Source organism: Argiope bruennichi, chromosome X1, assembly GCF_947563725.1.
Source record: "Argiope bruennichi chromosome X1, qqArgBrue1.1, whole genome shotgun sequence".
NCBI lineage: Eukaryota > Metazoa > Arthropoda > Arachnida > Araneae > Araneidae > Argiope > Argiope bruennichi.
Window position 1 is genome coordinate 130,431,935 of NC_079162.1, and position 275,963 is coordinate 130,707,897.

General features: G+C 30.1%; 3 protein-coding genes and 1 pseudogene across 5 annotated transcripts; 2 read left to right on the forward strand and 2 right to left on the reverse strand.

Moving 5' to 3' along the window:
- The first annotated feature begins 33,622 nt into the window (after positions 1-33,622).
- Positions 33,623-133,454, forward strand: LOC129959094 (solute carrier family 23 member 1-like). The gene is made up of 20 exons (XM_056071904.1): positions 33,623-33,814; positions 34,621-34,691; positions 38,266-38,367; positions 39,629-39,762; positions 41,935-41,981; positions 44,324-44,389; positions 53,628-53,710; positions 54,574-54,732; positions 55,750-55,866; positions 57,256-57,459; positions 112,325-112,441; positions 116,808-116,965; positions 117,379-117,529; positions 122,307-122,488; positions 122,563-122,683; positions 123,296-123,437; positions 127,040-127,293; positions 128,112-128,385; positions 132,074-132,169; positions 133,025-133,454. Exons 2-20 carry the CDS (start codon positions 34,632-34,634, stop codon positions 133,252-133,254), a joined length of 2,697 nt encoding a protein of 898 aa, XP_055927879.1. The 5' UTR covers positions 33,623-33,814; positions 34,621-34,631; the 3' UTR covers positions 133,255-133,454.
- A 6,081-nt stretch (positions 133,455-139,535) lies between these two features.
- Positions 139,536-173,926, forward strand: LOC129959454 (solute carrier family 23 member 2-like). Of its 2 annotated transcripts, none has more exons than XM_056072288.1 (11): positions 139,536-139,594; positions 151,460-151,588; positions 152,749-152,906; positions 157,124-157,274; positions 159,260-159,441; positions 160,401-160,521; positions 160,692-160,833; positions 162,711-162,964; positions 164,286-164,559; positions 167,003-167,098; positions 173,555-173,926. In XM_056072288.1, exons 1-11 carry the CDS (start codon positions 139,565-139,567, stop codon positions 173,791-173,793), a joined length of 1,776 nt encoding a protein of 591 aa, XP_055928263.1. In that variant the 5' UTR covers positions 139,536-139,564; the 3' UTR covers positions 173,794-173,926. The 2 variants fall into 2 exon arrangements, with proteins under 2 accessions (XP_055928263.1, XP_055928262.1); XM_056072287.1 differs by lacking the exon at positions 139,536-139,594 and adding an exon at positions 145,269-145,420 and having other exon boundaries at positions 173,555-173,925.
- Positions 173,927-227,737: 53,811 nt separating this feature from the next.
- LOC129958462 (uncharacterized) lies at positions 227,738-232,877 on the reverse strand (annotated as a pseudogene).
- LOC129958463 (zinc finger CW-type PWWP domain protein 1-like) lies at positions 229,725-258,774 on the reverse strand. Of its 2 annotated transcripts, XM_056070957.1 has the most exons (9): positions 258,557-258,774; positions 254,792-254,810; positions 251,748-251,835; positions 249,445-249,511; positions 240,566-240,652; positions 237,825-237,911; positions 235,343-235,402; positions 234,300-234,335; positions 229,725-229,816 (listed from the first exon to the last, which is right to left on the reverse strand). In XM_056070957.1, exons 1-8 carry the CDS (start codon positions 258,683-258,685, stop codon positions 234,324-234,326), a joined length of 549 nt encoding a protein of 182 aa, XP_055926932.1. In that variant the 5' UTR covers positions 258,686-258,774; the 3' UTR covers positions 229,725-229,816; positions 234,300-234,323. The 2 variants fall into 2 exon arrangements, with proteins under 2 accessions (XP_055926932.1, XP_055926931.1); XM_056070956.1 differs by lacking the exon at positions 229,725-229,816 and having other exon boundaries at positions 233,671-234,335.
- Between the last annotated feature and the right edge of the window lie 17,189 nt (positions 258,775-275,963).

Consider the following 275,963-nt stretch of genomic DNA (forward strand, 5'->3'; position numbering starts at 1 on the left):
CAGAAATGGAATGTCTAGATAAACAGTCGTGAAGAACTGGAAAATCAAGGTTTTTTCTTCTCCATTTAAAAAAGGCTTTATTGATTAAAATAAAAATTTAAATTTTTATTGGATTCAGAAAACAGAATTTTACGTCATATTGATAGAGAGGGCAGAGACCTAGACATTAGACGATCCTTTCCAATTACAATTTTCGGGGTGTGTGAATCAATTTGTACAACTTTTATTTTGAGAATTTTTAAAGTTGATCAAATTCTATTTATATGTATTTCTTTCATTTTAAATTCTATTCTTTCATTTTTTTTATTTCCAAATATTTTATCATACAATTTCTTTTTTTATGTAATAATAATTCTAATGATAGTGAAATAATCTAGAGAATGAGGATTATTTAAACATATATATTATTAAAATCGTATAAAACTCCTACGCGCAAATTATTTTTGTAGATTATTTGCGTTATAATTTCGGTTGCTTTGAATTTGGCTAGCTACCGTTTTCAAGCAGTTTAGTTTTAGTTCAGTTATACTAACGTCCGGCTTTAAAGCAACTCTAGGGCTATTTTGGGACGGACCTCGTAATGTTGAATCTCGTTCAGATGACGATGACGATATCTGAGTTGCCAACCTCCCCTCTTCAAACTTCCACACCACACCAGTGGTAGGACGTTTGGCCCCGACGGATTTAAAGTGCACCAAACCCGCTTACATGACGGTTCTTTGGTGGAATCGGGTCTCGAACCTGGAACCCTCTGGGGTCTGAAGCCGAGACCTTACCACGAGGCCGCCGCTGCCCTTTTCAAGCAGCAAAAAGCCTTTCAGGTGGACTACGCAATTCTTATCAAGGGTCAAATGACAAAAATTTGAACCTCAAACTTCTGCACCACGCCAACGGGAGGACATTTGAATCTCGACAGATTTAGCATTCATAAAGGCTCTTATACATGGCGAATCTTCCGTGGAATATCTTCGAAACCCCCGCCCCTCTGACCTGACCTGAAGGTCACCAGGGTCCATAATAGATTTGAATGTGTAGAATAATTTTATCTGGGAAATTTTTGAAATGAATTTTACTGTTTCAAATCTATCAGTAAATTATCATCTTTATATGGGAGCAAAAGCTGTTGATAACAAAATTTTACGTTCCCGCCCCTGTAAGAAACATTATTTTTGTTTCAGCAAACTGCATCACCGTTTTAAATACCAATCAGCTTAAAAAAATGTAAGCAATGATAGATAAACTATAAAATGAATACTGTAACATAGCAGATTGTTTCGAAAAACATGTTAAGTCAAGTGCATGCATGATTTTTTTTTTTATTTAAATGATCAATTCATACGTACGTAAGATTGAAAAATAATCATACAGTCTGTCAAAAATGTATTGGAACACACTACTAGTTCACATGTTTTTATCATAATATTTTACTTAACTATACAAATGAAATCAAAACAAACAAGTAAATATTATTTTGTCATATACAAATCATAATAATTCAAACAAAACTCTCATATTAATGCAATTATGGTTATAATTGAAAATAAAAGAAATCAAGTAAAAAAAAGTGCTCAAAAAAGTATTGGGACACTTCCAAGTAAATTAAGAAGAACAATGTAAACTTAAAAGCCAATATATTGTTGGACCACGCTTTTATGACCTCTCGTAAACTATTTGGCATAGATTTGAGCAATTTTTCGCAAACTGATCCATCGATTTTGGCCCACTCTTCGATCAAAGGTTTTCTTAAATCCTGCTTGTTAGAAATTTGATGTACATATTGTGTTTGCTGCAAATAATTCCACACATGCTCAATGGGATTAAGGCCAGGACTTTGTACAGGACTCTTAATAACACTAGGACAGTGGTAGAGGGCCCATAACTTGCAAATACCAGCAGTATGTTTGGGGACATTATCTTGGTACAATTTAAAATGCCTTGAGATTCCCAGTTTGCTCGCACTTTGCTTTAAGTTTCGCTTGAGAATGTCAAGATAGACGTATTTATTCATTGTACCATAAAAAAAGTTTATTTAAATTGTTTAAGCTTTAAGTTTCCGACACCAGCGCTTGCCATACAACCCCCGACTATTTGATTGCTACCTCCATATTTGACAATAGGCTGTAAATTTTTGACATGCATAGCAGTATTTAGTTTCCGCCAAACTTTTTGCTTGCCATCCGATCCGAAAATGTTATATTTGCTTTCAACAACAAAGATTAAATTTTCTTAAAATTCTCTTGGCTGCTTTACATGCATTTTAGCAAATGCCAGCCTAGCTTGTCGATTTGCTTTGTTGATGTAGTGCTTTCTTTGAGGTACTCTGTCATAATATATAAGTTTTCTTAAAATGCTTCTCTCAGTTTCAGGATTAACAGATTCTCCAAACTTAATTTTACATTGCAGAGTCAATTTTACTGTACTAGTTTTTGGTTTAATGTGAACTTGCTTCAGAATCCACCTCTCTTCACGTTCATTAAATGTCCTTGGACGCCCTGATCTTTGCTTGTTTTTAATATTATTTGTTTTCTTAAACCAATGAATAGTGTTAAAAACAGTAGATTTACTCCATTTAAAGATATTTCCTATACAGCGAACTGATTTTCCATTTTTCCAATAACTAATGATTTCACACATCAACCGATTATCTTTTTTGCTTTTCTATAAATAATGTTATCTGTTGAAACTTTTATGTTTAAAATTATAGTCTAAAAAAGTGGTAGTAAGTTCATTTCCACTGATGTGCTATAGATTTGTTGAATTTCTCATTTCAAAAGTGTCCCAATACTTTTTTCGACTCCTATTTGCCTTTGAATTATATTTGAAAAGTTAGATAAAATTATATTTATAACATATTAATAAAATTTTCCTTACAAACTATACATCAAAGATTCAAAGATTTCTTGATTCATTTTTGTTTATTATAATGTGTTAAATAGTTTTATAAACAGCTTTGTATTTATTCATGCCAAGTGTCCCAATACTTTTTTGAGTGATTGTATGTAATGAGCATGTGATTTGTTTCTAAATATTTTCTCCGAAAAAACTAGATTTTACAAAAAGAAAATAAACCTGCCTTGGGAACCTCGGTCATCCAGATATTACTATTTATAGCGCAATGCAGGATGTCTACTTCAACCATTATTGTTTGTTAAATATGTTGACTGTGAAACACACAAAAATTCGAACTATTTAGGATGCTTATTAAAAGCATGTCTTTCAACTTCTTTTTTAACAGCATTCATAAAGAAGTCATCATCCAAACCCTGGCCGCGAAGATCATCAATATCTCAAGTTAGATTTGTAAACTTTCTGTTATTATATTTCATTCTTTTCGGAGTTTCTGCAAAGCCCAAGAAGCTTTCAGTCATTTTAATTTACTAAAGGTAACATGCCGAACAAATGTCGATAAATGCTCATGATGGCTTGCATCTGGTGTATATTCAAAGATTACGAAATAATATTTGGATAATTTTACGTTATTGTCTATAGAATTCAAAATATGATAACAAAATTTGAAATTCATCTTTAATAAGGCACTCGATAATTTTAATTTATTTGTACGAGAATGGTGTAATTTTTTTGGAATTTTTCAGAGGTTAAGCTATCATTTTTTCTTTCCACGTAAAAGGTTTCAGCTTTAAAAATCAAGACTTCTAACAAAAAAATAGTTTTTCCTTTTTTTTATATGAAATAGTATTTCAATTACCTACTTAGTTGACGGCTATTTTATTTTGCATTCTCAAAATTAAATCGTTATTAAAGTTTCAGCTTTGAGTAAGAAACATTATTTTTATCTCACAGTGTTCTTAGCATAATGGTTTTCGAATCCATGATCTTCAATCAAAACTTCTTGAAATGTGGGTTTTATCTCCAAATAAGAACGTAACCGCACACATGTATTTTAGGCCGGAAATATAATGACAGCGTTATGACAGCTTTTATTATATTCTTCAATATCAACATGCGAAAGTTTAAGAAAGTTAACTTGATTTGAAACATTTCATGAAATATACAGAATCAACTACATTTCTTTATATTTTTAATGGGGTATAAGTACAATCACAAATATCAATCCTTCACAATCTATTATACGCATTCTCAGTAATGCTTCCAAATCAGGATCCTCAAAATAGCTGCCTGCAAGGCACAACAAAATTCTTTGCGTCTTTTATGCGCAAGGATACAAGTATCGGTTGAGAGAGACGCAAAAACGTTTTGATTCTATGCAGAATCAGGTCTGTATCTGTATCACTCCTATGGATGTGATCTCTCCTCAGAAAAAGACAAGTTGGTCGTTAATGGGACATTTGAACTTCATTTGAGGACAATCGCAGTGATAAGCACACAAGAAGGTAAAGCATTTGTTTTACCTATGGGATTATGAACTAAATGCTTTCTATTGTTAAGATATTTGTTTTGAAGACTTGATAGTAATTGTATACTGGGGCAAAACACCTTAATTAAGCAAAACGGACAAATATAAAACGATACTTTATCGGAGTTGTTTGTTTAAAGATAAATTAGTGAGGCTGATTGGCCTGGATTTCAGCTTCTTAAATCTGGAGGCGACTCAGCCCTGAGATTTTTAAATTGATTCATCGAAATTCACTGCTCCCCAAAAAGTACCATTTTTACTCATTGCTACTAAGTTGGTTGTTCGATTGACCCAGGAGAATTCGCTGGTGTTCAGTCGTGTTATTTAAATTTGGTCTCTATATAAAGTGAATTCTGAAATGGGAACTGTATAATATTTCTGTATACAAAGTCTAAATAAGCGATTTATTCTATATTTTCTAACTGAACGTACTTGCATAGATAAAACTTTGCTTTCAGTACAGTCTATAATAATAATAATAATAATTTCTTAGCTTATTTTTTAAATTCTTCGTTATATTTTATAATTCATGAAAAGCAGAATTAATGAGCAACAAAAATCTTTGAAGTCATAGAATTAAACACTTTATTTCCTTGTGGACAAAAATTATCTTTCTTTTTCTCCGATTATCGCCATAGATATAGAAGCATTACCTAACCATATACAAATGGAGGCAATCGGGATCTACTGTTATTCATATTTGAAGGCAAAGTTCAGTTAGGTTGGAGGGCCTAAACTGTACAAATATTTGTCAACAGGTTGGGGAAAAACTCGAAAATCAACATAAGAAATTATTTCCTTGTATAGAAATACTTGCCAATAAGAGCATTTATTTTCACTTGTGAAAAGATATCAGGCTCCTGTTATACTTCGAATAACTTATTCATCTTGGTTTTATTTCGAAAATAATCGCTGCGGACAAGATACTCTTTGAAAAAATAAAGGTAGTAATAGGGAAGAGGGACAAAGTATCAGAAAAAACATTACCTTTGTCCTTGTTAGTTTCTACACTTAGTTTTCAAAATAAAATTGCGTTACCACCAAGGTTTATTTTTTTCAGTCTACATAAACTTGGACTTGTATTATTAGCTCCTCTTTAGCATTTGAATTTGATTACTTTGTTCAAAAGTTTATTTCTAATTATAAAAAGGCGAGACTTGTTTGTGCTTGTGAGCCAACTAAAAAACATATAACCAAATCGTCTTCTCTGATTAGGGGAAAAGCTCCTGAAAAAGCAGAAGTAACCCTGAAAATTTTCGGGAAAAATCTGTGTAATTTGTGTGATGAAAAAATAAGAGTTAATTAGCAAACTCTTGCCAATTTTAACTAATTTCTTTTCTTTTTTTTATGGATAACATCAAATTAGAAAGGAAAGTATTCAGAAAGGAAATTCACTGAAAAAATGCTTGGAACTAAATTCGAATTATGTTTTCTTTAACATGACTATGTATCAATACTAATTCTACGATGAAAAAAAAGAATCATTATTTAGGGTCGTGGAAAATCTGTTACGTACCTTGACCAGCTTTCATTCAGAAACAATTTTACGGGCTTCTAACTGATAATGGTTTTTTTTAATGCTAAACTGATAGTTTTTAACTTCTAATGTTTTATTAATATCATTCTATTATAATCATATCTTTAAAATGAGATTTAACGATGGTTAAAGAAAGTTACAAAATAAAATATATTTAGCTCATCTTTATGCGGTAATTTGGAAAGCGACTAAGTCCTATCGATTTCATTACACATTCATGAGATCAAATTTTAAATCTAAAAAATGTCTTAATTTATCCAAGTTATTTTTTTCCTTCTAGCACTTTACTTTTATGATGAACTTTTCATCCTGAAAATTCAATTATCCTTATTTGATCTTTTCAAAATTTATCAATGTATTTACGAACTCTGTAATGTAAGCCCTGGAAAACCATGTAATAGAAATGGATTTTCCAATGGTGCGGCGAAGGACGCACGGGGTACAATCCATTCTGCCCTCGACTTGAGTGCCAAAATTTACAGATAGACCACTGAAACTTAAGATGTTATAAAATCAAATTCTATTCTAAGTAGCAATCGTTATTAAAAATGCTTCATAGGATGCGTTGCGTATAAAATGATATTAGTAGATTAACAATTTTTGTTAAAAGAAATGTAGTTATTTGGTAAAAAAAAAAAAAAAAAAAAAAGTGGTTATAATATGGAATCGGAAAAAAACGGGGATTTTAGAGAATTTTGAATTTCCTAGAAAATCTGATCGAAAATCCTTTTCTTTTGGCAAAAAATTTCGCAAATCCTTATATAAAATGCATTCTTTTATAAAATTCAAAAACTGTCTTGAAATTTATGATAAAAATTCATCGAATTCTAAATGTAGAATAATAAAAACGTTTTTTTAGTACGTACAGGGAATCCATAATTAAAGTTCATATTTGCAAGGCGTCTGCATCAAATACTATGCAGTAGAATTTCATGAAAATTGGGTACTGGCATAACAAAGTGATGGGAAGTTTATCTATCAAAAAATACGTTCCATAAACAACCACTAGATGGCATATTATAGCTTTATAGAGGACATACCAAGAATTTACAAAATGTAGCAATTCTCTGTTTTCAAAACATGCTCGATATGATATCCATCATTGTCTAATAACATCTGGGAGCGTATATTTGCAAGCTCAACTGTTGAAAGTGGTGTATGCCGGGGAATTTTACGTATATGGCGTGCTATGCTATCTTTTTAGTTTAGAGACAGATGTAATAGGATTGCGATTTACCATCTCTTTGAGGTATTCTCACAATTAAAAGTCGCAAGGATTCAAGTCTGGTGATCCAGAAGGCCAAAATGCTGGGAAAGGGCGACTAATGATTGCGACGTCACAAAAATGGTGGCGGAGAACTTGTTACGCATAACGGGTGATATGTGGAGTAACACCATTTTGCAAAAATACTGTTGTTGAAACACGTCGTCTAGCTTGAAGTGTCGGAAGCACGGATTACTCCAGTAGCTATGTGTATCGTTGACCTAATGAATGAAGCAATAAAATCACACTAAACAGCTACATGCGAAAATTATAAACACATTTTCATGTATTCATGTGGCTTTGTTAAAGCCTAAATACGAAAATTGTGAGTGTTAATCGCACCATTCAGACGGACGTGGGCTTCATCCGTCCACAAAATGCTCCATGGTCATTCATTTTGGAGCTAAAATTTCGCAAGAAACTGCAGCACAAAAGTTTTTCAACTATTAAAATCAGCTGGTAAGAGCTGCTGTACAACCAACAGTTTATAGGAATAGTAACGTAACACAATTCGAATAATTTTATGAAGCATGGAACGATGTTGCTCAACATTTTCTGCAATACGCTGAAAACTAGTGCTGCCCATGAAATGGGATAGTCTGTCTTTCTTCACTTGCGTGACTACATCCTCCAATACCTGAGCTGCAACATAAATTCGTCCCTCTTGGCTGAACAATCAATGATCCTGTTACTTCAAATGTCTTGATCATTTTTTTAGTCCTTGGATAATGACTGGACCTTTTCGTAACTTCTTCAAAGAAAGAAATTTTAGCAATGCTTCAACAGCAAAGTCACCGTTTGGATAAAAGAATTTCGCAAGTAAAGCACGTTCCTGAATAGTCAACGCCATCTTCCTTAAATTCGACTACCACATTTTTATATCGCATGTTCTACCACGCGAGCACAGGATTACTATGATTACGACATTTACATATACTGGAAGAACTGTTGCATAGCGTCATCTAGCTTTGGTTATGGAACATTTTTGCTAAATAAAATTCCCCTCATCTCATTATGCCATTACCATGAATTACCAATTTTCATGAAATTCCGTTGCATAGTATTTGATATAGACGTCTCGCAAATGTGAGCTTTAATTATGGACACCCTGTATACAAGAAATAAAGACAAAAATTAATTTTCAAAGTTGAACATTTAAGCTTCTTTTTACAAATTTTTTTCAATGTAAACTATATGTAAAATATCGGGGTTTATTATCATTTCAAAATATTTAAAGAGAAAGAAAACACTTATTTTAAAAAGTATGTTTTTATGAAGTAAATGGGGAGATGGGAATGAATTTATAGAAAAAGCATGGAGCCAGCAATAATGGCTACCTGAAACTTCTTCGCTAACTCTTTAATAACTGAATTATCTTTTTTCTCACGCCAGCATAAAAAATGAACCTAGGATGCCAGGAACATAGCATTGGTGGACAATAATTACGGAATATTGTTATGAAAATTTTAATCCAAAAATTACATCCGTTGCAATGGGTGTGCGGTGAAACAGTCCAATAGGCTCTATAACAAACAGCTATGTTTATTCTTCAGGGAAGCAGGAATATATAACATAAACAACAAAACATAGACGAAATATACGCAAAACAGCACTTGCAGTAAACAACAAATCCGTAATAAATAATTGCAACAATTTAAAACTCTTTGAAAGAACTCGCAGGAAAGGGACTTCTCAGAACTCTTCATGTCTCTTCAACGGTCTATTACTTTCAACTGATTACTCGCTTGAACTGAGCTCATCTGCCTACTCACTATTGCTTCTTTACTCGACTGGCTACAACTCTGTCTCTTGGCTTTTTATAGCTTCCATAACAGGGTAAAGAAGGTTGTAGTAAGATCGCCGAAACTCGTGTCCTGGTGGCCTATCTATAAGATTCTTGTAATTTCTGAAATCTTGGATTTTGTCATTAAAGTCGCTAAATTCGTCGGCAAGTTGGGGGATACTGATCTGGCATCCATGCAGTAGCCATTACGATTTATGTAAAACTGTCATCCTTGTCAGGAAACATACTACGCAGGGAAACAACATTGCAAATTTATTACAAATTAATCTTTGGCGTTAATCTGTTGTTCGGATATACTAAATTTTAGACAACCTTTTTCAGATCGATTGTAATTTAACATAGAACTACAGATGTAGCAGCTACAAGATTGCATACCAAATTTCATTGATTGATGTCATTGCGTTTATGAATTATTAGATTTGCATCCAAGCGGAAATACAGATCAACAGACAATCAACCCATTCACAGAGTTGGTTCAAAATATAGGAATCAACATTTAGAATGGTTAACTTGGGTGCCAAAATTTGTTTGCCTAGTTCTTCACGTTTTGTAATTATCGAATTCATTTGTACTCGAACAACCAGAAAGACGTCCTCTGAATAGGTTTCGCTCGAAATTTGACAGAAATCTACAAATTTGGTCTTCATATATCAAATTTTACCCGTCTAGCTTAAAGCATTTCTGAGTTATCGTGTTCACAGACAAACATAAACCCAAAAATGTGTTTTATGGATTCAGAGCCTGAAACGTGGAGATTCGTTAAAATTTCAAGTTCGAATTTTTTAATGATTACATTACTTTTTCTAAACTTCGTATACAGAAGATAAAAAAATGTGTAAATATAATTTTCGTTTTTTTTTAAATTAAAAATCGCACTTTTTCTTAAATACAGCATTTTTAATATATTTTTGACCACATTTTATTTTTTTTACTAATAGCCAATAAAATAAAAGTTAAAGTCTGACAATTAGAGGTCGCACATGTGCTAATGTTCCAAAAATATATGCGTGCTCTAAAGGGTTAAAGGTTTGATGGATGAGATTCAAGAGAACGCTGATATATATGTGGTTCTAACAAAAAAAATGTGTTAAGAAATTTACAGAAATATTCTTGTCCAAATTTCAAGCATTGAAACATCATGGTCCTATAGGTAAAATTTGGATCCAATATTTTAAAGTGATTACCGTTATAAAATAATTCATTGAATCGAAGAGAATGAGATAATGGAAGCTCCAACTTCAAATAACAGCCAAAATATTGCCTTTTTCCGTGACAGCTGCCACTTTTTGTATGCTGTAGACGTTTACAGGGTTTTCCAAAAAATGGAACAAGAGTTTATTTCCCTGAATGTTGCACCTAGACATATACTTCTAGTTACAAAGTTTCGTTAAGTAAGGTGAGCAATTGTATGAATACAATTTTAATTCTGTGGAAACTGACAATAAAAAGTTTTTTAAACATTAAAATTTATACGGCCCTAATAGTCTAAAAATTTCAATTAGTAAAAAGTTTCATACAAAGGTTTACGCTTCCGTCTGGAAAATGTAGAGAGATCGTTTTATTTCTAAATTTAGAGAGCCTTGTTACAAGCTTAAAGGGAAACATTTATTTTAGAAATACTAAATTAATCAATATTTAAAAAACTGACTGTTACAGTAATTACAGTACTGTAAGCAAATATTTGCGTAGTAAAAGATATTCAATCATCATTACTTGGAAGAAATTTTCTACTCACGCATACTGCTGCTGACTTTGACAGGCCAACATTTGAAACTTTCGTCTCATAAAGAAGAGAAGAGAAACGAGGAATTGGGCCTTTAAGGTACCTGAGAGAACTAGGGTAATTCGGAATGAGGAAAAGAGCTCTTTGTTCGCAGTCGCGTGCCTAATATTAAGCTTTCTTCCTTTTCAAAAAGATAGAAAGAAACGTGTTCCAGCAACGACGAACATTTGAAATTTTGGTGATTTATGTTGTATGTCATCGTAATGCAGCTGCATGTGTCTGTGCGTGTTTTTAGAAGGATGAAAGTTTGTATAGGTATAGAAAATGCACATTTTGATCAAATTCTGTATCAGTTGACCATTTCTTGAAATTTAATAAGAGTTAATAAGTACATTATTACTTTCTAATTCCGTCCTTCTAATAAGAAATTTTAATATGCATATTATCCCTGAAATTTACAGAGAATGGCTCATCTCATTCAAACACCAGTTAGATGCATGAAAAAGTGGTCTAAGTCAATAAATTTTGCTTATAATATCTTTACAAATTTTTTAGATACTATTCATTTCATTATCCTGTGACGACCACTTTTCGACGATTCTATCTCACTGAGGGGTGAGACGCGGAAGGACTTTTTTGTTCAATTTTTTTCACGTGTTTGATTTTTCCTTCGATTCTGACCATATTATTTTATTTTAATTCAGTCCACGAATAATCCGAGTTTACTTTATTGTTAAATGTAAATATCTCTCTCTTTCGTCTTTCCTGTCACCCCTATTTTGACGAATTAAACCCACCTTAACGCATGCGCAAAAACGTTGAAAGTTTTAGAATCCGTTGGCAAACAATAGAAATGTGAAACTTTGTTTACGCACAATTGAATGCAAAAAAATTGTTACTTGACATTTTTGCATTATGGAACCCTATAAAATTAATTAAAAATTTTTTTTTTTAATTTTCACAACATTTAAGGAATATTTATACAATTACCTACCTTATTTAAGAAAATTTCATTGAAATTCGAAATACCTGGCTACGCTCAACACTTAAAGAAAGGCTTGTTCCACTTTTTGGGATAATCATATTTGTAAGACATGCTTGACTTGAATAACAGAAGGGAAGCAAAAAAATGTGAATAGTTAACAACACATAGTAACTTTACTATTCGGGAAACAGGGAAATTTTAGTATGTTACGCGGAGTGATATAACTATTGAACATTCATAAATGAGAAACATAAAACATTTAAAGTGATGAGACTGATGATGACGAATCAGAAATACTTAACGGGTGTGAATCGAGCATGACACCAATAAACTTCCGAAATTTATTGGACCATAAACATCAAAATCATCAAGATTAAATGAATTGGTTGATTCATTTATATATCATTATATATATATTCTTGTTTATATATCGCATTGAAAATTTCAGGTTGCATTATTATTATTATTGGATTAGTATATTTTGTACAGTTTTAATTTCTTTCATGTCGTTTTTGTTCGTGTTGCTTGTTACTATTGATACTACTTAAGCATTATAGAATAGAAAATTGAGAGAATAGATTAGGAAATGCTTGATTTAAATACTTTCAGTCGTTTGTCAAGGGATTACTCATGTCTGCCATATAACAATACGAAATGATGGACAACACCTTGATATACCAAGCATTTGATCCTCATGTTCCATTCGTTTAAAATGCCAGAATATATTAAAGTGGGCCACAAATTGGCCATTAGGTCTTATATTCCCAATCATTTGCGATGTTTCAAGTGCTAGTATTTTTGTTACTCCAAAGCTTCCTGTCGTGGAACTCGATTCTTCAAAACCGGACTCTTCTCCGGTTTCAAAACTTGTACCTATTGTGAAGAAATGAGCCATAAAAACTCTGACTGTATCCCCCAGAAAAAGGCTTCAATTTTAAAAAGTTCACATGCTTCTTTTTCTAACTCATTTTCTTCGTGGATACTTGAAAAGGACATGATTGCTGAAAAGGTGATAAAAGGCATTTCATATCTGGATGCAAATCAAATTGTGAACGTTCATAGGCTGGTTGATAGAACTAGCTATTCTACAGTTGTGAAAGAAAAGAAACTCTCGAAGCAAAAAGCACTCAGATCATACCTATAATCCTGCATATTGATTCTGCTCCATTCCAGCCATCTTACACGCCACTTCACTTATAATGCTGCCACTTCACAAGACTTAAGGATTTCTAAACCTAAAATTAATAACTACATTGGAAATCCCCACAAAATATCTGAATTTTGTAAGAAATCACCCTGTGAAATTTCTCCTAAGCCTCATACAGGTAATGGACATCTTTCAAAATTTTGGAAAACACCACCATAGCAAATAACTGCTTCTACTACAAAACTGAATAGTAAAGATTCCAATTTCAAACAAACAATGAACATTGTCAATCATGACAAAACAATATCTTCAATTCCTAAGCGTACCACTCCAGTACAGTCCGAGAGTGTCATGGATATGAGTACCTCGGGTGCTTCTGAAGATATTCTGGGATACAATATCAGTGGAGAGTTGGAGACATCTGATGAAATCTATACTTAATCTCCTCCAAAAACACAAAAACGGAAGAGAAAATATATAATCCCAACAAAATACAAAAATAGATAATGTTATTATCTCACCTTTTATTTTAATAAATCGTTGTTTTCATATCTTCATTTTGAGTTTTAAACTTTTTGTCATCCGTTTCCTTTTATGGGGCTTTTATCAGGCATTTTTTAGCACAAAGTGAGTTTGTTTAAATTTTACTAAAACACTTTCTTACAAGCCTGTTTTTTTTTTACTTCAGATTAAAGATTAGTAACATAATTTTAAATTTTACTGTGATTGTTAAATTACCATACGTTTGACGCAGCATAGCCGAATCTAGCTTTTGTACCATTAACCACAAAACAACTAACCAATCTCGCATACCATAACAGAGTCCTACTCTTAAGAGTTTCGTGTTTTGTATTGTGATTAAGAAAATCAAGTACGCATTATTAACATCTTCTTTTCGTCCGATTAAAAACAAAATTTGGTGTAGATCTACAATTTTGGTAACATAGAACATAACCAAATTTCATTAATCGAAGTAACTGCAAATTTTAATTATAGCTTTTACGGTAATGAAACATTTATATTAGTTAAAAGAAAACAATACTGACTTCAAATTCCCTCTCATTCTTTTGGCTGACTACCTGGTTCGGAAATCAACAGTCCGGTAAAACCTTTCCTATAATTTAACACCAAGCTGCTTAAGAACCTTCGAACGATACTAACATTTTTTAACAAAATTCATTTGGTATAATAACTTTCACAATAGTATGTATTTCAAAGAATTTTTTTTTTCTAAAAAGTTCCTTTGTTTGATATAAAACCCTTAATGATGCTATTTTATTCAACAGAGGAACAAATTTAACTCAGTGTGAAATGATGTTTTTTAAGTTTTTGGAAATAAATGTAAGTTTTATTTATACGGTTTCTAATATTAAGTACAGACAGTTGAAAACATTTAAAATTCTCCACATTTTAACTTTTCTTTGTAGTAGGGAAAACCAAGACTAGTTTTTACACGTGGCAAGTTATGATTTTCGAATTTTAAACTAACCACCAGTTGAAATTCGCTTTTCTTTAGCGGAATAGTAGCTCTCATTCGTCTGGATTCTTCAATGATTTTTTGGACTGATTGCAGTTAATAGCAAATATATATACAGGGTGTCACAAAAACCTTGACCGCGGCTTTTTTCCCTTAATATTGATCGTAGACATACATTGTAAATTACAAAGTTGAATAAAAAAAGGAGCAAAATGTTATGAAATCGATTAAAATGTTCAAGGAATTTAACTTTAAAAAAAACAAAATTTACATTTTTATACGGACCCCATATAAAAGAATTCCCAAGGAGTAAAATGTGCCCCATCCTCTAATAAGGTCATGTACAAAATTTCAGAATGTTATCATGAAAATTCTCAAAGATATGTTAAAATAAAGTTGGAGAAGGGTCAATAACAGATTAAAATGCAAATGTTTCAGCTTCAGTGCAGATGACGCGACGCAGAAATGCATCATAAGAAAATAAAATGTGCTTCATATCTTTAGTTTTAAACACAAATTTTAAAATCTATGCTTCCTGAAAAAATACTTTAAAATTTTATATCATGAATTACAGAATATAATTTAAAAATAGCACAGTCAGTGAACTTGTAAAAAATCTTATACAATCTTTCATTAAAGTAATCTTTCCTTATGTAATCTTTCCTTTAAGTTATTATTTCTACACATTTTTAATAGTTTTCAGACAATAAATAGTAAAATTATTATTTATTTATTCAATCATTACTTTCTTTGTTCATTTGTGTACGACCCCTAAAACATGAACATCCAACATGATTTTTTCTCTTTGCGAACTCATATCCAGGCATCGAAAAGTGGTTTAAGTCAGCATTTATGTAGTTTCATATCTTTAAGCTTTTAGTGATAAAATGCTGAAATTTTGTACATGACCATATTAGAGGATGGTGCACATTTTACTTACTGGGGAATTTTTTTGTACGGGGTCCGTATAAAAATTTAAATTTTATATTTTTTAAAGTTTAATCCCCTTAAAACTTTAATTGATTTCATAGAAATTTGCACCTTTTTTTACGCAACTTTGTAATTTACAGTATATGGCTGCGATCAATATTTCAGGAATAAAAGCCGCGGTCAAGGATTTTGAGACACCCTGTATGTGTGTGTGTATGTGTCTGTGTGTGTGTGTGTGTGTGTGTGTAATGATATTTGAAACTCTAATTTCAATTTATTTAATTTCCAAGGTTTTAACTTAATTTACCCTATAGTAACTTCATTCTAAAATATTCTCTTATTTTACGATCCGATTCCACTGTTTCTACTTAATTAATTCAAGAGAAGCTTTATAAAATTGCTGAATCGGCTAAACGTCGACACATTTTCAAGCTCCGCGTGAAGGGCTAGAAAAATGTCCAATAAGCACATTCTTTTTGAAAAGATCCTTGTGTTTCCCTTACTTGTGATTGACATGCGTCAAAAATCCCTATCGAAATCTCATAATATATTAGCACTATGAAAAAATATTTTCCCTATCAATATCTCAGGTTATATAAGACCAGAGATAAAAGGTTCAAGAGCTTTTCCCTCATTTCTTATTGTATCGTTCTCTGTTGTGTGTTGCTCGACGCTCCTGCTTGAACATAATGCCTGTTTCTCCAAGATGAAATAAAACGACGTCACGAAATCGAAAGTTTCTTCACTGTCTTCGAAACTGTATTCTGCTTTACATGAAATAATGCTTAAATATATAAAGAGTCGACAAGGATAGTTTCCTGTGAAAAATTGTCAAATGAACTAAAAGAATTAAAATTAAATCCACGGGTGAGACTCCAACGTTGCATTGCGTCTCCGCAGCTCGCCGTGCATCAAAGATGGCTCTGTACTGGTGCGGCCATTCGATCCAACGCTGTCTCCGATAGCGAAGCTCCTTCGGCTACGTCGTTCCATAACGAAGTTCCATACCAACTGAGGCAATACCATCCCGTCATGTTACCGCATCGTCGATGGTACCGTGCCTTCCGTAATCTGTGACCTCATCCGACATTCCGGCTTTGTTGTTCAATAGATACCTTGTGTTTGTGCTCCACATTGTCAGGTGCGTGCTCCTTATATCTTCAAGGAGTTGGGGCTCCTTGTCATCATAAAAGTTTCTGGCTCCTTACCTGTGCTGAATAATCCCGATCTCGACGTCAGTTCCTTGTTATATTATCATCACCAAAATAACAGTCACCTGCCGTAGTCTCCAGTTCCAGTTCCAGTGCTCAAAATTGGATTTTTGTGATCAATTAAAAAAATGATTCATCCAAAAAGTGTTTAAGGTTTCATCTCTCAATGGGTGAAAATCGATTTATATTGTGTGTTTTTCTTTTCTTTTGATTTTCATTTTTGAATTTTAGAATTATTTAAAATTATATATTTGTAGTATTATTTAAAATATTGAATTTTTAGTCTTTTATCAAATCTATTTTTTAAAATTTTATGCATAAATTTATAATGTTTTTTTTTATTTGAAATATACTTTAATGTTGTTAAGATCTGGAAAAATGACTGACACAGATAAAATAAATGTGTCTAGCCCTCAAAGTTCAGAAAATAAAATTGATAAAGAAGAAAATGATCAAATAGCCCAAGAACCCTCCATAATCCCTTTTGATTCCGAAAAAGGGATGAAAATGGATTTATGGTTGGGATATTTCAACAAAATTTGTCAAGAAAATAAAAAAACTGATTTGTGGAAAATTAAAAATATTGCTAAATTTCTAAAAGGGTCAGCTTTAACACATTATATAAATAGTTGTTTAAATATTGATAATTTTGATTATTTATGTTGTATATTAACTGAACAGTTTATTCAACCCAATACTGTTAATTTTTCTGACTTTTCACAATTGAAATTTGATTCAAAAAATGCTAAATTAGTTGATTAGTTTCATCTAAAATTAAATTGTGGCAGACAGTTAGGCCTTAATCCACAACTGATTTTAGAAGGTCTTACTGATAGACTGCCAACTCAACTAAAACAATTGGTAAGCATAAAAGCTCCTTGCACCCCTACAGAATGGCTTACAATAACAACTAAACTATTAAAAATGGAAGAATATTCAGAACCAAACCCAAGCAGGTGTAATGAAACCAGAATCAGAGTAAGGCAACCAGCACCTTTTACACCTAGGCATAATTTTAATTATAGATTTAATTCTTTTATTCCTCGAGCTCACAATAATTTTAGACAAAATTATCATAATTCAATAAGGCCACGTCCCAATAATTTCAATAACTATGGTTCTAATTTGCATTACCAACAAAGATTACCATTTTCTCCATGTAGAATTTGTACTCAAATAGGTATTCCAAATGCTGATCATTGGACCCTAGTATGTCCTTTTCATCAACCCCAATTTATGACAAATGTTCCAATAACAGTCAGTTTGACTTCCCCGTGCACAGAAGTCCCTCTTGGCTGTTCTCAAAATCCTGGACTGAGATAAAATTCTCCTAATGAGGCTCCTAGCCCCAGCACAATGACAATTATTAGTGTCCGGACACATCTCACTTTTACCAAGTCTAACTAACTTGGACAATGTTTGTTATTGACACAGGATCCACGCTTTCAATTATATCTTCAGATATTGTGAAAAAACTTAACTCGATAAGAAAAAATGTAAACCCAATTAGAGTCAAACAAGCACATGGAACGTTCCAATTAATCCAAATTTGTAACATACATTTACAAATTGGCCAAATAAATAAGAAAATCATATTATATATTATGAACAGTCCTTTACTATATATCATTTTAGGACTTCCAGTTTGTAGTTTATATAAATTATTTATAGATTGTGACAAAAATAAAATATTTCAAAATGGAAAAATTATTACCAACTTGCATACGAATAATAATTATAAGTCTTTACATATTCTTGAAAATAATAACACTGGTGATAATAAGGTCAAGGCAGTTAACACCTCAGAGGAAATGTTTCCACCTCTGACTGTAAACAAACTACCTGAACCTGTGTTATCTCTGGTGTCAGAATATTCTCATGTGTTTACAAAAAATAAATATGATGTTGGTAGAATAAGAATGGAACCTCCTAGAATAAATTTAACATCTGATTTACCAGTTTCACAAAGGGCTTATAGAATCTCTGCTCCTGATGAAATTGAAATAAATAAGCAAATTAAAAATTTGTTAGATGCAGGTTTAATAAAATAATCTATTAGTAACTATTCCTCCACTGTAACATTAGCATATAAAAGAGATGAAAATAGAAAAAGTCGTCTTTGTATTGATTATCGTAAAATTAATACCCTTTGCAAATCTGGGGCAGAGCCTCTCCCTAGAATAGATACTTTATTAAATAAATTAAGTACAGCTAAAGTTTTTTCAACTTTAGATCTTGCATCTGGATATTGGCACATACCCTTGCATGAACAAGATAAACATAAATTGGCATTTGTAACTACTGAAGGGTTATATGAATTTCAATTCCTACCTTTTGGCTTTAAAAATGCACCTGTAATATTTATTAGAACTATTCGTAGAATTTTAAATAAACATAAATTTTCAAATTTTGCATGTCACTATTTTGATGACATAGCAGTTTTCTCTAACTCATTAGAGGAACACTATGTTCATTTAAAACAAATTTTTCAAATGTGTGAAAAAGAAAACATTAAATTAAAATTTTTAAAATATGCGTTTGCTCAAGATAAAATTAATTTCTTGGGGTAAATCAAGGAAGGGTGCATTTCTCCTGATAATCATAATATTGAAAGTATTAAAAAATTACAACCTCCAAAAAATGTTAAACAACTTCAAGGTTTTCTTGGCTCTGTAAATGTTTATAATAAGTTTATTGATTCTTATACTAAAATTACAAAACCTTTAAATAATCTTCTTAAAAAAGTAACACCATGGCAATGGACAGAAGACAGTCAAAAAGCTTTTGAAATATTAAAAAATAAATTGATAACTAATCCAGAGTTGCAACTATATAGCCCTAATTTACCTCTTCATGTATTTTGTGATGCATCTCAGGTAGCCATTGGAGCTGTTTTAAAACAGCCTGACTGTTTTGGTAAATTACATCCTGTATCTTATAATTCAAGAACTTCACGTTCTTATGAAAAAAATATTGTATAACTGAGTTGGAATGTTTATCAATAGCAGATGATAAATTTTATTACTATTTACATGTGAAAAAATTCATAATTCATACTGATCATGCTCCTTTTGTTTGGCTTAAAAATATTTAAAAAAAATTTAAAGGGAAGATTATTTTACTGGTCTTTAAAATTAAGCATGTTTGATTATGAAGTTAAATATTTAAAGGGAACAGCTAATGCTGAAGCTGATATGTTATCAAGGCATTCTACTGCTCAATATCTCCAACATTCTGTGCATTTAGTGGAATTAGATGAGATAAAACACTGTCAAAATTTAGACAATTTAGATAATACTAAATATAAAAATATTAATGATGTATTTTTAGTTAAAAAGAAAAAAAATGTTTAAAATAGTTGTACCTTTTTCTCTTAGGAGAAAAATTTTGCAAAAGGCTCATGAACAATTCGGGCATCCAGACACTCAAAAAATGATAAATTTAATTACTCCTTAGTATTATTGGCCCCATATTACTCAAGATATTGCACTTTTTGTTAAACATTGTGACATTTGTCAATTAAATAAAAAGAAAAAGTAAAAAAGATTTGGCCTTTAACAGTCTGTGCCCCCCCACCCCCACTGATCGTCCTTTTGAATGTCTTTCTGTCGAAACTGTTCATGGATTTAACTATTACAATTCAACTAAAAATTTCTTCATATATTAATTGATCATGCAACTAGATATGTTTGGGCTTTTCCTTGCAAAAATGAAAATTCTGAAATTTATATTAATATATTAAAGCAAGTGTTCCAAATTCAGGTTCCTTCCAAATTATTAACTGATAGAAATGGTGCTCTTACCCCATCTAAATTCAAGCATTTCCTCAGAAATTACAGTGTCAAGCATCTGTTAACATCTTCACATCATCCACAAACTAATGGGAAATGTGAAAGAGTTAACCAGTCAATAGTAACTAAATTAAAATACAAAGTCAATTCTTCTCCTACTAAAATTCCTTGGACTAGACCTTTAGAACAAGTAATCAATGAATATAATTTAACACCCCATTCAGTTACAAAATTTCCTCCTGCATATTTGTTAGTTGGCACTTTACCTTATTCTCCTCCCTTAACACAAAATCAATTCTATCTCTTCCAGTAGAAGAAGCCAGAGAATTAGCTAAAGATACTTATAATAAAATATCATGATAAAAATAAAATAAGATATGAGGCTAGATTTATAGATTCTTCATTCAAATCTGGTGACATTGTAATGTATGAGGAATTTAATTACCCAAATCGTAGAAAATTATTTCCAGTATTTCCAGGTCCATATGAAATAGTAACTAAAATTTCAGATGTCAATTAGGAAATAACTAAACCATACGCATTAACAAACAAGGCAACTGATATTGTCCATGTATCAAAATTAAGAACATATTATCCACCAGAAAAATTAAAATTTAGTCATGAATAATAATTTAAATTAAAAAATATCCTTTTATTTCCCATGTATTTTCCACATAAACCCCAACTCTGGTTGGCCCGTTGTCTTCACTCGTAAGAGTTAGTTTTTCTTTTCTTCATGATGAGATATGATAGGCGCCATCACAACATAAATTCAAATACCTCAGTCTTATTGAGATGTGAGTATAGGGTCAACCTCACAATTAATTTTTATCTATTTCTATTTTTATCCTGGATATATTGTTCTCCACTTTGGAAGTAAATATTCCTGGATGAGGGTAGAAAGAGAATACGAATTACGTCCCCCTTCTTGATGTCCTAATTTTGGGTCATTAAGTTTCACCCACTACTAGAAATTGGTGGACATGGTTTTACTATTCACCACTAATTGACTAACTAGTGGGTTAAAGTTTTTCTTTGAAAATTACACATTTTTATGTCATTTGTTTTGAATATTAATGTTTATGATAAAAGTATTTTGAATCTCATATTATTATTTTCAGATTGAAGTGCTACATACAAAAATCAAAACTATGTTGATATATTACTATTATATAAGTTCAATTTGTTATTCCATTATTTTACATAAAATTTCATAATTTTGTTGAGCTTTCTGCTATTTAAAGGACATTGTGTGCAAGCATTCCTCACCAAATAGAGACAATCTTACAGACTGAGAGACAATAGACTGAGTTTCTGCAGAAAATCATTTTTATATTGCACCTTTTATTATTATTATTTTTGGTGTTGTTGAATATTTAAGTTTATCTAATATTTTCACTGATATCACTTTGTCTTTTTTATGTTTTGCATAATCTTGTTCAAAATGATTTTTATATTAATGTAAAGGTAATGGAAACTTGGGTATTACTTTTAATATGCCTTTAAATATTAATTTTTCTTACTTGAACACCACTGTAAGGTATGGCTGTGTGTAGAGGGCTCCGACGCACTTCCATGTCTTACGGTGGGGGGAAAATTGTAATGATATTTTAAACTCTAATTTCAATTTAATTAATTTCCAAGGTTTTATCTTAATTTAGCCCACAGTAACTTCATTCTAAAAATATTCTCTTATTTCCTGATCCGATTCCACTGTTTCTACTTAATTAATTCAAGAGAAGCTTTATAAATTGCTGAATCGGCTAAACGCCGACACATTCTCACGCTCCGCGTGAAGGGCTAGAAAAATGTCCAATAAGCACATTCTTTTTGAAAAGATCCCTGTGTTTCCCTTACTTGTGATTGACATGCGTCAAAAATCCCTATCGAAATCTCATAATATATTAGCACTATGAAAAAATATTTTCCCTATCAATATCTCAGGTTATATAAGACCAGGGATAAAAGGTTCAAGAGCTTTTCCCTCATTTCTTATTGTATCGTTCTCTGTTGTGTGTTGCTCGACGCTCCTGCTTGAACATAATGCCTGCTTCTCCAAGATGAAATAAAACGACGTCACGAAATCGAAAGTTTCTTCACTGTCTTCGAAATTGCATTCTGCATTACATAAAATAATTCCTACATGTATATATATATATATATGTATACAAGTTTCGAGAAAACATTAAGGGGTATCATATTTAAAAGTTCTGTACAACTGTACACAAATATCAAGATATAAATTGATGCCACAAGGGACAACTTATTTCAATGCCATTGGAACTGATTATTACAGCGTACAACTTATCCTAAGTTTAAATTTTAATGGGATATGTTTTATTTTTTAAAGATGATATGAGAAACTGTAAAAGAAGGACGGAAAGGGAAACATTACATAAGAAACATTTCTGAAGGCCACTGAATAAGTGATAACTGGTTGTACATTGTAACAGGCCGCAGGTTAGTGTGAAAATTTCATTAGACTCCAGAGATTCCCCTGTAAACTGAAACCCTATTAGCATTGGTAAATTGTAATTCTAATCATTCATTCTCTAATTTAACTACTTTAAGCATAATTTATTTAAATTAGTTAAATAAACAATGCATCTAAATTTTATTAATTTTTTTAAAGATTTCTTGGAAATGATGCTTATACATTACATTAATGAATCATTTTTATTTCAAATTCAGAATCAATTGTACCTGACATGTGTATAAAAAATACGATTGGTATCCAGAGATGATTAAAAGATGGAGATTAAGTGCTTCAGAAATATATTATGACCTTTTTAAAAAGAAATGATAAACTTCGGCATATCAATCCACAATTAAAAAAACAAATAAAAATTTCAATGGTACTGAATGTAAAAATTCTTTAAGTGACCGTCTGACAGCTTTTCTAGTGGATAAAGCGTAATTGTTTAAGCACACTACAGGCGGCTGGCCCGAGAAGATTTACTAGCTGCAGTCGACAATTTATAAACTAGATTTGGTAAATTCTAATTAAAATGATAAGATAATTTCAAAATTGATCAGACTTGATTGACATAGGTTCAGAAACCAAGAAAGATAATTGCCAGAAAAGGTTTTGAACAGGTTGGGACTAATATAAGAAAAGGATATCACTTTGCTAAGTGTGATTCTTGATATTAAGGCAACAGCATGTCCTCCCTTTTTTGTTTTTTAGAAGAAAGATTTTAAACATCACTTGCTTTCAAATACACTGAAAGAAGTGCAAGCTCAAGGAAAAATTTGTGTGGACAGCAGAGCAGAATTTTTAAGTCTTCGCGAGATACTTTGTAAAATATATCAAAGTTACCAAAAAAATATCTGTACTATTTCTTCTGACCAAATTATCAATGTCATCTAGGTTTACCAACATTGGATTTCGTTTACAAATATGGAGGATTTCTCTTACCAAGAAATATCAAAGCCCGCCTCACACATGACCTTAGTTGCACCCTTTAGACAAGTTTGTGTTTGGACCTTTAAAAAAATTCATTAGTACTCTCATTGATCCTTTGGTCAAAAATAGCACTGAAAAGACTCCGACTATGTATGAAATTTCTTCTATATTGAAATAGGCTCTACCAGATGCTATAAGATGCCAGATGAGACTGAAATTTGACCACTTAATTAGAACATTTTTGAGGATTAAGATTTCATACCATCAGTCGCAGGTCATATTAGATTAGTCAAAGGATTTGCTTGAGGAATAAAATTTTGTAAAAGATGCTCGAAGAAGTTCTGCAAAAACAAAAGGCCCTCCTTTCATTTCAGAAAGAAACCCTTTTGCATTATAAGCAAGTCCTTCATTAGAAATGGCCCTCTCTTCTTCAACAGTAGAAAAATAAAGCACCTTCTCATTACTCAAGAAACAAGGTCATTTCCACAATCTAAAGATAGAAAAGGGCCAAAGCAGAAACCTGTAATAAATTTCATTTTAACATATCCATCGGTAGCAAATACTTTGCAAACCGAAGCTACAAAATGACAAATTATAAAGAGAAAACTACCAAGCACTAAAAACAAATAACATTACCACAGACAAAAAACGAAACGAAAAGAGTTCCTTAACAGGTTTCCTTGTACAAAGAGAATGATAATTGATACTGCATAGAGTTTTATGAACCAATCTTAAAATTTAGGCTAGCTTCAGTGTTGTAATTAAATAAAGTCGACTCCCAATCATAAAGCTAATTTTACAAATTTGTAAAAGCTGCAATTCAGACATTAATTACTACGATCGTTCATCATAGAAACTTATGATATCAAATGCATTGTGAATAAAGTTCAGAGATCTATTGTTGTTCCTTACAACCTAGAAAATAATAAAAACATAAAGATATTTTATTAATTTTTAATGCTCACATATTATGATAAATCACCCCACGTTTTGTAACAACACACCCCACTGCGAGGCAAGATTTTACGATATACATAGGTGTTAATATTGTTGAATTAAAGTTGTCTAACTGTTTTTTAAAAATATAGGGTGATTATAGTTAAAGTTACGATTTCAAAAATCGATAATTTTAAAACTACTTGTCAGAATGACTTGATATTTTAGCAGAAAAATCGTCAGGCAATGGAATTTTGTTTGGCGAAGGAAAAAAATAAATGCAAAAGGTGCCGATAGATGACGCTGTCAGAGTTCACATTGTCTGGAGATATGCGAATTACTTATACGTGACAGGCACACCGCAGACATAGCTGCCATAAAAATGCAGAGCACCAGCTCTTTGCCTGAATGCTTCATCATGACTCTGACTATAAAGGATCGCGCTCTGCTCTTGAAGCCTTTTTATAAGAACGACGACTGTGCACTTACAGCTATCAGGAAGTTTCGGACATTAAAATCCGTAAAATCTGATACAATAACTACAAATGGGCTGCGAAAAATGATTGCTAAATTCGAAGAGACCGGTTCATTTGACGTGAAACGGGGTAGAGGAAGGAAACCAATTTCAGCTGCGGCAGTAAAATGTGGCTACAGCATTACAAGAACAGACTAACGGTGATTCTGGAATCAGCAGTGCACTGAGAGTTGGTCGAAAGCTGGATATGCTGATCCGCACGGTGCGTAAAGTGCTACGGAACATCTTGCGCTGTTATTCGAACAAGAAAACTCCTGTGAAGCAGCTGCTGAGCTTCATTTCGGAGATGATAGGATCATAAGTCTCCATTTTCCAACAACGTGGCCGCCACGTTCCTCCGACTTAAACCCGTGTGATTTCTGAATTTGGGGGTGCCTGAAGAATGTTGTTTACAGAGGGTGGATTGAGAATCTAGCAGACTTGAAGGCAAGCATCACACACCATATCCATTGTATCAGTACAGATACCCTCCGATCTGTTGTGGAACATACAGTTTTGTGCTTCCAATTAGTAGCGGAACAAGGCGGAGGGCATATCGAACAACTTAACCATCGTCTTAACCACAAATCAGTGAGGTGTTTGTTGTATAAAGCTTTTTTTTTGTCATCATCATTGTTGTCGCTATAAACATGTATTCTTGTCTTATCGCTAATAAATTTTTAGTAAACTCCTGAACTCTGTTGTTTCCTTTTGTCTAACACTATTACCGTATTTAACGAATCCATTTTTGATCTTTCCTCTAACAGCGCCAGCTATCGGCACATTTTGGAACTATTGTTTTCTTTGCCAAACAAAATTCCATTGACTCACGATTATTCTGCAAAAATATCAAGTCATTCTGACCATTAGTTTTAAAATTATCGATTTTTGAAATCGTAACTTTAATTATAATCACCCTGTATATAATGTTCTTCAATAAATAAAGCAAATTTTAAAAAGTGTTTCGTAAATGTACTTGCAATAGATTCGATTAAAAAAAATTCTTGAAATAAAAGTGTAATAACTAGACCAATCTCCTCTACTATTTTCAATAAGTTAACTGCTTTCTTCTCAAAATTTACTTTGAAAATTTTTATACTGTAAGCAATATTTTTTAATTCCGAAGATAATTTGACTGATAATTAAGCTCAGCATATTTAATCATTAAAATATCTTCTTTTAGATATTTTGAAGAATTAGCTTCTAAAATATAATTATTACATCTAATAATTACATTATTTTAATCACAAGTTGTTTGAGAAATTTTAAGAACTGTCTAAATATAATATCGTTAATATGACCAACAATCTATTCCTTGAAAAAAGTTGGAAACTTTCTGTCCATTTTTCTCTATTAAAAATTTCAATTCCCTAGATTTCATATGCATTAAATATTCAGAAAATATATTCATAAAAAGAATTTTTAATCTAAAAAGATTAAACATTTTGGATGTATTACATACAGCTTGCAATTTTTCTGCATTAGCTTTTTAGCTTCTTTTTATGTTCAGGGTTAGCGAAAACATAAATTTTCCCAAGAGGATTCGAGTGCTTTATAGTGGTTCAAATAGGATAAGATTTGCAATTCAAATTATGGACTTGAAATTTATGAAATAAAAAATTTTATTTCCAAAATTCACCAACAGATGGCATTATAACACAAATGGTATTTATTTTCATATCTTGAAAGTGTAAAATATCATTTGCGTTGCAACGCATGCTTATTAGAATTATTCTTTGAATAAAAAGAAGGCGGATTCTGCATGAATATTACTTGCTCCTCTGCACTTTGTACTTACGTTGCAAGAAAAGCGTTGCTGATAAAATTTTTATGCCAGAACCAGCAGAACTCCGTTGTAGCTGTAAAAGAATTTCGTCGTATGAAGCGAATACGAAGAGGTTCAATGTCTCCAAGTTTCCTATGCAAGACGATACAGAAATTCCAAAGTTATCCTTTTCCATGTAGAAAACGAAAACAAATACGGTCTTCTAGCGTCGACAAAGAAGACACCTCGGTCTTTGAAGTCAACAGTCAGTTGTCGCAAGGTAGTGTCGGCCTCACAGTTATTTCTTTTGCATTGGATATGCCGAATTCTATCGTTCGAAAAATTCTATGGCGGTTTTTCCATTTTTATCCTTGCAAAATCAAGACTGTGCATCCATTGCAGGGCGGAGACTCAGAAGCTCGTAAAACTTTTGAACTTCAGTTCTCTGCTAGAATGGTGGTTGACGCCACTTGGCCATGGAATAATCTGTAGAGTGACGAAGTCTACTTTTATCTCAATAGGCAAAATAACATCCACAGATGACTGAGGCAGCGGAAAACCTTCACGCTATCCATGAACAGCATTTGCATTTTGAAAAAGTGGCAATATGGTGTGGTTTTACGGCTACCTTTATCATTGAACCGTATTTTTTAAAGAGATGACTACCAATAGAATCCGTCACAAGACAAAGATACCGTGAGATGTTGTGGGATTCTGTAATCCCACAACTTCCAACAGTGTGGATGCCTTCAAGACATCATTTTCATGCAGAATGGCGCACCTCCTCACTTTGGCCGTCATGTAAAGCAGTTTCTAAGGCAGCATTTCGTCATCTGACCACGGTTCAAAATTACGAGGTCCGTCACAAAATAGCCCTAGTGTTGTTTAAAACGGGACGTTAATATAGCTAACTAACTAACTAAAGCAGCATTTCACATTTGCACATTAATTGTCGTTTCCCAATAACATAACCTCCTAATTTACTGGATTGCCTTTTGTGATTTTTGGTTGTATAATTTCTTGAAAGACAATACCTACCTTCAAAGGCTAGTATCTGAGCCAGAGCTGAAGGACAGCATTCGACACCACGTTCTTGATATTTCGGTAGACTTATTTCGGTCCACTGTGGAAAATATGGTTCTGCGCTTAGAGCACATAGTTGAATATGAAGAAGGACGCACTTAGCAATGATACTTTTAATGATACGTTTTTTTAAAATCTTATTTAACATTCACTAAACATATTAAATGTCTTATGTGCGTTACAAATTCACATATCGGCGGATTTCTGTACTATATTTTTTTTAATTTAATAAATGATCTTCTAAATTTGAATTGTCAGTAGTTCAATTGTATCTCAACAAATAAAACACATTCTAGAACCTTAAAATTGCCAGTCTTCACATTGCTTGACAAATGATTACCTATAAATATCCTTTTTTTAGAATCATCTATCTTAAATTTTGTAAAGAATTAATAACAATTTTAAAAAAAATTGTCAAAAAACAAAATTAGTATTGTTAAAAAAAAGTAAAATTTTTAACTTCATGATGGTGAATTTTTTTCGGATAATTTTCACCAAAGTTCTTTTTAGAGGGAAAGTAAAATGAAGAAATAAATATAATAAGAAAATAATAATTAATTTCTCATAGCCAGAAGCGGCTGCTGTCGACGTGTCTCGGTTTAATTCACTTGTAAGCACTCTGAGAGACTGACTTACGCCTGCTTTTAGACATTATCAGATCACTGCTCTGAAGCGAATGAAAACTTGTTTAAAAGATACATATTAAAATAAAAATGAAATAAAAAAACAGTAGTAGGATGGTTCAAATAAATTTTAAAGCTTTAAAATATTTTTTAAATTAATTACAATTAAAAATATTGTAGAAAAATGGATTAATATCTTTGAAATGATAAAATTTTAAATTTTAAAGGGGTACTGAAATATTTTTGTAAGATTATTTTGTCCAAAGTTACTGCACAAGAACGTCAAAATTTCGGTTAATTTCTAGCAAATTAAATATTTAATTAATTTTTTCATTTTGTAAAGTTGATAGTATTCTTCCTCTTGTCTTGAAAAATAAATGTGCAAAATTTTGTTCAAATCAGGTGTCGTTTAGGACAAGATGTGGCACATACATACATACAAAGCCACAATGATTTTACTTTATATTAAGATTAATGTGAAATATGTTGCTCAGATGATATAGTAAGAGATAAAGAAGATACATAGAAAGTGGTTTATTTAATACATCATGCTTACCGAGCTACAACTCATATGCATACATTGCTATAAGAAAACCAAAGAAATATTTCTATAGGGATAAAGATTCTAACAAATAGTTAAAATTCGATGACAGCAGAGGAATAAATTATTGCACTGAAATTTTCTGCAGAAATATATCACTAAAATAATTGAACAAAAAAAAAAATTTGCAAATGATATTTCAGTCGCCAACAAAATGGTGAGCTTATGGTTATTACACCCCAGTAACACTACAGTATTGTATAATAGAAAATATTGAACAATATCGTGAATAATAAAGATACCTAATATCATATAAATAACATTATAAAATATTAAAAAGGCACTTAAATTTTTAAACGCATTGATGCAGTACAATTCTGGCCCAAAAATAATGGTTATTGCTTAATAATTCATTTAATTTGAGATTTTATTCCAAACTATTTACTATAATAAATTTTCATTAAAAGACGAATACTGTGTAACATTGTACTGCATTGTAAAAACATTGCAGTATTGGAAATCAGTATTGGAAACAGTATTGGAAATCCTACATTGAGCAACGCTGCACAGTATTGTAAAAAATATTTTTTAAATTCTACATTTATCAACTTTGATCAATATTGTGGTGATACTACAGTAATTTCTGTATTTTATGAATAAAAAGAAAATGAATATAATTTTTAATGAATATATTTTATGAATAAAAAGAAAAGAAATAAAGGAAATTAAATAAAAATAATTAATTGCATGTTAAAAAATTGTTTTTGAAAAATTCTTCATTCAACTTATATTATAAATGGAATATATCAAAATTATTATGTGCAAGCAAACTATCAAGAATTTTGATAAGAGTCCTTGCTTTACAATGAACTTTAGTTTATCTTTTTCTTAGCATCGAAATTTTAATTTTCATACACTAAAAAACGATAAATAGTTTTGGAAAAATAAAAAATATATATATTCCCCATATTTAAAAATTATTACATTTGAATCCAATTTCCATCATCTATTCTAGTATTAAATCTTATCTACAAGCAAAATCTTTTCCACTTAGACCTCAAATCACATTCTTAACTCGAAATTTAAAATCATAAATTCTAAGAACAGCCCAAAATTAGATATAGAAGAGCAAATTCCGAGCACCAAAATGCTATAATTCATACTTACCTTCTAAGGCGAGGGGCGAGTGATTGTCCATGCCATGCTTTTTTTACTTTTTTTTTTCTTCTTTTATAATAGAAAAAGTATTGCAATCGACATAAGATTCGAGCTAGAGATTTTGAAAATTTTTCACTTTTTTTGACTCTGAATCCGAAAGACACATTTTTGGATTTATGTTTGTCTGTGAGCACGATAATTCAAAAACGTTTTGAATTAGAAAGAGGAGATTTCTTATAAAGACATTATAACAATTTTATCAATTCTGAACGTAAGCCATTCATAGGAAGTCTGTCTGGCTACCCGAGCTCATGTGAACACAGTAACTGTAAATAACGAATAAGATGAATAAGATTTAATACACAGATTTAACATCTTAAGTGCAGTTCCATATCAAATTTTGAACTAAATCCGTCAAGGGGTTTACCATCTGTAGGTCTGTACTTTCGAATGTTTGTAAACACGATAACTGAAAAATGCAACAACTTATATAAAATTTGACATTTGACCTACCCTAGTAGCACACAAATATTGTACAGTATTATATGATATTAAACAACATTCGCAATATTGTATAATATTGTATTATATTAAATGATATAATATAATATTGAGCAATAATGTGTAATATTGCACAACAGGATGTGCTAACTGGGTATTGCTAAAATGGTTCTGCATAAAATTTTTGTTCGAATCGGACGGAAAAAAGTGTCCAAAATAAATATTCGACTTATTTTACCATACTACGAAACACAAAAACTTTTATGGATGGGGCATTGATTTTAAAAATATGAGCACACTTGCCCTAGGTCTATAACTTTTATGTAAAAGGGAAGGGAACACCTATATTAGGAAGAATACGAGAAATTTTCGTCGAGGCCTTCGTGCTGATATACAGAACTTAAGAGCATTTACTGAATTTAGAAGAATTTCACATGTAAACATTCTAATTTTTGTGAAAAAATTGTGAAATAAGATTTTGCGTCGATTTTGCTGATTCAGTTGAATAATTATTTCTCTTAGATGGATATGTCAAAAAAGAAATTCAAAAGGTTCAAATACTGAAGCTCTAAAATAAATTAGTTGAAACTATTGTAACTATTTTAATTATTCTATCAATAATTTGATGATATGTTGATTTATGAATTTATTTGAATGCCAGCAGTACGTAGAGGAAATATAGTTTTTAGGAGAATATCAGTCAATATAATGTCTCATTAGAGTAAGGAAAAAAAAAAAATTGATTCTTTTTCTAATAAAATACAACTCAAAATGGATTTTACGGATAGCAAAATTTAAAGTGAAAGAGAAGAAAAGCTTTGAAATTTGTCAGAAACTGGATTTCAAATCACTGAAGATTTGTTCTCGCTAATTACTTATAAAATTTCCTGCAACCTTTCAAGTGAATTAAGAAATAAAAAAAAATTATCTATTAAGACCATTGAAGACTCAATGTGCGAATATATTTAAATAATAAAAATAATTCAATAGAGAATACAAGTTTTAGTTTATACTATTATTTTATTATTATATTTTAATTATTTCACATTATTTTAATAGGAAATTCAAGGGGTTGGTGAGAAAAAATTCAAGCTACTAATGAATTTGATTTTGAACCTTTTCAATTAGTAAATATCATTGTAAATGGAATCCTTTGAACAGCTTGCAGACATTGAAAATTACTTCGGAAATTTTTAAAATCTGAGGAAGATAGTACCTAAGATATTCTATATAAACATTTCCCATGAAAGAGACTTCCATGACCAGCTTCCAGAGCACTATACCACCTTTTATCTTAATTCCATGATTAAACTTTTCATTATTTCTGTAATTTCAATAATCTGAGTAGCCTGGTTATTTCTGTTAACACCAAACTGAAGTTTAATAATCAAAATTCCGTCATGTTTTTCTAATTTTGAAGCATTTATTTCTGCATATACAAAGAGGAACATTATTTAAAGACACTAAAAATAACACTAATTTACTAAAAATTACACTTGATATGCTCAAACAAATTTTCAGCTGATTTTTTTCAATTGGCATTTGTTTCCTTGTCAATATAATGAATTTTATGTAACCTCATTTAATTATTTTAGCATTTCTACTTTTTGTATTTTCATCCTTTACTAACAAAAGACATTCTTTTTATGTGATTTGATATATACCTACTCTAGAGATTCGATAATTTTTGAAACAATAATGTGAATTAGTTTCTCATCTATAAAAATGGTGTAATTTTGGATCTATCACTAAAAAGCTGATTTTGGAGAATTCGGGTATTGCACAAAAAAGAGACAGAATCGACGGGTTTTTTTCGAGCAACGAACATAGTTTTGCTGTTTTCGCACAGACAACAATTTTTCCTATGAATAACTAAATTATTTCAAAAAAATTTCAGTATATATTTTAGGAAAAATACTGATCTGAAGCTTAATTTCTTTTTAACTCTGTTATCGTATTTATCCACAAGTCATCGATGTGTAAAATAAATATCACATTCGATTATCCCCTCAAATACTAATGACTAAAAAAAAAAAAAACCTGACTCGTAAAGATTGTAATAACAAACTTTTTACTTTTCAAGAAAACAGCATAATTTATACTCTGCTTTTACATACCACAGAATACACGCTCACTTTATTAACCTTCCAACAGCTGATTTTTTTTTTTTTTTTTTAATGCGTTCGAGCTTACTGTATGGCTCATTTGGAATGCCCGAAATCAAATTTCACTAATGATGAACACGCAGACTTTTTAACTATCACTTTTCATTCGAATAGCTTTACAAATAAAGTCAGTTTTTGGCAAAGATTCCAGGATAAACTATTTCTGAAAGAAATTTAGCGATGCAAACTTAGTTCGAATTACCTTCGAATAAAGTAGCGTTCACACGAGGCAAACTACTGCGCGCAACGGTTGATTCTCTTCTGGTATCCCCTTAAATAGTTCAAATAACGTTGCTGGGACAATTACAAATAGTTATCTCAATAGTTAGGAAACATTATTAAGAGATGATTTTTTTTTTTTCTTTTCTTTTGAAACATGTCAAGAGGTCTCATAAGCCGGGATGAAAATATAGGTGATTCTATTGTAGTACGTACTCTAGTACTAGAGCCACAAACACTTAGAATGTTGAATTTCAATATTAAATTATTTGCGTTATTATCGGAAGGTATATTTTATGTTTGTTTATAATTCGCATGATGCCATTCAATCCTCTTTTTAGGTGTCGACTGATTATATGAAGAAGCTCTAGTTGGTTGAATCAACAAGCAAGAGAGTCAAGTTTTCAGCGTCAATTGCTTCAACCAATCATATGCTGCAAAATTTTTTCAACTCTTGCAATGTTTAGAGCTGTCCCAAACATGTCTTGCTTTGTGGCGGTTTACTGGTGATAGTAATGAATTGAAAGTGTTTTTTTAAATTTTTTTAATGGAAAAAGATATGGGAAATCAACGTAAAATGACTGCACACGCAGTGTTTCTTTTAAGTTAAACATCATTTCCTGTATTCTTCATTCATTCGTTTACCATAGAAATTATTTGTAAGTATTGTGTTTTTGAGAATTTCAATGAATCGACGTGTCCCATAACAAATTTGATATTTCATTTTCGCATTATTTTTTGAAATGCTGAGATAAAAATACTGAATAATTTCTGTTTTTTCAAAACTGAATTAATGTATTTATTCATTAGTAATATGATCAAGCAGATTGTGATTAAATGATACACGAATTAATTCTAGCTTGCATAGAATTTAGCTTCATTTTGTGCTCTTAATTTGATATACATTTTCTGAATTTATTTTGTAGTGTAGTTTAACGAAGTTTCCAAACAATTTGTGTATCTAAAATCGTAACCAGCATTTCAGATAATATTCTTTTGCCAATTCATACCTTTTATGAATGAGTTTATTTGTAACAGTGGAAATTGAACTTGTGAATTTTCAGATTGTCTATGCTCTTTCTTTTAAAACTCAGCTTTTTATGAAGATATACGAACATTTTTTACTCTTTGCACAGTTCTTACTGATGTTTGAAGCGTACTGTTTCTTCCATCAGTATAAAATTTCTATTTGAGTTACTAAATTATTTTTCAAATTTTAAAGTATCCTAGACTGAAACATAATTTGCCTGATTTTGTAGAACATTCAGGAAATTCCTTAAAAAAATCCAGTTAGTAAAGTATTGTTTTGATATGATTTTTTAAAAATATTTTAAGAATTTTTTTTTCATGTTATAAGAACACTTAAAATATGAAATAAATTTTTTAAACTTATCTCATTTGTCTGTTGCTAGACTATATATTTGTTTTTCAGATTGCTAATAATTTTTAATATTTGTGTTTGCAGAAATACTTAATATGGCATCCAATTCTTCATCTTCCTGTTCTGAACCTCTTTCGGATAATTGTCCTACTGTTGTGAGTGATTCCATTTCTAGTTTAATTTTTTTCCTTATTGTTTTCATATTTTAAAGATTTTCTTTAGGATGCAAATGAACTTACTTGTTGTAATTGGAAATATTTTACAGTTTCAACATTATTTTTATTCATATAGTACGCAGAAAAATGTTTTATTTGTTTGTTTTGATACTAGCTAAACTGAAATAAAAGATTCATTTCTCATACATGAAGTATAACTGTGGTATAACAGTGCAAACAATAATATGTTTATCAATGCAGGTAAATGCAAGAGAAGTATAACCATTTGTATACATTTTATCAAAGACATACTACAAAATTTTCTGTTTGATTCAGCATCTAATTGAAAAGTTTAAAGTTTATTATACTAATGTTAAAGAAGATGTCTAAATTCTTGAATTTAGGCGATTGTTAATTTTTAAGAAGTAAAAGAAAGTGGCTTGGATATTCAGTTGACTAAATTCGCACCTTCCTTTATTACTTGCAGTGTTGAATAGATTTTTACTATTTGAAATAATTATTTTTTGCTTTATATTTTCTTTGATAATAATTCTTAAAAATGTTTTTATATTGCATTTAAATCATATGTTAACATTATTAAGAGCTATTCTAATTTAAAATGTTTGATATTTTTAAATTTATGATGAGAGTTATATAATCGATTGATATACATTTTTATAATTAATTAATAATTCATTACAAAATGTATTCATTTAATGTTTGAAAGAACATAATATGTAGCATGTCGTAGGATTGAAAGCTTTTCATCAAATTTTCATAGTTGAAATATTAATAAGTATGTATGGTACTCAAATAGAACAAAGGTTCCCCCCCCCCCTTTTTTTTTTACCCAGTTGTTATTCTTACTATAGCAACAGAAAATCAAACTGTAATGCTTTTTTTTTTTAATTCAATATATAGAAACAGTGTCTGCATAACATTGTGAATTAGATGACTTATTATGTATAGTGTATAATAAAGTAAAATGTGTTATTACATATTGGATGGCATCATTTGAATTATTCATTTAATTATTTCTCTGAGCAAGGAGGTGATATATTTGTATATGAAAAAACAGTAGCCATGAGATTTTAAGAGATTGCATAAATTTGAAAGTTTTTCTAATAATAATATAAAGCATATGTAAATTATATAATAGGATAAATAAAATTAAACTAAACCAATATTTAAAATGCTTATTTGATATGCATGTTCCTAATTCCATATGTAATATTTATCAAAACTCTTATAATTTGTTATTTCTTGACATTATTGAGTATGTGTAATCATGCTATTTGTGTTTATCTCAGTCAGAAATTGTGCATTTGAGGATAAATAATTTATCAAACATAACTCATGATATATGCCAAAAAAAAAAAAAAGGTATAATGCGATTAAGAAAAAATATTCAAACTGCTGATATAATAAGTAAGTGCGAAACCATTCTGAGTCCTATGAAACTTAATAATAAATATGAATAACTTTAGTTAATATTTTGACAAAATTTTGCTGTATGCCTCTTAGATTGTGACTGATATTTTTTCTTCCTTGTACATAAATGTGATAATCAGTTATCATTGCATTTAGAATAATATTGTATTAAGTATAATGTGTAACAAGGAAATTGTAGAATTCCTTTAAGGTTTATGAATAATATTTTTAAAAATATTCTCATAATCTAATTTAGGATCTATAATTTCATAATTATGAATAAATGTATGGAATTAAAAAAAAATATTCTTACTGTCTTATGCTTATCATAGTACCAAATAATACATTTTATTTATTCTGTAAAATGTTTGGTATGCTAAAGATAATTTTGTTAGTTTTGGAATTTTAAGTAATTTTATTTCCAAGCTTTTTATTAGGAAAAATGTAATATAATAAGTTAGAAGGAGCCATTATTTTGTTAAATTAGTTTTAAATCACATATTGAAAAGGGTTCTTTTCCACCGGCCTCTTTTTTTTAACTTGCTGGGTAATCAATCTGGAAAATTCGGTTCTTCATAGTTAGTTTTAAAGTAGCGAATCTGAATTGATTTTGTGCATTCTATTAAAATCTCTGTGGAACAAATTGTTTAGACCTAAAACTAAACATTATTCAGACATGACATATTTCTATATAAATACCGATTTCAGCCTTTTAAAAATAGAATTTTTACCATTTTTCATATCAGTTTTCATTTATAAGTGATAGTTTTGTATCAATTTTAATATCTCTAGCACTTTTTCAATACATTTGTTCATTTTATTTTTCAGTTAATCATACTTATTTTATTTCTCCGGTGTGTATGTTTGAAACTGTAAATTATTTTAAGAAATTTAACTTCATATTTTCCAAGTCTGTGTCATGTCTGATTATTAGATCAAAACAGTTAATTGCTTAGAGCATCATCTATGAATAATTTGGCTGTAGATAACTCAATTAGTATATAAAATTTTGCATTTGAATGGCATTTTATGCAATTGATATGCTACTTATCATTAAAAGAATAAACATTTTGGAATGAAATGAACTAAGATTTGCTTCAATATTATGAATATCTTTTAAATTAAGTTTAAGTTAAAATGTGTTTTTAATTAAAAAAAGTATTTTAAAAAGTTATTAAATTAATAGTCTATATAATTTTAGATAGAGGGGAAATGGCAAACTTAATTACAGTTTATGTCCCCTAGTAGCACTGTCTAGAGAGAATAGGAGAATAAAATGTTTCCATGTATGTTTTAGAGATTCATCTGTTGCTGTGGGAGAGCCATGCACATTAATTTCATCATAAATTATTTTGTCTATAATTATGTTGTATGATATTTTATGCTTATCTGAAACCAAATTGCACTTTCATGATCCTGACAATAGTATTGTTTTGAAGTCATGTTGTATAATCATTGAGAGTACAAAGTATAACAATGATTTTTTCTTTCTTATTAGTTTTATAGTTAAATATTATTTCACTATGTTGTAACTGTACCATTTAAGATTTTATTAACCTAATAAGCATTATAAATTATAAATATTGCAGATATAAAACTTAGCCTTACCTTAACCGAAGGGTATTCATGAATCGATTTTACAGAAGTTGTAAGTGCATGATATTGTCCAAGGATAATTTGATTTGTTTTTATTCAAATTTAAGAAGTAATTTTATTAGTTTCCTAATTGGTAAAAACTCTAAAGCTTAGTTTTTACATCCAATTCTTATAGTCTAACATTTCTGAAACACCCCTTTGCATGCACATATTTGCCTTCTGTATAGTAGGTAAAAATGAAGGATTTTTAAGAACATTTGATGTGTAACAATTGAAGAGATGAGTGGTAAAATGGATTATGTGACACAGATTTTAAAATTGTTGTGCTTTTGCTCTTTGTTTTGACAATATGCATATGGGGAAAAATATCTTGTAGTAAATCTTTTAACAAATGGTATAAATACCTTATGGTTTGAATTCTATGTCTTTGCATTAGAAAAGTGCCCTCTAAAAATTTTAAAGTTGAATTCCACAAAACAATTTGTCTCCATTTCAGTTGTATGATGGATATTTGTTTTTGTAGACATTCTAATAATATTTTTTACAGTTGGTTTCAAATGCTTTGATGCAATTGATCAAAGATCCAGAGGAGACAGAGAAAAAAACAACTCCACTTTCTCTCTTTGCTCACGTAACTACAATGGATGAAGTAAGAATTTCATTATTTTAGAGTATTACGTAGTATCTATTGAAATAAATTTATTTTATTAAAATGTGTTACTTATAAGATCATGTAAAATATATTATGTGATATTTGCTTAAAGCATTCCTTTAGAACTTGTGAAAGAAATTGCAACAGGTGAATATATCATTGGTCATGGCATAATATATGTTCATGTACTTCTTAGATCTTTTAAATAAGATGAATTAAACAGCTTTTATGATGTGATATTTATACATTGAATATTAAATATTTAAAGTTAAATTTTGTTTAAATAATCATTCTTAATTATGTTTAGACTGAATTCAGGACCAATTTGATTTAGTGATATTATATACAATTTTCTTTTAAGCGGTCTTCATGCTGTTGATTGTTATTTTTTGGCTTTTAAAGTATCTATATTTTGAAAATGTAATTTGGAAACTTTTTTTTAATTATTAGGTTTTAATAATTTATGCTTGTCTCTTGGTTTGATTTCTGAAGGATTTTAGATGTTCTTTTCTGTATCTATCATTGCATCATTTTGATTTTGCTTATAAAAAATTAAATTTATATGAAGCAGTCAGTAAAAAGAAACTGAAGAAAGGAATTTTGAAATTTAAATAATGTGCATCATTTGAATTTTTTAACCCTAATTAGCTTAAAGTTGATTTACATTGCTGAATTAAAAATACTACTGTGGAGACCAAAGTGCTAGAGCCATAATCTCTAGATGGTCAGTTTTTGCTTTTATTCCCAATGAAATATTGAATTAGATCCTTTAATTGATTTTAAGAAGTAGTTTATGTGCAATTTAGAAACCAGCATGAATATATATATATATATATATGATTAGCAAATACATATGAATATATTTGCTAATGATTAGCAAATAAATATATATGACAGGTATGATTAGCAAATAGATATGAATATATTTGCTAATCATACCTGTTGATGTTTAAGCTGTTAATTTTTTTCAGATTAATTTGCAGTTAGAATTCTAGTAGAGCATTTTCATTTATTTTCAATTTTGTATTGTTCTTGGTTCTTTTTTTTTTTTTTTTTTTCTTCTTCTTTATGAAATGCAATCTATTTCCGATTTGAGAATTGGTGAGATGAATTAATTTTACTAGTGCCACTGAAAAATTAATTTGACCGCCTTTGATAAATTCTGCTTGTGGTTCACCTTACTATTTTTGTAGTTCTTAAAGAGTTATTGTTTAAGTGTTTTATTTCATTTATATATGTGTATTTATTTATTCTTTAGCTGCTCATGGATGTGAAAAACTACATTGTGAAACACAAGCTTTATGATCCTGCAAATCCTCTTAAAATATTGGTACATGAAGATGAACTAGGTTCACTTCTAGGAAAATCTGAATTTTCACTGCTTGATGTTAGGTAAGCTTTTCAGTTACTAATTGCCTTTGACTTTTTGGTTTTCATTGAATTTCAAAGGAGTTAAGTTATAAGCATACCGATAATTATCAGAATAATGGAAACACCATAACCAAATACAAGAATATTTATTAATAAGGTGTAGGACCGCCTTTGGCATGTAATACAGCTTGGATTCACCTGGAAATCAAATCATGCAAATGCTGTATAGTGTTTAGAGGAATATTGTACTATTCTTTATGTAGATATTGCGAATGTTCCTGGAGAGATGCTGCTGGCGGATATTGATTTCAAATCGAACACTCTAAAATAGACTAACAATTCAATTATGTTGAGGGTGGGGAATTGTACGGGCCAAGATAATGTTCCACTTCATCTTTGTATTCATCAAACTATGACTGGAGAAGTATTACTGCATGAATAGAAGCATTATCCTGGGAAATTCCAGCTCCTGCAGGAAACAAAATTTCCATCATGGGATAGGATGCTGAAACTTCTTTGTACATCTGCCTCCTTTTCAGGATTATGATTAGACCTGCAGAAAACCTCTACATGGCTGCCCATACCTTGACAGGTCCACCTTCATATCTAACATGGGGAAGGAGACAATCATGAACGTGCAAATGTCCTCTAAACTGTTGTGGGAAACACCCATCCTGTTGTGGGAAAACGTCTGAAGGATTATTTGTCCTACATTATAACTATTTTCCACTTATCAGTCAAGCAGGTTTTGTGTTTATGTCACCACTGTATTTGACATTTGTCTTTAACATCTATGATAAGTGGCTTGGGAATTGCTGCTGCTCTGCTGTAACTGTTCTATTTATGTAGGTACCTTCTAATTATAATAATTGACAGTGGAGAAGCCAGATGCATATTGAGTTCTGTGATCACTTTGGTTGTCGTTTTTTTTTTTTAAGACATTACAGTCTGCTTCAATACCTCTTGGTCTCCTTTCACTCAGTTTCTTCTTCTATCCACTGTTTACTTTGTTGCACTGTGTCTATGCTGTCATGACTTTAGACACCATGCCTCTTGGAATGCCTAGAAGTTCGGATATTCCAGTCACAATTGCTCCAGGTAGTTGGGCGGCCCTATAATTTGGTCTCTTTGAAAGTCAGTAAGACCTGACATTTTATGACTTGACCAAAAATCCAAGACATATGCAACTTCATGAAAGTTGTCTCATATGATGTATACTTTTTATATTTAAAAGAAATGTAGCTAGAATTATATTTTAATGCTAATGACAATCATTCTTAAATGTCAGTTTTTTTCACTGGTATTTCCATTATTTTGATAATCGCAATCTAAAATGTAAAATTGATTGCTAGAATGCAGTCACTTGTGGAAACAGTAAAATCCGAGTAAGATTTTTTTTTTCAATCAACTTTTTATGTTTTGCTAATATTATTTTTTAATTGTCAATACCTAAAGAAATGCTTATAAATCAGTTGCTATTAATTTTTGATTATTTTAATAATCTGTCATGAATCTATAACTTTAATAACATCAACATTAAATTTCTTCATTTCTTGCTAATTTATCCATTGCATATTTTTCTGTAATTTAAATAATGTACATAAAAATATATTGTATTTATTTGATTGTAAAAATTAAAGATTAGGGCTTAGCTGGGATATGAGCATGTGGCTGAGAAATTACTGTGCCTTATTTGCAGTATAAAACCCAGATTGAAATCATTACCTTTTTAGAAATGGTTTGTGTCCTGTTAGTAATTTTCAGTGACTGTTTTCTGACTGGTATTTTCATCTGTGGAGTAAATCAGTTTGATAGAATCAACACTGTTGCCTGTGTTAGTAACTTCTTATCTTTAGTTTAAACTGCCAGATATTAATTATTTGCAGAATGCTTGAAGCTGCAGATTAAATATGATATAGAAAAATTAAAAAGGGCCTATATCACAATCTTTACAGCTTTTGTTTTTCATTTGATTGACAGCTTTGCTGAAACAAATGTACTAAATGTTGTAATATGTAAAGCAAGCAATTCCTAAGAGAATAAAATTATCAAACTTTTTATGTGTAAGTTTTCTAAACAGTGCAATTCAATGCTTTGACAGTATGAACACAAATTATGAGTTCATAATAAAGTGAAATTATTTGATATTAATTGCCATTATATTGTTTAATTGTGACATATATTTCATTGCAGGGACATATTATTACAGAAATTCGTTATTCCTGTTACACAAAAGAATTGTAAGTATGATATGTTGAAAATGTCATCGCTCGGTGTGTAAAATAGCTCTAGGTCTACTATATACATTGCATTTGAGCTTGATCAAACTAATTCTTGCTCTAACTTAGAAAAGTTATATCATTCAATAGACTTTATTTTAGTGTGTGGTGTATTTCAGTAAACAGCATACAAGTGCAGGAAAGTTCAAGTGAAATATGCTTTACTTTTGACTGAAGAAAAGATAATTACTATGGAGAAAATGTGATAAGTGAAACAAATGTGTGCATATAAAAAATTAGTGCATTATTTTCTAATCTGAAAACAGGCATATGCTGTGATTGTTCAGAAAAGTTTACCATTCAGTTTTTTAACATTAAAAGGAATGGAGCAATAAATGTTCAGAAAGTAACATATAAATTTGAGAAAACTGGAATATCGAACTTTTTAACAAATCCAAAAAAGTTTTTTTTCCCCCCGCATTTGATTGCTATTATTGGGATTGTTATGATGTTCATTAAAATAACTCTTGAATTGTTGTTTTGGTTAATAATAAGTTTGGCGATTTTGTTGAAGTCGGAGAAAAGTGTTTTATGAAGATAATAGTATATCTTTGAATCATCAAGGAAATTGTTGAATGCATTTTTATAGTTGTATTAACTTTTGTTTGATCACAAAAAAAATTATTTTGAAGATTGATTGCAAAATTTACTCTGATTATTAGATAGTGTACTTAATAAATTAAAGATTATGTGCATCTTTAACAAAATGAGTTTGTTTTATGTTGTCTTATGTTAAATTTTGAAGACACCCTTACAACTTTTATTTTAAATTTCTGAAGAATTTTTAAGTCGAATCCTTTGAAGGGGGAAAAAAAAAAAAAAAGAACGCCGTGAATTAAAAGTAGCTCTAAGAATGGCTTTATGTAGATGCATTGAAGAATTTTCAGCCGTATGTTGATGAAATACCTTATAAAGGATGATGAAGCTCATTTTATCTTTTAAAAATCGAAAGAAAACTGTGGAAAACTTTTGAAAGTGATGTTCATATTTCTTTGTCTTTAAATATGTGAAAGAATGTTTCATACACAAGCATTTCTTGCAAACACGTACCATTATACTTTCCCCCTACTTATTCATGTAAATTGACATATACATATGAATTAATTTTTGATGAATTTTAAAAATAGTTTATATTCTGCATATGAAAGTTTGAAACAATTAGTACTAGTGGCTAGTAGTATTGTGTGATATATATGAGATTCAAGATATGTGTTCAGCAATATAAAATTCTGACTATTGAAAGATAAGACAGTGGCATAATATTCTATATCAATGATAATTCTATAAGGATTTTCAAAATGAATGCTCTTGTGAAATAGATGAAGACTTGTGTATAAAATTATGTAGAGAAGTCGTGTAAAAAGGAAGAATACTACTCCTGTTAAACTAATCTTTACTTTTTTTAATCATTTGAAGTCAGTAATTAAGATAGATTTTTTAATTTTAAAAATATTATCTGTTTTAAATTCTATAGATATAATTTTTAGCAATTTCTATGCCTTAATGGATATTTTAAGTTGAATTTTTTCCCTTCTCTAATACATGTATATATTTTTTATAATTTTGCAATTCATATAACTACTTATGTAAATTTACTGAAATATATTTATGCTATTCTAGAATCAATTTCCCGAATTATTCAATTGAAGCTATTTTGAATATTCTAAAATGGGGAAATTTGATCAAATATAATGAAGTGATATTGAAAACAAAACTTTCCTTATAAGTAGCTAAATCTGCACATTGTATTATAATACCAGTTTCATAGCATTTAAGTATTTGAATTAAAATGTCAGATTAATTAATCATCTCCAAAGTTAAAATGATTGCATTTAAATTTTATTTTGAATTGTGTATTATTTGGCCCTCTGAAATGCTCATGCAGGTTTTCTGTTATGTATTCCCCCCCCCCCCCCCAAGGCTCATGGCCTATCTGTGATTTGGTGGGAGTGGATCCATTTGCTTCATCACTTATTTTAGAATTTTGTCAACCAGTTAATTTCATCTAAAATACCCAACTGATCCATTTCACTTCCAAAAATATATATGGTCTTGATATACTTTAAAAGTTAGCTGTCATTGGCACAAGTTTGCTTTATATTGCTTCGTCTAATTCTCTCCCCGCCCCCCTCGTTTGTAATCTACTTGTTCCTGTCAAGTCATTGTACATATTCTAGTGATTTTTTTTTTTTTTTTAAATTGAGCATTACGGAGGGTTAAAATAAAAAGATGCAGCTAACTTTGTGGTAACCTCTAAAAATGTTTGAAATGAAATTGCTATCTAATTTTTATTTTTCTGTAAGCTTCTGAAGTCATCTCCTCGATTAGTGACAAAATGTCCTTGTCAAAAAAAAGAAAGTTGGACAATAGTAAGTGTTCTACTCTTTATTTTTTTAATTTTCCTCATTTATAGTGTAAACCAATGTTTTGTTCTTAAAATTGTTGGTAATTTATGGTACACCTTCATTGTAATTTTTAAAATGTAATCTGATCTAATCTAATGGTAATTATTGTAAAAAGGGAAAATATAAAATTTAAAAATACTTGGGGAGACAGATTTTCTGTTTATAGAAGCTTTATAAATTGATTTTATAAAATATACAATTATAGTTTTAAACCTCTTTGAATTCATTGGAAGTTTTTTTATTATTGAAGTTCTAAGATGCTATTTATGGCCAAGATGATAAAATAGGCTACATTTATTTTAGAATTTTCTGCAGTTTTGAAATGTGTACTCAAAGATTTTGATATCATGCCAATAACTAAGCTTACAATATAAAAATAAAACATTTGTACATTCTTTAAAAAAAAAAGCAAACAGACATTTTATGTTTCTAATATGTAAATGTAAATCACTCTTTATTATCCATAGAGAAAATATGCTATGAAAATTAATTTTTAAAATGTTTGTTATAAAAAGCCCCTAGTGAAGAATCTAGAAGCTGTGAAGATTAGATGATTTAATTTTAGACATCTGATATTTTGGTAAAGGAAGATTCTATCTCAAATCAACCATGTCACAATGCCCATGATTTCAAATTTTGATGAAATTTGCCTCCCCCCCTTTTATAGTAATTTGTACGATTTTTCTGTTGACAAATGACTATCACTGTAAGTAACTTTCCAACTCAGTTGAATTTTCATAGCATTTAAAAATTATTTATTAATAGATTCTTTGATTAGTAACATTTATTTTATAATCTATGTAAAATTGGTTTCACTTAGTAGTTACCCAAACGGTTAAAGTACAATAAAAACTAGAGTTCTTTAAAACACTAAATCAGGGTTAAAAAATATTGTGAAATTTAACCACCAAGCACCACCATCAATAACCTATGAATGACTGATTAGTGAATGCCAAATTCTGGCTGCTGATCAGACACATTTGTTTATTTAAACAAGACTTTATGTTAAAACATATCATTGCCTGCTCAAAACACAAAACATCACCAAGTCTTGTTATAGCTTTAAGGTTTCATTGTTTACTATACAATCTCTTGGAACAGAGTTTACAAGTGAGCTGCGGAGAGTTTAGTCCTATATTTTAAAATTTAACGAAAATGAAATGCAATTTTTATTAATTAGGCCTAGTTGAGAAAATAAAGAAATCGGTCATCTTATTTCTAAATCACAATTTAGCTGTAATTTTTAATCGCCTGTTTTATAGCGTGCATTTTTTTTATACAGGCTTTAGAATTAATTATACTCAATTATTTTTATCATGTACTATCATTTTTTTTTTTTTTGTTCAAAAATTTTTCATTTGTAAATATCAAGTGATGCCTTTGAAATGAATAAAAATAATGAAATTACTAAAAGAAAATTTTATTTTTCATGAGGCAGCATATTTCTTTCAGAATGGTAAATGAAAATAAGTTTCTTTAATCCCTTAGTGTGTAACTCTGTATTTTATTTCCAAAATAATATTCAAAGCATTTTTTTCCTGACCGTATACAGGCATGTATTAAACTTAAAAATGTTCTGCATTTCTTAAATATTTAAATGTATTCATAAGAATTTTCATCAACATTGCTTGGTAAATAAAGACGATAATTTATTTATTTTTTATAAAAGAAAAATAATCAATAGAGAATCAGAAATTCTAAGAAAAAATGTAACGATCTATAAAACATAAGCAATTTGAGACAATAAAAGTATTTTATATGCTGAGTTCGCTCGTTAAGATTGAAAATAGAAACAAATTATTAAAAACTATTTTTCATCATAAAGGGGTATTTTTGAAAAAAAATATGAATTGCTACAAAAGGTGTGATATTTTTAAAAAATAAAAACTTAGCGCATTTCACGGGAGCTATTTAAAGTCAATCAAATTGATGCAAACAATATTAAAAATTGATTAATTCCCAGAATAATGAAATTCATGATGTGGCATTTATTCTCCATGAGCTGCTACAAAAAAGAAATTTAAATCATCTAAATTATTCCTTCTATGAAATTATATGTTCTCTACTGAAATTAGATGCATTTCGTGAACAAAGAGATAGTTTTGAATTTTAAAAAATTGCAAAGAATGCATGTAAATGTGAAAAGAAATATTCATGTTTTTCTTGAAGTTGGATTTTCAGAAGAAAGAATGACTTGAAATAAATTGTGATAAAAAAAAATAAATCTGGTTGATGTAACAATGACCTGGTGATCAAGTCATAAACCGATTCAAATTAAGACAATTTTGGCTTCATTAATGTGGCCTAGAAGAAGAATAAAGATATCGAGCTTACCTGCATATTCTGTTCATAGTTCTAAAAAATTGTTCAAAGTCAGATTTGTAAGAAGAACCAGTTCTTAAACAAGGGAAACCATTAAGTCCTGAAATCACTGAAATTATTATTATTATTATTTTAAAGTTTTACCAGCCAAACTGTTTAAAATTTTGCAAAGGGTGAAATATGTGGCAAGTAGTATATGGAAAAGAGTATTTGAAGAGAAACATTTTATGTAATCTTGGTTTGCTATGGAATTGGAATACCCTGACTTGTAAATAAGTTTTAAAAATTTTGTTATCTGAAACCTTAGCAGTATGATTTGGCTATTGTCGATGATTCACAGTTTACCTGTACAAAAGGCATCAAAATGTTACTTCATTGATTCACTTAGCAGGTACTGTGGAGAGTTATTAAGAACTTGTATATTTTATATATCATTTGTGAAGGAGCAGGAAGATAATGCTTGTAGAGACATTGTGACAAGTAGGTTTTGGAAAATTATCTTATCCAGTTTTTACAGTCAAAATTTGGAAACTATGAAGACAAAGGACCTGGTGAGTACAGTCAGTGTATTGCAACTGATTGAACTGAAATTGTGCAGTGATCAAACTGAGTTAATTTGTTGATAAATTAGTAGAAAAAGTTAATACCACATTCAAATATTGCCAAATCACCAGCTACATATTTTTAAAGTTTTAAGAATGTCTTCTTTAAATACAGCATTTTTGCCCAGTGGATTTTAATGAAAACTATGCTCTTAGAATACCAAAAAAAGTTAGAGTTTACCACTGGACCTCAGATTTATGCACTATTTATCTTGTCAGGATTCACTATAAGATGTAAACCATGAAAAATTGTCTTTATCTCTTTGTATCATATCTAATGACTTAAGGTATGACATGAATAGAGCATGTGAGATCTAAAAAAGACCGTCTTTCTGAAAGAACCCACATATTACAAACATTCACTACTTTATTGATGGATATGCCGTGCAGTTTAAAAATAAGCATACTTCATGAATATGTCTCCTTGAAGAGGAAATTCAACTCAAAACCTGATGTTCAGTTTTTTGCAACCAGTGGCAGATAAACATAATTTGGTGGAATAAAGGATACAATCAGGTGTTCAGCTAGAAAGGAAAGTCTTCATCGATATCCGTACAGACAAAATACCGCAACTGAACTTTTAAAATTTTATAAAGGAGCAAGTACCTCTACTCAATGGCATTGAAAAGTCAGAACGAAGATGTTGAAACTCTTCCTTGAATTTTCATAGAAGTCGATCCATATCTTTTGCCCAATAGGTGACTTTGGGAGGCTATATATTTAAGGCAAAAAAAAAAAAAAAAAAAATTGACTAAACAGTAAAAGCTACCAAATGTATAATTCTGCCTTATAAAATAGTCCTGCAATGATTCTAATGTATTTTGTAATAGCTCAAACATTTGAACAGAATGTTATTTTTAAGTGCTAACAACAGATTTTCTCTATAAAAACCCCCTATTTTTCAAATAAAATGTTATTTAATTTCAAGGAGTTGTTTTTTGTCTTTTGCCTGAATTTTGCGAATAAAAATTGGGCTTGAATTGAAATTAGATTAATTCCAGAAAAAATTAGTTTTACTATCTTTCGTAACTTTATATTAGTGTTTTATCTTTCTTGATGTTTTTATAAATTTGTCTATTGAGAACATTTGGGGAAATTTATCATTTCTATTTTATGTAGTTTTTTACATATGTTCTATATGGGGCATTGAGCCCTCTTTACAGTAATTGATATGTGGTTTTGTCAAGCTTTTCTGTTAGTAGAGAAGAAAGATTTAACTTACAGTAACAATTAACTCCAGATTTTCATCTTTATTAATTTGGCAGAAAGCTTTTACCTGTTTTTTTTTTTTTTTTTTTTTTTTTTCCCCTCTGAGAGATAAGATTTATTTATTTACAGATTTATTTATTTTTTTTGCTTCAAGTTCAATTGATATAAAATTATCAATTTTTGTCGATTACTGTTCTAAACTTTTTATAATTTAAACATTATAGTGAAGTGCAGTGTCCTGTAATTATAGTTAAATTAATATAAACAAGGCAAAATATTATTTATGCTAAAATAAATATTTATTTATTTGCATTTCAGTTGAAGAATATTTTAACCAAAAAAAAATTATTTAAAAGTGAAAAAAATTTTAAATAGTTATTAGAATAACCATTTAAAATTAATACGTTCAGCTATTAATTTTAAATGGTTATTATTCTAATGCAATATAATGTATTTTATTTAAGTATTATATTTTAATTTTGATCGATTGGTTTTGTTTGATTTATTGCACATTTTAATGTGAAATGCTATAAACTTTAGATTTAACTGACTAATTGGGGTGAAAGTGTATCTGAAAAGTAATAATATTTCTGCTGAAAAATATCTAAATCAGAATATGATGCTTTCAGTTGTTCTATGCAATAAAAATGTAAAATATTTAATGTAATACCATATTAGCTTCAGAAAATGTCTTGCAGTTCTATAGTAGAAAAGTGAAAAAAATGTATCTATAGATTAAAATTTGTTTTTCATTCCAAAATTTATTGGAATTGAATTCAATCATACAATGTTCATTAATTAATATTTGTAATGATTGAAATATATATGTTTTGATTCTAAGTTATATTTTGCTTTCAATTATTGGAGTATTTCATGTACGTTTTGTGTCAAAATGGCAATATGTAAGAATGTTTTAATTAATCAGTTGAAATGTTTTTAGCATAAAAGTTTTAGCTGCATGTAATTTAAATGTGCCATATTTTTATTTAACTGGTTATTTCATTCTAATGGATAATAACAAATTATATACTTACTTATAATATGAAAAAAAAAATAGATAATTATCCACCTGATAGCTTTTTCTCTTTGTTTCCAAAGCCAGGTTTGACCATAATGATTTAGTTCACTCGGGAGGGTTTTAAAAATCTGTTTCTGATAGTTGGTGAAGACATACAGTGACTTGAGACTGGTGGGAACAGGAATATGTCATTTGTCATTGAAGTATCCTGATATAGGCTTTTTTATTAAATTGGCCTGTCTTAGACTATAGAAAAATCAGCAAGGATGAAACAGCTCTCACTTTCAGCTTGTAACAGGCAATTCACATCAGTATTTTGGCTTGGTGAATGCAGGAGATGCCACTATAAAGTTTTTATATCTTTATATACCATCACTGTAAATTTTGGCCCAAATGGGAATATGCAACGTCCAAAAGCAATGGTTGGAAGAATTTTCTAATTGTCTGAAGAATGTGTGGTTACATGTTCTATTAGATTTTAAAAACACTTGAAAAAATTGAAAAACAATGTACCTAGAATTCGAAAGATTATTTAACTGTAAGTTTTGTGGCAATCCATTTCAAATAAAATTGTGAATATGTGCCTAATTTTCTCTTTAAAATTTTTACTTTGTTAATAATTTTTTTTCTCTTGAAATTCTGGTTCTTAAAACCAAATTTGTAATCTTGATTTCAGTGCATAATAGTAATTACTTTTATAGATTTTGATGCAAAGTGGTTGCATTTTAGCTAATTGGGAATTTGCGCTTAACACATAAATTATCTCTTTGATCCATTCTTTTTATATGGTTGAAGGATATTTTTAGAACAAAATTAACAAACAAATAAAAATATTATATTATCCAATATTTTTTGAAAGGTACTCCATATAGCATTAAACTTTTTATCTTATTTTAAAGAAATATACAAATAAACCTTTTTTTTTTTTTTTTTTTTTTCTGAACTTGTAAGCATATCTCTAGTGCAGCTTATTTTTTCTGGTGTCTTTGCTTATTAATGTATGTACATAAAAATTTTATGAATACTTGTTAATAAACAAGTAAGATAATTAATTTTCTAACCAAAAACTAATTTAGCTTTCTTCATCTAATCAATATAGATGCAAAACTTCTTAAGCTTTAACAAACTGTGAAATATATTATAAAAGAGGGGGGTGGAAATCATATATTTACTCATTTTTATAAAAGGAATAGGCTTGGGAAGTTTCACCAAAACCTTGAAATTATGATTGCCATATCACATTTTTTTGCTTGATTATGGAGTGATTAAATATATATATATTTACAGGCTGCCTCAGCACCCAAATAACAAATGTATCCAAGGGATTAGGCATACATATATGATTTGGAATCACATAGCAATATTGGTCCGGGTAGGCTTGCTAGAATGATAAGCGGCATTGCTTGATTCCCAGGCATTTCCTAAGGGAATATTCATTTCAGCATTCCATGGCAGGATTCAGTGATCAGAACCAGTGACAATAGTAGATCTAAAATTTAAGAATCAGTATTTATAGTTTGATGACCTTTTTCCTTTTCTACATATGCATATAGGTCTTTTGATTGATGATGCCTTCAAGATTATTATTTCTTTAATTAAAAGAAAATAATATGCCATTCACTTGCTCATCCTCATACTTTTTTTTTATATGTAAAGTGTGAGTCTCCATGCAAATACAAACAATAGTCACCCTACTGAAAGTGCATTATGAGTTGATTGGGAATATGTCTCATGACTTTGGAATGAAGTATATATTTTGGGTCTGCTGATGCCAGTTGTGATATCATTGGTTATACTCCTTGGAACTTGTAATATAATGCTGAAATGAAGATATTTATGGGGATTCTCAGGAATCTCACGCACATGTAACACCGTCTGCTGTGCTGAAAGCATTTCGTGTCTAGCAGTTCTATGCAGTTGTTAATCCTAGATGTATCCCAGTTTCTTCAAGAAGTTTGTAACCCTGGTGCTGAGGTGCACTGTATATATATTTAATATAATATAAGCATAGCATGCATATTGACTGCTTTTTTTCTTTAAACATATATCTTGTTTTTAGATTTATCTATTTGAAATATTTTATACCGAAATCATTCAGTCAATATCTAATTAATTTATGAATTTAGAACATCAAACAGTACTCTTCATGCCTTAGTACAGATGTACAGCAGAACATGAGTCCATATATCTGGACATCTCTGTGAAAATGTTTTGAATTAAAGGTCACTGGTTATCCACAATTTTCAGTTTACTCTGAATCAAACATTAGAATTTCTGAAGTATTATGTAAATAAGTTTCACGACTCCACCAGATAAGGACAAACTGGCAGAACTGCTTCAAACATGAAAAACCTGCATCATTTAATTGCATTGGACTTAGTCCTTACTTAAACCTTATATTCTTTTTAAATGTGTGCTATTTACAATTAAGCTTTATGTTAATATCATAAATTTGTCTTAGTACACAATGATAGTTCATATTAAGTACTCTGCCAGTTTTCCAAATTGAAATCTAGTCTGGTGTCTAGCCTGTAATGGAGGGGGGGGGTCGATTTTTCAAGTACCGAGTTCTAATAGGGCTCAGAAATTGCATTTTTCCATGATAATTAATGGGGAAACATTGAAAAAAAAATATACTTTTTGAGTCTTCAGTTCATACAAAGAATAAAAGTTAGAAAAAATGACCTTCCTCTCCCCTCCAAAAAAATAATCTTTATGGTAAAAGTATACAAGATATATATATATATTTTTAAACATCTAAGAAATTCATTTTAGTTGCCTGGTAATAGAAAATTTATATTTAAAAACCATGTGCCATATTTTAAGTTTGTGCATTAGGGTTAAAAATTTTCAAACTTTCATGAAAAATTGTGGTGTATCTGCTATACAAATATGCACAATATCTTATGAAATGACAGGCTATAGGACAAGATATGAACCAGTTCATAGTAACAAAGGGATGCTACTTTGTTGGCAGAAAATTTAACTATATTTCAAGACAAAATAGGGATTAAAATGTACAGAATTAAAAGAGAGGAGCAGATTAATTTGATTTATGAGCTTGATGGGTCTTGTAACATGAGTGGAACTTGTAATAACCTAGTGCAAATGAAGTAGTGGAAATGATAATTATGGTGGTTATTAAAGAAAGGAATGCAAAGTCTGCATGAGTTTTAATCCCTTAAAGATTTTAATGCTATTTATTACATTGAGCTGATAGATTGGATAAAATATAACAACAACATTCACCCTCTCCAATAACAGAAACCTTGATAAAAAGAAAAGAAAAAAAAGAGTATCTTGTCAGTTCTACAAGACAGAATCAGCTTGAGTTTGATTTCTTAAATTTCTTGTGCCATATTTTATTTGTCTAATAATGTAATTAAGAGTTGATTCAAACTATTCTCAGAGTCTGCAGATAAAATGTGCATACAAAGATGGATTCATTATTTCAATCTTGCTCTCAAAATCCTTGATGCCAAAAATTGATAAGAAATTCAAAATTAAGACATTTTTGGTTAGATCTACATAATGCAATTGGTTTAATGGCTAAATAGAGTGTAGGTGAAATTTTAGTGGCAGCTGCTGCGTGCTGACAAGTTTTATATCATTTTATAAAAAATTGTGACGTCAGCAAAGAGCTATAAAAAGACGTACTTTTATCAAAATAGAATATATAAAATCTCAATTTAGTAAATTATGCTGAGAGATAGAATTTTATAATTTAAATTGATGCAATTACTATTTTGTAAAACATAAAAAAAGCTCACTTTTTCATCTGAATTTTAAAATTTTAGACCTTTTCTGCAAAATAAAAATGTGAAATGTTAGTGTAAAGATAGTTTTTTGTCATCTTTTTTAGGTCATGGGTGAAAATTTTTTCGGTATTTTCCCCTTCACTAACAATCATACTTTACAGCAATTTTTTAACTTTATTAGGATTAAAATTTAAAATAGTCCCCTTATTGTATATGTTGTACTGACTTGCCATTTGTGTGTGTTTTTTTATTCTATAGCTTTGAATTATAACCCATTTTGAAAATTTCTCTAGCACCCTCCGAATTTGCAGTAAAAAGAATTAAATGTTTTGATGACACAAGCTGTGAAAGTGATGAAAGCATGCATAGTTGCCAGGTAAAATATGTTTGTTCTGCTAAGAAAATTTTTCTTCCCTTTGTTGCAAACGGTGTCATTTTTTGAAAAGTATGTTTATATTTCTTCCTTATGGCGTATTTTGCTAACTCTTACTATTACTTAAAAATATTGAAGTTTCATTCCAAAACTTTCTGTAACCATTTGATTTCTTATCACATTTATCATTATTGTGTGCTTATGATGTCTAATTCTGTAAAGTGATTAATTGAAAATGTATCTGTTTTATTAAGAACAGTCAAGAATGTCTGAGGTTATTTGTTAGGCAATGAATCTTATTACATTGCATATTTACTAAACAGGATTAAACACTTTGCCTGCAGAAGATTTTGTTGCTATATTATAATTTGTCTGTCTTAACACCTAAGCACAGTAAAAAAAGGAAAAACCTAGATTTCTTTATAGATGAAATATGAAGTAAGAACAGGCATTTTTTTTTTAATTTATTATTTTTTTTAATGTGGAATACAGGTTTTTGAACTTCTCATTTAACTGAATTTTGTATTTCTTAACTTAGAATTATCTCAGCACAAAAAATTGAAAAGATTTGAATTATCATTGTTAATGTTATAACATTCATGAATTTACCATAATTTATGTTAAGTTGTAGTAAAATCTTTTTATTTTATTCACATTCCAGTGTTTTCTTATTGATATGTTTGATTTGAGAAGATCTCAATATTTGTGTCCAATAAAAATATTTTAGATTTATGATAATGCAGATAAATACATTACTTTTTACTTGATTTGTTAAGCAGATTTTGTTTGGTTTGAAGTATTAATTATTTTTATTTTGATAACAAATATTTACTTTTAAAAATTTTAAATTGAAACTTATTGTTTAGGATTATGAGACAGAATTTGTGAAAGACTCAACCAGTGATGACAACTTCAGTGTTAATGGTTTAATTATCGCTGAAACATTTGATGTTGATGTGGAATATGAAATTGAAACAATGACTGATAGCAATGAATTTTCATGCGAGAGTGACAGTGATATTGAAGTATGTATTTGAAATATTTTTAGAAATGTGTTGGCTTGTAATTGATTTTTTTTATTGCTTGCTTTTTTTTTTCTGTTGGTTTTTCTATCTTGAACTAGAAAATATCCCTTGATTATTAATATTGTATTTCTTAAGATATGCATCTTGCATCACCATTCTTTCTAGTTATTTTATTAGAATGATATTGCTTCAAAACATTCTTTTAAAAAAAAGAGTTACAAGATGGTGTTTAAGCTTAAAAATTCAACACAGAAAAAAAAAAAAAATTGCATTTCAAGATATACTTTACCAATGGTTGCAAGTAATTCTTATCAAGGCTGAATAATGATCTTAAACTGAAAATGTTAACAAATATTTAATTTGCACGTTGGCAATTATATAGCATAGCTTCAGGTGTTTGCCTCTAGCTAAATGTGGCATCTACTTCATCAGAAAAATATTTTACATAATGTAACTTGCAATATTGTATGCAGGAAATTACCTTTCTTATTAGAAAATGCTATATTAATTTAAATGTACTATGTAAATGATACCAATTATCGACAATATAACGAATATCTCATTTTTAACTTTTCCAGAAATTTATGATTTTCTTGGTCAAAATTTATAGCTTTTATTTTGCAATTTCGAACTTCCGAAGACTGCCATGAGATTATAACTGAATATCTAACTTCAGTTTGGCGATATATTTTTTATTTTCTATATTCGATTTATGTTAATTTTGGTTCATATGTTTCTGATTAAAAGAATTAAAATTTATGTAGTTAATAGCTATAACCAAGGATTAAATTCAAAAGGAAAATAAATATCTGCTTGATTTGCAGGAATACTGAAAATTGCTTCTATTTAGTTACAATCTCCTAATTAACCAGCCTCACGTAAAATCTTTAGCCTTGCATAGTAAAATTCTTGGCCTTGGTGCTATTTAGTCATTTCATCCCTGCCCATTGTGGAAATCAGTGTGGTTGTTAACTGTTTAAATAACAATTCCATTATGCATTTGCATCTTCTTTTCAGGAGATTGTCAAATCTGCAATCATAACATTTATTGCACGCTCATCAGATTCTGACATAGAGTATTTAGCTGATGGATCATCTGATGAAACACAATCGGAACAAGAATTATCTGAAGAAGTGAGTGAATTATTTTTTAGAGTTCATTTCACTTACATTTATTTATGTAGTATTTTCAATAAAATTGCTTTTTAATATCAGATCAAAATTTGAGTATTAATTAGAATAATGCAGTTTTTTAATTCAGTGTTTCATTAAATTTTAAAACACTTGCCACATAATGTAAATCAATTTACAATAGACCTTTAAGTTTGCTGTTTGAATATTAGTTTCATTGAGGAAATTGAACTATTTAATGTAAATTCCAACAACAATGAAGTGTAATACATTGAGCCAACAAGTGTTATCAGAACTTTTATACTCTTGAATTAGGCAAACAGCATTTTTCAAGAATAAGCAATAATGAAAAATAAACGATAATTCAAAAGTCTTTCTAATACTTAATTTTGAACATCTCTTTTATTAATGGGAATTATTTGAACTTGACTTTTATTTTATTATTATTTTAATTATTGTTGCTTTCTTTTGTTATGTTACTAGTAGAAGACCACCTCATGTTTTTTCTTTTTTCCCCCATATGCATGCATGTTCAGTAATATTTCTCGGCTTCAATTGGTATGTTTTTCCACATGCTATTATCGCTAATCCTTGCAAAAATTATTTTAATTTCAATATTTTATTTCATTTTATGAACTTGTAGTTAGGTGAGTGTGCAGTTAGATTTCTTACGTTTCTGCTTCTTGCACTTTTATTTCTTTATTCATAAATAGATATTGTGAGAGGTAAAATCCTGTGATGGTTCAGAAACGGTTCTGTATTTCGAATTGATAGTATGAATTGTTGTTTTTTTAAATCGCTTTGCTTCCCCCCCTCCCCCAATTTGTTTTGTAATACATATGTGAGGATGGTTATGATAAATGAAAAAATAGTTGTGTGTAGAAATTAATTGGTTAAATATAAGTTCTCTGTTATATATTTAATATTGTCATCTAATTTAAATCCTAATTAATTTCCTAATTTTTTATCTTAATTTAGCCCATATTAACTTCATTCTAAAATGGTCTCTTATTTCCCGATCTAATTCGCACTTTTTTATTAAATTAATTTTACATGTGCCATATAACACTGCTGTTCTCAGCATTTTCTCATGCTCTGAGTGAAGGGAGTCATATATTACATTGTTATTCAGCTTCTAAATGTTAATTTTTCTTTTTAGGGTCTGTTAATTTAGAAGTAAAATTTGTTACAGCTGTCTGTAATTATAATCAGAATATTTTACTAAGGTTTCTGCAAAATGTTGTTGCATTGTCTATAAAATTGTCTCACTGCTTGTAGAAAATGACATTTATGTTTAAGATCTAATATTTGCTTACATTTTCTGTATTATTTCTCATTTATATAAAACTCATATTTAAATTCATAGTTAAGCAGTCTTTAACTTTTTAAAAGGACAAATGGCGTTGTTTATCTTGTTTTACACTCAACGATCCTCTAATGCGCTGTTGTGCTGTTTGTTGGCGAACTCGTGTTGGATGGTTGTCTGAAAGATCTGAGAGGCAAAAAAATGAAAGAGATATAAAAAAGAGAGAGGGTAGACGGAGAGCACTTGCAAGAAGTAAAAGAAAACTTTCCAGAAAATTTAATAAAAATAAGGTAAGTAATAATTTTGGTTTTTCTAATGCTGATAGCTATTTTTATTTGCAAATGTGGACTTTTTAATATTTATAATCTTCTTGCAATGTTTGTCATTAATATAATTGTATAGTATTGACTAAGTTAATCTAAATATTATGATTAACAGTTAATAAGGTGCAAGATTTCATATAAACATAAAATTAACAATTTATAAAATACAGAATTTTTACTATTTTTAGATAATTAATTACGCATGCAATGGCTTACTTCTGCACAAAATAATGCTTTGGATGAATATTAAAACAGCACCATCACCCTATTTTTAAAAATTATAGTTGGCATTTGACCCCCCTCCCCCCAAAAAAAGTTTATATCAGAGAGTCAAGATTGAAATTTCAATAAAATCTAAAGAATACATAAAACTTTTTTTATTTTATATGGTTAACATTAAACAGACTAAACAATTTTTGGCATTCGGAAAGATTGTTTTTAAAAATTATGGAATAAGTAGAATAATACAAAAAAAAATCCCTCACAAAAAGTGCATTATATTTTAATTAAATTTTGATACCTGGACACATTGAAAATAATCTGCATGTTTTGCAGATAACGATATTAATTATTTAGATCCTTGCATTTAACTATTAAAGAAATTATCCTGATTGATTTTCTAAAATTATGAGAATTAAGATTATTTATCTGTTTGGTCAAACATTAACCTAATTTAAATTGCAATAATTACACATTACTTAATTATATAGCACATATCTAAGCTGGATGCAAAATTATAATAAATTCATTGTTGCACATGCTTTTACACTGAATCTATGTAAACTTAGTATCTTATGAAATATATAAGTTCATGAATCTAGAATAATAGGTCATAGTGATAAATTCAATGAATTCATTTTTTTAAAAAACTACATTACATGCTAAATTTTTCTTAGTTATAAATAATCGTTTTCTCATGATGCACACAGTAAAAAAGACCAGTGTTAATAAACTGTAAAATTCAGGTCAAAATTTATTGAGCTGTATAAAAAAAAAAAAAAAAAAAAATTAAGTACTCGGTACTTACACTTTCAAAATGTACTTACTCAAAAATTTTATTTACAATTTAAAATTAACTATTGATATATTCGATATATTTGCCGTCAGTGGCTATGACATGGCACAGACGAAGACGTGAATTCGATATTTTCGATGAGCTCTCCTGAATGGCAGTTTTGAACTCAACTGTAGTTTCGTGGTCATATGCGTAAACTTTGTCTATAATATTGACAAACAAAGATGAATCGCAGGGAAAATCAGGAGATTATGGCGGCCAAACAATTCCCATTCTAGTGGCTTCTAGGTACGCAAAGCCAAAGTATGTTCTCCAAAGTGGTCTTTCAAGAACTTCAAACATTCTGTCGGTCCTTTAGAGTCGTGCTCTGTCCTCCATGAACTACATCTTTTCGAAATCCTGGCCACTTTGTATAATAGAAATCAGTTTTTTTTTTTTAATCATGTGTGGTTCATCAGTCAATGAATATCACACCAGTTATTCAGTGATTTATCAATCCTTGCCCAGCTGTTACCAGTTAGGGGTGGAAAGACTTCTCGATTTCGAAATTTAGATTTTCAGTCCTCCAAATACTGCTGTTCTGCGCATTTTCATACCCATTTAAATAAAAGTGGGCTTTGTCACTAAATTATTTTGTTGTTGCATTGTTTGTTGAAAAAATTTATATGAGTTATGTAACTCAGATATATTTTCATTAAAATTCCACTTGCTACAAATTATGATTACAATTTCATATAATCGATGATTAAGTTTTATCTATCTCTTTATATTGCATAGATGTTTAATTTCTTTTGTTAGATACAGATACTTAAAATAGGAAACAAAAAAAAAACGATTTTCTTATGGAATGATTAAAAATATTTCTATTTTTAGTTTCAAAAATCTTCTAAATCTAGTTTAAAATTCTAGTTCAAGTGCACATAATGAATATCACATATCAAATTCTAATCATGAAATAAAAATAAATTTTTCTTTAAAATCATGAGGAGAAAAAGAAAATCTAAATTGAAGAAAAATATGATTTAAAGATTTGAATTAAATTTCGAAGATAAAATTTACCTTCGCAAATTATATTATAATTTTTTTAAATGCACTGAAATGATAAGAACGTTGTATGACAGTTAAATTTAAATCACGTAAATTATTATTATTTGAATTTAATTATTTTTATGCAATAAAATATATTCAGAGGTTATGCCATTAACACTTAAATTTCTCTTTGATTAATATTCAAATTAAAGTTTTGGAAACTTTTTTGAAATGCACTTTTCCACTTTCTTCAAATTTGTTCGAAAAGAATAATTTTAATTTAAATGGTTTGCCTTTAGTGTACGATCAGATTGGTAGGCTATAAATGCAGCATTATCGTTTGATATTAGTCGCATAATTGTACTATAGATATTAAATATGGATGGCTTTTTGATCTAAAATACCATCATAAGGGTATATCTTAAAAACTGTTAAAAATTTAAAATAAAATCATTTCGAAAGTTTTTAATAAATTTCTAGCTTTTTAAATTTTTTTTATACGGAGATAGTATATACGTAATGCACTATAACTTTTATTGTTGAAAAAGGTCTTAAATAAGAAATTCGCGTAGCTGTTTGTGTGAAAATCCTCATGTTAAATGTAAAATATTATGCATTTCTTTGATATTTTTAAAAAATAATGTGTACAATGCATTTTATCTAGTAAAACACATACACACTAATACTTCTAATAATGAAAAAAATATATTAATTTTTTATACACTGAAACTAAATATTTGAAAGTGGCTTTTCTTACAATTTGCCAATCAAATAAGAGTAGTTCATTCTATGTTCTTAGAAAATGAGGATAATACTTTATTCTTAATTTGTCACAAACTTCAGAAGAGGTGGGTATGAATATAGAGTTTGCGACATTTTATTTCCGTATATATCATCCATTCTGAAAAGTAAATTGATATACAGTAAAGCCTCATTAAGTCGTCACTGACGTTTTCGGGAACATGAGTGGAGTGGGAATTTTTTAAATAAAATTTAACAAAAAAAGAAAGAAAAACACTGACAGATTTTCATAAATAGCTGTCGGATTTGTTGACAAAAACAAAATTTTCAGAAATCAAGACATGCGAATGAATTAATAGAAATTTTTTTTTAAAAAAACTTTATAGTTACATAAAATATAATTTTATAAATATAAATAATATATAATTTATTATTTAAATAATATATAATTATTTATATTATTATTATAAAATAATAATATATGATTTATAAAGTAATAATTTTAATTACTTTGGTACATTAAAATTATTACTCTCTTTTCTAATATATTTAAAGACTTTAAATTCTTCATCTGTTGTATTTTGAATGGATGTTAAGTACTGTCGAACTTTCTCCAGGGCTCCGATTGTTTTTGTCTTGTTAGTTGGCATTTGATTCATATTCTCCACATCGCTATTCTCACTTGAACTGTTTTGTTTTACTTTCCAAAATGCAGATGTCAAAATATTTATAGTCGTTTGTGAGCAGATTGCGATATCGTTATCAATGGTGTCAAACACATCAAAGGCATTGACGTTCCAACCTTTTTCAAAGACCGATGGTTCTGGATCGATGATGCCTTCGCAGCAGATTTCTTCTGATTCTGTGTTTGCATGTCGGAGACAGTTTGATAGATAGATAGATAATCGCATCTAAAATCGAAACTTTTCGTTTTTATCAGATCCTTTACAAGCATTTTTTGTACTTTCGTTTAAAATCCTGCATTATCCTTTGATCTAAAGGCTGAAGAACTGCAATTGTATTTGGGAGAAGAAAAACAGTTTCGATTGCTTTTAAATTTTCGAGTTGATTATGATCGGTGCAATTATCAACAGTGACAGAACCATTTCTTTCCTGACGCCAAAACTGAGAATCCAGTTTACAAATATGTCTTTCCCAAATCGTTGTAGTCATTCATGCATTTGAATTTCCTTCATATTCAACTTGAAGGGATTTAAGATTTTTAAAGCAGCATGGCTGTTTGCTTTTACCTATCGTAAGTGATTTTAGTTTCTCATTTTCACTCATATTAGCTCCAAACAGAAGTGTGAAGCATTGTTTGCTTGATTTTCCGGAGGTGCAATTTTCACTCTTAAATTTCAGAGCTTTATCAGGCAAAAGACGGTAAAAAAAAAAAAAAAAAGCCTGTTTCATCAAGATTAAAAACATTTGATGCATCAAACCTAGATAAAAATGTCATTGTTTTTCCACTTTTCTGTAGCATCGCCATCAACAGCTGTTGCTTCTCCGCAAATCGTTTTAAAAGAAAAGTGATGTCTGTCTTTGAAACGTTCCAGCCAACCATTGCTACGTCTGAAGTCTTTAATGCTCAACTCTTCAGCAGTTTCCATGGCATAAATTAGCAAATTTTCAGCTCTGGCATGTTTTAACCATCGAACTAAAACCTTCTGGATCTAGTCATATTTCGATTTAATTTTTGTCTTTTCACTCAGCTTCTTTATTGACTTGTTTCAATGAAAGAATATCGTTTAATGTAGTTTTAGGAGTATTGTATTCTTTGGCAAAAGGTGTTTTCAAATCATTTGATTTTTCAAAAAGTGTAATTAAGTCTTTTTTCTTTTCTTTTCTTTAAAAGATAATAAGGTAAGTTTTCTTTCTCGTGGCATGTTAAAAACATAATCGAAACATGAAAATTGCAGAATTACTTATAGCGGGTCTTGCTCTCTTTAAAATGAAGTTACTCCGGAGGGAAACGTTTGCACTCGACAGAGTCATCGCGAAAAGTATGGTACGCTTGCATAGAGAAATTTCAAGAAACCAAATCCCCCAAATGAGTATTGTATGGTAAGGAGTGCTTAACAATATGGGCTTGTAGGTGCTTTGCTGAAGTGGCAAACGTGAATCGGAAATACCTCTTAAATGCTTGGCTTTCTTAACGTGAAATTGTGGACCTGAAAATGTGACACGATGGCATGTAAAATGGAGAAGAAAGAGGCTTTTAGCCAATTTTGAGGCGGACGGGTTTTTCGAAATAGAATTAAATTTGGTGATGGGTGAAAGAGGATTATTTCATATTATTGTGTATGAGACGTTGTCGGGACTAAAAAGAAAACGACTTAAGCGGTAATGACGACTATTGAGGTTTTACTGTATTATTGCCCCTTTTCTAAAAGACCGAGTGTTCTAATATTTGCACTTATTCCTACTGTCTGAAATGAGTGTAAATTCTCAAGAATGGTATTTTAGTCATCAAATTTCTTTAAGAAATCTTGTTTTAACTGATTCCCAGTTCTAAAATGAAATGCATTCTGTAGATTCTTCTTCACTTTATTGAAACCATTTTATTATTAATAAATTTCCTAAATGCAACCGATTTCTCAATTTTGCGTGTCCTGATAATAGCGATAGGGCACTTGTGTTGCCTGTCCTAGTTTTGCCTCTGTTTATGTGCTAATTATTAAGACTTATGATTCTAAATAAATCTTTTTTTTTTCGCTACAATTTTTGTGTATTTTGGTTCAATTAACTGTTACAATTATACTTAACTCCATGCTCATTTCACAGCAGAACACCACTTGGTATTATCAGAGGGTTGACTAAGTAAGGTACTTCGTCATTCTGTAAATTAATTAATAGTTTCTTCTATAAGAATATTGTGACTAGTTAGTTTACATGAATTTGTAGAAGGGATACATTTTATCATATTTTCGTGAAATATTAGAGAGTGGAGAATACTTTCTAGTGGGATATGATTCTTTCAAATAACTGTTAGGTCATTAAGATATATCTTGATGCAGTTCTGGCGAGCAGGTGTTTAGGATGATGGAGTAGCATTGAACTTATTGGATCTCAAGATATTTGATTTATTTTTTATGAGAATATATGAAGGATATTTATATATGATTCAAAGTATCTACAGTCAACTATTTGAGAGCATCCATTAAAAGAGAAATCATCATTTGCCAATTAATATCATCACTGCTTTTGAAATCCAACAATTGACTTTAATGAGCAATGCCTGGACAATAATGGTCAATAATATAAACACTCCAGTAGCTAACAGAATTCAGAATTTGTAAAAAATTAATTTGAGCAATGAAATTTTTGATGGTTATTATTTACATAATTATTCAAAGTATATGTATTTTTAAAATCAGCATGTGTATTAATAATGGTGCTATAGGATGTTAAGAAGAAAAAAGGCTCCTTGAATGAACATTTATTTCTAATGGAATAATATTTAAGAAGTTTTATTCCAGAAATGTATTGATACTAATATAATGGTATAATTATGGCTGAATAATGAAAAATAATGCTAAGCCATATAGTATTATCCCAAAAACTTTAGGAATAATGGCTTTTCCAAAAATTTTCTTCGACATTAGCAAAAGGTACAGTACAACGATTTATATAATACATATATTTATATCCTACTTCTTATGACATAATTAGTTGAGACAAACTTTTAAATAAAATATTTAAACATATATTTTAAAATTGTAAATATTTTTGTGAAAGTTTTTTCTCCTCCCTTCTGCATGCAGTAGATTAAATAGTATACTGTGTTAACAAATATACTTTCCTGATGGAACATCTTTGTGGTATGCTGTAAAATTGCTAATCACTCATTTAAGTAGCTTCAATGAGAAATATGTTTTCAGTGTATAAAGGGAATTAGCATAAATTTAAAAAAAAAAATCTGGAGTTTCATGCAATATGAATCTTTTTATAGAAAGTATTTTTTTTATTTGGTACAGAATTTTTTAATATTTAATATGCCCCTGATAGTTCGAAATGTCCGACTCCATTCTGGTGTACTTCCGGATTGCTAATAGAATTCTTATGTCGCTTCAGTTTTGAAAGCCTGCATGTTTTAATTTTTAAAATTCTTTTCTCTCATTATTTTCTATGGATATTAGTTTTCTAATACATTTTTTGATGTTATAGGATTCATCAAATCGCAATCTCTCAGATTTATCTAGTGCGACTACAGAAAGTTTAAGCTCACCATCCTCTTCATGTAATGACAGCTCAGATGTAATTCAGTCTTCATCAAATGCACTTGAAGCTGATAAAGGTCGTACCGAAATCGAATTAGATAAGCAGCTATGCTTATTTTGCTGTGCAAAACCTGCTGACAGCTCCATTATTCATGGGAAAGTTGGCTGTAAAGTTTGTTGCTTTAAATGTGGTCGTAAATTATTTGCTGAGAATAAGCGTTGTCCTGTTTGTCGACGGAATATTGAACGTATAGTTTATTTATATAATTCTTAACAAATTGCACTATTGGCTCCTTAATATGCACATTCAATTAGAATTTTACATATTTTTGTTGAATGCTGCATTTTAAGAAGTTCTTTAGAAAGTGATATATCCTTTTTCATGCTCTCTGCTTCTTTCTTTAAAAATCAAAATAAAGAAAAAGTTGCTTTTACTACCATAAAACGAACATATATTAGAAGTTTTTTTAAAACTTAAATTGATGAAAAATTGTCATTAATGATTATTACCTCTCACAGTTGAGAAAAGTGAATGCTTGCATTGAGCAAGCATTTTTTTAATTTTTTTTCCCCTCCAGAGTTTGTAATAATTCTTGTATGTGAAGTTTCTAAGTCAATGAGAAAATATTTCTTTTATTTCTGAAAAGGTTATTATTTTTATAAGCAAATAACCATCTAATGTATATATTTTTATTACATTCTAAAGGTCTTGTGTATAATTTATTGAAATCGAAACTATTTCTTAATTCTTCATTTGTATATACCATTTGTGTGAACTTGATGAAGATTTATGCCTAATTTAGAAATGGCGTTTTGAAAGTTTGCTTTCAACCAGGATATTGGGTAATTTAAAGAATAGAAGAAATTGATTTTGATTGTTTATAAAGTTTAAAAAATTGGTAATTAATTATTGAATTATGTGTATGTTAAGTTATTTATTGTATATTAAAGCATCCAATTTTTCTTTTCATTGAATAAGTAGGGAAAGAAATTAAGATAAAATATTCTCTACTGATCAACTCGGTGTGTGTCGGCGTGAATATAACAAACGTGGCTTGTTTGTTTTGGAAGTAATTTTAACCTTCCCTTCCAACTTAGAAGATGTTGAAAAGTGCTCTTACTTTTCTAAATTGTTCCTTAAATAGTATTAGTCTTTTGGCTCACATATCTAAAGCTGTATTCAGTAGACTATTTATAGTGTATACATCAAAATAAAAAATTTTGCTTACAATAATTTCTGGAATTGCAGTTCTGAATCGTATTTATATCATATGTAGCTGGTTTTTTTAATTATTATTTTTTATTTCTTAACATGCATATTTGATAGAAAAAAATTGTTTACGAAAAAAAAAGGTTTAAAAGTAAAAAATATGTAAATGTATCAATAAAAAATTCCTAGTAATTTAAGTGCACATCTACACACTTGATTTCAGTAATGTTTTTACTGTAGTAAAAAATTGCATTTTCTTGTATGTGTTTATATTGTTTTATAGTCAAAAGAATATCCAAATTCTTACAAAAAACTTACTCCATATAAAGTTTTTCTTAAATATCTTCAGAAAATTTCTTCAACCTTTCCATTTGTAAATTAATTTCACTCTTGAATCTTGATACAGATATCTGTTATAAGTATTTCTTTTAAAGCTGTAATGTACATTGAAATTCTGTAAAATTATAAGAAGTAAATTAATACTTTCTTGTTATAAGATGCATCTTAAATTTGGCAGAAGTCTAATATCTTTTATTTATTTTAACTATACCAAAATGCGATTATGCAACATTTTGTATATTTGCGTCTGTCATTATTTTAAAACTAGGTTCTGTTCAGTATCTTTTATTTTATTGTATTTCAGTAGTAAAAATCATTCAAAACTGTCATAATAACATTTGATTCTTAAATTTCGAATGCATAAACATTTTTTTTAGTGTTATTACTGATGCTGCTGTATCTTAAATGATAACTGAAATTTCATATCTTATTGCACCATTTAAATTTGACACCCATTTTACCTTTGATATTCTTGAAATTAGGTGTTTTGTGTTGCACTTCAGTTTAGAAGTGTATGAATTTTGATGCATGAAAGCTTCAATGTTTTTTTATGTACATTTTTCTTTATCAGTTTAAAATTACATCAAAATGTATAAATTTTCATTTAAAAATTGATTGATTTTCAAACACTCTCTTATGTTTGAAAAAATACAGTCAAACCTCATTAAGATCAATTCCATGGGATCATCGAAATTCGTTCGTATTAACAGTAATATAGATGAGATTGAAAAATGGGGGAGGGGAAAGAACATCCAATGCAGCATAACAGAACAACATTATCATTCTTTAATGAAATCTTACTACAATATCTCCTTTCAACTTTGAAATATTGCATTATAGACGTTTGCTTCGTATTTTTACCACAACATTCATCGTGATCATCGATGCAGTTGTTTCCGATAATGTTCCCTAATGCAACGAATGATGCCTTGATCACAAGGCTGCAGCTTTAGAAGCTGTGTTTGCAGACGGAAGAAATTTAATCTCTGCACATCATTTTATGGGCAGTAATTACAATTATCCAGAATCATTCAAATTTTTCGATTTTCTCGGTTTAGTTTGTTTTTTTAACCATTCCGTGAAAATTAATTCTGTCACCTCGGTGGTTTTGTTGGCATTCTATTGAAGGGGAAGTGTCTTTACATTTTTAAGAAACTGGATTTTTTCCGATTCGTATGTACGAAAAGAAGTAACTTATCTGATCCAACCATATTACAAACAAATAACACTGTTAATCTTTTTTTGCTGCATTTACCGTTCAGTTTTGTCAGCAGTGTAAATTTCTCAAGGCTAAAGTGGTGATAAATTATTCTTTAGAAATTTGTTCACGATTACCGGTTTAAAGTTATTTTTTTTACCACAAGTCTTCTTACATACATTTATGCAGACTTATTACATTACATACTTCTTTACATTTTATGCCCATCTTTAAATCTTTGTACCATCCAGCTTGAAAATATTCCACGCTCAAAAAAAAAAAAAAAAAAATGTTTTTTCTTGCAGTATTTCTCCAGTTAACGGCTTGTTTTTTTACTCTGAGTTTCATTTATCCTCTTCATTAAGATGATTTTCTTCATTCTTTTGCAATCGCATTCTTTTTGCTTGGGCTCAAATTTATTTCAAACACAAGCCGCTTTGATTTTGTAACGGTTTTTTAAATAGTGGACAATATATTTCTTGGAATGGCATGTTTCACAGTGTTTTCGAATTTTGTTTGAATTTCATCATCAACATCATTTAAAATAGACTGTTTTTCTGGCAAACTTGAATTAGAATGTAAGAATTTCTTGCACCATTTTGTTTGTCTCTCACGCGGTACGAGCGATATCAACTATACGTAACAAATGTCATTTTACACTCCCATGCATAACCCTGGCTAATGAAACTGACAATGACATTCTTCCATCTTCAAATACTTACTCTAGCAGGAAAAAAGTAAAAGATTTGATCACTCATATTTGGCGTCTGATTTGCGCTAGTGAAATCCCCCGAACTGAACTTTTTTGCATTTAGAATGTTGCTGTACTAATGCAGAATCTTCTGTTTTTTTTATGGAGTTAGTTGTATTTAAGCCTACGCATGTTTTAATATTTTGTTCATCCTACAGCAAAAATTCGTTCATCGTAAGCGAAAGTTTGTATTAACCAAAATCGTCTTAAGCAAATATTTTAACATTAATTTTCAATCTATTTGGTTGGGGATTATGAATTCATTTCGGACTAATGATAATTAATCTTAATCGAGTTCGCTTAGAGAGGTTTGACTGTATATTGAAATTAAATTTGCAAAAACCTAGTCCGCAATTTATTCTCAAAATATAAAAGAAGAAAAGCAGCAATGTTATTAAATATTTTTATTATAAAATTTATTATTAAATATTTTTGGACATAAGTAAATAGATTGGCTAGTGATGTACGTAGGTAAAGTTTGACCTAATGTGCCAAACGAAAGTAAGTAGAAGAGCCCATGTGGGTCATAAAACACTATAATAACCCTGCCCTATCTCGTACCGTTTGCAAGTTATGTCGAGTAAAGTGCATATTACCAATGCTGCCGATCGGGGAAAAGTTTTACGTAAATATATCTCCGGTAGGCTTAAATTTAAAATAAATGTTTTGAAAGTGCATGGAAAGTCCTATAATATGACATCATTTTATCAGGATACTTAGATTTGAAGCCAAGTTACAAGTGTAAAAACCTTGGCAAAATGCGAAATTGAACTGTCGCGAAAATCTTTAGTTCTGAATAAAGCCAATACCGATCTACCTATAATATGTCAAATTTACCAAAAAACTTGTCCATTTCATCAGCTTTCGAATGAACCTACAATAAACCATATCAGTGTTCTGGTTCAGGAAAAGTTTATTCTTTAATTTGCAATGCCAATACATCATTCACTGAAATTGGCGTTCGTTAAAGAAATTTGCATGGGGCTATTGTCGTCCTAATTTTAATTTCCTGCCCATCTTAAGCTCACTTTTATAGTTAAGTTCAGGAATGAAAATTTTAAAGTATAATATAAATAGTAGTATTTTTATTAAGTTACAGGCACAGTAGAAACTAACCTACAGATATTTTTATATCCTAAGAATTCATTTATTCCACCATTCTTTTAATTCTCGACTTATTAATGAATGTCTGTTTCAAAGAGCGAGTGATGTATGGCAAACGATAAACTAAATTTCTCTTGAACTAGAACACTTATATGATTTATTGTAGACTCATTCGAAAGTTCATGGAGTGGACAAGTTTTAACTTGAATGTAAACATTATAGGATATAGTGACAACGGCTGTTATCCCCTGGGTGCTGAAAGGTTACAGTTAGTGGATATAATGGACAAGTTTTTGATGTATTTGACATTTTGTAGCTAGAACGATATTAGCGGTATTCAAAATTAAAGATTTTGGTGACAGTTTGATTTTGCATTTCGCAAGGTTTCTACTCTAGTAGCTTGACTTTAAATCTGTATCCCGATGAAAATAGTATCATATAGGATTTCCCCTGTTTTTTTCAACGTATATGATTTCTAGGGGATTACCACCCGCCTGTTCGCTATTCGTTCACCGACCACGAAGAATCACTTTGCGATTTTTTGAGATCACTATTTAATCCCAACTTGCTTCGCTTCCTCGTCCATGCACTTATACATTTGCGCTAGTAATAAGAAATTATTAAATCATTCATTACTAAAGGTGATGTAAAATTATTTCAAATTGCATGAACTGTTAGCATTAATTTTTCGGTGAACAGAATTGCCCTCTGCTTGGCACAATTTTCAAAATCGCCAACATGGCGTGCTCTCTCGTCTTGGAATTGTCTCCTCCTGGAAATGCCACATCTCCAGGACTCTTACTTTTGACTCTCGAAAACCGCTCAAAATAAGTGGGCGATTCTGCATATCTACCAATTTTATATCAAATACTAATAACTAAATCATTAATTTCTAATGATGAAATTTTCTTATAGTAGAAAGATAGATATTTGTAAATGTTATAAAACAAAAGTGTATAATTCTAGTATGTTTAAAAATTAAAATTGAATTAACTTTGTTTTGATAAGATAAATTTTACCGAAATTGGTGGACATGACTGAAATAAACGCTCTTAAGATTAATTTAGTCATATCAATCAACATGCATGATCTACTTCTTATCACAAAACATGCTACATTATTTTAACGAACCCAATTTTTATATTGTTTTAAATTGCGCATGAGAAATAATGATAGTTCATTCTGAGTGGTTGGCTGTTCTTCAAAGTAGTGAAATTAATTGACAATGAAAAGTGGCAATGCTTCTGTAATTCGGAAATTTTGCTTCGTATACAGAAGCGCTTTATACATTTATTTCGTTCATTCCAACTGCATCTTCTTATGAATGATTCATCGTCCTAACTTCTCCTTTGCGACTATTTCGATTTTTAAATTAGAACTGCTAGACTTAAAACTTATTTTTTTGCATTATTCTATTAAAAAAAAAGCATACACCTTTTTAAGCATGTAAGCAATTCTAATGTGCGAGCTGTTGTCAAATAACAGTTAACAAAGTTAGCCTTTTGTGCGCCCGCGTAAGCTTTATATAGATAAATACATTTTACTTTTAAGTTTACGAGAAACGTTTTCAAAGAATTTTTTTTTCCGAATGGTAATATATTTACTATCTACATTGTTTTATGATCCACTTGGGCTTTTCTGCTGTTCGCTTTCGGTTGGCAGATTAATTCAAATTCACCCTCAATATTATTCATTTAGTTATTGTACACTATGATTTTAAAAAGATCTTGACAGTGACTTTTTTTTAATGTAGTGCTTGTTTATGTTTATATTCAGTGAAACTGAGAAATTGTATTGTATTTTAAAAATTCCTATAGTGAAGGAAACCAGAAAGGAAATAAGCTAGATTTGCAATGAATATTAATATGTAATATTATTTCTTCATACTACGAAGTGGTACATCTACTGTTTTGCCTAAATATAAATCTTGTATCATTCGAGCAAGTCTGGTATATATTATATTTTTATCTGGTATTTATTATTACTTTAAATTGAAATTTCTCTCTCTGAGTCCTGTTTGTTTCATTTATAAATTATTAATTTTATTATTTAAGTGTGCAATTCACTTCAAAAGTGATTTTATAATGCGATTTTTTTAACAGATTGGAAGATATTGACAAATTTTTGTTCCTTTCGAAACATGGAGATTATTTTGCCAATTTCTTATCATTGGGAGGCATAACAAATGATAGAATAAGTCTGCACTTGATACAATACATGTTTAAACATTTTATCTCAGTATTTCATTAGTTTTTCTTTTTGCGATTCAATAATGTCGGTCATTTTGCAATTTTCATATTTTAAGAGCAAATTAGAAATTTTTCTTTTTTTGACCATGAGCTGAGATTCAGACTAAATTATTTTAGATTTGAATCCAAAACTTTCTTTAGCTTTGGCAAGTTATATCTTAGTGCAATTAACAGTATTTTCCTTTATTTTCTAAGCAGCATATTCTGTATTGTTAACTAACTGCTTTTAAAATTTAGTTTTCTTTTAATCAATGTGAGTTATTGGTGAACTTTAATGGTTTTAATATTTGAATGCTCCTGAGAAGGATCGCTGAATGCTTCATAATTTATCAAAATCGTAATTTGATTTTCATGATGGTACAATTTAGAACTAATTTATGTAGGTTGCAAAACAAATTTTATATTTCAAATTTAATGGTTTTAGAATTATTTTTTGAGCATGTAGTAAAAATTTTGAGTAAAATTTGTATTTGTACTGGCTTAAATATGTAAAAACAACTATACCCCTTTACTCTTTAACAGATTATTAGAAGAATTATTAATTCAGCAAAAAGTATAATGTTATTGTTCGAAATTTTTCATGTTAAATATATACATCTGTTTGGACAAGTTATTATTTCAATTTGAAGCTTTGTGTTTGTATTTCTAATTTTTATAATGAAATACAATAGTCATGCAAAGTTCCATCAGCTTAATATTTCGGACATTAGTATGTCTTGTTTTAATTTTTCTGGTATGTTTTGCTGAAAATAACATTTTATCTTTTTTTTTTCTCCATTATCCTGTTTGTTATGGCTGTTAATGTTTCTTCTAGATGATTGCTCGATTCTGAATGAATTGTGCACAAGTAACTGGGGTCCTAAGACTGTTTGCTTCAAACATATGCATTCTTGAACTGTTAATTTTCTTCTGTTTACATTTGTGTGCATGTTTGAAGTTTTAAGTTCTAACACATTTTAATTTTTGTTTTCTTTTTACATATTCCTAAAAATAATTATGAAATATGTTTTAACCAAATTATATCTTTCTGACGTTATAACGATTTCTGTAGACTAATTGATATATTTCAATACATGTGATAAATTAACTTGTCTTTCTTCCTGGCTGATTAAAATATATTCTAAGTAGTTGTAATAAAAGAAACACTATTTTGTATTAATCATTATTGTTTTAATAAGACAGTTTGTTTATTTAGGTAGGTGATTCTCTGTTTTTAATTGAGGCGACAAATAGCAGATTTAAACAGATTTTTAAGGCTACAACTGGATAAGATTTCTACTGGAAATTAAGACATAATAAATTATATCCCGATGTCTTCTTTAATATATATATTTAATTCAATTGTTTATTTAAATATTTTGATCTTTATATTTTATGTCAATTTTTGAAAAAAAAAAACAGCAAAAAAAAAAAAAACCCCGTACTTTTTTTTTTTTCTTTTTATCTTAAAGAACTATAAGAGCTTAATTTTTTTTTAATTTAAAAATGAATTTTCCCTTCGACATTTATTCTTTTGTGTATAAATTTCTTTTATTGTATAATGTCTGATTTAATTGTTCCTAAATGAATTTGATTAGAAGTCTATTCTGAAAAAATAATTGTTTTGAATATAAAGAATGCAAGATGACATAGCTGGGAATAAATTTAATTACCTTCCAAATTTTGTGTTGTTATTTATGTATTGTATTTATTTTAGTGTTCTACTAAGATAACTCTGTATAAGTGTAATTAGACACCAGTAATTTTTTTCGAAGGTAAGTCAATAGTTGTTGGTAACCCTAGATGCTTGGGATGGTTTTCATTCTCTTCATGAAGTTTTAAAATTTTAATAATTATTTCAACTAGGGGTTGAATTGAAAAAAAGAAAAGAAAGATATATACTTTATAAATTAGCTTCAGTTTCAGTGAAAGGTAATATAAAGAACTTTCTTACCCTGGTGGAAAATAAAAGCTTTAGCAAATGCATTCTTTTTTCCACCTTTTCTTTATAATAAATGCAAAAAATTTTCTGAAAATACTAGCTTGCATTTCATTGAAATTTGTAAAATTAAATTATTTAAATAGATATTTAAAGATCATTATGCATTATATATTTTTTGTTATGTCTTCTAATAATGGCAGGCAAGCACACACTTTATATGTGTATACCTTTTTTCAGACAGTTATTAAATTGAAGATGAAGTACAAACCTGAGATTTAATTTCCATATTTAAAGTTTTTGCGATTATCAGCTTTGAATGGAAAAAAAAAAGGGAGGGGAGTGTTAAATTGTAATACTATTGTTTTCCCTTTTATTTAACTACTGAAGATTAAATAAGTTACATTAAAAATTAATTGAATTACTAATAAAATAGTTTTGACATTAAATATGTTAATTTTTTTGTTTGTTTGAGCAACTTTTTAATAAATTCTAAAATAAAATTTTTACTTTTAAAATAAGTGCATTTATCTAATGTGACTTGAAGGTTATATCTAGTCATGTTAGATGTATAGATCGTTAAAAAAGTACCAGGGTCTTATTACTTGTAATCTGTAAAAGTTAAATTTAAGAGGAAGAAATATCTTCAGTTTGGAAGTATGACCTCTTCAAATATATGTTAACAGCCTTCTCATAGAGGAATATCTACCTATTGATTTTTGCTTAATCTTCCAAGTTTTTCCAGTTGGAACCTGTAATTTTTAGTATTTTAAATTCTGAACGATGAAAAATCCTCAGATACAAAATTTTGGACAAATTGGTTCAAAATAACGAGATTGCGAGAAAAAAAGATATAGAGAATGTTTCAGTATGCAAATGGTCACTCTAATAATACTTTCAAGTTTTTATTTAGTTTTTAACTTTCAGTCAGTAACTTTAAAGGTTTAATTATTTTTAAAGCTAATTGTTAATAGCAATGAAGCAGCTAAACAAGAATTCAAAATGCATGCATCTATTTATGTATTTAATTACAAAAAGAATAATAGTATTTTCAAGGCATAATTAGAATTTTTGTTTTTAAATATTAAGTTTCCTATTAATATTGATAAAGTAAGCTTAAATCAGTTTTGGGAACAGCTAAAAATAAGACAGATGCTTATGTCTTAATTAAAATATAAATGACTGGCTTGCATGTTCAAGTTTTTATTAAATGATATTTTGAATCATTTTTCAGTTTTTTTATACTAAATATATCTTTAACAGAAAGAAAAATAAGAACAGTATTTTATTGAAACCACTTCTAAACTTCTATTTCTTTCATTTAAAAAATCATTTTGTTAAAAGGAAACAGTAATAATTCTACTAACACTGCATTATTCACATAGGAGTTACTTTTGTACTTTATTGAATAAAGTTTTATCTATTCACACTAAATAAATTTGTACAAAAGATTCCTCCAGCACTTTTTTTATTAATTAAAGATCACACAAATCTCTTTTTACAATTCCCATTTGTCCTTAATAATATTTCACTTGAAATGTAAGCGGAATAGAATCTATTATATATTATCCCCCCCCTTATCTTTACATTTATTTTAAAAAGAAAACCTAAAGTAGCGTTGAAAGTTGTGCTTTATTTTCCATTCCATTTAGAGATTTTTTAAAAAAAATATTGCAGCAAATTATTTTGTAAAGTTGAGGTCTCTCCACCCCAAAGAAAACGAAAATCATACTGTTCTAAATGCTTTTAATTATTGTTGGCTGTTTTAAAATCCATATGGTGAAGATGGATAAATTTTGGAATAATAATTATTTAGGTCTTGCTCCTTCAGTTGGCTTCTCATTTTTTTGTGGGTTTCTGTTAATTTTTTAAATTTAAAAATTAAAACATGAAATATTCTTCCATATTTTTAAAAATTCATAATATTTGCCATGTTTCTAAGTATTTAAATGTTATAAGAATTATTGTTATTTACAAATCTTAAAATATATTGAAAAAGCAAGGAGTCTGTTGTAACATGGGAAAATATAATTTTCAGTAGCTTATAACTTATCAGCCATTCACTCAAAATTATGGAATGTTATGAATTTGAGTTGTTTTAATTTGGAACATTTGGACATGTATTCGAAATCTGGTGTTGCTATGTTTGAAAATTGAGTAAATGTGATTCCTTTAGTGAATAAATATTTCACATACTTACAGAGAACAAATTTTTGCTGCAATAGACGTTTACAGTTTCATTGTGCGACAATTAGTTTCGGAATAAAGATCTTTGTACGCATAACTTTTTTAACGGACCATACTCATTTTAGCTTCGTAAATGGATGAATTCTGTACAGTACAAATAAGGAAGTATCTGTTGCATTGTAGGTAATTTTTAAAAACTTCTTATGGGAAATGAAGTTTCAGAGTGTTTTGGAAAGAAATCCAGTTCTGAAAAGCTCGTAATATTTGCATATTTCTGGAAAAAATAATTGTATTTAACCTACATAGAATAAAATATGAGGGTCGCCCAAATGAAAGTCGGTTTGATAAATGAATTAATGGTGTTATATAAATTATTATACAAAGGAAAGAAGTAATACAGATGTAACAGGCTAGACAAAGCCACCTTGTAAATTGAAACAAGTGTCCTGGCGGTCCACGAGATGATTGATATTCTGGGTGAAGAAGCTCCTGGATTGGTTGTGGAATCAATTTTCAATGGCAGCTTGGACCTCATTATCGTCGATAAATCGCCATCCCTTCAGAGCTTTCTTGAGTGCACCGAAGATGTGGTAGTCACACAGCGACAGGTCTGGGCTGTAAGGGGAATGTTTGAGAACCTCCCAGTGGAATAGCCGTAACAATGTTTGGCACCCCTTGTGACAGCATGCCACGTCGACGTTTCTTGATATTCTTTCTCAGTACGTGCAATGTGCTATAGTACGTGGCAGCAGTAATGATAGTCGTGCCCGTAGGTAGTCATTCCCACAGTAGTGGGTCATATTCGTCGAAGAAGACGTTAGCATGACTACCAGCTCTAACTGACGAGCGAGCCTTCAGCCGTGGAGGTGAAGGGCATCACCATTTTATGCTCAGGATTTTGGTGGCTGGATTAAAGTTATGGCACCGTGTTTCATCAGCGGCAATGATCCTTGAAAGGAATTGGTTCCCCATTTCGTGGTACCATATAGGGTGTTGCATGGAAACAGACATGAGATGAATCTTCTGCTCCTCTGTCAAATGTTTCGGCACCCATTGCGCGTAAATCATTTCGGTATTGCAACCTTTCATGCAGTATTATATGAACACTTCCTCTGCTCATAGACATTTCCTTCGCCAATTCTCACTAGATGATCCACATCTGCAACTGCTTCCTTGGTGATAACCACGCTTTACCAAGTCGTGACCTGTTATCAGTACTGCTTCTTCCTCTACAAAAATCCCTACACCATCGGAATACCGATCTGCGACACATACACTCCGTGCCATACTCATTCGACGATAGATTTTACTATCACTCACATTTTTTGCTGTTAAAAATTGCAAGACCGCGCGTTGGCACCGTTTGGAGGCATCCTTGATGCAAACGATACCTTTTAACGTGCCCCCACGCTATACATTTGCATTTGGCGAGATCTCACGATATCTCAGGCATTCCCAGCATTCTGCGCCCACTATAGGGGCATGCGTTGTCATCTTTTTCTGCAAATGGCGGAGTTATTACAGCAGTGCCACTTTCATTTGGGTGACCCTTATATAATATTAATATTAGATCTGCAAATGAGTTATAAATAAATGCAAGAAATAATCTAACTCTACTAAATAATGATTTAAATATCGTTTAAATGACAAAAATATTTTCAAAATTGTCTAGTTAGCGATTTGGTCGTTTAATGTTTTTACAATTTAATTGAAAGCACAGGATTGGTAAACGTGAAAAGAAAGCCCCCCCCCTCCAAAAAAACCCCAGTCCATATATCAAATGTAATGCATTCTTGTAAAACAGATTTAAAATCTTAAAACGGGTTTGAAATTCAAATGGCGTTATTTTTTCGAGGAATTCATTCAAAATAAAAGCAAAATTTAAGATGACGTTTAGAGATTGGACAATTTTAACATATTTAAATGAAATGGTGAAAAAAATCTATGCTCTATGGTGATCTATGCTAAAAAAAAATCACACAACATGCGTTAATAGATGCAGCTCTTTTTAAAGCATTAAGCCAAAGATTTATTTTAGAAGGGAGATGGAAAACTGTATTATATTAGCGTTTTATTTCAGACATAAAAACGAAATGAAACCAGCATGTAATAAGCTTTGCTCAAAATGCTTCAAAAAAAAAAGATATTCATCTACTGAAAAATATGTTATCCGTCTGTTGAGATTCAAGTGGTTTATTTTGAATTGCAAGGAATTAAAATCTTCAGATGAATGTATGCTTTTGTCAACTGCTTAAATTAAATGGTTCCAGAAAGCAGAAGTGCTCAAAATAGTATGTTGCAAGTGTGTGTTTCACCATAATAAAGTTAAAGAGCATGCAAGTTTGGTCATTCATCAAAAATTCCTGTAGCACTAAAGACCTTAGCAGTCATTATTAAGGACGTGTTAAGCATAAGCGTGTCATGGGCTTCAAAATAAAGTTATCACAGTATACATTTGTGGGCATTTGCTAAGAATGGATCACAAACGGCTACATAGCTCATAAAAAAAGTAAGCGCGGTTGAATTCAAATTGAGATAAAATTATTCCAAAATGCTAGGACATTACAAGAACGATAATTTGTTGTTCCCAGAAATCCAGAAGGGTTTTAAAAATGCTCAAGGGAATAAATGGTCATTTTTAGCTGAATGCGTGAAAATGCCACTATCGTCTGCAGGTATTCAGGCAGAAGATGTCAATACGGGATACGGTCCCTATGGAGGGCAATGCAAAGATTCCATCCTCGTGGTTTGTTTTGGACAACATTATCCAGCAGCTGTTGGAGTAATTATCCTATTTCTCTGTTAGTGCACGGATGAAGATGTCCTTTTTATTGGAAGGCATTGTCGACTAGCATGACTCCTTCTCAGAGATCCCAAATATTTTCATTGGGATTCAGATATGGAGAACGTAGTGGCTATTCGAGGCGGTGAATATCCTCGCTCTCTAGATACTCCTAGACAGCGACTGTTTGATGACATATACGTTGTCGTCCATGAAAATATATTTATCACCGACAGTACTGCGGAAGATGCGAGCACGAGAAAGCAGAACATCGTTCGCTAGTCATAGTCTCAGTTAATAGTACTTAGATGAACGTACAGTCATTGAGTGTGCCAGCCCACATCATGACACTTCATGTAAAATATCGATGCCTTTCTTGTATGCTTACCGAGCGCTTATACTACCACTCTCACGCTAGATCAGTTGTCGTCGACAGTCAGATGGGAAGTTGAACTTACTTTCATCTGAGAAGAGTATGCAAGCCCAATCCTCGTCCCTTTAACATGCCACCATTATAAACGGGCGGTATGGTGACGTCTGGACAATAGAATGCACACAACAGAACGGCCGGGGTATAGACCTCCTTGTCGCAAACGTCTGGTGACAGTTTCTCGGGAGATCCGCTTGCCAGTAGCAGCTAGATATTGATTTACTGTCTGACTATCTATGCAGCGCCTGTTCCTTTTTTATCGATAGCTCTATATACCTATCTTCTGCAGGCAATACAATTCTGATTATTTCTATTAAATGAATTGTATTTAGATTACCATTTGTTGAAACATTGTGATCTGCATTGTCTCCAACATACTGACTGAAACAGCCACGTTGAGAAAAGAAACATTGGAGAAGGATGATTATAGTACATTCCAAGATTCATGCAGAACGTTTTCTCTATAAAAAGAACAAAATCCAAAGGGAGATGAAATGTTTATTAGACACCTAGAGCTAAAATGTCTGTGCAAATGTATCGATACTTCCTGGATTAATGGAGATATAAAGAACAGAGGAACACCTGCAGGCATAATGGCATGACAAATGGCAGTTGACTTTTTCTTTAAAAGCTCTAAAGAGTTTTCTATTTTTCAAAAGGATTTATACTATCAGAAATAACCGTGAATTAGGCTAGTTGATCTTGGCATTGGAAAACGATTCAGTGCTGGGAGTATAATTATCTACCTCACATTATATCGAATGTATCTTAAAGAATAATTTCAGCTGCTCTCCGTACCACTCATACCTGTTCTTTTTGAGATTCAGATCTTTTCTTTTTATACCATAATTAGTTGTTTCTCAAAAGCAGAGATGTGATGGTTCTTTTACTTTCTTTGCAATCACAAGCCAATCACCTTCCCGCTCAGCAAGCTTATTCTTAATAATTTTTTTGGGGGAGGGGGGCGGGCTTCGTGTTGAAATCGTTAGCTACTTCTTACTGTTCAGAAAGGATAAACTAGCAGTCATCATTAATTTCAATGTAGGAAAAAATCTTGTCCATCGCCTAAACTATATATTCTTCAGAAGCGGGGGAGGTAGGTCTTCTTTGATAATTTTGTAGAAAATTCAATAAAACATACTCCTTACAATGATACTTGAAATGAACTGCTTTCAAATCGATTCTTCAGCCTCACAACTTTCGCTCAAAAATTAGCGGATTGTTTTTCCCCGATCACCGTGATTACAATAGCTTTGAACTCAATTGTAGAAACATTTTTTTTCCCAATTTCTTGCTTTTTATTTCCAGTCTTCTGTATAGCTTTTGTCCTTTCCTTCCCCACTAAAAAAATGGTTTTTGAAATCAAGTTTGGGTGTCAATTTCAATTGTTTGCATGTTTTTCTAAGGTTTATTGATGCACCAACTTCCTCATCTTCGCGTTTTGTAATAATAAATCCGGCAATACTTGCACTGTGAACATAATTGTGGTTCCCTCCACCGTAGAAATTACAGAATGCAGTATAAAAGTGACTCATCAGGTACTTTTAAGGCCTTTAATTAAGTACAACATTATATATACATATGTACATTTCAATAATACTTAATCCGTTATTTCCAAGTCTGTCATAACATAAATTGAGGCCCATCGTAGTTATCTAGCTACTATCTTGGTCTCTCTCTCTTTTTTTTTTCCTTCTTGCTTACTAATTAGCATGCTCCAAAGAGAATTTATTTACACGTGATCAAGCGAAGGAATGATCTTATGTAAACTGCAACACATCCCCCCCCCCTGCTTTTGAAGGGATATCCTGCAAGTACACTCAAAACATCCTGATACATTGCAATAGTATGATACTTATGAAATTGGACAAATGAATAAGACTGTGACAAAAATATTATATTCACATAAAACAAATATGAGTGAATAAAATATATACAATACAATTACAAAATTGAAATAAAATAGCAAAATTACGAACTTTAACACAAATTTAAATTTCACAGCAAAATGTTTCAAAAATGCATTGGTGACTTTACAATTTTACCTCTGTAGGTAGTCACAGGAATAATATCACCCCCATTTTCCTTTTCTACTGGATTATCTAGATCCAATCTAAATAATCTTTGTACGGATATTAAAAGCACAGAATGTTCGATTTTCACAGGAACAAGTCTTCCTTATTACAAACTCACAGGCGTATTTTTTTTTTTTTTTTTCAGATGAAAAATACTTGTAATACCATTTAAAATTATCACTTTTTTTAAAAAAAATAAAAGTAGTGGCAATTTTACGCTTTTCAGAATTAAACCAAATTCTCATTTGAAAATCTTTATATGATGGCCAATTCTCTTCATTTTCACCATAGCCAGACAAGTCCCTCCTATAATTTTTGTTGCAATAACTGTTCAACGGAACAACCTTGAGATGTCAGATCAACAGCATTAAGTCATTCTGGAATGTAATACCACATGGCAGGAGGCGTTAGAAAATTAATTTCTTGTTTCCGATTTTGAACAGAAGTTCCCCAATTTTGATCTCTTCAAATCCAACACAATGCCGTAATAAAGTCTGTACAACAATATATCAATATTGGAAAGCTCAGCATATTTAATTACAGAGAATAGTTATCTAGTTTCAATTATACAAGCAGGAAATTCTTAACGAGGTATCGTTATAGTTTTCTCCGGTGATACTATACTTTGATCATGTACTAAATTGACTATTATTTTATTCCCCTTATTAACTCTTAATTAAACACAGGTAGCGTAGACCTTTTAACTTGCATCGCAGAACACGCAAACTCAACGATTGAATTGTTATATTATCTAGGTAATTTTGTATCCTATATTAGATGTAACTATTGATACCACACTTTAAATTTTTTCATCAGGTTATCTGGAAAAGCGTAGTTCCTTTTAAGTTCCACGTTTCATGCCGATTCAATTTAGGAATCAACATAATGGATGTCATAAAACTTATCGAGTCAAATATTTGATGAACTATAGATAAAACAAATCTTTTCATAACGTTTTTTTTTTTTTAAAGATATTAGTTTATTCTCGTTTACAAGATAGCATTAATTGCCTCAAAGGCCATCTGGATAAAAAGATGAATCCATTGCAACAGAATCGAAATTGCACGAAGGCTCAAGCCGCACCAGGCAGAAAAGTGGCGGAAATCCGGCATTTCAGTTCTTTCTCCTAACTCCCTGGGAGAACGCGTCGCCCAGGATCGCAACCAGCAAGAAAAAAAAGCACAAACGAATTGAAATACCTTTCCCGATTTATATTTAAAGATTTAAAAAAAAAAGGTATCATAAATTTTACTTCTTAAATCCAAATCTTTAAGAAAATTTTTGATCTTTTATATTTTTTCCTTAAATCTTTAAATCAAACTAGGCTTTTAAATTTTGAAATTTAAAATGTTAGAATAGTTAAAAAATGCCGTTTTAACTCAACAACATATAATATTTCAAAGAATACACAATGATTACTTACAGACTATAATAAATTATAAAACATATACATATTTAAAAACTAAAAAAATATTCGGAGGTAAATTGAACAATAATAGCATCTAGAAAAAAGTTACAGGAAATTTGTAACCACTATACAGTATACAGAAAATCAATTACGGTTATTCATAATTTAAATTTACATGAGAATTTCAAATCATCAATACTCCATTTTGATATTCAAATTCCTATTTAAGACGTTTAAATAACTGTTTATTCATATATCTTCAGAATAATCTCCTTAATCGAGTTTCTCATGTAGAAAGTTTCAACAACTCAGGAAGTGACAGATTCCTCCAGCCGTAGTCCACATCCTTTTGTAGTTTACCCTCAATGTGCAATCGTATATCAAATGCTCTGTAGCTCCTTCTGGAAGACCACATTGACACATTAAAGGTTTATTAAAGAATCGATTTTGTCTGTCCTGAAAGATGCCCTGACTTGTATATATCTGATTGTTGAAAAAATCGCCTTTTATTCTTTTATGATCAACAGTCTTGAAAAATGATTCAGTTTTTCTACCTTTAGTGGAGTTTCAGTTTTTCTCATCGTTCCGGCCAAAGTTAGTAGCTTTTTTTTCTGTCTTATCTCTCTTTTTATTTGGAATTTCGTTTTCATATAGTTGCACTGAATAGTTGCATTGTTTAGAGAAGCTTTCTCCTAAGAATCTACCATTGCATTTCCATGCAGTCTTTGATGTGCTTTTATACAAAATAATTTTAGGTTTTGTTGTCTTTTCTTTTACTGATTTTCTCTTTTATCAGTAACAATTTTTTCCTAGTTTCGTTTCAATGATTCCAGAGCCATCAAAGGAGCCTTGAATCCGTGATAATTTTTGCCTGATGGATCCAATTTTGTTCAATAAAGTCGACTGCTAATCTAATTGCTTTTATCTCTGCCATGAAAATGGAGTTACGGTCACTTAGCCTGCATGTCCGGTTTTGTTGCTTAATTTTATTGCAGAAATATACAAAGGCACGGCCCATTTTAGAGTTAATTGTATACATACATACATACATATATATATATATAGAGAGAGAGAGAGAGAATTTCCCATTTTTTCTTCTACTGAAAAATAGCTCCATGTTATGAGATTGTTTTCCGGGAAGGGCTAATTATTTTTCCATATTCGGAATTTGTCACATTATTTATGCTCCCATGTCTTTAAATTCTATTTCTTTTATTATTTTATTCTCTATCTTTAATTTGATATTCAGCGGACAACAACCGCTCAACGTTTGAAAGAGCCACTGTCGGTGCAGTTTTATAGGTCTTAGTTATTGCTATAGAAGGCAGGCGTTGAATTTTTAAAATTTTTATATACGGTTTAGAAAAGCCAGTAAGCCAAGTTCTTAAGCCGTATGGAATAATTCTCATATAACTGTTGTCTAAATATCTTTCACCAGGATTTGGGACCAACCCGAAGTTTCCTTAGCGATCCTTATTCTCTTTTCAGTTATTTTAGCAGTTTTCTCTTGAATTATATTGAAACGAGGAATAAATGTCAAATTTCGATTGAAATTTATTCCCGGATACTTAAGATTCTTAATATATTTTAGTCTTACATCGTTTAATTTAATTACTGTAACGTGAGCAATATTGTCACGTAGGTTCTTTAGTGTGGAACTCAATGACACACACATGAAGTAGAGCTAAACCAATTTATTAACTCAACTCTGAACTGAGAACACTGTGACTGACAGATCTTCTGCTTTTATACTAGCAGGGAAACTTCCAGAATACTTTTCTGGAGACAGTAAGAAAAGTCCAGAACACTTGTCTGGTAAACTAAAATGTCCAAAATCTTCTGGAACATAAAATCAGTTAATTAAATATTTACACAGACTGTGAATCGCATTTTCTCTAGCGGGATTTGAACTTACGATCTCTTGATTAAGAGACCAGTGCTATGACCATTCGGCCATGGAGAGTCGACTGCCTTTTTTCAATGCGGCAATATTTTTCCTACTTTTAAGCATTATAAATTGACATTTAGCCAGACATTAGTCAGACATAACATTAAATTAACATTTAGCCAGGGCATAGAAAACAATTTAATTTTCTATGCCCGCTTTTCCTGGGCTAAATTGATTCCCGAGATATTTGTGCAAAACGGTAGTGGACGACCTCATAAAAATCATGAGTTTTCACATTTGCATCCTTCTCTAAATCATTCAAACGTTGTTTGCAATTAGTAACCACAGAGTTGGGTAGGAGCTCGAACCGCGAGGTACTTACAAATTTTACATCCAAAGTTTTTTTGTTGGAAAGGAGAATAGACTGTTTGCATAAAAAAATCATCATAAATACGGTATAGAAGTCTTGGCAACCTATATTTCTGCATAATAGTTTTTAAAACATTCCATTTTGTAAAGTGAAAAGTGTTTTCAATATAAAATGATATCATACAAGTACCGTACTTCCAACTTAGCTTGTGTAATAAAAGTCAATTTTTTTAAATCATAATGATTTTTATTTAACATTTGGCTTGATTCCAAATAGTACACCAGTCTATAGATCATGAGCTTATCCAATATATTTCCCCATACTGGAATGAAACAAATAGGGTGATAGGATTTAACTTCTTTCAAGTACTTTCCCTCCAGTTTACAAGATAACTTTTCTGCGTTCAAATGCCATACAAGGCCTAAAACGGAAACATTTTTTTTTCCCCCAGAAGATGCATCCTCATTGAACTCTACGTTATTCAGATTAATTTCCAATTTCATTAATTGAAATTGCATGAAGACATAATTATTTGGGTTTCCAATATAAATTTTCTAATTCATAATTCAAGCTAATTAGAAAGCAGTTATCTATAACAGTTGTCTGTATAAAATGCTATATTAAGTACATAGTGAGTAAGAAATAAGTTTTTCACTCCAGGGAGCTCTAGAATAGATTCTATTGGGCCAAATGAGATAAAGTTTGAACTGCAGGTAATTCAAATAATGTGCTTGACATTTAGTAAATAGAAAATTTTAGTACAAAAATCCGCCAATTGGTGGCGCTGTAATAGACAAAAAATGTAATATGCTTTATAAGTGTTTAATAAAATTGAGAGAGGCATTAAAACTGGGCAGTATGACCCCCTTCATGTTCAACAATGTGATAAAATCAAAGAACCATATTTGTGCTTGATGACATAAAATTCAAATCTGTTTTTTCTGCAAAAATGCTTAATTCACTTTCTGTCGGGAAAAATTCATTTACTTTTTGCAGTATTACTAGGTAGTTTGCTTAATATAAAACGAAGTATTCTAACATGGGAAGCACTAAGATTTCCTTCGTTTTTACTTTCATGTTCGTTATGGATTAGTTAGAATCTATTTATTGTTTCAATTGCTTTGGTAGTCTCTTCTATGAGTTTGGGTCTTATGATTTTACGTTTAGCAAGTGATTTAAACTTTTCGTTTCGAGTATTATTATTTTTAGTTTCCTAAGGGCAGCTTTCCAGGATTGGGCATTCAGAAGCAGAAAATAATCTACCTTTTCGGTATTCCGTTTTTTTCTGGTCTCATGGAAGATTTCGAGTGTATGACCGGATCTCTTGTCTTGTCTTAATGGAATTGCTGATGCCCTTCTATTAGATCAATCAATTAATTACATTGCATCCGTTCCTTTACTAAGAGATTTCATCTATTTCTGTACTAAGTACTCTCTGTTGCTCTTGTACACTGGAAGCAAACTCTGTGAAGATCTGTTATTGGTGGACTAGTTCGCCTTTCTGCCCTATCTATTCGCATATCTCCTTACAATGAAATATCTTAGAAATTTCCTTTTTTTTTTTTTTTTTTTTTGACAAAATTCCAAGAAGAAAAAAATTTCCCCCACTTTGAGGTTATGTGAGTTTTAAACAATTCAATTTTGACTAATTTTGTGAATTTTTCATTGTAATAAATGGTTAATAATAATAGTAAAGTGTTTTTATTGTTAAAAAGTTTTCTTTTTGTAATATTTTTTTGAGATTTTGATTGATTTTGATAGACTTGGCAAAATTGCAATTTTACAGAGTAACTGCGCTAACTCTATTTTTTTAACCTTATAAATATTTATTAAAATTGTCATGCTTTTGTAGAATGTAACGCTAGCGATCGAGACTAATGGTTTATGATAATTCTGAACTATTCTTACGCATTTCAAAAAAAAATAAAATTCGCTAGCTTAAAAAGCCCTTGAAAGAAAAGAAAAATGTGGCGAAGTTGTCCCAGTTTACGGTATCATTTTTTTCAGAATGTTAAAATAGTGTAACTATGCTGTATTGTCAGTAGTGGTTCCAAAACTTAAGAAATTATTATTGTTTGTCAAATAACAATAACTATGATTCCTTTAATTATTACTTCAATCTAAGGTGAGTTCAAAATGTAATTTTGTTCTAAAATGTTACTAAGCAATTAAGTGCTTTTATCACAGAATATTAATCTGGTGGTAAAAATAAGTTTAATATATTTAAATTTTATTGTTTGAATTTATTAAATGTACTGCCATTATCCGATTTAAAATCCTGGAATTTATTTTTAAATAACCCTTTTAAATAATATTAATATTATTTTATTTTGAAATAATAACGGCTTTAGAGTCTGGGACACCAAAATAGCTATGCATCTGCAACTTATTTGCTTCACTTTGCTGTTTTTATATCTTAATGAAGCCTTTCAAGATATTCCAGAAAACTCCCAATTGGCTATTAAAACTAATCCAAGTCCTTCAACAAATTATCGGTTCCATGTATGTGATCTTAGCCTGATAAGTGCAGCGTGATTCAGAATTAAATCTAAAAGGAAAATACAGTTTCAGACATAGGTTCAATTTCACCATCTAAGATGTCTGTGAGGAATTCTGCACATGAGGAAGTGGATGTAAGTTAAAACTTTTTGTATCGAAAACTGTTTTTGTCTTTATAGAATTTTAGTAATTTAATGATCTCTCACGATCTTTATTTTCTGATTTTTGGGAAGGAAAAAAATTTAGTAGATTTAAATTCCAGTTGCAAAAAATTTGACAACGAAGAGCGAGTTGCGAATTTCAAACAGTTCTTTTTATCTATTGAAAATAATGTAGAAGTGGCGGCTACTTACAGATATTGATTCTTTGTTGTTCATATAATAGTGGATATGACATAATGTCATTTGAGTTAATTTGGAAATTGTACTTCTTACGCTGTGTATAGACATTTCAAATATTTTAATAAGAAAATATTCTGAAAAACTGCTGATAATTAGAGTTATAATAGAGAATTTCACCATCTGATATAATCATTTTCTCCTTTTTTGCTTGTAAAACTGGTTTAATAGCTTTTGAAATTCCTTTCGTTAATCTGGAACTGCTAATCATGATTAATTTCTTAATAATAACAGTTTATAATTATTAGTTTCTCGACATTTTTTAAATATACACAGAAATGACAGTTTTTATTAAAAAAATTCAATGAATAAATAGATATCATTATTCTAGATTAAAAATATAAATACTTCTTTCTCATCGTATTTTCAAAGTTTGATTGTTTGAAAATTAATTAATTTTATGCATATGTTGTTTTCTTGACTAAAATATATATAGAAAACGCAATGCAACTATTTTCAATTTTAACTGATATATTGAAGAATTAATAGTTGTTTCTGTTCACACATTATTTTGCCATATTTTTTAGCTTAAAGTAAATTTTGAAAGCTATGTTAACTTTTATCAAATAAACGTATTCAACTAGACGAGAAAAATATTTTTTTCTCACAGAATTAAATATTAAATATGAGCTTATTTATTCTAAATAAAGAATAATGTGCTTATCTTAGAAAACATGTTAAGTTTATGAAATCTCAGATTAAGTTAAGTATTCATTTTTTAAAATTTATGTAGTAATTTAATGAAAATAAATCTAATAAGTTCAAAACATGTTTTCAGATATTAAAATCCATTCATAAAAAGTAATTTTCTCTAAATTGAGCAAATAATGCTAGCATAGCACACTTATCAAACAAGAAACGATACTTCCCATAGACTTAAGCACCATTTCTGATGATATGAGCTATAGAAATATTGTTCACAGCTGTGAAAAAGCGTGATTCTTGGTCTCACGGCTGTGTCTTTGAATGGCATTGGACGATTTTAAGTTGTTAATGCATTCATTGTTTACGTATATTACGCATTGCTCCAACTACTGAAGAACCATCTAATGGTTTAAATTGTAAATTATGTTATTGATATATCCTGATTTCATGATGAAAGAGAAAACCCAGTTTCTTTTCAATCCTCTCTGCGCAATCTGAGCAAACAAAATTTTTATATTTCCTTTCGTTTGCGAGTTATTCATTTCCAAAATTGCTCCGAATTTCTAAAGCTTCCTGTACACATAATATAAAAAAAAAAAAAAAAAAAAAAAAAAAAATCAGAAATTTTAAATAAATGGGAATTTTAAATAATAAAATGAGAATAAGAGAACACAAAAAGTAAGAATAAATATAAGAATGGACAAAAAATAACAAACAAAACAGAAAACGACAAAATTTTTCAAATGAAATTTGGGCGAGCACCATTTTTTTAACAGTTAATAAGAATTAAGAAACATATGACGCTATATAAAATTCGGTGAATAGAGATAAGAACTGAAAGGTAAAATTTATTATAACAAAATTATCTTCTGCTTCTACATCTCTTCTACAAACACAACAATTTATATTTGAAATAGGGTTTGCCTATGAGAGCGATGCTGGAGCTGTAACAAGACCATACACACTATCTTTTTTCACACCTGAAAACGCTTTAATTAACCATTTTATAATTCCAGCTAAAAATTTGTTTATTTTCCCTACAATACTTTTTTAAAATAATTTTTTAAGCTTGAGCCCAAAATTACCGGGCACAGTTAAATTATTTTCTCTTTTTGACGTAATCTTTTATGCTCTTTCCACAAATTCATAACACATTTAATAAATTATTAAACGCATTGATAAATTTCGAAAAACATTTAAATATTTTTTTTCATAAGGGCCCAAGATCGTTCCATTGATCAGTAGATTTTTCTTTAATTACTGTTTTACTTGGAATTCCAGGTTGATTTAGTTTGCCCACCTTTTATTTATCTTTATTTATTTCTTCTTTGATTTAGTAAAGTCTGTATTATAAAAAATAATTTTACTAGCTTATCCTATGTTGTTATATTTTATTGATTATTTTACTTATCTCAAATTTTTTCTTCCCTATATTGATTTGGTTACTTGCGGATGGCTAACATATGGTGCTGAAAACACTTGCATTAAAAGATTCCAATAAACCCTTTCCCTTGATAAAATATCTTGGGATTTAACACCAAGTCCTCCAACATATACACCAAGAAGTGAAATATGATTAAATAAACAATAAAATAAATAAATTTATATAAAAAATGCTTGAATCAAAAATTACAGAATTATGACACAAAAAAAAGTAATCGATCTCAAATTCCAGAATTAAGTTCCGGAAACGCTGAAATCTGCGTTTCCGCGGAAATGCAATGGCAAATACAAAATTAAAATAATGCTTAAAGAATATTAGCAGACTTCAACTCATTAATCTTTGCTGTAATCCAATATAAAATTATAAATAAAATGTGAAGTTTGCGATCCCACAACAACGTAATATTCAAGAACACTCAAATTAAAACTAATCACTAAAACTGGATTGAAACAAACTAGCAGAAAAAAGTGCATTGCCAAATACAAAATAAAAAAAGAAATTGCTGGATAGAAGAAAAGAAATATTTCAGTGCTCACTATATTTGCGTTCATAACTACTTCTGGATTCTAAAAGCAAGCTAATATAGTAAAAACTAATTATTATTCATATTTGCATTCTTTAATTGCGTACATAAAAAAAGATACTAGACGCCAAAACACTAAACGCTAGAAGAACGTTACCGTCATTTATAAATTATTCTTAAATAAAAAGATAATATAAGTGAATCATGCGAGTAGTATTTGATAAACTACACTCAACTTGAAATCGGACTTAATATAAAACTCAAAAAGTCATATTTCTATTCGCATTCTTATTATGCAGCAAAAACACCTAATAATGTTTTGAAATGCCTAGAAGATAGTTTAGAATTACTGTAAACTAAACTGAATTGGAAGAACCGAGAATAAATATAATTAATAAGAAAAGCACTAAGTATAAGCATTACAAGCAAAAAATAAATAAATAAATACTTAACGTGATGGAAGAAGTGTGGATAGATTAACAAGCTATTACTTGAATATATGTGCTACTTTTTGAGGGTGGAATGAAGTTATTTATTTATAAATTCATTTAAAAATAACCATAACAGATACCGTTTTATTTTTATATTTTTTATTTAATTATTTTTTGCCCATAATATTAACATTGCACTTGAAAACTAATCTTTCAAAAGATCCTTTGAGATGCGATGTTTTCAAAGAAAAGATATTTCAGATAATCGGGAATTTCTTTTCATCAAATTAAAAACTTTTAAAGCAATTCAGCAATCGATGCTACAATCATTAAAAGTAGGAATAAAAAATATAATTGGAATAAATAATATAAAAATAGAAATATTATACAGATTAAAATCTTTTATAAGAAATTAACTGAACGTAAACATTTCTTTAAATTCAAAAATACTATTACGAAATTGAAAAAAGACCATAAGTCTTTATATGCTATATACGGCATTTAAAAATAATAATAATGAAAATCAAGCACTATGCTTTAATAGGTACAAATATTTTTAGTTTTAAAAGTTAAGAAAATAATAATATACATATGGCATAAAAAATCCAATCCTGAAAGGAAAATTCTTATGCTTAAGATCATTGAGATTAGAAATTGAAAGAAATTAAGAATGAGAAATCTTCTTCCTTTACGCTTTACAATTTGTCTGCCTAGAAGATCCACGAATTTACATTTTTGCAAAAAGACAAACAGCAAAGAATTATCTTCCTCTTAGAAATGACCATAAGCAGGTTTCATTTTGCTAGTTTGAAATAATTGGAAATATGACAATATTTTTACCCATCTGTCGCTCACGATTCACGTATAAATATCTGTTACTGGCTTCCTCATTGTAATTGTGCCATAATAGTTTTTAACTTCCTTTTCCAATATCCAACGCTTGCTTCACTTCCAAAGAAAAACAGAACCTTTATCAATGTTCCTTGACAAATTAACTTTTTTGAATTTTTATAATTCATAGGATTGAATATCTTTATTTAAAGTAACTATATATTTTTTTTTAAATTGTGGTCTTTTGTATAGTTTTTTGCCAAACTTTGGAGAAAAGTAAGATATCATTTGCCGCAATACAGCCTATATATTGACTTTTAAACTCGTACAACCCCAAACAGAGCCCTTTTGCTACAATTGACTATAATAATTTTATTAAAATAGAATAGTTTAAAAGTAAAATTAGGTTAGTGTTTTTTCTTTGTTTGTTAAATTGGATTGTTAAATCATTTACATTATCATTTTGAACCGACGGATTAGTTCAGATAGCAGTTATAATCGTTAGTAATCCTCGTAAACTGAAAGTGAAATAATATTAAAAGAAAAAGGAAGAAAGAAATTTTACTTCAAAAGGAACAAAAATTAAGGCCACGGAGATTTGTAGCATATGTGAGGAAGCAAAAAAAGATGTGAAAACAATAAAGTGCATAAAATATTATACTTGGATTCATACATTTTATGCTGATGTAAATTTTAGATTAAAAGTACTTTTGCCTTGATTGTGTTTAAAGAAATTGGTGGTCCACTTTGGATGACACAATTTTTTATGCTTTAAAATGTATTTCTTAGAAACTTAAATGCAATGTTATGAAGATAAAGAGATTGCAAAAAGTTTTGCTATCTTTTTTATAAAATACCTTTTCGATCACTTACCATTAAAAAAATGTTAATATAGTTTAAATTCGACATTGTCGCAATAGTATGTATCGATTTTCTTTCTTTTTAGCAAAGTTTGCTAGGGAATGCTCAAATTATAATTTTTCCGAAAAGAATTTTCTAGTTTGTATTTTTAATACCGCTCGATCTTAGATTCGTATCAAAACAATGGTGAGTGAAATGATATCCTTAAGAATTATTTCTTCTACGTCTTAAATTTACATGCATAACTTTTTTCAATGTTTCGATCCTTTTTAATGAATTTTGAAAAATGATGGAATTATTATTTTTTATCTACTTTTTGAACTTTCTTTGCAAATGAATAAATGCAAAAGACGCTCGACATCTTTCAAGTTAAGCAACAAGTTCTCGAGTTGCTTAACTTAAGAAATTGTTGCGCTGAAAAAAATGATACAGCTGTTTCTATTTGAACGCGAAAAGAAAAGATCGATGCTTAGGAGTTGTACGCGCAGTACATTGTAATTACTTCAGTAATATAAATTATACACCGTTGTGAGAGAATTTATTTTATAAAAATGAGTGAGATTTTATATAGGCGTCTTAACAATAAAGGCTTACTTGCCTTTTTTTTAACCTCTTATAAATTTCAAACTAATTAGACAATTGCTAATGAAATCATTTTCATTAATTTATAATTCTATAAATGTTTTTAACCAAGCGATATATATATAATATACTATGATGATATTTTAATATTTAATTTAATCTTAATTAATTTCCAAATTTTTATCTTAATTCAGCCCATATTAACTTCCTTCTAAAATTTTCTCTTATTTCCAGATCCGATTCCACCTTTTTTATTTAATTAATGCAACAAAAGATCCGTAAAATTGCTGAGATCGACAAGTTTCCACACTCCGAATGAAGGGATAAAATTTTATCGCTCTAACACATTCTTTTAAACGATCCCTATAATTCCCTTACCTAAATCGACACGTGTAAAGAAATCCGTTTCAAAATCTCACATTTTGTAATCATGGGGATAAATATTTCATTAGCATTTCCTCTTTTCGTACTTGTGTCGTTTCTGCTTTATGTTTATATTGTATATATATATATATATATATATATATATATATATATATATATATATATATATATATATATATATATTCATGATACCTACTATCTTGAAAGTGTTCTCATTAAAACGCATGGACTCGCATTTTTACAATTTTAAGATTAATTCAGTTGAAAATTGAATCTCAAGATCAAATAAAAGGGAAGAAATTAGAAAACACGAACAATTTGATGTCCATAACGTAAATGTCAGGTGAAGATTGTTTTGAAAGAAGCATTTATGTTTCAAGATGAATTGTGATTTCATAAAGAATAAAATACAATCTTCTGAGACCATTTTCCCGGATCTTTATTAAAAACAGTATACTCCCATTCTTAAGTATAAATAAAGCAGTTAGAATTTAAAAACTATAGAGAACTAGAATTTTTTTTTAATTACCGTTACTTCAGATAAAAGAAAGGAAGAAACGAAAATAAAATTTGACATTTTTTTTTTTATTTAATCAAGTGGTTTATTTTGATAATCCAGTTTGATCTATACAGTGTACAGAGTGATTATAATTAAAGCTGCACTTTCAAAAGTTTGTGAAAAAAGAATCATTGGTCAGAATGACTTGATATTCCATTTGAGTATACGTGAAGTAATAGGAGTTTATTTTGATAAAAGATAAACAGTTCAAAAGTTCACTGACAGACGGCGCTATATTTGTAATAAGATGTTAATTAAAAAACGTGACAAAAGACACGTTGTTGGAGCACTCTTTGTCCAAAGCCCATACACGATAGCAAGGGGGTACCACAGCGATGTTGAAAATCTAATTTTAATTGTCACTAAGCAAAAAACCGTAAAAAAAGCAAAAATGAAATCGTTTTTTTTTTTTTTTTTCCTAAGTCAAATACTATAGAAAAAGCAGAAATGAAATATGTTTTTATTTGTTCCTTGGTCAAAAACTGTAGAAAAAGTAAAAACTGATGAAACCATCTAGAAAAGGAAGTCGGCGACCGCTTGCTTAAGAAATGTTCTGTCGTTGACATCAATCACATCCAGCTATCCACCATTTTCTTCTACGAGCTAAAAGCGTATAACAGCACGTTCCATAATAAATTGGAGTGTTTCAGTGGTTATATTGCGAATCTGTTTCGTAATGTGTGTTTTCAATTCGCTTAAGTTTGTAATTGGTGCCCCGTACACGACATCTTTTGGCAAACCTACAGCCAGAAGTCGCTAGGGATCAGGTGACATTCGTGACCAGGCTGTTGGGGAAATGGCAGCTGGTTATTCTGTCATTTCCAAAATTAAGATTTGACAGCTGCTTCACTATTGTTATGCTGTGCGGAAAGCACCATCTTAAATGAAAATTGTGCTATCCGCACATCCGTCCTGTTGCAGTGCTGGAATGAGCTGGTTGCTCAAAAGAGATTTATAGCGTGCCCCATCGTGACCTCCGAGAGATAAGGCCTGCTGGCTGTTGTAATGAGTCATCACGGCTAGGCGGACGCTCCGAGAAGGACAGAGATTAACATAACGCGTAACTTGCGATGGTTAGCGTTATGCTTTCTCGTCAATTCTCTAAGTTATCAAATGATTGCATAGATACTAATTAAAAAATATTACTTTGTATTAAAAAAAAATGACATTTAAATAATTACAATCGCGGTTTGAGAATTTCCGATATTGAATATCACAATTTCTTGACAACTTTCGTTATTAAAAACACATTCACCGAATTATTAAACAGGTGCATGATAATTGCTGATTTACGAATTATTTATTATCTATTTGTGTAAAATAGATGTTTACATTAAATTTTCTTCGAAATGGAAATTTTTTAGTGCTCAGGAATTTTATTTTTTAAAAAAGGAAGCTAATTAATAGTAAAAGATTTACATGTAGAAAATAAAAATTGCTGTAAACAAAAAATTTGATTAGTAACATAATGAGACTATTCATTCATTTTTTTAATGCTTTTTAAACATTGGATTTAAAATTTTTTACTAGAAGTGTTTGTTTAAAAAAATATAGCAAATCTATGAGCTGTACTTGTATAAAGAAATAACATATTTAAATTAATAAATATGAATGAATTAAGAAATTATAAAATATGAACCAGATGAAGACACATTTTAGTAAACATTTATTTATTTGAACATAATAGCAAGAAAAAAAAATACAATTATTCAGAACTCGTACATATACAAAATAGAAATATTATTAAAATGTGATTCAGAAACAATTATTTTTATGTACTATATAAAAAAATACAATTATTTAGAATACATATGTACAAAATAGAAATATATTAGTAAATATTTATTTATTTGAACATAATAGCAAGAAAAAAAATACTATTATTCAGAACTCGTACATATACAAAATAGAAATACTATTAAAATGTGATTAATAAACAGTTATTTTTATACACTATATGAAAAATGCAATTATTTAAAATACATATATACAAAATAGAAATACTACTAAAATGTGATTAATAAACAATAATTATTTTTATGTACTATATAAAAAATACAATTATTTAGAACACATATACAAAATAGAAATATCACTTCAAATATGATTTCTAACAAAATAAAAATGACAATTTAAATTGTAATAGTCTTAAGCTGCACAGGTTATAATTTTGCTAATCTTAAACAATATAAATACATTTAATTTCACAGTTACATTCAATTAAATTTTTAAAAATAATTTTCACTTTATTCCTTCAAAACAAATGTCCCCCCTTCTATAATAATATAAGTATAAAAGGGTACTTTTTCCCTTTCCAATTGATCAATTTTTTTTGCTAGATTCTTTTTTATCCATGGAAGAATTTTTAGAAAAAGTTCCTAGTTTTATTTTATTCTTAGAAGCAGCTTTATTATTAGATTTACCTTTCACTTTATCATTTTTTACTTTACAATAATTATTTAATAAGCTGTTAGTTGCTGCCCTCAGAATTACAACAAGTAAAGGTAATATGTCATGCCCATCTGTACAAACATCTGAAGAAAGAAACATATTAAAATATTTTCCACAAGATTAATGATCAAATTTCGTTGATTAGGAACTCCAATAAATTTATTCTCATATTTTTCACTAATTAATTTTTGAACAACTATATATGCATGGATAACGGCATTAAAAACTATTTTACTGGGATATAATAACCCACTCTTATCTTTTACATATATTAGTTTAAAATTAAGAGGAATGGAATTTGCATCCGTTATTAATTTTTGGCGACAATGTAAACATTTAGTTTTTTTTAAAGCAGCAGGAGAACAGTAACCATCTAAACATGCTATTATGGGCAAAGTATCTTCTATTTCATCTATGTCGGATTCTTCAAGAGATATATCACAGAAAATTAAATCTTTGGGTTCTTTTCCATCATCGTTATTCTCATCATTGTCATCAAATATGTTAACAGTTATAGAACCTTTATTATGAGAGGCAATTTTTAATTCGTGGGATAATTTTCGTTTACTTTCAGTCTCGTATATTTGTGTTACAGAAATGTGATATTGGTCTCCAGCCATACTACTATACTGCCCAAATCTAGATTTTAGCTTATCAGTTTGAATTTTACCTAAGAGAATATATTTCTTTTTTAATGTATTGGTGCAATAATTAGCTATTTCAATGAATATATTTCTTTTTTAATGTATTGGTGCAATAATTAGCTATTTCAATGAAAGCTTGTGTCGTGTGATAAAGGGCAAGAAATGTTTCTTTGGAAAGTCTTCCATTATTTGAATCAAGCTTTTCCCATGTGCTTACCCATTTAACAAACTGTTTCAAAAAAGTCAATCGTTTATCAGATGGAGTATTTGTTATAGGCTCACACATAGGATTGCGCTTTATTTTTCCTTTGTTGGGAGTCTTGACATTAACAATATCCCACCAAGTACAAATTACATCTATGAAACGAGATGTTTGCTGATAGCTTTCAAGATGGTGTTTTTCCCCAAGCTCATTCAACATTAGAGCTAAAAAGCTTTAAGGCTAAATTTACATTTTGCCTTTCAAAAGAGGTTGGCCACAGAGCTTTACGAGTTAAACCATAACCAAACTTTAACAAGTTGGTACACTCTAAATCGTAAAGCTTTCTGACAGTTCTTAAAGAGGCAGTACAAACATGTTTTAAGGAATCAAAATCTGGTTAATAAAAGTAGTAGCCATTTTTATGATTATTAAGCCAATTATTTCGTACACATTTAAGAATGTGCACAGAATCAATTATATAAAAAAGGGGCGTGAATTATCTACTGGGTGGTCATATTTAATTTCTAGTTTAGGAGGATTACTAAAGTTGCTTGCTGCTGCTCGATTAATAGAATTATTATCTCTACAATTCCCATTACTTTGAAACCTATTTCCTCAAGCCCCTTTATAATTTTCATAATTAAATTAAAAAGTTGCAAAAAATCAAATGTGCTAGTAGGTACAATATGAATAACATCTTTGTAAGAAGAAAAAAGACTGCAACATAAACACATGTACACTGTTTGCTAATTTAATGCTATTGTATGCTGTTCCTACTATGTTCCCTCCTTTGTAATCAAGAAATGGCTTAATGTGTATTTCATCAACCATCAGAATTACAGTACGATCATCATCTTTTAATTTTTGAAATGCATGTTTGGCATAAGCAAGAAAATTGCATTCTTCTGTTTGTGGAGAATTTTTTTAAATTAGTACAAATAATTGAAACTATTTCAAAATATTAAAACGTATTAATTATCAATGCTAATTTTTGCTAACCTTAGAATTCTTTGTAATGGTAAATTTTTTTTTTCTTGGAATTGCATGCAGCCATTTCTCTCTTAAAGCCTCATCAGTGCGATATCCAAAAACAGTGACTTTACTTTCTTCATCATAACTTCCACGGCAAGCTAGAACTGAGCATTTATACGGCATCTTTTTATTTTAAAGAAAGAAAAGTAAAGTTTAGTTTAGTAAAGTTTAATTAAATCATTTATTTACCAAAAAATAAATGATTTAATTAAAATAAAAGTTCAAATAAAGTAATATAAATTTCTTTGTTTATAGATATTCATAGTGATATTAATCTACATTGTAACTTTAAAAATAAAACTCACTGTCATGATTAAAAATACTTAAGAGATAATGGATGAAACTTTATAAATTGTATGTAACTAAATAGTAAAAAAAAGATAAGCTTGTGATTAATTGATGAAAAATTTAATAAAGAGCTTATTTAAACAGAATTTTTATACCAAAATTATGAATAAGAATCGAATAAGTAAGAACCCTGACAGGATTATCATAGATAAACAAATTATAGTTTAAAAATCGATTCGATTTTTGGCATAAAGAAATAGAGAATTTGTATAAATAGATTACAGCTATTTATTCTTATTTCAATAAGTTCATTCTTAATCAACGCTACATCATTGGGAGAACAAATAATATTGAAAAACTAAATTGTAATTATAATTTGCTGTTAAAACGGAAATGATGAACAAATAGGCTTAAGGGTACAATGGACATTGAAACCAAAATTTCTCAATTTTTGAGATATTGTTTTGAAATTTATATGGTAATTGCATTATATCAATCTAATGCTGAAAAAAAAATTTCATCAAAATTCATTGATAACTTAAAAAATTTTTTTGGTAAAAAATGGAAGAAAAAAATTAAATATTCTAAAATTTCAAATTGTTCCATGCGCATAAAAATATAACATAAATTAATTATTTCTATTTTTTCAGATACATTTTTTAATTCTACAAAATATTTTGCATACTTAAATTTATTGAAAATATGATTTTCAATTCAAAACTTGAAATATTTGACATTTTTTGAAAAATTTTAAAAAATCAGTACAGTAATATTACTCGAGACCTTCAATAAAAAATTTTAATACTCATAATTCATCTATAAATGCAAAATTATATTATTTTATGTTTATACAGCATAACAGCAAAGTTTCAGAGTTGTAACTAAAAATATGATGCGCATGGAGTATTTAAAAATTTGAAGGGCATCATAAAATTTCATTTTGAGAAAAAGCTAAAAATACATTTGAATGATCTCTACAGAACAGAAACAAAATTAAAACAACTCAAACTTATTAAATATATAGGTTTATTAAAAGAATTATTTATTTATCAAATATATACAAATATACATACATAATATTTATGTAAGAATGCACAAAGCATATACAGAAAATACTACTGGTGAAGCAAAACTAACCCCTTTTTTCATTTAAAAAATACAACCCTCAAATAAAAAGATTTTTTTAATATCATTTCATGAACCATAAATATTAATTTTTATTTATTTAACATTTTAAAATTATATATGCAGCCATAAACAAATTCAATACAAAATATGAAGCAAATCAAAATGCACCTGCTGCATAAGTTACAGCCTCATGTTTTGCTTCTAACCTTACATTTGCTTGTTTTTTGATTTTTTTTTTCATTTCTTTGTTTTTATATTATGTCAAGGATTTTTTTGTGCTGCTCTTTTCTGGTTCTTTTTCTGACCTCTGATAAAGCGAGAATCATCTTTTGATATATTTCCTTCAATCAAGCAAAGATTTTTTAAATATCCCAGATTATACTCTCTCACAGCTTTAATTATACCCAACTCTAATCTTTTCTTTGAAACGAATACTTCTTTTAGGCACGTTTGTAATTTATATTTGTAATGTAATTTAAAATAGAGAAAATATCAATTTTAGCCCTGAAAAGAATTGTTTATGTATTCAATTTCAAAGAAAGAAACGAGTAATTTGAATATGAAATTTATGACGAACGAATTAACAAACCAAAACAAACAACAAGAGAAAAGAAGAAGTTGAAGTTTTTAACATCTGTCATTGTAAAAACAAAACGATAAAATAAAAATTGCGAATAAGGCTCACTAGCAGCGCTTGGTGGAAAACGAAACTGTGTCAAACTGCAGCTGTACAAATGTAAACAAGTGGGCGTGGCATCCTAATATCAACAAAGAAATGCTAATATTGCGCGAACTAATTAAGATATCAAAATAATTCTTTTTGCAAACGATAGCTTACACTCTAAATATACATAAAAGATCAAAATAAAAAAAAATCGCAGATTTCATCGATTTTTCACATTTTCATCGTCCATTGTACCCTTAACAGTAACAGATTCAATAAAACTTTAAATTTATATTGAGGATTATAAAAGAAATACACTTACCTTCAATAATTTGTATCCTAAACTTGCTTTTGCATCTCAGCCATATCAATATAACACCATCTTGGATCAAGAAATAAATATAAAAATGGAAAAAGAAATGAAGGCTTATAAACGCCAGCCGTCGTTCACTTCGCGCAGAAAATGTGCAGAGTGATGATTGTTAACTGGCTTCTCGATCGCCTAGCAGCGATGACTCACGCAGGAGGGAGTGATAGAGCCAGCAGGCCTTGTCTCTTGGAGGTCACGGTCCTATTGACTGTACACGTTATAATACCCAAAAGACCAATCTCCTCGAAAAAGAAAGTGATAAATGCTGTCAGAAACCTGCGCCACACAGTGATCTTTTGAAAATGAAATGGCAATAGTTGTATTTGGAAGGATTTTCTCTTGCCCATATTCTGTAATTTTGAGTATTGACAGAACTTTGGAGATGGAAATGGGATGACCGAAAAAATGTTCCATGACCATGCATTGTCAACTTCCATTCGAGCAAGAAATTGCAGAGCGAAAGTTTCTCGTTTTGGTAAGTAAGCAGAAAGCATGCATAATTTTGAATGGGCAACATTGCAGAAAGTTTTGTAAAATTTTACAACCGTGCTTACAGGCATGTCTAAAGTTTGGGAAATTCACCATATACTGGGCTCTCCCAAAGCATTGCTTGATCTTTCCTGCAGTGTTGTAGCCACATCCTTCACTGACTTCGAAGCATTTGTTTTTCGCCCTCTGTCACATTTCACGTCAAATGAACGTATCTCTTCAAATTTATCAATTATTTTCTTCAGACCGATTGCATTCATCAGACCAGAGCTGCTTCTTATTTCTTCAACGCAATTACTGCACAATCTCTATTCTTGTAAAAAAGATTCACAAGGCAGAGTTCGATCCTTCATGACTACCTTCTCAGAATCAGAATAACAGGAACTCCTGCTCCTCGCTTTTCTATCACAAGTGTAATATGAGGTGTGCATGTCACGCTTTTTAATTAGCATCTTAAAATTAACATATCTTTTAAAGCAATCGTTTTTATCGTCTTATGATGAGTACAGTTTCATCTAACGGTTCAACTTTTGAACTATTTTTACCCATTTCTTTACAAATATACAAACGAAATATCAAGTCATTCTGACTAGTGGATCTCTTTCTTTCCAATTTTGTGAAAGTGCAACTTTAATTCTAAATACCTTGCATAAATTTTGTTCTTTAATTGAATATATTGGGAAAATTAAAAGCTCATGTGTAAAATCCTCCCCTTCAATTGAATGAATTCTATTTAACAATCAAAATTAGCATTTAGAAGCAGATTTTAATTTGTACGAAAACAATTGAGCAGAACCTCGACTTTTTAAGGTGATTGATTGCCATGGATAATCGAAAGATTGGTTGATAAAAATAATTTTAAACCATAACTTCTTTTCTTTCTAAAACATTTCCAAAATTATTCATTTCAAATTATAAAAACAAGTTCTCAAATACTTTTACGTAACAGTCGACGTATTGCCCAAACAATTATTTCTTGAAATAACGAGTAGAAGAAAAAAATACACTTGGCATATAAGAAGGCGGTTAAAAGATCCTTCGCTGATAAAGTTCAAAAGTTCAAACACTGATAAGAAAATTGGGGAATGTTTCTGATTTCCATTATTTTCTTTGTTTCTTTAAATATATTCTCAAAAAGTATTTTTTTCCGGTCAACAACACGACACTTTCTAAGAAATTTACAGTGCAATGTTTGAAAGAAATGCCATATCCAGCTGACATAATTCAATATTTAAAAATTACATTTTTATTCTTTAATTCCTTGCATTTTTTAACGATCTTTGTGTTCCAACAACTCGTATTACTAAGTATGAACATGTAAGGCCATATATTTTTAAAAAAATTTGATTACAGTTTTATTATTTATAAAATATCATAAAATAGTGAGAAGTGTACCATTCATAAAATAGTGAAAAGTGTATCAATTAAAATTGGGGGAAATGTTTAAACTCATAATTTTTTTTAAATTTGATTATAATTTCATTATTCAACAAATCTTGTGAAATATTTCATTTAAAATTGTGTAAAGGTATTTGACGAATCTCCACATTTGAGATTGCCCTGAGTCTGAAAAACACATCTTCGGAATTATATCTGTTTGTCTGTGAGCATGATAATTCATAAACGCTTTGAAATTAACGGATGAACGTTGGAATGCGAATTTTGCATAAGATTTCTATCAAATTTTGAATGAAATCCATTAAAAGGAAATCATTCCGAGTATGCAAGAAAGAAAAAAAAGAGCTATATAAATAAAACTTAACACAAAGATTTAGTCTAAAATGTAGATTCATATTAAATTTTGAATTAAATCTGACAAATTCACCGTTCATTGATTTGTATTTTAGCATGTATATAAATGTAGTAACAAAAAAATGCAACGACTTAAATAAATGAAATTTCGTTTATAATCTTGTGCCTGCAAATGTATCTCTAGGCTAAATTTTAGCTTCGATCAATCGGAAAAAAGGTTAAAAATACATATTCGATTCTAGTCCTTGTATATTAACCGCCTGCCAACCATTAATTGCCAAAGATTGCATGCTATATTCACGCTAAGGATCGATATTTCGTAACAATTATTCATCAATTCCATGCCAGGCCTTCACAGTCTTGCTCAAGGTGTGCAATTTTATGCAGGGAGGGGGATAACATCTTATTAGAGAATATACCAGAATGTTCTTTGGAGACCTCAGCCACTGGTTGGTTGTACAATGAAACGATTTCTTTTAATATTTGTCTGCACAGTTTGTTTCAGTCATTATTTAAGCATCGAGAGAAACTTATAGCTCGGTCAAGGAGAACGGGAGAATTTCCATGATGGTTAGATTATATTTCATATAAAACCACACGAGTTCATAAACTTTTATTGTGGAAAATTATATTGTATTGAGTATATTACTTTAGCACTTATGTAAAGTCAAAGCAATCAATTGGCATTCGTGAACCACCTGAAATGTAACAATTTTCCAGCTTTTTTATTAGCTTGATTCGTTGAGTAATTGCCTAAAATAACCGCCATACAAGCATCCCACAGGTATTTTTTGTCATTACTAAAATTATCGCATACATAAGAAAATAATGTACAAGCTTCCGAATTTTGTAAGGTTTCCTTAATTGATAAATGCTCGCAGTTATTTAACATATTACCCATTGGCCCAAAGAATCCGTTAAGGTTACTTGTTGGCCCGGTCAATCGTTCTACCAAATGGGTTAGTTGATTTTCAGTAAATAAATTTAACAAACCAACTACTGCTGTGATCTGGTTATCAGCTTTTCGAGGAGGTCTTGCAATATCATACTATGTTCTGCACTAATAGCAGCGCAATCGTGTCCCTATTATTAAACATTTCGATAAATATCTACTTTGGCTGATGGAAAAAATTACTAACTCAGTTTTTTAACACTCTATGTTGACCTAGAAAGTAATAAACCCTGCCCCATATACTTGTTAGAAGGTTATTAAAGAACTGAGACAAGTTCTTTGGCCTAAGCAGTGGCAACGAAAACGAGCATGTTTCGCCTTTTCCATCGCCGAAATTGCGCTTCCCAACCATTGAAGTAAATTCTTCAGAGAACTGCAGTTTCTTTTCTCAGTGTTTTCTCATGAAAGTTGCATCTCTGTTTTAATTACTCTTTTCGAAATTTATTTCTGTCAATTATTAAAAAAAAAAAATCATTGGCTTATTTTTACTGCTGAGACCATGAAGAAATGTTGAAGCAAAGGCGGCAACAGGTCGGCCCACAACATCATATCTGATATGTTTTTTCAAATATTATTAACTTTAGCTTGATTTGAAAATGGAGCATCTGAAGTAATTTTGCCACAATCAAAATCCTTGCTGTTACAAACTACAACATTTTAAAATTTGTTGACGATTTCAGATAGTTCCAATACTTCCTGCTGAAATTTACTGGTGCTTACTTTTTGAAGAGCTTGGTCCTCCCTTACAATAGTTATTTTAGAGATATATATAGATCAAAAATACCAATGATTAGTGCTCTTTCAAAGCTCTGGTTGGTTATAAATTGCTGTTCTTGTAGTGGCAATTTCAGGCATTTGTCATAAATGCACAATTTGTATGCATGTGTCCATAATAACGCCAATAAGGTTTTTTTCTCCCTTCTGAAGGCTTGCGTTTTAATTCGGAAGCGTGAAGCAGCTTTTCGGCCCAGTAACATTTAAGAAATTTAGTATAATTTTAATACCCTTTGATATCTCATCAAAGTAATTATTATCTCATGATGTAGAAATGGAGCAGACAATTTGCAGCCAAATTTCTTTCACATGAATAGTGATATTTTCATAAATTTCATTGAGTTTTGGTTTTTATATATACAGTTTAATTTAATTATAGTACCACAATACATCACCACATCCAACCATCTTGTGGAATAATTGAACTCATTTGAACTACAAATGATCGACACTTAACCCAAATTCAAGTCTAAGCCATGATTTCGATTTCTAAATAAATTGTGATGATCAATAAATAAAGAAGCACAATAATTAATATACCAATTAATAAAGAAATATTTATAAATTAATAGTCAAGAGAAAACTTTATAATATTTCATTTTGAAATTTAGATGAAGCACACAAAAAATGAAATGTTTAATGGAAAGTACGAAGCTGATATCAAGTTGAAAGGCTAAGCATATTCAAACTAAGCAATCGAATTGCCACATACTACAGTTCTAGCCAAAAATTTTCAGTTTCCAGTTATTTATAATGCCATCAATTGATTAATAATACACAAGTAAAAGAACTTATCAAAATAAATATAATTAGAAATAGTTACCGTCAAAAAATATAATGGTAAAATATCAGAAATTTTTTCTAAAAACTAAAATTTTGAGTCTCTTGCCAGGAATGAAATGCAAAAATTCTTTAAAAATTCAATAATAGTGTGCTATTTAATAGATAGCTTTTGACGCTTAGTACTATTTGATTGGAAAATTTTTAATTTTTTGATACAGCCACTGTGAGTTTTTAATTTTTAATCGAGTTGCGTGATATCTGTCACATTTTCGCGATCTTCCCCAGGAAATAAGTACAGTAAGTCAAAAAAAAAAATCCGAATACTATGATTCCTATTACTCTTAATCTAAGAAAGTTAAATTCAAGGTGAAAATGTCATTTCAAAAATCTCTTTTTAAATATATATATTGATTTTGAATTAGAGGACATCTGCATATTTATTTTGAATAATCATCAAATTTTCCAATTGCAAGCCTTAATGCTTCGCCTTTTAACTGATTCTGCATAACGAGATATCCTCAGACATAAAATTTTTGACAAATCATTTCAAAATAACGGAGATATACGAGAAAAAACGATTTAGGGGCAGTTTCAATGTTTCTCGTGTTTTCTAATCAAGCAAGAATATTTAGTATTGTGTGAAAAAGTTCTGTAATTTATTTTATCAGTTTTAACTAAAGTTTAAATAAAGTAGCAAAGATAAAGTAAAAGTTGCGTAATTTTTGAATTCATTTCTTTATTATCGTACAGAAGATACTAAAACTCTTTTGAATATGATCTTCAATTGTATGATTTGTTGTTTCAGTTAGTCACGATATTTGTTGCTGAGTATATAAAGTATGAAATATATAAAAATGATCTAGTTTTGAAAATTGGAAGCGGGTTCTAAAATACAGGCAGAGACTGATTAAATCCTACATTTAATCAGTTTCTGCCTACGACATTAGACAATTCAGTTGGATAGTGTTCATTTCTCATTGCCTAATGCAATTCTTTCTGTTTTCTAACGCGATTTATATTCCACACCTGACTACTAATCCGACTCTATGAATAACGTCCTTTAACTATTCAGTGTAGGTGCAGTGTTTCCGTTCATTCCTCTACCGTTGGATTCAGAATATTCTTAGAAACGTCTAGAACAGATGCCCTGAGTTACTGAAAGAACTTTAAGAGATTTTTTTAAGAATAAAATTGTTCTTTTGTATCATTTGAAGCACTGATAATTTTTCTTATTCACAGCTTACTTTAATTTTTAAAATATTTTGTTTGATTTGTAAAAAATATACGTATCAGATGAATGGAGGCTACCTTACCATTAAACTTTCCTAATTTGAATTAGTGTAGAGAAATTCAGATATTATTTTTTTATCTAAAAATTGGCTATAAACAAGCGTACTGTATCAAATTTCCTTAATTTTCTTGAATTTATTTACTGACAATCCATCTATAAACAAAAAAAAAAAAAAAAAAATATTTACCAACACAAATGAAGATATTGATTGCAAATCAAAAAAGGAAAACAAAGAATACATGGGTGAAAAACGAAAACAAATTGCTAATAAATAATAAAATGTACTATATTAATATTTGAAACATATTCTTAAAGTCAATACATTATACAGCTGTTGTTAAAGAGAGTTCAGCTATTCATTTTTTTTTGTGTGTGTGTGTGTATGATTGAAATCATTCTAAGACAACGAATGAACTTCACTCAATGATATATATTTTCCATTTTGTTTGTCTCATAGACTTGACCCTTATCACAAAAAAAAAAAAAAAAATCTCATGACTGAAAGTTTTATTAATCAAGGATCAAAATAAATTCTGATCTGGATTATACGGTGGATGGGAATGTAACATCACTTCCTAAATAATATCTAATAATTTTAGATGATTTACGAGGGGAAAAAAAATGCGGGGTCAAGGTGAAACCCGCTCATTTTTCAGTTTCCGAAATCATAAAATTTGTCTTTGATTGTTTCACTTGTTGTTTGATTGAATTAATCATCAATCAAGATGCATGATACCAAATCGATAGCAATATTTTCTTTTTATTAAATGCAAATTCAAATCTGGCTCATTAAATTTTCACCGTGATCTTTTTTGATAGATTTATAGATGGACAATCCAGAATTGAAATCATTTATTTTTTTAAATGGATCAAGCAACTGATGCATTATTTATATTCACATGGAACAAGTTTTTTAAGGTGTAAAATTTATACAAATGATTCTCGGAGAATGGAGTCACATGCTGATTTATGATTTTAATTTAATTATCACTAGCTTCAGTTCATCGACTGGAAAGTTGCATATCTTTTAGTAAAATATTACCAGAACGAAATTCGATATATATATATATATATATATATATATATATATATATATATATATATATATATATATATAACTTTGTTAAGGCCTTTGTTTGTCAACAAGATAAAACTTTATATTTGTGAGGAACGTCGGCGTTTTTGCTTTTGAGAAAATAACATCTAAATAAAGAACTAAAATGCTCGTATATGTACTCCATACTAAAAACAAGAGCAAAATAATATCTGCAAATAAAATTATGCATAATTTTTGTTAAAAATAAATAATAACTAACAAAACTTCTACGGAAAAAATTATTAAAAAATAATCAAAACCCCTTTTATTTTCAAATCGAAATAACTTTTATAACAATCTAGTTTTGGGGACGGTTTGAATGAGTCAATATTGTTTGATGATATCTTCTTACTATTAACTTCATAAATTATTTTTGCTTTCTACTACTGAAGAATCTTACAAACCTATTGATCATTATTTTTATGACCTCCTCCTCTTAATGAACTCATTCCTTCTGAAGTATACTGATACATGAGAAGAAAACATCTGATATCGGAAATCAATTACGGCAAAACATAAACTATTTTGATGTAAAAGCTACCATTTTATGACGATACAAGCAATCACATGCAGCAGTTTAAAAGCAGATGTAGCTAACATATATATTTGTTTTAACAAACTTGACATTTTTCTTCTTTTTATTTTTTGGTATTTTTCGAATGGGTTACAATTTCTAATTCTTTAAGAATGAACAAGTTTAGTTCAGAAGTATCCAAAAGTTACATTTGCCTAAAAATAAATAACGAATACGAATTCATTCGTGCATGAAAGGAGGAAAGACAGGCGTTCCTCATTCTCTTCGATGAGATCATGAACGTACCTATTATAAATGCAGTACTTAGAATGAAAAATTGTACCTACAACAAATTTTCTCTAAAGGACTTTTCAGTTTTTAAAAAAATGCAATGTAGATATAATATTTATAAGATATATTAGAATTTCCAACAATGACTGTGATATCAATATAGAATGCTCAGAATTCTCGTGATAATCCTTTCCTTCAATGAATTTTTCCTGCATATCCTTGAAAAAAATGCATAATAATGTCATTTAGATAGTTAATATCCGACCTTTTCGATACACTCACGAATATTGTTTTATTAGAATTCATCCGTGCAAAATATTTCGAAAATAAATTACGAACTTAGGGAGCACGCGAGACAAAAAAATATTAAACAAACATGAGGCAATTAAAAAAAAAAAATCCCTTCCTGTACATCCGAAACCATACGTAAAAGGAAAACGTGACTTTAAATGTTTCTAACAATAATTTATTCCCTAAACGTAGGGAAATCTTGACTGATTTAGTGAAAAATCAAGCGAAATGTGGAAATTGTTCTTTTGTGTTCGCTGGCGTAACTTTAATTCGCGTTTACCACCTGCACATTTAAGAGTTGTGTTCTTTTCTTGTGTGTGAACTGAACTTCATTCCCCAAAAAGCACATTCTTTGGGACTTATTTCAACTATTTTGGAAATAGATGGTGTATCATTGCGATTTCAAGAATCTAATTGAAGGAAGGGTAAAACTTTGGATTTTGTTACGCTGCTTCAAAAGTCAACCATGGTAATAGTCGAATACTTTTTAACTCTAGTTTTTAATTAATTATTCAAATTATTTTTAAATAATTATTTTTAATAAATTATTTGCTCTGATTTCAAAAGACCGAAATGCCTATTTCTTTCGTATAATTATGACACTTTTTTGACTTACATTTAATAAAATTGTTATAGCATTAAAATTAAAAATAAAATTTAGAACATCAATAATATTTATTAATTGTGTCCGCTATCGATTTCATGAGGATTAGGAATATAAAAATCAATTGTTATATTAAAATGATTTAATAGCTATTTTTTCAATTTCCCAACTAAGAGAAAGAAAAGGGCAATATTCCATATCTCTTTATAAAGTGATAATCCTAACGGCGCTATTTGGCATGATGTTTACAATTTTTTTATAAATTGGAAAAAATAATTAATCACATAAATTGTTTATTATAAATTGGTTAAAAATGATCACATAAAACTGCGCAATTACAAAGAAAATTTCTACAATCTATAATGCTTGAATATATAAATAAGCTTGAGTCGTATAATAAAATATAGTAAATGTTACTAAAATAAAAATTATCCTGATTGAATGATAGTTATTAGTATTATTGAAAATTATTCAAAAATAATATTATTTATTTGATTATTAACTTTTATTTGGATATTTGTGTCGAGAGTGTCCTTATTCATATTCTTTTTAACATTGAAAGAAGAGTTAGAATGAAGTGCCCCTTAGAAAGATGTGCAGTATTATATCCCTGAAGTTTTGAAGTGACACGAGGATTCACAGTTTTGAGCCGTAGTCAAATGTCCTTGAGCTCGACGTTTGATCCACCACATGAGATTTAACATGCACTGCAGAAATTTGATGGAATCAGATCTCGAGCCAGCAATCCTCCAATCCCAAAGCTCAGATTTTACCCTTTAGAGTCTGTTAGGACTGTACAGTTAGAATTAAATGTAATATAGTTTGATTAATCAGCACTTTGTGATCTCCAAGTTGTTAACGCCTTATTTAAAAATAAGAATTGCTCTTTATAATTTAATTTTCTGTAAATCGACATATTTAAACGAATGCATGTTTGTATTGCCATTGCCATTCAAAATGCCATTTGTTTTATCCTCATCATCTGCAGTGTTTTAAAATTAAATTTCAAATTTAAGAGGATGCCAGTTTAGTCTTACAAAGGCCGTAGTGGCCTGGTGGTAAAGTCTCTGGTTTGGAACCGCAGAGTTCAGGTTCGAGACCCGATTCCACCGAAGAACCGTCGTGTAAGCGGGTCTGGTGTAAGTTAAATCCATCGGGGCCAAACGTTCTCTCGCTGGTGTGGTATGGAAGCTTGGAGAGGGAGTGCCAGCTTAGATGTAGTCCTCGTCATCTGACTGCGGTTCAAAATCACGAGGTCCGTCCCATAATAGCCCTAGTGTTGCTTTAAAACGAGACGTTAATATAACCAAACTAAATCAAGTCATTAACTGAAATGCTAGATAACGTATTAAAATTATAAGGAAAATTAATAACATGTTACGTTGAAATTATTTCCAAATTGGTAAAAACGAAAAGCAGTTTGAATGAAGAAATTCTAAATCCATCTTGCTCATTTGATGTTTACTCGTACTATGTTTATCTGAATAAACCTTGAAAATATTGATACAGATGAAGATGATGAAAAATCTAGATGGACTTTTTATGTTGTAACTATCTTATACCTAATCATGTTTCATGAAACTGGTATTGCGAAAAGGAATATAATTTTTAGAGAATGTTTTGCGAACAGTGTAAAACATGTAGAAAGAACAACTGATACTTTAAGAGAGTAAATATCCATCGGCTGTCTAATTAATGTAGCTACGATCATGACCGACTCATATAAGATGATAACGCTTGTTATTTAATGCAAGTAAATTAAGTTTTTTTTCCCCTATTACTCGAGATACGAATAATGATACCCAATTTTCTTCTGGAATGTAAATAGTAAGATTCAAAAATAAGACTTTTCAGGGGATATTTAGAGAAAATAAATCATTTGTATATTCGTGCAAATAGTAGGAATTGCAGTATTTCCTAGAATTAAAAAAATAAGAAATCTGGCTTTTAAAGAATTTTCTCAATTAAGATGCATTTCTGACTGAAAAAAAAAAACTTTCGTGTTCCCATTTTCATTTGAAAAGCTCATAGGATGTTTTAAGAGCAGTTATAAGTTTCAAAAGAAATGTTTTGAGTGAGGATAAATTTTTAAAAAACTGTTTTTGCTTTTAGATACTGAAGAAGACGAAAGATAAAAAGCCTGTTGTAGATATCGGGGCAAAAAAATTTTTTTCTGCTAATCCCCTGTTGTGATCGTGATCCAAAGTTTTTTTTAAAAAATGTGTTTTGATGATAAGAGGCGTATTCGAAAAATGAGTAACTTTTTGGGAAAAAAAGGAAGAAAAAAAAACTATTAAAAAATTTTTCCAAACCAATTTTATTTTTACATGAAAAAGCATACTTTAAATTATTTTTCTACATAGTTCCCGCCAGTGTTGAAACACTTGTCGTAGCGTGTTACCAGCTTTTCTATACCTTCTTCATAGAAACTTCCCGCCATCAGTGAGCCATTTTGAAACCCATCAGGAACACACCTTGTGATAACCTAAGCAATTTGTAACAATTTCGTACGAAACAGAAGGTGAAATTGCGTAGGTGAAATCCGTCTGAAAGCAGCGTCATTGTGAAACGTCTATTCTCGTGGATTTTTTCATCCACTTTCCTTACGAGATCATCGTTGACAAAAGAAGGCTGACCACTCCGAGCCACATTGTGGACATTTGATCGACCTTCATGAAATATTCTAACCCATTTTCCCACCCTTCCATCTCACATCGTGTCTTCACCGTAAACATCAGTAACTTGACGATAGATTTCAGCCGGTTCCACATTTCTTGAGCTCAAAAATCGAATGACAGCACGAATCTCGCAGTCGGCGGGGGTCAGTCATTGTCGTAAACATTTTAAATGTGTGCAGCTAACTGTAAACATAACGTAAAGCAACCCAAATGCGTCAGTTGAAAGCCAGTGAACAGCGCAAGAACGCAGACCGCAGTGTTGGGGCGAAGGAACAATAAAACGGTACTTACTTTCCGAATATGCTTAGTATTTCGATTTGAATTATAATAATAATAGTAATGTATTTTTTGCAGCTATTACGAAAACTATTCAAAATAAGTTTTTTGACCTCATATGGTGATATTATATATCTATGGTTCTTTCATAGATAAACCAAATCTTTAATATATATTTTTTTAATTTTCAGGCATCAGAAAATAAGGCTGATGTTACCATTCATACAATTGAGGGTCTAAGTAAGGATATAGATTATAAAATCGATGACATTCCGCCATGGTATGTGAGTCTCATTTTAAGCTTTCAGGTGAGTATAACTGTTATTTGAAAGATATTCCATTTGAATGAAGATATTTCCAAACGAATACTTTTCGTTTATGCGCTCTTTGGTGTTAAAAAAAGATTCTAAAATAACAGAAAACAAGAAGACAGGGCCAAAAGGTGACTCTTTGCCGACGATGTCAAATGAATCTTGAGCTCTTTAAAATTCAAATATTTTTCAGAATCTTCAGTCATATGTGGGCTCATTCTCTACCGATTACTTCCATCTATCTGTAACAATAAATTTATGACCTAGTGAATGTTAAGAACACGGATTATTTAAGGCACGGAACACAGACGAATCGTTCAAAATCAACATCCCTTGTCGATAAGCGAAAATCACGTGAAAGCCCCCAACCCACACCACTTGAGCTGCCGTTATGGGGTTAAAGTTTCTGATTTTAGACCTCGACTGTTTTTACTTTCTCGTCTACGAAGTATAGAGGAATCGTCAAATAATTCGAACTCGAGATCTTAATAAATCTCCACTTTCACACCTCCCCAAGTCTGAAAAACACGTTTTTAGCATTATATCTGTCTGTTTCTGAACACGATAAAATACTTTGAGCTAGATGGACAAAATTTGGTATATGGACGTATGACCAGATCTGCAGATTTTTTTTTCAAATTTTGAACGAAATTTATTCACAAGAAGTTTATCTGCCTGGCTGCTCGATTACAAATAAACACGAAAACGCTGAGTTAGATAAATAAAATTTGGTACACTGATTTAGCATCTAAAATATAGATGTTTTTAAAACTTTGAACAAAATCCGTCAAAGGGTTGAGTTTCTGTCGGTCTGTCCTTTCGCATGCATATAAACGCAATAAGTTATAATCAGAATGACTTACATCAATGAAATTTGGCATGTCTTCTTGTGACTACAACTGTAGTTTCATGTCAAATTTTGTTTTTATTCGGTCCGAAAAAAAGTGTGAAAAATGCATATTTATATGATAGATTCAGTAAAAGTATCAGGTTCACTCCAAAGATCGTAACTATTGTTTACTAATACCATGCCAATTACTTACGGTCTTACCGAAGGCCCATCAGTTAATGCGGGAGGGATCAGACCTTAACAAGTATGCGTGAAAGTTTCGCCCTAGCTTTCCACTCTGATTACATTGCTTTCCACTCTGATTACATTCATTTTCATGTATAAATGTTTGTTTTGTATTTTATTGAGGTTTCTGTTTCAGTAAATGATAATCAATTTTTAACGACTGTTTTAAATTTTCTTTCTTTGTATGTTTATCGAAGTTCAATTTTATTTTCGTATTGTTATGAGCACTGCTAGCTTTTACGACTTCTGCTTTTTTAACCCTTTAAAGGGCCATTTTTTTTCTAGTCATAATATGTTAAAATATTTTGAGGCTTGAAATTAGAATAAGAAAAGGGATTCATTTAGCTTATTAGATAAATTTAATTTGATTAATTAATTAATTTGGTTAATTAATAATTAAGTACAAATCAAGACACATCATTTTGTGTGAGATAAAGAGCTGAAGCATCTAAGTTTCTGTCCTTCTAAAAAAATTTGTCAAAACTTATGCCAACCTACATAATTTCATATAAAGATGATAAATTTGGTGGGAAGCATACTTCCCACGGCCCTAGAAAGGGTTAAATTAAAAAAGTATTTAATGCATACGCTAATAAAAACTTATTGATACTTTTTCAAAACTTTTCTTATATTTATTATTTCCTATTCATTAATCTTGAAAATATTTCACTATTAGAATTATTATGAAATCTTACAATTTATTTTTCTCAAATCAACTATTTGATAGCATCTCACAGATTCAATACAGGCTTAATAAAAGAAAGAGAGTAAGTGACCGAAAGGTATTAAAAAGCGGCAGTGTGACCGAGATTACAGAATTTCAGAACTCTAGTACATGAGGAAATGAGTGCAAATCTGATAGAAGTCAAATAAATTAAAAGTATGAACAAATTGACTGAGCAGTAAACGCTGCGGATCGCGAGAGTGTAGAACTGAAATGTATGCATGGAGCTCACATAAGAAAGTATGCCCTCTCATCGACGATGAAACTGTTAACCAACCACAACATCTTTATTGTATGCCCACAGCCTACTAAAATGACGGACACCTACTACTTGAAATGACTGTTTTTATAGCAGAGATAAAAGATGTTTAATTTATATTGGCACATTTTCTTTTCAACTATTAGGTTAATCAAAAATCGTAAAGTAATTTTAATTTATATGTGAATCAAAATCATGAATTCATATATTTTATGTTTATTTCATGAAAATGTTATTCTGGAGTTTTTTTCTACCTCTACATTTTTTATTCATACTGTTTATAAAAAAATGCATTTCTAGTTAAAAATCAAATCTACTCTGCTGATACCTTTACAAAAATTACTGAATGCTAGCTTTTCTCTCTTAAACACCATAACTTTTTTTAATAACTTCATTTTGTATCTATATTAAATGGGATAAAGGCCTTGGGTGACAGATTACTCAGTAAATCTGATTTTAACGAATAGCCGAGAGCTTCCTTGATAAAATAACTTACTCGTCCAGCCTCTCAATCCGAGAACTTAAGCGGACCAAAAATTCTTGTTGATGTATTGGCTTTGTATGCTAGTATGTTCACGCAGGGAAGACTTACCCCTAAACGATTTTCTCAAATTAAGTGAAAGTTGGTGATTAATTTTTAGTGCCTTTGGCCGTATAGTGTATTGGAAAGGATTCTCAAAAATCATTGCAATAGTGTGTAGTAGAATGTGTTCCGAAATCAATGTTCTCCTTCTCATTTTTTTTCTGGATTGGAATTTTACGCCTTGAAGGTATGACTCCGAGTATTTCTAAACATATTTTGGTATACTTCAAGCTGTAATTTGTTGCACAGTAGTTTAGAAATGTTTGGGAAAAAACTAGGATCAAATCTTCCGAATTCCCTTATATTTTTCAAGAGAGTTTACAAAGATATCATTCGTTGAGTTTTTTCATAGCGAAAACATAAAAAGATTATTTATGGTGAAGTGTGGTTGATATTTTACTTTTGTTTGCTTATATGAGTATGCGCAGTAAAAGGAACTAAATAAAAAAACATGTTTGACAACTGTTCAGCTGACTACAGTTCCTTAACACTTCAGCACTCAAATAACAAAATGTACGATAAAAGTATCTAAAGATATTGGATCTGTTGAAGTCAAACGGCCCACAGCTGTAGTGTTGATGACGTCATTTAACTATGATTCGCAATTATTCATCAATCTAACGTAATAGAACAGAAAGCTGATTTAACTAAATTATACTAAATCCAAAGAGGGTTCTAAATGTTTAATTTCGGTTTTAGTATTTTTATTTTATTTTTGTCTTATGTTTGGAACAGTCAACGAAATCCATCTGTCACGTCGTATAACTTCATACAACTAACCAATTAAACGTTCTTCACACTAATTAATAAAAAAATTAACTTTTAAAGGGAATATCTAATCCATTTTAGTTTTTCACTAAAAAATGTGCTTTTTAAAAAAATTTAGTAGCATATTTCTTTTAATACGTATAAATTATAAAAGGAAAATACGTTTTATGAATAAGCAATTATAATAAAGTTTATAAGTGAGAAAGGGATTTTCAAAATTTTAGTTTAAAATTAATCGACGCTTTAATTCTATTCCTTTGGAACATTTTATTACTATTTTTACATTGTTGGCGCTCTTGTAACTCAAACCATAACTGACTATGGTGATGTCAGAGACAGCGCCCTCTGATGCTTTGTGGCTCTATAACTCAGTCAGGTCAGGCATTATTATTACAGATATAAGAGCATGGATCAAAACATGTGCTGCAGGCTTTGATCCATGCTCTTATATCTGTATCTCAAAATTATTTCTAAAATTTGTATGCAAATTGTCTAACATAACCTGTAAATTGTGTAACGTAACCTATAAATAAATAACTATTACTCTAACTCGGACTTTTTACTGAACCCCTTAACGATCCTATAACATCTCTTTAGAATTTAAAAAAAATTAGCTTTAGCTCAAACTTTATTTCCATACAATTTTCTTTGTTAATTCTAAATAATTTTTGCAAAATATTTTTGTTACGTATTACAACAGAATTTTTCATTGTTTCAATTACTACGTTTATACACACTCGCGTTGGGAAGACGTTAAATACATTTTTCCGTGCACGTTATCCTTGTTATTAGTTTTTAAAAATAATATAAAAAGGAGTTCATCAAACCTAAAATATTATCTTGCTACGATGTTTCGAACTACAGATTCGAATCTCTCTTTCTTTCTCTCTCTCTCTCGCTGTTTGCTGAATTATTTCACTTTTTGGGAAATAAATGTTTCTTGTTTTTCCACAGCATTATTTGATGATGCTAGGAGGCACCGTATCTTATCCATATTTAATATCCTCTCATCTCTGCATTCCGAATGACGACGCAACTCGAGGTTATCTAATATCGACAACCCTCTTTGTATCAGGAATAGGTACACTGCTTCAAACTACAGTCGGGACTAGGTAAGATACTGATAAATGCTTGGTATTCTACAATTAAATTTATTTAACATCAAGGCTAATAAGAAAATATAAACGTAAAATATTTCTTGCTTTTTGTAAGAATTCTAGAATATAAAATACTTAATTACTGTGTATGACTTTTCTGGGGAAGGGGGATTTCAAGAATGATTTTTCGCATTTGTGTTGCACTTGAATTGAGCCAACAATTATCCAGATCCAGAGGAATTCCCTTTTAAAACTTTCATCGATCTACCCGTTTTTGAATAATAATATTTAAAAGAAATTGTGCATTTGTAAACAGATCAGTAAGCATTTATTCGATAAATTAAATCAATATAAAAATTGTCCAGCTGTATGATTTTTTAGCAATATCTAAATGGCCCAATTCTTACAGTAACCTTTCATTATTACAGATTGCCCATTGTTCAGGGGAGTTCAATGGCTTTTCTGGTTCCTCTTCTAACAATACTTCATTTACCAGAATGGAAATGTCCTGAAAAGAACTCTAATATGTCTTTAACACCAGATCAAACGGCTGAGATATGGATGCCAAGGATGAGGGAGGTACTGTTGAGAATTTTACCTGCAATTTTCTAATTCTTCTGCGTTGAAATAGAGGATCACAGCTAAATATTTTACATAAGTATTTTTGAAAACACTTTTGTTTCCAATTATGGCATTTCTTAAATTGTATTCTGACATGACGAAAATGCAGACAAACATTGTTATTGCTTTAAGTTATCGGGAGGCCATCCGAGGCGCACACTTATAAAGTTGAGGGAGAGTTGCATCATAAAATGACTCCGGGTATAATAATTGAAACATAATGTCCAGAATCTAATTTTTGGCTCTTTTTTGAACAATGGCAACAACTGAGACAGAGAAATCTAAAGTTACAGAAAAATTTGTTGAGAATTATTCTTTATTCTTTTGTTAGAATTAGATTAGAAATCCTTAAACTTTTCTTTTTTTAGCTTCACGAATTTGGACTGACAGAAACGTGCTTATAAACATTTTTCAATTGCTGATTTTATTTATTTATTTATTTTCGAAAAAGTTGAATTTTTTTTAAACATATTGGAGGCATCGATCTGAAATATTTATAAGATATTCCTTCGTAAATTAAAATTTATTATAGAGTAATTGGGAAAATTCTCTCTCAAATTAAAAATAAATTTTTTTAAAAATACTTTTAAAAGTTATTTCTGATTTTATAAGCTCTCTTCTACAGCTTAATTTATAGATTTTTTGATACTTATAACTTTTTAATTTTAACTTTTCATCTCAGATCAGTAGTCTTTTATTTAAAAGCTAAAAAACAGTTTTTTAACCCCTCCCCCTCCTTATCCGGTACAATATCCGTCAGCGTGATATAGCGGCATGTTTTAGGTGGCCAACCTAACAACTTAAACAATAAAAATGCTTTTAAAAGTATTCGGATAACAAATGTATCGAAATTCGGATACCAAAAGTATTTGGATACCAAAATGAATAACACTTTACTCATCAAATAAAAAAAAAACATTAATACTATGCATTGTAAAACTAATTTCCTTTTTAAATCCTACAAGATGTTAAAATACTTATGCTACTGAAATACTTTCCTCAAACTCAAAATTTAAAGTATAATTATTGCTATAATACTTTTGCAGAAGATTTTTAATCCAAAAAAAAAAAGTGTTCGGACGCTCGTAAATTAATTAATAAAAATATTTTTGCTACTTGAAAACACTATTTTAATATTTTGTTGGCCGATCCTTGTTTTTTATTTTTTCTTTCAATCTACTTGGATGTGAATTGATTAATTGCTTGCATATATTGGTATCAATATTTCTCCATACTTTAATTAGTTTTTCTCTCCGAATATTTTTGCTAGCAATATTACTGTCATGTAAACGTTGTTATCCCATAAATGTTTTATAGGATTAGGGTCGGCACTTTGGGCTGGCATTTGAATGAACCATAAAACAATCACAGAGAGCCCATAGTCTACAAATATGGGACGCATGCTTCGGATCGTCGCCTTGATAGAATTTAAAATTGGTTAAAATATCTATTTCCTTTTTTAATCTTTTGTCTAATATTTCTTTTAAGAATGTCTAAGAAACCATATTTGTTCACTTTGCTGTTAATTAATACGAAGGCACGAAGTTTCTTGATTTAAGGTCAAAATTGGATCTTCTTCATACCTTTTGCTTCCTATTTGAACCAAAAACATTAAATTTACTTAAGTCAACAAAAATTACAGATTCTCAGAATCATTTTGGGTTTTTTAAAATAGCACCAAGCAAATTTCGGTCTCTCCATCTGGTTCACTAATAAACGGTTTCTTTTTAGCAACTGGAGCATGAAAGTCAAGATTTTTCAATATCTTTTTAAAATTTTGTGAATTTGATATTTTCTTGTAGCATTTTCTAGTTTCAAGTGTTAATTTAACAGCACTTACCTTCGGATTGATAATGATTTTTTTTAATTGCCGGACGTTCTTTTCGTGCTTTATTTTCTTCAGAACCAGCTAACATGTATTTAAAAATTATACTAAATACTGTTGTTTTTTTTAAATATCACTTAATTTTTAAATAGATTTTCCACTTGTATAGTGCTCTATAACGAATTTTTTCCTTTCGATTCTAATTTCTGTTTCACGTTGCAAAACGCTTTTCGATTTTCATTGTTATTACTGATTAATCAAAGTGTTGTACCTTAAAGCGGCACCTTAAGCAAGTAAGCATTTCATTACTTTAAGGCAAACACCTTAAGCAAGTAACCTTAAGTATACCTTATAGCAAGTAAGCAAGTAAACATATACCTTACCTTAAAGCAAGTAAGCCTTTCATTGCTTTTGATTTATCGCCAAATGTCTTCAATATCTCTCACTGTTCGAACACTTTTTGACATTTTCTTTTATCTTATTTATAATGAAAGGTGAAAAATTAGTGTAATTATTTAATTTATTCCGCTCCTTTTTTCCTCCAATTATGTCTAATAGTACTTTTTATAACATTCTAACAAAAGTTATAGTTATTCTCAAAAATAACAGAAATAATCAATTTCACTTTTTTTTTTTGTTAAAAATGTGCGAATACTTTTTTGCATGACTGTATTTTCATCACATTTTTTAATGCTTTTAATGAAAAATTGACTAGACTAGAAGTTCTTTAAAATAAATATTCAGAAGAAACTCAGTTAAAGCAATCTGCGCTAAAATGAATATAATGCTAAAATTTAATATCTTATTGAGGTCATCGATGAGTGGGAAAGAAAGCAATGTCATAAAAAAAACTAGTAAGTAAAACATAAAATATCCAACGATCTTTGTGATATGAAAATTTAATTGACCGAATTGTTTTTCTCGAAACTAATGCATGTGTTCAGGATTTTTTTTTATTTAAAAGAGAAAGAAAGAGGAGAAATCTTATGATGTTTCTGATCAACAGTGAATTGCTATTAAAAGATATTATATGACACCCTGCCTGATGCAAATTTTACTGGGGAGCCAATATGTAGCCAAGAAAATACGCTTCTAAAAGACGTGTAAGAATAGAATAATTCGATGTTGAAATGTCAGCACTTTAAGTTGTTGACATAACATTCAAATAAAAGGACAATTGCGAATTACAACAAGCATCATTCAAAACTGGTTGGATGAATTCACGGAATATGGATTGGCAAAGAATTTCTGGTATGATTTGCAATTTATATTGAGTTTTTCCTATTACGGTAACAAATCGTAAAAATTTGATTCGTGGGGTTAACATTCTAGTTTGAAATGAAAGACAAATGTAGGATGATTAAGCACATTCATTGCTACGGAAGAACCAAGAATGTTCGCTTTGGGCTAAGATTTGACAGTATGTATTTTTTATTTCCATTTTTGCGTATATAACGGGCACAAGTACTGTTTGTCTTTTCTGGCATTTACATCTAATTCGTATATCGCAGATAATGTATTAAATTTGAATACGAGCTTTAATCTTTAGGTTTATTTATTCGCTTGTTTATTACAAAGCCTGTCATTATGGATCTCTTGGCAATAATTAATTGCTTGAAAATCTGCCATCTTATTCCGCTAATTTCCTGAAATTATATTTTAAAATAAAATGTACTACTCTGAAAGAAGTTCTTTTGGATTCTTTTGTCATTTTAATTAGCGTTCTTAACAAAAATACACTTTAAGTAAACGGTTATTCATAGTAAGTCTCAGTTAGAGACTTACTATACAAAATTTGGTTGGTACAAAATTTCGGAAAGTGTCAGTCTATTTATACTATGTTTTCCCCCCTCTTCTTAACTATGAGGTTTGCAATTAATATTCGACTATGTATACAAGTAAGTAAAATTCCCAAATCATAACGCGCATTTTTGTCGACCAAAGAACGTAATATCATGTAATAAAGCTTTTCATATTTTGTAGTTATAGCTGAATTTTAAATATTTCAAAGTTCGTATAGTGGTCTTTAGGAAGTTTAAATAAGACTGTATTGTCTCAATGGAAATATTTCTGGGTTTTTTTTCATAAAAGATCGATTCTACTCAAATGGAACTGAAGTTAATCGAAATTCAGCGTGGTTCTACTTTGAAGGTAAAATTCGTCACATAGGAGGGAAAGTATCAATTTTAAAAATATTTGCCAGACAGCAGAAAATTCATACGTAGATATGAATGCTGATAATATTTGTCGGTATGAAAATATTTTCATTTATAAAAAAAATATGTCGCCATTCTAAAGTACAGAAATATTGCCTGTCGTATTGAAGTCAGTACTAGCAAAATGATATCAAAATAGGAAATTTGATGAGTGTTTGTAAAAAAAAAAAAAAAAAAAAAAGCACGAATTTTACCATTATTCTTATTTCTTTTTTACTATTACTTAAAATTAACCAAAATTCTGCATTTTGTTATCATTATTATTTAGTCTGAAGTTAATTGAGACAGTTATTATTTGGCACACCTTATCTTTTGATTTTGATAGGTCTGGTGTAATGCAAATGATTGCATTTAAATTAGATTAGATTAACACAATATTTTTTAAAAATAGGAAGGCTATTTTTGGGAGAATCTCGTCATTTTGAATAGTGATTCAGATGACAATTATTCGCAAAGTGACAGCCACTGAGATGGTATTCCCCTCTTTAAGCTTCCATACAATGCCTTGGGGAAAGGCATTTCACACACGCCTTCGAGTTTAACATGCACCCTGGTACATATATACCGTGAATGTTTGTGAGTTTCTAACCAGAAGACCATCGGTCCAGAGTCTGTGACCTTACCCTTGATTTAGAACAAAGACTCAGCGAAATAATAAAAATGGAATTGAAAGTAGTTCCTTCACTGACCACAGGTTCAAGGAGCTATCATCGGAGCTTCTGTGTTTGAGATGTTGATTGGAATGACAGGAATGATTGGACTTCTTTTGAACTGGATAACACCTTTAGCTATTGTGCCCACCATAAGCCTCGTGACTCTGCCCCTCTTCGCAGAAGCGGCACACTCTGCTTCAGGGCATTGGGGGATTGCAGCTTTGTAAGTATGGAATGGCGTCTGTGTTTCAAAACTGATTTGATTACAATCAATTAAATATATTTCTTCTTTTTCAGAACAATAGGGCTCATGATATTATTTTCCCAGGGCTTACGAGATTTTACTATTCCATATTTCAAGTACAGTTCTAAAAAAGGATGGACCACGGGACGATTTCCTCTCTTCAAATTATTCCCTGTAAGATTTTATTTATATTTTTTAAGAAAATTGGTTATTATTGAAAATTTGATATGAGGTTTGTCACATTTCACATTCAGATGATAAGTTAGATTAAAGTAATACTTGAACGAAATTCTACTTACAGCTCTATAAAGGGCATCATGATAGGAGATAAATTTAAAAGTCCCTTCCCTCTAAATAAAATGTCTCGCATTTAAATACTCCATGAAATACCTCTGTCTAGTGTACTGAAAGGACAATAAACTATTGCACTTTTTCAGTATTGAAAAAATGGCCTTTATTTTCTGCATACAGAGTTTGTTATAATTTAGATTTAAATGGTAAAACACTATTTTACAAAAAATTTCTGAAAATACTTAAAATGAATCGAATGCATTATGTTCTAAGAACTTAAATTCTCCTACAAAGAGTACAGCTTCTGGATGTAATATAAATATAATTTATATTTGATTGATTTCATTAATCCGATCACTACAAATAATTTCTATGAAACGACTGAGAAACAAGTACAGATGAAGCACAATCTCATTTATTTTAACTAAAGAACTGAATGGAGAAATAATTGCAATTTAGGAGAAATTATATTTATGCTCTAAATTTAAATTTCAGATATTATTAACCCTTATATTGTCATGGTCATTATGTGGTATTTTCACTGCTGCCAATATCTTCCAAGAAGGTAATCCTGCAAGAACTGACACGCTTTTATCCGTCTTAGATAACAGCCCATGGATTAGGTTGCCGTATCCAGGTTTGTATAAAATTTCCGAAATTAATTTCTCATGCTTATTTATATATACATGCACTTAAGTACCAGAAAAATTGGTACTCCATGGCAGCGATGGATGTAAAAATATAAAAAAGCATGAGTTCCACGATCTTCTAAAATTATCTATCTATCTAGTATCTATCTATCTTGTATAAGTATCTATCTTCTTTAGGAAGTTCATACCATACTTCCTTCCAGGATATTCTGAGGTTTTGATTTTTTTTTCCTTTGTTCGATAGCACACTGAATAGCATTTCGAACGAGTTCTATCATGATCAATGTCTGGGGACATGGATGAATGCCGAAACTCCAAACTCTACTAATGTAACCATAATGTGGCATTCTGATATCTGCATACAGATGCCTCAATATCTATTGGGAAAAGATTCAGCCATTTACATGAATGCAAGATAGAAGCGGGAGTACGTCTTTAAAAAGAATGCTCGCGCAGTGTTGGAAAATAACAAAAATTGTGGACAAAGCAAGGGCCCAAATGATAGTAAGCCTAAATATTATAACGGATCTCCTATTCCATCAATAAGTACAATTCCTGTTGACAGGTGAAATCAATAATTTGATGCAGTTTGCATCACTCAAAAACCCTTCTATATGCCTGATACATTTGGAAACGCAACTTACCAGATCGTGCTCTTTTTCAAGACCATGAGCTATCTACTCGTAGTTTCGGTGTGGTCATGTTCAAGTGTGTGTATGTGTCGTGTAATCTTTAAGAGAATACGAGTTGGTCGGCGGCTGTTAAAGCTCATATTTCGCAGTATATGCTGCATAACCCAAACCTGATGTATTCTTAGGTTTCCTACCTGTAGCATTTAATTCCGATGCTGTCAGCAAGAGTATTTCATAAGAAAGGAGAAATAATTTTTGACATCGAGGATGACTATATTCATCGAGCATCATTGTAGAGCGACTTGGGGGTGGGGGTCTCAGAATTCTTATTCTCACGAAAAGCTCTTGCACTCTGTATATATCTCTGGTAGTTGGCAACGATGCCATTCCATTTCTAACTATTCTTTCGGATGCAATGAGGTATGAGCATAAGCGCAGTCACAATATATTTCTCATGAACTTTTTGTATCAATTTTTCTAGTATTTGAGTGCATATATGCGTATGGCGCATGGTTTATATATATAATTTGCTTTTTTATTTGACGATCAAATAAAAATAAAGCAATCCTTTAGGAAATTTCTCCGGCATAGACATTTGGCTGCTTACTACAGTAAAATGTATAATTCTACGTGATAAATATGTGTTAGTCTCATATGAGAAACATATGCTATTATGAAGCGAGTTAGGTTGCATTTGAAGAAGCGAAATTCGATATTTCCTTGTACAAACGCTTTCAGAGAATACCCTCAAAAAGACTTATAGTATTGCTAATTGATTTCATTGGTTTTTTTTAGTTTCGTGCTTGGTTCGTTAATGTTTGACGATTGTCAAAGAAATGAATGAACAAGTTGAGTCAACCTCGATGAACTGATTTGATATCAATAAGTATTTTAAGATCTTTTTTAACATTATAGCCATTTTTCTGTAACTTAGTATCCATAACTTCTTCTAAGATAACCACAATATAACTATGTTTGATCCGAACATATATGGGAACTGCCACAGATAACACAATATTGAACCATACAAAATAGATCAATTACAAGGGCCGATAGGACGTTCTCTTTAAGAGATGGAAGCCCTCTTAAAGAGAACATCCCACTAAAGAGGTCCTTGCAGAATGTTTTAACTTTCGTTACTGAATGACGAAGACTGAAATATTAATGCTATGAATAGAATGTTCTAATCTACACACTTGATCCTTTTTTCAATTCAGGGATGCGCTCTTTCAAAAACATATTGTCACCTGTTTCATATTGTACTTAATGTATGAAAGCATACTACCATCAAGATAGCGTGCAATGAAAACATGTGATGCATTCGCATCCTGTTTCAACATTTTTAATAAAACTACTTTTTTTTTGTATTCCTTTGTTCACTTTATTTAAATAATCGATTTCGTAAAAGTGGTTATTATTTGTTCGAGTAAATTATAATTTCTGACGAGCAATTATGTGGAAATATTCAGGCATTTTAACAAGATATCAAACTTTGCCAAATTGCATTAAGATAATGCATGTATATGACACATACCAGTTTAAATAATAAGGCGCATCGTATAGTGATTTTCAGTTATCTGAAAATTTCCACGTTTGATCTGATATCTTATAAAAAATTTTGAATTAAAGAAAATAATCTTTAATTAATATACGTAATCCATGGTAAGTTAAGAAAATGAATTTTGCTACATAAAATTGTACGTCAGTCGTTTAAAGGGTCAAACTCATAATTTTAAATACCCTATCGCACTTCATTATTTCTGTTGAGGAAGATTCATTAAAATCAACAGGATTGTTCTATCCTCGATTTTCCAGTATTATCTTATATTAAGAGATACGTCTATAGTAGAGGAACTATTGGTCCATTCTTCTTCTCAGAAAGGTGCTAACCAAGGTCACGTGATCCATTAGGACGTAGCTTTCAACTGATATCTAGCTTGCTAGGTTTTTGAATCATCATTTTCACAAACATATTGATAGGCAAACGGACAATCTTCCCTTTAACAAATTTTACCTAAAATTTATTTCCTTCTGGGATATCTCAAATATGAGGATGAGTTGTTATCGGATAAGTAAACAAGTTCTTGTTCCTCCGAGAGTACAATAAGGATAGTATGGTTGTATTGACCACATTTCCGATAAGGAAACATGTCCCTTTCGGGAGTGATTAATGTAAGGTCGGTTACGAGTATTTTGTGATTGACCACAGAATTCGAGCTATTATACAATGACCCGATCATTAAGTCACTCTGTTTGTCTAAACTGATCGAGAATTATTTATGAGACATGATGCAGAGCTTCAATTTCAGTGCTGGGAGTGCAAACAAGATTTCATCCATATAGCCTGCTATGTTTTTTTTTTTTTTTTTTTTTTTTTACTTTTTGTGCTCATACACAGACATAATTCCAAAAATGAGTCTTTTGGGATTCAAGTAAGTCTAAAACATGCAGTGTCATCAAAACTCTCGTGGTCAAGTTTGTTGATGATTAAAATACTTTCTTTTCTTCTTCAAATGCGAGGAGGTACAAAAGCAATAATTACTTATTTTTTAGACTACTGTGATTTATTAAGTCTCATTTCAAAATTGCCATTTAAGAATTAAATTAATTAAAATTTTAGTTAAAAAATATGTAGAGAACTTTAACTTTTAAAGTATTGAAATTCAGTACATCGTCGTTGTTATATAAAATTGTCGTGTGTCAAATTTTCCAAACATTTTTATAAGTTGATACTTCTGCTATCAAATTCTTGTACATGATCTATGATTGAAACATGTTATCACAAAATACCACATGTCGCTAGCGGTTCCAACTGTTATATCAATTTTTTTTTTATGTTTTGCTGTGTGTGATGTTTTATATATGACACTTTGGTATAGCAGCAATAATATATTCTAATTAAAGTATCGACATAATACATTGCTTTCTAAAAGTTATAACAAATCTTTTTCATGCAGGTCAATTTGGATTGCCAACTTTCAGTGTTGCTGCTGTTTTGGGTGCTATTGCAGGATCTTTTGCATCAATAATAGAATCTGTAGGAGACTATTATGCATGTGCTCGACTCTCCGGTGCTGAAGCACCACCGAAACACGCCATAAATAGAGGAATTTTTGTTGAAGGTCTGTGCTGTATGATAGCTGGGTTCTTTGGAACAGCATGCGGGCTCACATCATTCAGTGAAAATATTGGAGCCATTGGAATAACAAAAGTAAAATCTTCAATCAAGATATCTTGTTAATAAAGTAGGAAAAAAAATCAAAATATTCAAATATGTATATAATAATTTTTCAATATGCCTTATGTATTAAAAACTAATGTAAACTATTATGAATTTATACATATGACAAAACATGTTGTATTCAGTTATATATTCAATTAATTATATAGTTTAGATGGAGTAAATATTTTGTCATGAATGAAGAAACAATCGATTTTAACATGCAAATTGCAACTTAACAGATGCTTTAAAGTGTTACAAAAATTAAAAAAAAAAAAAAATACTATTACCGACATCTAGAGAATATCTAAATCTTAAACATTTAAATATGGAAGCTACCCCTTAACAGAAAATGTTAAACATCTCCCAATGTAATCAGGATATATTAAACAAAATTTGCAATCCGGATCATTTTCCCATGGAAAATCTATTCATGACATCAAAAATAGGCGTTGCCTTGTGAAATTGCCTTAAAGTTTGTACAGTTTTAAATATCTGGGCTGACAGACATTGAATTCAAATGAATCGTTTACTCTTCCAGTTTGTTTAATTGTTCCGTTCACATATGCATGCATAGATAGTTAATACATACGTTTGTGACAGCGATTTAGTCATTGATGAATTGGATCAAAAATGAAATCTAGTAATGAAGTTATTAACCAAATTTCATCCACACGTCTTTGCATGTTCACAGACACATGGACATAGTTTGAAAAATGTGACCTAAAGTAGTGAGATCACAGTACTTTATATACGAGAAGTTGATTCTATAATGCAATTGATTATGAAGGAAACATGATATATTTTAGGTAGCTAGCAGAAGAGTGATCCAGTATGGAGGATTGGTCATGGTTCTTTTTGGAATGTTCGGCAAATTTGGAGGAATTTTCGTTACTATCCCCCAACCTATCCTAGGAGGCTTATTCTGCATCATGTTTTCTATGGTCACCGCGATTGGTTTATCTTCACTCCATTTTGTCGATCTTAATTCTTCCCGAAACCTGTTCGTGCTTGGATTTTCTCTTTTTATGGGGCTATGCATTCCTAGTTGGATACAATCAAATCCAGGAGCGATACAAACAGGTATTAACAAAAGAAAAATGTGATTTTTTTTTTAGTGTTTCTTCATTACTTTTTGTTTTCATTTATTCATTGAGTACATCAAAAGAAAAGCTTAAAAATTGAGACCATCTAAATCGAAATTTATTTGTAAGACCACAAATTCGTAATAAAATAAAAATTTTATCCTTTTAGTAATATTTTGAATTTTTTACTTTCTCCTTGCATAACTAAACGAACATTGGTGTTAATTGGATCTGCAACCCCCCCCCCCTTTTCTTTGCTTCTTGTACAAAATTTGTACTTTTTCATTTGCTTGAATTATTAAGATTTATATTTCTTTACCTTTAAGTCAAAATCACACACGGGGAAACATAACAAAATTTAGACATAACATTCATAACTAATAGCGACATATGGCATTTCGTGACAGCATACAATAATTGGTTTGCAGTTGTTTTGGCATATGACCCTTTGCTATTATTCTATTTTCATACTTGGATGTGGCATTCGTTGAAACTTCCTTCTGCTGTTATTTTATTGCTTCTGTAAGCTTTGTGTGGGAAGTCTTTTCTCAGGATCTCTGGAAAAGACTGTGATATTTCACTTTCGTTATGGAATATCGCATTAAAAATATTTTAAGAGGTCTGTGTATTGTAAAAGTACCATCTAATTTCAGTTTTGTAAGGGTAAAATACAAACTCTTGTTACACTATCAGGGCTTCTCAACTGCCAACCCACATTTTTGGAAGAAAAGAATGTTAAAATTAAAGGGAATGAAAGAAACATTCATTTTTTCTGCTATTGTATTTGAAAGCAGAGGATATGGATTTTTTAAAAAAAATAATGTACAATTTCCAATAAGCTTTTTAAAGTATTTTACTTAAGCTATCCTAACATCGTTTTCTGCTTATATGGAGTGGTGGAAACCAGAGAAGATCAAGCCGTAGTTTTCACTAAAATATTATATGAAATTTTTCATTAAAAAGTCGTCGATCAAACCAGTTTCAGCTGCACTATACTAGATGAGAGACTTGTCTTGCTTCATTTTCAATGTTTATAAAACATGATGCCCACTTCATTTCAGATTATATATTCGTCACTGTTATATAAAAATGTCAAATTTCCCAAAATATTTAATCGAAGCAAAAGTATAGGTTAACTGTATCTACTTTCAAATTGTAAGCGAAATGTGATTATTGCCACAAATTTTCAAGAACCACTAATGACTCCATTAAAATTTCCTATGTTTTGTTGTGTTTGAGTTGGGGTTGGTTTAAAATTTTTAACAGTAACTCATTTTGCTTAGTATTTGGAGAATATAATATAATATAAAATGGAAAACATGTTTGCTTTCAAAACTTAAGACAATTAAAAGAGTTTTAGCTGTTCTATATTAAATAGCATTACTTTGCACATAATTCGCTTTCAGTATTTATAAAATATGATACATTGTACAGTTTTTGGATTTGCTCAAAGGAGCTTTCAATGATTCGGATTTTCCGCATTCGACTCCAGCCCCCAATCGCCGCTTAAAATGTTGTTCAAGAAATACTGCAGGAAAAGTAATAAGTCTTTTTAATAAAAAACAGCAATAGTAAAAAGATAAGTTAACTGAAAAGAACAAACAACCAGGAGAAAGTAGCTTTTGGATTATGATAGCATATAGATTGATTCTATTCTGATTTAGAAAGGGGTGCACCTTTTGGAGCTACTGGGAACTGTAACCTGTAGAAAATCTCACGGAGAACTAACTCCCACAAGAATGGTGAGGAAACTACGAGAAATTGAAACTGAAATTAAAGAACGATAAAGTTGGGAGCGCTTATATTGTTGTATCAGGTTATTGTAGAATTCACTTCTTGTTGAAGAACACACTCTGTCACTCTAAGCTCCGTTATGCGAAAATTATGGATTGGCCCTCTCTAACTCTCAATGTCTCATATAAGGTACGTCTAAAAAGTACGGTGAATCGGAACATAAAACAAATTATGGGAACAAAATAGCTTTATTCTCCTTCAAAGTAACATCCATTGACCACAATACGCTTTTGACATCGTTGATAAAGCGGTTGCAATAAGTCAACGAAGGCCTCTTTTGGAATGGAGTGAAGCACAGATGTCACGCGTCGTCGGATATCTGATATGTCTGCAAAATGTGTGCCCTTAAGAATTCCCTTGAGGCAAGGAAACAAAAATAAGTCCGCAGGTGCCAGATCAGGTGAGTACGGTGGTGTGTGTGGACAGTTACACGACGTTTGGCCAAGAAGTTCCCCACACGGATCGCAGTATTGGGGCGGGCGTTGTCATGCAACACACTCCTCTTACCAGTCCTGTACAACTGTGGACGAACTCGTTGGATGCGTATCAGTAACCTTTTTTTTAAATTTGTAACAAAACTTCATGTTAATCTGTTGCTCCATTTCAAATTGACTTGAGTTTTCGCACACATGCCGTTCGATTGCCCGTAGAAGAATAATCTGAGTCAATTTCTTGCGCTCCTTGCTACATGGCGTCTCTCCAGAGGTCCCTCACTGTGCATGCGCCAGGCCGCATTTCTCGCTCGCGTTGCTTTTGAGACATTCATCCATTCATCGAACTTTTTAGATGCACCTTGTACGTTTTTTTTTTTATAATTAAATTTTTGTAAAATGTTGTTCCCGCCGAGAAAACATTTGCGTTGCAGAATTATTGGTACACATATTGCAGGAGTGAAATTAATTCAGTTCCTAATCCTCTTCTTTTCTGCTATTGCAAAGCCACATGTAGAAGGAAATAGAAAAAAAAAATGTTATAATTTTGAGTAATATTGGAGATCCGACAGTGATCTACGCATTTTCATGTTATATAAAAGTAGCTAAACCTAGAAAACTAGAAGGGCGAATTTGTCATTTTTGATTTATCAGTTGAACATTTTTTGATTGAAAAGTTGGTAGACAAGCATTTTTGTTGAGTTCGTCTATCCAAGCACATAAAATCAGAGATGAAAATAGATAAGGTTTGTTCTTCTTTCCAAATATACAGAAGTCGAGCTAAAAGTAGCACTTAATAAAAGAGAAGAGATCCCGTCTACTCGGATGCTATTGGTATTTTGGGCGCCATTTTCGTTCATTAGTAATTTTGCGCAATAAATTTTTTTTCATTACATGTCTGATTTTCCCTAAATTTTTATCTGACGTTTCTTTGCTCTGTGTAGAAAGCACATGATGGAATGTATTTACTACAAAAATCTTGATATCCCACAGCAAAAATAGCTAAAATATCTTTTTTGTTGAATTCTCCAAAAGCAAAAATTTCAGATTATCCCTTGTTGAGTTCGTCTTTCATATTCTGAATATGTGTTCGAAATTTTGTTGGTATAAAGCAAAATCGATCTATTATTAAATGAAATAACATGATATAATTCTCGTGATCATGAAGTCAGTTAAATGTAATTGTTTAAATAACTGCTAACTACAGAAAAGCAAATTTTTCATTTAAAATCACACAATCTCACAAATCATTAAATATGAATGATATTTTTATTTATTAACCGATTATTTCTCTGTTTGTAGAAAGAATAAACAATTGCTAGTCAGTTTTTTTAAATTCTTTTTTTCCTGATAGAATTCTATAGATATTAAGCACATATTCATAATAAAATCAAAACACGCCTACCTTTTTCAACCATTGAATCTATTTTAATATCATTTCTTTTTTTCCCCTCTAATCAGGTAATAAGATTGTGGACCAGATTATAACAATTCTTCTCCGCACTAATATGCTCGTTGGAGGATTCATTGGCTTTTTACTAGACAATATTATTCCAGGTAAAAGAATTTTCTTAAAATAAAAAGGGTTTTCTTCTTTCTAAAAAACAAGCAAATAAAATTTTAAAAATGGTAAAATTTCTGAATCATCCATCAATGATGGCGAAGTGTTTATTTATATATCCGCTGATATGAAAATACATGTCGAGTGAGTTTTATCGTGATAAAAATACTCACTCACTCACTTGAAGCGTTGGTAGAAAAAATAATTGGAGTATCGAATCGTCATTCTCAAATGTGGAGGAATAACATTTTCGTGATCGCCATGGCTGATCCAATTTCTTCGAAATGTTCATTTGAATTCTTGTTGAAATTCCTATTAACATATTGTTAAAATGCCATCTAGAATTCGAGAAAAAATAAACTTCGGTCCAGCAAGTACTTTTTTTTTTTTTACGCCGCAGTGTATTTAATTAAAAACTATTCATTGCAACGATTCAATTAAGATCATTTACTCATTATTAAAAACTATTTTATTTAATATTTATTATTTTGAAAACAATTATTAACTTCATAAAATAATTGTTTTAACATTATTTAATTTTTGAAATCATAATTAATATGCCTTGATTTATTATATTGGTTTATTTTTGGATCATTTATTTATTATGTATTTTTTTAAACTACTAAATACCGAAAATAAATCTCTTTTGGTCTTTTTAGCATAAAATTTGTCATTCGCTCAAGGGGCATTCCTTTTAGAGATATTAGATAAATCGTATTTCTTTTATGGTTCCGTCAACTTCAAATCTGAAAAATTCCACATTATTCTTATATATAGAAATATTTAGAAAAATGTAAGTTACTTTTACTTTCTAAATTTCAATTTTAATTTTTTATGCATTTTTGCAATAGGCACTGATGAAGAAAGAGGCCTTTTAAAGTGGAAGAAACAAGCCAGAAATGGTTCAATCTCTTTAAAGTCTTATGAATTGCCATACATCAAAAAATTTCTGGAAAGACGTTCTTTTTTCAGACATTTACCTATCAGTCCATCTTATGAAGAAGGCAGTATGAAGATTAAGTTCCTCTCCATCAAGAGCTTACGAAAAAATAAAACTACAAACTCAATAGAAATGAGTTGAAATAGTGTATTGAACTTTTAAAGAAAACGTTAATACCACTTTTTTCTTCTTTATGAAGAAAGAATAGGAATCTCAAATAAAAGTTTTTTAATTCTATTTTTCTAAACCATAGAATAAAGCAGGCGTTTATTTGTTATAATAATTTCATATTAGAAAGAGCAGCTGACTTTGGACTGCATAAACATTTTTAGTGCACAGTAATAGAGAAATATTTTCAATAAAAAAATGTAGCAGATTTTTTTTTCTTTTTTTGTAATTTATTTATCTTCAAAACATTGCAATTCATTTTTTTAAAATATATTTTAAAATTAAAGAAAAACATAAATTGGGTCATCGATTCGATTAAGAAAATTGGTTTCCAAAAAAGACTATTAGTTTCTTTAAGCACAATTAAAGCAAATGTTTTTTTTTTTTAAATCTAAAACACACATCAGTTCACAACGTATGAACCCAAGTAAAACATTTTATACACTTTATCATTTCTGATTCCTTTATTTCCTCACTTATGAAGAGTTTCTTATCAAAAGTAAATATAACTATTTTACAAAATATTCAGGAAGCACAAAAGAATTTGATAGTTTTCTAAATTACTTTTTCTTTGCCTTATTTTTTAACCAAAAATTGTTTTTAAATATCACGGTCTATGATACAAAAGAAATGGATGGAAAATTATCTGGTGGTTGTAGCAAAAAGAATAATAAAGTTTAATAATAAGAAAGAATAATTTAGAATAATTTAGTGAAAGAATAATTTAGATTTGATATAAAACATTCGATATTTCAAATTTTAGAAAAACGCCAAAAACATGTTTTCATAAATCGACTGAAACTAAAAATTTATGAATATATTCATTCATTGCAGTACAGTTTGGAACCATTTCAGTTTGGGAAGTGTTGCTCAATTTTGCCGTCATCTATTTTAAGCAAATATGACATATCTTCTTTTGGGGGGGGGAGCAGTTGTTATCATGTTCCAAAGGAGATATATTAAATCGCCTTCTTACTTTCGTATTTGTTGAATATATAATTGAACTATCAAATTTGAGATGTAAAAAATGTATTTTACTTTTTTTGTATACAAATTATTCATGAAATTTTTGAATCGTCAAAAAAATCCGAACTCGAGATTTTGACAAATATCCACGTTTCAGACTTCCATGAATCCGAAAAACACATTTTTAGCATTTTGTCTGCCTGTCTCTGAACACGAACTATAAACACTTTGAGCTAGAGGAATGAAATTTGGTAGGTCGACTTACAACAAAATTTGTAGATCTCTATCAAGTTTTGAACAAATTCCAATTTCTATCAAATTTTGAGCAAAATCCAATTTTTCTCAAATTTTGAAGAAAATCCAATTTTTATCAAATTTTTATCAAAATCCAATTTCTCTTAAATTTTGGACAAAAACAATCATAAGAAGTCTATCTGTAGAGTTTGTCTGAATACCAGCGAACTCGATAATCATAACACGCAAAGAGCTTGATAAATAAAATTTAGTAGACGGGTTTAGCATCTAAAATAAACGGAATCAGTCAAACAGTTACTGTCTGTCGATCTGTCCTTTTGCATATATGTAACGCATTAACTCGCAAATGGAATGACTTAAATCAATGAAATTCGGTATATTATGACTCATTTTATGTCAATCGGTCGGCCAAAAGACTTCCAAAATACATACTCTCGATAAATTCTGTAAAAATGCTAGGTTTACTTCAACACCTTCGCAAATATAGTTCAGGAATGCCTTGCAGGGTATTCTGGACCTTACCCAACGTCAGAATTTTAGGCGGAAATAAAGGAGAGAACACTTTTATTTGAAAGTCTAAGAACAAATTTCGAGGAGACCACTCCTGCACAAATGCATTCTCTCCACAACATTATTGCACTACAGTATTCGAGATAGCGTACTGTTTTGTGTCTTGTTTTCCGACACATTTTTATATCTAGAGCATTTCGAATAACGTTATTGTTTTGATTATATAATATTATCACTAGATATATATAACATTATCTTTCTATTCTGCTTGAAGTAGGTGTCATTTTAAGGTTGTTGGTTCAAAGTACTGTAGCCATAGTTGAAATATTTTCCCTTGTTGATTTAATCTTTTTTTTTTTTTTTTTTTCGAAAAATTGTTTTTTCAGCTTTGTAACAATTTGATTTTTTTTTCTTTGCAATCAATAACAGTGCATTGATGTCAAAGTTGTTGAGAATAATAATCATACGTGTTTGAAATGTTTATTTCGTCTATTATTATTACTGAAACAGGCAGAGATGGCGGCAGAAATTTTCCGCCAGGGGAGGGGGAACAAAATTTCTTAAATATTGCAATAATTAACTATTTGTATGCCGTGGAATTGTATGACCGAACGATGAGGAATAATTTAAAATAAAGGACCTGTAACATAATGTCTAAATGCATCGTAAGGATATAAAATACAAAATTTTTACTTCTATTCTGCTTGAAGTAGGTGTCATTTTAAGGTTGTTGGTTCAAAGTACTGTAGCCATAGTTGAAATATTTTCCCTTGTTGATTTAATCTTTTTTTTTTTTTTTCGAAAAATTTTTTTTTCAGCTTTGTAACAATTTGATTTTTTTTTCTTTGCAATCAATAACAGTGCATTGATGTCAAAGTTGTTGAGAATAATAATCATACGTGTTTGAAATGTTTATTTCGTCTATTATTATTACTGAAACAGGCAGAGATGGCGGCAGAAATTTTCCGCCAGGGGAGGGGGAACAAAATTTCTTAAATATTGCAATAATTAACTATTTGTATGCCGTGGAATTGTATGACCGAACGATGAGGAATAATTTAAAATAAAGGACCTGTAACATAATGTCTAAATGCATCGTAAGGATATAAAATACAAAATTTTTACTTCTATTCTGCTTGAAGTAGGTGTCATTTTAAGGTTGTTGGTTCAAAGTACTGTAGCCATAGTTGAAATATTTTCCCTTGTTGATTTAATCTTTTTTTTTTTTTTTTTTTTTTCGAAAAATTGTTTTTTCAGCTTTGTAACAATTTGATTTTTTTTTCTTTGCAATCAATAACAGTGCATTGATGTCAAAGTTGTTGAGAATAATAATCATACGTGTTTGAAATGTTTATTTCGTCTATTATTATTACTGAAACAGGCAGAGATGGCGGCAGAAATTTTCCGCCAGGGGAGGGGGAACAAAATTTCTTAAATATTGCAATAATTAACTATTTGTATGCCGTGGAATTGTATGACCGAACGATGAGGAATAATTTAAAATAAAGGACCTGTAACATAATGTCTAAATGCATCGTAAGGATATAAAATACAAAATTTTTACTTCTATTCTGCTTGAAGTAGGTGTCATTTTAAGGTTGTTGGTTCAAAGTACTGTAGCCATAGTTGAAATATTTTCCCTTGTTGATTTAATCTTTTTTTTTTTTTTTTTTCGAAAATTTTTTTTTTCAGCTTTGTAACAATTTGATTTTTTTTTCTTTGCAATCAATAACAGTGCATTGATGTCAAAGTTGTTGAGAATAATAATCATACGTGTTTGAAATGTTTATTTCGTCTATTATTATTACTGAAACAGGCAGAGATGGCGGCAGAAATTTTCCGCCAGGGGAGGGGGAACAAAATTTCTTAAATATTGCAATAATTAACTATTTGTATGCCGTGGAATTGTATGACCGAACGATGAGGAATAATTTAAAATAAAGGACCTGTAACATAATGTCTAAATGCATCGTAAGGATATAAAATACAAAATTTTTACTTCTATTCTGCTTGAAGTAGGTGTCATTTTAAGGTTGTTGGTTCAAAGTACTGTAGCCATAGTTGAAATATTTTCCCTTGTTGATTTAATCTTTTTTTTTTTTTTTTTTTTTTCGAAAAAATTTTTTTTCAGCTTTGTAACAATTTGATTTTTTTTTCTTTGCAATCAATAACAGTGCATTGATGTCAAAGTTGTTGAGAATAATAATCATACGTGTTTGAAATGTTTATTTCGTCTATTATTATTACTGAAACAGGCAGAGATGGCGGCAGAAATTTTCCGCCAGGGGAGGGGGAACAAAATTTCTTAAATATTGCAATAATTAACTATTTGTATGCCGTGGAATTGTATGACCGAACGATGAGGAATAATTTAAAATAAAGGACCTGTAACATAATGTCTAAATGCATCGTAAGGATATAAAATACAAAATTTTTACTTTATTTAAATTAATAATTAAATAAGAAAGTAGCCGAAACAAACGAAGATAATTATTAATTTATTATTGAATTTGATTATTGAACGACTAATAAGTTAAGAATTAAAACTTTGTTAAATAAATTGTTGTTATCGGACACTATATCAAGTGAATCAATCAAATCAAATGTCAAAGATTTGGATGTTAACAAAGTATCGATTATAGTTATTGCTCTTATTTTTGATGAAATAAATAAATACATATTTAAAATAAAATTACTAATTCTCGATAAAAATTAGAGTATTAATATCAAATATTTTAATAAAAAAACTTTAAAAAATATTTGTTTCTGATAAATTTCTAAATATAAGTATTTTTTAAACGACAAGTACGTATTTTTTAAGTCCTTAAACTAAATCAACGATAAGTTCTTTTAAAAATAAACGAAATCAACTATAAGTCCTTTCAAAAATATACTAAATCAATTACAAGTTTTTTTTAAAAAAATTACACTGAACAAAATTCATATAATGCAAAATCATACGAATCTCTTAAACATTCAACATTTTTAATATGCGTCGTTGAAGAAACAGTAATGATATTATACAATACAATCACATCATCACAAACGGATTACTCCGACCCGCCCGAAGGCACACGTAAAAACTTGAATGATGTGACCGCCGCAACAACAAAACTGGTGGGAACTGTGGTTGAGATCTAAGGGCCGTCACCGGCCACGGTATAACCCTTCCCTAAGGAAGTACATCCCATCTATGGGAGAAGCCAGACCCCACCCCCCTCTTTTCGTGTACCCACAAGGGTGGCGAGAACCAACCACCATTCGGGAAGCTTCTCATCCTCAATTACGATGCCCCCCCCCGTAGATTATACAGTACAGCCAGAACAATTACATTACTCTATATTTGTTAAGTAAGAAAACTTTTAATGACTACAGTATTTTTAAATAAAAAATATTATATTCAGATGCAGTCTAACCATCTTTTTACACCTTCTATATTTATAAATTCTTAATTTATGACTATGTTCCAAATTTTACTTTGGCAGAAGTTTAGTCGTGTTATCTTATAGTCGAATTGTCACCTGAAAGCTCAAAATATATGAAAGAGCTCTTAGAAGAAGGAAATGTATGCGATGTAATCGATAATAAAGAAGTATGCACGAATTATCTGGGTTCAAGAATATATATTTTAAAAACATTCAAACAACATTAAGAACAAGTTAAGAAATTCAAGTATGAAAATTTGTCTGTCATGATTAATTATTTGGAGAACTTAACAAATTTTAAAGAGAAAAAAAACCCCTTCAGTTCAGTGAAATTTAAAAACAAATATATAATATTTTGCTTCACAAATTAAATTCAATAAATATTTCAGTATAAAACCGTCACAAAATCGCGTTTAACAATCATTTCGACAATTAAAAGATGTTTCCAATAAAACAGGATACTTTCATACTATTTTTATCTCAAAGATCTATATTGAGTGTTAAAATAAATTTTCATGAAGATTGTTTTCTTTTTCTGAAAAGTATAGAGCAGTTACGGGAAACTGAGAAAAATTAAATTTTAAAAAATCTAAGTTGTAAACTTATTTTTTTTCTATTCATCCATTTAAATCACCTCCGTTATTTCATAATTTTTAACGACTGTTTTCAGGTCATGACTTTAGATAAAAAGAATGAGTTCTATCCCTATTTACTTGGGCTTTGAAAGATTGTGAACAGCGTTTATTTTTTAGGGCATTCTTAAAAAGAAGTGCACTCTTATCAGCAGAGGTTTCATTTCTTAATTATAGAAATCATAAATCTACCAGCAAAAAGGATGTTTAATGGTTATTGTCAACTAGATGCTTAGTGACTCAATTGAGATAAAATGCCTCGAAATGACACTTTAGTTACTCTCCTTCCGCGAATATATGTACACAGTTTAACTTAATGTGTAATCTAAAAAAATTATCAATGCGGATTCTTGGGAATACTTTTATTCTTAACAATAATTTCAGATTATTCAGTTTGTCAACAAAAACTTATAATAAATAAGGAGTAAAAAGTATATAGACGTACAAAAAGAGGTAGTCCTTGATATCGAGAGCATTATTGTAGTTTTAATAACCATGTCAGGTATAACTCCTCAGCGGTTAAGGGTAAGTTGCTTCTTTTAAATTCTTGGCTCAGCGATTAATTATAATTCATTCAAAATAAATTTTGTACATGTATCTTAATTTCATGTACTTCAGTGCACCTAAAACCTGTTCCTCTTGATGTGAATAATTTCAGTCAAAAATCTGTTTTGAAGAAATAAATATTGAAGACTTTTGTACCAAAATAATAATTGATTTTTGTGTTTATTCATAAGAAAAGGCACTATCTCTTGTCTCATCGATATTTGATATTTGTACATTTGCAAATGTCTTTTATTCTCGACTTTGGTCTTATTTATAGTAGACAGCATATTTTAAAATTCATATGCCGTGACGATAGAGTAAAATCTGAGTATCATTATTATTATTACTGAATCTTTCAGCGAGGAGTTAATGAAAAACTCCAGATGGACAAAAGTTTTTTTGTGAGTAATATAATAAAAAAAACTCTCCTGACTTAGACAAAAATAGTTGTTTCCAATGCAATGTATCCTTTTAAATAATGCGTTGCTGCCATTAAATAATATATTATTGTCATATAATTAAAAAAGTCCAGTAAAAACTTCAAATTCAGATAACCACAGCCATAAAAGAGTTGTCCCGGTCATGCCTTAAAGTCCAGGGGGAAATGAATGATTGAATCGCGGCTACATTAAAGAAATCGGAGACTTGGCAAAATGCAAAATAGCCCACATAACGTGTGGTCTATTCACCCACCCGTCCCCACTTAGGAGTGGAAGTCATGCAATCCTACACCATCATTATACCCACCAGGTAAGAGAGAATCTACTCTCTTATATAACAATTCCTCATCCCCATATTTAAAATGCCACCAGGGGAATTCAGTTATACAGTAAATAAAAAGATAATTTGGTTTATATTGAAGTAATGAGCAGTGAAAATTCATGATTAACAGGCTTGTTAAATAATTTCACAAGTGGCACAAGCTGAGATAAGTTTTACAGAGGAATTATTGAAAATTAAGGAGGCTTGTACATTCAGAAAAGCATTCTTTCTTGGCAAAGTAGGATTTTTCTATGATACAATTCAATAATTTACTTTACTAAATGTTAAATCTAAATAAATCATTGGTTGCACACCTCTTTTCCTCTCTGTCACCTTTACCCAATCACCTTCATATTGAGGTTTCACTTGAATATTTAGTTGCATATGTTCTCATTACCGCTATAGTTCACGTTGATCACTTTGACTTCGTGACCGAAGATTTTTGATTCCGCTTGATCCAGGATTCCACATAGATGCAAACGCTGAGAATTGAGCACAAAATCTGTCTTTTATATATGATAAGAAGCACAACTATGTTGAAATTTGACTTACTCGTAGATGACCAATTTTGAACGAGAATTCAGTAGATGATCGCTTATTGTGAATCCTATTCATCTTGACTTCATCTTTCTGAAAACTTTGTTAAGAAATTGGACCTTATTTGTTTGATGAAAAAAGACTGTCCACTCAGTAAGACTTTAAACACAGAGAAACAATTTTTTTTTATTATGTTTCATTTTCAATGTATTATTATTTTTATTTACATTAATTTAAGAAATACACAAACATTTTTAAATTCACTCTCTTTTCTTTGTAACTTTTCAGGGTTAAATTTTATTTTATGTTTTATTATTTCGCCACAACCCTGGTAGTAGAGTTTAAAATTTGAAGTCGGAGAATCATGAATTCGAAATCTGATTCTCCCTAAGATTCGTCAAGTTTGTGGGTATCAAATATGGATCGAACATCCTCATCTTCAACTGATGTGGAAGTTTGGAGAAAGGGATGTTGTCTCGGATGTTTCTGACGGTTAATTTGATCAGGGTTGAAAATTATGAGTCAAATCCAAAAAAAAATTTCGTGTCCAAAGCAAATCAAGTGTTAGAACCGTCCAAAGCAAATGAACCGTTCGTAAATTTTATCAAACTCTCTTTTCCTCATTCAGTAGTTGAGAAATTACTGCTTTCCTTTAATAAACTAAATTTACAAGTTTGAAACTAGTTAATGATGTTTGATGTTTAAATATTTTTTTCTCATTAATTTTTTTATTACATTCTAGAAAAATTCTATGTTCTTCATTCAAGTTTGATCTAAAATCACTGTTGAATACATTTTGAAAAAAAAAAACCATGTATTTTACTCTTAAATATTGTCCGGGTGCCAAATATTATTAGAAATAGTCCGAAAGATTTCTTAGATAGTATCACTTTTATTAAAACAAATAGGGACTTAGTTTGTAAAGTGGAGAAAAAAGTCAAAATCAAACAAAGAGGGTGTCTAAGTCTCTAAGAAAATTCCTCTAACTAAAGTAAAAAAAAAATAATAAATAAAAGCAAGGAAAGGGAAAGGCGAATCAAAACAATTTTACCTACAATTGAAGAATAAAATACAAGGCAATTCCTTAAAAAAAATAAAGCAAAATTTACTCGTATAGGTATGTCATTAATATATTAAAGATTTTATCTATTTCTTCGTCAGATTCTTACTTACTTTTCACTTAATTCTTCATTAAACATGCGCTATGATTTCACTATAGACTACTGCATTGGCATTGCAATAGTCTATAAACTACTGCAGTGCCAGTGCAGTAGTTTATAGACTAAGTTTTTGCAGTAATATCCACTCATGCAATGGCACTGCATTCACATGAGCGGTTCAATGATGGAGTTGATCGTCCTAATCTATTGTTTATTTAGGATCATTGTCACTCAACCGCAGTAAGAATTTCAAAAATTTTGTAAATCCAAAAACATCTTTCTGTGTGCTGCTGTATAATTGTGCTATCAGAAGAAGATTTTTTAATGACTCTTTACTCTTTACGATAATTTTTGAAAAATTTAAATAAGTTGCACGGAAACAATTAATGGGGTAGTGCAAAGGAATCCCAAGACAGCTTTTAGGTGGGCACTCTTTCACATTTTTAATAATGAATAAAAATCATGAGATTGCAAAAACTTTACCCATGTAACATTTTGAAAAAAGCTTTCTCAAGCTTCAAAAATATCATATAAATTTATACTTTTAATATTTGCAACAATTCAAACATAATCTTGCTGTTGTTACTCTTTATGATTAACATGGTATTTTACAAGGACGTTAACACTGGATCACGTTAATGGAAATATCTGAAATTTAAATAACGAGTGGAACAGTTGCTGAATTTCCTAAATAGTATACTAAAGTAAACTGTTTGATCGCAACAGTGAAATCCCAAGTTTCTTTTGACATTGTGGAGTACATATTTAATGTATTTTAAGTCATAGTTGGTAGTAAATTCTACTCCGAAAATTTTATGACTGATATTAAGGATTTTGAAAAAAGCACTCGACGGTTTGTTGGTTTAGTTTAGTTATATTAACGTCCCGTTGTAAAGCAACACTAGGACTATTTTGGGACGGACCTCGTCATTTTGAATCGTGGTCAGATGACGTGGACGATACCAGAGCTGGCACCCTCCTTTCCCGGTTTGTTGGGGAACTTTCATCATTCTGTAGTCAAGATGCTCTTTTTATAAAATTGAAGTAGTTGTTAATTGAAATCATGGGAAATAAAGTTTAGAATTGATAAAATGCATCGCTTAAATGAATGCTTTAAATGGACATCAGATGAATTTATTTTATCTTAGCTTAAAAGAAGATTTACAAAAATGAAATGAAATGCGTAAACAGAAGTGCAATCATGAAATTATTCTATTAACAGAATGAAAATTTTGGTTTCTCTTTAGCGGACGGCTTTAAGTAGTTTATCATGTTTTATCGTTGGTTTAATATCCCACTCTTAAAAAAAAACTTGTTTGTTAAATAAAAAGAAAATTAGTCAAAAAAGTGTTTCTTGAATAAATGCCTGCAATATTTTGAAACGTAGGAGCTAAATCTGACACGCGCATCGATTCAAAAATTTGAAGAAAAAAATTCATAAGCAATAAAATTATTTTTACAAATAAGGAAAAGGTTCAATGATCTTATAACAAACTGTAGTATTAATTGTATCTATAATCATCTAAGAATAATATAAAAAAATAAGACAAATAATTACGTTTATTGGTTCTTATCTATTTTAAGAATAGTTTTGTACTTCCAAAGGAAATTTCGGCATAACCCCTTTGTAATTAATTTTCTTCACTTTAAGATCAACGTCAAATTGGTACCAGTAATTTAGTTCATCGACTTGTATTTGAGAGAATTCATTTCAGAAGAATTTTTATCTTCATGAAACTGTAAACCCGAAAATATTGACAACTAAGCTTACACGGAACACTTGTGTTTCTCCGTGAGATATCAGATAAATCGGTTAAGCAGACGCCGTTTCCAGCGCAACATATCCGGACATTTTGACAATACAAAGTAAAATAAAATTGATGGAATCACGCTTATAATCTGAAAATTTTTGAAACCTTTAAAGCAATAAGGATAAATAATTAATGGAATAAAAACATTTTTTATTATTTTAAAAATCAGACTGTGATAGTTTTATTTTTCAGTTTTACTTTAAAGTGATGTATCTTCACTTACTCGGAAATCCCCAGCTCATCATACTCCGTTTTGGAAAATAAGAGTCCGTTAAAAATGCCTTTACTGTTATATTAAAGTGTCGTTTGTCAGAAAACACACACACAGTAACATGTACGAAATTTTGATGCAATAATTAGTTATAAGAGACACATGACAATTGAAAACAACAAAACAAAAGAGTACAACAATTTGAAAACAGATGTAACTAACCTATACGAGTGTTATGTATCAAGAATGTGTTATGTCAGATTTGATACACTACATTTTGAAATAACAGTGATGTACAGCTTCTATCTACATATTTTAGAAAGGTAATGTCCGTAAATATTTTAGATTAACTTACAGTGTAAAATATTTACTAGTTACTAAATTTGTTTAAATTCCTTCATATATTTCCTCATTAGAAGTATTCTAAATTTAGAATAATTTAATCATGTGTATAAAATTTTTTGGGTGATTTTTGTGCGCTAAAATAAAAATTTAATATACTGATGAATTTATTTTAATTTGTGAGTTCCTTTCAAACATATATCTATTAATTTTATAAACATTTCTATGCAAATCGTGCACATGTGATCAATTGCATGCTCTTTATATATTTTTATTTTCATTTATTGCAAATAAAAATTAGCTCTTACATAATAATAATTGTCACTGCCATTATTTCATATTTACATAAAGCCTAATTAATTCATTTCTTTTTAAAATCCACGAAACGCCTTTGTTATATTTACTCGTATGTGAAGTTTTTATGTGAAATTTGAGTAACACAACGAATGGTTTATTTTCTTTTATGGTGGTTTAATCACTTAAATTGAGAAATTTTGATAAAAATATTAATTTGTATCTAATGGATTGAATTTTAGCCATTTATTTCAGTTTAAAAATACCATAGAAACTCTCTTCAATTGTTATCCCCGTACACGCTAACTCATTGTGCACATAACTTAATTCTTCGAAATGAAATAATCAAATCGAGTTCACAAAAAGATAACGAATAGATGAACAAGGAAGTAGACTGAGCTGCGAGCGATTTTCTTTTCAATACTTTGATCGAAAAACCTAGATACTCAACGCCAAATTCTTTTTTTTCTATGCCCAATTTTTTCCGAAACAGTTGAGCTTTTATAGTTCCCGAAGTGGACATCTTTCGCCATAATTATCAGCAACAAGGTCAAAGGTCTGCATTGCAAAGGGGGAAAGCGAAAAGGGGAGCGAAAAGTAAACTTGTTATGATAACCACAAGTTGCATTAACGGAATATTGTTTATCGAACGATGAAAGAGAAACAAGTCGACGTATTTGAAGCACAAGTAAGTCAATACTTCATTGCACCATAATTAGACTATTCCAGTTGTAGACCAGATACTCAACTATTAAATGCTATTCAAATATGCTAATTATCCCTTTATATTGGCATATCATGTATTGGATACAAATTAAATTAGCAAGCCTTTTGCGCTTCTCTTGTTATAATTATAGATTTTTAAATTAATTAATACACAGATCTTCCTAGATTCTTGTAATCTTAATAAACAAAAACCTTTGTTTATGAATACATGTATATAGTGTTAAATTGGTATGATTTAAATTTTTTTAATTCGAGTTTACTGCTAAAATCAAATATAATTACCGATACTGTAAATCAGTACTTCGAAAAGAAACAAACTTTCCTTTTAAGTAAATAAATCGAAAAAAGTTGTTTACTGCTGAAATATAAATTCTACTTTTACTTGACTTTAATTAAAATAGTGTATAAGTCGTAACAGTGTTATGTTTTATACAAAATCAAAAGCAATATCTAATTTTACTTCTAAGAAATTGCTGACAAAGTTCGATAGCATCGAATAATTTCAGAAAGAATTTACAAAAGAAATATTTGTTTTTCTCCTATGTAATGTTTTCTCTATTGTTATGTTTTTTCTCTGAAAAAACTGTTTTAAATGATAATCGTAAACTGTGTTCGCTTTCCATATATGAGAAAAAGTAACTTCAACTATGTGTTTTAAACTTAAATTTACTTAGAATGAGTTATGAATGCTATTTTAAGTAGCATAAATTTCTCTTACAACACAGATTACGATTGCTGAATTTCTCATCTTTAATTTTTTTTTTCTTCTTATTTTTGGAAAATCTTTTCTTCAAAAAAATCAAAATTTCCCAATTTTTGTACTGAAAAACGTTTTTCGGTCACTTTAAGATTAAATTTTCTGAATTCAAATACTAACACTGACTTTCGAAAAGTATAATAATGTTGCAATAAAATTGGAAATGACAAAAACATTCTTATGTTATTAACAAAATTTTTGATAGTAAATAAACAGAATTAAAAGGGAGTAATCATGTTAGTGTTGTTTTACTCTTAAAAATTTGCTACTTGCAAATTAAAAACTGTTGTAAAAATATTTACACCTTAACAAAATTCTGCTTACTATTCTTTCATAAAATGAATCGTTTAATAATGTATTATCATTTTGCTTGTTTGTACAGAAATGCCCTACATTTTCCCTCTGTTTCCGTTTATATTTATTTAAACTAGTACAAAAAGTTGTGAAGTACATTAAGAACTGATTTATAATCCCAAAATATCTGTTAAATTCCTTACCATTTTCCAAGCATTTAGTTGCAGACAGTTAAAGAAAGAATACTAGATTAATTTGACCTTAAATAGGGCTTTAAACATGTAAGGTTGTTATAGATATTCATTAATTTAGTAAATTAAGAGCAAAAAATGATTTTGAAATTATTTTTTATTAATTGTAATAAAAAATAAACAAATAAAGGAAAAATTAGCTGACAAAACTTATTTAATCTAAAACAGCATAAACAAGAGGGGTAAATATGAAGATGAACAAAATAGAATCTTTTTTCAATCACTCTTTTTCAGAATACTCAATGCCTTTTCATTTATATATAACAATGTTTAATTTCATTTTTTTTCGGATATCAATTTGATTCATCTTTTTTGAACGTTTATTTTTATGATTTTAAGTTTAAAGTTATTTTAATTAAACTTCCATTTTATACTCTAGCCCTTTTGTATTTCTATAATTAACTGCATTTATGTTTGTTTAACCATTTAACTGCTTTTGACGAGTATACTCGTTGTGGGAAAAGTACAACATTTTGCATTAGGACGAGTTTATTCAATAACAATTATTATATTTATATGCTAATTGTTTAAGTATTATATTTATAATTAATTATTTATATATTTATACAATATATATATATGTTTATGACAATTTAGATACGCATTTTCAGAAAAGGTCGAAACAGTTAACTGGTTAATATATTTATTTTCATTCGTTTATTTTCTCTTGAGAATTTTTTACATTTGTTTGCCTTCTGTCATTTCGTCTATCATAGATTTGTTATTTACTTTCTTTAAACAATTATATTCTCTATTTTTCAAATAGCATAATTTAGATAATACGTGATAATATTTTTATTTCAAATATGTAGGAGTATTATTAAATTATAAATAAAAAAAAGATTCTTATTAAAAATACAAACGTTTTTGTTTTCAGTATTTTTTGAGATACTATATAGAGAATCCTGGCCTGATGGTGTTCTTCAGTTTTAAGGAAAAATTATTTATATGTTATTTACAAAGAAATTCCTGCCATTGTTCTCCCCTTAAACATCGCGATAGCATTCAACAACTGAGAGAAAAAGACCTTCCTCATGCAATAATACTCTTATGATGAACAAATTAGGGAAAAACACTCTGATTCTTATCAGAAATTACTGCCAATATCTTTGAATATGCTAACAAAAGAAAAATATTTTTTCTCTCTATTCAAGGCACTTACTTCATCTGACAACCTCTCTCTCTCTCTCTCTCTGTATATAAAACGCTAACGTGCGTGACACAGAAATCGTTGTTTTTACTTATTGTCAGTCAAATGTAAACAAACGCTGGACACGATCGTTTCAGACTGTTTCATGAAACGTTTTTATAGTTGCACTCACTTCACCACTTTGATTATCTAAATAATGGAGTTGCCCAATATTATAAGAAATGCTGGGAAGAGAGCTCACCTAAAACTCTATTTAGTCAATGGAAAGCAGATATAAAAGAAATCAAGATGATAGAAATAAGCATCAAATATAAATTTTAATCTAGGGCAAAAATAAGCTTGGCATGCAGAGACTTACTTGCTATTCATATCTACTACCTAATTACTCGGACCATTATCTAATTAGATTATCCCTTCTCAGAGAAGAGGTCCTTTAATTAGATTGATGGTCTAAATTTCAATGGCAATGAACTTGTTTACCATTGCCATATAGATTAGCACTATGATTTGCTTATGGAAATTGATGTTCACATATTCAAAAACTATTATTTCACAAAAATGATTTTATCCCTTATCTTAAAACTCAAGAAATTACCTCTTTAATCATATAAGTTTTATTTCACGATTTTTTTGTTTTGTTTTCAATATTTTTTTTAAATTTAATTTTATACACAATCTGTAACAATGTTTTTAATGTTATGATGAAATTCAAACGAATCCATCAAAGCATTGAATCGTATGCTTTTGTGAGTGTTAAAATTTAATTAATTAATCAATTGCTTTCTTTGGAAATAGGATGATTTTCATTTCAGCTTTTATTTTGCAGAAATAATTTTAATTTGCATGCATTATAATTTGCTAATCCAATTAAATTCAAGTTTGTCAATCTTACCAAATAATACGATTAATTTTTTAAAAGGCATTCCAAATAAATAGTTTAACATCTTAAAAAAATTGATCGCAAAAAGCAGTTAATCAAATATACATCTGTTTGAAATTATTCCATTTCTTTGACTGTAATGGTCATTTGTTTCAGGTAGGCCAATAGAGTTTAAACTTCATTGTGTCATGCTTAACATTAATATCCACTCTATAATTCCTTTTCTTTCCCTGAAGAAGTTATAAAGTACGGGAGTTTGGACAAAAAAAATCAATTTTTTGAGAATTGCAGTCATTTTATGCAATGTATTGGTAAAGAGTCATTAACAAATTGAAACTCAAACTTTAAGCTCAAAATTATTTAAGGGGAATGCAAATTTATGTTGTTTCACTCATCCGACCTTGAACCACCTCATCAGAATTACACGAATTTCAGATATCTTTATGCCTCGCTTCTCCTACTTATGCGTCAGTTACTAAAATGCAATGAGACCATCTTTTACTACAAAGACAGTTGCTACTGTATAAGGTAAGATATGCAGTAATTTTTGGAATTTTTCTGAAGGAACTGCATGTCATTCGTTTAAAGAAAAACTGATATGAAACAATGCAGTCTAATCGAATTCGACTTTCTCACAGCCTTCCAATGGAATTCCATCGATATTAATAATTGACGCATCTCCACATTAAGCAAAACATAAAGGTATCAAGATGTATTTAATTATATAGTGTATATCAAGCTACTTAACATTATAATTTTAATGCCTGAGCAAATAATTGGAATAATGTAACACAATTTATTATCATACATTATTCATAATTTAATGTAATTTAAATTACGTACTTAATTTATAAATATACAAGGGCATTTAGCTTATTTCTAGTCTTTATATAATTCAAAGAAACTCTTCAAAAATTTAAATTTAAAACATGTGTGGAAAACCTTTCATCATTTAGCTTTTCTTACAGAGTAATGCTGATATCTTTTTAATCTTAACGACATTCAACTGAAATTTTCGTATAAGTTGTCCTACATATCTAATCTAGAAATTGAAAAACAAAACATATTTTTTAAAAGAAAAAATATGTTTCGCACTCGTGCATTTACAAATTATTTACCATTTCGTCTAATATTCAAATTATTCGTTCTGAATTTTACTGTATTTCTTTGGTGGCATTTTGTAGCGTATTCATTAAGTTTTATAAAATTTGGTTGGACTCTTTGTAAACTATAACAAAAAACAAGCGGAAAAATGTAATATTTTTAAAGAAACCTGTATAATTTCTCGAATACAGGACTTATTTTTGCTAAAATGCAAGCATTACACAAAGCAAACAAAACCATTGATGAAAGTTTTGAGTCATTGTCAGCTTCCTGTAAAACGGGTTGAGGCTGAATCCTTTTCTTCATTAATTTCTGGTTTGTTTCTAAATGGCCTTAGGATCGAATCTTTACGGTAAAATGGGTATTTAAAGAATATTCTTTCCTTGATTGAATTTTATGAGCAGTTCATGCAAGCTTTCTGGGGAAAGAATTCGCACCCGAAAGTGCTCAGATACCATACAGTGTTCAAAACTCTGTTTCTACATGTCTGAAAAAGATAGATTAGACTAAAACGTTTGAGTCCCTGTGGATTTTATTTCAATTTTGAACAGTTCTAGAACAATTCACTAAAATGATCAACACTAGACAAAGCCATTTTCTTCCGGATTTCAGTATTTGGAAATTGTTCCATGATATCTCTCTTTCATGGTTGTAAACGATCTTACTTCTTTAATTACGGAAACAATGCATTTAACGAATGAGGTGGTCTCTTTAAGCAATGAAGTCCTAAATTTTTATGAGGTTTTTAAATTCTAGGATCCAATTCACGGAAGCAGCTAACACTATACAAAGCTTTTTTTCAAGAATCAAATATTGTTCGTTTGTATATTGTTGTAGTGGTTATGAAAGTGGGTCCTGTATCGTTATTGAATGAGGTACAGGAATATTTTTTAATAACTAAAATAATTATTTTATACTTATGTTCTTTTAGTTTAGTGTTTGATATATTTTCAGAATTTCTCTTTGTCTAACTGCAATACTTTACTTCTAACTTTCTTATAAGACATTTTTGAAAGGCTTGGATAAATTCCTTTTATCCAAGCCTTTCAGTATACATTTTATTTTATCGACTTGATCATCGAGTCTCTGAAAAAAATAACGAAGAAACTTCTTATCAATTGCATTCGAAATTACACGCATTCACCGTTTCATAGTTATGAAACGTCTAATCGCTCATATGACATTCTCTTTCTATGATTTGACATTAACCGATGAAAATGCCATTCCTCTTCTAAAATTGTCATGGGCTAGAATTATCTAAAATATCATTTAAAAATATTGATTTATTTGCTTATAGCTTTCATCCATTTAAAAATAATTTGAACGGTACAATATTTTTTTTGTTTTTTTGTTATTGGAGTGATTACAGTCTTATTCGACGATATCTGCCATTTTACTATATTACATATGTGTGTGCATATCTGAGTTCATTATTTTTGAGATTCAAATATATTCCATAGTTAAGAATGATTTTTTTTTTCTGCTACGATAAAAACCAAAATTTTGTATTAAAATAAGGTACAAAATTTTATTAATTTCTGAAAAAGCATATTTTTCACCTGCAGACATCTGGAAGTAAAACTGAAGATGATGTTGATGCTGATGCTGACAGAAATGAGGGTCTCAGCAAAGAAATCGACTACAAAATCGATGATGTACCACCGTGGTATGTGTGTCTTATTTTGAGCTTCCAGGTAAGTTTTTTGAAAATAAGAAATGTATACTTCTGAATACTTTTCTTATAAAGATAACTGTATACATACAAGGTGTCCAAAAAGGTCATTTACAAATTTTGAGAGTAAGTCAGACATATAGAAATAAAATCCTAGTTATAATAGAACATCGGGTTGCAAACTCAAATGACCATAGCTACAGAGGACTCTTTTTCAATGAATTAAGTAAAAGAAAAAGATGTTCTATATTAAATGCACAATACAGGTTTCATAAAATGGAAATTTATGATAGCACAACAACCCAGGTGCATTAATAACAACATTACACGTTATATTCAGCACAACAGTAGAACGGAGACAATTAGTATGAAGTATCAATGTGACGTATTTAAATGACGTGCCATCTGAAGCGATGCACACTTCGTATGTTGTTATTAATGCAGCTGAGTTGATGTGTTTTTATTACCAGCTGAGTTGATGTAAATTTATGTTCCATTATATTTAGTTTGTACATTTTATTTCGTGCATTCTTTTTTTAATTCATAGAAAAAGAAACTTCCTGTAGCGGGTCCACCTTTTCTTTTGTAAGCCTGGTTTCTATTGGAAAAAAGATTTGTTTCTTTATCCTTGACCTACCCTTGAAGACTGTAAACAATCTTTTAAGATATCATTGTTATGAGTATATATAAATAGATCAATATTATTTAAAATTTTAGTTTTCTATGTGCTTAGCAGTTAAAAGAATTTAAGAGAAAGCAGAAGGATATCATCTAGTATTAATAAAAATACACACGTATAACGTATATAGAACATTCTATTTGAAAACAGTTATTCTTTATAGTATTTCACTGAGCTCTGCAAAGTACTGCCCTGTTTAATATTTATGATATCAAAAAATTTACAACCTATTTCACAAAAAAAAAAAATGATTTATTTTTGAAATATCTCTATGCAAAATAACTCTGAGATATGCTGGATTTAAGGGATGGAAATTCTATGAAAGAACAACAAGGATATGAAATAATGTGCATATGAAATAATATATGAGAATATATCAAATAATGTCTATAGTTTCTTAGAACAAAAAAAAAGAAATTTTCACAAATAAGTTTGGAAAAAATACTTTTTAAAGTAACAAAATTAATCTTCCAGCCATTTGAATAATTGTGTCACTGTTTCAGCATTACCTGACCATGTTGGGAGGTACCGTAACTTATCCATACCTAATCTCTCCTCATCTGTGCATTCCTGATGATGACCCAAGTCGAGGTTACTTGATTTCTACAACTTTCTTTGTATCAGGCATAGCCACATTTCTTCAGACAACATTTGGAGTAAGGTAATCTTTCCTTTCTTGCTATTAGTTGCACAGGATAAGAACTTTTCATGAAGTTTTTTTACTGAGATTAAAATAGCTATTTATTACTAATGTTGGATTGATGAACACAAATATATCAATAAAAATGGTGGACTTGATCATGATTCCTAATGCATTTTTAATATGTAGTTCTGGATTAATAAACTCATATACTTGTTTACTTCATATTACAAGAGTAGTTTAGACTGTTACTCATGAGTTTTCTCATTGAAAATTATCCAATAGTGGTATGAGAAATGTGTATCTTTTCTTTATTTTCGCAGCATGCTGGTGAAAGGCTTCCCGACCTATTAACTAACCTGGTCACAATCCTCAGTCCAAATGATAGTGCAGGAAATGCAAGATTCTTGTCCATCTTTAATTTCTTAGAATTATTTGATTTCAGATTTTCTAAGAAATACACTGCCATTCCAAGCTGCTTTCAAGTCTGGCTGGGGAATAGAATCAAAACTTAAAGAGCTTACGGAGCTCGTTGCTAGTAGTCTTGGACTCTAATCCCTTTGGGATGGATGTTCGCGGAAAAAAGTGCTCCCATAGCACAGGACCGCTGACTGTCCGTACAGGCTACCGACGGTTCCAAAATTGATAACCGTGTGGGTTCAGCAATTGCCTGTTACTATTACGGTAAATTAATCAATATCGATTCCCATAGACTAGAGGATTATGCAACAGTATTCCAAGCAGAGGCCTATGCTTTCTACATGGCCCTGGAACATATAGATAATATGTACTCCTGGATCAAGGCTTCAATCTATACAGATTCACTATCGCTACTCTCAGCTATTGCTTCACCAAACCGCAAAAGTTGGTTACTGAAGCAACTAGCAGATAAAATTCAAACGGTTAATACCCACCGCCGACTCTCAGTCTTTTGGGTGAAAGCTCATATCGGCGTGGAAGGTAATGAAGAAGCAGACAAATATGCCAAACTTGGCCCAAACAAACAAACAATTGATTCACGTGTCCCCAGATCTCACAACACGTTGAAAGCCGACATCCGGAGAAACATCATCGCTGAATGGCAACGTGAATGGGCATCTACCAGTAAAGGTCCTCAGACCCATCAATACATCCCTACAGTCTCCGCCAGGAGGAAGTCATACCACCCATTCATTATCCAATTCTTCTCTGGCTATGGAAGATTTCCATCTTACTTTCAAAAATTTGGCATCACTGACAATCCATACTGCGATTGTGGTGAACTCGGCACCGCAGACCATTATGTATTTGATTGCATCTATACACAGTCCTTCCGACTTAACTTTAAAAATTATCCATCAAAAGATCAATTCATACTTGATCCAAAAAATATTCATATTACCCATCAGATAATCTCATGGGTAAATGATTTTATTCCTCGGCTCTAATTAGTTTGCTCTGCCACACGGGTGGGTTGGGCGTTTCCCTTGGTTAAGACCTATGTGGGTAGCTGTTAGTAGATAATTTTCGGGTTCCAACACTTCACCAACGATGTGCTTCGTGCACGGTATTGGGGTGGAAACACCGTACTTTAATGTCCGTACAGGCTGGAGCATTTTCTCCCACTAAGCCTAATGCACATTGTATTCTTAAAAGTTACATAATAATTCATAAAATGTACTCTATGACTAGATATGAAACAATTGTTAAATGTGTAATTATAGATATCATATTTCCTTTCATGATTAAAACATTAATTAAAAATACTTGATATTTCATAGTAAAAATAAAAAATATATAGTGTATTTTATAATGTTTATTTTATTTTATCTGTACTTAAAGTAACACCAGATTATTCATGCAAATTATAAAAACATAAGAAAAAAATATTTACAATATTATGTATTTTAATTTAATTATTTACAATATTGTACAAAATATTTTATATAACGTTATATATTTTTATTAATTTATTTATACAACATTATATATTTTATATACAATTTATATTTTAAAATGCTTCATAAAATTTTAATAATTAATGCTTCAAGGCCATAAAAAAATCACAAAACGCAGAGCAATGCAAATGAGAGTGCGAATTACTGTTAGTTTCAGGATTCCTAGAATAGCAATTTTTGGCGTTTCATTGTACGAAGAAAGATGATGAGCGATTATTATGCTTTCTAATTCCACGATTAAGCAGCATTCAGCCTATTGATCTTCTTTTATTTTCCTCTCACCCCTTTTTTGACGAAATGAACACTTCCTGGCGTATACGCAAAAGGGTGGAAGGTTTCCGAATCCGAGAAGGCAGTATAACAGTCACTTTTCACCCCAGATTACTGGCCGCGGTGGCCTGATGGTAAGGCCTCGGCTCGTGAGCCGTAGAGTTTCAGTCTCGAGACCCAATTCCACCGAAAAGCCGTCGTGTAAGTGGGTCTGTTGCACGTTAAATACGTCGGGCCAAACATCCTCCCTCAGGCGTAGTGTGGAGAGGGGGGTGCCAGCTCAGGTGTCGTCCTCGTCATCTGACGAGATCCGTCCCAAAATAGCCCTAGTGTTGCTTTACAACGGGACGTTAATATAACTAAACTAAACTTTCACCACAGATTCACCGGTAAAAAATGCTTTACAAACCGAAGGCACAAGAAGACAAACTATGTAGAGAAAACTGCCATATACCGTAAGAAAAACAGCACTAAATAAGACAAATTAAAGAAGGAAAAGGACCTCTTAACAGCTGCCTTAGGAAGAAGAAGACGACTCATACTACATAAAGCTTTCTGAACCCTTTTCAAATATAGACTAGCTTCAGTGCGCAATTTGGAATGGGTTAACAAACATAGTGTTGAGTTTCACAAATTTCATATTTGTAACAAATGCAATTCAAACAATTATTATGACGATTGCTCGTCAGTATAGCTCATGGAATCAAGTGCGTTATAATTCAAGTTCAGAGACCTATTGTTATTCTATAAAAATTGCAAAATAATAAAAACATAAAAATATAAACATTCGTTTTTATTGCTAAAATATTGTATATAAAAATAACTCCAAGTAATATAACAATATGCCCATTATGGGGCATCGTTACAATATACATATGTGCATAAAACTGTTAAATTATTGTTGCCTAATATTTTTTAGATCTGCATCTGTAAGAATTAGAGAAAGTTTTGAAGAGTGTTTCGTAAAAATACTTGTAATAGATTTTTTTTAAAAAAATCTTGAGAAAATGTTACAATTAGCAATTTTCCTCTATTTCTTAGGGACACAATTTCAGTTTCAATATTAAGCGAGCGGTTGGGGTAATTTTGTAATTTAACCAACGCCTTCTTATATTAAGGAAAAGAGATCTAAATAGTAAAATTTCAAAAGCCTTTTTTTACAAAATTGCAGTTTTTTGGTTTTCTAAGTGTACGATGTAATGCCCAGGCATAAATCGGAATCTTACTAATGAAGTATCTTTAATTAAACATTTCATACATTTTATCCTCTTTACTCAGAAAGCATTTCTGTTAATGTTGAAGAATGTGAAGTCTCGCCAGAGAAAAATTTTCAGAAATTTTACATATCTCATATAATTTATATCCTAATTTACACTGATGCTTATTTATCCGGATACATTTTAAAATAAGTTGAAAATGCTTGAAAGATATAAAAAATGCCTTCGTGGTTATTCCCTAAGGTTCAGCAATTTCTTCTTTTTGAATACCTCTTTTAAAGTTCTCCAGGGAACATTTTCTTTCCAATCTTTATCATGAGAGAAGGATTTTAGTATGACTATAAAATCAAACCTAACTGAGTGTGGAAGATTTCTGATAGTTTCTACAAAAATACTAAAACTGTAAATAAGAATGCCAAAAAGAAAAAGAAAAAACTATTCATATATGAAAACCAAATTTTATCTCAGAAGTATAAATACTCTCCATATATATCAGATCAAAACAAATTTTCCTAGTTCTATAGCATTGACTTAAACAAACATTTAAAAAATATGGGGTTTAAGATATAAACAGAAAATTGGAGCAATAATCAACAGTTAAAGATCTTGCTTTCTACCAGACACATTTTACTTTATATGAACATCTTCATTTTTTTTAATCTATTGCTAGATATTTTTAAAAATTCAAGCATATATATATATATATATATATATATATATATATATATATATATATTGATATGACTTGAGTCTTTTTAAAATAACCTTTTTAAAATCAAAGATTTTCTATGCTTAATAATCTTATTCTTTATAGATTACCTATCGTTCAAGGCTGTTCAATGACTTTTCTAGTCCCTCTCTTAGCAATTCTTCATCTACCTCAGTGGGAATGTCCTGAAAGAAATCAAAACATTACGTTAACACATGATGAAGCAGCGGAGATTTGGATGCCGCGCATGAGAGAGGTAATGTGCTATTTTTACATTTAAGGAATTACATGACCAATTTAAAATCTGTTCTCTACAATAAAATGCACTGACACAGAAATTAATGGAGCAAACTTTAAGGGGCTGTACAACAAACTTTTTTTTTTTTTTTTTTTTGTATACGGATGTAAAGGTTTAAGTGGTGGTACAAGTACAAGAAGTAAACATGAAAGGAAACATAAATTATTTTTAAAAAAAGGATTTTTTTTATATCAAAATTATATTTATAAATTGTAAAAAATCCCTGGACGTGCTGAATGAGGAGGAATCCGCCCTGATGCTGTTGAAAGGCTTATTTATAGCGCTTTTCAATGATGCTATAAATAAAAGAAATGCTGTTTTTTGTTCTCGTCTGCTTCTTGTATTTGTGTTCTCATCATTTCTATAAATGCTTATTTTCCCTTAAAATTTTCCCATATAAGAGTTTCAAATGTCTCTTAATATTTAAATAACTAACAACTGGCTCATTAAGCAGCTGTCAGGACATTCAGTCTGTAAAAAAAATATATCAGACTAAAATACAAACCATAGTTTGAAATTTTAAATCTTTTAATTTAATGTTCTTTATTATATAAAGCCTATTTCGTATCGTTTTTCCTTAAGTAAAAATGATACGAAGATTAAATCGTATTAAAAGACAATTATTTCTGAACAAGCGAAATAAACTCTTTGGAATTATGAGTAGGTATCAAGTAGTAGATGGAATTCCTATACTTTAATTATTTATCTCATTTCAAATAAATTCTTTTAAGAAATTTTAGATTGCTTATGAGCACTTAAATTCAAAACAACTGCTGAACAGCAATTCGTAATTCCTTGAAATCATGGAAACTAGCGATAAAAAATTCCCAACATTTTTGCTATTTTTTTATTGAAAATGAGAAGAAATTTTTATACAAAAAAAAAGACATTTTTGCAACAAAACGTTAAGTTTGAAAAACGCAAAATTGGAGGAGGTGCCATTACAAGGAGTCTCTGTCAGCGAATTAAGCAAAAAAAAAAAAAAAAAAAAAAGAAGAAGAAGAAAAGGGGGGATATAAAATGTGCAAAACAGATTTAACGAAATATAATTTACAATAGTACAACAATCTGGTTACAGGAATTGCAGCTAATGAGGCATATATCGCTTTAGACGAAAAGTCTTTGAAATACTTATTTCAAGTGCACCAAAAATGTATTGTTGTCCTATTTGCTATCTGTCATGATGTGTACGATTTGCAGTAATTTTATTTACAGTAATTAAGTACAGTATTAAGTGCAGTAATTTTATTTACAGTAATTAAGTACAGTATTAAGTGCAGTAATTTTATTTACAGTAATTAAGTACAGTATTAAGTGCAGTAATTTTATTTACAGTAATTAAGTACAGTATTAAGTACGATTTGCAGTAATTTAATACTTATTTCAAGTGCACCAAAAATGTATTGTTGTCCTATTTGCTATCTGTCATGATGTGTACGATTTGCAGTCATTTTATTCAAGCAGCTGTGAGCTTGTATTTCTTTAAAGTTGTGTTGCAAATTTTTTAATAAAATACAAACCTAAGACTTAACTCATTGGCAAATAATAGCCTTGTGATCACATTCACTACTGTTTCTGCAAGTCTGACTTACTTTTAAAATTTGTTAAATGATTTGAAAACAATTGTTATCCCACCTCAGTTATGGGGATACGAAGCTTCCGATATAATAGCTGATTCTCGCTTCCTTGTTGGGTATTGTAATGATGTGGAGTTACCCTCACTCCATGGATAGTTCGTTCTTCTGTTTATGGGTTAGACGCATGAGCCGTGCCGCAATGAAAACTATAATATATTCATTAGAGTGCCTATTTTATATCATTCAGATTAATTCGGACACTTAGGCATGGGGGGAATAGTTCTTTTGAGCATATTTATTTTTGATGTAAGACGATCGATGGAAAAAATAAAATATTTCAATCGAGACTTATTTTATTACTCATAGGTTCAAGGAGCTATTGTTGGGGCTTCTATAATTGAAATATTAATCGGAATGACAGGAATGATTGGATTTCTGTTGGACTGGATCACGCCCTTGGCTATTGTGCCTACAATTAGCTTGGTTGGTCTCTCTTTGTTTGCAGAAGCCGCGCATTCCGCTTCTGGGCATTGGGGAATAGCTATGTTGTAAGTATCCAGTTTAGAATCCATTCGATATGTTTTGTAAAATGAAATCAAATGATTCCATCGAGTTTAAGTATATTTTAATCAAGTGTACAACTTGGTGAGTATTATTAATAAAATGTCTCCAAGTAACGAATTGACTGGTGCTCTCTCTATTCAGAAGAATAATAATTTTTAAAAATCTTTACGATGTTTTAAAAACTTAAAAGATAAATAAAAAAAATTTAGGACTTTGAATAAATAACTTTCAGCAATGTTTTAAATTTGCAAACAAAATATATTGCATCATTTTAAAATGTAACACTTAGAAAGGATAAATAAAGAAATTTCATTCAAACTGAAGTTGATCATTTGAAATTAAGCAATTGATTTAATCATTTTCTACTCAGGTTAACGAAAAAGATATAGTACTTTCATTTGCATTTAAGTAAGTTGTAAAAGTAGTCAGGATTATGTCTATACCTCAACCGTCAGTCCTATTATAGACCAAAGTTTTTTTTAATACCTCAGTGGCAGGAAATTAAAACAGAAAAAAAGACTCATTGTACAATACTTTCCGAATAAAATCGAATAAATTATTTTCAATTCATTCCTACATTTTACATCTTTTTATTGTAAAAGTGTATCGCTATTCTAAAAAAAAAAAATTCGTATTTATTGACGAATGGAGTAATCAGTTTATTAATTAGATCGAATGTTTGAGCCACTAAGGGATATTCAAACTCAGATGTATGCGTGAAATGGTTATGAATGTTCGAGAACACAAACGATAAGACAGTGTTATAAATATTTTTAAACACTAGCGATGGTTGTAGCTTATGTATCGTAATAATAACAACTGCATTATGAAAGGGCAGAATAATAACCTGCATTTCTAATTATTTTACGGATGAATTTTCACTATAGTGAGAAGGTTTTTAATGAACGGATACTATTTTTAACACCACTGTTTTACTTTTCAGCACAGTAATGCTCATGATCTTGTTTTCTCAGAGCTTAAGAGATGTCAGCATTCCACATCCGAGATACAATTCTAAAACAGGATGGAGGATAAGAATGTTTCCTTTATTTAAATTATTTCCAGTAAGACTTTTTTACGTACCCATTAAAATAAATTTTAATGCTTGATTGCACAATTATTTTTACTTTTAAAGTAAATATCTCATATCATACTTTATAAAAGATGTGCTAAAGAGAATTTCAAATGTTAATGTGGAATGGTCATCCCCAAAAAAGATCCCTTTTAATTTCAGGTTTTATTGACTATTGTGTTATCGTGGTCATTTTGCGCTATTCTGACTGCAACCAACGTCTTCCACGAAGGCAGTCCAGCCAGAACTGACATCCGCTTAGCGGCCCTTCGAAACAGCCCATGGTTTCGAGTACCTTATCCAGGTTTGTATTTTTTTAAAAATTCTGTTTAAGTTACCATTTTCGATTTGCAACAGCTGTTTAATGAGTTTCCAAACAGTCATTCGCACCAATGTAAAAATTGGATTCTGTGGATTATATTTATTTTAAAAATTATATAACCCATTATGAAATATTATGCTTAAATGAAATTGAACTTTGAAATTTGTAAAAAGTTGCTTAGTCAAAAAATGAAAATGAAATAAAAGTTTTTGAAATGCAAAAAAATATAGAAGATAATTTATGAACACGGAATCTCATAAATAAAACGAAAAGTCAAATTGGGGATGGTTTTGTATTGTTTGGCCATTGTATTATAATGGCTTAGTGTCCTATGGAGAAAATTATCCGATTCCAATTATAAATAAATTTTCAATCTCTAGTTCAAAATCTTTGTTCGTTATTTGTTTCTGAGAGAAAAAAATTACGATTGTTGCAAATCAATATAAAAGTTAAATACTGTGATTTTTAAATACAACACAGTTTTCAAAGATTATTAAAACCTAACCACCTAGGGGATCTTCCATATCCATGGTAACAAATCTATGATACTGTTCAATATATTATGTTGTTAGATATTTAAAATTAGAATTATCTACAGAAATATTAGCCCCGATATCAACAAAAATAAAAACACTGCCTTCTCAATAGATTAATGATGCATTAAACCATTTTTTTCCATCTTCTAATTGTCTGCACCCAAATTTCCAAGGCTGTTTTATAATAGTACCATTCATCACTGATTTTTGTGGATTTTCTGCTTTCCTCTGAATGTTAAATAAATAATAATAATATTCCTTTGTGTTATTTATAAGTAGTTTTAAAGGTTAAGGGTTTTCAATACATATTGTTACAAATCTGTAATGTTCTCTCTGTTGCTCTGTTGGATGCTGATCGGATGCCGAATCGGTGATCTCAGGGCGTGGCGATCATTTGGCGGCTATGGCGAAACAATAGATAATACTGGAATCTTCCAGAATTTTGGTGATAAAGCCAATAGGAACTGAGACATGTCTGATTGTTCCAGAACCTTTTCTGTCCAGCTCCGGAACTATAAAAGGCCGGCAGTCTAAGCGGAAGACAGTCTTGTACAGAGTCGTCGAGAGATTCAAAGTCGCACAGCGAGTCAACAGCGAATTAATTGGATTAATCCAGCGAAGCGCAGGTGTTGAATGGAGATCAAGTGATTCCTGAATTCAGCTGTGTACCGAGTCCTGTAATTTATTGTAAACGCAGCATTGAGTCGTGTGAGGAGTAACCAGTCGTGTAGTAGTGAGTCGGCAGTTGGATACAGCTAAAGCGAGGAGACAGTGGAGAATTTCAGGCGTTTGGAGAGACCGTAGAGAGTAGCTACGAAGATTCTCTCCTACTGCTGAATCTCTCTGGTCGCTTTGTGTGCTGTAGTTGTTATTACTACCGATTACTACTTGTAGGCTACTGTTTGTTGTAATGTGTTGCTGTGTATTGTGTGTGTTCGTCTGTGTATTTGCTCCTTCGTGTAAAGTCCTGAACTTTCTGGAATTTTCTGGAATAAATATTTTAGACTTTTAAAGAACTGCTTCTTCATAGACTAAAGAATTAATAACAATATTAACAGAATGTATCGCTTATGTTGGCCAAAATGAGCTTTTTGAAACCCATGAGTGGGCACTCCACACATCTTGAGCTACTAAACCATGTCGGTTGCAATGTTATAGTAGAAAGATAAAAACAAAGCATCATTATGACATAATTCTTAAATATTATATTCTATATTTAGAATATAATTCTTAAATATTATATTCTAAAATATTTCGTGATTTAGCAATGAAATGCCTTTTTCAATATGAAAATTAAAACTTCTTATTTGACTTTTTATTCAGGCCAATGGGGTATGCCATCTTTTACCACTGCAGCTATATTGGGCATTTTAGCAGGGACATTAGCATCAGCAATTGAATCTGTTGGGGACTATTACGCCTGTGCTCGACTTTCAGGTGCCGATGCGCCCCCAAAACATGCCATCAACAGAGGAATTTTTATGGAAGGTCTGGGCTGTGTGATAGCAGGTATTTTTGGAACAGGAAGTGGTGTTACATCATTCAGTGAAAATATAGGGGCTATTGGTATAACAAAGGTAATTATATGTCGGTTTCTCTGATATAAAAAATTGATTTATAGGAAAGGATAAATAAAAAAGTTATTTAAATAATGCTTTTAAGACGAAATCAATAAAACATCAGCAGAATTATTTTGAAGGGAAAAAGAAAAACCCTTTTTTTAATGATTGGTTTTTACTTTTAAAAATGTTTCGAATACTTCGCTTGAAACAGCATACTCACCATGTAAGTTTGAATCTATAACAATTGTTACTGAAAGTAGAATGAATGATAAGAACTAAATGTTAGATGGGGCCTTTCAAATTACTACCTTACTGAAAAGCATTTAAGATATCTTTACATTCTTATAAAACAAACTTTCTTGTTAAAAAATCTAAAATCAGGCCCGCTATCATCACTTAACTGAAACTTGGCTATTCTCAATCCAATAAATCATGAGAATTTTCAGTAAAAATAATTCGGAGCTTTGAGATTTAATTTATTTTTGGGGAGGTAAATTTTCAAACAAATTCCAGAAACGTCTTTTTTAGATAATTCAATAATTTTTCGGTAATGGAAAAACAATATTTTTCTTTATATTAATTGACTTTAATCCTTTGCAGTCGGATATCTTTTCTCAGCCACCATTCAAGACGGTGCATCATTTTGACATTTTATTTATTTGATTTTAATTGTTAAAAATACTACAGAATGTTAAAATGATGTTGATTCATTTTTTAGAGAAACTAAAAATTAGTTTGCATGCATTTATTTTTTGGTATAATAAACAGGTCCATGTATTAAGTGAATAATTATGCATTGAATTATCTTTCCGACTGCAAAGGGTTAATATAATTTGGTCACTTGTTTAATTAATGTGCTTTGTGCAAATGAGGAGGGACATTGGAACTCTAAATACATCTCAGCTAGTATTCCACTCCTACATTTTTTTTTTTTTTTGCATAATTAATGTACCAACACAACAGAATTATAACTCAGTCATGTTCATATTTATTCCTGAAAAGTGAAATTTTATTTTTATTTTTGGACCGTCTAACAAATACTTCTTATTCAGGAGTCAAAACTTTTATCAGTAGAGAATTAGCCAATAGAATATATTAAACCATACAAAAAAATTGAAGCATTACATTTCTTTTGTTAATATGTATATTTCAAAATAATTTAGAAGAATGGAGTATTCTTAATTTCTGTTTATAAATTCCTAAAACGCAAAAGTAAAGTGCAGAGACTTTAAGCATTCATTGTTGCTTAAAGCTTATCTCTTGTATATTTTATGGGTAAATACACGATTATGAAGTTTTTCATAGATATCAATCAATGATCGTTTGTTTCTCAAAGGTTGCTAGCCGAAGAGTCATTCAATTTGGATCGCTGCTGATGATTGTGTTTGGAATGCTTGGAAAATTCGGAGGAATTTTCGTAACTATTCCGCAGCCTATTTTGGGAGGAATCTTTTGCATTATGTTTTCGATGGTCACTGCAGTGGGCTTGTCCACTTTACATTTCGTCGATCTCAATTCATCTCGAAACCTTTTCGTGCTAGGATTTTCTCTCTTCATGGCATTGTGTATCCCTAAATGGATTCAAGCTAACCCTGGAGCAATACAAACAGGTATTGAGTTGGGTTGTTTTTTTCAGTCGATTTGAAACTAACTTCCTAATAAGTTTTATACTCTATGATAAAATTTATATCGTACAGGCAATAAAGCGAATTAATATTGTATTATCATCCCATTCGTAGCTATGTTTGAAGTTTCAAGTCTCTAGCTCATTGGGAAGTTAGTTTAAAATCGGTAGCGAAATTTGTACCGAAAAGACAAATAAGAAAGATTGTTGAGTTAGTAGCTACACAAATGTAAGAATCCGTGATAGTAAAGACAATTATGCTAGTGAACTTTGGTATAAAGATGTATAAAAATTTAATAATAAATTAATACAGCTACAAAGTGCATATTCTCGTGAGGCATATATATTTTTTTTGCACCTGTGGATCAGTAATGTAACTTGGGTAGAGCAGGTAAGGCACGTATCCTGCGCACAGTTACCAAAGCCAGCAAAATTAAAGAATCAATTCGTTATATTTAAAAGAAAAGTGAGTTTCTTAAAGGCTCATATTCCCAAGATTTCTTAAAAATTAAAACGTTTTTAAACAAAGTGAGAGAATATCTAAAGAAATTTAATCCTTTTTGTAATCCAAGAACCCTCAAAAGACAATTTTGAGACAAATAATTTACAAAAAGTGCCATTCATATTTTCAATCAGCATAGAATAAAATACAAGGGGAAATAATTACTTCCTTTGGAGGGGATAATGTAAAAAAATAAATAATTATATAGCAGTTTTGAGAGAATAAATTCACTCTATTAATTCGGTATTTTCGCGTTGTCTTTAGTACTGAATATATGCAAGTAATTTTTATGATTTTAAAAACGATAGTGGTTTAGATGTAGTTGTTCTGCCAAGCACATAATAAAAAAAAAAACAGCATAAGGCTTTACAAATAGATACAAATGAAATTTATTAGTTTGTAGACAACGAAATCGTGATAAATGAAAGCGGATTCTTAAACGATAAAAGCATTTCTAGAGAAATGTCAAACGTTTTCTTTCCATACCGAATTAGGATATTGTCACCTATTTATTTTAATGCTAGTAAATACATTTCAGTTTGCCTTTATTGTCAAATAAATCTGTAATTTTATATATTAAACGTAATTAATTATAACAAAATTTACACTAAATAGTTTTTAACTTTGAGTAAAACATTTCTGTTTCCAAAGAGATAAATTTTTCAGAAGATTATCATTTACTCTACTTGAAAATGTTTTTCTGAAATAGATAATAACTTCATGATCCGCCATTTCATTTGACGGCAAATTTAATGTTGAAACAGATTTTGATTAAGAATTTATTTATTTATTCGCATAAAAAGCAAGCAGTTGATATTTTAAATCTTTCAGGATCTTTGAATTCATGTGAAGGAAAAAAAAGCTTTGCTTTTCGATTTTCGTGAAAACGAACTGACATCCGACATCTTAAAATCGTTCTATAAAAATATTATATATGTCTCAAAAAAACAGCCAATTTCGAAGTAATTCTGTAGTAAAGCAGAATACCGCAAACTATGTTTCTGGAAATAAATTCACGAATGCCAGGAACTATTCTTTTGATTGATAACTGAGAGAGATATTACAAGAAAAATTATGAATCGAGAAGTATTCGTACTGAAACTAAATTTACAAGCTTTTCTTATTTGGAGTGTCAATAGAAGACAAATGACAAGAAAAATTGCGTCGAAAATGGGATGCCCAATTTGAAAAATGAGAAATGGGAGACAGACAGAGAGAGGGGGGGGGGAAGAGTTAAACAAAAAAAACAAAAAAAAAGAAAAGAAAGAAAAGTATGGATGGCGAGAGCTTTGAGATGCAATATTATTTGTAAAAAATGAAATAGAAAGAAAGGAAGATGAATAGCACCCCCAACCGCATTCACATAGCGATCATATGATTTTGTCGACTGAATGAAATAGATAACAAATCTGAATTCTGCATGAATGCAGAAGAATTATGTTACGGCCAGAAGTTATGCTGAATGTTGAAGAATTATGTTATTAGAGTGTTATTCTCTCTAATTAAGAGAAAAACGCTAGTTTAGTTATTTTATCAATCTAGCTCTTTCAGTTATGTAGGCACATAATTTGGAAAATATTTTTTTCGAATTCAGTAAAATGTGCCTTTTCATTCAAATATCGAGATCAAATTCTCTTTGTGTACGATGTGATAAAAAAATGAATGAAGGCTGATATAAGTTTATCTATAAGAAGAAAATCCACTTGCGTTCCGAGATCAAAACTGCTGTTGTAAATCACAGAAGTAGGAAGTTGATGATATTAAAAACATAATAACCGTTTAACTGTACTGTTGAGAACTCAAAACAAAACATTAAAACTTGCTTCTACCCTTTTAAACTGATGTTACAGTTATTTACAAAGAATAAAATCTTTCTTAATACATTCATTTCAGTTTCACTAATCCAATTCTTCCTTCTCGAATTTAGGTAGTGATTCCGCAGATCAGATTATTACAATACTTTTAAGCACAAATATGCTTGTTGGAGGATTCATCGGATTTTTGCTTGACAATAGCATACCAGGTAATCAGAACTGTTTTTTCATCACTTTCAATTATTGCTTCAGATTTATTCAGAGTCTATTTAAGCCACGTAAAACAATAACAAAAACTTATTCCTTATTCTTTCATATTTGTTAACAACATTAATGAATGAAATCATCGAGACCTTTCTTAAAATTTACTGAATGACAATTAACTATAGCTAATGTGCCCTTTTCTTATTGTATTTCCTATAGTCGCATGGGCCGCGGTGGCCTGATGGCAAAGTCTCGACTTTGGAACCTGAAGGTTTCAAACTAGAGACCCGATTCCACCGAAGAATCGTCGTGTAAGCCGGTCTGGTGCACATTAAATCCGTCGGGGCCAAACGTCCTCCCGCTGGTGTGGTGTGAAAGCTCGGAGAGGGGGGCAGCTTAGATGTCGTTCTCGTCATCTGACTACAGTTCAGAATGACGAGGTCCGTCCCAAAATAGCTCTAGTGTTGCTTTAAAACGGGACGTTAATATAACTAAACCTATATTGGCATAGGATATACACTGTAGGATAAACAGATTTCATAAATCACTTTTTCAGTAATTTTATCAAAAATTTTAATATCTGAAAATACGGACACAGTAATCCGTAGTAAAAAGCATTATGAGAAATTTTTTTCTTTCGTGAGGCCTGTTTAAAAAAAAAAAAAAAAAAACAGCGGCAATTGGCTTCCTGAAATATTATCCCCCTTCATCACTCCACATAAAATCCGTGGACTTCAGGCAAGATCCTGAATACCACGAATATTTAGACTTAATTACAGAGTGCCGAACATAAGCACTCTGCGCTTCGTAGTATTGTGAAGAAAACCGGGAATACAGTTTGGACCAATTGGAACTAAAATTTGATGCAGAACTGCAAATTTAGTAAAAAGATTACATACCAAATTTCATTGATCCAAATTGCTGCGACCGAAGAACCGTCGTGTAAGCGGGTGTGGTGCACATTAAATCAGTCGACGCCAAACGTCCTCGCGCTGGTGTGGTGAGGAAATTTCGAAAGATTGTTGCCAGCTCAGGTGTCATCCTCGTCATCTGACCACGGTTCAAAATTATACGGTTCGTACCAAAATAGCCGTAGTGTTGCTTTACCACGGGACGTTAATATAACTAAACTAAACCAAACCAAATCAAGTTGCTGCGTTTTTGAGTTATCGAATTGACTTGCATGCGAATTTAAATATCGACAGAAAGTCAACCCGTTGGTGGATCTGATTCAAAATTTGATATAAGTTGTGAACCAAATTTTATTCCTCTATATTTTGTAGATATCGTGTTCACTTGCACTCGGACAAACTTTCTGTGCATGGATTTTGTTCAAAGTTTGACAGGAAAATGAAAATTTGGTGTAAAGATCACATACCAAATTTCGTCTGTCTAGCTCAAGGGTTTGTGAGCTGTCGTGTGAACAGACGGGCAAAACATAGGATTAAAAAATGCGTTTTTCGGGTCTCTCATAATCTCAAATTCGAATTTTTTGACTTTGACACTACTTGCTCTGAGTACATTGTTTATACGAGAAAGTAAAAACTGATCGTTCAGTGTTGCCATATAATGTGATAGAATGTTCTTTGACAGAAAAGGAGGAAAATCTAGATAGGTAGTTCGATATCTAAGATTCACTGATCTTGTTATTTTCTTCTTTGGCAATTAACCCCTTCTTGTTTTTGACAAGAAGTTTCAAATGGACCATACCATTTTTTTAACGTTCTTTGAAAACCAATAGATCGATAAAAATTGTCTTAGGATTATTAGTGATCAAAAAATTCTTTTATTTTACATAGTTGGACACATTTTGTACGATATACAAATAAAACAAATTTTTATTTCTTCTTCAGTAACAACTATTACACTTTATACAAGCGACAGCATTTTCTATTCGGATGTGGTTGTCCGAAACAAACATATGATTGCATTCCCTGGCCTTTCATTATCACAGTACTAATCTGAAAATATTACGTTTCTTCCCCTTTTGTAATAATTCTGTAAACTTACATAAAATCAATGCCGATTTAACTCACAGGAACCAGAGCCGGTCGCCTCGTGTCTACAGACCCTGAGAAGGTCTCAAACTCCCTTCTACCTATATCGAAGCGTTGTTCCAAAGGTAATCCATCCTCTAGGAAGATCCCTCCTTTCTTTTTCTTTAAATGAAATGAATTAGTGAAAGCACCCAAAAGAAATGTAGAAAGAAATAAAACCTGGTGTAAAATATATATATCATTATTTAAAAACTATCCTCCAGATTTCAATAAAAACATGTGTGGATTCTACACAGTGCTCTATAATTGGACAGATGAACTAAGAAAGTTATTAGTAGGCATCAAGAGGAACAGAAATTGCAAGGAAACATAGTGTCACATACCACTTTGAGAGTAAGAAAAGCGAGAAAAATGCATTAAGGCTTAAAAGTACAGAAAACATTCTCAATGCCCATAAGGCACACATGTGGGCGATGGATAATCCCCACGCCAGGTTACCGAGGAAATCTCAACAAAGGATTAGTGTCAACGTATGGGCAGGATTATCTCTCTCGGTGATTATCTCTTTCGACCGTAGCTACCCGAAGGCTTGACCCTCACCTGCCTTTTACAACACGCTCTTCTGGAAATGTTATTAAGTCTAATGGCTGCAGTGCAGGGATACACGTGATTTTTTGCATGATTATGTCACCCGCGGGGTGCGCAGTCACATCGATGCTACATACCTACGAGACGGACTAGAAGCGCGGAGCCCATGAATTGGCTTCCACGTCCACCGGATCTTAATCTATGTAATTTTCTTAAATCACTCGTTTAAACCGATGTTTTCATATCCTATTTTGTTTAACAATATTGCCAACAGCACCATTTCTCCTCTGGTAGCGAGTTTCTGAACTTTTTTTGCCGGAAAAGAAATTCCTATGCCCTGCTTTAAACTATTACCAATTTAGATAACATTTGGTTCATTAGTTTTCCTCTTATGGTCATTTCAAAAGAAACTTTAATTATAACCACCCTGTATATTCGGCAGAAAGCCGAAATCACACACAACATAATCCGTCATATTCAAATTCTCTTCTGGTATAAAAAGAAAATAATCTAGCATGAACAGTGAGACCACGTGGTATTTATATGATTGACAGCTGGCTCCGCCCATGGTTAACTGAATTCTTAATATTCATCAATTCGCTCTTCGAACCGAGATTAGCTCGCATCACCCCTTAGATATTTATAGTTTCCTGACATAAAATTCTTGAAAAGAATCTCTAGATGTCGATTCCTAATGGGTATATTTCTTATATTTTTCTGAACCTTCATTTTCTCATCAAATCCTCAAATAGTCGAAAAGGTTGTAATCTATTAAGAAAGCTGCCTTTCCAGCCGTAAGACTATCATGACAAGAAAACGGTGTGACAGATTCGTAATAATAAGAATAAATTGATTGAAAATAACAGCCTGTAATCAATATTTCCCGCGCGGACACATTTTTTTCAACACAACAATTTGTAGCAAGATCTTTTTCTGTTCAAAAATGCATCAATATATTTTAGCAATTTATTTTTAATATTATAATATATTTAAATATTTATCTTAAATTATCTTGAAATACTATTTTTTAAAAAAAAGTTTTTTTAGGAGGATAGTTTCTTCATGTTCCGCTTTGCCTGTATTGTTATTAGAATTTACCATTCAGTTTTCAGAAATAGCTGACACGATTTATTGAAAATGGCTGTTCAAAAGAAATAAAAATTTTTCCTTTAATAATCATCTGTATATAATAAGATTCATTATAGCTCATAAATAAGTCGGTAAATTATAAGTTCAATTAAAATAAGCTACTTCTTAAAAAATAATAAATATTTATAAATTGAAAGCAAAACATAAAAAAATATATTAGCTACAAAAACGAAATGAAGCATAGCAAAATACCAAAATTAATAGCAGCAAAGAAGAAAAATAATGAGAGTGTCAAATGAGAAAAACAAAAAACACATGTATAAAGTGGGGGGGGGATATATAATCCGAAAGCTATGAAAGAGCTATGTGCTGCATTTCTATAAAGCTGAGGAAATAATTCAGAAACAATTGTAGATACAAAGGGTAGAACATTGCAGTTTAAACTCTTTCTCACAAGTATTTCATTAGATAAATTGCTGAAGAAGTTTAATGAATGATCTATATGATTAATAAAAGATTTATTTAATATTCTATTACATAACCGTAAAAAATTTGACCATTTTTACAATAACTTTATTTTGAATGGATAAAATAAAAAGTATCCAACAAAAACGTGCTATTCATTTCGACTGGCCCACCTGTTTCTGCACTTCTCTGAAAGGACTTTGAATTTAAATTTTAATTTCACATTCATATATATTAATGATCTCATTATATTTAACCTTAAAGATCTCAATTCCATTAGCAATAGTACTTAGGGGCTGAACTAAACTAATTTAATCGAATAACTATCAAAACTGGAAATTTTTTTTAAAGATTTAATAGCTGAAAGACAGAATTATAAAAAAATATTTATGACAAAAAGGATGAACTTAAATTTACCGTTTATAGGCATATTTTCTGGAATTCGAATATTTCTTACAAATTTTTCAAAAACATAATTATATATCAATTTAAAACAACAAGTTAGGAATGTAAGGATATAAACTTAATCTTGCACTTAAGAAATAACCTTATTATCAATAATATCCTACCTCAGTTTATGAACCTTTAATGAATATCTTTAAGATGTAAGGAGAAGGCTGTTTAGAAGAACGATGTTGGTGCAATTATATTACTGCAGAAGAGCCCACCCATACTGAAAAGGTCTTATTTGAACATTAAAAACGTATCGTTTAGTCAGATTTTGCTGGTTCCAAATTATAGTACCTTTCCTTATATGAATTTTTTTATAATCCTTTCTTTAAAAAAATTTCCATTTTCCTTTCTTTTCTAATATAGTTTTCTTTAAATTCTACTGTTACCTTCATCGTGCATATCCAACATGTCCTGTTAATACCTCAGACAGGTGAGACATTTTGTAATTTGATGCATTGTTAACATCCACATAACACGCAGAAAGCTCTACCCTTTGGCTTTTATATCGCTTTTTCCCCCACTATTAGTTATGCGCATTTCCTTTTTCATTTCTTTCAATTTTCTAATTCCCATTTCACTTCGGTTTCTTATAGCGTTTGGGGTAAAAATAGTATCTTTTCGATTTATTTGACAATATTGTTGGCAAACACGCTATTTTTCTTTTATGCGAATAATATTGATTTCATTTCCTGATGCATTTTAAATGCAATATCCTACTTCTTATATCTTTATTTGTTTTTCATTTACATTATATAATTTATCCATTGAAAACAATTTTCCTTTTTTATTGTATTTGCAATATAAAATTTGGTTTCAAATTAAATGAAGAAAAACAGAAGATAAGCTTAAACGTAAAGTTAAAAGCACAAATAATTTTATTTTGTTACATCTTTGTCATTAATAGAGCTTTCCTAGAAAAAGCCACAAAATAATTTTTCGCCTGTGGCCTCATACTGTGGAAATCCATCATTGCATTTTATAAAAAGTTCTATTATTTTTCAAACTTTCAACAAACCATGAATATCAAAAAATTGTTCTAGTCAAATTTATACTCAAGATTTTCAAGACTGGATGTGATTAGAGAGGTTAACCTCCTTCAAAACTGTAAAGAGGTGGATCTTGCAAGTTTCAGGTTTTTTTTATCCGATTAAAAAGACAGTTCAGTTATCATCTCATTCTCTAAATATTTACACCATTACAATGAAGGAATATTTAACTTATCTTCAGGTACAACATGTGTTCAACAACAACTACTTAAAGTGCACAACTTGGGTGAAATAGTGTTTAGAATCAAAAATCTCTTACAACGAGACCAAAACTTTAAACTAAACTAAACTCTTATATTTATTAGCCGCGGTCTCTAGTAACGAGACAGCATGATCAGTGATAATATCGTTCGATGCACATGCTTAGATAAAAATCAATATTATATTTAAGATCAAATAAATAACCAAACCTTTTCAATAATTATTTTAAATTTATTAGGTCTCTAATACAGATCTTCTCTGATATAAAAAAAATCTCAACATCAGGTACTATTTTCTGAATTTTCTCCTTCTACTAAACTTTCTGTGTTCATTTATTTTAAGTTATCGAGCAGAAGTCATAATTTTTGTATTACTAAGATGCAAGTCAGATATTCCCTGCCTCCAAGGAAAGACCGTCAGTATGTTGACGAGTGCATTTCATGAAATGAAGATACGAACAATTCTTTGCAATCTTGTCTTTGTTTTGTACTTTTCTCCCTCTCAGCAAATGCACTCCTCTGCATGTAAAAATTCTTTCCAAGAGTCGGGGAATACCAGAATTAACAATAACATCATACAATCTATGAAAATAATAATAAAAAAATCATTTTCCCCTTCATAGGTACGGATGAAGAAAGAGGCATTTTGAGATGGAGAAAGGAAACCGGTGGTGACTCGAGCTGCGTTTCTTCCAAGACCTACGATTTGCCATATATTATGAATATCTGGGAAAAAATCGATTTCTTTCGATACTTACCCATCAGTCCAACTTACGAAGAAGGAAGATTGAAAAATAAATTGTGTTCAGCCAGAAAATATTTAAAACGTGAAAAATCATCAAAAACTTTGGGAGTAATCTAGAATGTAATTCATGTCCTTACTAGCAACTATTGTGATGACAATCTATGTACTCATAAATTATTCCATGGATTTATTATGTCAGTTAGAAATAAACGCACAGTTCGATATTAGAAATAACGTAATTATCTCTTCATTTCCTTCGAAGACATCATGGGAAAATCATTTTTTTTAATTACGATTAAACACATTTACTTACCATACTGGTCACAAAACTCAACGGCTATTTTTGCTCTTGGATCAGACATTTAAATAATTTTTAAAAAGAACTCTATATAGTAGCATAGGCGGATTAAGAAATTTTGCGTCCCTATTGTAGTGCCCCCCCCCCTTTTTTTTAAAAAAAATACTGTTTACTTCAAATTTCTATACAATTTTAATTAAATCAACATAATGACAATTTATTTTAGCTTAATCTTTTTGTTTGATTTGATTTTGTTTATTATGACTCATGGCTGTATAATATCCCCGTTCATACATAATATTATCTCGGCAGACTGTCGGTGTTTATAAATACTATCATAATAAAATATGACATAGGAACTTGGTCAGTTATATTTGATAAACTGTTAATAATTCCTAGATTTCGTATTTTTTACAAATTTAATTCTTTGGCTAATGACATTATTTTTAATCAACCTCCATAAGAAACTGCCCAATCGGAAATGCAGCACTGATAGTATGTAAATAAGAAGTGAGAAATTTTTGATGAAAGATGAATGGGACGGGCGAGAAGTTCAAAATAAAATTTAAGATCAAGAATTAACCAAGCATATTAAGACAACAAAAAAGGATAGTATTCCAGAACTCGTAAGAATGATGAATTGGTAAGTTATGATTAAAACAGATGTTCTGTCATTCACAAAAGACTGAGAATGTGAAAAAAGAAGGCTATTAATGGAACTCTAATATAATGTAATGTCTTTTCTTCACTTCGCATTGAAAAGATACAAAATTTTTAACATTATAGAACTTGGTGGCAACATAATCTATCTGATACAGTAATATCACATTAGAGATTACTTTCTTGGAGCAAGCTACAGATGTACTTCAGCCCAAAGTATTTTAATGCCAACACATTTTGTTTCTTTGACCATTGCGGGAAATTATCGGAATTTTCAAACGATCTTTACTTATCTATTTATTCAAAGTTTGGATATCTTCAGTGGTGGATTTTCGAAGCGGATTCAGCAGTTGCCCAGGACCACTTGGCAGCAAGCAATTCGATTAAAATAATGTTGTTAACTTGCATTCTGTCCCAAAATTTTATAGGCTCTAGTAAAATATATTAGCAAAACGGAAAGACAAACTGCAGTTACAAATATGTTTAGTCAGAACATATGCGATTTGCATTTATTGAGATATTTAGAAAAAATAACAATAACTAAAGTAACAATTTGTATTTCAATTATATAATAAAATGGAAATATTAGGTGTCGCAAAAGTTTATGGAATACATGATATTTCAATAAAAGGAGCTCAATACAATGTTCTTAATAGTTTAAAGTCTTTCTATTTTTCAGTATGACATCTTTTCATCGACATAATTGTGGTTTGTAATATCTTTGGTTTTAAGTTATATTATACGCTTTCTATAGCTGTCTTGGATGCATTCACTAAATAAAATTGCCCAAATAAAATTGCCATCTTCTGAGACATAATGCCCCGCACATTCTCAACTGGGTTTATATTACGGCTCATCGGTGGTCATTCACGAATATATCATTTTTCGAGTTTAAACAATTTTTTGTAGCATTGGAGGTATGAATTAGAGAATTATCATGCTAATATTCCCGATTTTTTCTGCAAATTGGATAATATGATTTTCTAGGTTTCTATGTATTTAGGAGAATTCTGTTGGCCATCTAAAAAGAGCAAACCTACTATACATTGAAGCTGAAAGCCGACCACACCATCACGGATCCACTACCACTTTGACTACTGGAAATGCTCCTGGACTCTTTTTTTAAAAAAATGGTCAATATTTTATATTTTGTTCAGGTCCACCGAGGTTCCATTTTTTCCCCCATTACTGAAAAGAGCATCCATCTATTTATCACCAAATGACATATGATTATGAACTAACCGTAATGTGAAGCTTTGAGAGTGGTAATCTGCGAGTCATTTTTACGTGGATCCTATAACCAGATTATATAATTCGTGTTCTTGGACATTTGCAACCGAGAAGTCCTCGTAATCTCGCGAACTGATATTTTTTTACTTGGAAGTCATTCTTTGTATCCTTCTATCACTACGCATATCCGTCATAAGTGGTCACTCCTTAACGTGGTTTTGGGTTTTATAGCGTCTTACGAGTTAATACACAATAAATCAAACTTTTAGAACGATTTAAAAGTTTCAATATTTCCTGAACAGTCTTACCGAGTAATTTCAAATTCAGAATTTTGCTCGCTTTTTCATTAGAAAACTGCAAAGCTTTAGGCATCTTGAAACGCGGAACAAACGACCGCTTTCCTTTTTTTTACAACGTATTTATTAGATTTAGAATCGTCGTCCTGATTACGGATACCATATTTGCATAAAATTGCATTTGCGTTTTACAGATTATTAAAATTGCGTTTTACAGATCTCATCAGATATATAAAGGAAGATTCTACAGCATTTGGCTTTGAAACAATTAAATGTTAATAACATTGTACAACATATTACTGCATGGCACAAAAAAGCAAAATCATACCGTTTCAGAGATTAAGTCCAATTTCACATGGAATATAGATCCTGATTTATATACATCTAAAGATAACCAAAGTCCAACAACTTATTTCTGTAAGTTACATTTAAAAGGTTTCATTTATGTATGTTACTTTTAGACTTTTTTATATGCCATGTATACACTTAAATATTTTCAGGATAATATTGATTTAGCAGCATTAGAAATTTTTCATTGAGAATCATTTTTGCCTCATATTCCTTCCTTTTAATTATGAAATCTTTCCCATTTAAATTCTAGATATAACTGTAACTGTCACAGATAAATCATCAGCAAGATGGTTTGAAAACTATTAATTTTATATGACAAGAAACTTCTAGGATAATATGAATTTCATTTATTTACCTCAGTTATGAGGTATTTTGGATGTTTAGTAAGAAATCTAAGTATCATGAACTAATTTACAACGCATTTTTTTTTCTCAATATACAAATTAAAACAAAACATAAGTACCATCTCTTTTCTTAAATATACAAAGGTTCTCAATATGTTTATTTTTCAATCTGAATTTTTTTTATTCATTCAGTTTTATTTTTAAGAATGAGAACATGCTCCCACTTGTGAAATGCTACAGTATTTGTAACACAGTAACAAAGTGCCCTTTTGAATTAATAATTATCTTTCATACAGTAACACATATTTGTAAAAAACATAATAGAAATAAGCAAATTAAATTATATACATTTTCCTTCCAGTACTAACTCAAATATACCAAGTGAATATTTTCATGCATTAACACAAATTAGCTTTACCTCCTGACCAATATTCCCATTCAATATAGAAACAATCATGTAGAGATAAAATTATGCATAGACAGTTTGTTCCTCATATAAAAACCGGAATTTCATTAAATTTCAATTTATTTTTGAATTTTTGTATATTTAATTTGTATATTTTCATATAATATAATTTTGAAAATTATTTGCAATTACTATATATTGTTAAAAATTTGATAAAACAAAATAATGAAAGAGATTTATAAACATGGCCAGACCATGCAAAAAAGCTCAACAAATATCAAAATTAAAGAATATAGTTAGGTAACTATATTTGGCAATTTATGGCCTTCAAAAAAATTACAGTTAGATTGTATTTAATTCAGCTATGTATTTTTATTTTCTGACTGAAAGCAAATGAAAACGACTAAAAGTTACTATAGTTTTAATTATGATTATAAAACTCATTTCTAGAATAATCTTTATGTATAACAATATACTGCATTTTTTTTATATTATTAAATTTAAAATATAGATGTAAAAGATTTTTTACTTAATGAATTAGTTCAGCATTAGATATCCTCAGTATTATTATAATAAAAGCATTTCAACTACTTTTCTATGCCACAGTTATAAACTTTTACCTAGAGCATTTTATTTCATTTAAAATAGCAACAAAATAAAATTTTCCTCAAAATAATAGTATTTTTAAAAATATTAAATATTATAATTGTATATACCAATTAATAAAATGACAAATTGTCTTTATAATTATTATAGTAAAAAACAGAAGATCTTTTCATCAATTATCTACCGTGGATTATTGAGACGTTAAGAAAAATCTCCACCATTAAAAATTTTAAGTTGTTATATAAAAAGCACTAATAAGTATTAGATATTCTAAAATCCTTAAAGACATATCAACTATTTAAATAAAAAAAGGACAAAATTCCCTCTGGATTCTCTAAAATATTAAAATAACTATAAAATGAAAGATAAAGCAAAGAAAATAAAATTTTAATACAATACGGCTGCATTAAGCTATGATCCAAACTTCTATATTTAAAAAAGTACCTTATATGAGATTTTCAAAGAATGAAGGTATAATAAACATAACATTATATGACAGAATCAGCAGCTGGATTAGACTTCACACATGAAGCAAATAGTGCATCAACAGACATAAGTTTTAGATTTAAAAAAGTACCTTAAATGAGATTTTCAAAGAACGAAGGTATAATAAACATACCATTATACGACGGAATAATCCTTATGAAGTGCACTTTTACGTTGACCTTTATATATATATATATATATATATATATATATATATATATATATATAAATGGATCTCCAAAATCAAAACCTGTATTGAAAAATGAAGTATAGACATTAACTCTTTCTGGGAGAGGGTTATCCATTAATTGCTTTACAATAACTGGTTTATTTTTTACAAATGTAACACAGTTATTCATTACATTTCTTGCTAAATTTCTGCCATTAATATGCCAAAATTTCTGTCTTGTTAGATACAAAAGAGTTTGAGGACCAGCATGTAAATACTTTTTATGATAATGTTCCATTATCAAACTAGTTAGCTTAATTTTAGCTGAGAAAATGATCTGATGCTGTTGGTCATAGCTTAATTTAGCATTAATGAATCGACCTCCGACTCTAAGTAAATTATTAGGATCTGTGAAAGGGTTCAAGGATTTTAGATAACATTTACCTGGAAGTTGTTTTCTCTTTGGGATCATTTCAATTTCTTCAGAAAAATCTTGGGCTTGTGCCCATCTTAACATATAAATTTCAGCATTTTTTTTATTATTTGTCTGAAGAAATAGGTCATTTTTTAGGTACAATTCATGTTTTACATCTGAAAATAAAACTAAAAATATGAGTAAGAATCTTAATTAATTTCACATAATTATTACTGGAAAAAATAAGATGAGAGAACACAGAGTTACAATCAAAAGTAGTAAATTAAGTGCATTTTCTGTTGCTTTAATTCACAAACGAAATCATTGTCTCTGATTAGTTCAGACACAGACTGCTCTTCAGTTTTTAATCCATCTCTAATGAATGAAGGACCATACCACCATTAATTACTGGATTGAAGAGAATCATAAGATACACCTATAGTAATGAGATCTTCTGAATTCTCCTCTGATATTACATGTTTCTAAATAAAGTCTTTATTTATCTCTTGAACGATAGCTACCCGATGGCTAACAAATGTTTTCAATTCTTGGAGAGGTTTTTTTCATCCAAGCCATCACAATGGTGAAATTAGAGTAGAGCACTACTTCAGAAATTGCAATATTAAGATTCTTTATCACTCACTGTGTTTTTTATCATAGCATTAAGCTATGATAACAAATCCAAACTTTTATATTTAAAAAAGTACTTTATACGAGACTTTCAAAGAATGAAGGTATAATAAACATGCCATTATAAGACAGTATCAGCAAATGGATTAGTCTTCACACATGAAGCAAATAGTGCATGAACAGACATAAGTTTTGGATTTAAAAAAGCACCTTAAATGAGATTTTCAAAGAACGAAGGTATAATAAACATACCATTATATGACGAAATCAGCAACTGGATTAGACTTCACACATGAAGCAAATAGTGCATCAACAGACATAACTTTCCTAAGATATATGAACCAATACTTATCTATTTCTTTTGCAACACAATTTTCAAGTTCATATACATTTAAGTGAGTTTTTGATCTTTCAAATCTACGTTCGTTATTCAAAGCAAACTGAACCCCATAATCAACATGAAGTGGTTTTAGCATCAGAGGACTTTCCAAGAACAATGTGACAAGCTCTTCCTTTCGCTGAGTGATGAATAGTCTGTAAAGATTCATGAATAGTTTGTTCAGCATTATAAAAGCTTTGCTGACTTTTGGTTGATAAACTTTTGAGATCAATATCAGGAAGTTCTATCTTTGAATCTTCAAATAATTTCCATGGGCCAGGAGGCTGTATTCTAGAAATCTCAAAAGTAGTTACGTCCATTTCCTCCTCCCTTTCCCACAAATCTTTTTGGGCATGAGTTAGTCTCACCCGTGCTGCTATCATATCAGGAGAAATAATATAACCTACAATATATAATTTGGACATTTTACCATAGTTATTTGCAACAGATTGCTTTTCAAAAAATTTATTTACTAGTTCCATTGAACAATCAAACATTTTCACAGCACAAAATGCCAAATCCTGTCTTTTATCAGTTAAATTGTATTACTGTCTTACTGCATTAATAAGTTCTTCACCATCAACACCTATTTTGAACAATTCTCCTTCATCTTCTTATGGAATTCTTTTATCCCTTCTAAGCAATCTTTAATATAAAAGCTTGCATTATCTCTTAATTCATAGGAATCAACATCCTGAAGATACCAAGCAAATGTTGAAACATATTTGTAGTTTGAATGACTTTTTCAGCTTCATCACGGAAACTAGCAGCTAAACTGTCCTCGGGCCAAACTTTAGAACAATCAGAAGTATTCATGACAACTGGTGGGACAACAAGAACGATATACTGCATTTTAGAGGCGAAGGCAATATAATATTTATTTAGGTCACTATTTGGCACAGTAGAATCAATCAGCAGCAAATTATTACAAATCTCTAATGCTTGTCTTGTCATAAATCTAAAATAGTCATAAAACAATTTTGTTTCTTTATACGAGCATGGTTTATTATAACTGCTCGTAAATATTTTATCTGAAACTACAGTTGAACAATGTTTAAACGTCTTCTCTATCATTTCAGAATTCTTCTCTTATTGATCTGTATAAAACCCTTGCACCAATACCATTACTTTTGCAAACTTAACATACGTTTCAGTTTTTTTGTCTTTAACCATTTTTAATGGAAAATATTTCACAACAGCCTTATCCTGCGCATTGGAGATCTTTGACTTCACCATTTTCTGCCTAATATCACTCATGTTAGAAGCCATTTTGATAATTTAATATGATGAAACAAATGATTGGAATAGAAATATTTCGTTGATGACTTGAATTAATCAGCTATTTAGCAGTTCATAAAAATCCACATTCAATCAAAAATTTTAATTGGTAACAAACACTTTAAAACACTACTGCATTCTTGTGCCGTAGTACGAACAACACGATCAAGAAATTCTAGAAACCGAAAATCCACCTGTTGATTGTGATGATTAATTTTGCTTCGCTTTTACCAGTATAGGAAAATAAATTAATTTTACAATTAAATTTCGATTTTTTTTCTCTATTTACTACATTAAGCAATATCATATCTATTTTTATAATGTTTAAAATTCCTGCTCAAAACTATTATAAACTTCTCCTTCTAAAGAAGAAGATACTTATACTTTCCTTTAAGAATGTTATCCGACTGAGGTAAAATTTACAATTTACGCGCCAAAGGCCATATTCACTACGTTTTCACCAATCGTAGTTAAACATCAGCTGACGATTATTCACTGCTCAGCGGTCAAATCATTATTCTCTAGATCAAACCGGTTGTCGAATTTCCCCTATTTTGCATAATTTTTTATTTTTAATCACCAACTTTGAATAAATTGAATGAAATTATGAATGAATTAATTTGAAATTCTGATTAGGGATGACGAATATTTTACAAACTGTTTTTATGTAACCAATGTCAAAAAGTCACAAATACCAATGATTAATACTTTTCAAGAAGAGGTGTAATTTAAATCCTTGATATGATTTGACTGGTGATATTTCGAATGTATGTCCTGAATCACGATAGAAAGTAATAATCGATACGGTCTGTTCTATAAAAGGTAAAGGAGAAGGAAAAGGGAAAGTCCTTTATAAGCTCCGTTCCCACGGCCTGTTGCCTGAACAGATACGGTCATAAATCTGCCATATGACCCATTGTAGGACCATTCTCGGCTGTGGACGTCGATTCAGAGCTTCCTACGAAATGAACAGACATCAAAGAACTCCGGAAAATCACAAGTGGGGTAAAGAGGACAAAATGCGTCGGACTCAAGGCTTGCATGTTCCAGGAAAGACCTTCCCCCATTGTTGTTGCGGGATTTACTGGCCACATTCAGAGTCTTTCCCATTTCACAAAGAGTTAGACCGAAGTTCTCCTGATAATGACTATCACTGGAAGGTTTATCTCATTGTTAATAAACCAGATTATTTTCGCACTCAAGCTTTCACAGAAAAATATGTATTTTCTTAAAAGAGTTTTTACATATATCCAATACTCCAAACAAATTCCATATTCCATAAATAGATATAGACGCCATAATTATTGTCATACATTTAATATTTTCCCATGATTTAACGATTTGATATTCACATAATTAAACTGTCTGTGTCCAGTTAGCGTGAGAATTCCTCTGCTGCCAAAGACTACTCAATTTTTTTTAAACAGACGTATGACTTATTTTTAAGTTCTTTTAAAATTAAAGTAATATTTTAAATAAATTGTCTCTGATAAATTTCGTATTTTAGATTTTTTAAATACATCTAGGATGATGCATAGAAATTCATCCAAATGTGAACACTTTTTTAAATGTATAACAGGAAATCTAAATGCTGGCATAAAGTATATATCAATGATTTTTATACATCATCAGTAATAAGGCTGGTAGTGTGATAAAAAAAAACAGTTTCGTTTATTAAAATTTCTAAGTTTTTATTATAATATTAATTTCATTTTAAGTGTAGCGTAGATTTCTCTTTAGCTGAAAAAATTATAATGTTCGCATTAAAATTAGTTTTTTTTAATTAATTCTCGTTATTTTTTCTATAAACTAATTTTTTCTTTAAAATATTTTTAATTGTAATGCAAATAAATAGACTGCCACTTTAACATAAAGTTTCTTACGTTTTATTCATTTATTTTGCTAAAAACTGTTTGAGAGTTACATAAAAGAGAAATGAAATCACTAGTTTTGTAAACTCGAAAATATAATAACTCATAAATTTACTATAAAGTATTTCAAGGATAATACTTGCTGAGGCTAAAAAAAATCGAATAAAAATGAAATTTCTGAAAATAAAGATGAAGGGGGGCCTAGGAAAAAGGGTTTTAACCCACCTTTTGACTGTCAATCACTTATATCCCAGTATGCAATGTCTCTACACGATTTCTTCAGAAAAAATTTCAATAAGAGAAAAGCACATAGAGTACATTAACAAACCCTCAAATTTCCTTGATTTTAAATAATTACTATCGAAATAAAAGTATTTTGAAATTACCATTTTTAAATGTTAAAATAAATGTTATATTAAAAAAAAATTCTATTGTAAATTTCTTAGCCATGTTTCATAGAAAATGTTTAACAAATTGGTATCGCGTATGAGTAGGGCGCAGCTAAATACAGTGTTTGTGACTCTCGAAACTTTATAGTTTTTGGCAGTTAAAAAACTTAACACTAAAGATAATATATTATTTAGCTAAAATAAATAATAATTATCTATAGTAACATTAATAATTTCATATTTAAAAATAAACCTGTCATTTCAAGATATTGTTCAACAAAATCATGAAAGATTTTTAAAGGCCGTCATTTGTAAAAGTCTCATCCAACCTTTGGGTATTTTGCTTTTTAACCAGGTAATAAAATATAGATCCCAATGAATCTCAGTAAATTTATATAATTTTCCAAAAAAAAAAAAAAATCTGTCCTCTATTGCTTAGCAGTGAAACGCACAATTTACAAATAAAAATACTTTATAGCGGTATTCATAAAAATGATACTATCTATGGTTTATTTTATTCATTAAAAGCGCAAAAATCAAGTCGAATCTATAAAATACACTTATCTAATCTGCACAGCACATAAAATTAGTTTACTAAAATGTTATATTTGTTACGGCCAAAGCCCGAAATCGGCCAGTTCGCGAATTGGCCGGCCAATTCGTGAACTGGCCAACGTTGCTGTAAACTTACCGGCCAATGTCCGATCTTTTCTTGATTTCGGGCTGTGGCCGGCCAATTTGCGAAGTGACTTGGGCGATCGGCCAAAGAAGGAAGAAAGGAATAAAGAGCAGATTGTTTTACACACTGTTAAAAATGAAATATTTAAAAATGAGTACTTCTGTGTACTGTTTTTTTTTAAAGTACAATTGTTTCAGAAACGAGTTCAAACCTCTGAGTTAAAAATAAACTTGTAATATATAAAAATATGTTCTCGTGTTATTCTGTTCTCATATTAAAGCCATAATAGAAATTATTCAGTGAACGTATATGCTGTAACAACGCGATAGTGTGAAGATTAGATTTTCGCCCTTCAAAATGAACGAATTATATCTTCAGCAAAGGCGTTGCGTATCGTGTATGAATACAAAGGCAAATTGAGTACTCAGTTTTCAATTACCATTAAGGGTGATCTTTAGTCTTTTTCTGCTCCATGGACCTATTGTTAAAGATCACAGATCACATTGTCTCCCGAAATATCGCTTCAAAAATATGAAATTTTTTGCAAAGACAAATAGCAAATATAATGGCTGATTAAAACATATATGAAGGAAATATAGTTTTGCTATTAATATCATTTAAAGACATTTCTTTGTTGGCGCCATCTGTCGAATCTCACCTAGAATATGACCTTATTTATATTTTATACATAAATGTCATTATATTTATTTATCACTAGCCGCCTTTGGTGACTAGCCAGTTCGCCAGTATTAATGATCGGTAAAATTTTCAATTAATGTAACTTGTTCTCTTAGTAGCTTTTTCTGCAAAATGTTTTTGAGCTTCATATTTTAGTAGTTATAATTCAGTCATACTTTTATGTAGGCCTTAAACAGTTCTGTTCATTGTACTACTTTTTCTAATGTTCTGTCAGGATCCATAAAATTTCTACTTTAAATTAAAGTGGAAATGTTAAACTGCAATCAATATAAAAGCCTTTTATATTGAAGCTAACCATGTCTTATTTTAAATATTAAAATTGAAATCAGAGTTGTTTGGCAGTGAAATTATATGTGCACTGCAGAATAATTTATATAATATCTTAAAGAATTATTCAACAAAAATTTCTCTGATTCATCGTAAAATTAATTTTTTACTTTCAAAAGATTTAAATGATGCAAATAAAAATATTTTATTTTATTTCAGTCAATAAATGAACTTATGCAAAAAATTACGAATTTTAAATTTTACACTGTCTTTTGGTCCCAAGGAATCACATTCTGCGAAATACTCTTGACACTTCCACTTTTAAATAAATAAATAAAAGTCCCTATCTTCTACGATGAATCTGACCGATTTATGAAGTTTTTATGCATCAATTTTAGAGCAATCAACATTTTCATAATCACAGGCCAATCACTGTCGAGAAATCCTGGCAGAAGATAAGCGTATCTTCATTGAGACAGGCGGTGAAGTTGTCTAAAATCGCCAGTTTTTATAGAAGAGTGATATTGAAATTTCATAAATCAATCAGTTTTAGTGATTGATTTAGTTGGTTGGAGTTCAACAATTTTTATTTAAAATATTGGTGTCTCAAGAATATTTTGTTAAATATGATTCAAAGGGCAGATAACCTATGCAAAAATTTAAAATTCCTGATTCATCGGAGCATTTATTGACTAAAGTTATATTAAATATAATTATTTAGTTCCTTTAGACCATTTTGTTAGCAAATGTATGCCCCAAATTAGCGGATGGTCACTGATTAGAATGATTATAAATATATTAAAATATATGTTTGCCTTAAATTAAATTGTTTTATTAAATTAATAATATAGGTATTGTCAAAGCTCATAGAAAACTTTTCCTCCTTTTATTTTTCAGGAATTATCTTATTTCATTTTTTCTTTTAAATTTTATACAGATACCTGCCGAAAATTACAATTTTATTTATTGAATTTGCAATAATAGTTGATTTATTTCTTAATTTAAACTTCTATCAATGTGATGGCAACACGTTGATAAAAGCTTTTTTTTTTAATTTGACGTGCTCGTGCAGATTAAATTTTATTTTGAGCGAAATATATTATTGAAAAATATGGTTAAAATAGTTCTTTAAAAATTGGTTAAAAATCTAACCATAATTTATAAATTAAAACATTGGTATCATTAAAAAGATAATTTTTTAATCTTTAATTTGATGAAAAAACAGATTTTGTGCTGTATTATTTTCTGGTTATAGCGACAAAACGCCGAAATTACGCTTAGTTTTTAATTAAAATTCTAATAAAAAATTTTAAAAAATCGCTCCACGGTGTGCATTCCCGACCTCCAAGGTATATATATGCCAAATTTGATAACTGTATGTCAAACGGTTTGGACTGTCGAGCGCCAACACGCACACGTACACACAAACACACATTGAAAACTTATTTATAAGTATAGATTATCCCATCGGGCTTTGGCCCAGGATTCCCGGCCACTTCGCGAAATGGCCAGCCAAAGTAGAAAATACAATATTAATTGCAAGTATTTCGGACTTTGGCCAAACCTCTTGGCCAGTTCGCGAATTGGCCAGCCAATTCGCGAACTGGCCGTAGTTCGGGCTTTGGCTGTAACATATATAAATTAAATAATTCCCAGTTTTAGTTCTTGCATAATATTAAAAAAACTTTAATATATCCGATGACTTAAATACGATATTATTGTTTATATTTGTTGTTCCTATGCAGATTACAAAAATTGAAAGACATTCAAACAATAATAATGTATCAGTTAATAATTTAATTCAGATAAATTTGATAACAGAAAAGAAATTATATCTGAAAGATTCACCCCCCCCCCCAAAAAAAATATCCGATTTAATGAGTGTCAATAAATGATAAATAAAAAAAATTAATAGGAAAAAAGTTTTCTCAATTTTTCTTTTTTATTTAAAAAAGCTCTAAGTTTTTAATATCTTATAAAATAAGTTAAAATGTTCTTATTGACAGTCGCAATAAAATCCATAAAAAAATCATGTTATTTAATTTCTTTTATCAGCAAGTGTTTTATCTGGTCATCTAACATTTTCTCCGACTCTCAATCCTCCTGAATTCCAATATAATTAGTTAATCAATCACTGTCAGAGGATTCAGAGAACATCTGTTGAAGATCATCCGAAATCGCCTCAAATCAGCAATATGAATAGAGGCACTGTAGTTGATTAATTTTTTCTGTAGTTTTTCCTATAGAATAAGAGTTTTTTGCTTCGTTTATAAATTTCAACAGAAAGTCTAAATTTTCAAGCAGCTGAATTATTACTGTTACTTAGCACTGTCCATAAAAAATCCAAAATAAATCTGAATTGATGAAAAATGTGAAGTTATTTTTATGTAACACCTAACAAAAAAAGTCGCTTTAGGTTTTTGCTTAGAAATAACTTATACTTAGCAATTAAATGCTTAGTAATCGTAATTAATATTTAGTAATTAAAATTTTGAGCGATTAAATAACCTTTTTTTATGCTAAGTTAGATTTATAGGATATTTCGAAATTATTCCGTGCAAATGGTATGCTTTGAAATATTTTATTGTGAATGTAAATATGTTATAAATAAAAGTGAGTAATAATGAAATGTAATATTCTGAACTTATAGCCGATAAAAATGCATTGCAATATTTCATAAGGTAAATTAAATTTATAATGTAATGATTTAAAATAATGCAATTTCTTATCGGCTTAAAAACTGCATATCTGAAGCGTAATTAGCGCGCCAAAGGTCAATTTTTCTGGATATTTTTTATTGAGAAATAGAAAGGAAAAAAACCACTTAAAAATTTACTAATATCTTTCCAATATGAAATCAGTATTGCTACTCTAAAAGTAATCAAGTTCATCGGCTTTTGTTGGCTCTGGATCTTGTGACCTTTTCTTTTCAAAAACATATGAATGTTATTGGTATTTTTCATAATTTATCTAAATAAATCTTTTAATAATAATTTGAGTTGCATTTTTAAAGAGGGGAAGGTTTTTAAAAAAATATTTCTAAATGATACAATACTTTGTTGGACTTTATTTTTTTACTCTAAACACTTTTTTAAATAATATAAAAGAATGAAATGACGGAAATTTTTTAATCTTTTAATATCAGTATTCAATCATTCGAATTTTATATTAAATGAGATCCAAATTTTAAAAATATACTTCAATAAACATATCATTTTTTCCCCTTGAATTAAGTTTTTGTAAAAGGGAGCTTATTCAATTTAACTAGCATGAATGGTCTCCCTGCAGCTTTCAGTATACTTTCTAATAAAGGTATCACCTCCTTCCACCCATAAAATCATGAACATTAGGCGAAACCGCCAAGGTCACAAGTGCTCAGTTTTTTATTTTCAGACACCCGCATATGAGTTTTATGCTTCATAGTAAGGTGAAGAAAACCAACTATGCATTGTGAATGCCTTTTTTCAACATATTGAAACCAAAATGTGACACAGAATACAGTTTTAATATTGTATCAAATTTCATTGATTTAACTCATTGTATTTTTAAATTATCGAATTTTTATCTATGCAAAAGAACAGATCCACAAATGGCTAACTCTAACGAATTTAATACAAAATTTGAGAAGTATCTTACTTAGATGCTAAATTTGTATATCGATTTTATTCGCATAGCAATTTACTATCTGTGTCGTGCTCATTTGTACTCGAACAACCAGACAGACTTCATGTCATTGGATTTCATTCAAAATTTGATAGAAATCTACAGATTTCTTTTGAAGACCTTGCAACCAAATTTCAATTTGTCTAGTACCAGACGTTTTTGAGCTACTGCGTTCAGACACTTATAGACAGACATAATTCCCAAACTGTACTTTATGGACTCGGGAAAGTCTGAAATGTTGTAATTTGTCAAAAACTTGAGTTGAATTTTTTGATGATGACAATATTTTCTCTTTGTATACTTCGTTATAAGAGTAAGTAAAAATGAGCCCCGAGTTCATAAATAGCTAAATGTTTTATGAGTTATAATAAATTTTACTACAAGAAGGCCGGCATCCTGGCATAGGGGTAGTGCGTCTTCCCCATGATCTGGGCGTTCTGGTTTCGAATCCCGGTTCGGGCATGGTTGTTCTTCATCTATTCTATCTGTGAGATGTGTGAATGTGCCCCCTGTTAAAAGCGGCTGTGCAAGCGAATGTGATGCGTAAGTAGCAAAGTCGTACTCTTGGCCCTAGTTGGCGCTACTAAAAACAAGAGACGCTCTCTCCCGGCTTAATATCGCTGAATTCCGAATCAGCAGGATTGTCCATAGCAAATGCCATCAGAAACAACAATAACACTATAAGCAGAGGACTATTATAAGAAAATTTTATACTCTTTATAAACTTCGAAATGAAATAAGCGTTATAAGCTTTTTATGTCCCATATGGTATATTCTATAATCTAGCATGTTTTCTGATAAAGAAATATCAACATCAAATACCAAACGAAATTAAATTTTAGAGGGAGGTGCAAAAGTGCATAGTGAGTAGCACTGAATTCATGTTTTCGATATGGTAATGAAAGAAATGGAAAAATAAACAATGTAAAATTTTGCAAACATAGAAACAGATATTGAAAGGCATCAAATGTCAAAATATCACTTTTCTTGCTTTTGCTTGTAATTCTTTGTAATAAACTTGCCTGTAATTCTTTGATATCATTTTTTAATAAATATGCGAGACAATTGGCTCATATTTTTCCGCAAATAGTTTTGACTATTTTAGAAGACAAAAACAGTCTCTCTATATTTGCATTATACATCGGCATGTCTCTCCGCCAAATTTCAATTTGGAGAAAATTGATAAATAAAAACGAATCAAAATTTTTTTTTTATTTAACTATTTAATCAACTTTTATAACTTACTGAATTTAGAATGCTTCCATTAATCTAGAAAAAAGTGTAGTAATATTATTCACATTAATTTCAGTGATTTGGAATTATTACAAATGGAAGTAGTAGTCTTGAGCGTCGATAACACTTTTAAGGTGGAAAAATGAATCCCCTCATTACTGGCAACTCTGATTCAAGCAGAAAAGAAAAATTTCATTACAGCATTAGAATTCGACGATTGATTGATTGGCGGCCAGCTGCTCGCTCTTCATACTAAAAGTAATAATTTAGCCATTTGAATCACCTTTGATTACCTGCATTTTACCAAGAGAAACGAACTAATATTTAAGGTGTGCGTACACGCTAGAAGATTTTTTTAAAATTTTAATTTTAAAAATCTAGTTTTTTCACAGTAGGTTATTAATATATGCTTAAACTCATTTCAGTGAGAAAAACTAGATTTCACTAATTATTAATTAATTAAATAATATTTAATAAGCTAATTAGCAATTTTTTTGAAAAATTATATCTTAAATTCTAATTTGTACAGACACACAATTCTAGTTGGAAATTGTTCCTAATATTAGTCTTCATGTTGTCTGTCTCAATCAAGTTATAAAAATATATAGTTTTTTTTAACAATTTTTTCATTAACCATGAACAGAAAAAGCGAGATTTTTTCTGTCATTTTAACTTTTAAATAGCTATTAAAAAATTATTTCTATAAATATAACTTTGATTGAGGCACAAAACATCCACTATCTCATACATATTATTTTGTTATGTAAATAATTGTATTTGGTTAATTTCTTTTTGAGTTACGATTGTTTGAATGAAGCAACATAGTGCAAAAATATCATTCTTCATAAAATGAATTTAAAAAAACCGAAACTAGAGTTTTTAGTGAAAGAACCTCAATAAAAATAATTATAACTCGAGAAATATTCCGAATATTGATAACATCTTGCGATCGTGTGAAAGCTAAAGGATCAGAGAACATTTTTAAGCCATAAAAAAAATATTCGATATTTTGAACGATTTTCGAAGATTCAAGTATGTACGCAAAACCTTAAAGCATTCTTGCGCAATAAACATAGAGCGTACTGACGCATTAGCTATGCCTGCAAAGAGACGAAATTATTTGGCGAATAATACTAACATAATCTGTCTGGTTGTTAAAGCTGATTGCTGCGTTATAGTTTTATTTTGCTCTAACTCTCAAAATGGGGTGAATAGACGATCATTGATGATTTATCTAGAAATCAAGAGCTTCCTGTGAAATAGAAATTCGCGAGATCTACCTGGTGGTTGAGATTGGGTGACTGGTCATGTTTTTTTCCTTATTATTTTAGCTATAGATTGTTGATTAAATAATATAGATTTTCTTTTAATCATATATATGTCTTAGGAACTCCCTGAATGTCGAAATTATTTTCAATCAGTTTTTTTTTCTTTTTTCTCACTCCGTATTTTCGTCAGTATTTATTCTCTCCAACATTTCATTTGGCTTTTAAAACGAGGGACTTACCGGTTCTCTTTAAAAGAACGTTCACATTAGAGTTCCTGGAAAAGAATTTCAATTTCTTTTATACTGATGATGCGTACGTAAATTCTTATCTACCAACTGCTAGCAAATAATTTATAGAGCTCCAAAATTCGATAACTTCTTTAGACATACTGTTCAATGTACGGTGATCTAAATAATGAGAATGTTTTTATTTTTAAAATAGATTCCTTTTACTTCATTGATTATGAAAATGTGAAAAAAATCATAAATCAATTTGAAATCTAGCCAAATAGCTAATTTAGTTCACAAGTCATTTTATTTTTAGTAATAAAAGTGTATATATATGTTGATTTCGACTAAATTTACACAATGAAATTTCATAAAAATACGAATATTACAGCCAAGTTCAATCATAAAATTTCTTATATTGGATGTAACATGAAAGCTAATTTTTAAAATTGTTTTTCTGCTGAAGCTCAATCAAAATGCTCCACATATATGTCGTGAGTATAATCTTTATTTTCAATATATCCGTTTGCATAGCTTCTACAGAAGTATATCTATAAAATTTCCACAAATATATGGTTTAAGTAAGGTCATCTTCAAAATGTTCATTCATGTATTTTTTAAGAATGCTTGTCCTTAAAATTCCCGTTTCGCACATCGATAAGAAATACAACAATACGTATTTTCAAGGTTTCCCTCTCCTAAAGTTTTCATGCTTGCAGCAGCAATTCCCCTTCTCTTGAGAAATTCTAAAGAAAAGAGGGGGATTTCTTACATGTCTTCCGGAAATTTTGTGCCATGTGAGGACATTTTATATCATTAATAGCTACAATAATTTTATTATTATTAAGAGATTTAAAGTTAATAGAAAGTTCTTCATTACCACAAAAATATGCTCTAGCTGTGCTATCAGACATCTAATCGTTTCTGGTACTGATTTCCGAATTAAAATATTCTTCAGTTAAAAAGCAATTTTTACAATTTCGTTTACTTTTAATTTCTTTATCCTCATTGCCTTTAAATTTAACATGACAATTTGTAATTATATAATCGGGTTTTCTACAACGAAAGCATGTTCGCAATCTTGCGACATTACTCTTAATACCTATTTTTATTTGAAATAAATTTATTTAAATTACCTTTTTCAAGCAAAATTCTATCCAGTTTTCACCCTAAAGCAATAAAATTATGCTGAATTTGACACTGTTTTAATCTAAATTCTGCAGAAATAAGTTCGTTTGCAATTTTGCCAAAAAAAAAATTTTTCCCCCAGCGACAAATAGTTTAAGCAGTACCTGAAAATTCCATAGACAGGTAATGAACAATTTGAAAAAACTATACCATTCGACAATAGACGCTTCTGCATCTTTAATTTGGTTAACGTACATGACCTACGCAAAGTCCTATGATTTCATCGCATGGATTGGACATGACATAAAGAAACATCTGTTAAAACGACAGCTCATGTGCGAGATCCTAGTGAAAAATATAGTTTCAGTTATTGCCAGGTCTCTCTTCGCGTCTACCTTTTCCGCAACTAATGATCAATGTTATTTTCCATATTTAAATAAGTAAATCTATGTACTCGATTCTGCCTCAGTCGGTAGTCCTTTTTCTCCTTACTAGTCGCTCCTTCAGCAAGTTCATCTTCGGTACTTTGAACAATACCCCTACAATTCTTGAGGGATATTATTATGAGCTACAGTTACCATGAGTTGTAATTAATTCTGTTAAGCTTATCTTTCGGTGGGTTTTTTTTTCTTCCATTTTATCTATTTTTGTTAGTTAGCGTGTCTTAAATAAAAACTCTTTTCAAAATTGATGCTCTTAATTAATGATTGGATACAGGTAGTACAGATCCAAAACGTTAAAGTTCTTCAGTATGAAAATATGGGTATGAAGTCTGAAAAGACAGCTATAACCACAAGAGCAAGTAGTCAAACGTATCGAGGTAGGATAAAAATGCTTATCGCAAAACACATAGCAAGGATGAATCCCTTCATTTCTTAAAAACAAAATCTATATATTGCAAGCAATTGCTATATACCAAGCAATTACTGTTAACAATCAAGTAATGAATGCTATACATAGACATATAACTAGTGCACTGGATATTTATTTGAATCCCGATTACAAAAAGTTGTCTAAAGAAGAGTGAGGCAATACATTAAAACAGCAGAATTGCGTCAAGCATGATATTTTAGATTGGAAAACTTATAAATGTATTGGGAGAGACAGATTTGATCTCAGAAAAACAACTGAAACAAAGATTCCACTTTCTTAGAAAATCCTTTCGTGCACTCAAGTTGAGATTTTCAATGGAATGGTAATTATTTAATAATAGCAATTTTTCCTAAAATGTCACAGAAAATAGTTACTTCTTTTTATTTCCACTTCAGTCTCGTATAAAATATAAAATCATCTCAATATAGATAATTTTCTATCAGATATTATTTTTGCTGTTCATTCTATCCAAAAGTGACTCATTCTATATAATGAATCCTAGAAACTTATTCTGTGATTGTTTTTTGTATAGTAATATTATTTCACTTTTTCAATGTTTTAAGCAAAGGAAATTTCCATTTCCAATCCACATAATCCATTCAACATCTATACTTTAAATTAATTTTTTTTAATTTCATTTCAGTAAGAGAAACAGCTGAAAAACGCCAAGAAGTGTGGAATAATCTCTTAACTCGAAAATAAAATAGAAAATGCTTTGGAAATGATAATTTCATCTTAATTAAAGTTTCTAAGAAAATGATGTTATTAACTGCACAGCTTAATTTTTTCACATGCATTCAGAATATCTGTAAACATATGTCCGTCTATATTTGAATCATAAATTTTCTTATTACTTTATTTCGGATACAAGAATCAAAAGTAGAACCCCTCCCCTCTACCCCCCCACACGGAATGCATTTTTAGTGCAAAGAGGAAATTATGAAATTGCTGAAATAGATATTAATAACTTTAGCTCTATGCATATTTAATTTCAAAATATTTATCTTTATTAAATTAATCATTTCTCTCGGATCCTTCCAATTTCATTTTCTGATTGACACTGAAATTACCTACGAATATACGTAGATTGGAACAGCTTAACAACTTTGATTCTAACAAATATTTGGGCAGCATATGTTGCAACTATGTAAATATGATCTGCGGAATTATTTCAAAAAATGCGTTATACGGTGGCAGAGGGAAAATAAGAGTTTTTACTTAGATACTATCAATTAAATATATTAATAAAAGACCAACTGTCCTTACGCTATTTTAAAGTAAGTAGTAAAATATTTTTAAAAATCTCCAAGGAAGAGGTTTGTTTGGCACAGATTATTATAGTTTTATTAAAATAGTATTAAGATTCTGCTAATTGAATTTCTGCTATTTTCCAAAGCATGCTCAGACTGGATTTCAAACATTCAACTAAATTATTTGAATTAATGGAACTGTTATCTTGAACTAGAAGAATAATGCAGATAAAATCATTAGAAGGGATTTTAAGGGATGTCAAACAATAAATTAATACAACATTGTTTAATAAAAACGAAAAAAGGGCAAATTTACAAGAAGAAAAAATATATTTAACAAATACAAGTATACAGGACGCAGTTCGATTACATTATAAAGTTTAAAAAAAGGATTGTACTTTCTATTCCAGCAGAAGGTACCCAGAAATTTCTAAATAATGGTTGAAGTAATCTTTTAGCTACATGCATATAGTAACGTTTCATTTTCTTACAAATACATTAAAAAAAAAATATCGTTGTGGTAAACCCTCAACAATAGCAGCCAAGGGAGAAAAACGGAATTTACATTTATAAAAAAGTAAATATGGAATGAGCCGCATTTACACGTGAACCCAATATTCTTATTATAATTTGTATGAAGTTGCACTGAAAGGATAGGAGATAGAACTGATGCCAACTATCGGACTTTTGACTCAGCCTTACCATTCCTAATTGAAGTAAATATCTATATGATGAGTTGATCAATTCTGACAATCGGATAAAGGTGACAGAAGAGCCCATAAGGATCATCCAACAACCTGTTCTATCTCCAAGTGTTTGCAAGTTTATGGATACAATGACTTTGCTCACAATCCTGAAAACTTTGCTGAAATCCTGATCGAAGAGCCCATGGAGGTCATAAAACAATATAGCAACCCTGTCATATCTCGAACCGTTTGCAAGTTAAGGAGAAAACAATAGTTTCGCTCAAAATCCAGAAAAAAATCCAAATTAAAAAAATTTTAGGCACATCTGCACGCAAAGTAAGCACATATACTGAAAAAACAGTTCAAATCCTTTAAGATGACAACAGTTTCATGAAAATACTTGCATTTAAAATCGAGTAATAAGCGTTAAAATATTGGCGAAATTCAATATCGAAATGTCGCTACAATGTATAATTCTGAATTCCAAAAACATCCTACAAGCTGCAATTTGTTAAAAACTTGTCCATACCATTGGCTTTCAAATGAGCCTACCATAAACAATACAAGTGTTTTCTTTCAGTTAAAATATTTTGTTAGCAACAACTGGTACTGGTGTTTGAATCTATAAAATCAATTTCTTTTAACAGAAATGTTAATTATAAATCATCTTCTCTTTCAATATGACAAGTAATTAGTACATAAAGAGTCTTTAGTGGCCATTCTCAGTTTATTATTATAATTGGATAACCCCTATAGAAATCTATAAGCACAATTAATGAGACATTACATTATTAATGAGACAAAACATTTCATCTAAGTACAAAAAAATTGCAAAAAATAAATTTTTAAAAAATTCAAAGAATTTTATCTATTTTACACTTCAAATTTTTATGAATTCTAACTTGAAGTCTTGTTTACTGTTATACTTAATAACAATATATTTTTCAACAAATTTTAGTAGAACATTTTCTGACTTTGTGCTATAAAAGAAAGGACAAAATGTTTGTATTTTTCACTGATATAGTAATTTGTTAGATATACAAATATGCAATGGAAAAATGATGGTAAAAATATCTAACATTCAATTCAATAAAGAAATAATACATTCATAATTATATATTAATGATATGTTTCGCTATTATTACAATGAATATATACATATAAATAATGTAGGATATAAAAAAAACTGTTGAAAAGTGATTTGATTTTTTTAAAGGTAAACAAATCAAAATCAACTAATCTTCAATAAGTATGTAATCTAAACAGCAAAAATGCCCCAAAGAAAAAAATATATATTTTTAATAGTATCAAAAATTTTAACTTTGTTCATTAAACAAAATCGGTAAAATATTTTAAAACAATTACACAAAATAATTCTATTTAAAAATAATTATTTATGCTTTATTGAAATGTGAGCAACATATAAAATTAATAATTCAAATCGGAAGATAAAAAGGACAAAAACCAAAGTCAATAATATAATTTTTTAAATTCTATCTTTCACCTTTCACTATTTTTCCGACATGCGGCAATAATGCAACAAATTAATACTGGTGTTTGAATCTATAAGCTCAATTTCTTTTAATGGTAATGTTAACAATAAACCTTCTTCTCTTTCAATATGACAAGTAATTAGTATATCAAGAGTCCTTAGTTCCATTTTCAGTTTATTATTATAACTTTATAATCCTTACAAAAAATCTATAATCACAAACTATGATCAGGATTAACCAAAATATATTACAAATGATTTTTAATGAGACAAAACATTTCATGTTCAAAATAATTATTGTTACACTTAATAAAATATTTTTTAACAAATTTTAGAAGAACATTTTCTGACTTTGTGCTATAAAAGAAAGGAGAAAATATTTGTATTTTCACTGATATAGTAGTTTTGTTAGATAAACAATTATGCAATGGAAAAATGTTGGTTAAATTATCTAACATTGAATTCAATAAATAAATAATACATTAATCATTATACATTAATAATATGTTTTGCTATTATTACAATGAATAAATACATACACATAATGTAGGATGTCCAAAAAAATGGTGAAAAGTGAATTGATTCTTTTAAAGGTAAATTGGTCAAAATCAACTAATCTTCAATAAGTATGTAATCTAAATAGCAAAAATGTCCAAAAGAAAAAAAAATATATAGAATATTTTTTTAATAGCATCAAAAATTTTTAAGTTGTTAATTAAACAAAATCGGTAAAATATTTTAAAACAATTACACAAAAAAATTCTATTTAAAAATAATTATTTATGCTCTATTGAAATGTTAACAAACAGTATATAAAATTAATATTTCAAATCGGATGATAAAAAGGACAAAAAGCAAAGTCAATAATATAATTTTTTAAATTCTTTCACCTTTCACTATTTTTGGGACATCCGGTAAAAATGCAATTACTTAATACTGGTGTTTGAATCAATTGTTGACAATCAACTTCTTTTAACGGTAATGTTAACAATAAACCTTCCTCTCTTTCAATATGACAAGAAATTAGTATATCAAGAGTCCTTAGTTGCCATTTTCAGTTTATTATTATAACTGGACAATGCTTATAAAAAATCTATAATCAGAAACTATGATCAGGATTAACCGAAATGTATTACAAATGATTTTTAATTAGACAAAACATTTCATGTCAAAATAATAATTGTTATACTTAATAACATATTTTTTAACAAATTTTAGAAGGACATTTTCTGACTTTGTGCTATAAAAGAAAGGACAAAATGTTTGTATTTTTCACTGATATAGTAATTTGTTAGATATACAAATATGCAATGGAAAAATGATGGTTAAAATATCTAACATTGAATTCAATAAAGAAATAATACATTACTCATTATACATTAATAAGAGGTTTCGCTATTACCACAAAGAATAAATACATATACATAATGTAGGATGTCCAAAAAAATGTTAAAAAGTGATTTGATTTTTTTAAAGATAAATCGGTCAAAATCAATTAATCTTCAATAAGCATGTAATCTAAATAGCAAAAATTCCCAAAAGAAAAAATATATAGAATATTTTTTAATAGTATCAAAAATTTAAAGTTGTTCATTAAACAAAATCGGTAAAATATTTTAAAACAATTACACAAAAAAATTTCTATTTAAAAATAATTATTTATGCTTTATTGAAATGTGAGCAACATATAAAATTAATAATTCAAATCGGAAGATAAAAAGGACAAAAAGCAAAGTCAATAATATAATTTTTTAAATTCTATCTTTCACTATTTTTGCGACATCAATTAAAAATGCAACAAATTAATACTGGTGTTTGAATCAATTGTTGACAATCAATTTCTTTTAACGGTAATGTAAACAATAAACTTTCTTCTCTTTAGATATGACAAGTAATTAGTATATCAAGATTCCTTAGTTGCCATTTTCAGTTCATTATTATAAATGGATAATCCTTATAAAAAATCTATAATTGTAACCTTAAAGAAAACTAGTTACCGTTGGATGACAAAAGCTATTCCTGCCAAGGAAAAACAAAACTCTTAAGGAAAGAAGCTTAATTGATTTAAATCTTTTTAATGAAACATTAAAGGACATAACGAACGATGAAGAATAATAGGACAAACAATTAATGCAAACATTTAAGGGAAAGTACAATTTTCGGGATTAAACATCATGCTTCCATCTACGACTCCAGAGCACAGACTGAAGTTTTATCGAGCGGCCGCTAGGTAGCAAACTGGGAAAGTTGTCCGGTTACAGACTCCCCCTCTGGCTCGCACGACGTCTCGGCGAAGAGTCAGCATAGAATTTCTTTGGTCTGCACGTCTCCGGAGGGGTGCTACAATTCCAGCGTCTCTAGCAACTGGGAGTTCATATGCTCGTAAGGCTGAGCTGTGGTAAGTGCCAAGGAATTCATTTTTCTTTGCTGGGTCAGTAATGTCATACGTAGTGGGTGAACGATTAGTAACCACTAAATAAGGTCCTTCCCGCTTGGGCATAAATTTGTGACTTTTCTTATTTTGTGACTTGCTAACAGGATGTAATGTCACCCATACTAGATCACCTGGCTTATAGAAAACTTGTCGTCGTCGATTATCATAATAAGCTTTACGCTTGTCTTGCTTTTTGCTCGACGTGGTCTTTAATCTCTGTAGTCAAACGAGCAAACCGCTTGATATGGGGTTATCTCAGCTACGAAGTTATCATTGTCAATCAGTGCTCTTAAGTCGTGTATGACATCATCTGTTGTCTGAGGGTTGTCATCTGAGGTCTCTTTTTTTACTGGAGTTCTCAGAAGACGTGTTTGCTTTTGATTACTCGGTTTATAACGATTACAGTCCGGGCAATTTTTGACAAATTTCGCAATATATTTCCGCATTGCTGGAAAATAGTACCTGCAGGCGACTTTATTGTAAGTCCCTTCAGCTCCAAAGTGTACCGTTGTTGGAACTTCATGGTACTCTTGCCACACTCTTTCTCTTTCCTGGACAGGAACTACGAGTTGTGCTTCTTCTGTTTCTACGTCGAGTGAGTAACGATACAGAATACCTTGATTCATTAAATAACCTTGGCTTGTCCAGTTTGCAAAATTCTCATCTTTTGAACTGTTTTCAAAACAGTCAATTATCTTTTTTAGTTCTTCGTCCTTCAATTGTTCTTCTCGAATGTCTCTAGGTCTTCTCACTGGAAAATCAGCTGATATAGCAAATACGTTACAAGGGTCATCTTCATTTAAATTGGTAGACAACATGTCTGCAAGGACACTGGACTTACCAGGCGTATACTCGATTTTGGGATTAAAAGATTGGATCTGAAGAGCCCATCTTGCCAACCGACCTCATGGCGACTTGATACTCAGAAGCCATTTCTAAGGTTGGTGGTCAGATGCTATTATAATTTCTTGGTTTTCGACATAACCTCGAAATTTCTCAAGAGCGCAAACTACTGTTAGTGCTTCTTTTTCTGTAGTTGAGCAATTCTGTTCCACTGGGGTACGCAGACGACTGGCATATTCAATAACATGCTCTTCTGGATCTTCTCCTTGGGTAAGGACGGCTCCAAGAGCATAACTGCTGCTTGCATCTGTTCGGATACGAAATGGCTTAGATCCATTTGGTTGTTTTAACACTGGGGGTGTTATTAATCTTTTCTTCAAGGTTTCAAATGTTTCTTGTTGTTCAAGACCCCAAATCCATTGTACATTCTTTTTAGTAAGATTACTAAGAGGCCTTGCAATATTCGCGAGGTTTGGAACATATCTTCTATACCATGAGCAACTTCGCAAGAAGGACTGAACTTCTTTCACATTAGTTGGCACTGGAATTTTTGGAATAGCAGATACTTTTTCCTGGTTAACTTTTATTCCATTGAGGTTATCCAGTGACCTCAATATTTTATACAGTCACAAGCAAAAAGACATTTTTCTCTGTTAGTATACAAAGAAAGTCTTTCACAAACAGCTTGTAAATCACTTAGACGTTTATCGAAAGTCTATGATAAAATAATAAAGTTGTCTAAATAAGATAAAAGCAAAAACATTCTTTAGGCCTGCTAAAAATTTGTCAATCAGGCGTTGAAAAGTTGCGGGTGCAATTCGTAGTCCAAAAGGCATGTGCAAATATCTGTACGTTCCAAATGGGTAAATGAAAGCTGTTTTATCTTGATCAGTTTCATGTACTTTTATCTGATAATATCCTGATTTAAGATCTATATTTGACATATAGGCAGTTGACTTAGCTTCTGCAAGCAAATCGTCCATACGAAGTAAGGGATATGTGTCTGCAACAGGAGTAGCATTAAGTTTGCGACACAAAGTCTCATGCTACCACTAGGTTAGGCACCAACACAACAGGACTGTCATACGGGGATTTACATTCTTCAATTATGCCATCAGCCAAGACAGTGTCCAATTATTTTTTCAGCAATTCCTTTTATGAAGGATTCATTCGATAAGGTGGTTTTGCAACCGGCGGACTATTTCCAGTATTAATACGGTGGTCACTAAAAGGTGTTGGTTCTCCCCCTGGTTCAAAGCAACTCTTGAACTCTTGTAGTAAGCTATTTAATTGATTACGTTGTTCTTTAGTTAGATGCTTACCCTCGTCACTTCGAAGATTTATGGTAGATGACGTCTTAGGAACTTGAATAGAACTGGATGTTTCTGCAATCTTTTCCTTTGAGTCAGCAACTAAGCAACTATCAGTATTGGAAGGTACCTTGTAAATAGAGTACTGAATCTGAGGTTTTTCAGAGAAATGCCATTTACCATTGGGAACATCGAGAACAATTACAGCAGACTGGAGAATATCTGTCCCTAAAAGAGTTCTGTTTCCCTTTGCTTCCGGTAAAACAATTAGTTTTGTTGATATCACTGTACCTTCGACCTCAAAATTTACAACCATAGTCAAGGCAGCTACGTTACTCTGTGTTCCATCAGCTAGTGTCAAAGAAATAGTCTTGGATTCTTTTTTTTTTTTTTTGCTTTGGAACATATGGAATAACTTTTCTCCAGCAATAAAGTGAGATGCAGCGGTATCAGCACATACAGCAGATTCCACTCCAAAAATTTTGAGAACAATTAAACTTTTAGGAGATGTCAGAGATTGAAACGTAAATAAATTGATGCTGTTTACAGAGGCTTTAACTCTGTAAGAGGCTTTAGATACTGAGCAGGTAGGGCATTAAGATTGTATATATCCTGGTATTCTAGATCCATAACATTGGATAGTTCTTCTTTAATGGGTTCAGTTTGTCTTCTTGGAGAAAACATTTCTTGCTGTCTTTTCTTGTTTATCTTCAATTAACATGTATTTCTGAAAGTTGAAGATCTAGCTAATGAACTGTAGATGCAGATGAAAATAATTCCTCCTGATGATTGTAGGTGTTATGAAAAACTTCGAAATGGTAATGAAAAGATGGATTATCTTTACAATCAATCCCCCTCTACATTACCATTCCTAGTTTCACATTGCCTTGGGAGATCATTTCAATGTCCCCTCAGGATCATCCATGTACTTGACACCTTTGTATTTTCAAAGAAAAGAAGACATTCATTAATTCTGTGTAATACATTTAAATACAAGTAAATAATATTTTTCCCTAAAAGAGGGTTATACTTTAAATGAATTTCTAGTGCCCAAATTTATTTTCCACTATCTACTCAGACTAAGAGAAATATATACTAGAATTAAATAATTGGAAGTTTTAAACAACAAATTCAAACTAAAGAAAATTTTATAAAATATCGTAGCTATATGAATTTTTCCCAATTAAATCAAGAGAAAAAGCAAAAAAAAAACATCACATTTGTACTAAAAAGTTATGTGATTAGTGCACAGGGCATTCAAATCTTCACCTTAAAAATTAGTTTAATGAAGTCAATTGTTAATTCTCATATAGGAAGTACACAAAGATGAAATTTGTAATACTGAAAACATCCAATCTCAACACTTTGATTAATCTTCACATTTTAACTAGAGAAAAACCATATTTTGAATTATGTCTACCACGAGTTTCTCTATTGTTACAAATCTGTGATGCGGCTTCCCAGCATAGTTGGTTCCAGAGCTTGGCGACAAATTTGGCGACTTTGGCGCCAAAATAAATTATACCTGAAACATCGAGAATTTTCCCGATTCGTCCAGTAGGAACCGAGTTACGCCCCGAACGTTCCTGATTGGTACAGAGGGTTCTAGCCCCACCTCCTGATACCTATAAAAGGGGCAGCCGCAGAGTCGTGAACCAGATCGGAGAGTTGTAGTCGGAAGCGACAGAGTGAAGAACTAGTCTTTCAGGGACTAGCGGAGCAGCGACGGAGTCGCGCTGCTGTGTATACTGTTGCACGCTGCTGTGTATGCTGCACGTCTCGGCTGAAGATAACCGTGTTCTGTGCTGTATATAGTTGTCGTCTTTGTGCTGTCCTGTGTGTCTTCGTGTAAATAAACGTCGTTGTTTCATTTTCTACTGCCGCTTGCTGATTGAGTGTTCTACACACCATATAACTCCCACTATCCAAACGAACCCGGAAATTTCGTAACAGTTAAAATAAATCTTAAAATTAACAAATTACCAGCTCATTGAGATGAACATATCATTTCTGAAAATGTCAATAGTTATATAGAAGCAAAGTAAGACAAAAATTTTGTATTTGATTTTTATATATGTAACAACAACAAATTAGATTCAACATGGCTAGGGTAAAAAGTGTAAATTTCTTCCTACACTAACGCACTATAATTAGTAATTTTATTTGCAGTTTTAAAGCTAAGAAATAAAGCATTTCGGAATGGCTACCGTCGTCTGACTGGCAAAACTGAAAAAGAAACTGACAATAATACAATACTATATTCTAAAGAAGCTTTTTAGATCCCCCTTTTTTTTAAATAGAAAAGAATAGCAGTGTTCAGAAATAATCGGACAATGAAAAAATTGCTTTATATCTTCTTACTTCTGAAGTTTTGTAATGGCCTTTTCCGGACATTTAATGTTTTGAAAATTAAATTAAAACCTGCCTTTTAACCTATAAGCAAAAATGTTTACTTATAAACATGGAAAAAACGCCAGAACCGTAGTTAGAATCGAAATGAAAATTAAAAAAGCCAATTAAAGCCTTTTTTGAAGCAGCACAGGGCAATATATCACATTGCTTCAAAATTTAACAAAATTCATCAAACGAAGAATTTTATTCAATGAACTACTTGAAAATTAATTTTTAAATTAAAGCAAAGAAGGATTTTTTTTAAATCACGATATTAACATGTTTCGAGTGATCCAATGAAGCAATTTCATTATTTTGAATTTTGGTACATTAAAAATCATTGTTACACATTATGCCCAAAAGTAATTTTACAAAAATTACTAAAACTAAAATATATTTATTCAAACTAAATTGATATAAATGGAAAGCAAAATTATAAACCTATAATAAAATGCAAAAATTTTTTGTACGATAAGATGCTTTGATATTATGGTCGAAACATTAAAATTCTATTTTTATTTTTTAATTAAACCTCTGATTTAAGTTTTGAAAATTCCATTCTTAGTAAGCCTCTAATATCCAAAAAGCAAATTCCTTTCAAATGTGAATTGAAGAATTTCCTAACATGAATGGTTTGTGCTATGTTTCGCTCAATCAATAAGGACACACTTCTATATTTATAGAGTAACTTTGATGGGAAGGGGAGTCTGCAAGAATTACTAAAAGAGAAAAGGCAAAAGTCGTAAAAAAAATAAAACATGAACCCTTTTAGACTAAAAATTTTGAACATTTTTTAAAATTATTTCTCTAAAAATTTTAAGTACCAGATGTAACAGAATTTTTTAATTACAAGCACTAAAATTTATTGAGATTGGTCCAACAAATAATTTATCAACTGGATGGAAACATGTAAAAAAACCCTATAAAAGATGATGATGATTTGGGTATTATTCCAGCGCAAGATATTTTTGTATGATAAACTGTGCCAAAACTTATGTTTTGAAACAAAATTGTTGTTTTGTTCAGAAACTAAAAAAAAAAAAAAATGTACATAAAACTAGAAGTGGCAGTAGTTACGAAAGTATAAGTGAACAGCTAGATGGTTTTATTTATAAATTTTGGATTTTATTCAATTTTCCTTCATTTCAGTTTCTCTACTGCCTCTGCATCTGCAAGAGCTCAGAGTGTACCAAATTAAAGTAGTAAAATTTAATTATTTAAGTTGATGATAAAAAATTAAAAAGTACCATCTTAAAATATCAAGAAATATTAATTAAGATCTCAAAAGACGTCAGAGAGGAAATTGTGCAGTCATCAAATAATTCGAACTAGAGAATTTGACAAATTTTCATCTTACACACTTCCATGGGTAAGAAAGACATCTTTTTGGAATTATGTCTATCCATTTGAATATGAGAAATCAAAAACGCTTTGAACTAAGCTTATGAAATTTGGTATATGGTCTTTTCAAATTTCTAGATTTTTAACAAATTTCGAATGAAGTCATTTGAGAGGAAGTTGTCAGTCAAGCAGTCTGAATAACCCGATAAATACAATAAAATAATGTTAACCCGATAAATGCAGAAAAAAATAATTTTAACGCAATAATACAGAATAAAGCTAAACATACTGGTGTGCAAAACTTAAGCAACAATGTAAATTTTAAGCAGGTAGCCATGAAATTGGAGAAAATGGGTTATTGTGATCAGTACAATGAACGTACAATTCAGTAGAAAGGTGATGCGTATGCAAAGGTCAGGAGTAAAGCATCACAGTGCTTCTTTATACAATATCTTCACACAGTTCAAATTATTTTACGCTTGTGGTGATGATTTTTTGCGAAAAGTGTCTGATTGTTTCTTGATGCTTTGAAGTTTCGTACACTTACGAATTCTCAACGGCAATACACTATTTCAATATTTTCAGAATTTAAAGAGTTAACCTATTCATTTTATCGGGCTTTACTTCGATATTCATAGTGAATTTAAAAAAATTCTTATCAAGAGCCCATACTATCTATAATAATGAATTTCTTGAATCAGCAAAATTTGTGAATTTCTGGCGAAGGAAACCTTGTAGCTAATTTGCAACATTAGGTTTAAATTAAGAAAAAAATCTGGGAATATCGTAAAATATAGACCTAAATATCTTGCTTTTCAAATAACAACTTTAAAATCAACATATCAAAATGGAAGCTAGTATTATCTATCGTACAAACAAAACACTAACATGTTGTGAAAGAAAAAATAATCAATTTATTTTTTAAATTATTTTTCATTGACAATGACAATATTGACAATGTTGTAAATTGACTTTACAATATTTTCATTAATGTATCCTATTGAAAACAACAGGCATGAGAGCTTCTATCTTATAATACTTTAGACGCTAAAATTGGATTCGTTGTTTAAAGGCAGCACACGTTTAAAATTCCAACTAAAATTAGAAAAAAATCACACTTTTACTTTCTTTAAAAGAGAAAATACTGTAATCATGAAAAAAATTCTTATTAAATATTTTGTCAGTCCAGGTTTCAAATTGTCTGGAGTCAGAATAACGCATATTTGGAAATATATCTGGCTGTCTGTAGGGCTATCCGTCGGTCTGTCAGAAGAATAGAAAAAAAAAAAAGTTTTGAGCTTGGCGGATGATATTTATGTTTGATGTACGACTTTCAGAGTTCCATACCCTATTATATATATAATCAGATATTAAATGAAATCCAATCATAGGAAGTCTATCAGTCCGATTACGTGTGAGCACGATAATTACAAAACAAAGAAATAGTTAAAATTTAGTACATGGGTTTGATATCGCATTTAGATCCATGTCAGATTTCGAATTCTATCCGCCAAAAGACTATCTGTAGCTGTTTTTCGGTGTATACGTTCGCTGACATGAAAGTCAACACAACTCAAAAACACAGTACATAAATATATGAAATTTGATCTAATTTTATAAATATGTCAAATTTTGATTTTTTTCCCAGATATTTGTGCATTAGTCTTTTGCCAATGATTAACTGCAGATCACTCTCTTATATAGTTTTTGTAATTATGCATTAATGGCAAACGGTTATACTTAAATATCATTTATATATATATATATACAACGCCACTTACAATTATCAAGCGCGGATTTTCAAAATAAAAATCGAAGCAATCTTGGAGTTCACAGCCAGTTTTACGCGCAAAGAATGAAACAATCCTTTATTTTAGAGTATGCAAAAAGTAACGCAAGATCTGTTGTTACCAAATTTTGAGCAAATTAAAACTTTGGTTCAAATTCTTCAAAACTTCGTGAACAATAGAAATTACCTCATTTGTTAATGGAGGCCTACTCTGCCTCAAGTACAATCCTCCACAGCACAAAAAAATACTTTCGACATTAAAGATTCCCTTCTTTTGTCAATCTGAAAAAGAAAGAGTTTTTTTTAAAAAAACATAATTATAGACACATAATAAAGAGATAGAATTCAGCGAACAAAAATACGTAAGCAGAATCAAAATTAGGGAGATTAGGGTGAACTCCGAATAATTTTTATTTTTTTAATGCTTTTAAAGATGTTTAATGAATCTTTAGCATGAAAACTAATTGAGGGGTGATGATACTATTTGTTGAAAGGGATTGAGAATAAACAGACGGAAAGCATAATTTTCTTTACTCTAGTTGCAGAACAGAAGGAACAAATTATAACTCAGCAATCTACACACAAGAGTCTTGTCATTGCTTAAGATATAGTTAAAATCATGAGATCGTTGATAAAAAATAATGGGGAGGGTGATGTTTTTTAGATCGATTTTTTTAAAGATAACCGCCGTTGATAACTAGTCGTTAAATTCAGATCAGTACACAGGTACAGAAGTTGAATCTTTTTTTTTTTATTCATCTCGTAATACCAGCAAAATAATTTTAAATATCAGTAGACATTCACGCATTATTTCAGAAACTTACACTGCTTAAAAAAGTAGAAAGACAGTCGTTTTCTGTAAATTTTCTTTTATATTTTTATTCCGGCTAAGAGATTCTTTTGTAGGTTTTATTTACCAATGCTTTCTTTATTTTAATGTAAAAATGAAATAGATACCACTATTTATGATTAGAAAGACGAGAATATATGATTCATAGTGTGTAAAAATAGTAGAAAGACACCTACTATTTTATTTTATGTGGTGGAATGTGTACGAGTAGAAGAGTAAATATATCCTTTTTTTAATCTATTTTTCTTTAAAAAAAAAAAAGATTTTGGAAAAATTTCATTGATGTTTTAATTACAGAATAAATAGATGTATACCCTTAAATGATTTTCAAAAAGAGTCAAATTATTACATATAAAAATGAAGGTAAAGGCATTAGAGAGCACGTCAGCCCCAATACAATTTCTAAATTAAAAATCCAAACAGAAACGTAATAAGAAAGAATACTAGTAGGCTTAAAAAGTTAACGCCTCGTGAAGAGAGAAAAATTGCTCATGAGCTTAAAAAGAGTAGTGTAAGTGTTGCAAAAGAACGAAATCAAGCAGGACTTATTCATGTGCTAAAGCAAATATTATACAACTACATTCAAAAGTCCAAAATATTCGTTTTCAAAAAAACGGAAACAACATCCAAAGTGGAAGAAACATATATTAATAATCGTTTGTCTTGGGCTAAGGAACACATGTCATAGATCACAGAATGGACTTCTGTGATATTTTCAGATGAAAAAAGTATAACTTAGATGGTCCAGACGGTTATCAATACTACTGGCATTATCTGAAGAATGCAGAACAATATTATTCAACTAGACAAATGGGAGGAGGAAGTTTGATGGCCTGGTTAGCAGTTGGTTATATGGTTATGGAGGAAGAACAAGTTTGGCCTTTCTCAATGGTAAGCAGAAGCATATATACTACATTTATGTTCTGAATTCCGAGCTTCTCCCTTGTGGCTCCGAATTAGGAGAACAGTGGATGTTTCAACAATATGGAGCCTCAATCCACACGGCCAATGGAGTTAAAAATTGGTTCGCGGCAACTAATGTGCAGGTTTTACCATGGCCAGCTAAAAGCCCCGATCTGAATATAGTATAAAATATCTGGGAAATGCTTGTTCTTCGAGTATACGCTAGTGGGGAGCAGTTCAATCGCTCTTTGAGTGAGTGGTATTAAATACCGCATGGGATAATTTTTGTCAAAAAGAAATCCAATCTTTGTATGATTCACTTCCAAACAGAATATATGAAGTCATGAAAGCTAATAGAAAGAGTATTCCTTACTAAAACCGCTTATATTTTGTTCTTTTTAAAATTGTCCTACTTTTTTTAGACGGTTTCAAATGAACGAAAACATTTTTATTGTCATTGATACTTTATCTTGGTAATGACACTAATATTATTTTCGGTGAATGATCTAAAAAATAATTCTTATAAAAATAATTGCATTAAAAATAACAAAAATTCTTATTTTTTCTACTTTAAAAAAAGTAGAAAAAATAAGAATAAATGTTATTTTTGTTCTTATTATTCTTATTTTTTAACAAAAATAAGAACAAAAATAACATTTATTCTTATTTTTTCTACTTTTTTTTACACCGTATACACCCGTCCTTTTCATTATGTATTTGCACAGTTCTCTTTCTATCATCTCCTTTGAAGTTTGATCTTTATTTTGAAATTAGAAATGATTTAGCTGCAAGTTTCTCTAATTTTTGACATCGCAATAATTTTGCGTAATGAATCAAATACTCTCGTAAAAAATGTAGTGTTTATTAGTAGAATCACATTTATCGTTAGAGTGGTTTTTATATATATAACATCGAAAATATTCCTTACTTTTTGTATATCTTAAACCAGATCCAAATAAAAGACAAGAGAAAAGTCGCATTTATAATACAAACTATAAAGTAATGATGAATTTTTTAAAATTCAAAATTAAATTCATATCCAATTTACACAAAAATTAAAATGCAAGCTATGTTTTAAACCAAATATTTATGCTAAAGCTAATTTAACATAAGGATATCACGCAATTTAACGTATTCAATAAACGAAACAATCGAAATCTTTATATCTTTGATAACAAATTGAATTTCGTTAAAATAATGAAAATCATTGATATAAAACACATAAAAAATATAAATATTTATTAAAATAATTATCAATATTTATTAAATTTAATTAAAAATTTTATTTTTATTAAAATTTCATGGAAAAATTTATTTTAACTGAATGAAGGGACAAAGGGTATGCCTAATTCACAATTTTCCATGACACCATGAAGCTACATGTGTTTCATTTAATCTGACATTTAAAGAGATTTCATTAAATGAATAAAAGGAATAAATTAATATCATATAAGGAATAAATTGAGATCATATATCTTGTGTATACAGCGGAAATTTTATGACGTGTCATTGCAATGAAAATAATAGCTACAATACAACGAAATCAGTTGCACAAGTTTTATTTTTTATAAAACGAGCAATCAATCAAGTATTAATAAAAATAATTTCAATTAATATTTTTAACTAAAGAAAGTGCCCATCTAGACAGACTTATCCTAGTAACACTATGTCAGATCGGATAATCACAGATTTATTAAAGTAAGTTGTAGTAGAAATATATCGCGAATATTGGCAGAGTGCTGAAGAAATAAGCTATTTTTTTTTCACATAAAGTTATATTGATGCACCTTCACGATAACATTAGAAATTTTGATTCATTGCAAATGGATTTTCTTTATTCATAAGGTACAGGAATATTCTAATAAAAACTAACCAACAAAATCGGATTGAAATAAATAGTAACCCACTAACAGAAAACAATGCAATACCGAATATAAAATCAAAAATGCTGATAAGAAAATATTAGAAATAACCTTCAATTTGGTACATTAAGGGAAAACATGAAGAAATAAATATAAAATAGAAATTGCAGACATGAGCTCCTTGAGTTTTGTAAGTAATGTATGCTAAATTTATATTATTATTTAAAGGATTCAAATATAAGAAGTAGAGCATACCGGGGGTGACATATGAAAAAATCTGATAGATGTCACTGTAATCCGTGTTGTGTCACATGTCAGTGAAATCCATGTTCGAGAAGGATATCATGTAGTGGATCTTCCAAGGACACTACATGATATTTCTGAAAATAATGTACATATGTATTATCAAAAATACTTTATTATTTTTTTGAGAAAAAGCTGGTCAAATTTTTAATGAAATATAATTTTTTTAAGAAGGAAATGACAGTTTAAAAAATCTTTTAAAACAGTATACATAATACTGTTTTAAGTAATACTGTACATTATACTGTATTATTTAATACAGTGTTATGTACAGTATTATTTACATAATACTGTACACAATATACAGTATATGTGTGTGTGTGTAAGGATTATTTTATGTGAAGCAGTATGCCGTTTCGAAGACAGTAAAAAGACTTTTTAAATTTTTAAATTAATTTTAATATCCATTCTGGGAAAGCATAATTAATCACAAGCAGAACGCGGCCAAGGCACATCCGCCAAAGCGTCCGCCACTCGTCTTATATAACATGAGATATGGATAGGGAAAATATTTTTTTACAGTGCTAATATATTAAGATTCTGATAGGGATTTCAGACGCATATCAATCGCAAGCAAGGGAAACACAGGTATCTTTAAAATCAATGTGCTTAGTGGACATTTTTCTATCCCTTGACGTTGAGCGTGTGAAAGTGTTGGCGTTTAGAGATTCAGCAATTTTATAAAGCTTCTCTTGAATTAATTAAGTAGAGAAAGTGGAATTGGATCAAGAAATAAGAGAATGGGCTTACTATGGGCTAAATTAAGATAAAACTTTGTAAATTGATTAGAATTGAAATCAGAGTTTAAAATACCATTACAATATTTCTCCCACCGAAAGGCGTGGAGGTACGTCAGGGCCTTTGACACACAGCCATACCTTACAGTGGTGTTCAAGTAAGAAAAATTAAAATTTAAAGGCATATTAAAAGTGATACCCAAGTTTCCCTTACCTTTACATTAATATAAAAATCATTTTGTACATGATTATATGAAGCATAAAAAAAGATAAAGTGATATCTGTGAAAATATTAAATAAACTTAAATATTCAACAACAACAAAAATAATAATATTAAAATGTGCAATATAAAAATGATTTTCTGAAGAAACTCAATCTATTGTCTCTTAGTCTGTAATATTGTCTCTATTTGGTGAGGAATGTCTTTAAAGAATACTTGCACACAGTGTCCTTTAAATACTAGTAGAAGGCTCACCAAAATTATCTAATTGGATGTAAAGTAATGGAATAATAAATTGAACTTATATAATAATAAAATATCAATATAGTTCTGATTTTTGCATGTAACACTTGAATTTGAAAATAATAATATGAGATTCAAATATTCATTATAACATTAATACAAAACAGATGACATAAAAATGCGGAATTTTAAAAGAAAAATTTTAACCCACTAGTTAGTCAATTAGTGGTCAATAGTAAAACCTTGTCTACCAATTTCTAGTAGTGGGTGAAACTTAATGATCCAAAATTAGGACATCAAGAAGTGGGACTTAATTCTTATTCTCTTTCTACTTTCATTCAGGAATATTCGTTTCCAACGTGGAGAACAACATATCCAGGTTAAAAGTAGAAAGAGATAGAAATTAATTGTGAGGTTGGCAATATACTCACATCTCAATAAGCCTGAGGTATTTGAATTTATTTTGTTATAGCGCCTATCACATCATTATCATGAAGGAAAGAAAAACTAACTCTTACGAATGGAGACAACGGGCCAACCTGAGTTGGGGTTTATGTGGAAGAAACATGGGAAATAAAAGGATTATTTTAAAATTATTATTCATGACTTAATTTTAATTTTTCTGGTGGGTAATATGTTCTTAATTTTGATACATGGGCAATATCAGTAGCTTTGTTTGTTAATGTGTTTGGTATAGTTATTTAATAATTTATATCTGAAAGTTTAGTTACTATTTCATATGGGCCTGAAAATACTGGAGATAATTATCTACGATTTTGGTAATTAAATTCCTCATGCTTTACAATGTCACCAGGTTTGAATGGAGAATCTATAAATCTAGCATCATATCTTATTTTATTTTTATTAAGATATTTTATTATATTATCTTTAGCTAATTTTCTGGCTTCTTCTATTAGAGGATAGAATTGATTTTGTGTTAAGGGAGGAGAATAAGGTAAAGTGCCAACTAACAAATATGCAGGAGGAAATTTTGTAACTGAATGGGGTGTTAAATTATATTCATTGATTACTTGTTCTAAAAGAGTCCAAGGAATTTTAGTAGAAGAAGAATTGACTTTGCACTTTAATTTAGTTACTATTCACTGGTTAACTTTTTCACATTTCCCATCAGTTTGTGAATGATGTGAAGATGTTAACAGATGCTTGACTCTGTAATTTCTGTGGAAATGTTTGAATTAAATGAGGTAAAAGCACCATTTCTATCAGTTAATAATTTGGAAGTAACCTGAATTTGGAAAACTTGCTTTAATATATTAATATAAGTTTCAGAATTTTCATTTTTGCAAGGAAATGCCCAAACATATCCAGTCGCATGATCAATTACTATATGAAGAAATTTTTTTTTGTTGAATTGTAATAATTAAATCCAACAGTATCGACAGAAAGCCATTCAAAAGGCCGATCTGTGGAGGGCACAGTCTGTAAAAAAGTGCAATATCTTGAGTAATATCGGGCCAATAATACTGAGGAGTATTTAAATTTATCATCTTTTGAGCGCCTGGATGCCCGAATTGTTCATGAGCCGTTTAAAAAAAATTTTTCTCCCAAGAGAAAAAAGTATAACTATTTTAAACAAATTTTTTTTAACTACATGTACATCATTAATATTTTTATATTTAGTATTATCTAAACTGTCTAAACTTTGATATTGTTTAATCTCATAATTCCAATGAATGCACAGAATGTTGGAGATATTGAGTGGTAGGATACCTTGATAACATATCAGCTTCAAAATTATGAAGTTAAATATTTAAAGGGAACAGCTAATCAAACATGCTTAATTTTAAAGACCAACAAAATAATCTTCCCTTAAATTTTTTACATTTTTAAGCAAAACAAGAGCAGCATGACCAGTATGAATTATGAATTTCTTCCCATGTAAATAGTAATAAAATTTATCAAGAGCATCTACTATTGCTAAACATTCCAACTCAGTTATACAATAATTTTTTTATAAGATCGTAAAGTTATTGAATGAGAAGATATAGGATGTAATTTACCAAAACGGTCAGGCTGTTTCAGAACAGCTCCAATGGCTACCTGAGATGCATCACAAAAAACATAAAGAGGTAAATTAGGGTTATATATTTGTAACACTGGTTTAATTATCAATTTATTTTTTAATATTTCAAAAGCTTTTTGACAGTCTCCTGTCCATTGCCATGGTGTTACTTTTTTAAGAAGAGTATTTAAGGGTTTTGTAATTTTAGTATAAGAATCAATAAACTTATTATAAACATTTACAGAGCCAAGAAAACCTTGAAGTTGTTTAACATTTTTTTGGAGGTTGTTATTTTTTAATGCTTTCAATATTATGATTATCAGGAGAGACACATCCTTCGACTTCATACCCCCAAGAAATTAATTCTATCTTGAGAAAGTACACATTTAGAAAATTTTAATTTAATGTTTTCTTTTTCACACATTTGAAAAATCTGTTTTAAATGATCATAGTGTTCCTCTAATAAGTTAGAGAAAACTACTATGTCATTAAAATAGTACGTGCAAAATTTGAAAATTTATGTTTATTTAAAATTCTACGAATAGTTCTATTAAATATTGCAGGTGCATTTTTAAAGCCAAAAGGTAAGACTTGAAATTCATATAAACCTTCAGTAGTTACAAATGCTAATTTATGTTTATCCTGTTCATGCAAGGGCATGTGCCAATATCCAGATGCAAGATCCAAAGTGGAAAAAACTTTAGCAGTACTTAATTTATCTAGTAAAGGATCTATTCTAGGTAGAGGCTCTGCCTCAGATTTGCAAAGGGAATTAATTTTACGATAATCAATACAAAGTCTACTTTTTCTATTTTCATCTCTCTTTTATATGCTAATGTTACATGGGAGGAATAATTACTAGTAGATTCTTTTATTAAACCTGCATCTAACAAATTTTTATATTTGCTTATTTATTTCAATTTCATCTGTAGCAGAGGTTATGTAACCCCTCTGTGACACTGGTAAAGCAGATGTTAAATTTATTCTAGGGGTTGCCATTCTTATTTTACTAACATCATATTTATTTTTTGCAAAAACATGAGAATATTCTGACACCAGAGATAACACAGGTTCAGACAGTTTATTTAGTCAGAGGTGGGAAAATTTCCTCTGAGGTTTTCACTACCTTAAACTTATTATCACTTGTGTTATTATTTTCAACGATATGTAAAGACATATAATTATTATTGGTATGCAAGTTAGTAATAATTTTTCCATTTTGAAATATTTTATTTTTGTCAAAATCTATAATTAATTTTTATAAAGTACAGTCTGGAAGTCCTAAATGATATATGGTAAAGGATTATCCATAATATATAATTAGATTTTCTTATTTATTTGGGCAATTTTTAAATATATGTCACAAATTTGGGTTAATTGGAATGTTCCATGTGCTTGTTTGACTCTAATAGGGTTTAAATTTTTTTCTTGTCAAGTTTGTTTACAATATCTGCAGATATAATTGAAAGAGTGGATCTTGTATCAATAACAATATTTACATTACTATGAGGGTTATAAACATTGTCAAAGTTAGCTAGACTTGGTAAAGTTGAGATGTGTCCAGACACTAATAATTGTCATTTGCCAGGGGCCTCATTAGGAGAATTTTGTCACATTCCAGGATTTTCAGAACAGCTAAGAGGAATTTCTGTGCACGGTGAAGTCAAATTGGCTGTTATTGGAACATTTGTCATAATTTGGGGTTGATGAAAATGACATACTTCGGTCCAATGATAAGCATTTAGAATACTTTTTTTGAGTACAAATTATACATGGAAAAGATGGTAATCTTTGTTGGTAATGCAAATTATGACCATAGTAATTGAAATCATTGGGTGTGGCCTTGGTTAATTCTGATAATTCCGACTAAAATTATTGGGAGCTCGAGGAGTAAAAAAAATTTTGAATCTATAATTAAAATTATGCCTAGGTGTAAAACGTGCTGGTTGCCTTACTCTGATTGCACCTGACTGGGCTTGGTTCTGAAGATTCTTCCATTTTTAATAGTTTAGTTGTTATTGTAAGCCATTCTGTAGGGGTATTAGGAGCTTTTATGCTTACCAATTGTTTCAGTTGAGTTGGCAGTCCATCAGTAAGACATACTAAAATCAGTTGTGGATTAAGGCCCAACTGTCTGCCATAATTTAATTTTTGATGAAAATAATCAACTAATTTAGCATTTTTTGATTTCAATTGTGAATTTTTGTAGAAATTTTCAATTGTGAAAAGTCAGAAAAATTAACAATAGTGGGTTGAATAAACTGTTCAGTTAATACACAACATAACTCATCAAAATTATCAATATTTAAACAACTATTTATATAATGAGTTAAAGCTGACCCTTTTAGAAATTTAGCAATATTTTTAATTTTCCACAAATCAGTTTTGTTATTTTCTTGACAAATTTTGTTAAAATATCGCAACCATGAATCCATCTTCATCCCATTTTCGGGATCAAAAGGGATTATGGAGGGTTCTTGGGCTATTTGATCATTTTCTTCTTTATCAATTTTATTTTCTGAACTTTGAGGGCTAGACACATTTATTTTATCTGTATCAGTCATTTTACCAGATCTTAACAACATTAAAGTATATTTCAAATAAAAAAACATTATAAATTTATGCATAAAATTTTAAAAATAGATTTGATAAAAGATTAAAAATTCAATATTTTAAATAATACTACACAAATATAATTTGCTATAATTCTAAAATTTAAAAATGAAAAGAAAAACACACAATATAAATCTTGATTTTCACCGTTGAGTCGCGAAACACTAAATACTTTTTTGATGAATCATCACTTTTTTAATTAATCCCAAAAATGCAATTTTGAGCACTGGAACTGGTGGCTGCGGCAGGTGACTATTATTTTGGTGATGATAATATAACAAGTAAATGATGTCGGGATCGGGATTATTCAGCACAAGTAAGGAGCCAGAAATTTTTTAAGATGACAAGCAGCCCCAACTCCTTGAAGATATAAGGAGCACGCACATGACGATATGGAGCACAAACACAAGGGTATCTATTGAACAGCAGAGCAGGAACGTCGGATGAGGTCACAGGTTATCCATCGACGATGCGGTAACATGACGAATTTCCGTTGGAGAAAGCGTGGGTGGCCGCACCAATACCAAACCATGTTCGATGAGCTGCGGAGACGCAATGCAACTGCCTCACCCATGGATTTAATTTTAATTCTTTTAGTTCATTTGACAATTTTTCACAGGAAACTATCCTTGCCGACTAAATAATATGTAATGTTATTTTGGTTGAAGCAGAATGCAGGTTCGAAGACAGTGAACAGACTTTTTACATTTTAAAATTAATTTTAATATCCATTCCGACAAAGCATAATTATTTACAAGCAGAGACGCGGACAAAGCACGTCCGCCACAGCACGACACAAAAGCAGAAGTGGGGAAGAAGAGAGAAATAAATTATCCCTCGTCTTATATAACATGAGATATGAATAGGGAAAATACTTTTTTACAGTGCTAACATATTATTAAGATTCTGATAGGGATTTCTGACGCATATCAATCGCAAGTAAGGGAGGGATCTTTAAAAAAGAATGTGCTTACTCGACATTTTTCTATCCCTTCACGCTGCGCGTGTGAAAGTGTTGGCGTTTAGCCGATTCAGCAATTTTTAAAGCTTCTCTTGAATTAATAAAGTAGAGAAACTGGAATTGGATCAAAAAATAAGAAAATGGACTTACTATGGGCTAAATTAAGATAAAACTTTCTAAAGTAATTAGAATTGAAATCAGAGTTTAAAATATCATTACACATATATAAATTTGATTGAGCTCGAACGACTTTGAGATGAAAGAAGGCCATTGCTAGGTCAGGTCCGTCATAAAGTTTTGGAATGCACAGAAAGTAGCGCCGATCGAAATCCATTGACAGTTTAGTGTATGGACCAGAGGTGATGAGCAAACAGATGGTTCCTCGTGTCAGGAAATTTCTGAAGGTAGGCAATATGTCCATGACAAACAGCGGTGCGGCTGGCCAGCTCTCATCGATGATGACTTGCTGTAGTTCGGCTTACGTTTACGAAACTCAGTAGCCATTCCCCATAGGTATTACGAACTGCAAAGCAGGAAATCATCACAAAAACCTATTGTTCCGGAAATTGAACGCCAGGTGACTGCCAAAATGCTTTACACCCGAACAATGTACACAGAAAGTAGTACCGATCGGTACACAGAAAGTAGTACCGATCGGAATCCATCGTCAGTTGTGTTTAGTGTATGGACTAGATGTGATGAGCAAGCAGATGGTTCGTCGTGTCGGATGGATCGTGTCTGAAGGTAAGCAAAATGTCCATGACAAAAAGCGCTGCGGCTGGCAGGTCTCATCCATGATGACTTGCTGGAGAAGGTAAGGCAGAGCATTCTGAAGAATTGTCGTTTTACGTTTACGGAACTCAGTAGCCATTTTCCATAGTATTAAGAATTGTAAAGCAGGAATCGTCATGAAGCATCTGTTGCTTTGAAAATTGTTCGCCAGGTGAATGCCAAAATGCCTTACACCCGAACAAGAAATATTTGTTTCAAATGTTTCGCTTGGAGATGTTTGACCACCTGTCGTATAGTCCTGATCTTGCTCTCAGCGACTTGCACCCGGATAAATATTTATAAGGGCATCACTTTCCCATAAACGAAGACTTGCAGACAACTGTGACACTTTGGAATCACTCCCAGGAAGCCGATTTCTATGACACTGGAGTCATAGAATCTGGAATCAAATCACTGGAGTCAAATCTATCCCACGGTATGACAAATGTTACAATTCCGTTGGTTCTTATGCTCAGAAATAACTGATACAATGCTCTATCTTTAGCAATAAATCTTTCCACTTTATAGTATTTTGTTCCTTTTTATGGGCCATGGGAAACTTATTTTCCGGATGACCCACGTAGATATAACAAGCACAACAAAAATATTCTTAATATTTTAGTAAAACTCTCTAAAAGAAATTGGGTGTATTTCAAATAGTTCTTAATTGAGTATTGAAAACTGTAGGAAAGCATTAGATTTTTACATAAATTCGATTATATAATTGAATTAGCATTATTATATAATTAAAATTAAAACAAAAATAATTTTATAAATTACTATGCAAGTTGGATAAAGGGATATCTAAATGAACCTTATAGTAATTTTTTATAAAAATGATTCTAGAATAGTTAGTTATAAGATGACATTTTAATAAACAGCAACTGAATTATTTTAATTACTCACATTTTTAACACCAAATTATTAGAGGTTTCAAATGCAAAAAGAAGTTTCAATATCATTTCATGCAGAAGATTAAATGACAAACATTAATAAACTTCAACTATTTACAAGCCATATTCTTGAATTTTTAGAATAATATAGATGATTTGAAAAGTAAAATGAAGGGAAGAAATACAAGTTATTGAAGGATGTTAATTAAGCAGACAAGATGATGAAAATAAAAAGTTTCAAAATTAGTAACTAATTAAAAAGACGGCAGATGTAGATGAAGATACTTTCTCCCAAAGATTGTAGGTGTATGAAGCACTATGAAATGGTAACGAAGAGATGGATTACCTTTATAATCAATCCACCTCTACATTACCATTGCCAGTATCACATTTGCATTGTCAGACCATATCAATGGTACACTCGAAAAGTCACACCTTCCCAGGAATTAACATCTCATCTTGCTAAAGAAAAGAAAAGAGGTTCATTAATTCTGTGCCTTCAATATAACATAAATATAAGTAATGTTTTAGAGGATTATTCTTTATATACATTTCTAGTGATGAATTTATTTTCATTCTCTACCCAAATTAAATAAATATAAACTAGAATTAAATAATTGGAAGTTTTAAAATACAAACCTAAACTAATGAAAATTTTAATTAAATGAAATTAAACTAATGAAAACAGAAAGAGGAAAAACACGTCACATATTGTACCAGAAAGTCTTGTACAGAATCTTGTACAGATCTTGTACAGATTAGTACAGAAGGTATCCAAATCTTTACATCTTAAAAATCAGTTTGATGAAGTCATTTGTTAATTTCTCATATACGAAGAATATAACGAAAAAGTTTTGTAAAAATGAAAACATTCAATCACAACATTTTGATACATTTTCACATTTCAATCTGAAACACGCACACACACACACACACACACACACACAAAAAAAAAAAAAAAAAAAAAAAAAAAACATATTTTGAATAATTTCTACCATCGGTCTCGCTCTGTGAACACAGTACACAGATATGGAATAGCCTACAAGATATTGGGATTTTACACATAAGTCCTTAATGAAATCTGCTTACAGAAGGTCCTCTTGTGTGTATGTGAAAAGAATGACTAAAAGATTTCAAAAACTATAAGAAAGAAATGAAACATAAGGTTTTATTATAAGAGTTGTAGACTTGTAGGTATCAACAATTTATGACAAATTCACCAAAAGAGTGACAGTCGGTTACCTAGATATCTGTGTGTATAATAACTAGATACAATAAATTTGATACTATAAGATTAACAGAGTACAGAAAAGATTTAAGAATATTGTGCAATGATTCCCGACGATTTTATAAAGTTTTTGACTGTCCTCTAGAAAGTTGAAAATCGTCAATAAAAATTCCTTTTTGACGGGGATGGGAAGTTAAAAGGCATTACCAGAAACATGAGATTTTTCGAAAATATCTATGGGACGGATACTTTCCAGATAATTCTCAAAGCCTTGAAATCTCTTTTTAAAACTAATTTAAACGGCCTTTACTGTCTGTACTTCCAAAAACATATAAACTTGATAACTCAAATATACAATGACTTAAATGTAGCAAATTAGATATGGGATTTTATTACTACAAGTGCAGTTTTCTGTCGTATTTTTGTTTCAGTTGGTTGAGAAAAACGCGTCTAAAACACAAATTCTATTTTCTGGTACTATTAACTGCCACGGATTAATCGCCAAATAATTCGCTAAGGATGGCAAGACAGATTCAGTAAAGATGATTAATTCACGTCAAATTTAATATTTTCTAACTATTGTACACCAATGTCATGTAAGGCGTTCTATAGCATAACATGTTTATTAGAGAGTATGCGAGAAAGTTATGGTGAGACAATTCTTGCAGGTTTTAATCGAGAATTCAAACAAGATTGCGTCATTTCCATTATCACAGTCTTATTTCCCCTTCAATGTAAATTTTAATTCAGGAAATTTATTGATGTTCTCATTTTTTTCTCAGTTATTTTATTTTACAACGTATCTGGGTAGAAAAACAATAGGATCCTTTTATGTTTCGTATATTTTCTCTACAATTAATTGTTCATGATTTTTCGGGGATAATTTCTTTTACAGGATATTTCTTAGTAATTTCAAGTTCATTTAAATTTTTAAAAGGTGTATTTTCAAGAGAACCCGAGACTTTGTGCTTTTTCTCGGCTTTCATTTATTACCTTTCGTTTTTTAAAGTGAAGTCTCATTTTATAAAATTTTAAAATAGTTTTTATTCATATATATTTAGAAATTTTAAACTTTTTTTAAATTCTTTACTTTTAATTGAATTGGTTACATTTTCGAGTTGTTGCAAATATAAATAAATTTTAAGAGATCATATCATTCAAATGACAAAATTGAGCTCTTTTGTATATTTTTTCAGCTAATTCCCTCTCAAAATTAACTATTATAATTAAAGCTGTTATTTTTAATCATATCATCATTCTTAAAGCTTATTACCTATTCAGTCACATTTTATATAAATACCATATGTTAAAAAATTTAACAATTTTTTACGGTAGAAGCTTCAAGTTCTTCATAACTCTGCAATCAGCGATTATTTCGAAATGCCCCAATGCAAATTCAGAATTGATTTCTTTCATGTGCAAAAATAAGATTTCACTTTCAACCATTGAGTGTATTTGTTACTTTTCCGATTGTATTTATACTCAATTTTTTTTTTTGATGCATGAAAATCAAATTCATATCTAATTTCCAAAAGTTTTCAATTATAAACACATAATTTAATTTTTGATATTGAGAAATAGATTTCCAATGAACTTTATGATCATCGATCAAATTAAATTTCTTTACATTTTCATTATCAAAAATGAATTTTTCTGACAGCTCTTGATATACTATTATAATTATTCTACCAGTTGATTTTATCTTGAAATTATCTTATAAAATCTTCCGATAATTTCTGATTTTAATAAATTAATTTCCAATTGACATCTTAATTTTTTAATCAAATTTTCTGTCGGACCAGGAGTTTTGGAAACTTCTTCAGTTTTTATTTGTCATGTCTATTTATTAAAGAAATTTTTTATAAATCTGCGTCAGATAATTTCTGAATATAAAAGTAAGTTTTCAATCGAGCCGATCCTAAGGGGTTATTAGATATTATGTCTAAGGAAAAATTAATAATCATATATACCATATTAGTAATGATAACATGATTTATTTCATTTACTTTCCTCCTATATATCAAATCCCCATCTTTAACGAGTTTGATATCAATTCAAGGATTAACATTTGTAATTCATGAAGCATTTATTTATTGACATTTATAATGATTTCATCTAAAATAGACTGTTATTTTCATTAACATTTTCGTCGGGAAACGCACTTCAGGAGTTAATGAAGTAGGAATGAATACCTTAAAATCGACTGTACAAGCATCTCGATTACAGCCGCTTTAAAATCTGAACTTGACTTTGAAAATCTTTTATAGTAGTCCAGAAATTTTATATTCTACATAATGTCTATCATGATCTCTCGTTAAAAGATAATTAATCTGTTTACTATTATTGTTTGTTTTGATTTTTATCAACATATTGTTAGGGATTTGCATTATTATTATTATTATTTTGAGGATTTGGAAGATGTTTTAAAGGAATACTCTTCCCACCATAAATTCTTCTTTTGAAATCAAAGTTTTTTTTTCCCCCCTAAAGTGTTTAAATGTCTAATATAGTTTATTGATGACGTTTAAGTTATTCACTGGATTTTTAACAATTCTTATAATTTTACCTCTTCTATCGAAATAAGACTTTTTTTTTTTTTTTTTTTTGTAATTCAACTATTTTAAATTTCAAATATATTAGAACTAAATCAAATGAAATTTTGTGACTATTAATCGGATCACTTACATTTTCATTGCCATTTTTTAATATCGTAATTCTGTCCTGTTAGTTTAAATTATTTTCTGGAGGGATCGAAGGTCCTTTTCTTCATTCAAGACAATACCAAAAGGATACTATATCATTCAATAAGGGTGAAATATTCTATTATAGGCATATATTCAAATGTTTTGTTATATATCTTCATTTTTCCCTTTCTTTTCTTTTTAATCGAAAATAATATAAAATTTGAAAGGTTTTGCTGGAATGACTAGATACATCAATTTAAGTAATTAATCAAACATCCACTTTCAGAGTTGTTTGTATTTAAATAAGATATTAAATAAGTCTTAAAAACATTCCCAATAATTCAGTTCACCTTTTTTGAAGCTTACATAGTAATCGGGTCGAGGATATACTTCATTATTTATAGTAATACACAGGTTGTCCCAAAAAAGATTGAAACGTGGTTTAATTATTTACCTATTAGAACTAAGTGAGCAATGTAAATTCCAAAGCAGTTGAAAATAAAGCATGAAATAAAAGCATGTTAATAAAAAAAATTTCAGTTAATTTTCCAAAAGTTATTCTTTTTTAAAATTTTTATGTGACCCCTCTAAACAAATTTAGTCAACTAAAAAGCTTTCATTTTTTTTATAAAACAATACAAAAACAAAACAAAACCGCATACTTGTATGTTTAAAATTAAGTGAGTTTTACTTATTTGAAAATGGAACACGCTGCATAAAAATAAAATTTTTTATAAATTATTTATACAAAATGTACAATAATGTTTATATTAAGCCCTTTTTTAATGTTTAGGGCATACTTGCGGTACCATCACGTACTCTTAAGATTTTTTTAGGTTCAGACAGTTATTTTTATTTGTGAAAATTAAAATACAAAATAAATTAACTTTATTATAATTTTTCAAAATAACAAATTAATTCTCAGGCGATTTATTTTCTTTCATTTAACTATAATTTAGCCGTTTCAGTTTTTTTAAAAATGTAATTTGCATAGCGAAATGCTAACGATTTTCTTTTAACAATTTTATGAAAAGATTTTTCCAAAATATTTTTCATAAAATTTCTATCTGTTGCATGATTTTTTTTTATTGTATGCGCCAATTGCAAGACACCATAAAATGGAATTTATAGCCGCATGCCAGCGTAGGCAGACCATTGTTTATCTCTGTCCATTAAAACTTTAAAACCATTTGGGATATATATAAAACGCTGTCCTATTTTTGATCTAAAAATTTTCACAATCAATTTATATATGGGCCCTATTTTTACCGAAAAAACAGCATTTTAAGTGATGTGAAGAATGGCATAAGTCAACATCAGAAATATTCATTTCATATTGGGCAATGCGCTTATCTACATTCAACTTAACATAATTTTTATAATAATTGAAAATCTATCCAATCGAAACAAAGGTATCCATATTTTATCCAAATTATTATTTTTCTTCACTTTTTATGTCATGAAAACTTTTATTATACTTTCTTTCAATTTAATTTTCTTTTAACCCTTTATAAGACAATGGGGAGTATGCTTAAAATCAAAATCATTAATCTTTGAAGTTATGTAGATCAGCATAAATTTTGAGAAATTTATCAATAAGACAGAAAATGGGGTCAATTTACGGTCACGTGTCATGTACCAAACAAACCGTGTCTGTTCAATTGCAAACCGTTCTGCGCATATCGGGATGTCTTTCGATAACATTGTTAAGAACATTGAAGTTAAAGTTAAATCTTACGCTTGCCGATTAATTAGCAAAAACTTTTGATTTTTTAAACTTTGATTTAAAAAGAAATTCATATTTGAATTATTTTCTTAAAATTTTCGGTAGTAATGTAATTTTATTTCTTAAATAAGAATTTTAATTAACATTTTTAATGTAATTTTTTTACATAATTAATTAATATCGCTTCCTAATTAGTTTGCTGTCGTTTTATCTTTCTCTATATTTTTTTTTCCAAACCATTTTTTTTTTTTTTACTGTGGTAGGCGTTTTTTTCCCATGTGCATTATTAGTTTGTCTAGTTCACAAAATTAATAAGTCTTAGATTATTTAAATTTGTTTTCATTTCAAATTTAATTCGAGTTCTATTATTTTTTGTTAATAATTTTTTAATTAATATGTACACTAGCGTTATTGAAAATCCTTTATGCCTAGAAGAATTTGAACTCCAGCATATTTTAGAATATGCTGAAAATTATTCCACTTCGACGGGAAATAATAGCGTTGTAACGCGAATAAAACAAGGTCTCCAATTATACAAAGACAAATTCCTCAGCGACTTAAGATTTTTCAGCGGATAGGACGACAAATTTATGATAGCAGCTGATGTACGAGCAGAAATGAAAAATAAGGTCAAGTATCAGCCAGTTTCAGAAATGCAGATAGATTGTAAGGTTAATAAAATTATTATTATTATATAAGTGTAACAAATAAAAAAAAATCTTTTATTCATTTACTTTAAATAATTTTTATTATTTTAATTTTTTATGTATGATTTATTATTGAAAATATAAAATCTCAGTCGTTTTTTATTTTATTTTACAAATTCTCTATAGATAGAACGAATCTTGTAGGAGAATTTAATTTATTAGACATAATTTTAGTTTACAGAAATATTAAAAGTACGATTGTCTTAAAATTCTGAATTTAAGTTCATCAAGAAGATATATAAAAATTGTAACAAAGTCCTATGCTTTGTGAAATTTTTGTAACTTTTTTAGAAAAAGTATTTTAATAATCTGTTAAGTTGTGAATTTTAAAATCCCCCCCCCCATTACCACATTATCATCACTTGCAGTCTTTTTAAAAAAGATTATGGATAGTAAAAATACATTCACAATCTCAATTCTATACTGAAATTTAATAAATGTAACAGACGATACCATTTTAGTGCAGTATATGCCAGAAAGACAAGGAAAATTTTTACAGTTTTATTCGTCATTATTTTTAGTTGATTAAAATATATTATACTCATTAAAATTGACTCTTACAATAAAGAATATGTTCAGAATTCCAACTTTCTATATGTAAGCAAATTTTTTTTAATTAACTTGGAATTTTTATCTGTTAAGTATTAAAAAATTTTAATCATTAGTCTGTATTATTCATATTTTATATCTATTGAATATTTATTTCAGATTTCAAAAGCTGAATGTACATGTGCTGTTGGGGCTGCTGATTCCATTACCACCAGTTGTTTGCACCAATATTACTCTAATGAATAACTTTCCTGATTCTCCAAAACATTTTAATTTTCAAAATGCTGTACACTAAGGACCTCTCAGAATTGCAAGACATAGAAAGAAAAACAATAAATCAAAAAGGCACAGAGTGGAAAAATGAAAGGAAGATGTCTCACTGGAAGCAACATTAAAGATATCATTTAAAGGTGAAAGACTTAAAAAATTTGGCAGCTTCTATCAAAAAGTAAAAAGACACGGACATCTCCTTTATTCCAGCAGTTGCTTAGGCATTAAGAATGAAGATTATGTTCGGCAGTGGTATATAAGACGAAATCCCAAGCATGTAGTTAGAAAAACCGGAATTCACCCCTTTTACCAATATATAGCTGTGTCTCCGGACGGTCTAATTAAAGCAGGAGAAAATTACATGCTGTTGGAAATTAAATGTATTTTCGATCCCACCAATATGACATTAATAGAACTCTGTCAAAAAAGAGTAGGATTTTGTTTAAGTGAAAATAATGGTGAAATTACCTTAAAGAAAAGCCATAAGTATTATTACCAAATACAATGTCAGCTGGCAGTGGCAAATCTTAATGAATGCATGTTTGTTGTTTTTTACAATGAGAAAGGATCAACTGATGACAAAAAAATTTTTGCCCAAAAAATACATTTTGACAAATTGCTATGGCAAAGTGTTTTTGAAAAATTGCATACTTATTTTTTACATATTAATTAAATGTTACTAAATACTGAATTTTATAAATATAATCTTTTTAAAATAATCATTACTCTTAAATAAGTTAAAATGTTGAAAGTTACTAATAAAATAATTATATATTTTTTATGAATATCGAGACTTTGAGGTTTGCAGTATGCTCAAAGGAAAGAGCGAGTATTTCAAATTTGTATATATTGAATAAATTATGTTTGTAATTTAAAATTAAGAAATAAAAAAGTATAGATATCTTTTTTTTTTATTATCTAGGCATCACTTATTTTAACTTGTAGGAATTATTAAAGAAGAAACAAGCATGATTAAGCCTTCAATATTTTTATTTAAACATTATAAAAATATATAGTAGATAAAATACATATGATAATTATTTGAAAAAACATGAACAAATGGATGTCTTAATAAACCTATTGAAAAAAACTCAAAAACTACTTATCAGCAGTTATTTTTAAGACACTTAGAAAGAACATAAACATAGCATGATAAAATTGTCAAAATAAATGAGGAAATTAACTTTATTCAAAAGAAACATCCTAGATACTAAAAGAATAATTTTTTAATCTCCAATAAAAACATTATCAATAATAACACTTCTGATTTTTTAAATTAAATAACATTTAATTAATGTGAATAATGTGTTTTAAAATGCTAATGTTACACTGGCAAAAATTATATTAAATGAATATCATAAAATAAAACAAAAGCATACAATACAATAAATTTAATACACAAGAATGAGGTAATGATATTTATATAATTTACATAGGATATCAAGAGGAGTTGGAAGAAACACTTTTATACTTGTGCAGAATTTTATAATGATTCAAATTCAATATATTAAAGAAACAGAAAAAAGAGTGAAATATCCATGCTGTAATGAAGTTTAAAATAAAAATCCAGCAATTTAAAAGAAATTGAAAATAAAAAATATACAATAAATACTGATATGGAAATTGATTATCAATTAAATGACCTGTATTTTTAAAAATGAAATCACTTAAGTGAACAATAGTATAGTATGATAACAATCGATTTCAGTTTAAATACAAGAAACTAATGACATAACATTCTTAACAATAAAAACTGTTGCTGGACATAAATTCTCCACTTTAAAGCCATTATAAATCAGCAAATGTGTTTAGAAAACCAGTAATAATGTTTTTAGGAATCATCCATTCATTCATTTCACCATGATATTGCGATAGTATTGATAACCAAAATTCAAACAATCATAAAAAGATAAATAAGAAAAATTTTCTGACTGGTTTTGCTATAAATAATTAAATACAGTTTTTAAATATGGTTGCAAGTGATACAGTTAATTACAAAAATACACTGAAAAATTATTTTTATAAGTAATGCAATGAAGAAAAAATGATACTTATGAGAAAGAAAGCTCTAATAAGAATAACAAATTGATATTTTGTTATTAGACATGATTACCTAGCAAGAATCAAACAATATTAATTGCTAATAGATAAAGGGAATTTTAAGGTTAACAATACAAAAGTAAAATTTTGTAATGCATTTTATTATAATGTTAAAAACTAAAAATAAAAAATTATTTAATGTTAATTAATAGTTTTTGAAAGTTACACAACATGCAAGAAATAAAAAATATAGAATTGACATTATGTAAACAAATATAAGATAGAGCCCCTGCAAAATATTTGTACATTTTAATTCTTGAAATAGCTCTTTCTACTGTAACTCTTACATTAGACATTTTACAATTATCAATTCTTTAAGTTACATCGAACTGAATACAGTCCCTCAAAAATTTAGGACATTTTAATTTACATCTTATTTTTAAAAGTTCTTGTTCCATTGGAAAACCTTTATCTGCCATCACGCATCATTTGGTTCTAACATATCCATCAAATGGCTTTTAATAAAAAGCTCCTTGTCAGATAAGCTACCACAGTATAAAGGTGAAATAAAGCTGATGGCTCCTGAAGGCATTATGCCAATCAAACCTTTCAAAGTATTTGCATTCTTATAGAAACTAAAAGTCATTTGCGGTTCTGCTGGACTGTTAGGTTTCTGTATAAGAAATTCAGTGCAATCAATAATGACTCGGCAGTCCTTATTTTCTGAACGGAACTGTTTCGGCATGGTTTCAGTGACTAATGACTTTGGAGGAAATATAGGTAACAATTTCAGTTTTTCATACAAAGCTGTTGTTACAAAATTAAAATACCTTGAAACAGTAGAATCTGAAATTTCAAATAAAAGGGATAAAAATTCATTTGAAATTCCAGTCCTTAATTTAACAAGGAACAGAAAATATAAGTCAACTGGACGCTTCGACGAATTCAATTTTTGAAGATCTGTTTCAAAATTCAAAAAAGAAAATACAGAGAAAAACCTTTCTTTAGTGAATCCTGTCAATGCCCTCATTTTAATCTCATCAACAATATTCTCTGGAATGAAGGTCTTTCTTCCTACAGAATCTGTAAGTTCTTGCAACTCATTCTGCAAATTGTTGATCTTGTTGATTATTTCAGTAAAAGTCATAGTTTGGGAAGAAACAGGGTGCACTCCACTGAAAGCAGAATTCACATAATTTTGATTAATAATCATTTCTGTTGCATTTATATGCTAAACTAAATTATATGCATGCATTTTCAAAATATATACTTATTTCTTATATGCAGCATTTAATTTATCAAGTTAAGAGCACTTTTAATAAATACATCAATTATAAATGCTGGTAACAATCAATAACAATAAGAAAGTTATATTTTAAGTCGTTAGAGAAGGATTAACTTATTAAATAAATCCTTAAGAAATTTATTCACTTCAACTCAAGTTTAGTATTTTATCAGGTCGTAATTTTAAACTGGGAGTGATATTTTTTGCAACAGGAGTTTGTTTACTTACATCCATTAAATTTAGATAAGATTTTGCAGGAAAAATGTAATATAATATTCATTTAAACATTTTAAAACCTTCTAAGAATATTCAAAATTATCAGAAATTTCATCAAATGTCAATAAAATAAATTAGAATTATACTCACGGTCTTGTCTGCTTGTCTCAATTTGTTACCGATGGCAAATCGTTTACCGATTTCTTTTCCTTCGATTTTTTTTTTTTTTTTTTTTTTTTGAAAATTACTGGCACTGCTTTGGATTTCAGTTTTCGACAGTTGGTAAACGGGCACACACTGAATGAATTTTCTTCAAAATGGTCCGAACATATCACAGAAATCGAAGAAGGCTTAATATCTATTCCAATGTTAACAATCCACGCGTTCAATAAGACAGGATTGTTTAAAGGAAACTTTAATGTTTTGTTACAACAATCACTCTTGTGCTTCGCATTAAAACATTCAGGAACACAACAGTACCTCATCTTTTAACAGATAATAAGTTGAACGATAACGACTCAAAATTATAACATCAAATGTAAACAAAAAATCCGCTTCATACTTGGCGGAGAACGTTAATGGCAGACTGATCGACGAAAGCGGTGCGGATGAAACTTAAATGCCATGTGCAAGAGGTACATGACATGCGACTTTTACGTCACATGAATTGACCCCATTAGATGCTTTAGTTACGTATCTGGCACAAAATTGTATGCATTGATTCATTACTTAGTTATTAATTAAACAAATAATTAATAAATCACATTAAATTTTAATAAGGTAAATGAATCACTTCTCCTTAAGCAAATCTCAATTCTAAAAGTATTTCCATATACCATGACAAAAAAAAAAGTTTTCTTAAGGGTAAAACTATTTCTTTTTTCATTATCTGCATGAGTTCCTACAAATGTCAAAAAATTTCTATCTGCTATATCTTTACAGAAAAACATGTTGGTTGCTTCAGATGATTCATAATCCTTAGTAAAATATACTAATCTTGTAATCCGATGAGCGAGATATGGGTTTTGAATCTCTTTAATGGCTGATCCTGAACATATGTGTAGTTTGGTCCTGAACTGCATTTCACAAAGTCACATTATCAGCAATTAACGTATTATCGGTTTTTGCTAGTTTTACATCCACATAAATGTAATCAATTGAAAATAAAATAGTGTTATTTATATCTATAATCATGAATCAAGAAAATATGAAGTGGGAGAATGAACATAATATATAAAAAGCTATTTAAGGAGACATTAATGTTGTTTTATACAAAATGATAGAATTTTAAATGTATTCACCTGTGTGGTCTTGGCTCACCCTTTCCCTCTCTCCCTCCACCACATCGGACGGATATCCTGAAAAGATATCCGTCCGATGTCATAGGATTACATAATATAATTTTTTTTGTTATTAAAAATGGTAATCCGGACGTTATCGTCCGAATACTTATTTTTAAACTCTAATGAAAAGAAAGGAGCGCGTACAGGCATGGTAGCAGAGCCGGCCATCTGAGGGATGCAGCAGATGCTATGCACCTGGGCCCCACGATCAGTGGGTCCCAACATGATCAAGAACTAAAATAATAGTAGGATAATAGAAGAGAGTAAGAAATTTAATTGAAACAATCGACGAGTTTGGAAATTACTAAGTTTATAGATATATTGCAGTGTAGTGCAAGTTTGCAATATATTATAAACATAAGGTGTCCGGACTTGTGATTTGAAGATTTACGGACACTTCCCTCATCTACTAGGTTAAATTGTATAAAATATCTTAATAACTTATTCCATAAAACGTTTCATATTGTTAGATCTAATCATGCCAAGGAAATGTCACTCTGAGTGTCAAAAAAGAAAATTATTACAAAAGAAAAAAAAATTAAATTTTAAGAAGTCACAAGTAGATCTGTTTTCTTGTCTATGAAATAATTCTGACAATGAAATTGTTCCGACTTCAGAAGTTCAATTCAAGCTTCAACTGGAGAAGAAAGTTTTGCACAAACTATGCAGTCTTACAATGAAACTGCGCAATTTATTGAAGTATCGTATGTTTATTCAAATATGATAGAATCAGAAAATGACAATAACAATTAATATAACAAGTGAATATAATGCTCTAGGTTTATGGCTAAAAATAACAAGTGAATTTAATGCTCTAGGTTTATGGCTAAAAATAACAAGTGAATTTAATGCTGTAGGTTTATGGCTAACAATAACAAGTGAATATAATGATCTAGGTTTATGGCGAAGTATCATAACTGTTAAGTTTGGAATAATTTGTGTTAAAACCGGACCTTTACAACACAAAGGATTTTTTTGTTAAGAAGGCTGAAAGTAGATTATTTTCCACTACGTACTACTTAAAAAAATATCAAATGATGAAAGCTGGTTAATTCATTTCAAAATGCAGGACCTGATATTTTGTTTCTTTTGTACACTATTTTCTAAAAAAAGCGGAAATGAACAACCTTCACGATTTATATGTGACTATATACACAATCATGATCATTTATATTTACACAAGTATAAATGATCACCTACTAAATCAGACCTGCCGTATAGTTCTAAGGGTAAAAGGGATAAAATGGAACAAAATTTATTTCAATGCAGAATATACGTGGAATGTAAGTAGAAAATGAAATTTTATTGGCTAACAGTGTAACAAAACCTACTGAAGTAATATAACTTTTAATACACAAATTAAGCATACTATCTACACAAATCTTGAAAATATATGATTAAATGCATATTTCCAATCTCACACATGCAAATCAATTAAACATTTATCATGATTTTATTGTTTATTATTTTTAAAGTTATAGTTCTCCAATAATATCAGTCGAAAATTAAATTATTAAAGCTGGTATGATAGAAAATTATACAATGCAGATATAGTTTTTGTAGAATATGTTATATAGTAAATGAACATTCTTATAAAATATAAAATTGTGTATTTCAAGGTTCATATGAAATCTTATTGCTGTGGGGGCTCTATTGTAGCATCAAATATTTAACTAAAATTGCCTTCTACGTAAAAGAAATCAATCTCTTTATTGCATTTTAAAATAATAAAACATAGGTAAAAAGAAAAGTAGTAGAAAAATTGAAATTATTTTTTAAATTTGAATTTGCTCTTAATTCAGTATATTTTTGCAAATGTTTCTGATTATTAGAGACCGATTTATTATATGTTTTATATACAAATGTTTCCTCCGAGATTTGAATGTCTGACATTAAATCATTTAATTTAAATTCATTTTTGTGATACATATTTAATTTTAAATCCTTTATTCAAATCAGTGTCTGAAGCAAGAATTTGTATCTTTATTTATGGTAATTAAAAAAAATTTAGTTCCTAAATATCAATGCTTTCAAAAAGTGAAGAAAAATTGTAACTGAAAATTCTATCGCCTATGTATGTGAAAGCAGAATTTGACACCAATTTTCTTAACAGTATTAAAAAAAAGGTTTGCAATTAAATTAGAATAGTTAATTAGAATTATTTCTAACAATTATTAAACAATTAATATTATAATTATTTCCATACATTCTATAAAAATTTATACAAATAAATAATAAAACTAATGTAATTCCATGAAATTAAAAAATAATTCACAGAAATACGGCATTGCAACCACATTTAATTTCATGTGGGATTTGATAGTAAGTACTGAAAGCCATGATTCTGTGGTGTCCTTGACGAATCAATCACTTATTCTGTATAATTTTTTTCTGTCCAACAAAATTTAAAATATCGAATGGTTTCTTTTTTTTTATTCGCGGGCAAATGTGTTGTGAAAAATGGTCAATCATATGTATGATCTTAGTTATCAATCTAAGTATGTTTCACTCGGACATAAATTCTTTACTGTGTAAAATATATAGTTATATAGAAATAATCAGTAATCAGTTTCAAATAATTTGAATGAGCCAAATGATTTTTGAGTCCGCTTTGATGATGAGGCTGTGTTATATTTTTTTTAGTCGTCCCAGACACTTTCCTACCTTTGTTCCTTATTTCGTTATAGTAACAACAGCAAAAAATGAATATATGGCGCTCTCAAAAAGGAGCCTTTGATTTATCTTCTCAGCATTGAGATTTAAGTTAATGCTATTTTTCATAAGAGAGAGAAAAAAAAATTGAATTATACATACCTTTCTGGACACTCCTCTTCCTCCTTACTCGCTTCGCTTTGAGAGAGAAAAAAAGCAATAATATGAATAAATGTCACAATTCAAATATTAAATTAACCATGTTAATTTTTTTATAACTCTATATAAAAATCATGAGTAAACGAATTCGAAAACCTGCCCTTCTGTTAATAATTTCAGAATACCCATACCTATACAATCTGTCCTATTCACGCGATCAGACAGCAAAATAATACTTAAAAAAAAAAGAGAGAGAGAGAGAGAGAAAATAAATTTAAATTCTGAAATGGGAATTAAAAAAGTTAATTCTACATTTGAAATACATTTCAGTTTTTTCAATGCTACTACTAATGTAGAAAAATAGGACACGGAATTGTATGGATCTACGCAAAAAATCCTAACTTTCAATTGCTATGGTAAAGATTCAGTTGTTCCTTTTCGGGATGATTCGTCTTTCTCCAACAAGTCGATTTCTAAAATCAAACATTCTATACAAGTAAGGCGCTTTATAATTTCTCACATAAATCAAATGCAAATAAATCGACAAAAATTACTTTAGTAATCAACGACTTGCATCCTCATATTTATGTTTATATTTCATTAAGAGGGTTAAACTGTGAGAAGGAAACAAAGCATTGAAATTCCCTTCACAACACTTGGAATGTTACTAGATTTTAATTAAAATTTTTTACTACAACACATGCCTAAATTTACAGAAGATCCTAAAATTTCTATTAAAGAATTCTTTATCATATTTTATATTTTAATTTTATTAAAACAGATTACCACCATAATTAATAAAATTTAAGATTGCAAATTGTTCTCAAATGAGTAAGGTATACTCCGTCGATTCTGTTTTAAGGCAAAATACAATTTACATGACCATTCCTTCCCCCCCCCTCCTCCTAAGCCAACTTCAGCAATAAGTTCAAAATCTTGATTTATTGATAATAAATGACAAAAAGACAATTTCCCTCACCATTAGGAAATTTTAAAGAAGAAATTTTACTAAATTGATATATTGTAAATTAAAGAACTGAAGTTACCTTTATTTTCATCTCGATTTTTCGCTGAACTGCGAAGCTGTGCTTCTCGAGCCTCCTTTCCTGCAATAAGATTAATTTGCTGTTAAAAATGTTAGTCTTTATATTAAAATTTAACCCTGAAGTATTGCCTTTTTATGCAATATCCTCACACAGTAAAAATGATTTTACGCTTCTGGTGATGATTTTTTGCGAAAAATTTCTGATTTGTTTCTTGATGCTTTGAAGTTCCGTACACTTAACGAATTCTCAACGACAATACACTATTTCAATATTTTCAGAAGAGTTAACCTGGGCTTTACTTCGATATTCATAGTGAATTTAAAAAAATTCTTATCAAGGACTCCATACTATCTATAATAACGAATTTCTCGAATAAGCAAAATTTCTGAAACGCCCTATTTTGTTTCTAAGCATGGTTTCTGGCGAAGGAAACCTTGCTCCTTTTTGCCTATTTGCAACATTAGGTTTAAATAGAGCAAAAAAAAAAAAAAAAAATGAGAATATCGTTAAATATAGACCTAAATATCTTGGATTTCAAATAACAACTTTAAAATCAACACATCAAAATGGAAGCTAGTATTAACTATCGTACAAACAAAAAATTGTTGTGACTAGGGATTGCAATACCGGTATAACAAATACCGGTATTTTGAGCCATTTGTACAATTTTGTAATACCGGTATTCACAAGTTAAAATACCGTTTTTTCGGTATTTACTAAAACTTTTTGAAATTGTCTCCACTAAATGTTCAGGCATCGCCAACATAGCAAATTAGGATACGTTTTTGGTTTTATGTCTCCCTAATTAGACTGTGAATACAAAGTTGCCTCTATAATCAAGAGAAGTGATAAAATACTGTTTGACAAGGGATTGCAAAACCCTCCGCGTTTTTGCGCAAGCGTTAGGATGGGTTTGATTCGATAAAATAAGAAAGATGAAAGGAGGAGAAGTTTACATTTAACAATGAAGACTCGCGGTTTTATGAGACGTAAACATTACACATAATTAGTAATACAGAAGGGAAAAGGTACTAATGCACAGTAGAATATTTCAGAGAAATCTTTATTTAATATAAAGAACATAAACATTAAATTATGAAGAATAAATAAAAAATTTCTGTTCTTAAAATTTGTTAATTACTTTTTCACAAAATAATAATGATATTTTTTATATTAAAATGTTTCTTTTTTATGTTATTAAATTTTTTCAATAATATTTTAATTCCTGCTTAATTTTCTGCTTCATGGTCACAATATTTAATGATATTATGTAAAATATTCTTCGTACCATTCCTAAAATATTTTTTATCACTATTGGCTACACATATCAATATGAAATTTTGAGTTAAAATAAAATGCTGTCAGAAATAACAGAACACTCACATACACGTGAAAACAAACTGAACTAAACAGTATCTAATGGGGGAAATCCAAGGTCAAGGGTGAATACTGGCTGTTGAGGCATTATATCGGAGATATTCTAATTTATTAACAGCTAATGCAACAATAAATTCCATGTTGCAGTCACCGAAAGAAGAGCGCACATCACTATCTGAAGAATTATATATTACATTGAAAAATCGCACAAAAGAAAGGCTAACTGAAAGAGAGTATGTCTTACAGTATTTACATAATTATAATGATTTTAAAAATGAAAATGAAAAAGAAGAAAAGAGACTAACAAATTCAAATCTGATCAAGTTTATAGTAAATTTTTTTAAATTTTTTACCCACAAACCTATCCACATTCAGAAGAATTCGGTATAGTTATCGAAGATTATGATGATATTAATGTCCATAATGAAAAGGAATTGTCTCTTGAACAAAAATTATAATTAGCGATAAATAAAAAAATGTCAACAAACCAAATTACAATACAGAAATCAGTTATATTCAAAACCATCCGACGAGAAATCGATTTATTTGAAGATGAGGGATTTAGAGGTAAATACTTGGAAAAAATATATCGCGCATTGCTAACAGTACCACCAACTAGCGTAGACGCCGAAAGAACGTTTTCGACAGCTGGTAATTTTTGCACAAAATTACTTTTCAGGCTTAATGACAGTACAATTGATGCATTATGTTTTTTAAGATCACTTTTCAAAAATTTGTAATAGTATCACAGACTGAATAATGATATTTACACTTTTTCGTTATTTAAATAAATAAGATGTTACTTTACTTTTTTGTGATTCTTTATATACTGTTATAATTTATAAGTTACAAACTATTTTTTGTGATATTTACACTCTCTAATAAAACTGTCAAATAAAACAAAGAAACACCTGTTCTTTCTTTCTTTTTCTAAAATTTCTACTATTGGTATTAAAACCAGTATCCCGGTATTAAGATCTAAAAAATACCGAATACTGGTATTGAACTATTGGTCCGATATTGCAATCCCTAGTTGTGACCAAATTTTGAGCAAATTAAAATTTTGGTTCAAATTCTTCAAAAATTTGTGAACAATAGAAATTACCTCATTTGTCATCTTTTCGGCCTTCTCAGCCTCCAATACAGCATTTCTATATTTTTTTGACGATACAGATTTTCTATTTTTCTGTATCTGGAAAAGTAAGTTTTTTTTAAGAATGTATTATGTGTATATAATACATATGTGTACATTTAAAGTAACATAATAATGAGATAGAATTCAGTGAACCTAATACTCTTAATAATTTTTTAGGTGAACTCCTAATAATTTATTTTTTAATGCTTTTAAAGATGCTTAATGAATCTTTAACATGAAGACTAATTAAGGGATAATATTAATTCTATTTGTTGAAAGGGATTTAGAATAAAGAGACGGAAAGTATAATTTTTTTTCCTCTAGTAGCAAAACAGAAGGAGCTAACTCAGCTATCTATACATATGAGTCTTGTCATTGCTTAAGATGTAGTTAAAAGCACGACATCGTTGATAAAAAATAATAGGGAGGATGATTTGTTTTAAAGATAGATAAATTTTTTTAAAGATAACCGCCGTTGATAACTAGTCGCTAAATCCAGATCAGTGCGCAGGGACAGAATTTCAATCTTTATTTTTATTCATCTCGTAATCCCAGCAAAGTGATTTTAAATATCAATAGACATTCACTCATTATTTCAGAATCTTACACTGATTAAAAAAAGTGGAAGGACAGTCGTTTTCTGTAAATTTTCTTTTATATTTTTATCTTGGCTAATAGATTCTTATGCAGGTTTTATTTAACAATGCTTTCTTTATTTTCATGTAAAAATGAAGTAGCAACTATTTATAATTAAAAAGACAAGAATATACGATTTACAGTGTGTAAAAAAAGTAGGACACCAACTACATTTTTTATTAGGTGGAATGTGACGAATAGAAGAGTAAGTATATACTCTTTTTAATCTGTTTTTCTTCAGAAAAAAGTATTTTGTTAAAAATTTCACTGATGCTTTAATTACAGAATGCCTAGAGGTATACCCTTAAATGATTTTCAAAAAGGTCAAATTGTTGCACATAAAGATAAAGATTGGTCGTGTACTGCACGTCAGTCCCAATACAGTTTCTAACTTTATTAAAATTCTAAACAGAAACGGAATAAGAAAGAACACTGGTAGGCCTAAAAAGTTAATGCCTCGTGATGAAAGAAAACCTGCCCATGTGCAGTTTAGACAGTTTCAAATGAACAAAACCATTTTTGTTGTCATTTACACTTTATTTTTGAACATCATGGTAATGATACTAATATTTTTTTCGGTGAATGATCTAAAAAATAATTCTTATAAAAATAATTGCATTAAAAATAACAAAAAGTCTTATTTAAAAAAAAACTAGTATCCTTTTACTGTTTTTATACAGTGTACATCCGTCCTCTTCATTAAGTATTTACACAGTTCTTTTTCTATCATCTCCTTTGAAGTTTGATCTTTATTTTGAAACGAGAAATGATTTAGCTGTATCTTTCTCTCAAATTTTTGTCCTCTCAATAATTTTGTGTAATAGATCAAATACTCTCGTAAAATATGCAGTGTTTAATAGTAGAATCACATTCATCGTTAGAGTTGTTTTTATATATCATATTCAAATCTAAATAAAAGACAAGACAGAAGTCGCATTTATAATTCAAACTATTAAGTAATGATGAATATTTTTAAATTCAAAATTAAATTCATATCCAATTTACACAAAATTTAAAAATTAAAATGCAAGCTATGTTTAAACCAAATATTTATGCTAAAGCTAATTTAACGTAAGGATATCACGCAATTTAACGTATTCAATAAACGAAACGAGCGAAATCTTTATATCTTTGATAATAAAAAATTGAATTTCGTTAAAATAATAAAAATCATTGATATAAATACATAAAAAATACAAATATTTATTAAAATAATTATCAATATTTATTAAATTTAATTAAAAAAATTTATTTTTATTAAAATTTCAGGAAAAAGATTTATTTTAATTGAATGAAGAGACAAAGGGTATGTATGCCTCGTCCCCCATTTTCCATGAAGCTACAGGTGTTTATATCTAATCTGACATTTAAAGAGATTTCATTCAATGTAAAAGGAATAAATTGATATCATAAAAGGAATAAATTGAGATCATATCTTGTGGATACAGCGGAAATTTTACGACGTGTCATTGCAATGAAAATAATAGTTATAATACAACGGAAGCAGTTGTACAAGTTTTATTTCTTATAAAACGAGTAATCAATCAAGTATTAATAAAAATAATTTCGATTAATATTTTTAAATAGAGAAAGTGCCCATCTAGACAGACTGTTATCCTGTTAACACTATGTCAGATCGGATAATCACAGATTTACTAAAGAAAGTTGTAGTAGAAAAATATCGCGTACATTGGCAGAGTGCTGAAGAAATGAGTTATTTTTCTCTTCACATATAGTTATTTTGATGCTTCACAATAACATCATGAATTTTGATTCATTACAAATGGATTTTCTTTATTCATAAGGTACAGGAATACTCTAATAAAAACTAATCACTAAAATTGGATTGAAATAAATAGTAACCCACTAACAGAAAACAATGCAATACCGAATACAAAATTAAAAATGCTGATAAGAAAATATTAGAAATAACGTTCAATTTGGTACATTAAGGGAAAGCATGGAGAAACAAATATAAAATAGAAATTGAAGACATGAGCTGCTTGAGTTTTTTAAGTTATTTATACTTAATTTATATTATAATTTAAAGGATTCAAACATAAGGTAGAGCATACCGGAGGTGATAAGTGAAATGGTCGGATATCTATAGAGGCAAGCCAAGCTCTAGAAGCAGGAGTGTCGAAGAACCCAACGTGAAATTTCTGAAAATAAAGTATATATGTATTATCAAAAATACTTTGACCGGCTTTTTTCTCAAAAAAAAGTAATATATTTCTAATATAATTTTAAAAAAAATGTAACTGACAATTTAAAAAATCTTTTAAAACAGTATACATAATACTGTACATTATACTGTATTATTTAATACAGTGTTATGTACAGTATTATTTACATAATACTGTACATAATATACATAATTTATGTACATAATATCATAATACTGTTGTTTAACAGTACATTTTTATGCATAAAATATAATGAAAATGTTAACAAATTACTTCTTTTCTAAATAAACTGAAAAATAATTCTACGAAACATTAAAAATTACTTTTGCAACACAATAACGAAGAATTGGTATTTCTAACCTTTGCTTAGATATAACAATTCAATAACTAATTAGTGCTCTTTGCACAACTTATATTTCAGCAAAAATACAAAAAGATACTAAATTATTTGTATCTAATATAGATTTTAACTAAGATTTAAACAAGAGAAATGGCCAAATTATTATTCCTTACACTAATCATAAGAAATCAATTATTCTAATCAAAAATGCTTTATAACAACTTAATATTTTTAAAAGTGTTCTATACTTTCATTTATTATTACAAATAATGTTAGATATAAGAAAATAATTTATAATTAATAACTCAAATAACAAATAACTATTGTTTGCTTCTTTCTCTTAAAATGCAAAAAATACTAACAATTGTTAATTTCAAATTTGAAATATCAATTATTAATACTAATAAAAACAGCCTTTATTTAAAACAATAAAATCTATTAATAAATTAAACTTAAATGTTTTTAATAAAAAGATTCTAAGGTTCTTTTGCAAAACATGGAAGCTGACAAATTCTTTCTCAAATCTTCCTGAACTACCTAAAAAATTTCTTTTTCTTTTAATTCTTTCAGATGATACGCTGCTTCCCTTTTTCTTTTAATCTTTTTTTTTTTTTTTTTGTTTACATCGTTTTTTTTTTTATTATTATTATGTAAGAAAATGACGTTGTTTTGGAGCCTAAAAATGCATGGGCAGAAAATTGGCGATTTATCGCTTTTGAGGCATCAATTTTTCGCTTTTCGGGTTATTAGAAAATGTTAAAGAAGATTGGTCACATTTGGCGACTTATCGCCCACAAAAAGTTACTACTTCGCGCGAATGACCGTCATGAAGGCCGATTCTCCTATCTGGCCAATATAAGGCAGGGTTACAGGAAGATATTGCCCGAAGAAGCACAGAGAAAAAAAAAATGGGAATGAACACGAAACTGCGACGGGAGCTATTCTAAAAATTGACGATTGTACAACACAATAGTCAAGTGATGATTCCAAACAAAGTTTAAATCGAATTTTATCAAAAAAAAAAAAAAAAATCTGCCTTTGAAAAAAATCAAGTTTTAGAACTTGAACGATTTTGAGATTTTCGTTTATAATATATCGTTTCTAAATATCGGCGGAGGCATAATCTAATAGTCACGTGATTGCCCGAGAGTGGTCCTACAATGGGTCAGATGGCAGATTTACGACCATAACCGTAAAGGCATCGGGCAGTCGAAACGGGGATTAGACTGAAGCTCTCCTAAAACCATGCCTCATAATGACTATTCGCTGGAAGCAATGAGCTGCTTATCTCAATGTGTATGAACCAAATTTATTTCGCTCTCAGAGTTCCAAAGTAAAACATTTATTTTTTCTAAAAAAGGTTTCTGCTGACATTCAATATAGCAAATAAATTTCGCATGTGATATCCGTTAAATGAATATAAAGTCAAAAATACTGTTATATATTTAATATTTTTTCATGAATGAAAGGATTTGATATTCACAAAATTGAATTACCTGTGGCCGCTTAGTGTGAGAATTCCGCAGACGCGAAAGAAAGCTCAGTTAATTTAAACAGATGTATGACTTATTTTTAAGTGCTTTTAAAAATAAAAGTTATATCTTAAATAAATTATCAACGATAAATTTTCCATCATAGGTTTTTAAATACAACTTAGATGATGCATAGAATTTCACCCCCCAAAAATACTTTTTTTAAATGTGTAACAGAAAATCTAAATATTAGTATAAAGTATGTATCAGTGAATTTTATACATAATCAGTACTATGGTTGGCAGTATGGTAAAGAAAAGTTTTCCGTTTATTAAAATTTCTAAGTTTTTATTATAATATGAATTTTGTTATCAGTGTAACGTAGATTTCTCCTGTAACGGAAATAATTATTATGTTCACATTAAAATTTATTTTAACTGATTCCTTTTTTTTTTTCCCACAATAAACCAATTTTTATTTTAAAATATTTTTTAACTCTAATTCAAAAAATAAATTGCCACATACAAACAAAGTTTCTAATTAAAATTCTATTTTTTCTTTATTTATCTTTTGCTAAAAATTATTTGGAAGGTGCATAAAAGAGATATGAAATCATTGATTTTGTAAACTCAAAAATATAATAAATCATAAAATTGCTATAAATTTGTTTCAAAAAAGGCCGCTAATACTAATTCTCAGTATCTAAAAAAATCGAATAAAAAGGAAATTTTGAAAATAAATTAATCGATGAAAAAGGGTTGTCACTGGTTTACTGTTACAACTATATTCCAATGCGTAATGTCAACATACTATTTTTATTAAAATTTTATTTTATTTTTCCGAGAAAGTTTTTAGAAACAAACATCGATTATATTAAAAAAAAATTCATAAAATCTCATTAATTAAAAAATATTTATTAGGAAAATAATAGTATCCCCAAATTACAATTTTAAATGTTAAAAAAATATTCTATTGTAAGTTTCTTAGCTACAAATTGATATCGTTATAGGCACAGTAGAATGCGGTGATCGTGACTCTCCAAACTGTATAGTTTTAGTTGTTAAAAGAATTTAACATTAAAGTTAATATATTATTTCGATAATATAAATAATAACTATATATTATTACCTTAATAATTTTATATTTAAAAATAAACCTAAAATTTCAAATTACTGTTCAACAAAATTATCAAAGGTTTTGAAGATCGTAATTTGTAAAAATCTCCTCCCCCTTTTGTGTATTTTACTATTTAACAAAGTAATCCAGAAGAGAACCGCATAATCAATTTCATTCCATCAAGATAATTTTCGAAAAAATCTGTCTCCTGTTGCTTAAATGTTCAAATATACAATTTATAAATAAAAATAACGTTATAGGAATATTAGTAAAAATAATATTCTCTATGGCTTGCTTATTCTTTAAGTGTAAAAACTAAGCTGAGTCTATAAGATACTCCTAGATAACGCGCATAGTACATAAAATTAGTTTACACTAGTTTAATATATAAGTTAAATAATTCCCAAGTTTGGTTTTTGCAGATCATTAAGAAAACTTTAATAAATCTGATGAGTTTAATACAAAATTGGAAGCTATTCGAACAAAATTAAATCAGCTGATAATATAATTTAGTTTAATTTATAAACAGAAAAGGTATACCATCTAAGAGATTCCTATAGTCCAAATGTCTGATTTTATTTATATCAATAAATGATAAGTATAAAAAGTTTTCTTTAACCATTTACTAAAACAGATAGAAGGTTTCATATATATCTTATGCTTAAAATGAACTAAAATGTTCATAGTATCAATCGCAACTCATATATAAACGCATTAATAAATAGTGTTATTTAATTGCTTTTTTTTTCTCCCTGGAAAATGTTTTATCCGGTCAGCTCAAAATTTCCTCAGTTCAATCTTTTTGAGTTCCCACAGAATTAATCGACGAAGCCATCAATCATTGTCAGACAACTCAAATTCCCACAGAGAACATCTGCTGACAGAAATCAGATTGACACCTCCGAAAGAAGGAGTGTAAAGAAGGAAAAGAAAGGGTGCCCCCTGCAGTAACGCCAGAAACAGACGTTCAGCCTTAATTTCCCATTCCCATAATTGAAGTCATAACGGGTAAGGGAGAAATATGCGAGTGATTTGAAAAGTGAAGTACCAGCTATTCTTAGAATTATAGAATCCTTGAAATCATTCGAAACAGCATTTCATGGTAATTGGGGTTATTCACAGTTAGTGTTTGCAAGTCATTGCTTGGTCATTGGTATCAGTGATTTCTTGACTTCAGTGACTTCGCATTGAACAATATCAGTGTCCCATGAAGATAATTTCTAATTGCTTATGCCATGATTTTTATTGGCATTTACTTTTTTGCCGCCATGTATTGGTAAAATACAGAAGTAAAGTAAAAAATTTTTAAAAATAACATTTTTTTATTTTAATATTTTCTGAAAATGCTTTACTCTAATAAATAAATGATTTCGAGAAAATATCTGAATTCAAACTTTACCACAAATAAATAAATAAAGTCAATCACACTTCATATAAATTAACGATTTTTAATGTGTTTTATTATTGCGATTGACATCAGTAATATTTAACTCATTTTATGCATTATACATATGTGTGTGTGTAACATTATTTTGTTTGCAGCAGACGGCAGGTTTGACGAGACGTTGTATTTTTAATTTCGTTTTATTCTCTCTCTACCACCATCCAGGAAAGCATAATTTATTTACAAGAAGGCGCAGCGGGGCACAAAAGCAGAAGTCAGAAAGTAAGGGCGAAAGGGGAGAAACAAATGATCACTAGAATTATATAACATGGGATTTCAAGCCACGTGCCGATGGAGTATATGTTTTGACCCTTGACAAGGGCAAAGAAAGTATCACTTTCATTTGATACGTAGTACTGATGGCGCATTATTTTTACAAAGAAATTAATTAAACCAAAAGTGGAATTGGATCACGAAATAAGAGAACACTTCACTTTGGGCCAAATTAAGACAAAACCCTGGAAATCAATTTGGTTTAAATTAAGAGTTTAAAATATCATTACAATTCCCCCCCACCACCACAATACGTGGAAATGCATTAAGGCCCTCGACACACAGCCATACCTTACAGTGGTGTTCAAGCAAGAAATATTAAAAGTATATTGCCGAGTAAGTTTAATTTAAAAGTATATTGAAAGTGACACCTGTTTCCCTTACCTTCACATTAATAGAGAAATCATTTTGAACAAGATTATTTAGAACATAAAAAAGATAAAGTGATATCTGTGAAAATATTAGACAAATTTAAATATTCAACAACACCAAAATAATAATATTAAAATGTATAATATCAAAAATGGTTTTCTGCAGAAACTCAGTTTATTGTCTCTGACTTTGTAAGATTGTCTCCCTTTGGTGAGGAATGTTTCTAAAGAATACTTGCACACAGTGTCCTTTAATAGTAGAAGGCTCACCAAAATCATCAAATGGGATAGAAAATCATGGAATAATAAATTGAACTTACATTCATGTATTTGAAATAAATCATTTGGAAATGATAATAATTGCAAAATTCAAAAATATCAAATGAAAAACTTGGAACTAAAAGTAATAAATTCAAAATTCAAAGATCTCAAACAAAACACTTGTGAATGAATGTAAAAACACAAGACTCAAAATACTCATATGATTAATCTTTAGGAAATATATAAAAATATTTGGTAACTGAAGAAAAAAAAAACATTTGTATTTTGTAAAAAACAAGTATTTGGACACATTGATAATAGAGGGTAGCTTAATAACTGTCAGGGGTGTAACAATTTCCCCTGAGGTATTTCCTTCCCTTGTCTAATTATCATGTGCCATTAATTATTAAGTATATAAGGATTTTGGTATGTTACTTTTTTCGTTCACAAGATCTGAATGCATAATTTTTAAATAATAGATTTGAAAAAATTTAAAAACACAATATTTTATAATAGAAAAATGCAATTTAAAATAAAATCAAAAGTTTAGAATATAAATCTTGAATTTAATCCGTTGAGTCAGCTGATGGTGGCTTTTTTTTTTTAAACACTAATAACTTTTTTGATGAATCATGGTACAGGCTGGAACTTCTTGGAAGATTAACAGCACAAATACAAGGGAAAATTTTCAGCACTGATTAACTGGAACTTCTCTGTGATGACCAGGGGCACACAAACACAAGGGTATTGAGCCGGAGCGTCGGATGAAATCAACGGTTAAGGCAGGAGTCATCATTCGTAGAATTTCAGCGACGTGGTCGGATCTGAAGACGCTATACCACGGGAGGTAACCCGACAAGGAAGCGGCCGAGCAGCACGGAACCATCTTCAGATTACGGGGAATCAAGGAGCAGTACCGTTAACATCAAATTGCCTCTCATTTCGGGGATTTAATTCTTTTCATTCATTTGAACATTTTTTTTTTTCACAGGAAACTATCCTTGCCGACTAAATAATATGTAATGTTATTTTGGTTGAAGCAGAATGCAGGTTCGAAGACGTTGAAGAGACATGTTATATTTTTAAATTAATTTTAATATCCATTTCGCGAAAGCATAATTATTTACAAGCAGAGACGCGGACAAGTTACGTCCGCCACACCTCGACACAAAAGCAGAAGTAAGAAAGAAGGCGAAAAGGACCGAAACAAATGATCACTAGTCTTATATAACATGGGATTTCCGGCCACGTGCCAATTCAATACACGTAGTGTCCTTTGACACCTTTTCAAGGACACCGAAGGGATCACTTTCTCTTGATACGAAGAGTGATGACGCAGTACTTTTTACACAATTTCAGTTGAATTAATTAAACCGAAAGTGGTATTGGATCAAGAAATAAGTGAATGAAATTACTATGGGCTAAATTAAGATAAAGCTTTGGAAATTAATATAATAAATAATATATATATAAAAGAGCTTAAAATATCATTACACGCACGCACACACACACACACACACACACACACACACACACACACACACACACACACACACACACACACACACACACACACATATATATATACATAACTAATTTTATGTACTATGCGAGTTGTATAATAGACTCAGCTTGATTTAATGAATAAACAAGACATACATAGTAGCATTTTTACTAATGCCGCTATAATAAGTCTTTATTTTTAAATTGTATATCTGAACCGTTAAGCAACAGAAGACAGATTTTTTCGAAAATTATATAAATAAAATCAAATTCATGTGGACCTCTACTATATTACATTGTTAAAGGGAAAAACAAAGGAAGGAGGATACTTTTGCGAATTATGGTTTTTAAAACCCTTTATGGTTTTGTCGAACAGTATTTTGAAATTATAGGTTTATTTATAAATATGAAAGTATTAAGGTTATTACATATAATCATTATTTATATTATCGAAATAATATATTAACTTTAGCGTTAAGTTCTTTAAACTCCTAAAACGATATAGTTTTAAGGGCCACAAACACCGCAATTTGCTATGCCAAACTTATACAAGATACAAATTTGTAAAAAAAAAAATTCTATGAAACACAGCTAAGAAAATTACAATAGAAAATTTTTTTAAAAAAATGTAGCATTTATTTTAAAATTTAACATTGATAAATTGAAGATACTTTTATTTTGCAAATAAATCTAATAATTAATGAGATTTTATGATTTTTTAAAAATATAATCGATGTTTGTGTATCTTATTAAAAGTTTCTATGAAAAAATAAAATTAAGTTACAATAAAAATAACATATAGACATTACCCACGGGAATATAGTTAACTGACACTCAAAAGACAGGTTACAACCCTTTTTCATCATTTCCTTTATTTTCAAAAATTTAGTTTTTATTCGTTTTTTTAGATACTAAAATTTAGCATAAACGGCAATTTTTAAAAAAATTTATAGCAAATGTATGAATTATTATATTTGAATCTACAAAACCAATAATTTCATTTCTTTTTTATGTACCTCTAAAATAATTTTTAACATAAGATAAATAACCAAGGAATAAAAATAATTAATTAAAAACGTTATTGAAAAATAGCATTTTTTTTCACATTAGAATTAAAAATGCCTTAAACGAAAAAATTTATTTATAGAAAAAAAAAAGACAAGAATCAGTTAAAATAAATAATTTTAATGCGAATATTTTAAATTTTTTCCCCTAAGGAGTAATCTACATTACATTGAAAACGAAAACACTTTTCCTTATCACACTGCCAACCATAGTACTGATGATGTATAAAAATCACTGTTACATATCTTATTCCAATATTTGGATTTTCTGTTATACATTTTAAAAAAGTATTCTCATTCAGATGAATTTCTATGCATCATTCAAGAAGTATTTAAAAATCTATGATGAGGACTCAACCATAATTCCTGCCAGTGTTGCTGTTGCGAAGATCCAGAATTCATATTTTTTTGTTTGGCGTAGGGAGAGTTGGAGTAGACGGTTATAGTGTTTTCATCCTTTTCTTTATACACTTCATATTGATCTTGTGAAAAGCTCATATTGCTTGGGATAAAGAGAAGAGATAGTGCGATATCGATGATCGCACACATATTTGGCGAGAAGTGTTCTCGTCGGCAAGTTTTCTGGATGTAATTTTCAAACGTTAACTGCCCAATTTAATTTCTCTGAAAAATGTCTGACTTTTCCCTGATATCCCTAATTTCCGGATCAATCATCACCTTAAATTTCCTTTTCTTATGCTATCAAATTTAGTTGGTTATGATTTGATCTCTCTAATCATTCGGTCTAATAATACATTCAACAGTATAAGCACATAACATAAAAAAAAAATATGGATTTCTGGAATTTAGTTTTAGATGATTCTACATCTAGAATATCATCCATTTTAATACAAACAAAAAATATATTCTAAAATTAATAGAAGGATTATCTAATCGAAATCCAAGATTTTTTAATGAACATACCGGTGCTGTTGTAAGATCTTTGCTGTAAGTGCCTTCATCAGGATCATCTTCAATCATTGCGGGCCAGCTGTAAAGTTTAAAGTATATTGATCATAGCTCTCAGATTTTCAACAACTAATTTGTTTCACAATGAAAAATAGAGGCTTTATGATAAATTCTTAGTGGCTGTACCAAAAGTCTATTCTATCGTCAAATTTTCATTTTACACTTCACCTTATAAATAATAAAAGCATAAAAAGAGAAATTCTAACGATGTCATTTAATTAGTAACTATAACATCGCAACCATAACCCATACAGAAGCAGATTCTAGCAGGATTTCATGAAATCCAATTTAATCTCCTTCTCGTAGACGAAATCATGCGGAAGTTTTAAAATACTGAAGCAAACAATATACACATCTACTCAAAAAAGAAACAACAAACGAGATACACATGCAAAACGGTGAATTAAAACACACAATTTACATACGAGACAGAAGTTGCATCGCCGAATGGAAATGGGTAACCAAAATTAGCATAAAACGCATTTCACAATAACCAGTAACACCTTAAAAAATGGGTTTACCGGATGTATGCTTCAGTTCGCAAGCAGCGATAATTCCTCAAAATCAGATATAGTAAAAATAGTTAAAGCGGAAAACATCAGTAGAAGAACAATTTGCAAGATCAGATGCGTTGGTGGGCGGGCGGTATGTTGTAAGCTGGTGCAAGACAATCTGCTGTTGCCAGAGAGCTGAATGTTCCTCGTTGTGAAATCCATAGACTGTGGAACCATTATCAAAGGGATCAAAACCCCAGAAGAAGACCTATTGCAATGTATCTGACGCCGAAGGGCACTAACAGCGTGACAGCTGGTATCGCAGTTCCCAGCTGCAGCAGGAAAGCCTATGTTCCGCCAAATTGTATCGCTTAAACTGCATGAAGGCGGACTGTTAGCACGGCGACCTGTTGTTTGAATGCCTTTGTTTTCAGAGCGCGGTTGCTTTGCGCCCACGTCCTCTTTAAGGATGAACCTCGATTTAACATCCAGAACAATTCTCAAAGGACAAATATATGGCGGGAGTTAGGGACACACTATCGAACTCCAAACATTGTCGATTCTTATGTTCCGTCACAGTTGTCCGATACTGCGAAGAAATCCTACAACCTACTGTGCGCCTTTTTATAGCTGCAATAGATACTGACGCGATATTTATGGACGATAATGTTCGCCTGCATAGAGCCACAACTGAAGCGGAATTATTTAGAGTGAAAAAATTCCATAAATGGCGTGGACTGCTAGATCACCGGAGCCGACTTCCATAGAGTATATGTGTAACACGTTGAGAAGATGGATTGCAGGCAGCAGTGTGCAGCCGGGCATCCTCCATGAACTCCAACAAGCGTTGCCACTGTCAAGGATGCACTTCAGCTAAAGTATCATATTCGTTATTAGCGTTGTGTTCCCATTGTACATTTTTCCTATAAATTGAAGCTGTAATATATACATTTTCGTATCAATAAATATTGTTTGATATGTTATCCAGTAATGCCACACTTACCTCGAGTACAGCTTTCACGCATAGCTATTAAATAGTTTTTGTTTTATTCCAAGCTTTACATATGTTCCTTATTTTTTGAGCTGGAGTGTATTGTTTTTATAAATGACTTCTCTTGTGCTTCAAAAAACCAAAATGATGTTTAACAGGAAGAAATATTAAATATTGTTTTAAGAATATTTTTAAACAATGCCATTAAATTTATTTTGTGATTAATATCCACAAACCCGATTTTTTTTCCCTTGCTAAAGTAGTATCAAGAGAAAAGTCCTGGAAGTACGAAAGAAATGCAGGATAATATTATGCAAACAGAGATAATTCAGTTAGCACATTAGTAACCTAAAATCACTATCCTTTTCTGCAAGAATATCAAATTTTACCAGAAATATTTCAAATATCACTTTTTGGAAACGATTGCACATTGTTCATATTAGCAAAATTTTTTTAAAGTGAGAAATGATTTTAAATAAAGAATTTTTCCGACAACTCTTAAAGAAAAATATTTTAAAAGTTACTGAATGATTATTGCTTTAATTGTCTTAAAATAAGGCCGACTTTATAGAACTAAATACAAGCTTCAGAAAAAGGCAATACTTATATTTATTTTAATTGTCCAAAATGAAGAAAAATTAGGACTAATGAAACCCATCACAATTCAAAGATTCATAATCCCCCTTCTTCAAGTACCACCTACAAACTCGTGCTATCCGCAATATGTCAGCCTTCTTTATAAATTTATTTTGGAAAAAGAAAATATAAATTACTATGGGTATCCGAAGACCTTCGCCCATACGAGGGTCCCTGGTTTGTACTTCTGCTCCAAACAACACGCTCCAGTGCTGTTCTCATGATCTAAAAGAAAAAAAAATATAATCATAATTAGGAACCTTCAATACAGCAGGAAATATAGCATAGACATGTTTGAAAGCATCTGCAACTAAAATTAATGAAATTATATAATCACTTTTCATTTATAAACTTTGGAGGGATTGAAAAAGGAAAAGAAAGTTGCCGAAAGAAAAGATTTTGGCATTTTTGAAGGAAAAATAGATCATAAATAAGCACATAGAAAATGCAATTTACAAAATTACATTAATGTTCGAGCAATCGAAAGGCTTTTACAAGAAATAATAATATAGTAAACAGTTCACAGAAAATTAACAATTATATGATTAAACAACATATATATATATTGTTAGCCGATTAAAAGTGTTCATCAGAAAGTGCGATGCAAATTTAAAAGTACATTGCAAGTTTCTATTATGATAATGAATATCTCGTACAATAATAACGGTATAATAGATGCATGAAGTAAATTTTAATTTCAAAATCCAATGAATAAAAGCAATTTCAGTTTCTAGCAGAGCCACAATGAATTAAAAATGCTACCTAGTTAAGGCATAGCGTTAAAGCCAAAATGATCAAGTTCAAACGTACGTTAATTGTATTACTGATGTAAGAAACATTTCCACAATCATGCCACAGTTATCTCGAATTGCTTTTCTCGTGTCATATTTTACTAACCTCTTCGCATACCATAATGTGTCTAGCATTAGCGTCGAATTATTGAATTTTTAGTTTTGAATCTGAATTTAAATGAAAGTAGTCTTAAAATTGCAAAGATCAGTTGGGAAATTGTCAATATTTTAAGTGCTTCTTATATTGTAAGAAATAAAAGGACAAATATCTCAAATGAGGCGGCTCTTCTAATTATTTAGTTAAGCAGATCAAATGTTTCAGATATAACTTTATAAACTTAGCAGGTGCAGTTTTTCTGCGTCTGTTAACTTACCGGTTTTTGAATGATGGTTGGCAGTCAAAAGAATAATAAATCGATAGCAAGACTTCCATCGAAAACAAAAATTATCTAGAGTATTGAGAACGGTTACCTAGTCAAAATTAAGAAACAAAAGAAAGAAAAATTAAGAAGTTCTTAGATGTGGAAACTTCTACCAAACTTTTCCTTTCACCGCAGTATATCTCCCACACCTAACACCGATTAGATTCGCAGTCATTTGAATGAATGGATATGCGCAGATGTACTATATCACAATGCAAGGTAATATGAAACAAAAATAGTGAGCTCATGAGATTTGATGCAATGTTTAGTTCCCATGAAGAAATGTCTTGACTAATAGTAAAATCTAATAATTAGATTCAGCAGCAGGGACATTTGGCCTTCGATTATAGTTTTAGTATTTGCTTTTTCTATATTCCAAGTCATTTTCGATGAAATTTATTTTTGTCTCAACTCCGTACAAATCTGGAGCTAATTTGGAAGCGCTATCAGTCGGCCACCTCGGTTTCCAGTTAACTCTTCTTTTAAGTTTTGAGTGAGGAAAAAATAAATAAACCGCAAGTAACGCAAGAAGTGAAGACTAACACAATTTAAAGATAAATATGAAGAAATCTGTAATTTTTTAAAATTATCCCCACTTTTTAAATGCTCTGTTTTAAATCTAACCTGTCTGCATATGTTTCTTAATTTTTTTTTCTACTAGCAATAGAAAAGAGAATTTGAATCCCCGCAAAACATTATCAAGAAGTTTAATCTTACCGGGATAGAAGAATCCAGTAATAATAAAAGAATGCGTGCATTAGTTCCTCTCATAACTGGTTGGAACTTTCATAAATATATATGAAAAAATTAAAAAAAAAAAAAAAAACAAAAAAAAAACGTGAAAAATCGCCCATTACTTGGCGGGATTTCTAAAATTTCCTGGCAGAATGGACATGACAATTCTAATAGACAAGATGCGAAAGCAAGCCGAATGTTGGCACGCCTTGTCTCCCACCAAAAACAACAAATGCAACACTCTTTCATACATCATTCTAATACAATTATCTTTCCCAAGACAAGTAATACGGCACAAAAGCCTTTCTGCATACACAGCATTCTTCAACACGCATTCATTCACATTTTCAACAATACTAATAGCATCGTAGATCATTATGAGTACATATTAGTTTTATATTATATAAGTAAAAGAAATTCACCTGAGAAAATGTTATCCACTACCGTCAAAAAGTGAAAGGATTAAATGCAACAATCATAGGATTTGAAGTAACATTCACTTCTATTTACGACAATCGAAACTAAACACGTGCCGAGATTTAAAACGTGCTGAGCCGGGGCCTCCGAGAAAGCAATAAAATCGTTTCATATTTTGGATTATTTTCATCGCTGCGCCCCGACTAAGCTTGGGCCGAAATGCTCTCTGCTGAACTCGGATAACACAACTAGCGTACTTATGAATCTTAGAGGTAGCGCCAAATAAATGGGCGAACATTTCTTTACATTACCCCCCCCCCAAAAAAAAAAAATTCTACGAATTTTGAGCTAAGAAGCAAAAATATGGTTCTTCAAATTGTGAGCGAGCGCTTACCTGATATATTCTAATTCTTCCACTGAACCAAGCAGAGAGTAGAATGTATTCTGATGTGGGAGTATTTAGAGGCGGGTTCTATTGCGAGTAATCGGTCTAACAGATAAAATATCTGCCCTGGATTCGGAGGAAGATACTCATGCTACAAATTAATAGAATTGCAGGTTTTGGATATGGAATTTATGGCAATGCAATTGAAGGGTACGAATTCTTTCTGAACAATATGCATATGTAATTTCTAAAAATATTACAATAGCTTGAATAAAAAGTTATTTCATTTTATTATATATTTCATTTTAATTTTTTAAAATTTAAAACCATTGCATTAAGCAAATCTAGAAATGTATCCTTTTATAAATTAAAAATTTATGTATGCACAAGAAAATTTAAATTTTTAAATTAAATATTTAAATAAAACTTACCCTGTTTGATTCCCATCATCTGAAATAAAAAAAAAATCAAATTAGTACAATAAAAATATCACTACTATCTAATGGTAGAAGGATTTTTTTAAATGATTCAAGCACTTTATATGAATAAATGGATGGATTCAAGGAAAAGTTAAGATTTAAGAAAGCAGAATGATTAAATTTTAAAAGTCTATTACTTTATACGCATTTTACAACATTTACATAATTTACCTCGCTTGTTCAACTTAAAGTCGAAAATATATATGATATTATTCTTCTGATCCATGATAGAATCATTTCAACTTGCAGAATTCATAAAATTATCACATAAAAATTGCCAAAAGATAATTTCTAAAAATAAAAAATTAATTCCAAATATATCTTTTAAGACAGAAAAATTTTACCACATCCAAAATCCGATATATTATTTCAACATATTATTAGCATAAGGAATTTTGAAAGCAATACATACAGCATTTACGTTCTTAACATTACCATAAATATCTGAAGCAAACCAAAAAAAGATATTATTAAGAGGATTGGAGATTTTAATAAAACTGATGTGTAATGTGACATTCTGACTGCCGCTCTTTTTGTTTTACTCACAGGAGCAATAATAAGACATCTTTAAAAGAATATTACAAAACATTATAACAGCAACTGTATAATATATTTATAATATTTTTGATATTATTAATACATTAATCAAGAACACAACCATTTCAAAATGCATTCAGAAAATATATAAATAGATTTATATATCAAGCTATACTTGGAATCGAAGCTTTTCATGTTTTTTGTTGTTGCAGCTCTGAATAATTAGAATTTCAGGACAAAGGAGAAAAGAAAATTCAGCATTCTTCAAAACACGACTCAACAGATTACAATAAGATTTTTTAATGCGATACATAAACTTGACAGCCTCTTCCAATCTAATATTTATATAGCATTCCAATTAAAACTTTATTTTCCTGTTGTATTATACTCCAGTAAAAATGATTAAGAAATAAATCAGCCTGTAAAGGGAAGACTTCTTTTATGTCTTCTTGCTTTTATCTAAATAGTTAAATATCCAAAAACAGAAAGATGGTGTTTTTATTTATAAATTTTGAATTTTATTCAAATTTTTCTTCGTTTGAGCCTGAGCTTCTCTGCTACCTGCATCTGCAGGAGCTCAGTGTACCAGATTCAAGTAGAAAAAAAATTTATTATTGGAATTGATGATAAAAGATTAAAAAGTAAAATTTTAAAATATCAAGAAATATTAATTAAGATCTCAGAAAAAGTCAAAGAAGAAATTGTGTAGTCATCAAATAATTTGAAACGGAGAACCTTTCAAATTTTCATGCTACACAATTCCATGAGTAAGAAAAGTACATTTTTGAAATTATGTCTGTCCATCTGAATATAATAACCAATCTGAATTATGTGTATAAAATTTGGTACATCATATTTCAAATTTCTAGTTTCCTAACAAATTTTGAAAGAAATCGTTGAGAGAATGTTGTCTGTCTGAATAAATGTCGACACAAATAAATACAAAATAGAGTTAAATCGATAAATATCAGTACATGGATATAGCATCAAAACTGTAGATTATCAAATTTAGACCACCCATCAATGGTTTGCCTATCTGTACTTTCTTGTGCAAGAAATTTTCGAAATGCATGTAGGCCTTTGCAGCTAAAACTTGTGATGGAATGTAACTAATTTTCATTTATAAACTTAGGAAGATATGATAGATCAAAAATACACAAAAAACATAATATTCAAAATTTCATTAATGTGCCAATAATCAAAATGCATACACGGGAATGAAAAATATAGTATTGTACTTGCAGAAACTAACTAATTAATCACATCAGGGTTATTATACTCATCGTCAACAGTTTCAATTCAATCTGCTGATCTTCCGTATATATGTCATTAGGATAAAAATCTTTTCTTGGATAATATTTTCAATATAAAAATTTTGAATAAAACATACAAGTCAAGACAAAAGAATTTTAAACAATATACCATTTATCGTCTAAAATTCTTATTGTCTACTTTTAAATAAGATTAAAATATAAATTGAATCACAAATTTAAAAAAAATTAAGGACTAATTTTTATTGTAAGTTAATCATTTCTTATATTAGCCCTACAAATTTTGTTCACAAATATAAAAATAGTATAAAAGTTGTCTCCATTTAAGCAATTACTTAAGCTAGCTTTTAAACATTGGTAAATCACTACTTTAAAATAAACAACAGTAATGTCAACAGGCATAATGAAATTAAAAAAAAAAAAAAAAATACTGGTAGAGACAGTACAAAAAAAAAATAACTTGTAATTTTCTAATCAAATGAATAATTAATGAATAATGAATCAATTGAATATTTTATAAATGAATACTTTGAAAAGTTGACAAGATGAATACTTTTTCATATCTCATATAATAAGAGTGCAAAATTTGGCTGATTTTGATAGTTGTTTCAAAGGAGATGCGAGACATGCTCATATACATATATAACCAGAAAGAATTTTATTGGTATTAAGATTATATCAGCTTCCAATACTATTTGCATAAAATTTAACTTCCTATGCTGTTTTTAATCTGCATGTGAAATTTGACTTATTATTTTTAAAGTTTTAGTTATCAAAGTCTCCAAATTAGGAATTAATTTACGAATAACCTGTACATTTTTCTCGATTTTCAAGCCAGTGCAAATGTTTAGGCTTTTATGTACACTTGTCTTAAATGTATCCATTTCAATTAAATTTCCATTACAAAAGCTTCCCTTTAAGACAAAAATATCACAAGTAAAAATTTTAATCTTGAGATTGGATTGTGTGTTATATTACACTTTAATAAATAATGAAATTTCATTTGAATCTGTGCAATAGTATATAAAATCAAGAATTCATAAGTTATCTTTTTTTTAATACTTCGATTGCAGACACTTTTACAAAATTAATACTAAAAAGCAAACTTTTATACCAAACCTTTATAAATTAATAAAAATTTACTTTGGCATATTTCTTCAACTCCAGAAGTTAAAAACCAGATTACTTTCATGGATTGAATCAATATTTTAAATAAAATTAGAATTGGTATTATTCTTAGTGAATCAAAAAAGTTAAAAGATTTTGTACCCCTAGTGGATACAAATGATTACAGTTTAATGGATACACAATTAACAGTTTCAAATTCTTTCAATAAAATTCCCTACATGAAACAGTACCTTTTCAAAGAGCACGAGTTATTTCGTTTCACAAAAAAAAAAAAAAAAAAATGGATTAAGTTCTTGCGTAAGTGTTACATTATGCAAAAACAATCTGCAGAAGTTAATAAAAAAAAAACATTTTTATGTACAACTTGAAAACACAAGCACAACAAACAGCTTCATAATATCATACCAAAACCTTCTCAATGAATCTGGGTTTGTTTCAAAGAATACAAATTTTACTTGGTTACTGAAAACTATAAAAAAGCTTTGGGTTCTTACGTAAATTCGATCGTATAATGGTAGCCATATGATCATATAATTAAAACATTTATAATTAATATGCTAGTCATGGGATATATATGTAAATGAAACTTGTCATATGAATGATTCTAGAATATTCATAAATGATATTTTGATAAAACAAAATTTTATTATTTATATTCCTAGCATTTGTAACACTAAGTTAATAAAAATTTCAAATGAAATAAACAGTCTCCATATTATAAATTTCAATTTGACTAACCAATATCATAGACTTCAGTATAAAAAAACTTGGGGGTACTTACCGCTTTAGAAGTATTGATTGTCTGAATGCAGAATGATGAGAAAATACGTACAGAAAATGTGAAAATGAAATATGAAGAGAAAATAAAGAATGAATTGAAGATACGAAGAAAACAATTGCGTATCATCATGTTTAAGATTAGCGTGCGATCCGCCGAAGATTTCGAGACGCACTGAGAGTTACAAAAGAGATAAATCAATACTGCAGTGCAGATGTCTGCCGAAGAGACGCTCAAGGAGAACGAACAGTCCATTATAATCGTAGGTGGGGAGAGAGAAAAAGCCGCAACTACACGCGTGGCATAGTTAGAAGCATGCAGTTGTTTCAAACGTCATATCATAAGCGTGCGAAAAAATATTTATTGGTTTGACGGGGGTTACGGATTAAACTTACTACGTTGCAGTCTTATAAAAGATTTTTTTACACTTAAAAAGCTAAATTTAAAAAACCCAAAGATTTGGGGAGGGGAAACTATTATAATTATAAAAGATTTTTTAATACTTGAAAAAAGAATAAGATTTGAGAGAAGTGAAAATCAATATTTTTTTATATGTAGAAAGAAGGGGGCGGTGGATCAATATTTTATGTATAGAATCAATCAGAGTTACAACTTACAGAGATGAGAATCAGGTTTTCAAAATTTTTTATGAATACATACTCATTTTTCATTGAAATGAAGTTAAATTCAAACGAGGTAAATTTAAAGTAGAGGCATAGAGTTAATGAAATATAAAAATATATATGGGCCATGAAATAATTTTAGATATGGAGAGAGAAAGCGAAAGAGATTAAGATTTTAAAAAAAATGGCATACCCAGAGCTTGCATTATTAAATAAAGACTGCTCGAAATTCCCATATCCAGTAATTATTTATGGAAGGGGGATAATCTCATCCTTCCCCCAACACTACATCTCTGCAAATGAATGTAGTGCATGTTATTTATTTTGCCAATAAATGGAATGTGGGAAGGAATGTATATAATAGGCAGTACATACAACTGAATTTTGCTTTTTCATTTAGTTTTGATAAATTGGAGTGAATAATATTTATTGGAATTATATCAAGTGACCTTTAATGTTTTATGGAAAATATGAGCTTAACACCTTACATAAATAGAACATCGTATATCATGGCATTACTTGTATTTTATCAGATGCATATTATTGGATATCACTCATAAATCCGTGAATGTATCAAGTAGGTGTTTTCACTTTTTAAATAAAAAATAAATGTCTAAGGTTAATTAAATTAGTATTTTTTTAAACTATTTTTGTTCTATTTTCAAGTTTAAAAGATTCTATATGACATAAGTGCTTTAAATGAATATTATATTAGTGATAATATTTAATTTATCCCCATGTTATATTTTATTTTATATCTACCACATATTATCATATGTGTATTAATTACTTATCTTTAAAATCTTGCAGCGGCCAAACAGGCGATAAAATGACTGTTTGTTTCGCCAACTGGCGATAAGCATCAATCATACCTTTGGAGATGAACTTTGCTCTCCAACGGATACGAGTGATTCACTTCCTGCCTTCACCAGATGGCTTAGAACTTCTGTCTCGTGGTGGTCGATGGAATTACGGTCAATGTATCATGATATATATTTGTTAATTTAATTTCTAATTAAAATTTATTTTTGTTATTTAAATGGCTGGCAGTTTTTATTAAGTAAAAATGTTTAATACTTTAATTTAAAGTAAATTTGGCAATGCGTGTTAAACCACGCACCAAACTGGTGACCTGCTACTTTCGTTTTTTACTTTTCTAAAATTTGCGAAGTCCAGCCTCAAAATTTTAAAATATGCTCAAATCAGATTTTGGTGATTGAGCTCTTCAATTACTTTTCGTAATGGATTATTTTGGATTATTGTGCCTAGAAGTAATGCATCACGGACCAGGTATGTGCTCAAATTTTCTGTTCATTTCTCTGTGATTGGTCAATATTTTATTTCCCCATTATTTTGGCGAAGAAATCGTATTATTTATATTCAGTATTATTTTTCGTGTTATTTTTCATATTCGAAGTATTAATTTCTTATTACTTTCGTTTTGGCTACCATGTTTATTATTATGATTCTTAACTTCCAAATTTTTTTTAAAAACACGTGTATTTAAATAATCATAAATTTTTCTGATATTCGTAAATATTGTAAAATTATTAGTTTTCCACTACGAGAAACCAAAAATGCTTAATTCTGAAAACGAAACTATCAATGCTGAAGCTCCGACAGAGTCGCAGGTGTCCCATCTTTCGGTGAAAATACCACCGCTGTGGAGGAACAATATAAAATTATGGTTCATTCAAGTGGAAAGCAATTTCGCTCTAGCTAAAATAACCAATGATCTTACAAAATACAATCATTTGATTGCAACTATTGATCCGGAAACTTTATCAGCGGTTGCTGATACTTTACTCGCACCCCCCGACACCAACAAATATGATGCATTAAAGGCTCGACATATAGCCGAATTTTCCGCTTCGGAAAATGAACAAATCCGTCGACTGCTTTCGGAACTACATTTAGGCGCCGATAAACCATCGCAGTTACTTCGAAAGATGCGCGAACTCGGTGGTGGCACAGGCATAAAAGACGATTTTCTCAAAACTTTATGGCTGCAAAGACTACCGTCAGAAATGCAGGCAATTTTATCAATAAGTTCTGAACCCCCGGATAATTTAACCAACATCCCTGACAAAATTGCCGAGGTCCGTATTTCCTCAACAGATAGTAGCGTCTTTGCCGTAAGCCGAAGAGCGGAAAGTAATGCCATGCGGAAAGCTTCCACTCTGGATGAGTTTACTGCACTCCGAAGCGAAATCGCCGCTTTAAGTAAGCAGGTACAACGGCTTTCCCGCGACAGAAGCAGAGGCCCTTTCCATCGGAAAAACAAACAGCGCAGTTTTTCGCGTGGGCGTTCCGGTGATCGTGGGAGAAAATTCTGTTATTATCATGAGCGTTTCGGAGAAAAGGCACTCAAGTGCCGATCGCCTTGTTCATACTCATCTAACGCGGATCAGGGAAACTCGCAATAGCGGCTGTCGATCAACCTACATCGACGGCAGCCGCGCAATCGTATCGTTTGCATGTTTTTGATAAGAGGTCCCATTTCAAATTTTTGATCGATTCTGGCTCTGATGTTTCGTGCATACCGCTCAACAAAAACCAAAAAAATCTAAAGCCTGATTCTCTGCAACTTTTTGCAGCTAACAACTCCAAAATTTATACTTATGGATCTAAATTATTAAATGTGGACTTAGGTCTCAGGCGAAATTTTCCATGGAAATTTTTAATTGCTAATGTGCCTGTTCCAATAATAGGGGCCGATTTTTTACAAACCTTTGACCTATTAATAGATCTCAAAGGACGCAAACTTATTGATAATGTAACTAAATTCACCCAATCCGGAATAATTTCAAAATCAACAGATTATGCTTCTCTAAAACTTATTTCTGGTGAATCAATATACCATAAAATTTTGGAAGAATTCCCAGAATTAACAAAATTAACATTTGGGTTAAAACCTGTTAAGCATAATACGGTGCATTTTATTGAAACAACCGGTCCACCTTTCCATAGTAAACCTAGAAGGCTAAATCCAGAAATGTATGACGCCGTCAAAAAAGAGTTTCCATTCATGATGGATCAAGGCATATGCCGACCATCAAAATCACCTTGGTCATCTCCCCTTCATGTCGTTACCAAAAGCTCAGGCAGCATTCGCCCTGTGGGTGACTATAGGAGATTGAATGCCTGTACGGTACCGGACCGTTATCCCATACCCCATATCCAGGATTTTTCCAATGCACTCCACGGAAAAAATATTTTTTCGAAACTTGATATAGTCCGTGCTTATTTTCACATACCAGTGCATCCGGATCATATACAAAAAACAGCAGTTTGTACACCATTTGGACTGTTTGAATTCCCATTCTTAAATTTTGGACTATGTGGGGCAGCACAAACTTTTCAGCGATTCATGAATGAAATCCTGGGAGATATTAAATTTTGCTATGTTTATTTGGATGATATTTTAATATTTAGTTCCAGCCAAGAAGAGCATAAAGCTCATTTACGAATCGTACTAGAGAGATTGAATACATATGGACTAACCATAAATGTTTCAAAATGCATATTTGGCGTCTCAGAAATTCCTTTCTTAGGTCATTTAATTACTAGTTCGGGAACTAAACCTTTACCCCATAAAGTTGAACCGATTCTCAAATATCCACAACCAAAAACAGTAAAAGATCTTCAAAGATTTTTAGGTTTTTTAAATTTCTTCCGTAGATTTTTACCGAATATAGCAAAACATCAGGTTCATTTAACTTCATATTTAAAAGGCGCGAAAAAGAATGATAAAACGAAATTGGACTGGTCAGATAAAGCGGAAGAAGAATTCCAAAATTGTAAACAATTAATCGCAAATGCTGTTTTTTTGGCACATCCCAAACCAGATGCCACATTAATTTTACAAGTCGACGCTTCAGACTTTGCAATCGGTGGGTCATTGTCTCAATTAGTTGATGAAGAATTGCAACCACTCGCATTCTTTTCTCGGAAACTCTCCCCAGCGGAAAGAAACTATAGCGCTTACGACAGAGAGTTATTAGCAGCTTATGCTGCCATCAAACACTTTAGGCATATGCTTGAAGCTAGAAATTTCTCTTTGTTTACGGATCATAAGCCATTAACTTACGCTTTCCAACAACGCTTGGACAAATGCTCTCCGAGACAGGCTAGACAATTAGATTTTATATCTCAGTTTACCACCGATATTCACCACATAAAAGGCTCTGAGAATATATTAGCAGATGCACTTTCGAGGATAAACGCAATAAACATGCCAAATCCCATAGATTATAACGAAATTGCACAAGCACAACAAACTGATTCTGAATTAAAAAATTTAATCGATAATTCTGAAACATTACAATTTAAAAGAATTGTTTTTCCAAATTGTGAAACTCCCATTTATTGTGATGTATCAACAGGTACAGCTCGACCTTATAATCCTGAATCATTTCGTCAACAAATCTTTGCATCACTACATAATTTATCTCATCCTAGCATTCGCAGCACTTCAAAATTAATTCGATCGTGTTTTATTTGGCCTTCCATTCGAAAAGACTGCAACAATTGGGCTAAACATTGCATCCCGTGTCAAAAATCGAAGGTAATTCGCCATACTAAAACCCCAGTAGGAAAATTTGTAGACCAATCGCAGAGGTTCGAACATGTGCACCTGGACCTTGTTGGCCCTCTACCTCCTTCTCAAGGAAACTATTACTGCTTAACAATGATAGATAGGTTCACGAGATGGCCAGAAGCCGTACCAATTCCAGACATGACAGCACAGACAGTAGCACAAAATTTTTTTAAGCACTGGATATCCAGATTTGGTTGTCCTGTAAGAATCACTACTGACCAAGGCAGACAGTTTGAGAGTGATTTGTTCCGTGCTCTCTCTCAGCTACTAGGAATTAAAAGGATCAGATCTTCTCCTTATCATCCTCAGGCCAATGGTTTGATCGAAGAGTTCCACCGCCCATTAAAGGCAGCTTTGAAAGCCTACAACACAGATCAGTGGTCTGCAGCACTGCCCACCTTGTTACTAGGATTCCGGTCCGTCTTCAAAGAGGATCTGCAAGCAACGACAGCTGAGCTGGTATATGGCAAGTCTCTGCGACTACCAGGAGAATTTTTCGATCCAACACCTGGAGACGCATCACCCAAGCAGCTCGTGGAGAACTTGAAACACCATTTTGCAACGATGAGACCAGTTCCAACTTCCTGTCATGGACAAAGAACTATCTTTGTACATCCTCACCTCAGCGAGTGCTCACATGTATTTGTGAGACATGACGGTGTACGCAAACCCCTACAAGCCCCATATGATGGACCGTACAAAGTTCTAGTCAGGCGACAGAAAACTTTCGATCTCGAGATCAAGGGAACTTCCCATACCATCTCTATAGACCGTCTGAAACCTGCTTTTATTATTCCTCCTGAGTGTTCCAGTATACCACCAGCCAAACAAGAAGCAAGTTTCACTACTAAGTGTACCAAAACACTTCCAGCTGAGACATCCATCGTCGTTCCAGCAAGGCAAACAACTCGCTCAGGCCGACAAGTTCGACCCCCACGTCGTTATGTCCATTTCCAATGAGACTGCGGAGGGAGTGTGCAGCGGCCAAACAGGCGATAAAATGACTGTTTGTTTCGCCAACTGGCGATAAGCATCAATCATACCTTTGGAGATGAACTTTGCTCTCCAACGGATACGAGTGATTCACTTCCTGCCTTCACCAGATGGCTTAGAACTTCTGTCTCGTGGTGGTCGATGGAGTTACGGCCAATGTATCATGATATATATTTGTTAATTTAATTTCTAATTAAAATTTATTTTTGTTATTTAAATGGCTGGCAGTTTTTATTAAGTAAAAATGTTTAATACTTTAATTTAAAGTAAATTTGGCAATGCGTGTTAAACCACGCACCAAAATCTAATGAAAAGTGAGAGATAAAATGTGAACTATAGAGATGAAATGTCTTCATTGTATTTTAAATACATTTGACTTATAGAGGAATATATTTTTCAATTCATTTTGATACTACAAACATCATTCAAAATGCACATCCCTCTTCCTTTCAGGTATCTGCCTGGTTTCGGAGGCGCATTTTTAAAAAATCCTTTGATTATCAATTTTAGTAGATTTTATTGATGATTATGAATCAAAACAATGAATAACATTAATTAGAAAATAATTTAATTAATTAAATTGAGGTATTTTAGGTAAAATTTGATGAAATTAGAGCAAAACGCAAAACACTCTACACTAAATTCAAATTCTCTAATTTAAATTATTTTTCTACATAACATAGTCATTGTACTTACAAAGGCAATGAACTAAAAGCTAAGAAAAATATACAAATGAAAAAAAAGTTATGGGTCTTTGAGCATTTTTATGGTAAAAATACTGTAAAAATCACAGTTACTACTGGCAATCAAGTGCTAAAAATAAAAAACTATTAACATTAGATATAAACCCTAATTTCATTGCCTTCATAACACTTATGGTAATATATCTACAAAATTTCAAGAAGATATATCCATTAGTTTTTGTGAAACTATGTTTTGTGTAGTAAAATTTAGACAAAAAAACACATTCTTTAAAAAATGCATTTAAAGTTTTTATTAGTATACATCGAAAATAATGTTTCATTTTAAACACTAAAAATTCATTACTTTTCTAGCAAATGACGTCCTTATTCTCTGTTTTATTAATTTTTTTTCTTTCTAATAGCCCATTTTATTTTTCTGAACAATTTTTTAACAGGAAAAGACATCTTTTTGCAGCAACAATTCGCTCGTTGTCGAAGCTACTGTATTGTGTTAGCATGTATAAACAATCATTGAATAACAGCATAGCTTTATTAGTCCCTAAACGCAAAGTTTTCAACTCAACAAACGTATTTTTGAGAATAATTGTCCATAATAGATTGTTCAGAATTTCATTACCATTTTGTGTTTTCCCATGAAGGCATTTTTTCAGAAGATTTTGGTCACATAATTTAATATAAGTAAGCTTAATAATATTCATAATATTTTTTGGGAGTCCTATACTTGAGTGTTTATATTTCTGGCTTCTGAAAGTGAACGTTGGTATTTGCACCAAGAATCCTTTCCTTTTGGGCGTTGTCCATGCATTGGATTTTTTTTTACTGGAACAAACATGATCAAATGCAGCAAGTGTTGCACCTTGAATCTGCAATAAATTACCAACATTGGATGTTATTGCAACGCCGTAATAGTTTTGTAATTTATTTATGACATTGTCTGTAAGCTTTCCATTACCACCCAAGACGTTTAATAGATTTTTTAAAGCTCTCAATTGAGTAACCACTCGCTTTTGAACATGCCCTACATATTCACATTTCACAACAGAACCTTTAGTGAATTTTAATCAGTGAATATTAATGATATTAAAGCGCCAAAACTGACTTCCGGTTATTTCCTTGCTACTTTCGGTTTCGTTTTTGTTAATGTTGATTTAAAGAAACAGCTACATCTTCTGATATAATAATCATAGAAACAGAACAAACACAGATTTGGAAACGTAAATAATTGGTCTTTCAAAGGAAACAATAAAAAAAATATTGTGGTATTTAGTCAAAAACTGACTTGACAATTCAGGCAGATACCTTTATTGAAAAATTGTATTGTAATAAAAACAGGAAAGATATTATATATATATATATATATATATATATATATATATATATATATATATATATACTTGTTAGAGAAAGAACTATCTCAATTTTTTCTTATTTTTTTTAATAATATTTTGATAAATACAAGTCGGTATTTATGAAAAAAAAGTTATCTTCTAAATTAAATCGTTTGCAGAGATGAGTTGTTGGCATTTCCTTTGGGTTACTGCTCTTATTTGCAAATTCATTAATTGTAGCTTTCCACCAAATATTATTCAACGTATTAATTCCTACTTAAATAACTGAACATTCCATGTCAAGTTAACAATACACTCTCAGATAAGCATATCATCCAATCAGAAGCTACAGAGGGATCTTTAGATGTCCCAGTGTTACATTATATTTTCTCAAACAACTCCTCTAAACTAAGCTGGCAATCTTTTCAGTTGACACTGTAATATTCTCCTCCAATAAAAAAATGCAAACTTGCATTTATTAAATAAAATAAACATTTACATCAGTTCTGTGAATTGCCCCAGATTTGGAAAATCAAAATTAATATAGACAAATCCATTGCAATAATATTCAAGCAAATGTATCCAACCACTTATGAAGATTTTAATATTAAAATTCAAGACACTAATATCCTCTGAATCCAATAAATTTAAGTGTCTTGGCTCTATTCTTGAAAACAAACTCACCCGGCTTCCACCTATTAAACGTCAAAAACGAATTTAATATAGCAAAGACTTGCTTTTCCATTAATTGCAAGAAATAGTAAAGTTTCAACTTTACTATTTCTTAACTTTCATCTATAATTCTTATCTCAACCCCGTCATTACTTATGCTTTGCCAGTCACTTTTGTATTGCGCTTAATCCTGTATCAGTAAATTCGCTCAACTTCAAAATTTTACTATTACACAAATAATTGATGCTTCTGTCTGCTTTAGAAACAACCAAATTTGTAATGAATTAAACCATCCACCTCTTATTAAATTCATGCACAGGACCTCGCAATAAATTTTCACAATAGCATTTATATTCATAATCTTGAAATACTCATGAATTTGGCGCAGCACAATTCTGATAGCCTTCTAATAGGAAAAGGTCCAGAGCTGTACGTTCTGTTCGGTTCGAATAACCATCCTTCTACTAAGCAATTTTGCCGTTGCTTTCTATCCAAAAAGTCAAGCATTCAATACTCAAAAACAACAATTTTCAGAAAAATCACCATTTTTTCGTTTAAAAATTCCAAATTTTTTTCTAAAAGTGTAAACATAACAACTTTAGTTATTATTTGTTTAAATTTAACTTTTATTTAGCATTTATAAATTTTTAAGGTCCCATTTTCAGTCTTAGTGTTAAAAATCACAGAGAAGCCTTTGCACAAGACAATTTATTATTATTATTATTATTCTACATTCTTTTGCGAAAGGAGAAAAGAAAAAAAATTCTTATAAACTTAATTCATCTTGACTTTCATTGGTACTAATTTAAAAATAAATTAAATTTAAATTCTGTACATGGATTGTAATCTTAAATAAATGAAATAATGTAAAAGAACAAGATTTCCAGTCAATGTGCATGACCAGTCTGACACATCATGCTCCAGTTAAGCATCCTGCATGTACAACAAATCTCAGTCTTAAAATTATTCTACAAATAATTAATGAACGCATAGTAGTATAGTTGCAGTTCCGAATTACTAACCATTACAGGGTGCGGCAAAAAGCTCGAATAAAGTTAATAAATATAGAATAGATGTTAACTAATTTCTTTTTAATTTGTGTTCATTTCTTTTGTCTGTCTCTTCAATTATAAGATATTTTTAAATATATCTCTTAGTATACGTATTGTTTTTTGGCGTTTTTACACTGTCAAGGAATGGATTTGCAATTGCAGAATCGTTTAAGCAAGGAAAACGACATTGCGAAATGGTTCGTATGCTTAATGTGTATCGGCGAACAGTATGTAGTGCAATCTGTCGTTTCAAAGAGCTTCACAATGATACTTCAAGTACAGGAAGTGGATAAAAATGTATGGTGAATACTTTCAATAACCGTAAGGCAATCAAAGAGCGAATTCAAAGAAATCCGAGGGTTTCCAATTAGAAAGATCCCTCGTGAAATGAGAATAATTGACCGATCAGTGCGGCGAATGGCAAAAACAGAGCTTGGGCTAAAGCCTTACCAGTTCCAAAAAGTTCAGCTTCTGGCTGAAGAAAACAAACTCGTGCTGCTCCAAAGATGACTTTTGAGACAGGCCGCAAGTCAGCGCTGGGAGATTCCTTTTCAGTAATGAGAAGCTGTTTACCATCCAACAAACTCAAAACTCTCAGAACAATGGGATCAGGTCTGTAGAACGCTCCAAGCACTTTGGCGATTGTTGAACATCGTCAACATTCAATATCGGTCACAGTCTGAGGCAGAATTTGCGCAAGCGGCAAAACACCTCTGGGTTTTTGTGGATGAGGATGCTAAAATGAGTCAAAAAGTGTACCAGCGGGACCTTCTGGAAGCTGTTGAACTTTGCAAAAAGCGGCCACTTTGAAACTAATTGAATTTATTTGTTAGTAAAAGTCTACTCTTATTATTATTTGTTGATTTGTTTATCTATACAATATAAAGCTCAATGTGTGTGTGTATGTGTGTGTGTTGGCGCTCTACAGGCCAGATCGTTCGACCTACAGCTACCAAATTTGGCGCATGCATACCTCGGAGGTCGGGAATGTACACCTGGGGTCCCTTTTTTTGAATTTTTAATTATTAATTAAAAACTAACTTTCCAGCCAAAAAAATCTTTTAATTTCCCCACCGCCAAATGAGTAAGGCTTCAGTTTTTTTTTCCCCACGCTAAAGAGAATAGGCTTAAGAAATTTTCGGCAGATTATTTCAAAGGATTCTGTTTATTTTCTTAATGTTTGATACATTTAAAATTAAACATTGTTAATGAATCGATCTTTCAGATTCATTCTGAAGTACTTTTGAATTAAAATAAAACAGAATAAAGGAAATTAAAAATTTCTAATCTGCATAGCGTTACCCCAACTGGAGTAGAAAATTCACGCATTTGCGTTACCATGATTGGCGTTGAAAATTCACGCATGCGCATTGTGTTCTGATTGTTGTACGGATACGGACTTGGTTTTGAAGGCTTAATATGTTTTCGACAAATTATTTCAAACGATTCTGTTTATTTTTTTAGTGTTTGATGCGTTTAAAACTAAACATTGTTAATTAATCGATCTGTTCATGATGAATCTGAGAAAATTTTGTTGAAAACTTCTTGAGATATTATATAAATTAAGAAAAATATTCTTTAGTGCCCATAAGGCTTAAATACTCAGCGACTATATTTTCAGTACTCATATTAAAAAAAAAAAAAAAAAAAAAAAAAAAATGCTTCGTTTCAGTAAAAAAAAAATATTTTTATATTTATTACAGTGTAATCATTTCCACTTTAATTTAAAGCCTAAATTCTACGGGAGCTAACAGAAAATGAGAGAGATACATATTATGTTATGGCTGAAGGCCTTTATAATATTATGAGTGAATTATATGACTATTAAAATTTGAAGTTTTAAAATATTTTAATGTAGAAGCAATCAAAATGGGAGTTCCGTAAAATATTTAATTATTAAAATTTTAAAGTGCATTAAGATTGGCGAACCGGCTGGTCGCCAAAGGCGGCTAGTGTACAATAAAATACAAGATTCTATAAACTTTTGAGATTGAGTGTAGATGCAAAATAAAGAAATTTGCAAAAACTATGAATTTTACGAAATATTGAATATTAGAATAATAATAAAATTTTATCAACTATAATTGTTCGGGTCTCTACTTGTATTCACTTAGTTATTACAATACTTATGAACATCTGAAGTCCGCTTAAATATAATTTTGTAAAACGTAGATACAGTACAATTAAGAGTCATAATAAATAAAAAGAAATATACAGAGTGAGTTTGGTTTAACCTGCCAAATGGAAATGGAGAACAGAAAAGCCCATATAGGTAATAAAACATTACAGCAATCCTGTCCTATTTCTAACTGTTTGCAAGTTATGCAAGATAAAATAAAAAGGCTACATATTGGGGGAAAAAATCATAATTTAAAAAGCTTTCAATAGACTTACAGGTAAAATAAGCACGTTTCAAAAGAACACGGAAAATCCAATAAGATGACATTTTTTTTTATCAGGATATCTGGATTTAAAGCCGAGTTATAAGCACCGAAACCTTGGTGAAATGTAAAACTGAATAATCGTCAATACATTTAATATTGATCACTGCAAACACTTTTCTTGCTAAAATCTATTAAACTTACCAAAAACATGCCCTTCCTTGAAAGCTTTCGAATTAGTCTACAATAAATCATTGCATCACTGAAATCGGCGCTCGTCGAAAAGCCATCAAATGAAAGGATGGTGGATAAATGGAATCAAATCTGCAAATATGAATTCTTTAGAATATGCAAATGTCTTCTAAACTTCATGCGCGCAAATCCCACTCGCAAGTCTAAGTATCTCTGCTGAAGAGTTCGTAAGCCCGTCAGTTTCTTTGATATTTGCTGCTGTTATACATCAATATTTTCTGCACTTTGCATCAGCTTGGTCAATTCTTTTCATGTTGTGCTCTTTAAACGAATATATCTTGTTTTACTAACGAAGAGAATACGGATACGTATTTTGTGTAGGTAACTCTCGGATATTCGAAGAAGAGTTATCCACATCATCTGCTGTATTTGCGCAGTTCACGAAAGGCTTAGAAAGATAGGTCCCTTTAATAAACTGTACAAAAAGCTACAAGATCGAGGATTTTCTACCATTCAGGAGTGTATTCTCGGCGAGTGCAGGAAGACCCAAGTGTGAGTTTACATGAATTTACACGAGTGAAAGTGGAATTTCACAAAGTGAAGTGATGGAAATCTTCAATGATGTAACCTTACAAGTGATGGAGACCTTGAAAACCAATATCATACATGCAATTCACAATCACAGAATTATGACGCTTCCAACAGCGGGTAACATTTTGCCACTGGCTGTTAGGGCGATATATTGAAGAACAACATTTACGAAGAACGATTTCGTGGGCAAATGAGTCACTTTTCACATGGAAACGGCATTTTAAATGTATACAATTGGTAGCATTATGGCAACAAAATCCACTCATAATTCGAAAGTTTTCATTCCCGATGCGATTCAGCTTACATGTTTGGTTTGGAATGGTCAGAGATATCTTAATAAATCCACATGTGTTCCAGGGTTCTTTGATATTTAATATGTATCTGGAATTCCTGGAACATCAATTGCCAAGATTACTTGATGCCATTCCTGTACTGAAATCATTTTCCAATCAGATGACACCCACTAGAAATTCTTTAATGACAGTTCGGGATTTCATGAATGACTAGCATTTGTGATGAGGGCAAATTCCTTGTCCATCTAGATAGCCAAATCTCACTCCAATGGAATTCTTTGCTTCGGGCTTTCTGAAGTAAGATGTTTGTCGCACAGATATTGCCAGTTTAAAAGATTTGAGGAGCCGGTTTGATGAAGCTATAGTAAAACTTTTCTTTCACAAATATGGTGGATCCACTGCTCGGAAGTGGGCAAAGATATGTATCATGTGTGGGGCAACTAATTTCAGCAGCAGCTGAAAATTCAACACATCCTACTAAATATATGCATGCTATACTAAGACACAGAATACCTAACAGGCTTTTTTTTTTTTTTTTTAACTTTTCTTTTTGAAAGATTAAAGAATACAATTCTTAATTCATACTATTTTAGTTTCGTTAGGTTTGCAACTTATAATGCTGTTTTACTTATCTGCCTTTCAAACTTTCTTTTTTGAAGCTAAAAAGATTGTTGAGATAATATAAAAATAAAACTATCTAGGATGAAATGCACTAATGTTTACAAATTTTTTTGTTGAAATTGCTTCTTACAATTTTTCACAGACTGATAAAGTTATATAAATATTTTTCCATCCTTATGGTAAAAACATACCGATTTTTCATATCACGGATTTCTTTAAATTCATTTACAGTAATGAGTAAACACATGGTTATTGGTCATTTACCATAAAGTCGATAGTTCTTAGGTGAATAGTCTAAATCACCTAAGATTCGATAGGTAAATAAAAGGGAGAAAATGAAGTAAGTTTGAAAAGTAACATTTTCATCCCTGAATAATTCTACTTCTATAAATATCCATATAATGGAGTTAAAAGCACCAACTCTTTTGTTGAACACTGAGCCTTATTTATTAATCATTAAAAGTCATTTTGTTAATATTTCTTCTCCTCCTTGACAATATTGTTACAAACATGTAATTTTGCTTCCCAGCACGAATAGTGTCATCGTAAGAATGACCGTTGTACGATCTGTCCTATGCGTGCTGAGCGGGTGCTGCGTGAATGACCTCAGAGCTTGGCGACAAAATGGATAATGCTGGAAAATTCGAGAATTTTGTCGATCCATCCACTAGGAACCGAGATACAGTCAGATTGGTCTAGAAGCTTCTAGCACCGCCTCCCAAGAACTATAAAGGGCCGGCACTCTCAAGCTGTGTGTCATCGTCGTGAGTGTGAGTAGTCGGAGTCGCCGACAAGTAACGTATCTATGAGAGGATAGCGAAGCCACGGCGAATTACCACCGTTGTGTGGAGCGAGTACTGAGCTGATCTGTGTGCAATCCTGTTGTCTATTGAGGAGGCAACGTCGTATATTATGTTTAGTAGCCAGTTGTGAGAAGTAGTGAGTTGGCAGCTAAAGCGAGCAGTTCAGCCGTTGGAGAGACGGTAGAGCGAAGCTCCCAGGATCACCTCTCCTGCTGGATTCTGTCTAGCCGCTTCGTGTGCTGTGGACGATTACTACTTGTGGGATACTGTCGTTTGTAGTGTGCTGTCCTGTGTTCGTCTCTGCTGTAAATATTTGTCGTCTGTGTATTCGTCGTCTTTGTGCAAATAAACGTCGTCGTTGTGGTTTACTGAGGCCTGCTGATTGTGTGTTCTCTTCACCATACACCCACTATCCAAAGGAACCCGGCGGTGAGGGAAATCCGTAACAATATATTTAACACAAAATAAGTAGATTCTTAAAGCTGAATTCCACAAAATTCTGAAAGTAGCAGGTAAAAAAACTTAAAATCAAATGTCTTTTTTAGATGTTTATGCAAAAGTCTTAATATTTTGTACATGAAATATTTTTCAACACATACTTCTTAACGCAAAAGAGAAGTTAAAAAGTAAAGCTTCTTTTATCCCTTAACCAGGATCGAATAAAGCCCGTTGAGGACCCACAAATATCAGGATGAAGGACTCCCCCTTTCTAAATCCTCGAAACCAGATATTTTTATATTGTCTTTAGTTTCATATTTATTAATGTTAAAATGCATGTTACGTTAATTAGTATTAAAATTAATTAATGTTAAAATACATAGTATAATAATTATTATAGGTACAGAAATATAAATAATAAATTTAAATAAAATATTTTCATTATTAATGTTCAAATGCCCGGTTATTTTCTTACTCACTACTTCTAAATGCTAAGGATACTTATATGCTCAACGTTAGTTAATAAACTAAAACTTGTAGCTCAAAATGGGTCTCGAGATCACATTGGAAGCACCCTTGCCTTTAGTCAACAAACAGTGAAAATTAGATGCTTTACATTACTTTAGAAATTTTACATAAACTTCTAAAAGGTAATGAATTCATAAACATATTCACACTTCAGTTGAAATCAAATTCATTAAAAAAGTACCTCTAACCTTACTTTTGACTAATGCTCTGTAGAATGAGAGGAAAGGCAACAGACAAATACTAACTAAGAAATCTTACATTTAAACAAATGAGATTGAAACAGTGTGCCATTAAAATATTTCAAATTACCCTGTTTAAGCATCAATTCCTAAAACAGTTTGATTCAGCTGTGTACTGAAAATCTCCATTATCTGCCTTTTCAACCGTTTTGTTCACAGATTTTCTTTACTGAAAAATCGTCTCTTCAGTTTTAGCAATTTGATTTTAAATCATTTAGTTCATTAGCAGTGCATTTCCTTTCTGCCTATTTAATAATTCATTTCTACTCCTAACTTAAGAACCAATCTACTACAAAAGGCTGTCAAAATGCATATTCAGTATTTTTCAAGCACTGCTGCAACTAAACAGCCTTATTTAGATGACATAAACCATCAAATGCATTATTCAGATCGTTCTGTTGTTTAAAACATTAATACTAATGAAAGACATCTATAGATGTTAAGGAAGTAATATTAGAAGATATTAGAGAAGTTCGCTGCTTATCAACGAAATATTTTAAGTAGGCTTATTGTTTTAGAAACTAACTGAAAGAGAATATTAAAGAAACACAAGCATTTACCCTTATGAACCTTAAATATGCTCCTTTAATCAAAGAATATTTTTGATTACTTATCTGTAAGAAAGTTTTTCAACAAGAATTAAACCCCATGGTAAAGGCAACAGTGCATAAACTAAATACAGGGTGGTCCAAAAAAAAAAACTTCCCCTGACAAAGTTGACAATTCTGACAAAGTTGCAGAATTCCGTTATTCCTGAATTGCAGCAACGAAATGTCATTAGGGACATTGTATGGATGCAAGATGGGGCTCCTCCACACGTCGCCCAATGTGTTCGACCAGTGCTGCAACAACACTTTGGTGATAGAGTCATATCTAGTAACTTTGCAGTTTCGTAGCCACCGCGATCCCCCGACTCACTCCTATGGATTTCTGGTTCTGGGGTTATCTGAAATCTAAGGTGTACATGCCTAGTTAATGAGATGTGTCAGAATTGCAAGATGCCATAACACGTGAAATTATGCAGATTTCTCCTTTCATGTTACGTTCGGCATTGTTGTCCACAATCTCACGAATGCAATGCGTTTTCGCCAGCGAAGGTGAACATGTTGAAAACCTGTAATTATAACTTTCCATTCCAATAAAAGCTTTTTTTCTCTTTCCTCTCTGTGTTGTCATTAGTCCTTTATAATGCTCTTCTTTGCAAATGCTTTACGGCGGCAATTTTTGTCACACGCTAATCGTTCCCTGTACTATCATTTGTGGTTTTTCAATACGCTGATCAATTTGTGCAAGGAAAAAGTGGGTGTTGACATTCGAAAATTTCAAAATTCTCTCACTGTAACCGTAACCGT

What these genes read in the sequence shown, in the direction of transcription:
- LOC129958463 (XM_056070957.1), bottom strand. Translation starts at nt 258,685, where the DNA reads ATGATGATACGCAATTGTTTTCTTCGTATCTTCAATTCATTCTTTATT. An exon ending in AAGATCTTACAACAGCACCG is followed by an intron (nt 240,653 to 249,444) that starts GTATGTTCATTA and finishes CTTTATTTTCAG; the next exon opens with AAATTTCACGTTGGGTTCTT. An exon ending in CATTTCACTTATCACCTCCG is followed by an intron (nt 237,912 to 240,565) that starts GTATGCTCTACC and finishes TTACTTTTCCAG; the next exon opens with ATACAGAAAAATAGAAAATC.
- LOC129959094 (XM_056071904.1), top strand. Translation starts at nt 34,632, where the DNA reads ATGGCATCCAATTCTTCATCTTCCTGTTCTGAACCTCTTTCGGATAAT. An exon ending in TTTTCACTGCTTGATGTTAG is followed by an intron (nt 39,763 to 41,934) that starts GTAAGCTTTTCA and finishes ATTTCATTGCAG; the next exon opens with GGACATATTATTACAGAAAT. An exon ending in GATTAGGTTGCCGTATCCAG is followed by an intron (nt 123,438 to 127,039) that starts GTTTGTATAAAA and finishes TTTTTCATGCAG; the next exon opens with GTCAATTTGGATTGCCAACT.
- LOC129959454 (XM_056072287.1), top strand. Translation starts at nt 145,385, where the DNA reads ATGAAAGAGAAACAAGTCGACGTATTTGAAGCACAA. An exon ending in TCGACGTATTTGAAGCACAA is followed by an intron (nt 145,421 to 151,459) that starts GTAAGTCAATAC and finishes TTTCACCTGCAG; the next exon opens with ACATCTGGAAGTAAAACTGA. An exon ending in CTTTATTTAAATTATTTCCA is followed by an intron (nt 160,522 to 160,691) that starts GTAAGACTTTTT and finishes TTTTAATTTCAG; the next exon opens with GTTTTATTGACTATTGTGTT.